Source organism: Phallusia mammillata, chromosome 4, assembly GCF_965637545.1.
Source record: "Phallusia mammillata chromosome 4, kaPhaMamm4.hap1.1, whole genome shotgun sequence".
Lineage (NCBI taxonomy): Eukaryota > Metazoa > Chordata > Ascidiacea > Phlebobranchia > Ascidiidae > Phallusia > Phallusia mammillata.
In genome coordinates this window covers 11,377,322-11,640,686 of record NC_137255.1, presented here as the reverse complement: position 1 = coordinate 11,640,686, position 263,365 = coordinate 11,377,322, and the positions used below count along the sequence as shown (strand labels likewise).

The 263,365-nt window shown below is 37.3% G+C and overlaps 19 protein-coding genes, 5 long non-coding RNA genes and 2 pseudogenes across 48 annotated transcripts; 11 read left to right on the top strand and 15 right to left on the bottom strand.

Annotated features, from left to right (window-relative positions):
• Positions 1–5,356: 5,356 nt before the first annotated feature.
• On the top strand, positions 5,357–12,707 carry LOC145223179 (ras-related protein Rab-24-like). 3 transcript variants are annotated; one of them, XM_080089538.1, is made up of 3 exons: positions 5,357–5,689; positions 5,842–5,989; positions 8,592–8,731. In XM_080089538.1, exons 1-3 carry the CDS (start codon positions 5,585–5,587, stop codon positions 8,729–8,731), a joined length of 393 nt encoding a protein of 130 aa, XP_079945664.1. In that variant the 5' UTR covers positions 5,357–5,584. The 3 variants fall into 3 exon arrangements, with proteins under 3 accessions (XP_079945664.1, XP_079945665.1, XP_079945666.1); XM_080089539.1 differs by lacking the exon at positions 8,592–8,731 and adding an exon at positions 12,310–12,707 and having other exon boundaries at positions 5,358–5,689; XM_080089540.1 differs by having other exon boundaries at positions 5,358–5,689; positions 8,714–8,775.
• LOC145223178 (polycomb group RING finger protein 1-like) lies at positions 8,846–16,704 on the bottom strand. 4 transcript variants are annotated; one of them, XM_080089535.1, is made up of 6 exons: positions 16,048–16,702; positions 14,291–14,473; positions 12,183–12,335; positions 11,938–12,124; positions 9,565–9,634; positions 8,846–9,499 (listed from the first exon to the last, which is right to left on the bottom strand). In XM_080089535.1, exons 2-6 carry the CDS (start codon positions 14,424–14,426, stop codon positions 9,272–9,274), a joined length of 774 nt encoding a protein of 257 aa, XP_079945661.1. In that variant the 5' UTR covers positions 14,427–14,473; positions 16,048–16,702; the 3' UTR covers positions 8,846–9,271. The 4 variants fall into 4 exon arrangements, 3 of the variants coding, with proteins under 3 accessions (XP_079945661.1, XP_079945662.1, XP_079945663.1); XM_080089537.1 differs by having other exon boundaries at positions 9,267–9,499; positions 11,999–12,124; XR_013859421.1 differs by lacking the exon at positions 8,846–9,499 and adding an exon at positions 9,983–10,105 and having other exon boundaries at positions 9,574–9,634; positions 16,048–16,704.
• Positions 16,705–26,723: 10,019 nt separating this feature from the next.
• LOC145223784 (ubiquitin carboxyl-terminal hydrolase 44-B-like) lies at positions 26,724–35,026 on the bottom strand. 5 transcript variants are annotated; one of them, XM_080090171.1, is made up of 9 exons: positions 31,498–31,784; positions 31,050–31,110; positions 30,535–30,695; positions 30,257–30,326; positions 29,953–30,101; positions 29,163–29,221; positions 28,726–28,883; positions 28,367–28,608; positions 26,724–28,181 (listed from the first exon to the last, which is right to left on the bottom strand). In XM_080090171.1, exons 5-8 carry the CDS (start codon positions 29,966–29,968, stop codon positions 28,497–28,499), a joined length of 345 nt encoding a protein of 114 aa, XP_079946297.1. In that variant the 5' UTR covers positions 29,969–30,101; positions 30,257–30,326; positions 30,535–30,695; positions 31,050–31,110; positions 31,498–31,784; the 3' UTR covers positions 26,724–28,181; positions 28,367–28,496. The 5 variants fall into 5 exon arrangements, with proteins under 5 accessions (XP_079946297.1, XP_079946298.1, XP_079946295.1 ...); XM_080090172.1 differs by lacking the exon at positions 31,498–31,784 and adding an exon at positions 31,195–31,472; XM_080090169.1 differs by lacking the exons at positions 26,724–28,181; positions 28,367–28,608; positions 28,726–28,883 and adding exons at positions 33,783–34,036; positions 34,129–35,026 and having other exon boundaries at positions 29,198–29,333; positions 31,498–33,713.
• Positions 30,067–33,060, top strand: LOC145223460 (uncharacterized). Its single transcript, XM_080089882.1, has 3 exons — positions 30,067–30,073; positions 30,504–30,653; positions 31,821–33,060. Exons 1-3 carry the CDS (start codon positions 30,067–30,069, stop codon positions 32,840–32,842), a joined length of 1,179 nt encoding a protein of 392 aa, XP_079946008.1. The 3' UTR covers positions 32,843–33,060.
• A 12,723-nt stretch (positions 35,027–47,749) lies between the features above and the next one.
• Positions 47,750–56,545, top strand: LOC145222840 (aspartate aminotransferase, cytoplasmic-like). The gene is made up of 9 exons (XM_080089060.1): positions 47,750–47,916; positions 48,406–48,587; positions 48,765–48,885; positions 51,410–51,502; positions 51,580–51,695; positions 52,271–52,430; positions 55,449–55,614; positions 55,762–55,904; positions 56,186–56,545. The coding sequence occupies exons 1-9, from the start codon at positions 47,793–47,795 to the stop codon at positions 56,335–56,337; spliced, it is 1,257 nt and encodes a 418-aa protein (XP_079945186.1). The 5' UTR covers positions 47,750–47,792; the 3' UTR covers positions 56,338–56,545.
• On the bottom strand, positions 55,740–81,540 carry LOC145222838 (RNA polymerase-associated protein LEO1-like). 3 transcript variants are annotated; one of them, XM_080089058.1, is made up of 10 exons: positions 81,026–81,539; positions 74,213–74,302; positions 72,426–72,494; positions 68,167–68,258; positions 63,807–63,989; positions 63,475–63,624; positions 60,498–60,656; positions 59,015–59,228; positions 56,776–56,910; positions 55,740–56,700 (listed from the first exon to the last, which is right to left on the bottom strand). In XM_080089058.1, exons 1-10 carry the CDS (start codon positions 81,360–81,362, stop codon positions 56,582–56,584), a joined length of 1,548 nt encoding a protein of 515 aa, XP_079945184.1. In that variant the 5' UTR covers positions 81,363–81,539; the 3' UTR covers positions 55,740–56,581. The 3 variants fall into 3 exon arrangements, 2 of the variants coding, with proteins under 2 accessions (XP_079945184.1, XP_079945185.1); XM_080089059.1 differs by lacking the exon at positions 74,213–74,302 and having other exon boundaries at positions 81,026–81,540; XR_013859387.1 differs by lacking the exons at positions 55,740–56,700; positions 56,776–56,910 and adding an exon at positions 57,086–57,229 and having other exon boundaries at positions 57,298–59,228; positions 81,026–81,540.
• Positions 81,541–82,746: 1,206 nt separating this feature from the next.
• LOC145222842 (uncharacterized) lies at positions 82,747–85,145 on the bottom strand. 2 transcript variants are annotated; one of them, XM_080089062.1, is made up of 2 exons: positions 83,103–85,145; positions 82,747–83,033 (listed from the first exon to the last, which is right to left on the bottom strand). In XM_080089062.1, the coding sequence occupies exon 1, from the start codon at positions 84,819–84,821 to the stop codon at positions 83,901–83,903; it is 921 nt and encodes a 306-aa protein (XP_079945188.1). In that variant the 5' UTR covers positions 84,822–85,145; the 3' UTR covers positions 82,747–83,033; positions 83,103–83,900. The 2 variants fall into 2 exon arrangements, with proteins under 2 accessions (XP_079945188.1, XP_079945187.1); XM_080089061.1 differs by having other exon boundaries at positions 82,747–83,160; positions 83,233–85,145.
• LOC145223459 (uncharacterized) lies at positions 85,103–86,722 on the bottom strand. The gene is made up of 3 exons (XM_080089881.1): positions 86,429–86,722; positions 85,409–86,229; positions 85,103–85,214 (listed from the first exon to the last, which is right to left on the bottom strand). Exons 1-3 carry the CDS (start codon positions 86,720–86,722, stop codon positions 85,103–85,105), a joined length of 1,227 nt encoding a protein of 408 aa, XP_079946007.1.
• A 3,646-nt stretch (positions 86,723–90,368) lies between these two features.
• LOC145222837 (uncharacterized) lies at positions 90,369–99,958 on the bottom strand. Of its 4 annotated transcripts, none has more exons than XM_080089056.1 (3): positions 92,978–99,958; positions 90,945–92,905; positions 90,369–90,771 (listed from the first exon to the last, which is right to left on the bottom strand). In XM_080089056.1, the coding sequence occupies exon 1, from the start codon at positions 99,897–99,899 to the stop codon at positions 95,544–95,546; it is 4,356 nt and encodes a 1,451-aa protein (XP_079945182.1). In that variant the 5' UTR covers positions 99,900–99,958; the 3' UTR covers positions 90,369–90,771; positions 90,945–92,905; positions 92,978–95,543. The 4 variants fall into 4 exon arrangements, with proteins under 4 accessions (XP_079945182.1, XP_079945180.1, XP_079945179.1 ...); XM_080089054.1 differs by having other exon boundaries at positions 90,945–94,802; positions 94,900–99,958; XM_080089053.1 differs by having other exon boundaries at positions 90,945–99,958.
• LOC145223458 (uncharacterized) lies at positions 93,678–94,304 on the bottom strand. Its single transcript, XM_080089879.1, has one exon. The coding sequence runs from the start codon at positions 94,302–94,304 to the stop codon at positions 93,678–93,680; it is 627 nt and encodes a 208-aa protein (XP_079946005.1).
• Positions 99,959–106,967: 7,009 nt separating the features above from the next.
• Positions 106,968–108,408, bottom strand: LOC145222839 (uncharacterized; annotated as a pseudogene).
• A 182-nt stretch (positions 108,409–108,590) lies between these two features.
• LOC145223457 (uncharacterized) lies at positions 108,591–110,561 on the bottom strand. Its single transcript, XM_080089878.1, has 3 exons — positions 110,405–110,561; positions 109,623–110,270; positions 108,591–109,312 (listed from the first exon to the last, which is right to left on the bottom strand). The coding sequence occupies exons 1-3, from the start codon at positions 110,559–110,561 to the stop codon at positions 108,591–108,593; spliced, it is 1,527 nt and encodes a 508-aa protein (XP_079946004.1).
• An 11,887-nt stretch (positions 110,562–122,448) lies between these two features.
• LOC145222979 (L-proline trans-4-hydroxylase-like) lies at positions 122,449–131,437 on the top strand. Of its 4 annotated transcripts, none has more exons than XM_080089254.1 (6): positions 122,449–122,753; positions 122,916–127,866; positions 128,078–128,273; positions 128,376–128,467; positions 128,572–128,749; positions 130,435–130,862. In XM_080089254.1, exons 2-6 carry the CDS (start codon positions 127,772–127,774, stop codon positions 130,744–130,746), a joined length of 873 nt encoding a protein of 290 aa, XP_079945380.1. In that variant the 5' UTR covers positions 122,449–122,753; positions 122,916–127,771; the 3' UTR covers positions 130,747–130,862. The 4 variants fall into 4 exon arrangements, with proteins under 4 accessions (XP_079945380.1, XP_079945379.1, XP_079945381.1 ...); XM_080089253.1 differs by having other exon boundaries at positions 122,449–122,792; XM_080089255.1 differs by having other exon boundaries at positions 122,449–124,077; positions 124,751–127,866.
• LOC145223456 (integrin alpha-1-like) lies at positions 131,376–151,146 on the bottom strand (annotated as a pseudogene). The gene is made up of 30 exons (XR_013859478.1): positions 151,055–151,146; positions 150,769–150,896; positions 150,312–150,625; positions 150,100–150,205; positions 149,289–149,383; positions 149,102–149,225; positions 148,740–148,904; positions 148,528–148,662; positions 148,363–148,471; positions 147,891–148,078; positions 147,723–147,799; positions 147,580–147,657; positions 147,445–147,508; positions 146,020–146,165; positions 145,816–145,959; positions 145,298–145,400; positions 145,028–145,225; positions 144,747–144,956; positions 144,550–144,689; positions 143,967–144,088; positions 142,164–142,314; positions 133,663–133,767; positions 133,419–133,597; positions 133,241–133,346; positions 132,879–133,007; positions 132,598–132,705; positions 132,352–132,474; positions 132,214–132,297; positions 131,932–132,081; positions 131,376–131,872 (listed from the first exon to the last, which is right to left on the bottom strand). The product of XR_013859478.1 is annotated as an integrin alpha-1-like (transcript).
• LOC145222978 (trypsin-1-like) lies at positions 133,859–137,946 on the bottom strand. Its single transcript, XM_080089252.1, has 6 exons — positions 137,502–137,946; positions 137,278–137,432; positions 135,058–135,143; positions 134,426–134,659; positions 134,177–134,357; positions 133,859–134,120 (listed from the first exon to the last, which is right to left on the bottom strand). Exons 1-6 carry the CDS (start codon positions 137,806–137,808, stop codon positions 133,938–133,940), a joined length of 1,146 nt encoding a protein of 381 aa, XP_079945378.1. The 5' UTR covers positions 137,809–137,946; the 3' UTR covers positions 133,859–133,937.
• Positions 151,147–153,876: 2,730 nt separating the features above from the next.
• On the top strand, positions 153,877–154,785 carry LOC145224188 (uncharacterized). The gene is made up of 2 exons (XR_013859585.1): positions 153,877–154,205; positions 154,388–154,785. It is a non-coding gene; the product is annotated as an uncharacterized LOC145224188 (long non-coding RNA).
• A 9,265-nt stretch (positions 154,786–164,050) lies between these two features.
• LOC145222358 (uncharacterized) lies at positions 164,051–165,457 on the top strand. Its single transcript, XR_013859322.1, has 2 exons — positions 164,051–164,674; positions 164,743–165,457. It is a non-coding gene; the product is annotated as an uncharacterized LOC145222358 (long non-coding RNA).
• Positions 165,458–167,766: 2,309 nt separating this feature from the next.
• On the bottom strand, positions 167,767–172,537 carry LOC145222355 (uncharacterized). The gene is made up of 2 exons (XR_013859319.1): positions 168,798–172,537; positions 167,767–168,582 (listed from the first exon to the last, which is right to left on the bottom strand). It is a non-coding gene; the product is annotated as an uncharacterized LOC145222355 (long non-coding RNA).
• A 772-nt stretch (positions 172,538–173,309) lies between these two features.
• Positions 173,310–176,263, top strand: LOC145222350 (chloride channel protein 2-like). The gene has a single exon (XM_080088450.1). It carries the CDS (start codon positions 173,667–173,669, stop codon positions 176,013–176,015), a length of 2,349 nt encoding a protein of 782 aa, XP_079944576.1. The 5' UTR covers positions 173,310–173,666; the 3' UTR covers positions 176,016–176,263.
• Positions 176,264–177,221: 958 nt separating this feature from the next.
• LOC145222354 (phosphoglycerate mutase 2-like) lies at positions 177,222–185,192 on the top strand. The gene is made up of 4 exons (XM_080088457.1): positions 177,222–177,398; positions 177,665–177,897; positions 178,204–178,459; positions 184,833–185,192. The coding sequence occupies exons 1-4, from the start codon at positions 177,302–177,304 to the stop codon at positions 184,997–184,999; spliced, it is 753 nt and encodes a 250-aa protein (XP_079944583.1). The 5' UTR covers positions 177,222–177,301; the 3' UTR covers positions 185,000–185,192.
• On the top strand, positions 178,467–182,747 carry LOC145222357 (uncharacterized). Its single transcript, XR_013859321.1, has 2 exons — positions 178,467–178,958; positions 179,027–182,747. It is a non-coding gene; the product is annotated as an uncharacterized LOC145222357 (long non-coding RNA).
• Positions 185,193–193,516: 8,324 nt separating the features above from the next.
• Positions 193,517–194,477, top strand: LOC145222352 (uncharacterized). Its single transcript, XM_080088455.1, has one exon. The coding sequence runs from the start codon at positions 193,554–193,556 to the stop codon at positions 194,409–194,411; it is 858 nt and encodes a 285-aa protein (XP_079944581.1). The 5' UTR covers positions 193,517–193,553; the 3' UTR covers positions 194,412–194,477.
• Positions 194,478–200,267: 5,790 nt separating this feature from the next.
• Positions 200,268–201,890, bottom strand: LOC145222353 (uncharacterized). The gene is made up of 4 exons (XM_080088456.1): positions 201,661–201,890; positions 201,358–201,604; positions 201,117–201,297; positions 200,268–200,491 (listed from the first exon to the last, which is right to left on the bottom strand). The coding sequence occupies exons 1-4, from the start codon at positions 201,888–201,890 to the stop codon at positions 200,310–200,312; spliced, it is 840 nt and encodes a 279-aa protein (XP_079944582.1). The 3' UTR covers positions 200,268–200,309.
• Positions 201,891–201,918: 28 nt separating this feature from the next.
• Positions 201,919–204,396, bottom strand: LOC145222351 (uncharacterized). Of its 3 annotated transcripts, none has more exons than XM_080088453.1 (3): positions 203,810–204,396; positions 202,924–203,071; positions 201,919–202,879 (listed from the first exon to the last, which is right to left on the bottom strand). In XM_080088453.1, the coding sequence occupies exons 1-3, from the start codon at positions 203,997–203,999 to the stop codon at positions 201,919–201,921; spliced, it is 1,299 nt and encodes a 432-aa protein (XP_079944579.1). In that variant the 5' UTR covers positions 204,000–204,396. The 3 variants fall into 3 exon arrangements, with proteins under 3 accessions (XP_079944579.1, XP_079944578.1, XP_079944577.1); XM_080088452.1 differs by having other exon boundaries at positions 202,924–203,943; positions 204,188–204,396; XM_080088451.1 differs by having other exon boundaries at positions 202,924–204,396.
• Positions 204,397–204,548: 152 nt separating this feature from the next.
• LOC145222356 (uncharacterized) lies at positions 204,549–205,198 on the top strand. Its single transcript, XR_013859320.1, has 2 exons — positions 204,549–204,613; positions 204,792–205,198. It is a non-coding gene; the product is annotated as an uncharacterized LOC145222356 (long non-coding RNA).
• Positions 205,199–211,024: 5,826 nt separating this feature from the next.
• Positions 211,025–256,452, bottom strand: LOC145222348 (rab3 GTPase-activating protein non-catalytic subunit-like). 4 transcript variants are annotated; one of them, XM_080088446.1, is made up of 32 exons: positions 255,413–256,452; positions 251,329–251,432; positions 251,154–251,203; positions 248,644–248,719; positions 248,496–248,559; positions 248,043–248,166; positions 244,836–245,040; positions 240,785–241,029; positions 238,265–238,408; positions 237,914–238,082; positions 231,829–232,012; positions 230,994–231,128; positions 230,506–230,582; positions 229,472–229,621; positions 229,304–229,413; positions 229,116–229,238; positions 228,885–228,996; positions 228,443–228,592; positions 228,122–228,315; positions 227,334–227,373; positions 227,147–227,229; positions 223,737–223,788; positions 223,404–223,517; positions 218,089–218,198; positions 214,787–214,963; positions 214,609–214,720; positions 214,299–214,437; positions 213,669–213,825; positions 213,455–213,568; positions 212,987–213,046; positions 211,830–211,988; positions 211,025–211,761 (listed from the first exon to the last, which is right to left on the bottom strand). In XM_080088446.1, the coding sequence occupies exons 1-32, from the start codon at positions 255,451–255,453 to the stop codon at positions 211,594–211,596; spliced, it is 3,942 nt and encodes a 1,313-aa protein (XP_079944572.1). In that variant the 5' UTR covers positions 255,454–256,452; the 3' UTR covers positions 211,025–211,593. The 4 variants fall into 4 exon arrangements, with proteins under 4 accessions (XP_079944572.1, XP_079944573.1, XP_079944575.1 ...); XM_080088447.1 differs by having other exon boundaries at positions 251,329–251,445; positions 255,413–255,431; XM_080088449.1 differs by lacking the exons at positions 248,043–248,166; positions 248,644–248,719; positions 251,154–251,203; positions 251,329–251,432; positions 255,413–256,452.
• Positions 256,453–263,365: the final 6,913 nt, after the last annotated feature.

Below are 263,365 nucleotides of genomic sequence, written 5' to 3'. Positions count from 1 at the left end.
ATCATCTCTTTTATTTTCTCTCTTTTCTAGACCCTAATTCTTTCTAGATAAGTATACAGGGAAAGCAATCGTTACACTTAAAAATGCAAATAAATCAATGCTCGTTAAACATAAAAACTCTAAATATACTGTTGTAGCGGCCTCTCTCACTACCGTTATCGTGTGCCTTCATACTACAGCGAACCGGACAGAATGCCTTCTTTCTCTGACTATCGTCTTATGCGGCGTATTCGCTCATTGTGTTATTCTATTACGATGTACCTCGAATAAACACCTCGCTACATTTGGTGACCCCAAGCGTGCAAATACGTTATTTTTGCATTATGACAGAAGCCACAAACTCAGAGAACGCTGTAGCAGTAAAGTTACCGACGTTTTGGACAGCTCAGCCACGAGTTTGGTTTCAGCAAGCGGAGGCACAGTTCGCTCTAAAAATCATTGCAGGAGATGTAACGAAGTACTATTATGTCGTTTCGGCTCTGGATCAGGACACAGCAAACCGTCTTATCGACCTGACACAGACAAATATTAGACTATCAAGGCACGTTTGGTAGAAACCGTTTGTCTGTAGACATTACTAATTTTATGAAAAAGAAAACAGATTATGATCATCAAACAGCCAAGAGTAAACTGGCGATTGCTGCATATTTTATTGAACATAATATTCCCTTTGCTTGCATTGACCATTTCCTACCAGTTTGTAGTTGCATTTCTGGACTGTAAATTGTCAAAAATTTGTCAATGAACCGAGTAAATTTCCTAATTAATTGCATTTCTAACCACATTTTGCAATCTTGGGTTTTCATTTAAATTCTTGGGTTATTTTGCTGTGAGTCTTGGGTTTTGTTGAAATTCTCATTGGCAGCCCTGGTTACAACCATACTGCCTTGTCATTTTGAAATGCAATCAAATGTTTTCCATGTTGTCGTTAGTACACCACGCAACAGTTGGCCAGAGTATGCCGTTGTTCTTCCTTGAGTTTATTACCGTTTTACTGTCGCAGGTCCATGATTTCGCAACTTTAAGTTTGTCTGACCCCACGTTTTTGAAAAAATAAGACCAAGACATTTTTTATTCAGTCCTTCAAGTATGTTAATGTTCATCAATTGCGTTAAGTCTGTGTTATCTTTCCAATTGTCTTTCCCAACAGTATGGACTTAAGATTCGACGAATTTAGGATTTTAGAAACAACTTAGAGGCAGCACTTCCGGAAGTTTCACTTGCTCACTATGTTTTCCATCCTTCACATGTTATTTTCGTACGTCTTTTTTCAGCCTAAACCGGATGCTTTTCCAAGTATTGATCAATAAAACGTGATTCAATCCAATTTAAGTTTTTGACATGTATTATAGATACGTATCTGAAGTAGGCTAGTCCACTGTAAATTTTGGTCCTGGTTGCCGGTTTGCCCACAAGCCCCCAAAACGTAAAATTTAAAAAACGGCTGCTTAAACTTCAGTACATGTGTCTGTTTTCACGAGTTGGCTGCGCTAAAAATTGGGACTGACTATCGAAAGTTACTTAAATTAACATCAACACACTCGATCATGCTCTGATCGGCAATACACCTTTTTTCATTTATTTACTCTCAACAACCTTATTTAAATTGAATTAGAATAAAAAAACATTATTTACAGACGTAGCAAACGGTGCTGCCCCCACAATTTTTAGCCTTTGTTGAATAACAAATATAAGTTTTCTAGCCATTGTTTTGTGCAGAAAAACAAGTAATACAAATCCTAATTAGCAACTCTATTGTGACGTAATTTTTGTTACACAATAATGTACACGAATGTAAACAGCAGACGGCATCATTTGTGTATTTTGTTTACTTGCACAGCGACGGGCCAAACACAATAACATGCAGTAATAATGTGGCACAAAAACACACGTGACACAGACTCGAAATTAAGAGGTTGTAAATACGGTAAAACCATAGATTACTTACTATGGATGCCAAACTGCCATTGTCTCCATTGTTACGTTTTGATTGGACACGCATGAACGCTTCTAGTTCTTTTGCTCAAAACAAACTGCGGTAGATGGTAGTTTGAATACTTTAAACAAGTTTACTCACAGTTTGCGATAAAGCGATGGCATTTTGCAACGATTTTGTCCCGGGATGCTTGTCGTAATACCAAAAAGCAAAGACTAACGGCCGAAGAACCACCCTTTAATGTAAGAATGCCCGAATTAGGCAAGACCCATACGAAACAACATCGTTCAAAATTGACGTTTTTTGTTGTCAATGAGGGATGTAGCAGCTGGTAATCCAGCAAATGTTGCGCAAAGAAACGCAAGAATCTATAACCTACATTATCACGCAAAACAAATCTTCAGCCGCGGTTACTTTCTATACAGTGGAGTTCCACAGTGTGGCTACTGGCTACATTAGCCTATGCGGCCTTACATGGAGAAACACTGATGAGACCTTACAGGTCGAGAACAGTGTGGTCTGTTTACTGCTCACTTAAAAAATTCACACAAAAATTGATTTTGACATTTTAGGACAGAAACTACACCAGGTGCAAGTTTAATCTTGCTTTCAAGTGTACCAAATATGTGATGTAACCGAAAAGAACGTATTTTATATTGCTATTTTTTACACTTTTAATAATATGGGAATTTTTGTGTAATTTACACTTTCCTACATCCACTGCCATTTTAAAAAGTTAAAATAGCGGCCGTCTTTTTGTCACTTGTTACATAACACAATCATTGGCAAAATTGTATTCCACCAACAGGCACTTAGTCAAACCACCAAAAATTAAGAATGACAAACAAGCATAGTAAAATTGAAAGGACAAAAAACAACGAACACCTAATAGTGTTTGAAAAATGGTCCAGGAAAGAAAACAAAAGGTACAGCTGCATGAAAACTCATGGACCTGTGAAAATATTTTTCTGGCTGATTTTGGACCTTCAGAAAATGAAACATAAAATAATTGTTAACCTTTCTTTCAATCACCACATAAGCCACTTTAATTGCTTGCTTACTTTTTGAAAGAGTTTTTTTCCAAATGATCATGACAAAAGTTTGACTAATAAATTTTCAAAAACATATGACAAAGGTTAGCTGTTTTACAAACTCACCACTCAAAAAACTATTCTTAATGTGAATAAAATCAACTTTATGTAGGCAAAATATTTTTCATTCACTCTGCATACATAACTATGCATGGCTGACCACATCTATATACCTTTTGGAAGGAAATTTCAATGCACCTGCTTTTTTAATTTAAACAAATTAGATCAATGTGTTTGTCACATACTAAACTTTTTGTCATTTACAACACTTTTTATTGCCTTGTCCACGTGTATCAACCAATATATTACAAGGTCTCATTTTTCTTGTTTTGTAGTGTGACATCTGATCTATTTGGTTGCATTCATGTAAACACGCATCCAGTGTTAAGTATTTGCTAACTTCCAAAAACTACCCGGAGGCAAAACTTGGAGTGACAGAAGATGAAAAAAAAACATTTTTAAGCAAACATCAAGATACCAAGCACTTTTTTTCTTCTTTACCATCATTACCATAAACAGCTGTTATCCATTTGGACGCATGTTTCAAGCCACTTTCAGAAAACCTAGCATCTGGGTTGGTTGTTTTAAGAATGCTTTTGGGGTAAGAAATTATCACCTTCCTGCATGTTGCTAACACAAGTTTCAAAATTTTCTTCAAATTCATTCTCTAATAGTAACACAAGTTCTTCGGGATTTGCGAAGTCAGGTTGCACTGATACTGTCCATTTCTGTTTTTTTTTGTATTGGTACAAAGCTTCAAGTCCGATGTTTCCAAAAACATTAACGCAAGCATTGCTAGGCGTGGCCGAAATACGTAAAGCGTTTTACAACATGAAAAATCCGTAGCCTGCTAGCAATACCAGTGCACAGGGTTGCCAGGTACTGTCGGCTGGATTCGGACAGTATTTGTCTGAAAATCGGACATTTTAGGACAAAAAAAAAACGAGAGCGTATAATTGCTAACAAGGTATCAATATCGAGGTGCCAACTGCCATTTTTTGTGCGTTTACGTTACCTAAACTCATAAGCGCCGAGTTTTACACAAATGCAAAGTGGCGGACGTAAAATATGACGTCACTTATGCGTGCAACCACAAGAACTGAAATCCAAACTTAAAGCCCAACAAACTTACCATGTTCAAAAAAACGATATGTTTGAAATAGTATTTAGTTGGTAATTGCAACACCTTGCTGTAGCGTTTATCATTGGTTTCGCAACGTTTAAAAAATGTTTCGCCAACTTGTTGCTTCATATCAGCTCAGATAACCATTTGTTACAATACAATTGCATTGTACACAACAATGGCCAAACATTCACTGGCTGACAATTATGTGTTTAATGTCATAAACAAGGTACTAATCAAAACAAGTTGCACTTTTAAACCACGTTTTGTCGTAAAAAAGGTTTGCATTTGCAACCTTCAAAAAATAGGAAGGAGACAAAAAGTTATTCAATCAGCAAAATTCGGACATATTAGGACAAAAACTAAATGTCCTAATGATTTTTAGGCGTCGGACACAGCATGTGAAATTAGGCCAATTTATCGTTTTTTGTCCGATTTTTAGGCCATCTGGCAACCCTGCCAGTGCACATTTCTCAAGAAACAACCAGAAGCACTCATCCATGACCGTAACAATGGGTTTGTTATCCATGGTAAGTAATCTATGGTAAAACACAACAAGAATATAGAAAAAAAAGTATTAGGAAACATAGTTGTAAATGAGTCGGGAAAGGTAGAAGTATTTCAGTTAGATAACATTAAAAAAATGGTCATGTTTCATTTAAGTAACTTATGGTCACAGTCAGCGTTTTCAACATATTCTATGACTCTTCACAGATTATTGCCACACAAAACAACTAGCCATACAGCTTTTTATTGGTATCATAACTGACAAATTTAACAACCACATTCCATTTGTGTCAGAACTTGTTTATTTAAACATAGTTTCTTTGAATTTTTGTGCACGCAGACTATTAATTTACTTTCAGTTTCTTAACTGCCAGACTTGCTGCTTTATTTGCTGGCAAATAACTTATAATCCCTTTATTTAAAGTGCAAAACTCCTTCAAGCTTTAAAATTTACAACACTCTCACTTAAATTTAAACCTTGTGCTTCCTTTTTACAACCAAATTGAATCATAAAGTTATAGTTTGAGCATGATAATTGATAGCTTCTTCCTTGATTCCAAATGACAACTAAGAAACTGTTTTTCTATTTAGTGCTAGCACTGCAAGTGCAAGTCTTTTGGAAATAATGGTGTTCCTAACAAAAGTTTGCATCCTTATCAGTGTTAAAAAGAACTGTTTTGTCTTTGAAGGACTCATGGAAACAGCAAAAGGGATTTTTCATCCTAGTAATTTCACTTGTCAAAACATCATCTAGATTATTTTCAAAGTAATCATGAACATCAGATCTACAGAAACATTTTCATTTCAGTAACTAGCTTTTCTTTGTCAACAATATGATGTGCTTGGTGGTCACTACTATCTTGTCTTTAGAATGTTCATTCTTAAGAAACACTTCCTGAGAAGTAATTTAGCAACTAGTGCAGTAAAATGGGAAGTGACCGAGTGGACTGTAAAGTTGTTCTTCTGGGCAAAGAAAATGGGGGAAAGACAAGTCTAGTGGAACAATTTCTATACAGCCGTTTCAGCAAGCAGGTGAATCAACCGGTAATGTTGTAATTTTAGTAAGTAAACTGTGTTACTCAACCTTCTTAACATAAATAGCCTAGATCAGCAAATTTCAATCTCAACTCTTTCTTCTGTGGGTCTTATTAAAAACCTTTAAAAAATCACAAACTTTATGTCAGACAGTCGGTGCTGCATTCGGAGCGAAAAACATTGCATCCCGTGGAAAATTGATTACACTAGGAATATGGGATACAGCTGGTTGTGAGCGTTACCAAGCCATGTGTCGCATTTACTACGGTGGAGCAAAAGCTGTTATAGTACGCTATGGTATGACAGTTTTGTACTAACTTTCCCTAAATTTTTATTTTATTACATTAGAACCCATCTAGCACTTCAAACCATACAAATTTAACGCAAATCAATTTTAACTATCGTTTAATTTACATCGCACGCTTTATTCTCGTTAGTCGTACAAATGCAAATTTGTACATCCGACAAAATTTGATAGCTTTGAGCGCGCAAAATTTTGGATCACCGAACTTATGGAAAATGAACAATCGTTGGGATTGTACATCGTGGGAACAAAGTTGGATCTTATAAACGAAAAGCTAAAAAAAGATAAATTAATTTACACGAGGTTCAAGATTATTTAGAAGGTATAAATTATGGCGGATAATTTACATTCCCTAAAGGGGACCACATGTTAGTAAGTTAGTTTGACCCCGGATGACCCAGCGGTTCACCAATAAGCCACCAAAAAGTAAAATTTGTAAAACGGCTGTACTGACTAAAGTAAGAGTTTCATGCTTTGTCGGTTGGTGCAATGTTAGGTATTCTAAATAATTTACTTTAAATTGGATTCACCCATTTTGTACCCCTTATAACCCCGAAATAATCGGTTTTAGTTTTTTCAGTCCTTAAGGTCAGAAATGCAAGCCTGTTACAGGTGCTAATTTTTTTTTTTTTAATGTTTGCAGTGGGTTACTTATTTAATGTATAAGGTTGCCATTCGTCCGGATTTTCCCTTACATGTCAGGGAATTTAGTGTTTAAATCTGCGTCAGGGAGAAATGTTAAAATGTACTTAAAAGTCAGGAATTTAAGAAAAAAATACATACATATACTATGAAATTAATGTACCAACGGAGAAAGTTTCTAGTAGTTGGCTACAACCGCGTCTATACCATGAAACGTAAAGAGGTAAACTGGCGGCGGGCAGTTTAACGTTACTGTTTGGTGTGTGTGCGCGCGTAACAATACCTGTTTGTTACTAGATGTTTAACAATATGCGTTAAATACACAAATAAAAATCCGCGTCTCAAGAAAACACAGCATTCGATGCTACATGAGAACGTGGGGAATTTCATTTGCCTTAACTGTGTACCTAATATGCAGGGAACTAACTAACAACTAAAAGTCGAATGCGTGAGACATAAAAATATTTTTAAAGTGGCATTTTTCTTCAAATTTGAAAAGGTCCTTGTGACTCCCATTTACTAAACAGAAGCCTACGCAGAAAGTAATTGACAAGGATCAGAGTAAAGTATGTAACGTTTTCTCGTGTCGCCGTCCGTGTGACTTCCGAATATTCTAATTTATTCCGGAATAGAAGTGTTTGGATCGCAAAAATGGTTAACGCAGCGGTTCTCAAACTGGGGTCCGCGGTCCTTTTGGACATTTTGCGGGGATCTCGAAAAGGTGGAAGTAATTCTATATTCTTATTTGGCGTCAGTTTGTGCAACTGAATAAGTTCAAATCAAAGTGAAAGTGAGAATCAACCGTCTCCATTGTTAAACAATAGGCTTTATTGCATGACAAATAACAAAAAAGCAATTGTTCGCGCACAATTGTAATGTTTTTGTCTTGTCTGTGATGTCAGATTTGGATCATTGTTATGCGCAATTTTGCATAACTAGCTAAAATCCTGCAATCAACTTTCGTTTTTCTGAAATATACATTCAGACTTACGTTAACACATTTAGACTTAAAGTTTGAGAAAAACTGGGTTCACGCAACCGAGATAAATTTTGTCAGGGATTGTGTTTCAAATATGGCAACCCTAATTTAATGTTCAAAATTTTGGCGCAACAGCCAAATGGTTACCATTACAGCCCATAATATGTGTACACTCAAGGGAGTACTTCACTGGTTTACAACTGCGGCGATTTAGTACATAGCGGGAGATCGCTGCTTGAGACATGGACAGGCGTTTTACGAGGCAGACTTTTTGATGATTAGACATCAGCGCAGTAATGTCATGCGGTTATATTAAGTTAGCACACATATTTTCAGTTTAATTTGATAAATAGGGTATAAAAAATGGAAATATATAAATGGAATTACCTTTTGACCTTTAGTGACCTGTGGTCAAGCCGCGGCCAAGCTGACAACGAGAATTTAAAGACCATTTATCTTTCGAAAGTCAAGTTTATTGTTTCATCTTTATGTTGATCAACAACGTTTTGCCTGACATATACGAAACCAAAGCACGTTAATCGTGTTTACATCACGTCCTAGGTGTGAAACCTTCGCCAAAACTGAAAATGTGCGTGACAGTTACATTTCTAATCATCGAAACGACAGTCTCGTAAAGCTTCTGTCCGACATCAAGCTGAGCCCTCCCGCCCGGCACTAAAACGCCTTGATTGTAAACCAGTGAATTACTCCCTTTTGAGACTTCTGTCTGCCTGACAGTGTACACATATTATGGGTTGCAAAGGTTATTAATTGGCATGTGTATTTCTGGCTTGTATTTCTAACCTAAAGGACTGGAAAAACTAAAACCGAATATTTTAGGGTTAAAGGGGTCCGGTTGCCACGGTCAGTACCTAAGTATTTCAGTCCGGGGTTAGGTTGTTTATCCATACACTAGCGATTTCCTAAACACGGTGTTACAGGAATTTGCAACTGATCCCACTGTTTTACAATAGGTCTTCAGGTACCGTCATTTCACACCCAAACATCCAGCAAACGGTATTACGACATTGTCCCATTATTTCAACAAATAGCTGACGATTTTGCACATAATGAAACATTGTTTCCTTATTTACAGTCTGCCGAAGGTCAGTAAAAACAGATTCTGCATGACGGTGCATACAGCCACTTAAGTCGGCCTGTTATTTGGCTCGGAAAAAACACATTACACTAAGAAATTTAAAAAAAGCTAAACATAGCACAAAGCTACTGAAAACTGACAACATGTTTCTGTATTATACGCTGTTAAATTCCCAACTAGCAACTTTTTATTTGCAGTTTTACCCAAGTTATCATCAGACATACACAGTGTTTTTTAAGGTGTTTTGGGGGACCGAAACCGTCCCCCAAATTTCTCGAGTGTTTTCCCAAAATTCCCGTTTAAGCAAATATGGCTATTTTTTGGTATTTAAATGAAACACTCGCGGTCACCCAAACCAAACCTTAAAAAAAAACCTGGACATACACAACATAAAGCAATGTTACTAGTTTCTTCAATGCTGAAATAAATTTGTTCAAAAAAAAAACGTTTTTCAGTGTGACTTGCACTGAATGTTGTCATTTATTTTATGAATTCATTGTTTTGCTACAAATAATATATATCTGTAGCAAAATTTAACAAACAAAAAATATCAGTTCATATCTGTACAACATGAAACTTTATTGTGGGGTACCTTACACTGTGTGTGATTTTCCAGTTCAATAAAATAACTTGCTTCAAAGTACAGATATGATGTAGTTTTTTGCCACAACATGTGAGGGATATATGTATGTCTGGATCAAAATTTAAAAGCGTTTTTATTACAAAACATAGATGCTTGACTGTAGCTCTGGATGGACACTGAATATATTTTTCCAGAAGTGGCTGAAAATATATTTTATTTGGTAAATACAGGTTATACGCTACTTTAAAACTTCTAAGCACGATACCTGTTTGCAATTTGTTGCTGGATGAATTTCGGACTGAAGTCGAATAGTACAAATCTCATCAAATGCATGCCTAAATACAACCGTATGTGATAAACTAAAACAGATGCTTACTGATCCGCAATGTATAAACGTCCCACAACATTTCAAAGGTGTGATATTCCATGAATAAAACAACCACCTCTTTCAAAACCATTTTATCTGCAGGTATTCTGCTATCTATTGTAATTGTAACATAGTCATTATGTAATGATGTGTCATGTTTTGGAGTGCGCATATTAACATGTAACACATTGCACCATACCAACACAATAGTTATAGTACAACCTTATTTCAGCTGGGGAAGTATTAATTACCAACTCTGTTGACAATTTGCAATCTTTATGCAGAATTTATATAATCAGTATAAAAAGCTCCTTACCTGTTACCACTAGGGCTATAGAGCCAAACGACCCAGATGACACATGTACATGACCATGTCTACCTACTGCAAAAGTTTCATCTATATCCATTAAAGATTTCATGCCAAAAGTGCATGGACAAACTTCAAGGGAGAAAAAAGAAAGTGGAATAAAGATCTATCTCATGCAGACCATTTATTTAACTAGAGCGCCATTCTGCTCAATTGAGCATAGCTCGTACGACATCACATATATATGGTAGTAAAACTAACATGCAATATTGTAGTTCTTACTTTTACAAAAAAAGTGATCACCTCCACCATTCATTTTTAAACTAAACTTATTACTAGAAAAGTGGCTTTCTGATATACTTCCATTTTATATATTCTATACGATATTTACCAATTTCCTATACTATACACAATTTTATCTACATATATGATTGTTTTTGCAAGCAAAAACGAATGGGTCCCCACACGCGTGTTTATGCGGATTTACGGTAAACAAATGTTGCGGTAATTTTTAGATTCTTAGGGACGATTTTTTTACAAAGCATTAACATAACTTTAAAAGCTTTTGTCTGTATTCTTTTTGCATCATTATTGTAATATAATTACAAAAAATCGGTCAAAAAAGAACAGGAAAAATACTATCAATTTAATCTCTTGCTTTGACCTTGATATTGTCGTTCAAGTTCAGTTTTTAAACACAAATTTTCCTAGAAACACTGTTTTTAACAGCATGCAGTCCTTAGTGTTCAACAATACCGTTAAGCCTAATTTATACAGGACTTAAGTACTGATTATTGAATTGATTTGTCAAAAATAAAGAAGATTCGTTATGACGAAAAATTCTTAACGGTGTTGTAATGCCTAAAAGTTGATCTTTAGTGACTAGTGGTTATGCGACGGCCAAGCTGACAATGAGAATTTAAAGACCATTTATCGCGGCGTTCGAAAAAGTTAAGTTTATTTGTTCATCTTTATGTTGATCAACAACGCTTTGCCTGACATAAACGAAACCGAAGTACGTTTATCGAGTTTAAAGTACGCCTTAAGTGTAAAACCTTCGCCAAAACTATAAATGCACGTGGTAACTCAATAAAATGACACAGCATTGATGCACAAAATAAACAGCTGATTTCTAATCACCCAAACGACTGTCTCGTAAAACGTCTGTCCGGACGTCAAGCTGAGCACTCCCGCTCTGCCGCCTTAATCGTAAACCAGTGAATTCCTCCCTTGGGACTTATATCTGACTGATAGCGTACACATGTTATGGGTTGTAAAGGTAACTGGCAAAATTTTAAATACTAACTAAACGAATACCCTGCTTAAACAATTGTTAAATTTTTTAAATATTTCTGCATCATAAGGCTTGTATTTCTGGCCTAAAACTAAAACCGATTATTTCGGGGTTAAAGGGTAAAAATTGGGTGAATCCGAAAAAAAGATGCAAAATTCTTTAAAAAACCTTACATTGCACCAAACAACAAAGCATGAAACTCCAAGATTCTGTACTTTAGTCAGCACAGCCGTTTTAAAAAATTTACGTTTTAGGGGCCTGTGGGTGAACCGCTGGGTCAATCAGGGTCAAACTTCAGGAGGATCAAATTTGGATTATTAAATAACATCTCTGTAAATTTGTATAAATTTAAAGCACTCTTTCTTGACCAAACGCATCTCACAAACCAGCGTTAGACAGAAAAAAATACAGACAAAAACAATATCTTCGTGGAAGGGGACCCATAATTAAACATTTTTGTGGGAAGGTTGCACTGGTTACACATGTTACAGGGTCAAACCTAATCAACCCCATAATCCTGACCTGAATAAATTAAGACATTGCAATGTTGATCTTTAAACTCGTCAATGCATTACATTTGTAACCTATCTATGTACTATATAATAAAGGAGTTAAAAACTGCATGAAAAAATTGCTTAAAATGCCACATGCAAAATTTATGATACCTCACCTGTGAGACAAATTCAAATCATGAAGTTTTGTCACATAAACATCAAGGATTGGTTGTTCACCTGTATCACGAATTACTTTCTTCTGAGTATACTTTAAGGGTGTTCCGATGTTAAGAAGATGACTTTTGCTCAAAGCAAAATCTGTTCCCCGAGACCGACAAAACTCAGCTTCTCTTTGTTGTTCATCTGTAGTTTAGGTATCATTAAAAATACCGGCTTGTGGCAACAAAATTAACACACTTACTTTGAAAAAGGTTTGGTACCAGTTTATAAACAACATCTTGCATAACCCGATCACTTCTTAAGTTTAAAAGAGGCTGAGTTTCATGGATTTTTTGGCCACATTCCGGACATGATTTTTTGGTTTGCAGGTGCTTCACTATACAACTTTTACAAACTGAAAAAGATCATTTTGGGTTTGCATATCATGTTTGCACAAAATGGAAAGATGAAATATTATAACTGCCACACAAAGTAGTAAACAGGAGCAGGACTTCACATAGGAGAACATCATGATTATGGAAGCTTCTGATTATAAAAACCCATTTATTGGCTCGTTGCAAGTAAAGAGTAACATTTAGAGATGTTCAAAGTACAGTATCAAATCTGTCAGATTCACATCCAGTCAGGTTTTAATTCAAATTTGCCATATATATCAGGAACGTTAAAATTTGTGCTACAACTGTTTTTAAAAATGTAAATGCATGTGTGATGTTTTAATCTGCACTTCCAGTCCCTTTCTCTTTAAAACAGGACAAAAAATGATGCATCACTGATTTTTTTTATAATTTGTATCAGGTTGCTTGAGGTTTATTGTTTCAGATTTTTGACAACAAAACCAATTATAATTGGTTGGATAATTATCCATTATGCAGCAATTAGAAGCTTCAGAATTGTCTTTAGATAGCAAAAAGTAGTAATGCCATGTGCAAAGCAGCAAAAACACCTCACATTTGGTCTGTTTCTAGACACAAGACAAACAAAATGTAGTGAGTAATGCTGCAAACCTCAACTTGTACTGTGCAGATAATTTAAGAGGCATTTAAAAATAGGGTTGGGCATTTGACCGGTCAAATAAAATCTGGTCAATTGACCGGTCAAATACTTGTCAAATAGGTCAAATATCGGTCAAATACTATTCACATTATTAAATTGCAATTTTAGTTAAAAGTTGGAAGTTTAATCTTCTTCTAGACCACAAGTAATGGAAATGAAGGTTTCAACTTATGTAAATTTGTTTGTGAAATAGGAAATGTTCAGTTTATATTATATTACAGACTTTTCCGACTGCATTGCATGCTTCATTTCATCACTGGCCCCTTTTATATTTGAAATAAATTCTTATAATATTTGAAATAAATTAGTTTAAAGTCTAATTTTGACTAAGATTTAACTGCAAACCTTGCATATCCTGCTTAAAATCGTAATTTATACTGTTAAGCTACTGATACATCTCCATTCATGACAAAAAAGGAATATACAAAAGCTTGATATGTACGTACTTTATCCCAATAAGTACTGACCTGTGACTTGTTTACACAGAAGCTTTAAATTACTTAGATTTTTTATCTGTCAGTCAAAATGTGCAACATTTGCAAAAATGCCCAAGTAAATTCTAATGAACTAACTTCCCCTCATGGACATATCACACCCGATTTTTATTAAGATAAAACGGTGCTAGAAGTGATGCATGTTTTTTAATTGCATTGTAAACCTTTGCCGTAACGTAAATCAGATCTTAATTTCAAATGAAAATTATCCCCTAATTGTTATGGGATTTATTTCAAATGAACAAAACGCATCTACATTGGCTTAAAAAGCACTTATTAATACAACAGTATGCCCTAAACTGTTCTACCTGAGGGTTATTAGAAATAAATTACCCTTTTCAACAACCAAAAAGCAAGTCCAAGAAAATTTACCACATTTGATTTTTAAAATTAAAAATAGTATTTGACCGGTTAAATAAAGTGCTGTCAATTGACCGGTCAATTGACCGTATTTGACCGGTCAATTGACCGGCTTGCCAACCCTATTTAAAAACATACCACCCAAACCAAATTTGAGTATGCTGTAATAATACACACGTTTTCTTAAACACATTTATCTCCTTTTTGTTAACAATATATTTTTAGGGCCTTTCTCTTTATGCAAACACGCATTAGGGTTACGTCATACCTGCATTTAGACAACCCTGAGTACAAATTTCATCCAATTTAAACATGTTTAAAAAAATTACCCATTTTAGGGGCTAGTGGGGTAAATGGTGGGCTACAGGGTAAACACAACAACTAACACCTCAACATGGCAAATTCTACAAGTTAAGCAATGGGGCCCATCATGCATACTTACATGTATGAGAACATTCAGATATTGTTGTTGCATCTATAAAATAACCAGCACACAAACCACACACAATGTGCATGTTCAGTTCCTGGATCCTTAAGATTAGGTCAGCTTCTTGGAAGAATGTACATTCATCCTCCATTTTAAGTGTTAATATAATTCTAAACACAGCTATCAATCTGTTCCAAGCTAAATAGATATATAATGGGTAATACCACTGCCCTGAGGTCACAAAGTTCTTTTTTTTTCAAGAAAAACTTTCTAAAATTCAAAAAAATAAAATTATCAGTGTCACAGCTTAGTTTTGTGACAAAAACCAGTGGTCCCATGAGACTTGTGGTAATGTGAAGCCTTTAAGTTTTTGTATTTGAGGTTGTGTGTATGGCAGGGGTTCCCAACCTTTTTACGATCTCGTACCACTTGGGCATTCTGTACTGCCATGCATACCACATCTTCCAGAACAATTAATTTGATCGAATCATATTTTATTTAGAAGAAGAATATTGGCCTAATAAAATAACACTGACCCACCACAACTAAATTTAATGAGATTTTTCTTTACTGTCCACCAATTGGTCGATGTGCGGTGTAAATTTGCTAACAGCGCATCGGAAGTCTTTTTTGGTAAACCAAACCAAATAAAAACTAGAAGGGTGGCTTAGCACATATTGCCATTGCACATACACTGTGACCTATTTCTTAACACATATATATATCCTTCACTTATTTCGTAATGGGTCCCATATCAACCACTGTATTTTATAACCTTAGTTGTTTCTGCAAGCAGAAACTCATGGGTCCCCCACAAATGCAAAGTGGTAAATAAAGCATTTCATGAAATAACTATAATTAATTTTGGTGCTATGAGTTTAAAAATGGCCAAAAAAGTCTGCAAAAATCATCATGCTGTATGAGGCACAAACTACACAAGTTGCATTCAATTCGGTAATTATTTGCCAAATTTACCAATTTTAGGGGTTATTGGGGCTAGCGATGGAACTCAATAATCAACACCTATAAAATGCAAAATGAACAAACTGTCCAGATTTCATCCAAGTCGGGCATTGTTTAAAAAAATCACCCATTTTAGGGGGCTAGTGGGTTAAATATTGGGGCTACAGGGTGAAACACAACTATCGACAGCGTATTATGACAAAATGAACAAATTGTTAAAATTTCATCTAATTCGGACATTATTTAAAAAATTCACCCATTTTAGGGGGCTAGTGGAGTAAATATTGGGGCAACAGGGTGAAAGACAACTATAGACAGCTAATTATGGCCAAATGAACAAACTGTCCGAATTTCATCTAATTCGGACATTATTTAAAAAAGTCACCCATTTTAGGGGGCTACTGGGGTAAATATTGGGGCTACAGGGTGAAACACAACAATCGACGCCTTAAAAAGGCAAAATTAACAACAAAAGTGCATGGACAAACTTCACCACATAAAAAAAAACATGTGAAATCAAGATGTGTCCCCTTCAGGGAAGGGGACCCATAAAAATTTTAAGTGAATCCAGGTTTTTGTAAAAAAAAATGGAATCTACTCGTGTACCACCAGAAAAAACCTAGCGTACACTAGTGGTACACGTACCACAGGTTGGGAAACCCTGGTATATAGGCTATGCCGTGAAAGCTGAAGACTTGGCTGTAAAAGTTTCTGTGCTTTTTTCTTGGTACCCATAGCATGTGCTTACTTTGCCTAATGGTTATTCATTGTTCTAAATATAGCAATACATCTATTAATTATTGGTTCACCTCTTTTGTATCCTTATTGCAATTAAAAGGTTTGTTTCATTGCCAATATTGAAATGTACTTCAAGATCTTTGGGTGGAGAGTTGAACCGATGGCTCAGAGCTAAACAGCCAATAAACCAAATTCACAAGGCACAGAATTAAAAAAAAAATAGTAATTTTGCTGCATTATTATTTCTCACTTCCAAACGTAGTCATTCAACCATAAAATGGAACTTGAAACAAGACTAGCATCAATAGAGACATTAAATTTTACATCAGCAATAAATTACACAAAGTCACAAACATATCAGTTAAGTTCGCAAAATATACTACAAAATCTTCTGTTTTGTCAATTTAGCCACATTACCATGTGAAACACAGCAGCAAATCCCTTTCTGAAAAAAGACAGTATGAACAAATACAACTAAAATTGTTACATGCAAGTATGCAACAACCAATAGAAAACAAAATTGGAAAAGATTCACGGTAGTGAAAGAGGCCGCTACATGAAGTGTACTGACCCTTAAGGTAGACAATTGGAACACTACCGTATATTTGATTCCTTGATTAAATATACTAACGCTGCTTAACTAAACCTATACGACGCCAAGCTAAAGTAACATTCCCAAATCTATATTTTGACAAAGCATGTCACAACAGCGCCACTTGCGGTTAAACACACAACACACATGTCACAGGCAATGGGTAAAAGACCATTGTCATTCTGCCAGAATAAAAACGAAAAAAGGAATGCGAAACGAGAGAACGTCACAGATGGATGCGCAACGAACGTTTTGGCCAAATCGAAATATTGACAAAATACGCAAAATTTAATACAATTTTTGAAATCTTTTCGGGCCCATTATTTTTTTAAAATTCGTCACATTGCCTTATCTTTTAGTCTATTTTATTAATCCGTTTTCGAAAAAGTGAACCCGACTCGATAATTACAGCAAAACGCAATTAACTAACACCCACTTTGGGCCAAATGCCGAAAGTGACGAAATACGCTAACTTTATTACAATTTTTGAAATCTTTTCGGGCCCATCGTTTTCTTTAAATTCGCACCATTGCCTCATCTTTTAGTCTATTTTTACAATCCGTTTTCAAAAAAATGAACCCGACTCGATAATTAGAGCAAAACGCAATTAACTAACACCCACTTTGGGCCAAATGCCAATAGGGACGAAATACGCTAAGTTCGATACAATTTTTGAAATCTTTTCGGGCCCATTATTTTTTTAAATTCGCACCATTGCCTCATCTTTTAGTCTACTTTATTAATCCGTTTTCAAAAAAGTGAACCCGACTCGATAATTACAGCAAAATGCAATTAACTAACACCCTCTTTGGACCAAATGCCGAAACTGACGAAATATGCTAAGTTCAATACAATTTTTGAAATCTTTTCGGGCCCATTATTTTTTTTAAATTCGCAACATTGACTCATCTTTTAGTCTATTTTATTATTCCGGTTTCAAAAAAGTGAACCCGACTCGATAATTACAGCAAAACGCAATTAACTAACACCCTCTTTGGACCAAATGCCGAAAGTGACGAAATACGCTAAGTTCAATACAATTTTTGAAATCTTTTCGGGCCCATTATTTTTTTTAAATTCGCAGCTTTGCCTCATCTTTTAGTCTATTTTATTAATCCGTTTTCAAAAAAGTGAACCCGACTCGATGATTACAGCAAAATGCAATTAACTAACACCAACTTTGGGCCAAATGCCAATAGGGACGAAATACGCTAAGTTCGATACAATTTTTGAAATCTTTTCGGGCCCATTATTTTTTTTAAATTCGCAGCTTTGCCTCATCTTTTAGTCTACTTTATTAATCCGTTTTCAAAAAAGTGAACCCGACTCGATAATTACAGCAAAATGCAATTAACTAACACCCTCTTTGGGCCAAATGCCGAAACTGACGAAATACGCTAAGTTCAATACAATTTTTGAAATCTTTTCGGGCCCATCGTTTTCTTCAAATTCGCACCATTGCCTCATCTTTTAGTCTATTTTTACAATCCGTTTTCGAAAAAATGAACCCGACTCGATAATTAGAGCAAAACGCAATTAACTAACACCCACTTTGGGCCAAATGCCAATAGGGACGAAATACGCTAAGTTCGATACAATTTTTGAAATCTTTTCGGGCCCATTATTTTCTTTAAATTCGCAACATTGACTCATCTTCTAGTCAATTTTATTAATCCGGTTTCTAAAAACTGAACTCGACTCGATAATTACAGCAAAATGCAATTAACTAACACCCTCTTTGGACCAAATGCCGAAAGTGACGAAATACGCTAAGTTCAATACAATTTTTGAAATCTTTTCGGGCCCATTATTTTTTTTAAATTCGCAGCTTTGCCTCATCTTTTAGTCTATTTTATTAATCCGTTTTCAAAAAAGTGAACCCGACTCGATAATTACAGCAAAATGCAATTAACTAACACCCTCTTTGGGCCAAATGCCGAAACTGACGAAATACGCTAAGTTCAATACAATTTTTGAAATCTTTTCGGGCCCATTATTTTTTTTAAATTCGCAGCTTTGCCTCATCTTTTAGTCTATTTTATTAATCCGGTTTCAAAAAAGTGAACCCGACTCGATAATTACAGCAAAATGCAATTAACTAACACCCTCTTTGGGCCAAATGCCGAAACTGACGAAATACGCCAAATTTATTAAAAATTTTGAAATCTTTTCGGGCCCATTATTTTCTTTAAATTCGCACCATTGCCTCATCTTTTAGTCTACTTTATTAATCCGTTTTCAAAAAAGTGAACCCGACTCGATAATTACAGCAAAATGCAATTAACTAACACCCTCTTTGGGCCAAATGCCGAAACTGACGAAATACGCCAACTTTATTAAAAATTTTGAAATCTTTTCGGGCCCATTATTTTCTTTAAACTCGCAACATTGACTCATCTTTTAGTCTATTTTATTAATCCGTTTTCAAAAAAGTGAACCCGACTCGATAATTACAGCAAAATGCAATTAACTAACACCAACTTTGGGCCAAATGCCAATAGGGACGAAATATGCTAAGTTCGATACAATTTTTGAAATCTTTTCGGGCCCATTATTTTTTTAAATTCGCACCATTGCCTCATCTTTTAGTCTACTTTATTAATCCGTTTTCAAAAAAGTGAACCCGACTCGATAATTACAGCAAAATGCAATTAACTAACACCCTCTTTGGGCCAAATGCCGAAACTGACGAAATACGCTAAGTTCAATACAATTTTTGAAATTTTTTCGGGCCCATTATTTTTTTTAAATTCGCAGCTTTGCCTCATCTTTTAGTCTATTTTAATAATCTGTTTTCAAAAAAGTGAACCCGACTCGATAATTACAGCAAAATGCAATTAACTAACACCCACTTTGGGCCAAATGCCAATAGGGACGAAATACGCTAACTTTATTACAATTTTTGAAATCTTTTCGGGCCCATTATTTTTTTAAATTCGCAGCTTTGCCTCATCTTTTAGTCTATTTTATTAATCCCAAAGCATGCAAACGAAGACCGCTGTTAAAGAGTACAGAGAACTTTACGACCAAATGGAACCGGAAGAACGTTGGTTAGGTGCGCACACATATCTGCCGTCCCAATCTGTATTGAATAATATTAAAAGTGAAGGAAGTCTAGGTCGCCGAATAAGCAAATTGTGGTACCTAAATACTTTACGCTTAGAAATGGAAAAGGAAAGCCAATACTTTATCAGACACATTTCTGTTCATCCGCCAATGGTCGTAATGTATTCCGATGCGCAGGTAAAAACTTTCAATCAAATTTGTGTTTTTGATATTGCGTACTACGATTCGACAGGAAGCATTTTGCGACGTTTTGAAAATTATTCCGACTTTCAGGTGTACACCTTATTAATTACAAACCCAACACAAGGTGGAACTCCCCTTCCCGTAACAACATGTGTCAGTTGTTTACATGATGCAAATACAATTAGTCATTTGCTGAAAAACTTTTTGTTCGACGTGGCTAAAATTTGTGGTCGTGCTAAAAAACCATCGCTAATTGTAGTTCATGGGTCAATGGCTATGTGGAATGCTGCATTGAAAGCGATATTGCATGAAACGCGATTAGACTTTTACAACCGCTGTTTCAAAATTGTGACCGGGAGATTTGACGAGGTTGACTTGACCAAAACTATCTTTCATAATTGCTACAGTCATGCCATGAAAGCTGCCAAGTGTTTATGCCATAAATACAGCAATAAGCGTAAAATCGTTACAACTTACTTGTTTTGTATTAACGTAATGTTTTCATGCACGACGCTACCTGAACTAGATGAGGTCGTAGAAAGTTTTTACATTTTGACAAACTGTAAAAAAACCTCTGCGTTGGTTGAAAAACATTTTAAACGCCTTCAATTATTTCGGCTACGGGACTACACCGACGATGGCAATGGTAAGAACGGCAGCGACGATAGCACTGATTATTTTTATGCTTGCAAGTCGTCCGACAGATTGCAGGAACGTCATTCACCGTTTTACGTTAGGTACAAAAATAACTTAGATAATTTTAATACTTCGCAGGTGTGCAAGGATCACATGTATACCAATTGCGACGAAAATGTTTATTGCAACCCTCAGTTGTGAGAGAAGGTACTGGAAATTATTTTAAGTAGAATTTGCGCAACCTCGCAGTTAATGCTTGGAGATTTAACTCGGCATGACACAAAAGGCAATCTTTCAAGCGAACAACTTGATGCGTACGAAGCATTTTTCAAAAAGTGTGAAATTTTGCAACAAGCTGGTCACCAAACTATTATGGTAAACAATCAAACTCAAGGTATAATTGAAGAACATTTCGGAGACATGAAAGTTAATTTTATTGATGGCAAGCGTGTAGGGCGAATTGACGACTTCGTGGTAAAATACTTCAACGCCATAAAGGTTTTACAAAAACAGTTCGCCGACTCTGTGCAACACCTTACAACAACTCCTAAAAAAGTCTCGAAAACACAATTGGTTCCGTTTACAACTTCGATGCCTATGGTTGTGTCTAGGTTTAAGAACAGAAAACGCAATGCGACCAGTTTTTACTCGTCACAAGGTTTCGTGAAACAGCTAAAATATCAAAATAAGGCAACTTCGTTACAGGACAGTACCGAAATGACAGACACCCCAGTTATTCCTGCTTTCATATTTTGTCCCAATAATGACGATGTTGTTGCAACGTGTAAACCCGTAGCAGGTCTCGTTTGGAATAAAGTTCCTTTAAACCCAGTAACAATTGCAAATTCGGCTCTTGTTATGCCATGTAATCAAACGTTATCATGGCTGGATTTGTGCTCTATTTGTCCTAAGCCAATTGGTTCTACGTACACAGCTTTGACGCAAAACGCATATAAGTCCCACTCCGATACAACGCTTGGTTGGTTAACAGACAAGGCTGTTGATCATTATATTGCACGAGTTGTTCGTCTTTGTAACTATTTTCGTGCTGATCAATATGGATACATCTCCACGTTATTGGCATCAGAAATTTTAAACGGCAAGAAATTTAAGAATATTCATAGGGCATTCAAAGAAATTGTTCGCAACGTTTTGACGTTTTTGCAAAAGAAGTGTTGTACTTCAGTAAACCCTGATAGAACTCTATCCTTACAATGTTTTTCGCAAACGTATCCTTACAAGTTAGTTTCTGTGGTAGTTCATATGGGATCTAACGTTGCATCTGGTCATTACGAGTGCTATAGATTTGATGAACCAGGATTAACCCTCTTCAATGATAAAATGGTAAAACGGACATTATTTGAATGCGAAAAAGAAAACATTCTGACTGGAAGTTGCCTGTTTTTTAAAAAACGAATCGGCGGAGATGTTGACGCAATTGCCAAAACTCTAACTCCAACGACGTCAGTTAAAGTAATAGTTAGACGGCGACGTCACTGCAACTTGTCATCTGTTACAACGAAAGACATTGTTGTCAGCAAAGACATAGATCTACAGCAATCAGTTGACGACAATTTAATTCTGATTTCGGACTTTGAAAACCTACACTCAGAAACAAAAGAAACGTACAAGTATATTGCTCACAGTCTGCATACAATTCTTTCCAAAACGTTTAATGAAGCCAAATGCTTACCCGAGTGTTATCGTATGTGTTTGTTTCATGAAAAGCGCAGAAGTGAACTGATTCGCATAAATCAAGAATTTAGGTTTTGTAAGGGTTTAAATAAAGAATGCCTTGAGAATGTTGTGCGCTTTGTTGATCACAAATTCTGTCGTTCTCGCGTGCGGCAGCGTATTATTGGACAACAAATATTTAGAGAATCTTATGTGGGAAAAGAACTGAAATCTGAATATTCGCCATCAGGAAGTTTGATTTCTTCCGCGCTTGAAAATACTCCTTCTGATGTCAACTTGTTTTTAACCCACGTACTAAATTTGGAAGCTTATATACATGAAGGTGAAGAATATGTCGTACGTAGAAATGGGTATGTCGACAAAAACTTTTCAATGATATTAAAAACGAATACAAATGTTGATCTTCGTATTAAATGATTCCATCAAAAAATTGCATGAAAAAAAATCGCATTGCATGAAAAAACTGCATTTCCATGTTACAATGTTGCGCTATGTGCATGCACTGCATGAAAGCTAGCAGTTTTATTTTCTTTGTTTGGACAAATAATTGGTCAGGAAATTGTAACCATAGCCCAAAAAACAACAGTACATTGTAATGGTTAAACTACTAAATTTGTCCAAACAAAGATTTTATCTGCAAAAAATCAAACCACTACTGCTGTCGGAACCTTGACGTTGGTGTAATGGCTTTCAACCAATACCGGCAAAATAAAAATTGTAGGCGAACAGGGTTAAAATAATAGGCCCTAAAAGATTTCAAAAATTGTATTGAACTTAGCGTATTTCGTCAGTTTCGGCATTTGGCCCAAAGAGGGTGTTAGTTAATTGCATTTTGCTGTAATTATCGAGTCGGGTTCACTTTTTTGAAACCGGATTAATAAAATAGACTAAAAGATAAGGCAATGTTGCGAATTTAAAAAAAATAATGGGCCCGAAAAGATTTCAAAAATTGTATTGAACTTAGCGTATTTCGTCCCTATTGGCATTTAGCCCAAAGTGGGTGTTAGTTAATTGCATTTTGCTGTAATTATCGAGTCGGGTTCACTTTTTTGAAAACGGATTAATAAAATAGACTAAAAGATGAGGCAAAGCTGCGAATTTAAAAAAAATAATGGGCCCGAAAAGATTTCAAAAATTGTATTGAACTTAGCGTATTTCGTCAGTTTCGGCATTTGGCCCAAAGTGGGTGTTAGTTAATTGCATTTTGCTGTAATTATCGAGTCGGGTTCACTTTTTTGAAAACGGATTATTAAAATAGACTAAAAGATGAGACAATGGTGCGAATTTAAAGAAAATAATGGGCCCGAAAAGATTTCAAAAATTGTAATAAAGTTAGCGTATTTTGTCAGTTTCGGCATTTGGCCCAAAGAGGGTGTTAGTTAATTGCATTTTGCTGTAATTATCGAGTCGGGTTCAGTTTTTTGAAAACGGATTATTAAAATAGACTAAAAGATGAGGCAAAGCTGCGAATTTAAAAAAAATAATGGGCCCGAAAAGATTTCAAAAATTGTATTAAAGTTGGCGTATTTCGTCAGTTTCGGCATTTGGCCCAAAGAGGGTGTTAGTTAATTGCATTTTGCTGCAATTATCGAGTCGGGTTCAGTTTTTTGAAACCGGATTAATAAAATAGACTAAAAGAAGAGGCAATGTTGCAAATTTAAAAAAAATAATGGGCCCGAAAAGATTTCAAAAATTGTATTGAACTTAGCGTATTTCGTCCCTATTGGCATTTGGCCCAAAGTGGGTGTTAGTTAATTGCATTTTGCTGTAATTATCGAGTCGGGTTCACTTTTTTGAAACCGGATTAATAAAATAGACTAAAAGATGAGGCAAAGCTGCGAATTTAAAAAAAATAATGGGCCCGAAAAGATTTCAAAAATTGTATTGAACTTAGCGTATTTCGTCACTTTCGGCATTTGGCCCAAAGTGGGTGTTAGTTAATTGCATTTTGCTGTAATTATCGAGTCGGGTTCACTTTTTTGAAAACAGATTATTAAAATAGACTAAAAGATGAGGCAATGTGGCGAATTTAAAGGAAATAATGGGCCCGAAAAGATTTCAAAAATTGTAATAAAGTTAGCGTATTTCGTCAGTTTCGGCATTTGGCCCAAAGTGGGTGTTAGTTAATTGCATTTTGCTGTAATTATCGAGTCGGGTTCAGTTTTTTGAAACCGGATTAATAAAATAGACTAAAAGATGAGGCAATGTTGCGAATTTAAAAAAATAATGGTCCCGAAAAGATTTCAAAAATTGTATTGAACTTAGCGTAATTCGTCAGTTTCGGCATTTGGCCCAAAGTGGGTGTTAGTTAATTGCATTTTGCTGTAATTATCGAGTCGGGTTCACTTTTTTGAAAACGGATTATTAAAATAGACTAAAAGATGAGGCAAAGCTGCGAATTTAAAAAAAATAATGGGCCCGAAAATATTTCAAAAATTGTAATAAAGTTAGCGTATTTCGTCAGTTTCGGCATTTGGCCCAAAGTGGGTGTTAGTTAATTGCATTTTGCTCTAATTATCGAGTCGGGTTCACTTTTTTGAAAACGGATTATTAAAATAGACTAAAAGATGAGGCAATGGTGCGAATTTAAAAAAAATAATGGGCCCGAAAAGATTTCAAAAATTGTAATAAAGTTAGCGTATTTTGTCAGTTTCGGCATTTGGCCCAAAGTGGGTGTTAGTTAATTGCATTTTGCTGTAATTATCGAGTCGGGTTCAGTTTTTTGAAAACGGATTATTAAAATAGACTAAAAGATGAGGCAAAGCTGCGAATTTAAAAAAAATAATGGGCCCGAAAAGATTTCAAAAATTGTATTGAACTTAGCGTATTTCGTCAGTTTCGGCATTTGGCCCAAAGAGGGTGTTAGTTAATTGCATTTTGCTGTAATTATCGAGTCGGGTTCACTTTTTTGAAAACGGATTAATAAAATAGACTAAAAGATGAGTCAATGGTGCGAATTTGAAGAAAATAATGGGCCCGAAAAGATTTCAAAATTTTTAATAAAGTTAGCGTATTTCGTCAGTTTCGGCATTTGGCCCAAAGTGGGTGTTAGTTAATTGCGTTTTGCTGTAATTATCGAGTCGGGTTCACTTTTTCGAAAACGGATTATTAAAATAGACTAAAAGATAAGGCAATGTTGCGATTTAAAAAAAAATAATGGGCCCGAAAAGGTTTCAAAAATCGTATTAAATTTAGCGTATTTTGTCAATATTTTGATTTGGCCAAAACGTTCGTTGCGCAACCATCCTTGACGTTCTCTCGTATCGCATTCCTTTTTTCGATTTTATTCTGGCAGAATGACAATGGTGGTAAAAGGAGGCGGGGTTGTGACAATTCAGTGACAGGCTGTCACCTATCGCCTGTCAATGACACCCTGTCACAGATTTACTGACACCCTGTCACAAATTTACTGACACCCTGTCACAAATTTACTGACACCCTGTCACAGATTTACTGACACCCTGTCACTGATTCACTGACGCCCTGTCACTGATTCACTGACGCCCTGTCACTGATTCACTGACGCCCTGTCACTGATTCACTGACGCCCTGTCACTGATTTTGACACCCTGTCACTGATTTACTGACACCCTGTCACTGATTCACTGACGCCCTGTCACTGATTTATATTTTTTGAAAAAAAAGAGTATTTTTCCTTTGTCGTTTGAAGAGCCAGTTTGCAGAAAGGGGTTTGAAATAAAGATTGAAAGCAGATTTGATGCACTGTTGGAAAATAATGTTCAAGAATTAACATCTGAGTTCTCTAAAATCATGAATGCGACTGTGATGAAAACTTTGGAAAAGGCTGGAACCAGAAAGCAGCCTTGCTGGACAACACAGGAGATCTTGAATACATATGAGATAAGTGTGGCCCACGTGGACACAATCTTTGATAGTCATGATACCAAAAAAGGTAAACTAATACCTCAAATCAAGAGTGTCTTATCTGAAGAACAAACAAGGGAAGGACATGATGGTACAGTCTACAGTCTTGTGAACCACTGGTCTAACAGATTGAATACTAGGTGAAAAAAAGAGACCACCATCAAGAACTTGGTCACAGAGGCCCTGTGGAGCACCATGAAGAAACATGGTATCAGTCTCTTCCTGATCCTCCTGATCAAATCACTGTATAATATAAAGGTCATCAATGCTGTGTTAACCAATGGAAGTGCACTAAAATAGTTTAAGACTTTGGAGTATTTCAAGAGTGCATACTGTCGCCAATCTTGTTTAACGTAGCTTTAATGGGTTAGCCATGTAACATGTCGCCATAGAACTCTTACATCACCATCATGCACAGGACCGACGAGGGAATAAGAAGACAAGGCAGGCCCAGAACGAACTGGCTTTGGCAATGTTCAGGGGTGGACAGGAAAATAGATCTTGGAATACAACAGACTAGCAAAGAATCAAGATAGATGGGAGAAATTGCCCCAGGGGTCCCCGGACTACAGCAGTGACTTACTGTGTTAAATGACTCTTTTGTTTGTTTTAACTAGCTTTTGTTTTGAGTTTTCCAAAAATATTGGTGTTGGTACAAAAACTTTTACAGTAATTCTAAAGCATGACAAACTATTTCAGACAGCTTTTATTACTGAACAAAAAACAACGAATTTATGAATGCTTAAAGTGAAGACAAGGTGTGATAAAGAACTTAAAAAGCTAAGCAAGCACACGATATTCTCTAGCTTTCAGTATATAGATTAATACTCTCCTGTAACAATGCAATTGACACTTAAAATTCAAAAAAAAAATACCCATCTTAGGGGGGATGCTACGTGCAAAATAATAAAAAATCAAACCACAATCACCCAATCAACACTTTTAAATTGTAACGCTGATAGGCGATTGTTTCCGGTGGTACTAAATACCGCATGTGACCGCATGGTACGCATGTTATAACATGGCAGGAAGTTGTAAAGGACTTGAATATGCCTTTACAAAAATATAGTTTTGCGAACTTTTGAAAGCGCTAACGGTTAGAGCTATTCTGGTTGGGTGAAGGTTTGTAATTAAAACAATGCTATAATCTGGTCTAATTTTCCCTTGTTGGGGCTTGTATTCTCGCATTTCACATACCATGCAGTATTTTAAGCAGAATAACATACGGTAACATGCAGTATTTAGTACCACCCATTGTTTCAGGCTGTCAAAACTGCCAAAGCAACCAGCCCGGAGTGTGTCGGATTATAAGAAAGGTTTATAACTTGACCATATCTACCATCTGGCGTGACCATATCTACCATCTGGCGTGGACAGACTTCAGTTAAGAAAACAACAAATAGAATAAACCAATACACACATCCATAACATCACAATTTATAAGCAAACAGGACATTGCCAAGACTAGAAAATATTTAATGGTCTTACCAATACATTTTCATACCAAATGAAACAAAGCCTTGCATTTATAAGAGCCATGGCATTTTAGCAGGCTAGTCTACAGCCATATTGAGAAGTTATATGTCAGGGATATCGCCATGAGGCGCTTTGTCCATGAAGCACAGTGTGAGGTACACTACCAACACGAGTGAGGCTATAAGTAAAATCTTAATAGTCTGTGTGGAATTGAACTAAAACTGGTAAAGTTTAGTGCCTTGTTTACATAAAACGATTTAAACTTGCCTTAATTATATTGTATATCTTATACTCAGGGTCGCCATCCTATTCTTATTTCGAAGACTTGACCTTATTTTGAAAGGCAAGGTCTTTAAAAAGTTTATTTTCCTTATTTCTAAGAAATGTCATTGATTTAGACTTGAGTCCTCAAGTCAAATCCCTACTACAAGTAAACCTGAGTTGTCCTGAATTTTCTGTATACAAGCAGTTGCTCGAATAGATTGTTTCTGGCAAAAGACTAGCCTGCTAAAATGCCATGGCTCTTATTTCTATGGTGGACCTTCTTCCAGCGACTCATAACTTGCTTGATGGCGAAACTTGTGGATCTTCGTAGCACCCAGTGGTTTCATCCATTTCGATGTCACGAACGGCAAGTAAACATCGGCAGAACTTTTGCAAATGACCGAGCACCTAAAAAAATGAAATGTGGTATTCAATTTGGATAGAGTAAATACAGAACAGTCTGGAGATGGTGTTTTACTGAAATAAGACACCAGTATGGATTTTTTCCACATAATCAGACCTTGCACTGCCACACAACAGATAATGCTGGTAAAACACCTTAAACAGGATCAAGTGTAATTTCCCTTATTAACCTTGTATCAATCCCCTTCCTTTCTGTGTTTAATGGAAAATCAGCATTAACTTGTTGCAGATCTTTAATTCTGACAAGGTTTCAAGGTGGTCATCGAGTTTTCCAATGAAGTCTTCTTGTAGTTCTGTGTTTCACTGTAGTGTGACTGTAGCACATGGTTGTTCGTCATCACTCTGACAGTGTTGGTCCTTGTTACGAACATAGTTCTGCCAGTTTCTGAACGTTTTTCTTTGTCGAACAAACCTACATAGTAAAGACAAAAAAAATTAAAATTATGTAATCTTATGAAAATTGGCAAATTTGGGCATCGAATTTTTGGAGTAACACAATTTTGTGCACTTTTACTGTGTGAAAAAGTACCTTGAATGCCAAATGGCAGTGAAAAGTCTATCATCTCTATCAAGTTGTTGCTGCTGTAATCTTCTCCTCATTTGAACATCTTCATCTGCACTTATTGTGGCTGTCCTCAGTGTGTGTCCACTACGAGTTGTGCCAGTAAAGTTTTGGTATCTAATTGCCTGGAGAAATGTTAAGAATTTCTGATTGAAGTTTTAATATTTACTATGGCACACAATACATAAACTGTTCAAATTTTACCTACTGCACAAAAGCAGCCTAAATTGTTTAACTTAATATTATTGAAATTTTACAAACAGAATTTATGAGCTAATACTTTTTGTCACATGATACAACATAAATTATTTTCCAGGCAATTTCCGACCAAGAAACCATGCCACAGAATTGTTTGGACTGACACAACTACAATTTAAAAAAGATAATAACGCAAATTTGCCTACCTGTAAAGTTTCACGTAGCACCTTGATGTTCCCCGATTTGTTGTCATTGAGAACATATTCTTCACAAGCATAGCAATATACATAGAGTTCATTGACATCAATCACTAATGGATGACCAGATTCCAAATAATGGTTTAATGCAGTGGTTCTTAACCGGTGGGAAATTTCCCACTAGTGGGAAATTTAATGTTTTTAGAGGGAAATTATGTGAGTTAGAAGTCACCAAACTTGGGCTTTTTTTTATTAAATTAACCGTTGAAAGTTAATTTAATACAATATTTTCCGCAACAACATGTAAGATTAACTTCACCTAGTTTTGCAAGGCGCATAAAAATCCAACAATCGTTTGTTACGTCACAGACATTACTAAAAGTATCAATGACTTTGTTATTGTTCACGAATAAATGCATTTGGTCTGTTGATTGTGATGCGATAAATGACTATTGCAAGCACATGACATATAAATAAGATTGCAGTATACCTTTAAGGTCCCGACAAAATCACTTCACAAAATTTTTTTGATTAAAGAATAATTTTTTGTTAATGTTGGGCACAAAACATTATTATAAAAATAACAGAGGGGGAAATTCGAACTTGGTGATTTACTTTAATGGGAAACCACACCAAAAAGGTTAAGAACCACTGGTTTAATGCATGTTCATGGATATATCTGTAGGTTATATACCATTTTATAAATACTCAAATGGTCATCCAAAACAGTCCACACATTATTTATTCATTTTTATAGACTGTAGAACATTTTGTTTTGTGTTTTGACCATGGTTCCTACCTTCCACAAGCAACATTAGGGTAGCTTAGACATGTCCAAACAGACTCAGTTGTAAGGCAAGTGTTGCAGAGCCATCTTTGTGGGTTGACAACTGAATGACGTTCACCAATAGTCATGCGCAGTATGTGCTTGCAATTGCAAATGCTTAACTAAAACAAAATTTGCACAACCCATTAGTGCATGCTTATAGTTAAATTTAGGATTTTGATAAAACTCATCACATGACAATATTTTACAGCAGAGCTAGTAAAACCATTGAAAAATGGACTTTAAATTTACTGAACCATTTAAACCTTCAACACACCTCATACTCTGTGGAGAGTCTAAAACACGTGCATCTTGTAAGATATTGACTTGCTTGCTGATACACCATCCTGAAATAACACATTTGGTAACAAATCACTGTGTGTAATAAAAACGTTTTTTGTAGAATGAACAAAAAGAGCATTTTCTGACTCGGACTTGAAAATATTTCAACAAATAAGAGATTTTAAAGTAAAATACTGTTATACACAAGAATTATTGAATCAATAATACATTATTCACTACAGAACTACAATTATTGATTGCTCGAACACATACATGTGAAAGATCAGTAGAGCGTTTCTGCTTCTGGTCAGCTTTCATCAAAGCTTCTGGACTCTTCCTGCCCATGTTTCCAAATGAAATTTGCGAACTCAATGAATTTGATTGTTTACCAGGTAACAAGCTATTTAAATTACAGAACCTATGGAATTCCTAACCTAACAAACACATAAAACATCCATACCAATTTAAACACACTTAGAAATGTATCGCACAGAGCGAATATAATTGGCTAAGTTGGCCACAAAATAACTTTAAAATAATGAACCATATTAAACTTAATTTTGTTTTTTTAGCCATTTAACCCCTTTTAACAAACTCGAAACATGGTGATTCATTTGCATTTTTTTTCTTCTTTATTTTGTCGAAACACAGTATTTTTTAAAATCTCTGGTTATATAATGTATAAAGTTAAATCTCCAAGTAGACATTGACAATTACAAATATGTGCACACAATTCAAAGGTGCAATTAAATACAACACCACAAACACCAATAACAACAACCAAATACTTGTGTTAATCTTGGTTATCTTTAAATCTTGGGTTTCCAATCGTTAAATGTTTGTGGCTGTCTGCAAAAAAAATAAAACAAAAAACATCAACAATTTTTTGTGTAAATATGGCAGAATCAGTTTAAATGGGTAAAAAGACATTACCACTCGTAACATTGTCCTGATCTAGGAAATTCTAGATGCACTATTTTTTTGAGCAGCTTTAAACGTGTTGGTCTTCATGTGTACAAAACGTTTTTTGGTTTGGAAACTCAGATAATCTCCTCTTTTTGCACATAACATTACATATTGTTAAATATTCAGATATGACAATGTGGCACAAAACAGAGGTTAGACATGTTTACATTATAAAAAAAAACTACTTAAAACAAATTGATTGGCCTTTTTCGCCCTGTTAGAGCTCATCAGACTGCCTGGCAGGCAATGAAAGTTCAAAAACACACTTACCTTTGCTGCTTGCAGAATTTAAAGATTTTACCAAAAAGTCATGAGGTACATTTTTGCACGAAATTTAGATTTAAAACCTTTGCTGCTTGCAATTTTTAAAGAAAACCCTTACAAGCAAAGACCTAATAAATTCGCTTGTGTTCATACTATCGCAAGCAAGAACGCAAGAACGCCCTGTCACCGATTTTGCCCTGTCACTGATTTTGCCCTGTCACTGATTTAATGGCGCCCTGTCACTGATTTAGTGACACCCCAGCCCTGTCATTGACGCCTGTCACTAACAGTGACAAGTGTCACGAAAAAGTCACAACCCCTGTTGTTAGATTTTGTAGAAGTTGTAGTAGATACGGATAAATCTGCTCGGTTGGAGAAAACTTCTTTGACAAAAAATGAAACCACCTACTGCACTCAACAAATACAATGCACTCTCTTAAAACATACTGTAAATTTTAATTATGAATCTTTGAGAGATGATGCAAATGCCATTCAGTATTACACTGGATTTGATGATTCTTCCCATTTTGACATGTTTTTTAATTTACTTGGTCCATCTGCTTTTCACTTAAACCACCAATGTGATTGTTTGACACCACAAAATCAACTCTTCCTTACAATTCTCAAACTGCGGCAAAATAAAGATCACAAAGATTTGAGCTTTTTGTTTCAAGTTTCAGAATCAACAGTTTCTAAAATCTTTGTCACTTGGATCAATTTCCTATGGTTTCAACTAAAAGAGATTAACATATGGCCTTCGTCAGAAGTAGTAAAACAAACAATGCCTGCCAATTTTTACAAACATTTTCCAACAACAAGAGTCATTTTAGATGCCACAGAGATACCAATAGAAAAACCTGAAGCTGTTATTGCACAATCTCAAACTTTTTCCACATATAAAAACAAGAATACAGTCAAAACACTTATTGGAATAACTCCTAAAGGAACAGTTTCCTATGTTAGTGACTGCTATGGTGGCTCTGCTAGTGATCGTCAGATTGTTGAAGACTGTGAGCTGTATTTGGAAGCAAGCCAACGATTTAATGCAAAAGAAAGTATAATGGCAGACCGTGGGATAATGGTTCAAGATTTGTTTGCAAATTTTGATGTTTTTGTGAACACTCCTACTATGTTAAAAGGAAAATCTCAGCTGGAACCACACGATGTAATTAAAGACAGGAGAATAGCCTCAAAGCGTATTCATGTGGAACGTTTGATTGGACTTGCAAAAACATACAAAATATTGAAAACCACCATTTCACATCAACTGCTTCCCCTCATTTCCAGAATTGTTTTTGTTTGTTTCATGCTTACCAATTTTCGTAGAAATATTGTCAATGATGCTCAGTAATTTTGTTCTATTATCATACCACTGAATTGTATATGTTATCCTACCACAAAGTGTATGTTCTGTTGGTGCTCATGTACTTTTTTTGACCATTCTGCAATTTGATCCTTGTATTTCATGGTATAACTTTTATTTTTGCTCTCTTTTTACTAGGTAGTTTGAAAATAATATTTCATAGTGGATTTGTGGATTCACATCAAAAATACAATAATTACCAACAACATTACGTGTTTTTCTTACATAGCACATCTCCCAAAAAAGGTCTCCATTGTGTGTCATAGAAGTCTTTCAACTTAGGCAACATACAGTTCTCAAAATAGTTGACATTAAACATAATTTTTTGCACAAACATATCACAAAATGTATACACAATAAAATAACAATATGGTTTCTTACATATTGCAAGTTGACCCTGAACTTGTTTATAGTATTTGTGGCTTGTTTTGAGCTGAAGGACACCCAAACTGGCTTCCAAAAATGGAAAGCAACTGTTTGCTTCGATCTTAGAGTTGCGGCCATTATATGGACATTTAATTTCAACAATGCCATCATAAGCTAAACCATCAGGTGTTGCAGCTAAATAGGGATAAGACACACTGATAAAAAGACCACAGGAAAGAACTGCAATTCCTGAATCTTCAGAAAACTTTGTTAAACCAATTGACTCATATCCATGAATAATGGCATTTGATTGAATGTTTGCAGTGGAATACATTGAAGTACAGAGCTTGCTCATATCCCTTCGATCAGTTATATTAATTATGTCTCCAAATCGTGAAGCTGTTAGCCGCCACTCACGTTGAAGGTGCCATTCCTTGCACTCACTTTGCATGACAGTCCTCCTTTCAATTACCTTTGCCTCAGTTTCAGATACCTGATAAATAAATGATAAGTATGAGATAGACACATAACACAGCTATTTTTTGCCATGTATTTTTTATACCTTCAATGACTTTTCAACCCAGTATTCATGGAATGGCAAAACAAAATAGTCATGATCAACAGTAGCAGTCTTTAAGTCAGCACTTCCATAAATATGCCTTATGCTAATGTCTTTGGATGATTTGCTACAGTAATTGATTACTGTACTTCTCACAAAATCTTGGTAACCGGGCATGTTGCGAAACCGCTGTGGCCTTGGGTCATCATGCTCCTTCCAATGGGAAGGAAACAGTTTCGATGTTCTCATTGCATTACCTAATTTACAGAGATTTTTATTGGATATAATTATTGATCACACTTATTTCGGTGTCCAAAAAGCAGTGTAAAGATTACAAAAACCACTTTACCTCTTTGTATAACTCTGGGGTGGTGAAATGATTGTAGTTTTTCAGTACAACTTGGGTTTATCCAAATTTCATGCATTTCAACAAACCTGGCCAGCACCATTGCAATGGCGGCCAAATGTTTGCATGTTCCATTGGGTCCCTTGCCAGCTGGGCACTCACAGGTGGTGTTAACTATAAACCCTTCTAAATTTAAACTTAATTTTACATTATATGACACTTGCTTTTTCATTGAAGCTCGTACTACTCCACTGACATATGTAAGCAGCTTTTCTGAAACTGTGCTGCAAGCTTGGACATGATAAGCTTCCACTAACAATTTCCCTTTTTGTATGGCTTTAATATTATTGTTGCAAATGTTGTCTGCTGCTGATCGAAACTTGAAATAATTTTGAATGTGAACTGTTGAAATTTCTGGTATTTTTGAATCTTTTGTAAGCTGTTGATATCCACATCTAGGCCAGTACACTGTACTAGTACATAACTGATCAACTTGGACAGATGACACAAAGTTCTGATTTCTGTCATATGCTTCCAACCTGAACAAAAAAATACTTATGCTTTTTCTCAAACATTCCTCAACTATACGTTTCCTCAACATAAATCGGCTATGTATATTCCTGTACATGCTTATTTGCATTCTGTAAATACCAGTACCACTGAAAAACCAGTGTTATTTTTCTTTATTTTTATCTCTCTAAATCTAAACTATTTTTAATAAATGAATAAATTGCCTGTTTATCAATTCAGCCTTTTTACCCGTTGTTTTTGCACCTCTTTTGCACAACTCAAGTTTTAGTTTGGCAGCAGTCCATGCTGAATACATGATGCTACGATGTCGATTTGTTAGCAATAGCGTGCGACGCTAGAATCACAACTCCAGTCAAATTTGACATTTTGCGCAGCGCCACCTTGTGAAAAAATGTGCCCCATTGCATGCAAGTAAAATGATTTGCAATTAAAGTCCAAAGTCCGATAAAAAAGCAAAGATTTGTTTTGTGAAAAATTTAATTTCCATTATGGCATTTGTATTTGTTTATTTTAGTCTCAGCTGATACTTCCCAGTTCTCATAATACATGTTATATGAGGATGTTTATTCAAACATCTTTTCTTTGAATTTTTGTGTAGAGACTATTAATTGTCTTTCAGTTTCTTAACTGCTATACTGGCTGCTTTTTTATTGCTGGCATAGTGAATAAATAAGTAGGGGAGAGTGGGGTAAGTTGTTACAGGGGAGAGTTGTTACAACGCGAATAACTACGGCTATGTTTTCATAAAACCGCTGGAATTACGCATGTCGGTTGGTACATCCGGGACGACTAGCGTGACAAAATTTGGTTAAATTTGTGCGGGTATTCGCTGACTTCTTGAATTTTGCTATTTTGAGGTGTCTAAAGTAAATTTTTGGAGTTAAGCAAAATCGACTCTCCTAAAGCACACAATTTAATAAATTCTATGATGCAAGTTTTTTTGTCAAGTGATAGTGGTATGTTAGTACCTTGTAAAAGAATAAAGTTGCAAACTTTAGACCCCTAATTTTAAGTCCAGATTGGTTTAAGTTGCACCATGCTGGTGGGGTGAGTTGTTACAAGGTGTACCACATCTGGAACAATGATTATCATATGGGCCTGAGAAAGGTAATACTTAACTTTTGTTAATAAATAATGTACTTAAAATGTTGTTTGGTGACAGTATGTTGTTATGGGTGACACTAAAACGCTGAATGGGCGGGACGTCGCGGAAACCGCTCAATATCGGGTAAATTGCTGACGGTTAGTGCTATTAGGGTTAGGTTGAGGTTTTATAATAGTATATGAATCAAAAAATGTCCCTGCCTAAAACTTATTCAACTATTTCCTGACATTAGGCAAAAATGCTATGGCGGGACGTCGCGGGAGATGGCGGGACGTTTCGGGCGCGGAATGTAGTGTTCGGCGGAATTGTTTTTAATGATTTACTATTATAAAACCTTATCCCAACCTTAATAGCTCCAACCGTCAGCAATTTAACCCGATATTTAGCGGTTTTCACGACGTCCCGCCATCTCCCGCGACGTCCCGCCCTCCATTCCGCCCGTCCCGCCCATTCAGCGTTTTAGTGTCACCCGTTGTTATTGCAAGCTCTTTATTTTCTAAAAAGTTAATTATGTGTCTAAAATCCAGGTTTTGGACCAAGTTTGAGAACTTACTACTATATCGAGGACAATAAACTGTAAGGACTATAGGATGTCATTCATTCCATGGTTAAAGTTATGTCAAAAGTTAAAGTTTGTGAATTCATTGACATAAAGTACTTTAAAAATGAATTTGATTGTAAACTGTGTTGTGTTCGTTCTATAAACCTTTTGATCTGTTTTGTTGTTTTAATAAACAACATGATTTGTGACATACAATGATACTTGATATTACAATACTCACATTGTACATGCAAGCTTGTGATGTGACTTCTATTTTATGAAAGAAACTTAAATGTTGGTGCAAAACAAGATACTTGATATTGCTACCATTCCAAAAAGTTTACTTTTGGACTCTAAACAACTGTTTTGTTCACTTCAGAGACAAAGATGTCACCAATTTAGCAAATTAGATTGGAATTTCTGAATCGTGATGAACAAAATTGTATAAATTGTTTATAACTCAAAATAAATAGTTAAGATAAGTAAAAGTGGTTTTATTATATTTATATTACAAAACACACAATAAAAGAAATATAAATTGTCACATTTGTAGATGTGGAAGCCTTCCTAAAGTTTTGTAACAACTTACCCCCACCATGGGGTGAGTTGTTACAACAGAGCATCAACCAGAAAACATGAAATAATTTTTTTTACAAGTACCAATTTATTTTGTTGGTAACACGTTTACTAGACTTAGGGGCATATCAAACTTCATGCAAAAAAACAGGATGATCTGAATGATAATTTTAACCCCAAAATTGCTGCGAAACAAATTTTGAAACAACCCACCCCACTCTCCTAAACCCTAAAGCTAATATTATTAGGAACAAACCGGAAATGAATAGCCAAACTGTGCAATAGACGAATAAATAATGTTATGGGAAAAGAACAACATAGGCCTATAGTGACAAAACAACAAACGAAACGAGTGACCAAACAGTGCCATAAAGAAATAAGTAATTATTATTTGTAAGACATGCATGCAATGGTTCACGGTTTGGTAGCCTAGGTAGGGTATCAGAAACTGTTAGCTTTTTATAAAACGTCGGAGTGGATATCGTTAGGAACGCCAATAGCCAATGCACAAATTTCAACGATAAACAGTCCAAAAAAGGTGACAATTGTAAAACAGCTGTGAGGAATTAAATGCTGGAGGTGCTGATTGGTCAGCTTGTCATATACGTCAATAGGAGGCATGCCGCAACATTATTTCCGTTTTAATTTTAAACGTATGAAATGCACAATGATGCTGAACCAAAAACGTACAAAGTAAACCGTTTCATTTTTTATAAAGTTGGGTATTAATTGCTAAAAGTGTTTTGGGTATTAACTAGTTTTTGTTTTAGCCTACTCATAATTACGGTGGCCCAGAAGTGCAAAACACAAAACTCGTGACACACGCAAAACCTGTGACACGCCCCAAAGTCAAAACACAAAAACCATGACACACCAAAGTCAGAACACAAAAGTCGTGACACACCCCAAAGTCAGAACACAAAAACCATGACACGCACCAAAGTCAGAACACAAAAATCATGACACACACCAAAGTCAGAACACAAAAGTCGTGACACACCCCAAAGTCAGAACACAAAAACCATGACACGCACCAAAGTCAGAACACAAAAGTCGTGACACACGCAAAAGTCAGAACACAAAAACCATGACACACACCAAAGTCAGAACACAAAAGTCGTGACACACGCAAAAGTCAGAACACAAAAACCATGACACACACCAAAGTCAGAACACAAAAGTCGTGACACACGCAAAAGTCGTGGCACGCACCGAAGTCGGAACATACAAAAGCAACTTGATTTTACGTTTTTCAAAGAACACTACCCAATACAACATCATAATGCATGGGTGTCAAACTCGCGGCCCACGAACACTCATAAACAATTGTACAATTTTGTCAGATTTATATCTACTTATAATACATTTTTTCTACTTTTCATAGTGAAAGCTATGATTTACAGACATTTACAGAAATTTAATTTATTGATCAAAATTCATATTTTATGAACAGAAACGATAGTATTTAACCGTTTCTCAAGGCGTTAAGTTTCAGTCAAGGGCGTTCAACCTGCAGCCGTACCGCCACACGTGAACATGTTCATTAAAATATATGTACTGGCCGCCGTGATGTAATCAAAACTCCTTTGCCAAATATTTTGATTTTCATACTGCTCTAAACAGATTTTATGTTACGGAAAAGAGTATTACCAGCCTATTAGCCATATGCGTCAGACTTTTTGTAGACCTATTGTGTACAAATAATGGAAAAAAACATCACAATATGGATTATGACGACATAAACAGTTAAAACTGAACTGTGTAGCTCAATATGTGCATCAAGTTGGAAATTAATCTTGGCTTTTGGGGCGTCAATAGATGGCATATATATATGACATAAACCTATTCTGTAATTTTAAAACAAAAACCAGCAGGTAATTGGCGACTGTTGGTGAAATTAGGATCTGCAATGCGGCCGTCTTAGCGAAAAGGTTGTTTAAGTGTATAAATCTAGATTAAAAATCACATGCGGCCCTCGGCATAATTTCCAAACTGCAATGTGGCCCCCGAACCCCACGAGTTTGACACGTCTGTAATGGACTTTAAAAATGTGTTCTGACTTTGGTGTGTGTCATGGTTTTTGTGTTCTTACTTTTGCGTGTGTCACGACTTTTGTGTTCTGACTTTGGGGTGTGTCACGACTTTTGTGTTCTGACTTTGGGGTGTGTCACGACTTTTGTGTTCTGACTTTGGTGTGTGTCATGGTTTTTGTGTTCTGACTTTGGGGTGTGTGTGTGTGTCACAGGTTTTGCGTGTATCTCGAGTTTTGTGTTTTGCACTTCTGTTGGGCCACCGTACATAATTACAAAACGAGTTATCAATTTTCTAGGCTTACCTCTTTGTGTGTTTTAGAATACACAAACTGAAATGAACATGTCAAGTTCAAATCCTTCTGGTACCCCAACGGTCTTTCTTTTTTCTTTGAACCACGAAAATGAAATTTAATTTCAAATCAATGAAATGACAATCATCGTTTTAAATACGGTTAATAAGGCGTAACTAGTGGTGGGATTCAGCTGGTTCGCATCGGTTCTACAGAACCGTCGCACAAATTTTTTTGAGATCAGCGAACCGAAGCATTACTGGCAGTGCTGGATTAACCTATAAGCATAAGCACGTGCTTAGGGCATCAAGTAAAGGAGGGGCACCACAGAAATAGTTTCTAGGTAAATTATTAAACCTAACAAAAAACTACAACTATATTCAAAATGTAATGAAAATGAATAAGTTCTGTTTATAATTGAGAAAATCAAATATAATTACTGACAAAAGGAATTGATTGCGTGCTATATGACGTAACAACGTTGCGTGGTTCTGTTTGTTAAAACCTAAAACAGTCAAGACTCATGGGTGCCCAACCCGTCGATCGCGATCGACTGGTCGATCTCGGACTGATATCAAGTCGATCGCGAGGGATTCAGAAAATTATTTAAAATACTTGTTTTGTAATGCGTTTTTAGAGAATGTTGCCCTACATATACAACTTTATTGTGAAAGTTATTCATTAGGATTTGTTGATGTGTTCACACCACAAATACTCAGTCGACGCTTTACGTCGCAAAAGTCACAAAAGTAATAGTTACGTCACAAAATAATAGTTACAGTAGTAATGGTTACTTTGTGCTGGTACTTTTTCTATTATCAAGATTAGCATTGGATAAATTATAAAAAATAAGTTCAATGTGTAAAAAGTCACACCCAAACCACGATAAAAAACGTAAAACTGGGCTCGGAAAATGCTAGTTTTCCTTTGGTAATACACACATAGTCTTGCATTATCTTGTTAGTTTGTATTGGAATGGTAGATCCCGAGAGTTGGACTACCTCAAACGACTATAAGTTATAGTCTATACCAGGGGTGGGCAAACGGCCCGCGGGCCACATGCGGCCCGGTAAAGGAGTTCATGCGGCCCGCCAAGTGTTCATAAATTTTTAAGATAAAGTTACCGAGCAACGCTGAATAGTATTATAAGCACAGGCGATACCTATACCATGTACAGTATCTGTACCCGTACCATACATAGGAACTAAACACATATACTTTTTACGTGCTTTAGCCTGTTGTTTCTGCCACGTTATTATGCAAATCGTCACTTGACACAATTTCGTTCGATAAAATGTAAAAGCGATTCACGTTTTAAAATATAGCCCACTTTGCACTGTTGACGCCAAAACTTTGGTCACTTTCGATCAGGTTTAGGTCGTTGCAGTACTTTGCAAACGTACAAAAAAAACATGCGGCCGCGGAGACGAGTTTGTGCGGCCGTGACCATGTATATCAAAATACATGAACTGGCGGCCGTGACGTAAATAAAGCTATTTTGCCAAATATTTTGATTTTTAAACTGCTAAAATCCGATTTCGTGAGACTGGAAAAAAGATTACCAGCCTAGTAACTATATGCGTCAGGCTTTTTATCCGCTTATTGTGTGCAAACAATGCCAAAAAACAGGCACCGCAATCGTCACAGTACAGATATGCCAGTTATTTTAAAACAAAAACAAGCAAACAATTGGCGGCCTTTGGTGAAATACTATGCGGCCCGATACGATTAAGAACTTTTGAATGCGGCCCTTGCACTGAAAAGTTTGCCCTCCCCTGGTCTATACCCTTGCTGTATATTTTGTTGAAATCGAAATCTCGATAAATAATTTTGTTTTTACGTATATATTTCGAATTAACAATGGTGTAAGGGGCACCAAATTGTTTTAGTGCTTAGGGCCTCTAATGGTGTTAATCCGGCCCTGATTACTGGTTACTGTCAATGGACTTTTTTGTACAAGAACCATGAAAAATATGACTTTTGTAATAGAACCGACTGAAAAAAAATTGAATTCCACCACGGGGCGTACCAAAATCTTGTACAACCGTCGTTTGGGACGCACATTATTATAGCCAATAAACGAACATTGTTAATTGTCTAGTTTGGGCATCGAAATTTACATTTTATAAATAACTGCATGTTTATGAATAACAATGTATAACTCGATAGCAGGCAAACTCAATCATAACTACCGTAGGTCTTTTACGTGATGTAATAATTGGTGAGATGCAAAATACTACATTTATTCATTCCTATGTTAGTTTGGCTTGTTTATATCATAGTCTTTACATACCCTAGTCTGAAAGCGCACATACATTAAAAGTGGGAAGCTACGCCATCTAGCGGTGGTGTGGCACTTTTGCAGGCTACAATGGAATCGGTATTAAGAAAAGACGCTATCGATGCGTTCTGTTCGTTTTTTTTTACTTGGTCAGCCTTTAACTCATAAAAAACGAAGCAAAGAAGTTTTATTTTAAACTATATGTGATAAATTGTGTGTTTCAAACCGTATATGTCGCATAAAACTTATTAATATTAATTAATATTTGACTAAGCAAGTATATCGACCAGGCCCACCTAAGTTTTTTTTACCTTCCTAAAGGTTCCAACATTAATTGTAACGAAAACGTTATTTAAATCGTACTCCAATATTAAAAGTTTCTTGCAATGCACAATTTAAGTTGGTTTGCTGTTAACTAACCTAACAAATATTATCCATTATGAAACAATCGGATTGTCTTTATTATCTATAACAATGAACCACATAAACATTTCAAAGCACTTAATAAAAATCCACAGATTGTAAACAAAACGAATTTTTTCAACTGGAAATGAAAATGAGTAATAATAGAGGCAATTAAGTACTGCTCAATACCAGGCTGTTGCAATTCATCACAAACAAAAAATGTAAACTTGTTTAAAATTCCATATGGCCAAAACAAGGGGAGATATGGTGTTGACACAAATGATTGGGCTACAAATTTTTTAAAGGTTATGTTTTTTTAAAGGTTACAATCAACAACAAAACGAAAATGGATCAAGTTTGGTAGACTACCATCCCAAAATTTACCACAGAAATGCTTCACTAAATCAATTTCTTCCAAAAGAATCATTAAAAAACATGAGTTACCCCTAAAAATAAACATCAACTATGAATCACTTGAGAATTTAAGAGTCAGCCTTTAGAGCTGGTGAAAAAAATCGATTGGGAATTAAAAAAAGGCATAATGAATGATCAATCTATACTGTTTTTTCTGAAGTGGAACCTGTTAAACAACAGTTTTTATGGAAGTCCGCGGTATCAAAATGTTGTCAATTCAGATCTCCAGTTTCTTTGCTTTATTGAAGGCATTCCTCTTCCAACCAACCATGATTTTTATTTAAATACACTCACAGGTCCAAATGCCATCAATATTCAAGTTTTTTTAAAGTCCCTTGAAACATATTGCTTGTGTCCCGGATATAAAGAAGTTTCTAAACCTTCAGAGTGGGTTTCAGTTACCAAGTATAAACAAAGTTTTGGTCAATTTCCAGAAGCTGTCAACAGGTAAGGTCATCTACAAAAAAATATTTTTACCATTTCCTTCTGTAATACACAAATATTTAAACATTTAACTAATATTCTGACATAGGTTCATGGCACATAACTGCAATATTGCTGTGAAAAACAAAAGATGTTTAAATTGTTTAAACCTTGAGGTCAATGAGGCAAGGGCCATGGAAAAAATGGAAACATTTAAAAAATCAGTTCAGTCATTAGAAGGAATGCATCGATGTAGTGCAGAAAAACTGAAGATTTCACTTATTAAAAAAAATATATAAAAAAAAATTGTTGATTCTGTAAAGGTAAAGAGATTTTTTCTTTTGAAAATAAAAAATTGGCAAGTATTGCAATGTATAGATATGTACGAATGACAACATATTTCAACTCTCACAGATGTATTAGAGCAGGGGTTCTTAAACTGGGGGGCGTGAAGGGTTCGCAAGGGGGGCGCAGCACATTATGGCAGCACAGTTTTCACTTGCAAACAATTGTAAATGAATGCATTGGAATTATGTTGGCGCTGATTCGAACTTATTGTTTGGATGTCCATGCAGTTGTTCTAGTGCCGTCTTCTCAAACTTAGCCCATGAGGCGATTTTTATATTGGCGCCAAGATATGGTCGTTTTAAAAACCCATTTAAATCTGTTAAATTGAATAGTTAGTCTCATCTTACAAGGAATGCTTGTATATTATGTCACAAGTAACACAATAAGGCAATTGTTTGTGCACAATTAACACTTTTTGTTTTGTCTGTGCCGTAATAAACTGGCTTTGGATCAACCCTGGGCGTAGCAATCCTGTGAAAGTCGGCAATATTATTTTTACATGTCGTAACAGTTAACTTTCGTAAGGAGTAGATTAATTTTTGACAGTAACAAAGTTATCAATTCATTTTGGCAAACCTAAAAAATGGCATCGCGCCCGTAGTTTGGTGACCCCTGTACTATATAGTCGGCTGCACATTCTTTATTTTCTCGCAATTTCGCATTAGAGATTGCCTTGACTTTGAGTGAATCAACAATTCCTGGGCAGCATATGCGCATTTTACAAGAATACTGGCAACGTGGTCTGTGCGCGCGCAAAAAAACTTGTTTTTCGCAACTTATCAGTGTTGAAGTGGCTTTTTCTAACGATTGGAACTAACTCGACAGTAGCTTAAGGCGGACTTATGATGTATGTTGTTTTCAAAAAACAAGCATCATCAGTGCTAATATTTTTAGGGGGGCGTGAGATTAAATAAATAGTGTCAAGTGGGGCACGACCGAAAAAGTTTAAGAACCCCTGTATTAGAGAATATCGGAAAAAATTACAAAAAACTAAGGATTTCAAAAAGCCAATGAAAACAAAAATAGGTACATGGTAGAAGAGTGTTTTAATGTTGTTTCATGTCTCTATGTAAGCCTTGTTTTACAATGTGTGTTTGTACATAATTTATTATTAAAACATTTAAAATACTTATTGCAATAACTAGTCATTCTTGTGGAGTTTATGAACAAAATGCATGAAATATCCCCATAGTGCACAGTTAAAAAACAAGTTACTGTCTGACAGTTTAACACAGAAACAAACTTTGTAGTTTCAAATGTGTCTAATATACTTTAATACAGTGGTTCCCAAACTTTTTCATATTTGTTTCAAAACGGTCCCTTTGCCATTATTTCGAGGGCGCGCGGTCCTTAAGCCTAAATGTGTATTTCATAAAAAAAACGAAAGTTGATTGCAGAATTTTAGCTAGTTATCCAAATTGCGCATAACAATCATCCAAAGACAGCATGTGCCATCACAAACAGGTCAAAAACATTACGACTGTGCGCGAACAATTGCATTTTTGAAAGTTGTCATCCAATAAAGGCCATTGTTTAGCAATGGAGACAGTCGATTCTCAATTCTACTTTGAATTAAACTTATTTAGTGTCACAAACTGACGCCAAATAAGATTGTGGAATTACTTCAACCGCTTCGCGGTCCCCCCAAAATTGCCTCACGGACCCCTAAAGGACCGCGGACCCCAGTTTGGGAACCGCTGCTTTATTACAATACCAACCTTTTTTACTGAATGGTCCACTATGACTCTCACAGATTAGTTACTTTATTCAAAAAGTAAACGATACATACATCATCATCATCATCATTTTTATTTTCAGTTGCGTACGCGGTTATTGCATACAAATAAAATATAATAGGCAAGCAACTGGTGGATGGCGAAGGGACCATATAGGTCATCGAGTCAGCCACCCGTGTACAGAAATAATGATAAATAGGCAAAAAGGAAAAAAGATAGTCACACAGCAGGAGTCTTTTAATAATTAAAACTAGAGCAGTGTGCGCAGTTTACAATAATGCAAATGATGTACTGTATTGGTCCTGTAAATGTTATCATACATTACACGTGGTTGCTAGGGAACTGGCGGGAGGAATACAAGCGCAAGGTACACAGCATTGGAAAGTAACGTGAAAAATAATGCGGATAAGAAGTATGGCACACATGTAAAAACTTACCAGGTCAAATACATATCCAAACAACGCGTTATGTTTAGCAAACTAAATTGGCAAAATCTCTCAGAAAGATTGCTAGCTACTGGCGAAGGGAGATTTTCCTAGTCAAATGAAGGTGTTGCACATATTTTCTCAAGCATGTAATGATTAAATAAAATTTTACATTACAATTTTACAGAAAAAAACCGGTCACGTCTAAAACTGCGGGCCCACTTGGATCACTTGGCCCGCTTGGCCCAGCACTTGGCTCGCTTCATGGATGCAATTAAAAAACTGCGGGCTCGCTTGGCACGCTTCTCGCAAGTGTGAAAACTGCGGGCACACTATATCTAGTGCTTGTCGCGGCTCTCGCAAGGAAAAACTGCGGGCCCACTATATCCAGTGCTTGTCGCGTCTCTCGCAAGTATAAAAACTGTGGGCCCACTATATCCAGTGCTTGTCGCGTCTCTCGCAGGGAAAAACCGCGGGCCCATTATATCTAGTGCTTGTCGCGGCTCTCGCAAGGAAAAACTGCGGGCCCACTATATCCAGTGCTTGTCGCGTCTCTCGCAGGGAAAAACCGCGGGCCCATTATATCCAGTGCTTGTCGCGTCTCTCGCAAGTATAAAAACTGTGGGCCCACTATATCCAGTGCTTGTCGCGTCTCTCGCAGGGAAAAACCGCGGGCCCATTATATCTAGTGCTTGTCGCGGCTCTCGCAAGGAAAAACTGCGGGCCCACTATATCCAGTGCTTGTCGCGTCTCTCGCAGGGAAAAACCGCGGGCCCATTATATCCAGTGCTTGTCGCGTCTCTCGCAAGTATAAAAACTGTGGGCCCACTATATCCAGTGCTTGTCGCGTCTCTCGCAGGGAAAAACCGCGGGCCCATTATATCCAGTGCTTGTCGCGTCTCTCGCAGGGAAAAACCGCGGGCCCACTATATCCAGTGCTTGTCGCGTCTCTCGCAAGTATAAAAACTGTGGGCCCGCAGTTTTTTTTATTGCATGGGGCGTGCCAAGTGCTGGGCCTAGCGGGCCAAGTGGGCCAAGTGGGCCAAGTGGGCCCGCAGTTTTAGACGTGACCCGAAAAAAACTAATACAGTAAAAAAATTACCAAATCCACACTTAAAACCCGCTAACCACGCGTTTTCTCAATACCGATTCCATTGTAGCTTGCAAAAGTGCCACACCACCGCTAGATGGCGTAGCTTCCCACTTTTAATGCTGTTTTTGCCATTGCGCTTTCAGACTAGGGTATGTAAAGACTATGTTTATATGATTCTACCTGTTTATTATGACTGTAGTCTAACCTAAATAACAACCTGCTATGCTAATCGATTTTCACTTAGTACGCTAATTTTTTTCGTCCAGAGAGTGTTATCAACAAGTTTTTTGTTGTTTCCATTTACTGACTAAAATACAAAAGCACAACGGCACCTCATAACAAACAATAGTTGACCTTCCTCTTTTGTCTTCTTTGGCATTTTCCACCGCGGCGAGAACCGAGTCGACCGACCGGGGACAAGGTGACTTTTGGTCACGGTCTGTTATTGTGTGCAGACTGCAGAGGCAGAGCACTGGGCGCACAATAGCAATTAGCAATTCAATAGGTGCAGGAGACAGCTGCTAGCAGCAGCAGTATTGAGTATAACCTTTATGCAACATTTTGATGTATATGTATAGAAGTCTCAAGTTTAATGCAGAAACTATAGACGATTACACGGACACTGTACAGTGTCTATAGAGTTGAAAAGAGTTCTATAGAACTCATTGTTGGCGCATTGCGTTCTGTTCTACCACATACAGTCAGATAGGGGAGATTGCTAAATATATGCCCTTGTCTGTTTTGAATATGCTTAAGATCAGTGCAATAAACAATTAATGATACCATTTCTGTTTTATCGAAAAGAATAAACAATATTCTCATGGACAAGTTTGTTTGATCAAATGCACTACATCTATATGTGACAAGATTGAATTTACCAGAGAGAAGTGAAATTGCAATATTGCTACCTTTCTCTTAAAAAAATTGCACTGATATGCTTAAAGTCTAGAATATTGTTTCAATATCAGATTTGTATCATTTTAAGTTTCAAAGATATTGGTGTCTCCTATATCTCCCTGACAACAGATTGTAACAAAACAAGGGTCAGATTCAGAGGTCAGGTCAGGTCAGAGCCCCAGAAGTCAATCTGCAGAATATGGCAGTTTCTGACGAGATCCAGGGTGTGCACTGTGCAGGACCAACATGTACCGCATGCGCGCTTGTATTCCTTTAAGTCCAGATGCATGACCATTTACACCAGGTGTAAGCTGCTGAAGACAAAAGAGGGTATTTCGCACACTAGTTGCAACAGATAACAAGACCATTTACAGCTGCCAATTTTAATAAATTACCAAACAAGAGAGCATTAGATGTAAAAAAAAAGATTTTTTGTGCTGCAGTGATGTTTTTATACAGGTAGATTTATTGATTGGTATCAAATTAAACATAAAATTACAACAACAAAAGTCTAAAGCTCAACCATCAAAATTTTTTCTCACTTGTAGGTTTATACTTTTGTAACTGAAATGGCAAAATTACCACCATCTCAATTTGCTGATGTCAAATTGGCAAATCCAGTTGCTGTCTTTCAATTGACTGCTCAATGCAAAGCAGATTCATGTGAAAAGAAAATCAACTTGGGAGTTGGGGGTGGGTTGCATTCTGCGTAGCATTGTGTATGTTTGTTTCCTTCAGGATGTTTTTGTGATGCAATGTCATCAAGTAAATTATGCATTTCAGGTTTTAGGGATTGGGGGTTCATATCCTTTGAAGGTTTCATCCTTTTGGTTTGTTAAGTTATAAACCCTTTCATTATGGTCCCCTTCCCTAAAGAAGGTTAAATAAAGCTTAAATTTGGCTTAATGCTTTGAACTGATTTGTTCTCCAAAAATAATTGCACCATTTTATTCTGTAACAATTTTTTGCTTGCAAAAACAATCATTTTAGTTGGTCAAATGGTGTATGTTGCAAATCATTTAATAGGACATACAATATATTAAATGGCTAAATAAAGGTAACTTTGGAGAAGGCAGCAGTATTGAAGGTTAATTAAACACGTTAGGACACACTTATTTTGCTTTTCTCTAAACTTTGAGTTTCTTGATTGAATTACTGATTTGTAAACCAATGTTTGTGCAGCATATCGGACAGATGAAGGTCAGCCCTGGGTTCTACCTGTAGTTAAATCGGTCGAAGCTCATATGGCAAAAGATCCTTTGTTGAACCATGAATATCTTCCTATTTTGGGTGCACAAGACTTTTGTGATGCTGCAACAAAGATTTGTCTCGGGGAAGATTCTTCTGCAATTGTGGAAAACAGGGCAAGATTTATTCTCTTAATACTAACCTTTTTAATGTGTAATTTAATAACAACCTGTCACTATACTGTCTCAATGAAAAATTCATTCAACGGTTTGCTGACACACCATACAAGTGTTATATTGGTACTTTGCCATAAATTCTAAAACTGGTTATTTACAAAGTTGACAAATTTGCAGGTAAGTGGTATACAATCACTTGGTGGCACTGGAGCATTACGGATTGCTGCTGAATTTTTAAAGAGGTTTTACAACCAGAGGGAAACATGTATGCCAGTGTTTGTTTCTGATCCTACTTGGGGTAAGTTTTTCTACAATATTTAGGAGAACAGTTAGCCAAGAACAATGAGGATTATCAGTCACTCAAACAATATGCAGGAAACTATTATATAACATAATATGAAAGCTGATGGACTAAGCAGAAACAAATTGCATTCCATTTTTGACAATGCAATTTGAGACAGTTTTCTTGTAGTGTGATGTGCCCATTTTGTTAGTGCCAGCAGGGGTTGCAACTCAAATTTAAGTGAAGAGGTAGTTCACAAATATGTTCATGTAGCAACTTTTTTCTAGTTTATGTAGGGCAGTAGTTCTTAACAGTTGGGCCTGGGGCGTTTGCTATCACTGAAGGGGCACTGGAGAATAAATGGGTGATTAGGGGTTGCGAAGATAGAGCAGTTAAAAAAAAAAGGCAATTTTGGTCATATGTTTATCATCAACCAGTAAAAGTAAATTTAGCAACGTTTTTTGCTACTTTGAAATAGTCCTTGTTATGGGTCCCCCTTTTCCTGTTAGTCGTTTGTTATTTAAAATATCAGCCAATCTATCAAGTGGTTATCCGTATGCCTACACCCCCAAATGCGTAAAAACGTTTACCGAATCTTCTGATGGAGTTCAACGCTTTATCACTCCCAGGGGAGTGATTCACTGATTTACAGCTCAATGCACAGCGGGTAATACGGACAATGATAGCCTTGTTTTTGTTTTGCACTATGTTTACTATGGATAGAGATTTCGCTGACGTAAACAAAACCGTGAAATTGCGGATAACCTTTTTTTGTTTCGTGCTTTGTTTTACCTACACGCGAAAAACAAATTTGTCGATTTATGCATTTTCTACACAAGCTTTGTTGAGCGGTTTATATGCAATGGCAAAAAATAGCAAAAAGTACAGATTTCCTTACAATCTAAACATAGCCGGAAAATTTATTCACCATAAATCTGCTCGAACACGCGTGTGGGGACCCGCTCGTTTTTGCTTGCAAAAACAATCATATGTGCAGATCAAATTATGTGTATAGTAAATTGGTAAATATGATATAGAATATATATTATGGAAGTATATTAGAAAGTCACTTTCTCGTTTTTTTATGATGATGTCACAATGCATTTTGTGTAAATCGCAATGTGTTAATTGTCATTGTATCTCTGTGCTTTAAGAGCAAAGTATGCAGGTAGTAGTTAAGTTGTGCTTGGTATGTTGTTTGGTGGTGTATTATTTTTTCAATGCTCAGTTGTCGCCAGACATAGGGTATCAGGTTAAAAGCAAAGCGCACTGTAGCTTTCTGGTATCTTTTTGAATTAACATTAGAAGATTTACATTTCAAGTGCTAAAATATAGCTTCTGAAAGATTAGGCTCTAAATTGTTGCATTGATATTATACATGAAATAAAATCGCTTTGGTTTGTACATGTAAAAAAGGGGAGTACAGAAAAAATGGTTGAGAAACACTTGTGTAGTTAGTAAAAAAACTTCCCTGAAAGGGACACATATTGTTTTTGTCATAACTTTTTCTATGTAACGCTAGTTTCTTCCAAGCATTTGGTCCAAAAATTGGGATTAATACTTTGTTGGTTGGTGCATTGTATTTCAAATGATTAGTAACTTTTACTTGGATTCACCCCTTAACCTTAGGCATCTGGAAAAGCCATGATAAATGGTCACAGCAGTTACTGAATGTCAACCTATGGGTATCGCAAAACTCAGTATATTGTTGAACACAAATGACCGCATGCTACTGAAAATCGCGTCTAAAGGTCATGCGGCGATAGACTACTGCAGGGCAATGCTATACATTTTGTGAAACAAAACAATTTTTTTATGAAAGGTTTCAACTGTTTTATAACTGGCCTTGGACAGCTATTAGGATGTCAAAGCTAGAGAATAAATTCTCAGAAGGATTGAAAGTATTTTTACTTGTTTAAATACATGAGAATATAATAATGTAAAAATAATATGAACAAAACTTTTTGAAGTTCGGGATGATTCTTTTTCCTAATTTGTCTTTAATAATCTAAAAAATATTCTCACTATTTTTATACTGTAACCAATTCGCAAAAACATGTGTGTGAGGACCCCTTCATTTTTGCTTGCAAAAACAATCATGTCAGTAGGTCTAACAGTTTGTATAGTAAATCGGTTTTGAATGTTGTTTTATTATCACACAGTGGTTTTGCCCATGCTGTTTTCTTCTGTCACACTCTGAATTGATGGTAGTGCATGCTGTTGAATTCGCACAAAGCATAAGACTTTACATTGTTTAAATGCATAAAAAGTGAAAAAAAGAAGCTTGCAATACTTACCAGTCAAACTAGATAAGACACAATTAATTACTTTTGTGTACTTCAGGTTGCAAGACGTTTGGATTAACTCTGTGGGTAGCAACAAGTAGTTGTGGTTCCCTTCAATGTAGCATTCAATTTAAAAGTTGTCATAAGTGTTTTATTTCATCCCTGAAACATAACTATTTGTAAGCAATAATTTTTGGAAAGGATGCAATGTGATTGAATTCTAAATTCTAATAAGGTATGGAATTTTTTTGCAGCCAATCACTATGGAATTTTTCGAAATGCTGGTTTTAACGATATACGGAGATACAGGTATTGGGATACCAATACAAGGACCATTAACTTTGCTGGTTAGTATGGTTCTTAAATGCTTTTTGTTAAGTAGTGGTTTGTTGTATGAAGGTAGTTAAATATTTAAAGTTTTTAGGGTTTACCGAAGATCTTCAAACAGCCCCAGAATATTCAATTGTTGTGTTTCATGCTTGTGCCCACAATCCCACAGGAATTGATCCTACTCAAGAGCAATGGAAGACACTTGCAAAGGTATTGTAACAAGGGGGTCAGCGTCCAGATTATGACACTTCAGTTTCATATAAGTCAGGAAAAACATTGTTGATGTGATTACGCAAACAAATGCTCAGTTTAGTGATGGGATGATATCACATTTATTAGCGACTACCGATACTGAGTACTTAGTTGTATTTTAAGACAAGCACAAGCTGCTATGAAGTTGCTTTTGCCTTTTTTATGTTCATTTCCGTTGGTTGCCACAAATATCTACAGATTTGGATGAATACCTAAACTGATTATTATCTGTATATAGGGGTGACCAGATAGATAGCATTCGCCTTTTGTCTTTTTTTATCAGTTCGTCAATTGTAAAAGATAAAGGAAAAGTATATCCGTTTGCAGGCTAAACACTGGTGAGATTATTGCAACTTCTTGTTTCAACATAAATCAACTCGAGATCTACATCAATTTGCACTACAGTTTCCATTTTTGACAACTCAACTCTAATAACAATACTTCGGCGAGAGGCTATGGCATACATAAAATGGAAATAAAAGCCTGTTTTCTAATTTTGCTTGTCCTCAATAATCCAACTGATTTTTTTTAAGATTTGCATGGATAGAAATCTGTTTCCAATATTTGACTGTGCATACCAAGGTTTTGCATCTGGCGATCTTGATGTGGATGCCTGGAGTATCCGATACTTTGTACAAGCTGGATTTGAAATGCTTGTGTGTCAGTCATTTTCAAAAAACTTTGGCCTTTACAGTATGTACTTACTAATGTTGTGATAAGAAACCTACATTAAAATAACTAGACTTGCTTGAACTGGTAATTATGGGTCCCCTTCCCTGAAGGTCTAATGCTCGTTTGGTCAAGAAAAAGTACTTAACGTATACAAATTTACACACATGTTAGTTAGTTATCCAAAGTTGATCCTCCCAACGTTTGAAATGACCCAGCGGTTCACCCACACACCCCCCCAAAACATGAAATTTTTGAAACGGCTATATTCATTAAAATATATGATCTAGGACAGTGGTTCTTAACTGGTGGGAAATTTCCCACTAGTGGGAAATTTAATGTTTTCAGAGGGAAATTATGTAAGTCAGGTAACCAAACTCGGGGCCAGAGGGTCGAACCAGGCTTTGAATTAATCGTTGAAAGTTACTTTCCTAACATTTTTCTGCAACAACATATTAGATTAATTTTTAACCTAGTTTTACAAGACGCATAAAAATCCAAGGCCGTTTGTTACATCACAGACATGTCTAAAAGTATTAATGACTTTGCTATTGTGCGCGAATAAAGGCCTTTCCTTTGTTGATTATTATGCAATAAATGACTATTGCAAGCAGAGGAAACTCTTCAATACTCCAAAAACTTTAATCTCTCACAGAAGCACTTCTCTCACAGAAGCACAACTTAATAAGATTGCCTTTGGGGTTCCAGACCGCTTCACAAAATTATTTCATTTAAAGAATAATTTTTTTGTTAACGTAGGGCACAAAACATCGTTATAAAAATAACGGAGGGGAAATTCAAAGTTGGTGATTGACTTTAGTGGGAAACCACACTAAAAAGGTTAAGAACCACTGATCTAGGAGGTTTATCTTTTGTTGGTTGTGAATTGCAAAGTATTATAAAGCAGGGGTGTCAAACTCGCGAGGGCCGCATGCGGCCCATGAAGCCCTCCAATGTGGCCCACGAACACTCAACAACAATTGTAGTATTTTGTCAGATTTTTATTTAATTATAACAAATTTTTCTTACTTTTCTAAGTGAAAGCTATTATTTAAACAGACCTATTGTGTGCAAACAATGTGACAAAACAGGTACCAAAGGGTCACAATACAAATTATGACGTAATAAACAATTAAAACTGATCTTCACACTTTGCAGCTCTATTTGTGCATCAGGTTGGAAATCTATCTTGACTTTTAGTACGTCAATAGATGGTATATATATGATATAAACCTATTTATTTACATCTGTAATTTTATGACTAAAAACCAGCAGGTAATTGGCACCTGTTGGTGAAATAAGGATCTGCAATGCGGGCGTCATAGCGAAAAGGTTGTTTAAGAGTATAAAACTAGATTAAAAATGACATGCAACCCTCGGCATAATTTCCAAACTGCTATGTGGCCCCCGAACCCCACGAGTTTGACACCCCTGTTATAAAGAATGATGTAACTTTCAGTTGAATTTACCCTTTTTCAAAAAAAATATTCTTTTTGAGCTTCACCAGACATTTAGGTCAAAAATACACATCCTAATGTGCTGACATTTAAAACAATTGATTGTAGATTTCTTGTTTGTTTATTTAAAATTTTAGCCTGATCGGCCCAGTAGTTACCTTCACAGCCCATAATATGTGTTCACTGTAAAGCCCAAGGGAGTAAATCACTGGTTTACAATTTTGTCGATTTAATGCATAGCGGTATGTCGCTGCTTGACATATGGACGGACATTTTATGAGACAGTCTTTGCGATGATTAGACATTAGCTGTTTTTGTGCAGTAATGCTATGTGGTTTATTAAGTTAGCGTGCCTATTTTCAGTTTTGATGAAGGTTTTATATCTTAGAAGTGATTAAAACAGTACATCGGTTTCGTCCAAGCCAGGCAAAACCTTGTTGATTAACATGAAGGTAAAAAAACAAGATGTTTTTCAGACACAATAAAGAGTTAATAAACAGTTATTAACAGCTTGGCCACCGTACTACAAAAGGTAACTGAAAGTTAACTTTTAGGTATTACAGAACACATTTGAGAATGATTTTTTGTCACAACATAACTTATTTCTTTTTGACGTATATACAGCAGAAACAATATGTGAGTTACATATAAATTAGGCAAAACGTTATTGTTATACAATAAAACTGCATGCTATTGAAAACCGTGTCAAAAGACCATCAAAATAGGTGAAGAACAATTTGTTACCTTTGCTGCAAAATATCTTCTTAATTTGTCAGTGTCTGAACTACTGTCTGGGTTTTCTATGACACTTTTTCTCTGTTTTAATCTGGCCTTGCACAGTTATGTCTATTTCTGAAATTTTAATTTTTTTTTTCAGTAGGTTAGTCGTTTAATGTTTAAAAGTTTGCCTTAATCATCTGAATAATAACCTTTACGGCCTATAATATATGTACACTGCCAGGCAGATAGAAGTCCCAAGGGAGTGTAATTCACTGGTTTATGATTAAGGCGGTTTAATGCAGAACGGGATAGCTCAGCTTGACGTTAAAAACTGACCTTGGACAACAATACCAAAGCAAGAAATTAAATATGAAAAAATTTTTTTTTCTGTTTTTGTAATTATATGACAATAATGATGCAAAAACAATACAGACAAAACTAATTTAAAATTGGGTTCTTGTTTTCTAATAATTTGCCCTTCAGAATCTAACAATAACCACAATGTAAAACACAAACACGGGTGTGGGGACCATATAAAATGGTAGTATATTAGAAAGCCACCTTTCTAGTTTGTCCTTGAATCTAAAAATAAAGAATTTGAAAACTGTGCAAACATGTGTTTGGGGGCCCATTCGTTTTTGCTTGCAAAAACATTCATCGTGGTTGGTCAAATGGTGTGTATAGTCAATCGATATATATAGGCTACAGAGTACATAAAATGGACATGTAGGAACAGTGACCTTTCTAGTTTGTTCTCTGCGAATTTAAAAATAATCGCACCATTTTACTGTAACCAATTAGCATAAACATGTGTGTTGGGACCCATTCTTGTATTGGTGATTTATTTAGACTATGTTTTGTACAGATGAGAGAATCGGCAACTTGATACTAGTTATGCGAGATTCCAAATTCTTAGCACCTTCAAGATCCCAAATTGAATTGATAATCCGTACTATGTTTTCTAATCCACCTAGTCATGGACAAAGAGTGGTTGCTACTACACTGAAAAACAAAGCATTAAAACAGGAATGGTAAATGAGTGATGTTTTCGCAAGCTACATATTTGCCTGACTGTACCTTTGTCTTTTTTGGTTATTGAGTGGTAGATAGTTTACTCAAACCTATTTTTGAACCAAAGAAATCTCTACACAATGTGTTGACTGTTCAATTTTATTTAGGATTGAAAATGTTCAAACAATGGCAAATCGTATAAAGGACATGAGGCAGATGTTGCATTCCAAACTTCGTGCAGCCGGAACCCCTGGAAACTGGGATCATATTATAAACCAAATTGGAATGTTTAGTTACACTGGATTAACAGGTACAAGTTAACAAAATGCAGTTTGCTGGTTAAGCCAACCGACACATTGTAATGGCATTAATTCACATAGATGCAATTTGTGACCTAAATTCAAGTATAGAAATCAACACCCCTCCTGTGGTGGTGCAGCATTTGAAAAATCTATTGAAGTCTCACAAACCACAACCATTTCCAATATCTACCAACCTGAAAAGTTCCATTCAATTCCTAAAACATATTAGACCCACAAGTTGATTAATAAAAAAATGATAATTTTAAGCAGAGAGACTATTTTTTCACAGAATCCCAGGTGGAGTATTTGATCAAAGAAAAACACATTTACCTCCCGTCTTCTGGCCGAATTAGTATGTGTGGCTTGAACGAAAGTAATGTTGACTATTTTGTTCAAGCAGTACATGAGGCCATAACTGTATCACAAAATGGAAAACTTTGAAAAAAAAAATCTGCTTGCTTGTATGGTGGTGTTTGTAATCATGTTCTTAAGCTTCTAATTTAATTTTTTGAGTGATTTTTATTCTGTAACAAAGTGTACTATATACATATATTTGTGTGTCTTCAACAAATTTAAATTCACAGTTGTCTTTTGTGCCAACACATTATTGGGCTCAAAAATAAAAAGAAGTCACTGGAACTGCCCAAAATAGTTGTGTCTAGGTCCATGCAAGGTTTTTCAGCGGTTAAAGCGAATCATCACTGGCATTGTTTGAATCTACACCTTCCTCTACTTCTTCCTCGTCACTTTCAATATAGGTCTTTCTTCGATTTTCAGTTTCATCTTCTTTTTTCCGTTTTGCACCTTCAACATACAATTAACGTACCTTTAGAGGGACAGTTATCATACCACCAACACACAATTGTTTGCATTTGATACCAATGTCTAGAATCTCATCATCATCATCTTCATCATCAGATGCAAATCGCTTAAATTTAAGCAACTTTTTCTCCCCCTCAGATTCAGAATCGGATGTGTAAATTTTTGAATGATCCTTTCTGAAGTTATGTGCACCTAATCAAAACATTTAACACATAATATCAGCCAAAGGAAAACAGAAGTGCTGCAAGGGAAACACACAAAAACAGCAAACACAGCTTTACATACAAACAGTAATAGCAACTACAATGGCATTAAATTAATCTTGCTGACCATCAAAACTAAATTTTATGATGCAATAAAATAAACAATTTCACTTTCACTACTGTACTTCCGCATTAAGATACATCTTATTATTACACAATTTACATAACAATAAATCAAGCAAATCATGTTAGAACATTCAAGCTGGTGATAGTGGACAACTACTTTCATAAAAAAAATTTACGCTGAACTGTTAATGCTTATGCTGTCATAAGGCTGTTAACACCACCCTAACTGCCATATGCAAAATATAACCACCATGCTATGCAAGTAGATAACACAAAACAAATAGCTTATGTACTTGGGCTAACTGCTGGGGCTATTGAGTCAAATGCAACACATTTACTTGAACATGTATCAGCTGTGAAAGTTTCATCCAAATCTTTCAAAGATTTCACTCCACCGGAGACAAAAACTAGAAGGGTGGCTTAGCCCATTTTGTTGTTACACATACACTATAACCTTTTTCAAAACATTAATATATTTCCTATGCTTATTTTATTTAGGGTCCCACATTAGACACCATCTTTTATAACCTTAGTTGTTTCTGCAGGCAGAAACTCCACACATGAAAAGTTGAAAATAATGCATTTCAAGAGATAACCATGAGAAAGCTGTGTGTTGTAAGGTGAAACACAGTAATCGGCACTGGGCTTAAATAATGAAGAGTACAAACTACACAAATCAGATTCACCCCAAATATTGTTTGAAGTATGTCATATTTAACGGTCTTTTTCAAAGAAAAGAAGGAGTAAATAGTGGCATAATGGGGTAAACCAAAAAACACCTATGAATAGCAAATTCTACAAGCTGTCCAATTTTCATTCAATTCGAACATTGTTAAAAGGGTCACCCATTTTCGGGATTAGTTGGTTAAGTTGTGGTGCTACAGGGCAAAACATAACATTTGAAGACTTAGTACGTTCAATAAGCAAATTTCATATAATTAGGACATTTTTTAAAAGTTCATTTATTTTGGGGGGCTAGTTGGGTAAATGTTGGGGCTACAAGGTAAAACACATCAATCAAAACCTACTGAATAGCATGGGATGCTATCCAAACTTTAGCCAATCCCGACACTGTTTAATAAACTAACCAATTTTAGAGGGCTAGTGGGGTGAAATTGGGGCTACAAGGTTAAGCACACCAATCAGCTCCTATGAATGGTAAATTATGCAAGTTGTCTAAATTTTAGCCAATTCTGACATTGTTAATAACCCGCTAACTGCCATGGTGCAAAAACGTCCACCAAGCAACCCACAAAGTCACAAATGAGTAACATACAACTGGTTGCCCTTTTGACACTATTGCACCACAGAAATATTTCGTTTGTGGTGCCCAGTAACATACAAATACATTTTACACTTTGGGGGGTTGTGGGGTAAATGTTAGGGCTAGGGTTGAACACAACAATCTACACCTATAAATGGCATAATCTACAAGCTATCCAAATTTCAGCCAATTCTGACACTGTTTACAAACTTATCCATTTTAGGGGGCTAGCAGGGTAAATACTAGGGTTATCTGGACAAACTGAGTGGGATGCACATCTACATAACTATATCTACCATCTGTATAAGTTTCAGCCACATCCATCAAACATTTGATGGAAAAACGAGTCGGACAAACTTTGGGAAGAAAATAACCCATTTTAGGGGGCTAGCAGGGTAAATACTGGGGTTATCAACAAAAACAAAGTTGGATGCACATCTACATAACTATATCTACCACCTGTGTAAATTTCATCCAAATCCATCAAACATTTGATGGAAAAATAAGTCAGACAAACTTTGGGGAAAAAAATAAAAATTTGAGTAAAATCAATATGTGTCCCCTTCAGGGAGGGGACCCATAAAAAGTGAATTTATGGTGTGCCCTTCAAGGAAGTGGGGCTCACAACTACTTTTTGTGGTAATATAAAAAATGTTTAATGCACAATAAGAAAAACAATACAAGTTAAAACAACGAGACACACTTTTAAATCTATTTTTTATTGCTGAAACACTTTCTTCATCATCTGCATCCTCTTCAATGTAATTGTTGGATAAACCTCTCGCATGTGATTTCTCTCTCATTCTACGTTTTTGCGCTTCACGGCGAACATGTGCCTTTAACTGATCTTCCTCTTTTTTCATCAAATCAGCTTTTCTAGACTCAGGATCTTGTCCAGCAATGGGTAGAACACGAACCTACAATAGCATATGGCACACCAGGGATTGGGCTTTAGTTGCAATAAACAAACAAAATATTTTGTAAGATGCATGAACATCCAGTGCGAAGCTGGTGAAAAAGCATTTTCAAGTGGCAATACTAAAATAGTTAGTTCTGCATACAGTATGCACAGTCATCAATATGACATATCATTTTTTCTGAAACTACTAACCCTCTTGAAATTATTACACTTTTTTGCAACCCCTTCCAATTAAATGCAAAATTTTGAGACCTCTTAGTTTTGATTAAATGTGTATAAACATATATTCACTTGTCAGTGTTTTCAAAACTCTTCAGTGTTTAGCATGTAGACCACTTAATTACACTTGCAATGCAACAGTAAGAAAAACCATTTATACAGATGACTTTGCAATAAACCAGAAGGATAGCACATTATGCCACATATTTTGAAACATTAATTTTTTCCCTACATTTTTTATATGGGCTACTGTCTTTTAAAGCCTTAGTTGTTTCTGCAGGCAGAAACACATGGGTCCCACACCTGCAAAGTTGAGAATAATGCATTTCAGTGTTGGAAGTTTGTCTAATTAAATGTTATATTTTAACTGAAAGAAGGGGTAAATACTGGCAATATAAAGTAAAACAAAACAATCGACACCAATAAATGGAAAATTTGACAAGCTGTCCAAATTTCATTTAATTTAAACGTTATCAAAAACATCATTCATTTTAGGGAGCGAAAGGATTAAACACAACAATTGACACCTATAAATGGCATATTCTACAAGCAATACAAATTTCAGTCAATTCCGACACTGTTTACAAAACTCACCCATTTTAGGGGGCTAGAGGGGTAACTGATGGTTCTACACCCAAATGTGTAAAATACGAAACCACAATGACCCAATGAACTCCCAACTGCAAAAACATCAACCAACAACCCATAAACACAAGTAACTGGTTGGCTTTGTAACACCACAGAAACCTTTCGTTTTACACTTTGAGGGCTACAACATTTTACACTTTGGGGGCTAGCAGGGTAAATACTGGGGTTATCATGACTATGAAGTCATCTGCGTTACTATATCTACCATCTGTGAAAGTTTTATCCAAATCCATCAAACATTTCATGGCAAAAGAGGGCGGACAAACTGCAGGGAAGAAAAAAAAGAAGAAAAATGGAGTCAAATCAAGAGGTGTCCCCTTTAAGGAAAGGGACAAATAATTCAGATGATGAATAATCCACTAACACAACAGCATAAGAAAACAGTTTTTTCAAGAAATACCTTCTGCTGATTTTGATTGTGCCTCATAGCCAGACGGTTTGTCATCTTTTTGTGAGTGGCAGATTTGGTGCTGTGAGGTCGGAAAGTCAGTTTAGTTTTAAAAACAGCCTGGCCCTGCAATCCTGTGCCTTGCCGAATAAACAAATGATTGTGGTCACCCTACAAAAAAACATCAATAAATATCTCAAACAAGCCATATCTGTTAAAGTGGCTTTCCTATATGTTTTCAACTTCTATATCAGGTACTATGTCTTATGTATTCATTTACCAGATGTAAACTTTTTCTTTGATGAGTAGTACTGATAAACTTTTGCACAGACAAAAAATATTTGGCAATTTGCTAGTTTCATATATTTGGTAGCTTATTATTTCACATAGACACATACAAATTTGTTATTCTACAAATACATGGGGCAGGTTTTTTCTCACCAAACCTTTTACACACACCAAATGTTTCAAACTACCATCTTAAACAAGGGGATACTATGTATGGTTCCAAATATTGTCAGCAAAAAATGTAAGCCAATATCTGCATCTAAAGCATCACAACATTTCATCTATTATTGTTGTCATCATCAGGTGAAACTAGAAAAGTGACTTTCCTGTACATTTATATTCAAAAGAATTTTGTATCTTTTTATTGGATTCACCAATTTTTGACCCCTTAAACCCCGAAATAATTGGTTTTAGTTTTAGACAGCAAATACAAGCCCCAATTGCTGAAATTTTAAACAATTGTTTGCAGTAGGATATTCGTTTGGCTGATTTAAGGCAAAGAATTTAAAATTTGCCTTAAATAGCCAAATGTTTACCCAAGCCCATAATATGTGTACAATGTCAGTCAGATAGAAGTCCCGAAGGAGTAATTCACTGGTTTACGCTTAAGGCGGTTTAGTGCAGAGCAGGCAGGCTCTGCTTGAGATTCGGACAGATGGTTTATGAGGCAGTTGTTTCGGTGATTAGAAATCAGCTATTATTGCACAGCAATGCTATGCCGTTGTATTAGGTTATCACTAAGGCGAATATTTTTTGACTTGTCAAAAAAGTCAAAAATTTGTCACAATTTTTAGAATAGGTCAAAAAATGTCAAAATTGTTTACAAAGTAAAATTTTTTTACAAAGTTAAAATTGTTTACAAACTGCATGGTCGTGGTGTTGTAGAGGTTGCACTGTCAGGGAACTTTTAATTTTACACCTTGTAGCCTACTTTATACTGTTGTAATTGGCCCATTGCCTACTTATTGTGAATCATAAACCATCACGTGAGTGAAATAATTAGGTTGATATGGTGTGATGCTCAACACACCCCAAAACGTTGGTAGGTCCCAAGTCATTTTACGGCAACTACAGGCTAGTTGCAGCTCTTGCTTCAGTTTTGCTTTAGATACTTATCTTTCTTTCGTTAAGACAAATGTATTGAATAGTTTTCGTTGTGTATTAGTAGCAGTTTTTTGGCAGTGATTTTTAATTAGCTCATTTCCCTTCTCAGAATAGGCTAGGTCTGTGTTCAGATTTTTGCCCTTCTTTTAGACCAGGGGTTCCCAACCGGGGGTACTCGTACCCCTTGGAGGTACGAGATTGAACATCAAGGGGTACGAAGATCGTTGGGCCACACAGCAGCTTTTTAAACAGATTTCACAGTACAGTTTTATTTTGGTATTGTAAATGATATTGTGCGATTACGGTCTTTGCTTTAAAATAACGATTATCTACAAATAATTGTTTGTTATTTAGTAAGAAGCCTCATTGTCTCATAACAATGCTTTTTACTTGCTGCCAGCAATAAACAACAAAGTTAGGAAGAAACTGCACAGATAAACGACGCATTCAATGTAGTCTTGCTGTAAATCTTCTACTAACGGTTAATTTATTTTTGTGATTTTTGTGTGAAATATCGGTTTAACGTTTAATTGAGATATATTGCGAAAGCAATTCAATTTAGCAATATATATCTGAAAAATTCCATCACATTTTGGGGGGGGGGGGGTACGAAGAATGCTCTGATGTGACAAAGGGGTACGAGCAACAAAAAAGGTTGGGAACCCCTGTTTTAGACTTTTTTTAACTACTTGAATTTCTTCATAGGTCAAAATTTTGTCAAAAAAAATTTTTTTAAAGTCAAAATTTGTCAAAATTTTCAGTTTGTAGGTCAATTTTTTTTGTTTTTTAGGTCAAAAAATAGTCGCCCTAGTTATCACCTACATTTTCAGTGTTGGCAAAGGTTTGACATCTTAGACGTGATCGTACAGGATCATGGTATGCAGAACTGTTTCAAAACTTTCATGTTTTGGGGGGCTTGTAGTGAACCACTTGGTCATTAGGGGGCAAACTTCAGGAAGATCAAATTTGGATAAATAACTAACATGTGTGTAAATTTGAATATGTTTGAAGCATTGACCAAACAGGTAGAACAGCCCAGCAGAAAAAATAAAAAAATATATACATATGTGGACAAAAACAATGATTTAGGGAAGGGGACCCATAAGAAAACCAACAGAAGGGACAGAACTTAGCACAAAAGGGGGCCTTATAGATAAAAACGATAAAAGCGCAAGCAATTCGGGGCAGACGCTTGATCACCATCATCTTTAATGCCATATTGCCCTCATTATTTTTCTGCTGTGCACCTGAGCTGTGATGTTGTTTTTACATGCAGATATTGGCTTGTTCTTTTTTGCAAGTTATTGCAAAACCAACATGTTTATCATGCTTGCAGAACCCATGTTGACAACTGATACATTATTTATTACGTACATGCTTTGTGAAATATGTATATTTGTACCAAGACATTAGCCATTTTACATCTAGGTCCTCACATACACATGCTAACTGAGTTCATAAAATTGCTCCCTTGTTGCATGTGTGAAACAATAAACGGTCATTCAGATTGGATACCCAAACAGAGAAATCAACCATGATTTAGTAACAAGCAAAAAGAACCAATATACAATTTTCCAAGGCATTGTTAGTAAGCAACCTGTAATGACATTTGATGAACATCAAATATTTCTGAACCGAGGTGAAGCGACATACTTCCATCTGACCAATGAACAGTCCGGGCATTTGACTCTGTAAGCTCTATTCCATTCTCATCAGTATATTTTTTCCAGCGAATAGTATTTTCTACCTAAAGCAAGTGTTTATTACTTGGCACTGAATGCAAATTATGTTTAATCTACTCTGGATTCTTATTACCACACAAACCAACAAAACAAGTGGCTTTATTTTAATCAAAGGCAATTAACATTTGTAGAGATAAGAGAACTAAAGATTTTTATGACTGCGGCTATTAGCCCATCTCATGTTAACCTTAAGTTTTAATCTGGTCCTTCCTTCCTCATCAAGTAATTCATCCTCCTCAATTTCATCTTCATACACAGCAGCATCAAATGGTCTTGCCTCAACACTGATAAAGTTTGGAAATCGAACAAAATGTATACCAGTTCCCAAATCAGTGCCAATCTTTGGAATTTCCACTTCAATTCGAGTTTCCTATATAATCATATAGAATGTCACGAAAAAATGAACAACGAAATTACAAGAGTGGCTTTCCTTTATACAGTCATGTAAAGTTTTTGTTTTAAAGCTATAATTACTAGTGAAGCATCCAATCACCTAGAACAGGGGTGGCCAACCCGCGGCTCGCGAGCCGCATGTGGCTCTTTGTCTGGTTTTATGCGGCTCTTAGGTTGTTGTCGAAGTTTGGGCCACTGCGGATCTCTTGGTTAGTTTGAGGCGGTCTGGTACTGAAATCGTTAAATTTGAAGTAAATCTATGACAATTTTGCTTTTGAACAAACTTCGGTATGGCCACAAACCTTGCCTTGAAACTGCAGCCTTATGTGGCAAATGGCTTGATTATGACAACAAATATTCAATTGTTGTACAATGAATGGTTGCTCATTGTTGCGTACAATGCGAATGAGACAGCAATTTTGCAACGTGTTCCAAAATAAATAATAATCCATTGTTTTTCGGGTTATGACGAACGTACAAGTCACTATTATGTTAGTGTGCGCTTTGGAATAAATCTAGCTAAGCACAGGTCTGTGTGTATGGAAATGAACATGTGTGCCCATGTGTATAATGCGGCTCTTTGTGGTAACACAGTAAAAAATTTGGCTCTTAGGCTTTGGCCGGTTGGCCACCCCTGACCTAGAACAATTTCAAACTGAAATTCAGCAGTTACTGTTAAATAAGTTCTTTAAATTTCTATGTACTTCATTCATTAAATTTCCATGTATTTCACGATTTACTATGTATACCATTTGACTTAGTAACATGAACCAGAGGAGTGTGACATAGCACATTTGCCCTTGCACATACACTACGACCTATTTTGAAACGTTAATATACTTCTTACACTTACATTGTACTGGGTCCTATATTACTGTCTTTTATAATTGTAGTTGTTTAAGCAGAAACTCATGGGAACCCACAAATGCAAAATGTAACTAGGGTTGGTCTGATACCTGTTTTTTATCTAATACCTGGCACTTTCAGTGATTACATATAAATGTGCATTGTTCATTTTCTATTTGGGGATTTTTCATCTTGTATCAACTCAAAAAAAGAAAATTGTAATCAAAAACTATCAAACTAGTTTTGTTCGTCAATTTCTTGGGTAACATTAAACAATCCAACATGTGCTGCTGGCATCCACGTTCGGATTTTGATGTGCAGATGTACTTTAATTATTCCATATCAGTATTTAGTATCCATTTGCAAAGCACTGTAACAGGCTAAATCTAATCCAAGCTGACCTTTGTCGAGGCACAGTGACTTAATAATGCAGTAGGCCATACTTGACATGTGATTTTTACCAATTACACATATTTTAGGGGTTAATGGGGTCAAAGTGGGACAACGGAGACCTCAAAATGATATATCCTCTAAACCGTCAAAATTTTATGTAATTCTAAAATTGTTTAAAAAACAATAGGGTGGCTCAGCACATATTGTTATTGCTCATACACTATAACCTATTTTGAAATGTTAATATATTCCCTACACTTATTTTACATTGTGTCCCATATCACCCACTGTCTTTTATAACCGTAGTTGTTTCTGCAGGCAAAAACTCATGGGTCCCCACACATGCAAAGTTTAAAACAATGCATTTCATGAGATAACCATCAGTAAGTTTGGTGTTGTAAGGTAAAACACAGTGATCGGGACTGGGCTTAAATAATCATGCGATTAAAAGTACAAACTATACAAATCTAATTCAATTCACACATTGTTGGAAGTTTGTCCCATTTAGTGTTCTATTTATGGGAAAGAAGGGGTAGATAGTGGCAATATAGAGTAAAGCGCATCAATCGACATGTATAAACAACAAATTCTACAAGCTGGCGAAATTTCATTTGATTCCGACATTGTTTAAAAAACTTGTCCATTTTAGGGGGCTGGTTGGGTAAATGTTAAAGCTATAGGGTAAACTTAACAATGGACACCTGAAAATGAAAAAACTACTAACTTTCCAAATTTCATCCAATTTTCGACATTGTTTACAAATTTCAACCATTTTAGGGGTTAATAGCGTATAAGGTGAGGCTACAGGGTAAAACACAACAATTGACATCTTTAAATGGCACATTCTACAAGCTGTCCAAATTTCATTTAATTCTGCACTTGTTTTAAAGAAATCACCCATTAGGGGGTTAGTGGGGCAACTGATGGGGTTCTACACCCAAAAGTATAAAGTATGAAACCACAATGACCCAATCAACAGAAATGTAAAATATACACATGTACCATGTGTTCTTTTGCCTTTGCTACACTATTACACCACAGAAATCTTTTGTTTGTGGTGCGCTGCAACATACAAAAACGTTTTACATTTTGGGGTCTAGCAGGGTAAATACCGCAGGGTTATCAAATCAACTGAACCAGATGGCACATCTGCATAACTATATCTACAATTTGTGAAAGTTTTATCCAAATCCACCAAAGATTTCATGCCAAAAATGCATTGACAAACTTCACCGGAGAAAAAAAAAACTGAGCGAAATCAAGATGCGTCCCCTTCAGGAAGGGGACCCATAATAAGGCTCTTAAAACCCATCTGCAATGTGCACCAGCAAGCAATGCAAGCAGATCACAAACATAGTGCCTTATGTTCGTTGGCCTTCATTACACTATTACAACACAGAAACCTTTCGTTTGGGGTGCTCAGCAGTAAACGAAGCAGATGGCACATCCATTTGACTATATCTACCATATGTGGAAGGTTTTATCCAAATCCATCAAACATTCCATGGCAAAAGGGGGTGGACAAACTTCAGTAAAGTAAAACATTTAGGGAAAGACAAGATGTTTAACAGGGGTGCCAAACCAGGGGGGTATCTAGAACATTTTTGGGGGAGAATTTCCCTAATGACGTCATTAGATCTCTTTGGATAATTTCCCACACAAATGTGCTAGACCGCACAAGACTGAATACGTAATTCACACGTCAAACCGCCAATAAATTGTCCCGTTGCCTATTTCGTTTTCTGGTTCAAAACGATGCGTTAGGCAGCAAAGCACTTTGTCCCAAATTGTATGCAGGCCCAAACCCGAAAGTACAAGAACGAAACCCGGTCAAACTTTCGACTTTTGAAGTTTCTCTACCCGTCCATCAGACAGAAAGAACAACTAATATTAGCGAAAGCTTTGTAGTTTCCTGATTTCGCCGCTGCTATCTAGCTTACCCAGGAAAACTGCAGCTACAAGACTGTCAGGTAATCAAAATCGTTGCTTGTAAAAACAGGGACCAATTTCTAAAGAACTCAACGCCTTTCTGAAGCGGTAATCTACTGAAGTCGCGCAACCTCAGAAGGCATAAATTGTGCCTACCAAGTAACAATATATGTTTACCTTCTAACATAACACGATTAACATCGATACAATGTTTGTGACAAACTATTACGTATTTTGCGGGTCGAAACAATACAACATTAAATGTTTTTAACCTTAACTCATTTTACATTGTCCAAATGCAAAAACAGTTTAATATGTTGCATTTAGTGCAGTTAACACTTAGCAGTTAACACTTAGCAACAAATTGCAACCAGTCCAATCCGGAACGTAACTTTGCGATTGGTAGCACATAAAAGGCCTTATTAAACCCTTGTTATGTCACAATTGGCGATTAGATAACAAGCAAACACAAGAGATTGAAGGCTTATGGCTTTGAGATAACGCCTCCCTGTTATCACGTAGCAGTAAACGGAACGATTTGGGCCGATTTTTTTATGCTCAACTTTTTAAAAAGGGTCCGGATCGACTTTTGAAGTAGTCCAACTCTCAAGATCTACCATTCCAATACAAATTAACAAAGACATAGCGAGTACCAGAACAAAGTAACAATTACTTTTGTAACATAACATAACAAAGTGCCTACTTATGAACTTATTAACACATCCTTATAATTATTTTACACAATAAAGTCATCTATGTACAGCAACGCGTTACAAAGCAACTATTTTAAATAATTTTCTGCAACCCTCGCGATCGACTTGATATCAGTCCGAGATCGACCAGTCGACCGCGACCGATGGGTTGGGCACCCCTGATGTATAATAATATCAATACCATAATATCTAAACCTACCCGTACATATACGCTCAATCATTAAAATACACTTTAAATCTTTGAAACTGCCATAAAATTATATATCGCCCTACCAATTGCTCTTTCGGCATTTGCTCCGGAATATTTGAAATATTCTCATTGTCCGATAATTCCTCCACTTTTCTTGATTCACTATGTTCATCACCTTATATAATTAAAATTTATTATGACCTAATTGTATGTAAATAACTTATGACCTAATTGTATGTTTGAAGAGTTTTACAACACATGGTTCTGCAAGCAAAAATAAATGGGGCCCTAAAAAAATTTATTTCAGGCTTTAAAATATTTTACAATGCACCAACCAGCAAAGTATAGTACTCCCGATTGATGTTCTTTGGTAATTATAGCAATTTCAAAAAAATTATGCATCAAGGGTTTGTAGATGAAGCACTTGGTCATTGTTTCCCAACTGGGAAGGAGTTTCTCCAAATTGGGAAATTTTAAAAATTGAGGGTGGAATTTACATTAATTTTAAGTGGTGTAAAACGGCACTTCATATGACCTTTGAAATTGATTAAAGACCCAATTTTAAATTTTGCATGGTTTAGCCCAGGGGTGGGGAACCTTTTTGCTTATAAAGGCCACCAAACGGTTTATCGATACTCGTTTAGGCTGCATAGACTATTTCCCAGGCCAAGGGCAGAGGTGTTCAAACTGTTTCATAGAGTTGTAGGACTTACGGCCCAAGCTGAATAAAATTCCTCACTACATTTCTACCTTTACTACAACATTCAGGATTTATTTTACCTGTAAACTCGCTTGTTTACAAATATTAACTAGAAGGGTGGCTTAGCACGTTTTGTTGTTGCATTTACACTATAACCTATTTTAAAACATTAATATATTTCCTATACTTATTTTGTATTGGGTCCCATATTAGCCATCGTCTTTTATAACCTTAGTCGTTTCTGCAGGCAGATACTCATGGGTCCCCACACATGCAAAGTTGAAAATAATGCCATTTAAGAGATAACCATCAGAAAGTGAGGTGTTGTAAGGTAAAACACAGTGATTGGCACTGGGCTTAAATAATAATACTATGTAGAATACAAACTATAAAATTAGATTCACCCCAGATATTGTTTGAAGTATGTCCTATTTAACGTTTAAAAAAACTGACCCATTTTAGGGGGCTAGTAGGGTAACTAAATGGGTTCGACACACAAACTAAAAAATATATAAAAAACACCATGACTCCATCAATAGTACTGCAAAATTTCAGCCCAATCCGCCAATGTTTAATAACCTATTTTAAAACATTAATATATTTCCTTTGCTTATTTTGTATTGGGTCCCATATTAGCCATCGTCTTTTATAACCTTAGTCGTTTCTGCAGGCAGATACTCATGGGTCCCCACACATGCAAAGTTGAAAATAATGCCATTTAAGAGATAACCATCAGAAAGTCGGGTGTTGTAAGCAGTGTTTCATACCGGAACGGAACGAAACCAAATAACGTTATTCGTTCTGAGCAAATTATTTATTTCGTTATTTCGTTCTGGACCGATATTTTCATTTCGTTCCGGTCTGACCGAAATAAATTTATAACGGTATTTTTCGGTATTTCGGTCTGAACCAGTGGCGTATCCAAGGGCGGGGGTTTGGGGGTCCGGACCCCCCCTTTTCATAAAGTTGTGCGTAAATTAAATAGGCCAAAATCGTTTCGTTTACCACTGCGTGATAACAGGGAGTCGTTATCTCAATGACGCGAGCCTTCAATCTCTTGTATTCGCTTGTTATCTAATCGCCAATTGTGACGTAACAAGGGTTTAATAAGGAGGTTTATGCGCTCACAATCCGAAAGTTACGTTCCGGCTAGGACGCTGGTAGCAGTTTCTTGCTAAGTGGTAACTGCACGAAGTGCAACATATCAAACTGTTTTTGCATTTAAACAATGTAAAAGTGCTAAAAACGTGTAATGTTGTGTTGCTTTGATCCGCCAAACACGTAATAGTTTGTCAAAAACATTAGATCGATGTAAATCGAGTTATGTTATTAGGGTAATTTGTTACTTGCCAGGCACAATTTATGCCTTCTGCAGTTACCACCTTTAGTGCATTCGTGACTTTGCGCAACTTAACAGTAGGATTACCGCTTCAGCAAGAGATTTAGTTCTTTAGAAATTGGATTTGTTTTTTTAAGCAACGATTTTGATTACCTGACAGTCACCCTTATTTTGCAGCTGCAGTTTGGCTGAGTAAGCTAGATAGCAGCGGCGAAATCAGAAAACTACAAAGCTTTCGCTAAAATTACCTGTTCTTCCTGTCAATTAGATGGGTAGAGAAACCGCCAATTTTGGAAAAAGTGCTTTGCCGCATAACGCGCCGTTTTGAACGACGTGTGACGTCATAATGACGTTATTAGGGATTTACCCCAAAAAAAATGTTGGATCCCCCCGCCCTTTAAAAATTTCTGGATACGCCCCTGGTCTGAACAAAAGAAAATTTATTCGTGGTCTTTACAACTATTAATCGAAAGAAGAAAGAAAGTTGTAACACACAAGAAATATTGTCGGTAGTTGTTACGTCACATAACATTTGTCAATGATGGTCAAAAGCATGTAAATTGCAGGAGCTTCAATTTTTTACAGCTCAACGGTGCGAAATTTTCAGCAATTGTTTCATGTCAAATGTCCAGAACGAAATACCGGAATAAAAAATAACGGTATTTTGTTCCGTTCCGGTATTTTGAATATTTTTAATTTCGGTATTTCGTTCCGGTATTTGAGCCAAAAATTATTTATTTCGTTCCGGTATAACGTTCCGTTCCGTTCCGGTATAAAACACTGGTTGTAAGGTAAAACACAGTGATTGGCAATGGGCTTAAATAATAATACTATGTAGAATACAAACTATAAAATTAGATTCACCCCAGATATTGTTTGAAGTATTTTTAACGTTTTAAAAAACTGACCCATTTTAGGGGGCTAGTAGGGTAACCAAATGGGTTCGACACACAAACTAAAAAATATATAAAAACCACAAAGACTCCATCAATAGTACTGTAAAATTTGAGCCCAATACGCCAATGTTTAAAATTTCGACCACTAGAGGTGTTTTGAGCAATAACCGTTAATGTTTCTGACGTCATAGGGCTGTCAACAAGCCCCTAACTGCCATGGCGCAAAAGTGTCCGCCAAGCAGCCCACCAACGAGCAACATACAACTGGTTGCCCTTGTAACACTATTGCGCCAAAGAAATCTTTCGTTTGTGGTGCCCAGTAACATACAAATACGTTTTACACTTTAGGGGCTTGCGGGGTAAATGTTAGGACTACAGGGTTGAACACAACAATCGACACCTATAAATGGCATACTATACAGGAAATCCAAATTTCAGCCAATTCTGACACAGTTTAAAAACTCACCCATTTTAGGGGGCTAGTGGGGTAAATACTGGGGTTATCAACAAAAACAAAGTGGGGTGCACATCTACATAACTATATCTACCATCTGTATAAGTTTCAGCCACATCCATCAAACATTTGATGGAAAAACGAGTCGGACAAACTTTGGGTAAAAACACCCATTTTAGGGGGCGAGCGGGGTAAATACTGGGGTTATCAACAAAAACGAAGTGGGATGCACATCTACATAACTATATCTACCATCTGTGTAAATTTCAGCCAAATCCATCAAACATTTGATGGAAAAACGAGTCGGACAAACTTTGGGAAGAAAAAAAAAGAAGAAAAAAACAAAAACAATTTGAGTAAAATCAATGTGTCTCCTTCAGGGAAGGGGACCCATAATTATCTAAGAGCAGCTTGTGACATCACAGACAAGTTTAAGACTAACGATAATGTGCAAACAATTGTTCTTTTGCAACACAAGTAAGATTGTAGAACTTGGGCTTAGTAGTCCTGTGGAAATCGCTTTTTCAACCGCTATGGGACCATTGGCTCCTGTTTGAAAATCGCTGCCCTAGAACTAATCAAATAGTAATGTGGAATAAAGGTCAAAAAATACGTTTTTGTCTATATTTCAGCGCCTGGTGCAGTCCGTATTATCAACATCCTGAAATGTATTTTGACATCAAAGGCCGCACTTGGTGCCCTGAAAGGCCGCATGCGGCCTAAATAGGTTCCCCACCCCTGATTTAGGCTCTACGTTCAAAGGAAGGGGATTCATCAAAAAATTGTGAACCACTGCACAAGATCATGTGGGGTAAACTTTAAGAGGTGAACTTTGGATAACGAGCAAATAAAATTTAAAAAGAATTATATGTTGGATGCACTCTCTATTGACCAAATGTTGAGAACAAATCTGTGTTAGACAAAAAAGTAGAAAATCTATAAAATTAATGAACCTTGATAAACATTTTCTTCATCGGATGATGATATGTCATCTGCATCTCCAAACAAATTTTCATCCCTTTCTAAAAAACAGGATAAGTATTCATTATCATTGCACATACATTAAATCCCTTTTTTCAAATAAAAAATCTTTAAAAAGTTTTGTATTCACCATTTTAGTCTACAATAGGCCCTAAACTTGTCGAAGATTTTTTTCAGTGTGATTGTTTCCACACACCTAAACATATGGGTCAACAACAAATGCATAGTTGCTAACTGTGTACAAATGTGTGTACAAATGTAATATACATGTTGAATCCAATTAGAAGGGCTAATTTGTATCATGCACAAACTCACTTTTATATTCAGACTAAACATGAGAAGTCAAACCCGTTTTAGACGGGTAGTAGAATAACAATCAAAACAGTATTGTGAGACACAGTCATTAACCACCACAACTGGCGTAGAGTAAGGGGTGCATTACATCTTAATCATATCTTTGTTCAAGTTATGTCGGTTTAAAAGCGTTTGCTGCCACTTCATTGATCGAACAAACATTAATTGAAACGTAACAATTGTAATTGTTTGAAATGAACATTTTATTGCAACATAAACATTATTATAAGATTAGTATTATTTGGTGCAAAACCTCCTGAAATAAAAGATCTCAAATCCCGAAAAATTTCTGTTGTTCACAAATCCCGAACATTAAACAATTGCAAGATGCTTGTAGCCACTTTTAGTTGTTGTGCAGACATGCATTAACAATTCTAGAGCTGTGTTTAATGTCCATTTACAAAGCACTGAAAGGGCCTAAACTTGATCCAATGTGACCTAAGTTTGGGCGACAACAAGGCAGAGTAGTTCAATACAACAGTTTGTCAAGCCTTTTGCTGCACAACTTACTTATTTCTCGAACATGAAACAAATTCAGCAATACACATATAAGTATCAAAAGTTATTTACAAACTGGAAGGGTGGCTTAGCACATTTGGTCGTTGCACATACACTATAACCTATTTTAAAACATTAATATATATATTTCTTACGCTTATTTTATTTTAGGTCAGATGTTAGCCAACATCTTTTATAACTTAAGTTGTTTTTGCAGGCAGAAACTCATGGGTCTCCACACATGCAAAGTTGAAAATAATGTATTTCAAGAGATAACCATGAAAAGTCTGGTGTTGTAAGGTAAAACAAATTGATCGGCACTGGGCTTAAAAAATAATACTTTGTAGAGCAGGTATGTGAAACTCGCGGCCCGCAAGCCCTCCAATGCGGCCCACGAACACTCAACAACACTTGTAGTATTTTGTCAGATTTTTATCTAATTACCTGTTGTGACAACCCTGTTGTAGAGTACCTCCACCAAGCAACCCACAAACACAAGTAACATATACGACTGAATGCCCTTGCAACACTATTGCGCCACAGAAATCTTTCATTTGTGATGCCCAGTAACATACAAATACATTTTACACTTTGGGGTGGGGTAAACGTTAGGGCTACAATATACGTGGTTGACACCTATAAATGTCATACTGCACAAGCTATTCAAATTTCAGCCAATTCCAACTCTGTTTAAAAACTCACCTATTTTAGGGGCCCAGAGGGGTAAATAATGGGGTTTTAAGACAAACAAAGTGGGATGCACATCTACATAACTATATCTGTGTAAGTTTCAGCCAAATCCATCAAACATTTAATTGCAAAACAAGTCAGACAAACTTTGGGAAGAAAAAAAAGAAAAAACAAACAATTCAAGTAAAATCAATATGTGTCCCATAATAATACCAACCAGCATCTTCATTTTCTGATGAGACATTATCTTCTGCAGTGATATTTTTTCTCCCAATAACACTTTCATCAGAATCTTCATCACTTGTACCTACATAATTAATATTACTTATACATGGCCAGCACAACAGGTCACAATTTACCTCACGATGCTCACAAGTCACAACATAGTTACTCCCACTGAAGGCAATAAAACCACTAATTAAAATTGTTATGAGTTATGACTTATTTCTCTATGTATTTGTACACTATATGTACAAGTGTTTTTTCAGTGTTTTTTCTTTGTTTTAGTTGTTTCTTTTTTACATTTTGAATGAAACATATATATGTTTTGTACAGTATTAACTGGTTTGCTTTCATTGTTGTCAAAATTAATGATTGCACAGTTGAAAATCATAGAACTGGATTCGATATTCTGGATTCGAAACAGTTATTTTAGAATACCCAGTTATTCTACTTTGAACATCCCTAATCACATTGTGATGATCCCAAATTTCATCATTGCTGTAATTATTAGAGAAAACAATCCACTCTCCAAGTAAAACCAGATCTTTGCGAACAATTTTGAACAAGAACATAAAAGTTTTTACAGGGTAAAACACAACAATCGACACCTACAAATGGCAAATTCTACAAGCTATCCAAATTTTATTCAAATCTGTCATTGTTCCACAAATTCACCAATTTTAGGGGGGCATTAGGGCAGGAGTGCAAAAATTGTTTTGGGATTTGGTAGCAAGCAGAAAATTTTGGTAGCACATACGTTTTTGTGTATGTGTCTTTCTCTACCTAATGCAGTGGTTCCCAACCTTTTTGACCTTGTGGCACCCTATCAAAGAGATAAATAGTTTGTGGCACCCTGGCAAAACTGGGTCGATTTCATGAGGTTTCTGTATTTCAATTGATTGTATGAAACAACACAGAATGAGTTGTTCAGTAAAGCACGCGTAAATAAACGTTTTAGTGCAAAGTTAGTGTGAAATTTGGAGTTGGCTTTTTGCACAAAGTCCCTTAATATCTGGGGGCGCATTCGTAAAGCCCCTCGCATTTTGTTCTCATTTTTTTAGTTCGTTAATGCGGATAATCCACTCTCACATAGGTATGAGGTGGAAAACTGCAACAAAAGCACAATAGCTTGCTTTCCCACGCAAGCATATTCATTTTTTTTAATAACAACTCGTCGAGAGGCATCTGCTTGTGCATAAGATTAACTTCCATCGTTGCGAAAGGCAATTAATTTCTTTTCCTTAAGATTCAAAACAATATGAGAGTCCAGTAATAATGGATTTCTTACCCATGCGTAGTTTTCCAGAGACAAGCTAGAAATATACTTCTCAAAACTTACCGCCAGCGACTTTCACACTGAGCGACTCTCCAGAAAGAAGGCGGAAATAAGTGCAAGACGCGAAACCTAATATACGCACTGAAACTCGGCTAGAAATAAATCAATTCCGCACTTAACAGGTTAAAGTTAAAACAAAGAATAAGCCGGAGTATTGCAATATCAATATCTCGCGGCACCCTTAAGCATTGCAATTGGCACCCTGGTTGGGAACCACTGACCTAATGCATAACCATTTCGCTACTAATAGCCGTATCGCAGATTCCTCTGTTACAAATGGCCACCGAATGTCTCAAATTGTTTATAATTTAGTGATTTAAAGAATTTTGATTTATCTCACAATATCTCATTTGTTTGTGCCTCAAAGTTTGTACCAAATCCATAGGTTGCTGAACAGTTTGATGATGGGTCTAAATTGTTAATGACATCACTATCTAAATTGTTAAGTTGTTTGTTGCCTAAACATTTGGCATTGTTTGCACACAATAGCGTACAAAAAGTCTGTCACTTCTTGCTACCAAGATTTCTCTAGCAGCGCCGCAAAAAGGCGCCAAGCATGGGTATGCCGGGTATGCCAGGCATACCCGGACGTAAACCTCAGGTATGCCACATACCCAAAAATCGAACCAACGTTAATCATGCGTTATATGCTTTGTTGAAATTATTCTGATACGAACCAATAAGTACCGTGTTTTACAACCCATGAATTATTCGCATTCATTACAATTGTAACGTCTTCAAGAACCATTGGAATTTTAACATTTAAGGGTGGTAAAAAAATAAAACGAAGGTGTTGACGCTCGCTTACCGGAGAAGGGAGAACGCCGCCGACCCAGGTTATACGTTAACAACCCAGTGATAAAAAATTTTAGCGTTTGTGGACTAAATTTTGAGAATTCAGTCCAATCTTTGTTCTAACTGCCTTTAACGCAAGAACAACGACTGTCTAGTTTCAACCAAATAAACAACAATGCTTATTGTTACATCACAAAGGTTGGTACTTATAAATATGAACGTGTTAGCTTGCCAAAAGTTTCTGGCAGTTTAGGACATTGTTTTAAGTACACTAAACTTTAAAATTAATATTGCGTCACATACAACTCACTATGTCAAATAGGCGACACGGTGTAAACGAAACAAACGACTTCAAAAAATAGAAAACGATTTTTGTAATGGCTAGGCCAGAAGTGCATGCGCTTTGCTGCGTGAAATCAAAGCATTTTTGTATTAGTTATTACAGAGAAAGTAAATGTTAAACATAACAGTAATTCGCGACGTGAGGTGACGTCCGAGCTAAATCCTTTTTATCTTTATTGTTCCGCCTCCCCGAAATTTCGGTGGATCCAATTTTTTGTAATGTGCATTGCGGCGTTACCGCACACAAACATGCGTTGAATTGCAACACTAGCAGAAGGGCCTGGCGGTGGAATTATGGTGTGTAAACTCATATACTGCAAGCTTTAACGTAGTTTCCCCATATGTAGCAACAGGAAGTGAATTTGGTATTTCATGATGTCATTTTCATGACGTTATATAAAAAAATTAAAGTCGGCGCCTATGACGACGCATCATCCAAAGATTGGAAATTATGACCTAAGCTTAACCAAAATATTGCGGCGTGATCGTGCGACTGCATTTTAGCCCCCCTGCATTAGAGTAAACATTGGGGCTACAGTGTAAAACACAACAAGATACTGTCATCAAGTTTGGAGCTATAAGTTGGAACATGGCATTATATCTTCTGTGTAATAATTATTATTAAAAATTAACTAGAAGGGTGGCTTTCTGATATACTTCCATTTTATATATTCTATACGATATTTACCAATTTACTATACACATCATTTGATCTACACATATGATTGTTTTTGTAAACAAAAACTAATGGGTCCCCACATGCATGTTTGTGCGGATTTACGGTAAACAAATGTTGCGGTGATTTTTACATTCTTAAGGACAAATTTTTAGAAAGCATTAACCCAACAATAAAAAAAATTGTTCGTATTCTTTTTGCACTATTATTGTCATGTAATTACAAAAACATTAAAAAAACGTAACAAAGACTTAAATCTAATCTCTTGCTTTAACCCAGATATAGTCCTCCAAGGTCGGGCAATTTTTTTTAGAAAGCTGTAACAGTTGTGTTACAGACACTTTAAATTAAAAAGCAATTTGCTACAAGTGTATACATAACAAATTGTTTTTCATTTAACTTTGTTTCGCAAAATGAGTACCATTGACCTGTAGTAACCTCTCAGGGTGCACACGCCAAACGACTGTTTGACCTTTTGACACCGTTTTCAATAGCACGCCGTCATTCGTGTTCAACAATGCTGTTAAGCCTAATTTATACATGCCTTGAGTATTGACTCCTAAATTGATTGTTAAAAAAACGCTATGTTATGAAGAAAGTTCTGAGCTGTGTTTGTAATACCGACTAGTTGACCTTAAGTAACCCGTGATCATGCGGCGGCCAACCTGACAGCGAGCATTTAAAAAAACATTTATTTGGCAAAAAAGTCAAGTTCATTTTTTCATCTTAACTTTTATTAACAAAGTTTTTCTTGACATATACAAAACCGAAGCACGGTTATTAGGCTTAAATCACGTCATAGGTGTAAAACCTTCGCCAAAACTAAAAATGTGAGTGATAACTTAATAAAACGACATAGCATTGCTGTGCAAAACAGCTGATTTCTAATCACTGAAACGATGTCTCGTAAAAAGTCTGTCCGACGTCAAGCTGAGCCCTCCCGCTATCGTAAACCAGTGAGTTACTCTCTTGGTACTTCTGCCTACAGTGTCTTTCTTGACCAAACGAGCGTTAGACACATTTACGTTTCGGGGGCCTGTGGGTGAACCTCTGGGTCATACGGGGTCAAAATTCACATGGACCATCTTTAGACCAATATCTGTAATGTGTGTAAAATTGAAAAAGTTTGAACCATTCTTTCTTGACCAAAACGTGGGAACAATAGCCGCGCTAAAAATTTAACGTTTTGGGGTGCTGTGGGTGAACCGAGGGATCAAACGGGGTCAAAATTCACATGGACCATCTTTAGACCAATACCTATTATGTGTGTCAATTTGAAAAAGTTTGAACCATTCTTTCTTGACCAAAACGTGGGAACAAATCTGCGGTAAAAATTTCACGTTTTGGGGGGCTGTGGGTGAACCGAGGGATCAAACGGGGTCAAAATTCACATGGACCATCTTTAGACCAAATATCTGTAATATGTGTAAATTCTAAAAAGTTTGAACCATTCTTTCTTGACCAAAACGTGGGAACAAATTTGCGTTAGAAAGAAAAAAAGAAAAAAGAAAAAAGAAAAAAAAATATAGACAAAAACAATATGTGTCCCCTTCAGGGAAGGGGACCCATAATGATTATAATCATTCTATAAGAAAGGGTACAAACCATCCAAATTTCATTTAATCTGGCCATTGTTTGTTAAATTTAACTATTTTAGGGGTTATTGGGGTACATGATGGGGCTACAAGCAGTGGTGGGATTCAAATGTTTTGTCAGCCGGTTCTATCACAAAAGTTATATTTTTCAGCTGGTTTTGTCACGAATAGTCCACTGACAGTAACCAGTAATGCTAACCGGTTTGCTGATCTCATAAAATTTCGTGAAACTGTTCTATAGAACCGGTGCAAACCGGCTGAATCCCACCACTGGCTACAAGGTAAAACTTCAACATCTAAAAAATGGCATATAGTCAAATGGGATAAAAAAAAACTGCAGAAGATGGGGTAAATAAAAACAGTGTTTCTACAGCTAACCCATTTTTTTAGATATCCTGTTGTTTATTTTTACCCCAAACGGTTCCATAGAAATCGGGTTATAAAAAACTATGTATTTTTTTGCCCCCAAATTTTTTTATTGCCCCAGAATTTTTATTTGTCATCTGTAAGTTTACAAAATAAAAAGTGAGCGCATAAAACATGTACTTAAAAGAGATCCAGCTTTGAACGAAGAGTTTACCAAAAATTATACCTACATGGCTAAAAGTTCCCTTTTTTGTCCAGGCAATATAAAAAATGTTACAAAGTGAGGAAAAAGACACAATCAATGCGACTTGTGATAATTTAATCAGTTTTAGGTAGAAAATATAACTTCTTTTAAGAAGTGTTCAGGTTACATGGCAGGTGAGAAAGAGGGTGAGGTCCACCTAAACCTAGTTGCAAACCAATAAATGGTAAATGAAAAAAGACCAAATCAAAGGCAAAAAATGCAACGCAATAAAGCCACACAGCCATGGGAAGTTCTAGAACCAATTTAAAAGTGCTTAATTAGTTTATATATATGTACCATGCATAAATATCAGATGATTTATTTTCTTTTAATATATATAATTTAAACATACAATATGTTTTAAAAAGTACCATACTAAATATTTGGTTAAATCCATTTGTTCGTGGACATTTGCCAGTCTGTAGAACAGTGGTTCCCAACTGGGGTGCCAATTGCAATGCTCAAGGGTACCGCGAGATATCAACATTGCATTACTGCGGCCCATTCTTTATTTTAACTTTAACCCGTGCGGAATTTATTTATTTTTAGCCGAGTTTTAGTTATAAATGTTAAGCATTCATTTATTTCATTTAACACTAGACGGCGTTTCGCTTGGTTCATCATGATAACATTGTTGGAAACTTTTGCATGGGAATACGATACATTAGTAATCGAGAAAAGGCTTAGTTATAAAACTTTTAACCGCGGCGGGCCCATAAATGGGCTCGAAGACATGGTCAATTGTAAATCGCGATAGAATACAAACTGGTACGAATTTTGTTTGCCAACTAAGGTGCGTTTGAAAGCATATATACAAATGGCTTCTATGTGTGACGGGATTTTTCGTATTAACGAACATTCAAAAGCATAAAAAAACGAGAACGGCAACTTGTAGTCAAGGAAGAAATGCGGGTGGCTTTATCGAATGCGCCCCCAGTTGGGCTATTAAGGGACTTTGTGCACGAAGTCAAGCCCTTTTTTACACTGACTTTTAAATAGATACGTTTGTTTACGCACGCTATACCGTACAACTCATTCTGTGTTATTTCATACAGTTATTTGAAATACAGAAACCTCATAAAATTGATCCAATTTTGCCAGGGTGCTGCAAACTATTTATCTCTTTGATAGGGTGCCGCAAGGTTAAAAAGGTTGGGAACCACTGCTGTAGAACATGGCAGTTCCGACGTGATCTCGTGCGTGCAGGACCAACATGTTCCACATGCGCGCGTGCATGACCCATAAGTTCGCATGCAAGACCAATTTCAGCGGGCGCGAAACAAGTAAAAGAGGTCAAGGCAGTACAATTAAATGCCTTTCGTGCAAAATTTCCACGTGCAACCCTCTAAAATTGGCGTGCAAAATTTTTTATTAAAAATATAATGGTGCATGCAGCTGCCACACTCTGCAGACTGGGGAATTTGCAACTTGGGAGTAAATTTTTTGACACATACCTGCATGTGCATCAGCATTATTTTCTTGGCCTAAATTTTTTTCATCCTCACTTTCAACATCATTTGCTGTGTTTTCACCAAAGTGATGGTTTGATTCACTGTCCCAATCGTCTTTGTTACTTTCACCAGAACTGCTATGTTCTCCATTGCTTTCATTGCCCGATGACCCATTTTCATTTTTTGGTAAATTATTATGGTCTCTTTTTATCTTGTCGCCATCAACTTCATTATTTTCATCATCTGAGTCACTACTATGATTTGTATCAAAATGTTCTGGACTTGCAACTTCACCTTCATTGCTGCTGTTGTCTGAGCCAAATAGTTCAGATTCTTCCATATAATCTTTAAACTTTGCAATAATTTTACATGAGACTTAGCTGATAAAACATAGGGCACAATAGGAGTATCGTTCAAGGTGATTATTGAAGTTTTCTTCAAATGTGCAAGAAGTAGTTTTTTGCCTCGTTAACTTCAACTTAAACTTAAAGTTCACTTCATATTCATATTTCAACTCAAGTCCTGAAAGCATTTTTCTACTTTGCCGCACAGTTAGCTAGATTTCGATGATGGGCGCCAAAGAGCACAAACAGCTGGTATTTAAAACGATGTAGGTATCTCCAAAACTGCTTGCGATTATGGCTACGGTATTCGAGTTGGTATTATTAATAAAAACATAAAACTAACTTCAAAACCTAGTTCCTAATTCATAACTTAAAAAAAACTTTTTTCTACCAGACCCGTTTTTTTGCTGCTAAATTAAGAATTCAGCTCTTTGTGCCACTTAATGACATTTTGGTAAACTAAGGTGCGACGGACGTGGGCAAAATACTTCACTAGTAGAGTCTACTCAAATAGTATTAGAGCAGTAATACTAATAAACTGTGTGCCCCGCCACACTGATAATTTTCGCTTTTTTATAGTGGAAACGTTCTTTGATGTTCAGAATCTGATGATAAAGTGCGAACGTAGCCTACATGACAGTTCGCTCATTCTTATTGTTTGCAATAAAAAGCAATCAACACCCATCCACCACAGCAAAGTTGCAAATTGATCTTTTTAACAACTTTTGTTATGTTGGCATGTAAAGTGTGCCGCGGATAAAATGGTTTGCTTATGCGCCGCAAGTTATGAAGCACTGGAGTAGGGACTACACACTATGTTTTATTGACAAATTGCCTCCGCGCCTTGTTAGATCGCGCAGACAAGAATAGCGAAAAGTTCGCAATCCGAGTTTGAGGTTTTGTTATAAATCTTAAGTAGCCTATTATCGTAGTCTTTACATACATATGTAAAGACTATAAGGTATTATTAGATGTGCCTTAAGGCTGTACATTCGTACAGGTAATAATTTGACAGGTAAATTATCGTCCCGTGACAAGAAGTGGCCTTTACTTTATCTTTACGTTTCAAAAAGGCGATTGTGCGCGCTTTTTAACGTCTCAATGTTGCGCAGCTATCTCCGGCAAGGTGAATATTTTAGTGCAATTGTGTTACTACGATTTTTTCACCGAGCGAAATAAACTCAACTCAATTCAACTCTATTGTTTCTGGCATCATTAATTGCCCCTGAACCCCTCAGGCGAGGAAATCTTATAAAACTCATCCTACATGTTGTTGTGGGAATACATTCGCGAGGAATAAATTAACTGTATAGCCTCTAATGCTCGAGAAAAATGCGAAGGGACCGCTATGACAAAAATTGGAAAAGTTTAAGAACAACTCCACTGGAGGGACATTGCTCCGACCCTTAATAATCAGACGGGGTGAATTAAATTGAGATTCCAACTTGAAAATTGCTCCAACATACTTTAAAAAGGGCAGGCAGACGGCAGACATTTGGTGAACCTTAAACAATATGTAACGTCAGGAATTTGCGCGCCTGGTACCGCGCTGGCGTCACACTAGAGAAGTCCAATTTCTGGAAACGCGTGAATTTATTTTACACGTCAACACGGTTCAATACGACACGGTAATCACGTCACGTTCACGGTAGACACGACACGGTTTTCTGCAAGAAAACATTTACTCAAAAATGGGAAACAGAAAACAATTTTATGCCGGCAGAAATAAAGCTTACCAGAGTTTTGGACCAGGGTATCAAAGATATTAAAATCTTTACATCATCAGATAGCATTCTAAACATACAAAAAACGTATAATTCGAATGTAAGGCAAATTGGGCAACTTGAATGCAAATTTCAAGCTCACCATGTAAAGGCAACATTATTCCTTTCATCAGAGTTATCAGAATAAATTTAGCATTACCATCTATTAATGACAAACAAATTATATTTAGTCAATTCCATTACTTTATCTAACGTTTGCAAATTAAAGTCAGCAACTAACGAACTACACGTGGTCCAAACTAAACTCAATACTAAATGGCCAAAAGCACAGCATAGAGAAATAAACTACAATGATATTGTTACGTCATAGGGGATACTGGCATTGTGGTGCAATCACACCATATAAGATGTGACGTAGGTTACGGTTGAGTGATTTATGATGTTACATTCTCCCCCCTAAATGTGTGCTTACACTTCAAACACATTTACAAACAAACCAAGAAAACATCGAATCATGAAACAACGAAAACACACACGAAATCTAAACAGTCGCGTCGCGAAACGCCGTTGGTGAGCAAAGCTCCAACCTGGCGTATTTCAGAGTGCGGCATGTGTAATGCAGCAAACAGCATGGCGTCCATGATATTTCTTCTTTCATCAGCACCAGGATCTTGTGCACCGCAATTCAGGGCCAGTTCGACGACTGCGTGGCCTGAATGCGTCGGATGCACTTATTGGCATTTGGTGCTTGCCTCGCAGAGCAAGCACAATTTTGCAATCGGCCGTCTGTACGTGGAACCAGATTGCGTTTTAAACGTTGACTTGGCGGACAACACCGTGTTTGTCCGGAAACGCGTGCAGAACGCGTCCAATCTTCCATCGACGTCGAGGCTGAGTCTCATCAACGATCATCACCACATCTCCCGGTTGGAAAATGCGTTGTCGTTCGGGCCACTTTTGGCGTAAGGCAATTGTGGGCAAATATTCCCGAGACCATCTTCTCCAGAAATCATCGGCGAGAAGTTGGATGTGTTTCCATCGTCTTCGGCTATAGCAGTCCTTTGGATTGATAAGTCCCACTGGAACACTGTCAGAAGCACGCCCCAACAACAAATGGTTGGGCGTCAGTCGCTCATCTTCAGTAGAAGTGAAGCTGATCGGTGTCAACGGTCTGGAATTTAAAATGCTTTCCACTTCGATAATCAAAGTTTGCAACATGTCCGCACCGATCGTTTGGTTTCTTGTTAGCATCGCATTTAGAATGCGACGAATAGATCTTATCATTCTCTCCCACGAACGTCCCATGTGGGAAGCAGCGGGACAATTAAAATTCCACTTGATGTCTTGTCGTTTGAAGTTCGACTCTAGTCGGGACTGCTGGAGACTTTGTAGGGCTTCACGCAAAACTCTTTCAGCACCAACAAAGTTCGTGCCATTATCGCTGTATATCTCCTTTGGTCGGCCTCTTCTTCCTATGAATCGACGCAGGGCATTGATAAATGCATCAGTGGATAAATCAGGTGCCACCTCGATATGTACAGCTCGCATAGTCAAGCAGGTGAATATGCACCCATAACTTTTCGTTTCACTTCTTCCTCGCTTCACCATGAATGGACCGAAGTAGTCAATGCCAACGTAAGTAAACGGTGGCTCATCAGGCTTCAATCGGGCGAATGGCAGTTCTGCCATTTGCTGTTGTCCTCGTCGTACGGTTCTCTTGCGACACAGCATGCAATTGCTGAGTTCCTTCCTTACAGCGGTGCCTAAACGTTACGTCGATAGCAGGAGCGAAACACTGGCGTTGCACATACTTTATTATCTCTAACTCCGCATCCTTCAGCTCATCCACGCTCAGCTTGCCGGTGGGCACGGAAATCTTTGAGCGCAGGAACGACTTAAAACGCAGCAGCCGTGCGACCGTTGTCTTCAGGTTATGAAGAGATGAATATCGATTCAGCAAACGATCGGTTGACCCTGACTGTGCAGAAACGTTTACAACAATCCTCTTCCGCTCAGCTGGCTGGAACTCTGGAGGAAGCTGAGTCTTCAACTCCGGCGGGGTTTAGCTGGGAATTTACGTGCCTCCATTGATCAGGACTTGTCTGCCGATGAATTTCGGCCAACCTGTTGGCAACAAACGTACCAAAGCGTTTGCTTTGGTTGTAAATACTTTGTCGGACGGCACACGAGTCTGTCCAAAACACGGACTCGCAGTTATCAAATTTTAGTTGGCGTCGAAGCCATTTGTCCGCTTTTACAGCTAGGACAGCAGCAGCAAGTTCAAGCCTCGGAATGCTTTCAGTTTTCGGGGGTGTCACCTTCGATTTGCCAAATAGAAACGAGCAGTGGACTTTTCCATCAGCATGTTCCAGACGAAGGTATAGGACACAATTCCATAGCCTTGAGTTGAAGCATCCGAAAAATGGTGCATCTCGCACTTCGCGACTGAGCCGAAGGTAGGAGGCTTAAAGCAGCGGGGAAGTGTTAACTTCTCGAGCTCCGGCAATTGAGAAAGCCAGCGTCGCCATTCTTCAATATCGTCTTTAGGCAGCTCGTCATCCCACCCCAGCTTCTGTCGGACTATTTCCTGTTGTAACACCTTAGCAATCAAAGTTACAGGTGCGGCAAAACCCAAAGGGTCATAAAGCGTGTTAACAGCACATAAAATATTGCGTCGGGTAAATTTCTTGCCTTGCATCGTGTCAGTTATGCTGAATCCAAATTCGCCATTCTGTGCCCGCCAGTAAACACCCAGAACGCGCTCTTTTACGGAAGCGTCCAAGTTTACATCGGTCAGCGATTTTGCTCTCTCTGCCTCTGGAATTTGATCCAAGACACGTTGATCGTTAGATAGCCATTTGGTCAGGCGAAATCCTCCTTTCTTCAGCAAGGCACGTAGTTGCGTGACCAACTCGGTGGCGCGCTCGACTGTTTCGGCTGACGTCAAACAATCGTCTACGTAAAAATCATTGCGGACAATGTCCCCAACATCTTCATCAAACATTTTTCCGAACTGCTCGGCGGTTTCACGCAAGCAGAATGTGGCGGAGCTGGGCGATGACGTGGCGCCAAAAATGTACACGAGCATACGATGAACGGTGGGCGTTCGGGATAAATCCCCCCCGGCCACCACAAAAACCTTAAAGCATCAATAATGTCAGACTTGTGAACGCGGACCTGGTGGAACATTGCTTCCACGTCCGCTACCAGAGCAATACTGTTCATACGAAATCGTTCCAAGACACCGATTAAACTATTAACCAAATCGGGACCTTGCAGCAAGGCGTCGTTAAGAGACAATCTCTGTGCTGCGCTGCGCAATCAAAAACGATGCGTACCTTTTCGGGTTTGCGCGGGTGGCAAACTGGATGATGCGGCAAATACCATTGAGTTTTGCCTGAATCGTCCTCGGCTTCTTCATTTGCAACTTCTTCTGCGTAGCCCTCATCAATGTAGTCTTGCATCTTCTGGACATACTTGTCTTTAAGAAAGACGTCACGCGAAAAGCGTTTCTTCAGCGACCAAAGCCGTCGTTCAGCCATGTGACGGCTGTCTTTCGGTAAAGTGACATCACTTCGCCACGGAAGAGGCAAATAAAAATGTCCGTCCGTATGTTTCACTGAGCTCTTCATCATGCGTAGCACCTTTCGGTCTTCAACTGACGTAGGAAAGGGCAAGTCGTTTTGGATCTTATAAATTCGTCCACCCAAGAATCACCGCTTAGTTCCTGGGTCTCTTTGCATCTAAAGGAGTTTACCGGAATATTATCAACAGCAGGATAGCAGACGGATGGGCCAACAAGTGACCATCCAAGCGGGGTTCTCGCAGCAAAAGGTTGCTTGCGTTCCCCTGTTCTCATTTCCAGTACTCTATGTGCATATGGGACGTCAGTGCCGATAAGTAATAGCACCTCTCCTTCATCCAACTCAGGAAATTCCAAACCCTGTAGGTGTGGAAACCTGTTCACTTCCGACTTCGTTGGCGTCGGATTTGGCTCAACCGGTATGGTGTCGATGGACAGAGCGTTGTCGACACTAATCTCTTCATTTTCATCTAGTGACAAAACGCTAAAACTTGCGCTTATTCCGCTATGGTTCGCCGGTCTTCTTCCGACGCTGGACATCGTAACTTGTTTTGGTCTTCCGCTTATTGGAAGCAGATCTGCCAACCTTTTATCATAGAAGCTTGTGTCAGACCCCTGGTCGAGGAACGCGTACGTTATGATTTGCTGACCGTTGGACCGAACTTTCACTGAAATAACAGAAAAGTACGATGAATGACAATTCTTTGTCGCGTTGCACCTGGCTGTAGAACTGCTAGATGCCTGTCCATTAGAAGGCTCGCTGCGTGGAGCTCTGCTGTATCTCTCTGAAGCATGTGCGTATGTCCTGGAACGCACGGAATTTTGCATATTTTCATGTAGCAACGTGTGGTGTGAAAGGTTGCAACCTCTCACAGTACAGGTACTGGGCTGGGTACACACCCTTGACGTATGTCGATAACCAAAACAGTTAAAGCACATAAACTTATCTCTTAGAAACTCTCTTCTCTGCACCGTGGACTTTCTGCCGAACACTTCACATCTTTCTAACATGTGATTTCGTTTACAACACGGGCAGCTTATTGGTGACACAGGAGCAGGACTCTGGTTTGTGGTCACAGTCGCACAGGTAACGTTCCTCCCACCGGGTTTTGCGGGGCGCTTCTTTTTTTCAGCCTTTCGGGAAACACACAATTGACCAGGTAAAGTATTTACAACGGCATACTCTTCTTCGACGAACTCAACGAGATCGGCAAGATCCGCTTCTCTTCCAGTTTTCCTTACAGTCTGTGCGACTCGGCGGCGCTAAAGCTTTTGCGACTCGTACGGGAGGCATATTTCCAAAATGTTTCCGAATTCGAACCACAGGGCTTTTTAAGCCAATCACAAAGGCGGGTTTTCCCGGGTCATGTGACTTTTTAACCAATCAGCGTAGTCGACTCATTGAACCAATCAGACGACAGCTTGCGTAGTAACCTGTCAATCTGCCTTGAGTTACTATATTTAAAAGTTAAGGTTGTGCTTGGTTTTATAATTGTATTACTAAAATAAAAGCATTTTGAAAGGCATTTTTAATAATTAATCATAAGCTTTTTTGTAAATAATTATCTGATACTGTTAAGTGGATTCCATGCAGCAAATTGTGGAACTTGAAGGAAAATTAGTAACAAAGGAAATAAAGAAATGGTTTTTAGATTGACCTTACAATCAGCAAAAGAATGGGACGAGTGGCTTGAGTCTTTTTGTGTAGTTTCTAGTACTAGCTGGAATGTATGCAAAACATTTTTCAACCCTAAAATATTTTGGGGTAACCTTTAAATGCCATCTTATCAGTTTTGCCAACATGAAACTGGTGCATCAAATTCAACACTTTGTGTCCTGTGTCTATGGATGTTAAGATCAAACTTTACACCAAGTCAACTAAACATCAGATAAGTTGGTTTCTACTCATCCGTGTATGGCAGTTACCACAATCACTTGCTTAAAGCTGCCAGAAACCTTGGTTAGCTAAAGATCAGTGAATCTACAAAAAATATTTTCAAGATGTATTTTTGGCAATGATTGTCAGTGTCTCAAGCATTACAAAGTACAAACCCATGAGACCAAGTTGCTTGTTACAGATGAAATAAGTGCAGCAGTCACTAACAACTGCCATAATCCAAAACCCTGCTCTGTGTACTATCTCTGGGATCAGTGGCGTAAATGTAACTTTGGGGCATAAAGTGGTATAAATTTGTTTTGTGCCTTTACAGACAAGATCTGCCTTGAGCAATTTAATTGTAAGTCCAATCATGGAAAGAATCCACAAAATGATGTTACAATCTTCTGAGATAGTGTTTGTGGATTCTACAACCAATCTGGATCAGACTAATGCCTCACTTACAGTCCTGTTATGTGGTAGTCCAATTGGGGATGTATCAGGGATCAGTACCTCAGAAGCATATGTATGTAGGCGTTGCATTGGGTCAGGAGCAGGCACCATCTGTGGAATTCTTTAGTGATTTGGCCACCACATATCTACACAAGATCATGGTGGCTGTTCAAATGCCATGGAAATCAATCCACCCACTTCATTGTCCGATAGCATTGCTGGACCCTCATAAACATAAACCAGTGACTGAATGTCCGGACTACACTGCAGAGAACTTTTCTTAAATTTAATTGTGTTCTGAGCTTATAAAGACCAAGCACTCTAGTGACTTTCATTAAAAGAAAACTAATGAACTATTAGAAAGGTTTAAGAACTCTATCTCTTCTGCTCATTTTGTTGCACAAATAAGATCAGCACTTCATTCATTTGGAAAAAAATCAATTGGCAGCCACAATGCTGGGACCAAAATACATTGTTTTTTTGGTACTGACATTAAAATGATATATTTTCTTGGTATGGTTGGTACAAAAATTCATTTCCTTTTGTGTTTTACTTTTTTCCTGCAGCTTTTCCATGTATTTTTGTATAAATTGTTAAATGGTCTTGGATAAAATTTTTACATCTGGTAGATATCATATTGCTTACTCTTATAACCTAATTTCGTTTGTAGATTGGGGCAATTGGTTTTTGATTAATTTATTGGATTGTAGGTTGGGCTATTTGCTATACCAGAACCTGCATGGATGCATAATCATATTTGCTGTTTAACAATTAGAATTTACATTTCCATGCTCCAAAGTGATTACCTATAGCGTATGGTGCCTTAAGCCACTAGAGCTCAGGCCTGTATGTGTGGAATCAAGGAAAAGCAGTTGCGCTGCCAAAATAAACAAACTTTTGGAGGACTGTTGAAATGTAAACCATGAAGGAAAATAAATAGCCTGTGTAGCAAGGTCAAGACAAACTAGTTTAACTTGCTGACAAATATGACTGGTAATATAGAGTGCTGTCAATACTAGCCAAGCTTGCTTACCCAAATTTAGAGTATTGTAAGTAAAAAGGTGTTTTGTTTCATACATGAGATTGCAAATAAAAAAAAAACTGGTGTAAACAAGAAAAATAAAATAACTGAGAAAAAGCTGCTCACATCAGGTGAGATAAGAAAATAAATTTCTGACACTGCTGCATAGCTGTTTTTAGGTGGTAGCTATTCTGTACAACATTTTTTGGGACTATTATCATTTCAATGTCACAAGAAAAACAATCAATTTGCTAGCACAAGTAAATCTTCTCATAGTTTACTTTATACTGTAGTAGTTTTTTTTAATCCTGCATTTGCTCTCAAGCACACTACTTCAATCTGCTATTCAAGATCACTTCGGTTTTATTGTAAACTTACGACAAAATTCCAGCATGCACAATAAAAATAACATATACATTGGTAGCACAGAACAACATTCAAAACTGAAAATACTGGGAGTTGTTTGGAACAACTATGCAAATGGTGTGCCTAGTGTACACCTATGTTAGAACTGCACTGTGTACAATTATAAACCATTCATAGGAACAGTTTGTTGATCCCAAGGAATGGCATGCATAATGTGTTTAATTGCGTTGATTATAGGTGCTTGCACTAGAGACAATGAGGCATAATACACTGTTTTTATGCCATGCAAACTTGCCTGCATGCAGTGCTTATCATATACAAAGTAAAAAACATACAAAGTAAAATTTTGACATTGATTGATCGAAGAGGTTGAGTTGCTATCCTAAACAAACACATAGCATTAATAATAGAAAATATTTTGCACAAAAGCTATTTCAGACTTAATAAAAAGTATGAGTGTATAAGTATAATCTAACATTAATGAAGCATATATTGCACAAAAGTGATTTTACCATCAATAAAAATTATGTGTGTATAATTTACTGCTATAATAACCTAATAAACATTGCCTTCAGAAGGCTTCAGTTCAAACATCCAAAATGAGTCTTCACCATGTTCTGACTTGTAAAAACGTTTTTTGAATCAAAACTGACATAAAACTTGCAACGTCGACAATACTGAAGTCAAAGTAACCGCTTAGCAACCTAGGCGTGACGTAACGGCAACCCGCAAATTTCCCCTGCTGTGATTGGCTTAAAAAGCCCTGTGGTTCGAATTCGGAAACATTTTGGAAATATGCGTACGGGAGCCTATTTGCAAGAGCCACTAAACGGTCAACCGTGTTAAGATCAGCAAAATTCCCTAGCTGGCGAAGTACCAGCAGACATTTCCTCATAGTCTGCGCATAAGTGCGCATACCAGTAGCATCGTCCGGTTTTAAGTTCGGACCCTTAGTTAACTCTTCAACAAAAGCTCTAGCAACTATGTAGGGCTTACCGAAGTTCTCATAAAGAATGCTTCTTGCCTTGGTATAACCTTCTTCCGTATCTAGAACAGAGCAATGTGCAATTAAAGACCTCGCTTTTCCTTTGCACTGGTTTATAAGCAGTGTTAGTCGCATATCATCACTTCGTGTTTTGCATTCGAGATTGAATTCAAAGTAGCGTACAAACATCCAATAATCTGTAGGATTGCCCGAGAACGTCATGTGATCGGGCTTCGGCATACTCATGCCCTCTCCAACTGCCTTCACTATGCATGGAAGCACAGCTGGGTTTTCTTCGTTCACTTTAACAACTGATTGAGCTTTCGTCACAGGTACACGTACATTGGGACGCATGCTTTCCTGTGGTTCTTCTCTATCTCGAATAGGAAACGTACAGTTCCGAGCAGCAGAGGATGTCATTGGAGGCTACATCGGGGAAAACCGCTACTACGTCTGGAATCTGTTTCTCGTCGGACCTCTTGTCCATTTGTGATAAACGTTCGTCGTCTTCATTTAGGATTCTAGCTGTTGCGTCGGCAGCCTGAAAATCGTATTTAGCCTTTAACTTTCGCCTTTTCGTTTCTGCTTCCGCCTGTTGCTTGGCGAGATCGTTTTCTTCATCGATTTGTTTGAGGCGAAGTAATGTCAGCTCCCGCTCTACCTTAGCCTCTCGGCGACTTCTCGCAGAAGCGGATGTGCTCGCGCTAGATATACGTGAGTGGCCAGACCGTGATGTCCTACTAGAGACAACAGTAGGGGCCCTGAACCGCGAACTTACCACAAGTTCTGGCAGTGAGTCAGGCATTTTGGAAGGCTGTAGCTCTGATACTCTATTTTCGAATTCAAGTTTGCTGTGTTCAAGAGATTTTAAATCTTCTTTGGAAGCAGCAAGTTTCTCTGGGTCGTTACATGAATTAATAAATGCATCGTACATACTGTGAAGTATCGTGTAGTTTTCGTCAATTTGTTTTTGAGCCACTCGCAACGTGGAGTGCTCTTTATTTAGAATGCCAGTTTCAGCCACAACATACCAGCTATTCAATTTATCTGCACATCGGCGTACATCGTCGTAGGTTGGGACCGGTTGTGCAGCAAATGGTCTCAAGCGTGTAGGCACCGGCGATTCCATCGGAGATGGTGTCTTTTCCAAATCTTCAGCCATCGTGGCGAAATTCGCTTTATTGATAACTCTGGAATCTTTATTTGCAGAAACACTGAAAACTTTATTTTCAGCAAACTCTGACAACTTTAATGTAACGTCAGAAATTTGCGCGCCTGGTACCGCGCTGGCGTCACACTAGAGAAGTCCAATTTCTGGAAACGCGTGAATTTATTTTACACGTCAACACGGTTCAATACGACACGGTAATCACGTCACGTTCACGGTAGACACGACACGGTTTTCTACAAGAAAACATTTACTCAAAAATGGGAAACAGAAAACAATTTTATGCCGGCAGAAATAAAGCTTACCAGAGTTTTGGACCAGGGTTTCAAAGATATTAAAATCTTTACATCATCAGATAGCATTCTAAACATACAAAAAACGTATAATTCGAATGTAAGGCAAATTGGGCAACTTGAATGCAAATTTCAAGCTCACCTTGTAAAGGCAACATTATTCCTTTCATCAGAGTTATCAGAATAAATTTAGCATTACCATCTATTAATGACAAACAAATTATATTTAGTCACTTCCATTACTTTATCTAACGTTTGCAAATTAAAGTCAGCAACTAACGAACTACACGTGGTCCAAACTAAACTCAATACTAAATGGCCAAAAGCACAGCATAGAGAAATAAACTACAATGATATTGTTACGTCATAGGGGATACTGGCATTATGGTGCAATCACACCATATAAGATGTGACGTAGATTACGGTTGAGTGATTTACGATGTTACACAATAAAACAAACAAACAATTTGAGGTCAGTGATCATCCCCAGAGTTCAGACAAGGCACTATGACTTCGACAGTGCCCCCAAAAGGGTCGTGGCAGGTGGCACTGTTGATGCGGTTAAAGCTACTGAAACTACTTGACGTACGAAAACTTTATAAACTGAAACTACTGGCAGACGATAAACTGAATTATTAAATTATAACGTAGACAGGGGTGTATAACGACAGGGGTGTATAACGACAGGGGTATAACAACATACCCCCCACAATGTACGAATCCAAGGAGTACATTTACAACACAACACACAAACATCGGCAGTAATTGCGCACAATAAACACACAACTAATCACGCATCGCGTCGTCGCGGCATAGCAAACACAATTTTGCAATTGGGCGTCTCATGAAGTGTGAGTCTTGACCACCACCTGGCGCACTACCCCCTTTCGATCAGGAAGCACATCGGTCACGCGACCCTGAAGCCATTTGCTCCTGGGCTGATTATTATCATCCGCTACAAGCACAACGTCGCCGACTGCGAAATTAGAATGTCCATTTGCCCACTTTGATATGGGCATTAGCGTCGACAGGTACTCGCGCGACCATCGCCGCCAAAATTGGTCGGCCAAGTATTGTACTTGGCGGCAACGGTTACGATGGTAACAGTCCTTCCCCGTAAAGAGTTCAGCGGGCATATTCGGCGCTGCACGCTGCAGCAGTAGGTGATTTGGTGTAAGGGGCTCCTCATCCTTCGAATCGAACGTCACAGGAACCAAGGGACGAGAATTCAGGATGGCCTCGACCTCCACCATCAGCGTCATCGGTTTCTTATCGGACAATATCTGCATCGAAAGCAGAGGGTTGAGAATTTTGTGCACAGAGCGTATTCGCTCCCAAAAAAACTGAGGTCCAGTAAGCCATCGGCTGGACCTAAGAAATTTATTCACACTGAGTCCACGAGACGCTTCGTCGGCTGGATTTACCTTGGTGTTGACGTGTCTCCATTGACTAGGCCGGGAAACATCCATTATATTGGCCAAGCGATTTGCAACAAACACTGGAAAGCGCTTATTGCAGCTGCAAATACTTTGAAGAACCGCAGTCGAATCCGCCCAGAACACGGATTGACATTCGTACAGTTGTACCTCCTTTCTCACAAGTCGATCCAACTTGGCTGCAACAACTGCCGCCGTCAGCTCCAGGCGGGGAATCGAACATTGCCTATTACTTGCCTATTACAAACGAGCAGTAAATGCGTCCTCGCTCGTCTACCAGCCCCAGATAGGTCACCGCACCGTAAGCTGCTGTAGATGACGCATCTGCAAAATGGTGCAATTCCGTTTTTCGCACCTTACCAAAATCGTCGGGCTTCACACATCTTGGCAGAACGACGTCTCCTAACCGCGGTAGTTGCTGCAACCATTTTGCCCACGTTTCGGAGTCTTCATCGGAAAGCACGTCGTCCCATCCCAATTGCTTTCTGCAGAGATCTCTTTGCATCGTCTTGGCCACCACGATCACAGGCTCTGCAAAGCCAAGAGGATCGTATAAGGAACTTACCACCGACAGGATTGACCTGCTGGTGTAGGCTGTAGGCTGCTTTACATCGACATTGAAACCAACCTCGTCCGACGAGACGTTCCATCGAACGCCAAGTACCCTCTCGCACGAGAAACATCCACGTCCAGCTCCTTCACCGATTTAGCCCGTTCCCCTTCATCAATGGACGCAATAACTCGCTCGCTGTTGCTAAGCCACTTGGTTAGCCGCAATCCCTTCTTCTTAAGAAGTGCACAGATACTGTAGAATTCAAGCAGTGTGCTAATTCTACCTTTCAGTCTCTTGACTGGCAGAATAAGATAGCCGGTTTCATATGCACTTTATTTTCAGTGATTTAAAACGGATTTTTGACCACCTTAATCAAATAGAATCAAAACGTCACAATTACAAACAGTCCAAACAATTTACCTTATATAACATAAATTATCCACATCAGCAAAGTTTAATACAACACCACAGATTTAGATACTGCTGAAACAATGACTGGGCTACACGTGCAGAGACAAAAAACCGAGAAAGCAGGACGCACATAAAGTTAGCAGTTATGTCGTCACAATGAACGTATAGGTCACGGGTTACAACGGCGGGAAAAGTTCTTGCTATAGGGGAGCGTTACTGTCCGTTACATACCGGCCCCTAAATAACGAACGTGGAAACGAAGTTATTTACACAAAACGACATAAGGACAGAAACGAAACACAACAAAGTTACGCTGCCTCAAGTAAGCACAACTTGCGAATATCGCGCGTATATACAGCCCTCGCAGTGCGAACGCGAACACTTCTGACAGCTCCTTCACCATCAGGGTACACCTCTTCGACAATGCCCTTTGGCCAGGCACCCCGCGGATTCATTTCGTCCACGACCAAAACCAGGTCACCAACCCCAAAGTTTTTAGTTGGACGTACCCATTTCTGGCGCAGCTGAAGTATTGGCAGGTAGTCGCGAAGCCACCTCTTCCAAAACGTATCTGCCAGCCACTGGACTGTACGCCACGATCTCCGGTAGCCGTCGGCAGTCGCGAACTTGTCCGGAGGAAGAGAACAGTCTAATTTTCCTATCATTAACATGTTGGGAGTCAGTGCTCGCAGATCCCGAACATCATCACTAAGGGCAGCTATCGGTCGGTTGTTGAGAATGCGCTCAACTTCTGCGAGCAACGTACACAACGACTCGTCGGTAAGCGAAGCATTGCCAACGATTGCTTGTAAAATTCGGCGAATAGAGCGGATGACGCGCTCCCAGACACCACCTTGGTGGCTTGCAATCGGGGGATTAAAGTGCCAGTTTGTCCCTCTTTGACGCAGATGGCCATGAATAGCAGTTTGATTCCATTTTGCCATGCCTTCACGAAGTTCACGTTCGGCACCTACGAAATTGGTGCCGTTGTCACTAAAAACATCAGAAGCAGATCCTCTTCTGCTGGAGAACCTGCGAAACGCATTAATGAAAGAAGAGGTGTCCAGCGAATGAGCCACCTCAATGTGTACAGCCCTGGTACACATGCAGGTGAATACACAACCATAACGTTTGACTTGACTCCTTCCTATCTTTACCAGAAAAGGCCCCCTGTAATCAACTCCCACACTGGTGAATGGTGGGTTACCAGGAGTAATTCGTTCCTTAGGTAAAGCACCCATGATCTGTGATCCGGCCTTGGCGTGGCGTAGTTTACAACCTTTGCATCGGCGAACCACACGCCGCACAGCTGAGTGCCCTTTAACTATCCAATACTTCTCGCGCACAGACGCGAGCACGTGTAACGTTCCACAATGACCTTCAGTGTGATGGTAGTGGTTGATAATTAAGTCCGTCACGTGGTGACGGTATGGCAAAATAATCTGGTGTTTTTGTTGCTCAAATACATCTGACCTCCGCAGTCTTCCTCCAACGCAAATAATACCGTTGACAAGACAGGGGCGCAGCTTGCACAACGACGAACGATATTTCGTTGAGCAACAATGCTGCATTGCCTCTTCAAAGCTTTTACAGTCCGGCAAGCAGACAAGGTCAGTGGGAAACGCTTCTTGTTGTACCAACTGCACAATATATTTTGACGCATTTTCCAACTCTTGTACAGTCAGTCCTACCGGGTTAAAACTTGGCGCATCCGCAGACCTATTCTTGTCGTATTTCCAAAGCACACAGTCCTTAAATCGGCTCAACCAAGCGATAGACTTTTGCAGTTTATCCCATGAAGAAAAACGCTGCAACAGCTGTTGCAGTGGCGTGTCATTGGCAGTCACCTTTGTAGTGCATATAGTATGTGATTTAATTTCGAGGTCTGTATCAGCTGCAGAAAATACGGCCGGCTGATCAGGCCAGGAATCCTGAGAGTTCCATAAAAAATCTGGTCCCCTGAACCACTGTCTGGCTTTAACAAATTCGTTGGGCATTAGTCCACGCGAAGCAATGTCAGCAGGGTTATCTTTGCTTCCAACATGTCGCCATTGTGATGGCCGCGAATGCTCATGAATTATAGCGAGGCGATTCGCAACAAAGGTCTGAAAACGGCGAGCAGTATTGTGTATGTAGTGTAGCACAGTTGTCGAGTCAGACCAAAACAACACATTGTCTACGTCATAGTCCAATTCTTGAACAATCATTGTCCCTAATTTAACTGTAGTTACAGCAGCGACGAGTTCCAGTCGCGGTATTGTGACAGGTTTTAAAGGGGTCACACGAGATTTTCCAAGCACCAGTGAACAGTGAATATTCCCGTTTGAGTCAACAAAGCGAAGATAACACACCGCACCGAACCCGGTCTCGCAGGCATCGCCAAAGCAGTGCAGCTGTGTTGAAACGATGACTGCATTGGGAGGTTTGTAGCCACGCGGTATAGAAACGTTTTTTAATAAAGGCACGTGGTCCAACCAAAGATTCCAGTGCTCAACCGCACTTTCGGGCAGTGGATCGTCCCAATCCAGCTGCTGGTTGCAAAGAGACTGCATTAGCCGTTTCATAGGAAGCATAAAGGGTTGGATAAATCCAAGTGGGTCGTAGACCTGACTGATCATTGAGAGCATTCCGCGACGGGAATGCGGCTTTTGTTTTATATTCACTCGAACCCCAAAGCTGTCATTGGCCATGTTCCACTGAATTCCCAATGTTTTTTCACTGGGTAAGTCCGACAAATCCAAGTTCAGCACTGCACTTGAGCGGTCTGGTTCGTTAACAGACTCGAGGACGGCTGTCGAGTTGCTAAGAAATTTCGTCAGGTGAAATCCTCCCTCACGCAAAACCTCGGTTATGTCCCTGATTAGCGCAGTGGCTTGCGTAACTGACGACGCTGATTTGAGGCAGTCGTCGACATAAAAGTTTTTCAAAATGGTCTCAATAGCATCATGCGAAAACATGTCCTTCTGGTCGAGCGCAGCCTTACGCAGCGCGAAGCTCGCGCAACTAGGCGATGATGTGGCACCAAACAAATGTACCAACATTTGATAGTCCACTGGCGGCAGGCTTGTATCCCCGTTCGGCCACCACAGAAATCGAAGCGAATCACAGTCCTCGGGCAAAACCCTAACCTGGTGAAACATGCCTTTTATGTCAGCGTGTATGTGATTTACGTTTGCGTTCTCAGTGTCCTGCTTTTTTCCTGGGCCAAACAAACACCAACCCAAACCAGTGCGAATAGCAACGGGATCGCCACGAGAGCCACGTACCGCCTCATGTTGCTCGTGAGCCTCGTAAACATCGGCTGCGACGAGCAAGTCGACATTCGGACAGTCTATTGTAGAGAACTTGAGATCCCGAATGTGCGGATACCGCTTTATATCATCCACAGTAGGAATGCTGCCTTGTAGGTTGGGTAACTTGGGAACGACCCTAACATCCTTCAACAAAAAACATGAGCCATCGTTCAGGCCTTGTACGGATAGCGAAACTTTTCGACTGCGCAATGTCTGCGTTCCGTTTACGGTAGTAATTGTCAAGTTGTCTTCAACACCGCTTAGTCCCAGTTTCTTTGCCAATGCTGCAGAGCACAATGACGTGTCTGACCCGTCGTCAAGAAAGGCATGTGTGAAATGGGGTTTACAATCTTTATCCAAGACGGTAACTGGCACGACCTTAAGTCGCACAGAGTGAGTTCGCAGAGTAGCAGCGGATATTCCAGGCAGGGCCGATCCGTCAACTCCCGCTAAAGCGCTAGAAGATTGCCCGGATGGGCCAGAAAGTTGCGCCCAATGCAGTAGCGTGTGGTGCCTTTTCCCACAACCGTCCACACGACACACATAATTGGATGTACATTCGCCCGCACAATGCTCGGGACGAAAACAGTTAAAACACAGTTTGTTACGCCGCACTAGGGCATGACGTTCCTTTACCGGTTGGCTCTTAAAGGCCTCACATTTCCACAAAAAATGTGACGACCCACATTGGGGGCATATAAGGGTCCGTCCCGGTAGATCGTGATTCACAAATGAGTCTTCACCGGACACTGCCGAGTATGCAGCTGCGACTCGACCCGGGAACTTGCCTTTATTGGTAACTTGGCTCTTTGACTTACGTTCCTCGTCGGAAACAAACCTCATCATTGGCGAGAGTGTATCCTCTACCAACAATTCCAAAAGATCCAGCAAAGTTTGAAAAGTCACTGGTTGACTTCGTAAACGAAGCTCGGATGATTTAGTGATGAACCGTCGAATTGCCCTCTGCGGCAAGCGCTGAACAACGGCCTCAACATTTTGAGGCAGATCGAGCGTGTATTTACAGTCCCACTGACTGAATAACTTGTAACTTTCTGCAGCTTGTGCACGAAACTGTCGCAAGCCCTGGAAGTCGCTATCCTTTAATTGTGGGCGTTGTGTCAATCTGTCCATATGCGCTCTTACTACAAGGTCTAATCTCCCATGTCTCCTGTGGAGTATATCCAATGCCTCCCTGTATCCTAATTCGGGAGGCATGCTTTTGCATTCCAAAATGTTGGTCAGAGCATTTTCAGTGCAAAATTCACAGAGATATCCCAGCTTCTCAGCATCAGATAAATACGCCTTGTTTATCTGACGATCGAAGTGGTTCATAAACTTGTGATAGTTAATAGGGTCGCCGTCGTACTTCATCAATGACAGTTTCGGTAAATTGAAACCTTGTTTTATAGTTTCTGCAATTACATACCAATTCTCAGGGGTCGCCGGTGGACCATGAGGGCAAGGTTTTATTGCTGCATATTGATGCTCCTTTTCAAATGTGCCGGCCCCAGTGGCTTCTGCGCAAGTGGCAACCACAGGACCGAATCCCTCTGCCTTCGCTGTGAGGACTCCAGAAGGCCCGACAGAAACCTGTGACTTGGCTGGCGCAAGTGGTTTGTCTGTCGAGTTCACATTCGTGGTTCGTTCTGAAATAGCTTTCGATGGTTGTTCCTCTTGGGCACACGTTAACGCCTCTGTATGCTTATAAATGTTAGGCGTTACTTCCTGATTGTAGCCCTGTGCCTTTGAAGAAACCTTTGCGTGTTCCACTAGCACTACAGGGTTAGGCCTTTTGATCGGGGTATGATCCCATCCATAGGCGCCCACTTGCTAAAATCGGCGGGGAGGCAGAATTTTATAACTCTGTAACAGACAGAAATATTCCAGCCCGGACGTCACTAACGTCGCAAGTTACACCCTTTGCGGCGTGGTTCTGTACTGGTATGCTTTAGTAGCTGATGCCGACGAAACTATAACTGTTACACACATGCTTTATTTTTACGCAACAAGCCGCCTACGTTTCTAGGTCGTTTAGTACCTTTGATTTACGGAGCAATTGTTTGTAACGCATTTTAGGTTTTTAAGTTTACTTCATTTTAAATCAGGGATTACCAAAGTAAAGCCCGCGAAAATATTTGTTCTAAATATGCATTTTGGAAAAAAACGAGTTAACCGTAGAAAGTTAATGTGCTGCGCAAAAATTCCCGCAACAACATGTGGGATTAAGTTCATCTAATTTCAAACTTGATGCATAAATATCGTCCAAAGGCAGTTTGGTACATCACAGACAAGACTTAAAAGTATCAATGCTTTCGTTACTGCAAGCCTTTCTTTGTTAATTGTGATGAAATAAAGGATCAGTCAGTAGTTTGTGCCAAATAATTTTATTGTTCGACAGGAGCGCTATCGGTCTCTTAATAATATTGTATGCGTATGGGCGTGCAAGCTATGTGGCCGTCAAATGTCATTTTCATGTTATCCAGCTCGCCCCGAAAAAAATTTGGTTACCCCTTCTTTAAACTATGTCATGTTAAATTTGTGTCGATGTTGCTAACCGAGTTTTGGTTAACACTTCTTGCATGTTTTTTCTAATGGCTCATTGCATATAACACTTGTATACGTTTGTGACATAACAATATGCGTTGCTTGATTTTTTTTTAAAATAACGTGATTTTATTGTAACATAAACATGACATTTTTAGTATTATTGGGCGCAAAAACTTGTGCAATAAAATATTATTATTATTTTAGTTAATAAATTCCTTGCGCCAACATTAACAATGCAAGGTGCTTATAGATGTTGTTGTGCTGGTCTGCATTAACGAATCCTATGCCGTGTTTAATGTCCATTTTCAAAGCACTTCAACGACCTTAACTTGATCCAAGGTGACCTCCGTTTAGGCGTCAACAATATATAGTCAGCTATATTTGAACGTGAATTGCTTCTACTGTTATTTCCCGCTAAAACGAATTACTTTTAAGTAAATTGTTCTAAAAAATTGCTGATTTGGCAAATAGCATAAGATCTCAGACGCACAGTAAACGTCCCAACCACACGAAGAAATTGTGTCAAGTGACAATTTGCAAAATAATGTGGAGGTGTCGGTATTTGGTCTTATACCTTAGTATCGTACGGGTACAGATACGGCACAAGGTATAGGTATCGGAGCCGAAGATCAAAAGTCGCACCCCCGATATTTTTTAAAAACTCTACACCTATGGTCGTTGACTGTGCATTAGTAACAGAGTTAATACAAAACTGTATGTGCATTATTTTGTAAATAAACGCAAAACTTGTTTATGACGTAGTCAGCGACGCAAAACCCGGGGAGGCGGCGCCTCCCCGCCTCCCCATAAGTGGGCGCCAGTGATCCCATCCATGTGAAGACTCACATGAGTCAAACTCGCTTACTGTATCAGCAGCAAACTCGGCCAACTCGAATTCTTCTTGGGCTTCGTCTAACTTCAACTCGAGCTCCATTTCCAAATTTTGTTTTCTGGCTTTCAGTTCCAGTTCCATATCCAACGCCTTGGACCTAAGAGCACATCGCCGTTTAAGTTGTTCCAGCCTTAACGCTGCAGCTTCGGCTTCACGGCGAGCACGCGCACTGGCAGTGCTCCTGACACTTCGCACAGAACCTTTAACAGACGGGGCGCCTTCGTTGGTTTGTCCATTTCTTACAGCATCAATCACTTCAAATAACTCCTGTGATGTGCTGGGAATGTTTTCTCCCTCAATAGACATTTCTCTCGAGACTACCGACTAGTCCAGAGCAAATAAAAACCGTTTTAAATGATGTAGAATTCAAGCAGTGTGCTAATTCTACCTTTCAGTCTCTTGACTGGCAGAATAAGATAGCCGGTTTCATATGCACTTTATTTTCAGTGATTTAAAACGGATTTTTGACCACCTTAATCAAATAGAATCAAAACGTCACAATTACAAACAGTCCAAACAATTTACCTTATATAACATAAATTATCCACATCAGCAAAGTTTAATACAACACCACAGATTTAGATACTGCTGAAACAATGACTGGGCTACACGTGCAGAGACAAAAAACCGAGAAAGCAGGACGCACATAAAGTTAGCAGTTATGTCGTCACAATGAACGTATAGGTCACGGGTTACAACGGCGGGAAAAGTTCTTGCTATAGGGGAGCGTTACTGTCCGTTACAGATACCTTTGACCAACTGAACTGCTTCTGCTTCAGTCAACACGGATTTTAAACATTTGTCAACGTAAACGTTATTTTCTACAGTCTCGACGACTTCATTAGGAAATTCGCTTCGCAAATCATCAGCGGCTTGTTTAAGACAAAAACTCGCACAGGAAGGTGAAGAAGTTGCTCCAAACAAATGAACAAGCATCCTGTGTGAGGTGGGCTTTTATGACACGTCGTCACTGGACCACCAACCGAAGTGCATCGCAATCTGTCGGCTTTACACGTATCTGATGAAACATGGCTTCCACATCGCGTAGCACGGCGTCGCGTCTCCTTTTTTTTTTTTTTTTTTTTTTTTTTATTTTTTTTTTTTTTTATTTTTTTTTTTTTTTTTTATTGAATTATATACGTATAAGACACAAAATGGAAAGACGGAGAATAAAAATAGCACCAATCAAAAAAGCGACAAGATGGGCTAAAGGCCCGCCCACTTTACCTTAAAGGTCGCAAGTCTATTGTTCTTCAATGCACTTACATATTCTGAGGTTTTAACCGACTTAAACAATGAAATAAACAAGTACAGCGTGGGCAAAGTTCCTCCATACTTACAACGGTATATGACAAACCGCGCACATAACAGTAAACAATTTAACAAATCATCATCAAGGTGAGTTCCAAAAATAAGAGTTACAGGGTTAATTCGCAAGGGAATTAAAAGTTTTGCTGAAATCCAAGACGTTACGTCTTCCCAGTAACTTTTAACATGTTCACAAAGATAAAATAAGTGCGATACAGTTTCGGGGCCCTTTAGACAGAAAACGCATTGGTCAGAATCAATTTTTCCAAAGGAGTGGAGTGCTTCGTTTGTTGCAATGGCACGCAGGTTTAGCTTTATTTGAAAGGAACGCAATTTGGTTTCGAATGTAGAGTGATAAACTTTTGAATACAGCTTTTCCCAAGGGGTGGTATTTGGTGCGAGGTTCAAGTCCCGTTCTTTTTTTTTTGTTGCTTATCTGGGCAAACCGTTACATATTGCTTTATTTTGTTGTAGAGCGCCTTTGGTGTTTTATATTCCTGAAACATTTCTAGGCATTCATTAATTAAGTTTAAACTGTTTTTGGAAAGGTCATCAGTATGGTCCCATTCGGGAGGGAGGGCGGCAACCATTTTAATGAAAATTTTAAAGTCGGTGTTATTCGGGGTAAATTTATATTTATCTGCCAATTGGTCGTACTTATAATATTCCCCCTCAGAATTAAGTAAATCGGAATAATCAAGTATTCCTGCATTTATAAGAGACTTTAAATAAAATGTTTTTGACCTAAGTCTGACAGATTTTGAAACCCACAGTGCTCTACTGTGCGATTTGGGTGAATGAGCTACATGAGTAATACTTCTGATGTCTGTAATTATCTTCCTTACCGTTTGTAAGGGGATAATTTGTGCACATTGTTTCGAGGAAGTTGGTAAGTTGCCTCGAACCCATGACTCTAGTTCCATTAAGGACAACGCATTTCTTTCTAAATGTTTCCATGGGGCTTCGTATTCGACGTCAAGAAGTTTTAAAACCCATTTAAGATTTAAGGACAAAATGTAGGCCTCGACGTCCAACATATTTGTACCTCCATTATCAACGTTTGCGATAAGAGTGTTACGTTTTATTCTTTCCCACCTCGAGCCCCATACAAACTGGAATAATTTTGTTTTTAGTTTTCGTAAAAATATATTCGGAAGGGTTATTGGCAAAACACTAATTTTGTAAATTAGCGTCGGAATTACAAGGCTTTTCAAAATGCATATGCGTCCCAAAAGAGTCAACCCGCGAGACGACCATATGTTTAAAATTGCGCTGATTTTACCAATCATGTTACCAAAATTTAGAGAAAACAATTGTTTCCTATCTTTAATCGGGATTTCGACACCCAGATATCGAAACGACGCATTTGGCCAAGCTAATCCTTTATCAGCGTATGGTTTTTCTTCGGATAGTCGCTTTGGACCTATAAAAAATGCAAGGGATTTTCCCATGTTAAGTTTACATCCGGACATTTCCCCAAACATATCAAGTACACGAAATACCCGATCAAAGTCAGTTTGGTCGCCTCTGAGGAAAATTAAAGTGTCATCCGCAAGCAGAGACACTTTAAATTCCTTATTTTTCAGTTTTATCCCTTGAAAGGTATCTTGGCGCAGGGCCTCAGCCAGACATTCGATGCATATTAAAAATAATGTTGGTGATAATGGGTCACCTTGTCTCACGCCTCGTTCGATTCGAAAAGCCTTCGATAAAAAATTGTTGTTAGTTATTCTGCATGTGGGTCGGGAGTAGCAACATTTGATCCATCTTTTTAGTTTGTTACCAAACCCAAACGCATTTAGTGCAGAAGCAATGTAATCCCAACTAATTGTGTCAAACGCTTTGTAAATGTCGAGGCTAAGTACCGCCCCTGGAACTTCATAAAAATCGCAGGAATCTATAATGTCAAACAAGACGCGAAGGTTATCGCCGATGTACCTACCCTTCATAAAGCCGTTTTGATCTGGCTTAATCAAGTGCTTTATATGTTTTCTGATTCTATTGTTTATCACTTTAGACATAATTTTGTAGTCAGTGTTTAATAACGAAATGGGTCGATAATTAGTCGTTAATAAGGGGTCTTTGTGAGGTTTAGGTATAAGGGTCAAAACCCCTTGAGCCTGACTCTGGCTAAAATGACCAATTTCCTCAGTATAGTCCCAAGCTTTACAAAATATAGATGTAATATCTGGCCAGAAGCATTGATAAAACTCGGCCGGTAATCCGTCGAGGCCGGGTGATTTATTTTTAGGCATTGTGTTAATGGCAAACTTAATCTCATCTTTGGAGATATGCTCTTCGCTTGTTTCGGTCTCGTACGCGTTTACTTTTGGGAGGTTCAGGTTTGCCAAATAAGAGTCGATTTGTGACTGCGGACATTTAGGGTCGCGTCTATTGTATAGGTTTTCATAAAATCGCGAAAGCTCTGTTAATATCGACTTTTGGTCTGTATATACCTGGTCACCGTTTTTTAGACGGTTAATCGATTTTTTTACAACATGGCGTTTTTCTAAATTAAGAAAATATTTCGTGTTTTTTTCGCCTTTTTCGGCCCAAAGAGTTCTACTTCTGATTATCGCCCCTTTTGTTTTGTTTTCCACGAGTACATCCAAACTACTTTTTAATTGTGTTAATTTTACTGGAGCGTTTGGATCAAGAAGAGAACCGTTGGTTCGACTAATTTTCTCCTCGAGCGCTTCTATATTTCGCTCCAGTTCATTCTGGCGAGCAGTGTTTTCTTTTTTAAGTCTCGCACTGAATTCAATCGAGACGCCGCGAAGTACCGCTTTAAGGGCGTCCCATCTAACGTGGGGATTCACGTGATTAGCCGGGTTGGTTATTATGTAATCCTTTATCGTTTTCCTCACTAGTTCAATGTATTGTTTATTATCTAACAGACGCGTGTTGAGCTTCCAGTAGCCTTTGCCGTGTACATTAGGCGCCACATTTAAAGTCATGGTCACAATTTTGTGATCAGACATAATACCTGTAACAATATTAGCGCTCGTAACATTGGTTAATAACGATTTTGAGGTTAAAAAGAAATCAATACGGGTCGCCACCATTGGATTTGTTTGAATCCTCGAGTACTTTCTCGCATCTCCGTGCCGATGTCTAAATACATCATATAGCTCAAGTGTACTCATATATGCCTGCACATGTGCAGTGGCTCGCGAATTTTTGTTTGCATGCGGGGGCCCACGATTTTTGTCCAAAGTTGAATTTAAGATAACGTTAAAGTCCCCTCCTACAATCATGTCGCCGTCAGCAGCTGATATTAGCCGGGTAAAAAAAATATTAAAAAAGTCCGGGTTGTCGTTGTTCGGTCCGTAAATATTTGCTATCGTTAAATTTCTATTTCCGATTTTTACCGATGTAATCAAAAACCTCCCGTTCGGATCAGCTGCCTGTTCAATCACTGAGTATGTTAGGTTTTTGGAAAATAATATGGCCACACCCTTGCTACGATTTGTACCGTGTGCCCAAACGATTTCTCCACCCCATTCCATCTGCCAAAGTTTTTCATCTTTATAAGAACAATGAGTTTCCTGTATTAGGGAGATATGATATTTTTTATCTCTAATGTACTTAAAGATTGATTTTCGTTTGGTTGGGTCACGGATTCCAGCAACGTTAAACGAAGCGACAGTGATAGACATTAGAAAAAAAAATCAGGAATTAAATACACAAACAGTCTAGCTCTTATATCCGTTCCACCCCTAGGTCCATGTCCCATTCATATTCGAACCCGCATGAGCATCTATATGGTTTGCTCGGTTCGATGCATTCAGCCGTTTTTTTCCCACAACTACAATGAATCAGTTTATATTTACACAGATAATTGGAGCACTCTTTGCTCAATGTGAGATGTGGGACAGGATTGATAGTTTTACACACACATGCAATAGAATACCTTTCGCACTGTATGCATTCGAATAGATTTCCCTCCGTGGTAAACTCCGGTTGAAACTGCTTGCAGCAGGGCATCCATCGCATGATCGATTGACATTTTGGACAGTTAATTGTCTTTTCCTTCATCGGTACCAATATAGATGTTTCTTCGTCGCAGCAAGCCTTTACAATACTGAAGTCATTCTTGCATTTGTAGCAATAGAAATGCGTTGAATCTGGGGCCAAGAAACTCTCGGTATGACATTCAGGACATATGAGTGAGATCGGTGTTTCGCATAAACTTTGCGACAACTTTGCGAGGCAAGATCTCGGGGCTTGTTCTAAATCTCTTTTTAAGATTGGTTTTCTGAGGGTTCGGGTTATTATCTTCAAACCTCGGGGAGAAATGCCCTGTGGTAGTTGGAGCTTCGATGTTGGTGTAGTTTTCGTGGTTGTTTTGTTTATCTTTCCCCGCCTGTAATCCAACGCATGGGAAGGTCTTATCAGGATCGGCCTCCACGCGCTCGAGTGGCGCAGGTGAGCTGGTCCTGATAAGGTTTGACCCAGTTCCATTCGTCTCCCTTCCGTGATTTCTTCTCTGTGCATTAGTTTTGTTTTGCAGTTGTGGGTAATCATTTTTCCGTTTAGGACAATTGACTTGTTTGTGTCCTGCCTCACCACAGTATTTACACGTAAATTGTTGTCCATGATAGGTTACGTAGAACTCGTAGCCATGAACTGTGATATAGCTCGGGATTGGGTTTAGGCTACTGATATATCTGATTTATTCATGGATGCTATACGCATACCTGAAAGTAGTCCTTCCTTGTCCTTCCTGTGGGTCATTTTTCTAACTTCTCCATACCGTTGACACAGTGCCTCAGCAATTACTTCATTATTAAAGGGAATAGGAACCCATCCAATACCAACATTGATAATGTCACTTTCGAAAAGTCGAATACTTTTTATATATTCTACTTCAGCGAGCTTGTTTTGCAGTTCCAAGACGTGTCTAGTTGTGCAGGTCACATCGACCTGCGTTCCTTTCATTTCCGCAATTCCCAGAACTTTTTTGATTGGAAAATCTATCTCCTTTAATAATTTCCATAAATCCTCACGTTTAAGCATTCTATCCGCTTTGAAACTTAAACAGTTTGGCCTTCTTAGCGCACTCCCCGCGCTCTTCACCGTCGCTTGTGCATAACTCTCACTCGCCTTCTCCATTTAGATGCGCACTCTACGAGTGTCTGACTTAGAATCGGCGTCGCGTCTCCGGCGACGTTCCAAAGAACCCAAACGGTTTAGCGCCATGTCCCGGTTGCACCGAAGCGGTTGTGCGTTCGGGCGCAATGGCAACGACCACTCATAATGACCTAGCTTGAATTGCACACTTGTTTTCATTTTAATCTAAGACGTACCGGTCTTCACGCGACATAGGCATCGCGTCGGGGTTGGTGTCTTGAAAGTCGGTCTTCCACATTCGCTCTAACTTCTCTTGCAGCGGCAACTTGAGTAAAGTTGACGGAAAACAAATCGCTTGACTCCTTAGAAACAGGTCCTGCCAATGCCCATCCAAGTGGAACTCTAAACGCAATAGGTAGCTTCGGTTTTCCCTTTCGTACCTCTTGCACGAGAAAGGCCTCTGGAACGTCCATCCCGATGAGCAACAAAGCTTCACTGCAATCTACCTGTGGGAAAGACAGGTCTCTGATATGTGAAAGTGTATCCGATTCCGCGTTTCTTGGAAACTTGTTGGTAGTGATAGGCAGATAATCAACAGCAAACACCTCGGGAAGTTCCACAGTTGTGGAGCCATCGAGCGAGGCGACGCATAAATTAACTCTTTTGCCCTTGCGCCCGCGACTGTCCCCGTTGACCGTTTTAAGCGTCACGTTGCTAGGTTCACCTCGCAGCCCAAGCTTGTCCGTCAGTTTCTTGTCGCACAAGGTAATGCCCGAGCCAGTATCTGAAAGAGCGTACGTATCAACAGCCCTACCGTTAGCACCGACTTTGACCGCAACCATCATCAAGTTGAAGCTCTGTCTATCAGAGGAAGCATGACATTCCTTTCCAATCGCCGACACAACCGAACAAACTGTCCGTTCCGGCGCAGGTCCTTTGACAGGAGACTCGTCCTCTCTCTTCTCTGGCGGATCCAACAAGGTGTGATGGGCTTCATTGCAGTCCCTCACGGTACACGCTTTGGGGCTGTTGCACTTAGTGGCAAAGTGCCCAAATCTGAAACAGTTATCACAGAGTCTACGGCGCCGGGTGACGCGCAGACGATCACGATAAGATCGGGATTTAAAATCCTCGCACTTAGCAAGCCCGTGGTTTCCCGAGCAGCACTGGCACAACGGGGTAGGGGAAAATGGGACGTCCGGCACGAACCTTAGGCGTAGATTATTGTTCGCTTACAACGACATGACTGGAAGCCTTTACGTGACTACTTTTACCTTTCGCCTTCTTAGCTTCGTTGCGATGCTCATCAAGCATGCGGCTGAACAACGAATTTGCAATCCGATCCTCAGTTTCCACGAAGTCCACAAGATGCTCAAACAAAGGTTCACGGCCAGTATCCCTGAGTATTTTCTCAACACGCTGTTTCCAAGCCTCTTGCATCTTGAACGGTAGACGATTCACAACAGCAATCAACGTAGGGTAATTATTCATCTCGGAATGCTCGTCAATGTCTGAAAGTGTAAGTAAACAATCGCGCAGCGACTGCACAAACTCGCTTAAACCAGCAGCATCGTTCGGTCGCAATTCTGGACCGTTGACAACACACCTTACACATGCATGAGCGATTATTTGTGACTTGCCAAAGTGGTCGTACAACAACTGTCTCGCTTGTTGGAACCCGTTTTCCTTTAGTCTTAAGCAGTGTTCAATCAATTTACGGGCCTTGCCATCACAATGCTGCGCCAAACATGACAATTTGGCACCGTCGTCATCGACCTTGTCGTCGATACGAGAATCGAAATTGCGAACAAACTTCCAATAATCCATTGGATTGCCGTCAAAAACGAGAACTTTAGGCTTCGGTCTGCTTATGTGCTTTACAAGTGATGCAATCTCATTGTCATGCGCGCCAGTTGGCTTGACTGAATCATATGTACAAATATTATTAACAATTGGGTTTGTTGCTGTGAAAGAACCTCTTTCGTCAAACGAAGATTTAATTTTAGGCGCATTTTGCGACAGGAATACGGGCGGAGCAATACAGTCAACCACATACCGTGGTCCGGAGGACTTCGCTGCGACGTGACAGGTGGTGACGTGAACAGAACGCGACGACGTTCCTCGAGAGGCTTCTCCTGAGGAGGCGTGGTCGTTTCACCAGAACCTTCCTTCACTGTCACGTACTCCGTATTTCCTGTCCCAAACCTTCTCATTAGTAATATAATGTTGCTGTGGTGCGTCGGCTTTTACGGGTGGAGCGGCGTGTCAGATGTTTACGGGTGGAGCAGCGGCGTATTATATCTTAAAGGAATGGAGTGTATTTGGGTACGCAAACTCCACAGGCACTAAGTTGGTGGAGCGTATTAAAAGATTTGATACGCAAACTCCACATGCACTAAGTTGTATCTCCCTTCCTGCTTTAACTTCAGGGTCTTGTAAAATAATTTTGTCCGCGCTACTTTTTTTATTAGCGGGAGTCAGGTGAAGAAGTTATGGAATTTCTTTATCCCTTTACCTGTGTTGTAGCAGGTCCCACCAGTTGTGGCAAAACTTTCTCACTTTCAGTACGGCCGGCATTAAAGCAAACATGCTTTTTGACGCGGGCTTTTGTTGATTGTTTTAATTATTGCGCATAATTACATTGACATGTGTGCTGCAAGGCATCAACAGCGTCAATAAACAATTTGGTGGTGTTTACCTGGACGTAGTGGTGGTGGAAATTTTACCTGGATATTGTGGTGGTGTTTTTTTCACAATGAAATGGGTAGAGTTGAGCGGAATTGTTTATTTCATACGTCGGTCTCGGGTTTTACGCATTTCAGCAGTGATGGTGCAAGTATATCTTTGTTGATTTGCTTGTAACAATGGGAAAGTTTGGCGACTCGTTAGGTTACATGCGTTGGTGGTGTTTTGAAATCTTGTCAATAACAGTCTTTGACAGATAAGCTGATAAAGTAGCAGCTTTTTGCCGTGGTGAAAACCTACCAAACACAGTCTCTGGGGGAAAGCTTAGTAGCAGCTTAGTAGAGAAGAGTTTCTCGGTGTTGGTGGTGAACTATGACTATAATTCAAAATTAAATAGGTGCGGTTGTGCGACGCGAATAGAGTTGAAACGAGAAGCGTTGAAGAGCGCCGTTAACCTTGAAGCGAAAAAAGGACACATGAACAAGCGCGGTTATCTGCAAAGGAAACGGTAAATACAAAACACAAGCTTTGTAGCCTACTCCGACAAAAATTACTTATTTTTACTTATTTTCAGTTACCTTTTAAAAGACATCTTTAAACACAAACCTTCTAAAATTGACCAATAAAATAAATTTTTAAAGATATAACATCTTCTACAAACTGCTATAAAAGTAAACAAAGAATGAAACAATGGTTTCAAAACACCAATCCTCTGAAATAATAACGACAAACTATAAAATCTCTTCCTAAAAAATAATAGTAATTACTGCCACCTTTCAGAAAAAATACACGATGGAAGTGCTTTGAATTTGTTGGTTTAAAATCAGGTCATTAAACATGTCCTTATTTTAAGCAGCCCTTTATAAAAAAAACTGACTTAAATAGAATTTTCTTCCCACCGCCAAACCAAATTAGCCTTAACTTTATTTTCTAAGAAATAGCATATCTTAAAAACAACTAAAGGGAAAAGTTTAAACAAAGCTACCGTCTGTAGAAGCTCTGTAAACACTTTTATTTTAAGCAGTGGCGGCTTGTGCCTAAAATTTCTGGGGGTGCTGCTCCAATTTTTAGCCTTTATTGGACAAATATAAGTTGCCAATATATAGAAAAGCCACATTTCTAGTTTTCTAGTCATTGTTTGTGTAGAAAAACAAGTAATACAAATCTTAATTAGCAACTCGATTGTGACGTAATGTTTGTTACGCAATAATGTACACGAGTGTAAACAGCAGACGGTATCATTGGGGAATTTTGTTTACTTGCACAGCGACGGACCAAACTCAATAACATGCAGTAATAATGTTGCACAAAAACACACGTGACACAGACTCAAACAAAGCGGTTGTAAATACGGTAAAACACAACAACAGTATAAAGAAAAAAATTATTGATAAATGAGTCGAAAAAGGTCGAAGTATTTCAATTGGACAACATTTAAGTAAAACTGGTTATAACAATGACTACTAACTAACACACTTGCTATTCAGTCATTAATATGGTCATGTATCATTTAAGTAACTTATAGCCACAGTCAGCATTTTCAACATATTCCATTACACGTCACAGATTATAATTGCCCAGTGGCGGCTCGTGCCTAAAATTTGTGGGGGTGCTGCTCAAAATTTTAGCCTTTATTGAACATATATAAGTTGGCAATATATAGAAAACCTACATTTATAGTTTTCTAGCCATTGTTTTGTGTAGAAAAACAAGTAATACAAATCTTAATTAGAAACTCCATTGTGACGTAATTTTTGTTACGCAATAATGTACACGAGTGTAAATAGCAGACGGCATCATTTGTGTATTTTGTTTACTTGCACAGCGACGGCTAAACTGTTTAGGCTAAACACCATAACATGCAGTAATAATGTGGAACAAAAACACACGTGACAGAGACTCGAAACTAAGCGGTTGTAAATACGGTAAAACACAACAAGAATATAGAAAAAAAAGTAAGGATTCGAAAAAGGTATTTCAGTTCGACAACATTTAAAAAAATGGTCATATTTCATTTAAGTTACCTTATGGTCACAGTCAGCGTTTTCAACATATTATATGACCTTCACAGATTATAATTGTCACACAAAAAACTAGCCATACAGCTGTTTACTGGTATCATAACTGACATATTTAACAACCACTTTACATTTGTGTCAGAACTTGTTTATTTTAACATCTTTTTTTGAATTTTTGTGTACAGACTATTATTTGTCTTTCAGATTTTTAACTGCTATAATTGCTGCTTTATTTGCTGGCAAATAGCTTATAATTGCTTTTTAAGTGCAAAACTCCTTGAAGCTTTAAAATTTACAACACCCTCACTTAAATTTAAAACATATTATTAAACCTTGTGCTTCCTTTTTACAACCAAAATGAATCATAAAGTTATAGTTTGGGCATGATAATTGATAGCTTCTTCCTTGATTCCAAATGACAACTGAGAAACTGTTTTTCTATTTAGTAGTACTAGCACTGCAGGTGCAAGTCTTTTGGAAATAATGGTGTTCCTAACAAAGGTTTGCATCCAAACTGTTTTGCCTTTGAAAGACTCATGGAAACAGCAAAAAGGATTTTTCATCCTAGTAATTTCACTTGTCAAAACATCATCTAGATTATTTTCAAAGTAATCATGAACATCAGATCTACAGAAACATTTTCATTTCAGTAACTAGTATTTCTTTGTCAACAATAGGATGTGCTTGGTGGTCACTACTATCTTGTCTGTAGAATGTTCATTCTTAAGACACACTTCCTGTGAAGCAATTTAGCAGCTACTGTTTAGACAAACAGTGCATGTCCATTATATCAATACTCATCTTTTTCATCATGTCCACGTAAGGGAGTTTCAAAGTTTCCACAGAACAAAATGCAGTCTATTATTTTGGACAAAATTTCACGATTTTTTTCCACTTTTTTGTTGTGTTCAATAATTGAAAGTCTATATACGCCTCACTAAGTTTTTCCTTAATATTTACAGTTCCCAAAAGTGAAAGTGAAACATCATTGTCCACATGCTTCTTTGACTTCTCATGTTTTTCTGCTTTCTCACCTATTTTGGCTACATTTGTAAAACCATCTTTTGTCCAGCATTTTTCATCACCTCCAAACAGCAAAAATGGAAAACTGAACAGGGCATTTTTAACTTCACAACCACGAAGCCATCTTTTTCTTTCTATACCATTCAGAATTAAAACTGCGTATATATTTCTTGTTGTGGCTCATTCCTGGATGACAAAGTTGAATATCGGGCGTTGGACGCCCTTTTTTCTTTATACTTACCTTTTCAGCACTTGATAACTGCGAAATCTTAAGTTGCTGAAGCTCACTTACAGTCACCGAATTAGAATCTTGAAAAGCCATGATTAACCTTTCAATCAAAAACTGTAAAAATGATTAAAAAAGACTGTCGTACTGTACTCATTGTCGAACCTGATGGTACACGTGATTTGCTTTGGCACACAACAAACGCGGAACAGACAACTACTTCCGGGTGCCCAGGTCACACGCTACGTGATTGGTGGAGCTGCGCGAGCCGCAGCACCCTGGCTCCTATTTCGCCCAGCATGTAGCTTTTCAAAGTGCGCATGCGCAGAACCGCAAAACGTCATGAAACGTCACGAAACGTCAGAAAACTGGAGCTGCAGTTCCAGCATAGATATACATTAGTGTTTCCAAAAAAAATTAATTTTTTTTTAATGAAAAAAAAGGTGATTACGGCGGAAATTATGCTTATTATATATTGATAAGGAATAAAAAAATAAAAATAATGAAAGTTATTTGTAATATTATGGTAGGTTTATTAAGTAAAAATATCTAGGGGGTGCTGCAGCTCCGCAGCACCCTAGCACGAGTCGCCCCTGTAAATTACCACACACAAAAATAGCCATAAAGCTTTTTATTTGTATCATAATTGACAAATTCAACAACCACAATACATTTGTGTCAGAACTTGTTTATTAAACATATTTTCTTAATTTTGTGTACAACTATTAATTGTTTGTAAGTTTCTTAACTGCTAAACTTGCTGCTTTGTTTGGTGGCAAATAGCTTATAATTCCTTTTTTGAAGTACAAAACTCTGTAAGCTTTGAAAATTACAACACTCTCACTTAAACTTAAAACATATTATTAAACCTTGTGCTTTCATTTTACAACCAAAATGAATCATAAAGCTATAGTTTAAGCAAAATAATTGATAGCTTCTTCCTTGATTTCCAAATGACAACCAAGAAACTGTTTCTTTTTATTTAGTGCTATCACTGCAAGTGCAAGTCTTTTTGGAAATAATGGTGTTCCTTAGAAAAGTTTGCATCCTTTTCAGTGTTGACATCCTTTTCAAGAACCGTTTTGCCTTTGAGAGACTCATGGAAATTGCTGGCTAACTGGCTTTTCCTTTAAAAGTTTCAGTAACTTTTCTAACAACAGGATATGTTTGGTGGTCACTACTATCTCCCCTGTAGTATGTTCTTTCTTAAGAAACATTTCCTGTGAAGCAATTTAGCAGCTACTGTTTAAAGAAACATAACATGTCCATTATATCAATACACAAGATTGCACTTGGTTGCAAATACTGTCCATGGTGTGTTAAGAAACCAAAACTTGAAATTGTCATCACTAAGGCATTTCAAAATTACTGTTGCTTGTGTTGTCATCACTAAGGTATTTCAAAATTCCTGTTGCTTGTGCAATTGTTTGTTCTGCATTCAATATTGCCTGAATTTCAGTGAGGCATTTAACTTCACAGTGTGAGTAGTTCTTGTGGTTGCTTATTCCTGCATGACATATTTGGAATAGTAGATGTTTTATCCCAGTTTTCTTAACTTTTTATTCAGGTTTTTATTATAAATGTTAATCGTGACTTTTCAAAGTGTTAGATGACCTTTCTCTTTTTCAAGGTGGTAGATGCACTTTCCAATTCAATGATAACTGCAAAAACTAAAGCCCACTTACAGTCATCTTAAAAATTCACGACTAACCTTCAAACAAATAAATTAAAACACGGCAAAAAATGTTTAACTGTCGAACTTAGAATATAGCAAACGGGTTTGGTTTTGGAGCACAATATAGACCCGGAACAGACAACACAACTATACAGCGGCCGGTTCACACGCTGCGTGATTGGTGGAGCTGCGCGAGCCGCAGCACCCTATCGCCTATTTCGCCCGGCATGTAGCTTTTCCAAGTGCGCATGCGCACAAGTGCAAAACGTCATGAAACGTCACGATTCGTCATGAAACTGGAGCTGCAGTTCCACCATAGATAACATATTAATGCCATAATTTTTTTTACAAAAATGAAAAAAATGCCGATCAAGGCGGAAATTATACTTGGGAATGAAAAATAAGTATCATGAAAGTTATCTGTATTGTTGTGGTAGGAATATTAGGTGAAAATATCTAGGGGGTGCTGCAGCTCCGCAGCACCCTAGCACGAGCCGCCCCTGATTTTAAGTTACCTTTTAAAAATATCTGTAAACGCCCAACCTTCTACAAGTGAGCAATAAAATCTTTTTCGAAGAAATAGCATCTTCTACATTGTACCCAAAACAGACAATGGTTTCAAAACACAAATTAGCTCATATAATAATACCAAACTCTAAAATTTCTTCCTAAGAAAAACTATTTTCTACAACCTTTTCGGAAACATTAGGTGCTCTGAAATTATTGGCTTAAAATCAGGTCATTAATAAAGTCCTTACATTAAGCAGCGACTTAAATAGAGCTTTCGTTTAAACGCCGAACTAACAACATTCTTTCAAAATCCCCAATCTCACGAAAATAAAACATAAAATCCTTATCTAAGAAAGAGCATTTTATACAAATTACTCAGACATAAAAAAACGTTTTGGTGACTGGTGCTTTAAAATAAATTCTTACCGAACTTCGAAATTAAAAATCTCATTATTTTATAAAGAAGCTGGATAAGAAACATTAAAATGGCCGTTTTTCGATAGCCCACTACAAGAACTGGGTAAAGTTTTATGTTTCCAAACAGCACTATAAAAGCATTGTCTATACATCCTCTGCAAAACGTTCAAGCCCATTACGCAGGGGTAAACTGGTAACTTGTTTTGACTTGTTTTTGTGCTGCTAAGTAGAAACTAGTAGCCAATGATTTGGTTCTCACAAAGACTGCCATACCATACATTTGCTTTTTGTCTGGTTGACCTTATCTAAGAAAAATGGACTTGCTGGTTTTTATGGACAGGTGTGGGAAAAACAACTGCTTTGTTTGTCCAAAAATTATCAACCAAAAGTCGTAACAAGTTTAAAAAGCTCTTCTGGCAAATGTGATTTTATTCCGACGTTTCGACGTCCTATACAGGTCGTCTTCATCAGGGTAAATAACACTGAATGCGACTAGTACAGTGCACGATAAACAAAGAAAAAAAGAATAGAACGCAAGCACGTCACAACGCAACGAAAACACCGCGCGATAACAAATGATTGGCCCTCTAATCTGTGAGCAGGTGCCTGTAGCACGCTGAAAGCATCACGTCTGTTTTGATGTTCATTGTGTTGCCCCGTTGGTGAATATTCCATGACTCAAGAAATAGTCTTTTCCTGTAGTCAGGCTCCCGGGCCACAACAGATGCCGCATTGAAATCAAAAGTCGTAACATCACTTTATAACTGTGCAAAAATTTGTCGTTAACACAAAAAAAATCAATCAATTACCGACAAGACATATACTACCAGTTACCAATAAAAGGACCCGACAGGGGTTAGGATTTTGCTGCCCTGTGCTTAGTATACCTTAAGAAAAAAAACCTTGTTCTTGCGAAAACAACTCAACTTTGCTGAGATGAATGTGAATCAAACATAGTTATTCGGTTCCACAAGCAAGCAAATCCATTTTTCGCACCGACATATAACCGAAATAGGTACCGTGCATATTTTAGTGTCCTTCAATGCACCACACATAAACTAAAACAACCTTAATGTCCTTTTGCGCGATAAACATCTTGCTTTGTGAAAAAAAGCTTTTCTTCGCTTGTCGTTCATGTCAAAGCTTTTCTTCCCACTGTTTGGGAGTGACACGCCATTAGCGCGCTTGCGTGGCTGTTACACTAAAGAAATGCAAGGGAGGGGTCTGTGCCAATCAGCCATCGATATTCGATTGTCACGATTAAGTCGGTGTAACTGTAGCTGATATATTGAAGTTTTACCAATTGAAATCGCCCTTTGATTTTAAATCCTATTTTGGTCAATAAAAACCTTTCGCCCAATGCGGCGAAAACCACAATGAATGCTGAACATATTCCGTTGAGTGTATCTCTCTGCTGTATAACCTGCATCCTTCTCCAAAGTGTTGGTCATAACGGGAGATCCTATTTTATTAAATTGTTTTATTTCTGCTCTTTACCAAATTGCAGAATCCTCTGTCATTATGCATGAACGCTTTTGCGATGTAATCGAAAGCCTTTGGCAACACGCCAACAAGAGGAGTGTTGAAGAGACATCGCAAAGCACCCCGCTTCATTGCTCCAATACCTGTTCGTTATCCACTCTTTCGCAGCAATGTGGATAATTTGAAAATATGGTCACATGCAAAACACAAAAATTTCGTTTTCGTGTAAGTTATTTTAGACTAATCTCCCGTTAAATGTTTGGTGGTACTGAGCTGCAATTAAAATATACTATTGGACACTATCAAGGACCAAATTCAAATATCGCAATGCTCAGCTTTAGGAAGTTCAGAACGAACAGGTACAGAACATAACCGTTGCTGCGTGTCGTTGTACAAAGTTTCTGAAAGAAAGACGACATGGGGAATCCCCCCCTTTTTTCTCTCCCTCAAAGAGTGAGAGCTTTTCTACCTCTCGGAGGGAGAGAATTGGAGATTAAATAAAAAGTGAAAGAAAATAAAGAGCGAAAGGGCACTCTCTGTAAATTCGGCTATTCCACGATTGAGGTCAATTTTTGAATTTGTCTTGAGTAGTTTTCAGTTGTTTCAGTTCCACTTCGCACTTTGGCAACCAACCTTTACAGAGTCTTGCGTTTACGATTTTATCCATTTAGTCCCGAAAGTTTAATTGGCTGGCCTATACCTAAGCTCCAGGAAAAACTATAAGATAACAAACAAAGTAGTAATTTGGTCTTGAACAAGGCGTTTTAGGTCTGTTTGACATTAGGTCAAGTCCAGCAACTGGCAACTTGACTAGTTAATTTTTTTCAACTAAAACGCTGACACAAAAGAAAAAGTCAGGCCTAAATCCAGTCCGTATTTTGCAGAAACCCAAGCGCGAACCGGCTGGAAAATCCCGACCCGACTAACAACTCTGATTAATCAAGCTCTCTCAGGGATTATAGGTCGTGTAGACGTTGGATACCCTGACATAGGTAAGCTTCGGGTGCGAATACGGTTTAGCATTTAAACTTTAGCACGATCCCTTTCGCTGCAACGTCTATTGTCATCAATTTGATGCGATCGGTAATAATAACACGACGAAGGTGGCCTTGTACACAATCTCCACTCTGCAGTATCCGTACTTCTCGGGTTTTAGATAAACTAGTTTTAGGTATGCTTTAGCTAAGACATACGCGTATTTAGGAAAAACAACAAACGCAAGCTTACACAGATCTTCAGTTTGCAAAAATGACACCGGAGCGAATTTAACCGACACACTTCCATTCGGCTTTGGGTGTTGAGCGTAATGCGTTTGCGACAAATTTGATAAAAGACTTCCGTTCTTTTAGTTATTTTTGTCTTCCGGTCTCACAAGAAAGACTCGAGAGTTGCACGTTTGGTTGTTGAGTCATTTTTTGTTTGTTTTGCCTACTTTATGTTTGTCGACGTGGATTTTGTAAGCTTCAATTGTACACAAAAAAAAAGAATATGTGGGTTTGGGCTACGTGAACAACGGAAGCGGGTTGCTTATGCAACGAATTTTGTCATACCAAGTACAAAACTTAATTGAAAACATAACTGCCAGAGAACTTGTTTCTAAAGAATACATGATGCAGACCGTTCAACAATCACTGGTGACATGATCAGTGCGGGATGTGAATCAAGCTATTATTTATACGCAAGTTCTCTGGGAGATATGATTTTGATTAAATTACTCTTCAATATCGTGTATAGTGTTTTTTCACACAAAAATTCTTTCAACAAAAATAAATTGACAACCAACCTTACCTTCAAAAAAAGCAACGCGGCAAACAAAGATTCAAGTTGCAAGGAGGTGTAACAGGGAAACATATCTCAAACTCAAACTTAGAAACGAACAATCGCTAAGATTTAACCGTATATGCGAACGCTGACATGTTGCGATTTGAGTGAGTTCAGTGGCCGACGGATTGTAAAACAAGCAACTAAACGAACATAAGATCTACCTGAAACTTTCTAAAATATAAACATAAAACATCACATATTTTCTTTGCTATACTGTCCAGAACACTTTCTTCCACCCGCTAGTTAAATTTCGGGAAATCTTATGTGATATTAGATCTTCAAATAACAACAGAGGTGATTGTTTGCGCACGATTTTATTATGGTTTTAGTTTTGTCTTTGACTAAAAAACTACGAAGTAATCTAATAAAAGTAAACGCAATTCATCCAGCATGTTGTTGTGGAAATACTTTTGCGAGAAATGAACAATCTTGAAGGTGTTAACTACAAGTTTTGTTTCGCTAAGTTTTGTTTGTTTTCGCTGTATGTAGTTTCATAAACATTTTAGTTAGGACCGCGAGTGCTCGAGAAAATTGCGAAGAAACCGTTCTGACAAAAAATAAAAGTGTTTAGGTACCACTGCAGTAAACGAACTGTGAAAGGCAGTCATAAGGAGAAGACGCGTTTCATTCAGTGTAGATCAGGGGTTCCCAACCTTTTTACGATCTCGTACCACTTGGACGCTCTGTACTGCCACGCGTACCACTTCTTGCAGAACAACTAGTTTGATCGAATCATATTTCATTCAGAAGAAGAATATTGGTCTACTAAAATAACACTAAAGCTGTCCACCAATTGGTCGATAGAAAACCAGATAAACAAAATATAAAGTTGTGAATTCCGTTTTTTGTGAAAAAATAGAAGCTACTCGCGTACCACCTAGGGTTGGTTCGGATATCAATAATTTCCACTATCCGGAAAACGGATATATACGGATATTTTGAATTTGACTATCCGGTTAACCGGATAATAACAAGTCCATTACAACGTCATCAAATTGTGGCACAGATTTTGTTTTAGTGTTTACAATTGTCCAACATATGTCAAGTTTGCCCCTTTACTGCTTAAGCAGTGTAGTTCTGAAAAAGAACGATACATCAGTTGTTTTACATTTTGTCCCACAGTCAGTTCTGAGCGAAAATAGGCTCCAAACATTGCTATTACAGTATAATTTTTTTTTCGAATCTCACAATTTATCCTTCTGATCGAATCACTTTAAAATGGATGCATTTTCTATTTTATTAGTTTGACTTCAATTCTCTCGTGAATTTTAGCATCAGTAGGGACAACAAAGTGAAATATATGTACAACAAAATGAATATTCGGTATAATTAAGACAAACATAAAGTACTCTGTTGCACCTATCACTGCACATTATAACTGCGTTTTTTCTAAAATTGTGTTAAAATGCATCAAACGCGTACGCGGCGCTAATCTTTTGTTATCCAGTTAACCGTCACAAAAATATCCGGATATCGGATAGCAAAAAACCCTTCGGTTAATCGGTTAACCGGTTATCCGTTATCCGGATAATTCAACCCTAGTACCACCTGAAAAACCTTCGCGTACCACCAACCTCTGGTGTAGATAGATCAGTCATGCACTTTCAAAAAAAAACCAACGCCTTTTCGGTCGAACAGTTGAAGCCCTGCGAAAACGCGGGGTATGAGATATTGCGCGCAAAGCGGTTTTGATGCGCAGATGATTATATCCTTTATCACAACAACGTGAATTTTCCCCTTCAATTTTCCCAAAAAACAGGTATCAACCACCGTTTGGTCATGTTGATGTCTTACTTGTCACCGCTAACCCTGAGCAAAGGCAAAACCGCATAATACTTGACAATGTCGCATTGGAGCAATGAAGCGGGGTGCTTTGCGATGTCTCTTCAACACTCCTCTTGTTGGCGTGTTGCCAAAAGCTTTCGATTACATCGCAAAAGCGTTCATGCATAATGACAGAGGATTCTGCAATTTGGTAAAGAGCAGAAATAAAACAATTTAATAAAATAGGATCTCCCGTTATGACCAACACTTTGGAGAAGGATGCAGGTTATACAGCAGAGAGATACACTCAACGGAATATGTTCAGCATTCATTGTGGGTTTCGCCGCATTGGGCGAAAGGTTTTTATTGACCAAAATAGGATTTAAAATCAAAGGGCGATTTCAATTGGTAAAACTTCAATATATCAGCTACAGTTACACCGACTTAATCGTGACAATCGAATACCGATGGCTGATTGGCACAGACCCCTCCCTTGCATTTCTTCAGTGTAACAGCCACGCAAGCGCGCTAATGGCGTGTCACTCCCAAACAGTGGGAAGAAAAGCTTTGACATGAACGACAAGCGAAGAAAAGCTTTTTTTCACAAAGCAAGATGTTTATCGCGCAAAAGGACATTAAGGTTGTTTTAGTTTATGTGTGGTGCATTGAAGGACACTAAAATATGCACGGTACCTATTTCGGTTATATGTCGGTGCGAAAAATGGATTTGCTTGCTTGTGGAACCGAATAACTATGTTTGATTCACATTCATCTCAGCAAAGTTGAGTTGTTTTCGCAAGAACAAGTTTTTTTTCTTAAGGTATACTAAGCACAGGGCAGCAAAATCCTAACCCCTGTCGGGTCCTTTTATTGGTAACTGGTAGTATATGTCTTGTCGGTAATTGATTGATTTTTTTTGTGTTAACGACAAATTTTTGCACAGTTATAAAGTGATGTTACGACTTTTGATTTCAATGCGGCATCTATTGTGGCCCGGGAGCCTGACTACAGGAGAAGACTATTTCTTGAGTCATGGAATATTCACCAACGGGGCAACACAATGAACATCAAAACAGACGTGATGCTTTCAGCGTGCTACAGGCACCTGCTTACAGATTAGAGGGCCAATCATTTGTTATCGCGCGGTGTTTTCGTTGCGTTGTGACGTGCTTGCGTTCTATTCTCTTTTTCTTTGTTTATCGTGCAATGTACTAGTCGCATTCAGTGTTATTTACCCTGATGAAGACGACCTGTATAGGACGTCGAAACGTCGGAATAAAATCACATTTGCCAGAAGAGCTTTTTAAACTTGTTACGACTTTTGGTTGATAATTTTTGGACAAACAAAGCGGTTGTTTTTCCCACACCTGTCCATAAAAACTAGCAAATTCATTTTTCTTAGATAAGGTCAACCAGACAAAAAGCAAATGTATGGTATGGCAGTCTTTGTGAGAACCAAATCATTGGCTACTAGTTTCTACTTAGCAGCACAAAAACAAGTCAAAACAAGTTACCAGTTTACCCCTGCGTAATGGGCTTGAACGTTTTGCAGAGGATGTATAGACAATGCTTTTATGGTGCTGTTTGGAAACATAAAACTTTACCCAGTTCTTGTAGTGGGCTATCGAAAAACGGCCATTTTAATGTTTCTTATCCAGCTTGTTTATAAAATAATGAGATTTTTAATTTCGAAGTTCGGTAAGAATTTATTTTAAAGCACCAGTCACCAAAACGTTTTTTTATGTCTGAGTAATTTGTATAAAACGCTCTTTCTTAGATAAGGATTTTATGTTTTATTTTCGTGAGATTGGGGATTTTGAAAGTATGTTGTTAGTTCGGCGTTTAAACGAAAGGACTTTATTAATGACCTGATTTTAAGCAAATAATTTCAGAGCACCTAATGTGTATTTTGTATTTTTTCCGAAAAGGTTATAGAAAATAGTTTTTCTTAGGAAGAAATTTTAGAGTTTGGTATTATTATATGAGCTGATTTGTGTTTTGAAACCATTGTCTGTTTTGGGTACAATGTAGAAGATGCTATTTCTTCGAAAAAGATTTTATTGCTCACTTGTAGAAGGTTCGGCGTTTACAGATATTTTTAAAAGGTAACTTAAAATAAAAGTGTTTACAGAGCTTCTACAGACGGTGCTTATTCACACCTTCTTTTTCGCTTCAAGGCTAACGGCGCTTTTTAATAGAAGAAATTTTTATGTTTTGTTATTGTGAGGTTGTTTTTTAAAGGCATATTGTAGCTTTGTTTAAATTTTTCCCTTTAGTTGTTTTTAAGATATGCTATTTCTTAGAAAATAAAGTTTAGGCTAATTTGGTTTGGCGGTGGGAAGAAAATTCTATTTAAGTCAGTTTTTTTTATAAAGGGCTGCTTAAAATAAGGACATGTTTAATGACCTGATTTTAAACCAACAAATTCAAAGCACTTCCATCGTGTATTTTTTCTGAAAGGTGGCAGTAATTACTATTATTTTTTAGGAAGAGATTTTATAGTTTGTCGTTATTATTTCAGAGGATTGGTGTTTTGAAACCATTGTTTCATTCTTTGTTTACTTTTATAGCAGTTTGTAGAAGATGTTATATCTTTAAAAATTTATTTTATTGGTCAATTTTAGAAGGTTTGTGTTTAAAGATGTCTTTTAAAAGGTAACTGAAAATAAGTAAAAATAAGTAATTTTTGTCGGAGTAGGCTACAAAGCTTGTGTTTTGTATTTACCGTTTCCTTTGCAGATAACCGCGCTTGTTCATGTGTCCTTTTTTTGCTTCAAGGTTAACGGCGCTCTTCAACGCTTCTCGTTTCAACTCTATTCGCGTCGCACAACCGCACCTATTTAATTTTGAATTATAGTCATAGTTCACCACCAACACCGAGAAACTCTTCTCTACTAAGCTGCTACTAAGCTTTCCCCCAGAGACTGTGTTTGGTAGGTTTTCACCACGGCAAAAAGCTGCTACTTTATCAGCTTATCTGTCAAAGACTGTTATTGACAAGATTTCAAAACACCACCAACGCATGTAACCTAACGAGCCGCATTGTTACAAGCAAATCAACAAGGATATACTTGCACCATCACTGCTGAAATGCGTAAAACCCGAGACCGACGTATGAAATAAACAATTCCGCTCAACTCTACCCATTTCATTGTGAAAAAAACACCACCACAATATCCAGGTAAAATTTCCACCACCACTACGTCCAGGTAAACACCACCAAATTGTTTATTGACGCTGTTGATGCCTTGCAGCACACATGTCAATGTAATTATGCGCAATAATTAAAACAATCAACAAAAGCCCGCGTCAAAAAGTATGTTTGCGTTAATGCCGGCCGTACTGAAAGTGAGAAAGTTTTGCCACAACTGGTGGGACCTGCTACAACACAGGTAAAGGGATAAAGAAATTCCATAACTTCTTCACCTGACTCCTGCTAATAAAAAAAGTAGCGCGGACAAAATTATTTTACAAGACCCTGAAGTTAAAGCAGGAAGGGAGATACAACTTAGTGCATGTGAAGTTTGCGTACCAAATCGTTTAATACGCTCCACCAACTTAGTGCCTGTGGAGTTTGCGTACCCAAATACACTCCATTCCTTTAAGATATAATACGCCGCTGCTCCACCCGTAAACATCTGACACGCCGCTCCACCCGTAAAAGCCGACGCACCCCAGCAACATTATATTACTACTCTTCTCCTCGACCTCTGCGGCTTGTAGCTGGTGCTGCAGTTCTAGCATCTCTAAGTCGTCCTTTTGGCGCTGATCTTCCTGGGCGCGTCGCCTTTTTATTTCTTCCTGTTGTCTGGCCAACTCCTGCTTCTGCGCAGTCTGTTGAATAGCAAGACGCGCGAGCTGTTTCGTTACTTTAACTCTAGTTCTACTGTTAGTCGAAGAACTATAGCGCCTACTTCGTCCGCAGAACGAGTCGTTGTCCCTTGGACTCTTATCACCGCTTCCACCTGGACTAGCTATGTTAACAGGTAAAGCACTGCTAGATGGAGAATTTACTTCGCGAACCCAGTGAGAGACTCGGACATCGAATTCGGCCTTGTTTTTCCGCATGCTTGCTAGTTCGTCGGCAAGATCGGGATGTGCCTCGTAGGCAGCAACAGCATCAACAAAAAGATGTTCAAGCGCAATCAAAACCGTCTCGGGCACCTGCTTGTTGCGGTGGTCCTTAATCAGACACTCGGCGACTAGGTATTGTTCACTTAGGCGTCGACGACAATCAGCGACCGCTTCAGGAGTTGTAACGTTTGATTGGCTCATCTTTGAACCGCTTAAATATTTAACAAACGGTTAAACTTGTCTTCAACACACAGTTGAAGCTTTCTTTCAACTGTAAACTACTGTTCAGCGAACAGTTAAAACTTGATTTCAACCGTAATGTTCTGTTCAACGAACAGTTGAAACTTTCATGTATCGTCCCGTGAACGCACCCCGGTTACAGCGCGGAACGTCACAAGAGGGGGGATTGAAACGCGATTCCTAAAGGTCTCCAACACGCAGTCCACACAGATAGGGTGTTTTGTAGATCTTATATTCAAACACTTTCAATGAATAATGAAAAGGACGGTGGGAGGCGATAGAAACGATAGGAAACAGTTTCAACTGTTATGGAAACCGGAAGAAAATATATAACATGGGCAATTCCAGAAATCATTGTCAAACACCAAGCTATATGTAGAGCGACAGTGTGGAAAAGTCACGCTTCACGTGAATATCGTACAAGAACGCAATAATCGTCAACACGACAATAATCAGCTTTTATAAAACAACCCACGCAGCACCGTGCTCCACGGAAGTCAGCAACGAAAAGAACTAAACCACGTTGCGTTATCACACAAAACTGACAGTCGATTATTACGTTACACAACGCAATAGATTACAAGGTATAGAGCTACTAACACTGAGCATAGGCTTTGGGCCGGTCTGAGAACTTCTGGTATGTGGAGCAACGGAGCATAGGCGTTTATGGTGCTGTTACAGCAATTTGGGTTTATGGTAAGAATAATTGCCGAGTCAGCACCATAAACGCCTATGCTCTGTTGCGCCACCTACCAGAAGTTCTCAGACCGGCCTAAAGCCTATGCTCAGTGTTAGTACCTCTACCTTACAACACAAGTTGTAGTGAGGAAAAGCGGAAATCTATAGAAATGAACAATTACTGGCAAACAAGATGTAACAAGGGGTATAGGGAGAGGAACTATAGGCTTAAAAGTTTTTGGCTGTTCTTGCGTTTGTCATGGTGTTAATGTAGTTTGTCGTGTTGATACCACAATGTAAACATTTTTAGCGCGCTCATTAAAACAAGAAAAGCAAACTTTACTTGAATAGATATTTTATTTAGGTCATAGCCTACCCTTGTCAGAAAAAGGATGTTTGGTTTTATTCTTTTGTGAGTTTATTCAAATCCAAATAAACTATTTTTTGTCACTTTTTATACCAATGTATTATTACAGCTTTTTGTTACCTAACAACAAAAAAGTCATTTAGGTTTATTAAGCAACGATTAGGCCTAAAGGTTGCGTTTTCTGACTCGATAACGAATGCTAAGCATATCGCAGTAAGGTATTAAGGGTATATTGTACACAACGAATAAGTAAAACATTTACACGAACTGTTTCCGTTTGTTTGAACGAAACCGTTTTAATCATTAATTTTTAAAGCGGCGCGCACATCACGTAGGCTACGCTGTAGCTGCGTGTAAGTTATAGCCTGGTTACAACACTTTACCCGTTTTGTTTTGGGTGTAGTTTTGTTGAGAATACTGCTTGAGCAGCAAAATAGACTATGAATGACAGTTACAATGTTAACAATATTTCAAGAGTCCCTGTTTTGGACGACATGAAATCTAACTTTTGGAAAAATGGGTTCGTAATTATTCGGTAAGTAGGCCTACTTGTATTTTATCGATTGCAGGCTAAATGTCTATACTTGCTTCCATGATAACCATTAAATGGAGGGAATGTATGCTATATAACGCTAAACGTTTGACAAAGAAAATGCTAAGCGCAAAAACATACTGCATTTCAATACATGTCCTACTGCATGTGTGAATTCAATTTTTTGAAAAGGCCAATGAACCATTCTGTACAGAAATCTTTTGTCGCAACCAGAAGTGGAAAAGTTAAAAAATAACTTGGAAGATCCTGAGTCGGCAATCATGCGTCACAGTTACAGTCAAGATGATGGTAATGGGAGAAATGTGAAAATGGTTCTTTGGAATCACCCTGGTAGCGATTTGACAGGAATGATTAATAGATGCCAAAAAATTGTTCACACTTGCAGTTATGTAAGTACAAACACGCAAGAGCACGGTTCGTTGCGGAAACGCTTCGTTTGTCTATTGCAAAAATGTAAGACGAAACTTTTGTTTAACTCCTGTTGTTGATAGTTGATGGGAGGTGAGGTATATCACTATCACACCAAACTTGTGATGAAAGATGCCAAAACAGGAGGAGCTTTTCAGTGGCACCAAGATTATGGGTACAATAACCTTAATTGTACCATGCAATACTTTGCGAAAATAAATTAATGCAAGTTTAGCTTATTTTTATTGTTTAAAACATCATGCATTTCCAATGGCACAGATATTGGTATCGAAATGGTGTACTTTTCCCTGATCTAATTTCTGTTCAAATTGCCATTGATGACATGGACTTAGAAAATGGATGTTTGCAAATTCTCCCAAGTTCACACAAACTGGGTCGAATTGATCACATCAGGATTGGAGAACAAGTAACTGCTGACCCGGAACGAATTACAGAAGTTAGTTCACGCTTTTGTTAAATTTTGTCAGGAGGATTGGTTTACTACGAGCTCGTGCGGAGCGAGCAACGCGAATCCCATTTCACGCTTCTTTCGTTGGTTTGCTTCTCTTCTTGGTTCCGTAATGAGCAACAGAAACGGCCCTTCGCGCGAAAAGTTTGTCCTCAATAGGCTATGTAAAAATGATCATTCCTGAATCAATGAATGCAGTCTGCGCAGAAAGGTTTTTACACAATGAAAAAGGTGCAATGGTAACTTACATCAGATTTGAAATTTTTGAAAAAATATATAAAATTGGAAATGGCATAGTATTATTAAAAACGAAATAGAAAAACTTTTTGTAACCAATTTTAAATAACAAGCAATAAAGAAAAAACATTGCACAACAAACATTTCAGGGAGAAACAAGCTTACATTTGGCAATAATTTTGTAGGCCTATTATGTATGGGACCTTTAATCCTCAATTAGATGGCTTAAGCTAAGCTAGCAACACTCCAATAGGTGAGTATTTTGAGAGGAAATAAGGTTATCTTTTTCAAACATGCAGAACCTAACATTAATTTGTGTTAAAAATAAATTATAGACTTATAACAGTTTCATTTTGTTTGGAGTAGCCTACAGTTCTTTAACAATAACGTACAAGAAACCATACTGCAACCCCAGAGAGTATTTGTTTTTGCAAATTTACTACTAAACAAAATTGAATTCCATTTTTATCAAATTTGGAATGTATGTTTGTCCACAATAAAATCATTCGAATGTTTGAGGATTGTGATGTGACAGCTCGATTTCCACAGAGTCCATTCCATCGCTAAAGTCAGCTGTACAGTGTAGAATTTGGTATTTAATCTTAACAGTAACATTAGCTCAGGATCCAATTTACTTATATTTGTTAAAAAAAATATTCATATGATCAAATGTATTGTGTACTAGTGTTTGCTTTTGCAAGCATGCAACAGTTAAATATGCGTATTGGCCAAAAACACAAGCCATTTTAAAGCCAACTCCATAAATGAATTACAACTTCCATTCTTTAAACATATTGGTAGTGCAACGCTACTGATACGATTTTTCGATACGTTTGCGCTGGGTGTGAACTTATTTTCGCGCCGTTTTAGTGAGAAAAGAAGTGACGTTGAAGGGTCCCTTATAGTTATAGCTGTGGTGTCGCTGATTTCTAGGTTGTATTGAAATTAATAACTTTTGTGATGATTTAATATAAAATAGCAAACTTTTTTATTGGGATCAGTCCTGGTTAAAGTCAAACGAAAGTGTTTGTAAAACTGTAATTTATAGATCGGATAGTTTTTTTCTCTCAAGGCTCGAACCTGCCTGACTCGGGTGCGCCGCGAATTTTTTTATTCAAAGCAAGCATTCCCTGGTGTAAAAGAACTGGATGATGAAACTCAAGCAAGCGTGGCAATAGGCTATTTAAGCTCCATGGTCATAAATAGCAATCTCACCCACCGTAATACAATTGTAAATTAACTTTCTTTTTACAATGCACCGCATATTTGAAAAGTCTTTAAACTACTGACATAGCCCCACACCACTGATAATGGCATTAGGATTTGCTGAAAAGTCTGTTCAATGTAATCCTTGTTTTGAAAAGTTTCTTTTGTCGTTGGGTATTATTCGTCCTTTCGAAATTGAAACGAGCGTACCTTTACAAACACACTTTTAGATCAAAAAGGTCCTGACACAAATGCCAGTGCAACTAACCTCAGGAGATGCCTTGCTTTTCCATTCCAATCTGTTACACCGAAGCGACCAAAACCAAAGCGAGAGGCGACGATGGGCCATGATTTCCTGTTATAACCGAGCCAACAACAATCCTGTCAAGCCACATCACCATTCTCAGTACACTCCTATTCAAGTGGTGAGTCCTATTATAGCCCAACCTTCAATTTGCATTTTTGTTGCGCATTATAGCAATTCTAATAAGACCACGAAGGATTTTCTTCAATATGTGGCATTCGTTTTTTGTCCAATATAGGTGGTTTCAGTTGCAAGAAATTGTTTTTCTTCCTATATATATACATAGGTACCCGACTCCGCAATTTGTGGATGCAATAACCTGGACAACGTTCAAGGCAAGTGGTTTATAAATCCGAATCAAAGTCATCCAGAATATCTACCACCTAAATCTACATAACTTTTGACACTGTGTGCATAGGGCTGCTATCAAACAAATAATTATTTAAATTATTTTTTTTAATTATTTGAAAATTTACGCTTTCAAATAATCAAATTTGTTTTCCTATGAAAGCTTAGTACAAACGTCGATGGAAAAAAATTATAATTTGATTATTTAAAAACCTTTGTTTGATAGCAGCCCTAGTGTGCAAGTTTATGAAAATGATTAATAACTTATCATCTTAACTTGCTTTTGAATGACCTAATAGGCGCAATAACAAATTTTATTTTCTGTTTTATAGTTTTTGCTGTCGTTATTACTATGGTTTTAAATCGCATTATTCTAATTATTAATTTAAAGCAGGCTTTTGGGATTGCCGCAAGTCAAGCCGCCACATATGTTTGATTTCTTTCCTTTTTTCTTGTGTTTTAGCAAACGGTGTTAGCCCACGTAAACGATTTTTTTTAAATAAATCTACTGCAACAAACTGACGGCATTAATTATGCATGTATTTAAAACATCTCAATTAAAACCGATTTTCATGACTGTGCATGGGTCGTTGAGCAGTGTCATTATCATATGGACTTTCTTGTACCATCGGAGTTTAAAAGCATTTCACGGGGATAAAACAAGTGTATGAAACGTGTTCTTTATCCACAAATTGAAAAAGTGTTTAAAATTATTTTACCATTAAGACTATGTGAGAAGATATGTGCGTAAATGATGTCACATTGAGTCAAAGGAGAAATGAAGTAGACCCATCAACAGGAATTTGCATTTCTAGTAACAATCAAAAATACTGCTGTAAATCCGCACAGTTTTTTTTTTCGAGCATACCATTTGGAGAATATAACTAAAGGTAATTCACAGTGAAAATGACACGAAATGTATTTTAACTGGTTAATGGGGCTGAGATTTCTTTCCATTCAGCTTCCTCCTCCGCTGCTCGTTTTTTATCCGCATATTTGCTTTTAAAAAATCCGCGCTGTTATATAAAAAAATAAATTTAAGATTTACGACTTACTAAATAGAAAAAAAGCTTACTTTTCGCAATATCAAAATCAGAATAATAAACAACAGAATTCCAACAGCAGCACTTGTTAAGTACACCCAAAGGGGCAGAGAAATGTTGATGGAAGTTTCACTTGGATTGTAATCACCCGAAAATTTATTGGGGACAATCTTTGTTTCCACCTGCACCACAGTTGACAACAAACAACATCGAGTCCTCACGCATTTGTCAAGTTAGCAAAAGAGTGATTAATGCTTATCAGACTGAAAGTATTTCAACAATTAGCCTATACTCACTAGCAACAAACAACTTACAACACTCGTTCCAGTTTGCAACAAAGAAATGGAAACGCTTTCATTTGCCGCAACACCTAGTTTGGAAAATGCAGAGAACGGCGTCTAAACAGAACATCGTAAAAACCAATCTCTTATGCTTTACAATTTGCTACTTACGGAAAGCATCAATAAAGTGCTGGGATAAGCAAAAGATTTTATCACGAGAGAAAGTTCTCTGCCAGAAAGAAACCTTTTTGCATGACAAGTCAATATTGTGTACTGTACAGTTGTTTTAGAAGCCTAAGAAGGATATTGAACAATTTAATTTATAGGCTAGGCTACTATATCAGGTACGCAACCGAAATGAAAAATTTCGCAATACTTTGTACAACAAATAAGGTGAAAACACTTTTAATTTGTTACCATAAACGGCCGTGTTGGTTGAAGAAAAACTGGTTCAGATCGGTTGGAATATGTTGATTCTGTTAAACCATATTGATCAATTCCATAATTATCGCACCAACAATCAGCCTGAAAGTGCAGTGACGGTTACGCAGCGTAGTGGACAAGGTTTTCTGAATTACAGTTGTAATCACTCGATTATTCTATGAAGCATGCAAGCGAACCAAAAGCATTCAATAATTTAAATATTTTCCCAATATTAATTAAAAACTGTTTCTTGATAAAACTGAAAATCCACCAACCTTGGGGCTTTGACAAGAAATATCTTTAACATAAAGAGCATCATACTTTTTACCGTCAAATAGCAAGTGCGAAAACCAAGAAACGTTGATGGAAATGTAATTCAAATTGTTCCTTCCATCATTGAATATCTAAAAAGTTTGATGCATGTTTGCATTAGTTTGAATGATTTTTGGTCTCTGTGCAAACATAGGCTAAATTCCCTATGTTTTGAGTAAACATGTTTTACTGATTTTACAAGAAATATTCTACCATTTACATATTTAGAGGACCACTTCGTGGTAGTTATGTATTAACCTGTGATGGTAGTTTTTCCTACATCAAAGTTTTTCCTACATCAAAAGTTTGACTGGCTATAACTTACACGATAGGTATGACTAACGTTCGTGCCAAATTGAAGTAAATCGTCGACCGTCGCTGGTTTATAAGAAGTGTTCGCATTTAATAATGCTACATACGGATCCGATTGTCTAATGTAGAAACAAATCGAATTTTTGCATATTTAGTATGGAGAGTATTATTGAAATAAACGTAATTTCTACCCGTTAATGTGGACAATAGCCTCAAAATGCACAGACGGAATCAATAAAACTTCGTTGTTCAAGAGGTTACTGTCGTTGCTAACAGTGGTAACAGAAAAAAGAAATGAAACATTTTTCACGGTATATGGGTCCAACAAACTTGAAGCCCTAAATGTCAGTTCAGCAGTGCAACTTTGACCCTTTTATAAACAAAAATAAAATACGTTTGCCAGTAAAATAAACCAAAGAAGTTTACAAATTATACCACAGCAAGACTAAGGGGTAATATGATAAATTCCATTGAAGTGGAGTTATCAGAAAAAAATGGCGGCGTATCTCGATCCTCCTGTATGGTAGCGGCTTGATAAATCTAATTGAAAAGAATATAATCCGTTTATAGTTGGTAGATTATTTTACGGTTATCGATAATATTGCTCCCATTCCTTAAAAATAAACACAACTTTAAAGCAATAATCGGTTTATTTAAGAAACGTCATATAGTCACAACTGGAACAATAACAAAAACGTGGAAATAAATATTCAACGGTATTTTGATTCAATTCGTAGCATATGTGATAGCACCCACTGACCAAATTTGGAAAGATCAGTGTACACGCCAGGCATATTTGGTTCTCCACAACCTATGCCCCAACTAACCACACCTGTTAGATAGAAACGGTCAGTTGATTGATCATAGCATGTTAAAGGACCACCAGAGTCGCCCTACAAAATACAAAATGGTCGATTAAAAGAAACAGCGTGTTGTTGGTTTATGCTACCTGACACGCATCTTGACTTCCGTCATGAGTTCCAGCACAAATCATTTGTTCAGTCACCATTCCCATTAACCAGCTGTCACTATTGCACAAACCTCTGTCGATAATTTGAACATTTGCTTCCTGCAAAACCTGTGGCAATGAACCTCCTTCAGCTTTCGCTCCCCACCCAGATATTCTACACCTGAAGTATTATTGAACATTTATGAGCAAGCAGAGCATTCATTACTTCGTTGTTTTATCGTTTCCTACATTGTTTTATTTGCAGCGTTGTATGTTGAAGGTGGAAAGCAGATGGATCGAACATTGTTACTAAATTCCAAGTGACGTTCCAATCGAAGCAATGCCACGTCACTATCGTAGGTATCCGTGGTGAAATCCTCGTGAAATATTAAATCCGTAACTTTTAAAAATTGTTTCGCTGCAAACATCTGTCGTCTATCGTTTTCGCCCGCATACACAGACCAATTGGCTGCATGCGGAAAACTGTGATAACAAAAAAAAACGATAGTTCAATATTTATCTATGACAACCTTGTTTAGTCAGTTATAGTACGTTAATCCAATAAGATTTGACATCTTAAAAAAATCTCATGCCGCTATTGTTTAGTCGTGTCAACCAGCGGCAAAATATGTGTGACAATAAAATGCAAAAAAAATTACAAATATACCTTTGTTAGTTATCACATTTGCAAATGTGTAATTTAAAACCGTAGAATAGACGTACATAATATAAAAACCTCTGTTTGTTGTCATTTTTTACATTCGTTACCGGAATCGAATAGTGATGCACAGCACATTCATTCGAGCCACAAAGGCAACTTGAGTAAAGGTGGCTTTTAATTTGGACTAACACTCTCCAAAAACACTCCAAAAAACGCTTACGGTTCAGCACAATGCGCGGCGAACAATATCCAATTCGATGCAACTATACTTCCACCGCAAGTGTGGCCATGAACCCAAAGGGAAACCTAAAAAACATACAAATTAAAGCAAACAAACGCAAATTTGCTTTAAGTGTTCAGCTGTTCGCAACAAACGAAACACACCTAATTATAGTACAGTTTCATTTTTTTACGATTAGTGAAGGTTCTTGCATCAGGGCATTCACTTAATCGCGCCACAAGTTCAGTCAGACAAATCTTAGAATGTGGCTGGGGCAACTTTTTTTTAAGTTTTCTCATGTAGCCTATATCAAATAAAGGCTGTGTGGTTCGCAAAGTCGGATTTTAAATTCTGTAGCCTTAATGGAAATCGTATAATTTAAACTTGTTTGGTACGCAAAGTGAAGACAACTTGTGTCATGCTATTTATATTTTACAATCGGTGAAAAAGGTTTCACACCTTATTTAGTATAAACCAGTGGTTCCCAAACTGTGGGCCATGGCCCAGTACTAGGCCACCAAGACATTTTCAATGGGCCACAGAGCCGTTTGAACAGATTCTATTGTTTTGTTATACTGTAGATCAGGGATCACCAACCTTTTGAAACCCGAGGGCTACCTTAAAGATAACCAAATGGCACGAGGGCTACCACTTCAAAATTTAAATATAAGCATGGAAACAAGCCATGTTTTGTGGGTAGCGTGTAATCATCGCAGTTTTGACGAAAGCAGGGTTAATTGTGAACCACTGTTTACATTAAAGTTTTTAGTTCTGTTATTGCTGACTTTGAAAATAATTGCACATAGTGACGCAACAACCAAAAAATGAGTCAAGACCACATCTAATTCTTACCAAAAATGGCGATTTCCGTGAGTAGTGTTTCTCAACTCTAAATCGCGATTGAAAAGTGGGTCGCTGGTTGATTTGGTTGTCGGTTAAGTAGTTTACTAAATATTTTGATAACTTCTTTAGCATCTTCCGAATGCAAAAAATATCATTTTAGGCTTATGACATTTGTGTCGCTTCAAAAAAGCACTATTGCCAAACTTGTTTTGGTGATCACACTTTGAAACTATTGTATCTGGCGCACGTTGGGCATCATTACATTGGCCCCTAGTATAACACAACTTTCAATTTTAAATGCTTTGTCGGCCACACAAAAACTAATGCAGGGCCGCATGTGGCCAGCGTGTTTAAGACCCCTGGTCTACAACATTTAAGCGTACCACTTTGTTTGCTAACTGGCATTTATTACCGCGCGTATGTTGTAACAGAAGAATGTCGTGAATGTTACATAATGCTTTGTTAGGTAGTAATGACCCATGGTAGATAAACGTGTTGCATTACTTTTAATCTACATAAGGCGCAGCATTTTGTGTAAACTAGAAGCGCAACTGGTTATTTCCAGAACCAGTCTCGCGGGCGACTGGAAAGGATCCAACGGGCGACCGGGTGCCCGCGGGCATAGGGTTGGTGACCCCTGCTGTAGATATGTTTGTGAAGAATTCCGAATCTTGTTGCCAAATTTCAGGAGCATGTATCTCATTAAAAATAAAGTGCTAGAAACTAGAGATGTACCGAATATTCGGTTTGCCAGATTTATTCGGCCGAATCGGTCATTTTGCAAAGATTCGGTTTCGGCCGAATAATTTGTTGCGATTCGGCTGAAACCGAATCTTTTACGAACATAAATTTAAAGCGTTAAACGTGTCTTTTCTGCTTAAGGTACCACGCAAATCTTTCAAAAGCCCAAACATAACGAAAATCGCGTCAATTTTCATCTTTTTCAACACATTATCGGTTTCCCACCGCTGTCAAAAAAATTAGCGGCTCATTGGCAGGTTGCCAATCATGTTTGAGGCAATTTTAAACCCCACAGAACTGAAATGAGGACGAAACACAACTATTCTGCACTAATTGCCTGGTAGATAAACATTTTTTCATGTCAAACGCGTAGCGTACGACTTCGCGTGACGTCATAAATGATTCGGTTGATTCGGCCGAATTTATTCGGCAAAACCGCCGAATATTCGGTTTCGGCCGAATCGAAATTTCGCCGATTCGGTACATCACTACTAGAAACCATTTCGCCTGTTTTTGAGTTATTTTTTTTGTTTGTGCCCAAATTTACAGCACGCGGTGGGCCACGAATCGCTATAGGGCCACAGACCAAAAAACTTTGGGAACCACTGGTATAAACGAAAACAAAATAACAGTTACCTGCCAAGGATGATGACGCATTTCTGCTTCCTGTCCACCAACAATCGCCTCCGGAATGGGCAGCTCAAAAAACTCTGTACTTCGCTTTAGTCGCCGGTTGTAGGGGTTGTCCACACCATGGCCCAGTTTTCCACAAAGGGTATGATTGAACCAAACTAACATAAAAATATATTGTCAATCTGTATTAAAAGGTTCTTGTTGTGTACTGTAAAGCAATTTCCTACCATTGTTGTTCGGTGTTGTTGCTTCGTCGCCTTCACCCCCACTTTGTACGTTAAACGAATTTACTAGCTCACGTGGAGTCGTTGCTACGTTTTGCGAATTTCCATTGCCATTTCGATCCGATTTGATAAAATAGTACACTCCATATCCGATTCCCGTACCAATTGCACAAGCCACAACGAGGCTTATAACTATGATAAGAATTGAAGAACGAGAATCACAAAGGCCTGGCTTCTGTGCTGGCTGGTTGCTGGTTTTAGTACGTCTTGCACGCCTATTTAAAGTATGCTTCTGTTTGTTTGGCTTCATTTGTGCTCTCTGTTCAATCTTAGCAATTGTCTGGTTGCTGTTCGACAAACGGGCTTATTTCTAACCTCTCGCAGCTGTTCCAATTGCACTAACAACAAGGTTTCTTCATCTCAGGTAGCGTAATCAGTAAAATGCCTGCAGTACGCAAGTCACGCGCAATCAATCACTTATGTGTCAGTTAAAATAACAAAGATACAAGAGGAGCAAAGAAACAACTGCTCCTCTACACGCTTCCTTCCATCGAACTTCCTGTAAAGCTTTTCACTGACAGCGCATGTCTTTCGTCATCACAACTTACTGTTCCATGCATGCAGTTATTCACACGACTCTATCAGCAAACCCCGATAATTTTTCAGCAAATCCCGACAAAACAATTTTCACAATTTGATTACAAAACTTTTGTGCTGCTAAGAATATATTGACTTGATTAGTTCTTTATTTCGACTGACTAAAACATTCAGGACAAAATCGATGCCGCCGTCGCCTGGAAAGTGCGATAGTATCCACTGTTTATTGGTTTCTAACTTGTGCTAACATCACATGAACTTCTAGATTTTTTAAAGCAAAAACATTTGTACTAATTGGGTTTTTATCACTATTTTTTAGATAAAAACGACCTCGGTATAAAAGCAGTTATTGCAAACCCATTCTTAACCTTGCTGCTATGACAAAGTGCAAAAAGCAAGATCTACTCTAAAATGTCTGATCATTGCAATATGACGTCACAATACGTATTTAAATTGATGTAAGTATTATTTTTACAATTTAGAAAAGTAGTTCTCAACGGGGACGTTTGCTATCACTAAGGGGGCGCTGGGGAAAGATAGAGCAGGTAACACGAAACAAAACGACAAAGTCATTTTTGTCATACATATCTCTGTAGCGATCAGTTATTTGACTAAGTGTTGACTGCATAGGGTGCTTTGTTTGCAACGTGGTTTTGATGATGCTTTCACAATGTATTTTGTGTAAATCACAATGCGTTATTTGTCGGTCAAAATTTGTAGGTAGTATTTGAGTTGTGATTGGCCTAACCGAGCCAGAACCCGAGCACTATGCGATGCTCGGTGCTCGGTTGCAGTGACTAAGCGTAAAGAGCTGAATTTTTTATTTAGCGGCTAAAGAGGGGTTGGGTTGGGAAATAAGTTTTTACATTAGTAACTAAATTTTGGGGTTATAGTTTTATTGAATTTCAAATGATAATACCTTACCCCGACCCTAATAGCCCTAACCGCAAGCATTTTTGGAGATAATGTTTTAAATGTAAAAAAGTGCTCTTTGCGCCAAAATTAGGCACTGTTTGGTGACCCATGAAGTATGGTGTTAGTAGCTCCACCCACCATAAACGCCAATGCTCAGCTGCGCCAATTCCCGAACCTGGCTTACCGTATTTACTCGATTGTAAGCCGCCCTCGTTTATAAGCCGCCCTCGATTGTATGCCGCATGTTGAGGTGTTAAAAAAATAATGTAAGCCGCCCTTGATTGTAAGCCGCACGCTGGAATTTTAGATACGATTGTTTCTTAATACATCTTTCTGTTGTTATATGGTATAACCAGAGATTACTAAGCAGAGACTGCACACTGCGATTTTTATTAAGATCGGTTCCGCTTGAACGCGACCAGTAAGATTGCGGCGTTTACAATGGAAAAGGATAGGAAAAAGTTGTCGTCTGTTTTTTCGTGTTTACGTGAAGCGTAGGCTTTTGAATTAATTTTTATTGATTGGCACATCAACTTGACTACTTCTGAAAACATATTAAAGAAAGAAACGTTCCGCAGGCGAAAAAAAACGGCATAGGTGGCGATTGAATGTATGAAATTTGCTACCAATTTTTCGGATGTGCATGTATGACGAAAAATGAATCATTGCCAACATCTAGAGATTAAATTTGCGAAAAGAGATGTAATACGAATTGCTGGCAGTTACAAATGTTCTTAAAAGAATGTAACTAAATTTTAAAATCTGTCATGTATAAATAAAGACCATGCTATGCCCAACACATTTAAAATGCAATAAATTTTATCATCTTGCCTTTGGTTCTGGTACTTGTGTTTTTTTAAATATCAATTCAAGCAGCTAAGACTAACCAACCTCATAGGTGTTGATTCCAGACACATTATTTTGATGAATATCAGGATGAAACTGGAAACAGCATATGTTCTCAAAAGGAATGGCACTAAATTTTAAAATCAGTCATCATCAAATAAAGACCATGTCAGGCCTTACACATTTAAAATGCAATCAATTTAACCATTTCGCTTTTTGTTCTGGTAGTTGTGTTGTTTTTTAATCAATTTAACATTTTTACACAAAAGTGATTTTAGAAGTTATTTTTGCAGCTTAAACTATCCAATCTCATAGGTGTTGATCCCAGATATATTAGTTTGATGATCAGGATGAAGCTGGAAACAGTATCATGCATTATTTTAATCGATATTGCCATTAGTTTTAATATATAATTTTTGAGGCATTTGACAAGTTTTATGGTATTGCATTTAAAATACAATTGAGGCTGGACTGTTTTCAAAACTGCCTACTTTTTTATGTGTTTTTTTGTTTATTCCATCATTAAAGCAAACTTTTTTGAATTTTTGTACATTGTTCAGTCATATATTTCATCTATTGTTTATCTTTGAGTTGTGACATTTTCATTTGCATGAGTCAAAGGCATTTTTAATTGTGTCCAGTCCATGTGGTAAAATTGGCAAAGCAACCACTCCATCTGCATGTAATTTTATTTTCTCTACCAGCTAAAATCTTCCTCTGAAAAGTTTTACCACAGCCCTTTCATTTCAACAACATTAAGACAAATAAATTGTTTGGGAGTAGTGCATTTCAGTCAATACATTCTTAGTATAGGAAAGAGCTGTCGACAAAAACCTGCAGCACAACTTAAAACTAACCTATAGCCAATTTTGACCAAACACATGTGGTCATATCAGAAATCACGCTTTCTACCACTACCTTGAGCCTGTATTTCCATGGGCCGGATGGGTGTTTTACCTTTATATCTTTTAAAACGTATTCTAGTTTGTTTACCAACCATTAATATCCGATTTAAAAGCCTACGCTTCACGTAAACACGAAAAAACAGACGACAACACCACTTTTCCCTATCCTTTTCCATTGTAAATGCCGAAATCTTAGTGGTCGCGTTCAAGCGGAACCGATCTTAATACTTGCAGAGAACATTTTTATTTTTAAAACACAAGTGAAGTTTAATAAGTATCAGATTAAAATACCTAAAAATCAGAATAATTAATTCAAACTTATATACAAAATTTTAGTTCGATCCGTTGCGTATCGGCAAAGATATCGCCCCATTTATGTCGTCGCTAAGTGGGCAGTGTGCAGTCTCTGTTTAGTAGTCTCTGGTATAACTATTTGCCCATATCCGTTAGTTACGTTAATAACTGTACCCAACAGAACGTATATCGACGTATAATCTGTACATGCATACATGTTTTCAACCCCAAATAATTGAAAATGTTGGAGTGTAGAAATAATTTCAGTATAAAATTAAAATGTAAGCCGCCCTCGATTGTAAGCCGCACAAACGGCAGCTAAAAAAACAATATAAGCCGCGGCTTACAATCGAGTAAATACGGTATGTGAGTTCTTACGTTAGTAATTCTACCGAGCGTTAGACAAGGACTACAAAATCGTACTATGAATTGATTGCTTGCTTATTACACAATAATGTAACTGGCAAGTTACAAACGGGTTTGTTGACATCACAATTCAACGTGTGATTTATTCACTGCTGACGTACCAAAGTTAGGTCCCCAAGAATAAAAGTGACTGTTTTAAAATTGACGAATTGTGGGCACACGCGTACTCTATCTAAGGTGTTTTCAATTAGTTGCTGTTTATTTCACTTAGCGTCGGCTTGTCTCACATGCTATGCAGAAGGGACCTCTACAGCTTAAACTCCACCCATGGGGGCTAGAAAAGGGGCCTAAATATAAGCAAAAAAACACCGTATAGGCTAAATGAGAACGGTCTGTGACCGTCACAATACACCGTTCTCGTCCGAGCACCAAGCGTTAGCGTAAGATGCTCGGTGCTCGACAAAACAGAACATTGGCAGTTTTGGCCATCACTGGTACCAAGTTGAAAGCAATGAGCACTGTCTGCAGTGGTATCATGTTAATTAACCATTACCTTTTTATTTTAAGTGCTAAAATATAAATTAAATATTCTGCTCTCAATTATCGCATTTATATAGTACTTGAAATAAAATCGTTTTGATTTTTAAAAGTTTTGAGGAGGGCGTTTATAAACTATGACTATGTAGACCTAAAGGGGCGGTAGAGGAAAAAAGGTTGATTTAGAAGGTAAATTTCTACTGACCTTGTTCGATATTGAGTCAAAATGAAAATAATTTGAGTACTGCATGTTCAAAGAAAGATCATGGGCATCTTCCGGGCCAGTGTTTTTAATTATCAGTTTGATGCCAAACGAATCTTCTTTTCCCACGATAATTTCTTTTATCTTCGTCTTTCTGAAGTTAAAGTTTATTGAAGTTAAAGATTTAAATTTTCAATCGATGTTTACTCAGAAGGCGTGCACTGAGAGAAAATGGTTTATGCAGTATAATGCAGAGTTGCAAGCGGGCCCGAAATCTGAGTCCGAACCCGGCCCGAAGTCCGGCCCGAACCCGAAACGTTTTTGAGAAGCCCGTTTAGTCCGAAATTTTGATTGACAGGCCACGAAAGCCTTGCAACAAAGGATAAGAAAGAGAAAAGAGGAAGACAACAAACACAATGAACAATAGTAGACAATGGGGTAAACAATACGTTTTAGAGTAGGGTGGGCATTAGGCCAAATCCAGAAACGTATTGTTATACTTAGCTGAGTGATTTTACTTGAAAAAATGGCGGACACGGAACGTAAAGTCAGGCCCGTTTTCTTACAAATACCTTAGCCCTAACCCGGCCTGACTTGCAACTCTGGTATAATGACAGTTTTTTGTTAGAACGACAGCACCGAGCATATATTTTGCTGCCAACGTGTAAACAAAGCAGGCTCTGGTACGTTATTGTGCTCCCTGCCTCCCTCTATGAAATTTTGCATGCAGGCGATGCTTTCGCCAAATGAAATTGTTTATATTTACGTTTTTAGGTCAATAAAGATTGCTTCCAAATCAACATCTGCATGACATTGAGCCATATTTTTGCAGTGGGTGCTAAAGGGGAGCAATTTCTCAACGTTTAATGACAAATACCTGCAAAGTATGATGATTTTGATTGTAAGAAGGCCTATATATGTTATTTGCAGAGAAACCTGCAGCAGATTACATTTTCATCATCCAACAAATCAAAGATTTTATAGCCTATGATTTTTGACCCATGAAACAAATTAAGACTCTTACTTATCAAGCATGGGGCTGAGTCGACCTTCCATTGGTTGATAAATAGTGTTGTTGTTTTTTGTTCCGTTTCTGACAACATCAAATGTTAAAGACCCAGTGTCATTACGTTTGTGCCAACTTTCAACCTTATGCTTCAAATCATAGTGGAGTGATAATTTAATCGGTGTCATCAAGTTTCGTGCTCTTTTCTACCCACAAACAATAAAAGTACACGCGTTAACAAGTTTGAGTTCAAATTTAGCGGGACTGATATAAAATAAATGTACCGATACGTGCATCAGTAAGCCTGTTCACATGAGCAGGTAAATTTCAAAATTTACCCTAAAATTTACTCCGATTTCTGACGTCACATGCAGGGTAAATTTTTACTCCAAAATGCCCTCTGTTCACATGGAGAAAAAATTACCCTGATTTTAATGTAATAAAACATATTCTCGGGGATCAAATTAGCGTCGGTTAGGTGTAACGGCTTCCTGGAGAGCGCTCTTTTTTATGTACGCATTTTGGAACATGTATTAAATTTTCAGCCTATTGTCCATTGTCTGAGCATTTAAACTTTTATAAAACAAAACAACACGACCTTGTTACGTCATATAATGCAAAATCAATTGCGTTTATCAGCAGTCAACAAGTTTTTAATGATCGTTGCTGTTTGCATGTTGTTAAGGTTTCTACCAACAAATTTTTAAAACACATTGCGCGTGTGAAGCCACAGACGTTGTGAGAAGAGCATCCGGTAAAATTTACCCGGTGTGTTTTTGAAATTTACCCACCAAATTTACAGTAATTTACTCCATTTGCCTTTTTTCTTTTTCTCTTTTCCGTCAAAACGGGGTAAATTTTCGTTATTTACCCGGGTAAATTTGCGCATGTGAACAGGCTTAGTAATTAGAAATTTTGTCTCCTTAAGGTAATAAAATTAGCACATATTTGTCTGAACTTATAACACAATAGTTTGTTTGTTTTTTCGACACCGCCGTCAGATACTAAATTTACGAGTACAAATCGCTTTTGCGTTTGTCCACTATAAATAAACATTGTAAAAATTAATGCATGTCTTCCCTTCGGACAAAAAATGACTCCGGATGAAAAAAAACTGCATTGTCTGGCTTAATGTGTTTGCTGGTTTTATCTCAAAATTAACCATATCTGGTAGATTAAAACGTGGAAAAATAAACCATAAACTATTTTATGATTAGCTACAATAAAGACAAAACCACTGAGCTACAGATCAGTCTAAAGAAGTTAACCTGCCTGTGAAAGGCAGTTTTAATATTAACTTCTTCCGTGTTGCTTAATGCATAAAGTGCTAATGTAAAAAGGTGCCACAAACTTTGCTAGCAATTTTTTTGGTATTTAACTTACCTTCAAACACACTACGTGGGGTCTAATTACTGTTGTTTTTTTCAAATTAAAGTTTAGACGCAAATCCGGTAAGTTGTTGGTATTAAATACGGCACGGCGTGCAGACATTGTAGTATCCAAAGATATTGTATATTCCAAATCTGAAAGATAAATCAGGTTACGTAAAAAAGCAAATTTTTATTAGTAATGATACTTACCAACATTGTCAAATAACAACTTTCCGTATTGAATAAAATGAACAAAGCAGGTGAAACAACCAAGATAAATCTTGCTTTGAGTGTAGGGAGACTTTGAAATATTGTTTTGGTCTATAGGTCCCCCGCAGTTTAATGACACATTAATGTATATCACTGGGCGAGACAACATCAATACCACAACGTCTGAACTAGACGCGCCAATAATTAAATCTGCACACAATGCACAGTAAAGTTAATTGATAAAAAGTTTTCTTGTTGTTGTTGAAAGACGCGTTTCTTACCGGGAAAACCATTACTGTCCAAATCCGTTTTGCCCGCGATTGAAACACCAAAGTTCTTTAGGGGTGGAAAGTTAAGTGAAGGCCGCAACCGATTCGGAGTAATCCTTTGACTTGAAATCGTATTGATGCCATTTCGACATCCTTGATAAATATAAACTATACCCGTTTCTGCCTCTGCCGGCGAAGACACAGCTACATCTAAAACAGCCAATCATACAAAAAGATGGAACATAAACTACTAATAACATAAATTTGTCAAACTTAAACTACCTGGAAAACCGTCAGCATTTAAATCTCCTACTGCAGCTATTACGGTTCCAAATCTGGAAAATGCAGCTGCATTTCCCTTCAAAGAAAACTTAGGATCGGCTGACTAAAAGAGATAATATTTATTGATTGAAACCTCCAATAGAATCTTTGCGAGATACTTTAAACAATGCATAACTTAACTTGGTGTTTATAAGGTTTGCTTTTGTTTGTGTGGCGGATTGCCGATAAAAAGCGATAACGGCAGAAAAAAGTTTTTTGATGTGCCATATTGGCAACAAAATAAATCACACCATCAAAAATTTGAACGCATTTTTTCACGTCGGTAAAATACTACAACGAAGACAAACATAAATAAAAAGCCCGATAAAAATAGCTCATACGCATCTTTTTACATCTTTTGACCTCCGACAAAATATCTCTCTAAACTAAAGCGTTACTTTAAATGTTTGTCTTGGCACTAAGTAGAAACAAGCAATAAAGTAAGTTAGTAGAACAGCATGGCCGTGTATTTTACCAACCATGTCTTTTCCTCCTAAAAATACGTAGACGCGACCTTCATCCGGGTGTTTTGCTGTGTGCAAGGGAGCGCCAATCAACAAATCGTCATAACCATCATCATTAATGTCTTCTGTAACCATGGCGGCACCAAAGTACTCTCCAAACTATATTTCACTAGGGGTTCAAGTTTGGTAGGTATAATAGAAAAAACCAATACCCCATACCTGCAAACCGCACATTTTGTGACGTCCCATTATTTTTCCTCCAGGGTAAGAAAATAGAAGAACGCAACCACTACCGTTGTAACGCGGGGCACTTGATGCAAAGAATTCTTGATTTCCAAAATATAGACCACTTGATACCGAATATCCTGAAAAAAATAGTTTATGTTAAATGGGAAGTAATCCTGACTATCAATTTTTACCGCTAAAATACAAATTTCACATAGATTCTAAAAATCATAAAAATCGAGGCTGTATATTATGTACGATTACCACACAATTCTGCCGCGGTTGAAAGTTTGTGAAACTTACCAGAGACAATTAGAACAAGAGCCCAGTAGGCAGTAGGATCAGACACAGCAATGGGTACACTATGTTGTAATTCGGATATTATTTAATATTTGCCAAGTTTATACGGACACGCGGGATTCTTTCTCGAATAATTAGGATATATTATAATACCCGACTGTCGCAACACCGCGATGGTGTATTCTACAAACCGTACATTTTTGTATCTATTTTAAACATCGTTAATTTGCCCCTTAAAAATTTTTGCGGCGACAAGAGGATAACTGCTGGTGTGAAACACAAAAGCAGCTACACTGCTACAGCATAAGCTGTTGACTAACAAATGATTTTATGTGGCAAAAAAGCATTTGTTTAAAATGGAAAAAGCATTTGTTTACCATTACCCAATTGGCCACGGGACGCGCTTGGCTAGCCTTCGCGGTCACAAATCCTAAAAATCTAAAACTGTCATCTACAAGAATTTCGTCTAAAATTGTTATCTACAGGAATTTCGTCCAAAACAGTTATCTACATGAATTAAATCTACACAAAAACAGAAAGAAAGGCATGTTAAAGGAATTTTACTCTTCTTTGACAACCAGTCGGAAATGTTTTAAGAAAATCCACTAAATATTTCATGCAAAAAATACAATCATCTTAGCTTCAGAAAATAGGAAAAAAACAGTGACAACACAATGTGACTTTCTTTTTATGGGCAAATTATTTATGTCAGTCAGTTATTTACTTTTACCTTGCACATCGCTTCGTTAGGGACGCCAGTTTTATTTTTTGGAAGAAGGGGGTTTTGTTAGAAGCAACAGCTCCAAAATAGCAAATGATCATTAGGCCTACGATATTACTTTCTATCGTACCAAAATAGCCCTCGTGTGATCTTGTATCAAAAACGCCGCGTATTTGCTCCAGCGTTGGAATCTCGAACTGAGAATAGGGATGTGCATCCATTGATTCGTGATGTAACTCAGAGTATAAACTAGAATCTGCAGTATCTAAAGAGCCGAAATTAAATCTCTGTTTATAGGTTTATCACACTTTCAGATTTCTTTTCAGTTGATTTTTTTAAGTTTAATTCGTATTACACTACTTAGTCACAGTATACTAATATTTGTTTGTGCAAAATACTCTCTATTCTGCAAGTACCATTATGATTTTGCAGAAAATCCCCCGAACCAGAAGATCCATCAACCTGCATTGAACCGAAGGGTTAAAACAATACAACAAAGGAAACTCATGACTTAGTTAGATGATCTGCGTTACCGTGGCTCTCTCACGTCGGTGTGTGACAACATTTCCTGTTTGGTCATAACACCCCGGAGACCCCATTATCAACTCGTGCTGTAAGCAAAAAGCGCATAAGCAATCTTCCTGGTCTGATTCCTTGCTATTTTCCGCAACGTTACCTTTGCATAGTGAACAGAAAAACCTATTTGGCATTGTTGTAGGTTTTGACTTGTTTCGTTTGGGTTGTTTGCGTGTCCTCCTGCATGTTAAAATTAGTTATGACATAAATTTGTGTGGCACAATTAATACATATGCGGTCTCAACAAATACAAAATGCTCATACTTACCTTCTAAATTTGTTTGGGAAACAGACTTTCGCAGCTTGTCCCGAACTTTTTCAAGTTCAGAAAAGCGTTTCACAGCAAAGAAGTTTTTTTCATTCCCTGCAATCGTGATCAACTCTTTTTCGTTGTATTTTCCCACACCAACTGCCAAAATCGTCACGCCTTTTTTTCGGGAAATGTTGGTTTCGCGTCTATAATTGTTAAAAAAATGTTTGACAAAAAACTGTCAATGCAAGAAAAGAGTAGCATGGCAGCCAAGCATATGAGAAGAGATACAGATTTGAAGATGACATTTACAACACGTTGTTTTGAACAAAATCTTTTGCATGTAGTTTTTTGTGTGCTTTTCTTTCAGCCATTATCTGTCCACGCGTTTACTTGACGCGTTAACACCGGCAATTTCATTAAACCACCATAACTGATGACAAAAAAAAAACGATTTACTGTTAGTGACAATTTTACAAGCAACGTTTACTTTAAAATTTTTTTGTTTTTCTTGGTTGTTGAACCATCCGTTAGCAAAATTATCATTTTTTGGGCATCTGGTCTTGCATTAGATCCAAACAACATTTGATTGGCGGTTCCTAAAGCGCTACCTGAATAAATAAAATATTGTCAAAACATTTAGCTTAACAACAACAAAAAATTATACCTGTGTATGTTTGTCCAGCTTCGTAGGGCAAATTTCTTAAACTCGCCAGCATACTATGCATTTTGATTTTTCCATTATTTTTAAAATCTAAGAACCCGAGATTCACAACTTTTCGAATTTTTTCTTTAAAAGAAGTATACGTTGTTCCATTAATAAAAAACAACAGTTAAATAGTAGGACGTAATAGTTAAATAGTTTACGTTCATCACTGTACACTACGATCCCAACATCCTGTTCTGGAGATCCAAAGGTGAACCCGCGAACAATATTTCGTAGCCAGCGTTTAACTTTTTGAAAATTGCACTGATTAACACTTCCGGATTGATCAACTATCAGAACAATGTCAATTTTGCCCCGGATACATTCTGCAATAATACCAAACAAATCGGTTAGTGCATCGCGTTGATTACCGTGGTTTATCAATCTAGCGTGGATTTATGCGCCGTCAGCTAAAACACCGCCAAATTCTGTTACTCTGCCTTTCTCCAAATTTAAAAAATATATTAATGTTTATTTTAAATGCAGGACGTAAAACAGATTTCTTGTGTATAGTTTTATTTACCTTGTGAAATCGGCTGCATTCTTTGTATGCTCGATACACGTGCATTATTCGTATCAATTTCGTAGCAAACACCATTTGCTTCTTTGGCATAGCCACAGTTATGTTGCCATAACGGGCCACATGTCTAAATTAACATGAATTTACAAGTACGGTCATTATCGTATTTTATTGCTGTGGCAATTATTACCGCTACTGAGGCATTTGTTCTGCTTGTTTGCTGCAGCTTCAAAGTAAGACCGAGCGACTCTTCCGCATCAATTTCGTCTTCGCCGTCTTTCTCTTCTACCGCAACATACGTAAACAAAAGATTTCTTAGTTCTAAATTGTTTTTTAATGTTTTCAAAAATACCTTACATTTTATGATGTAATATTACTTCAAATCACTATTAAACAGTGGTCAAAAAATGATACTTTAGTAATCGCCAAAAATGTGTTTTAAACTATGTGTCAACATAATAAAGTTACTATAATTTAAACTGTTGTTAATGATGTCACGCTGCTATATTCAGTTTACCCAAAAAAGTTGTAGTTAGGTTTAAACAGGCAAAGGGTTTTTTACCTTTAATCGGCGTACTTTGTTTTCAACAAACCTTAACGAATCCATAAGACCAATAAACTTCATAGAACAGTAGTCATGCAACATTAATTTTGGTTTAGCAGCCTACATTGTGGCCAAAATGCAGTATGCACAACCGCAAGGGTTTTTTACTACAATTTAGAAAAAATCATTGCAATTAGGGTACTTTTACCGAAAAACCACAGTTATAACACAAACGAAATTGTAACAAACTTTTATAAATATTTGCATAATTGATGCTTAATCCATAGGTATAAGAAGGACGAAATGTAAGTCAATGGGCATACGAAATTAAACGTGCTTTTTTTCTCATTACTTTTCACACATGTTTCAAAAAGTAAGCAAACTATATTTCATCAAGATAAAACGTTTTCTCTGCGGCACGAGCGAGTATCATAAGTCCGACAAGTTTCAATCTTACCTCCGCAAGGAAGATGAGACACGTTGATGTCAGACAAAACTATATCAGCAATGCCAGGGTAGGGGTATTTGGGCTGATTGTTGAAAACCGTAGCCTCAAAGTATATCTGTGGGTGTCAAATTTTTTCCAAAAAGTAGGCACAAATTACTGGATTCCCATTGTTTACATTAATTGTTTGAGTAGGCTATCCAAAGCAGCTTACTTCGGCTTACCTTGAAAGAGCCGTCGATTGGTGATGTAATGTTGATTTCTGTGTGATTCCAGTAACCACTTGCATTATGTATAGTTCCATCAAAGAGAAAGACATGATTTCTAGTTTTACCACGCAAAGAATTGGGAAATTCCAAAGTAACATTTAATGTGCGTTCGCATCTTTTACAGGCAGAATATGCATGGAAGCAAAAGCGAAGGCATTGGGTTTGTCCCTTTTGGGCAAAAATGGATGGCGACACCAGAATGTACTTTTTCTTGTTTGGTTCAGCATCTCCCAATTTAAATACATCAGAGTCAGCATTTAGGTACTTGTCTAAAACATATTTGTCAAATTTGAAAAATATTCTACTAGAACTGCAATGGTGATGACATAATAAGATAATTCTTTCGGTCAGAAAAACTGTAACGCCATGTTGGAAAAGGTTAGTTATTAAAAGCACAAATACACCAACCTACCATTGACTGTGTACCCAGCTGGCCCGGAAATTCTTTCACAACTACCGAATTTCTTTTTTTTGTATATGCATTTTCTTCCATACGAAACTTTATTGTCACGTCTTCTTTTGTTCTTCCAGATGCCAGAGCTTAAAAAGTTTTAAATACCGTCATTCATGATTTATCCGTCATACACGGTTTATTGATTTTTGGAGGGCACAGTGATAAACAAAATTATATGTGAAAGGAGGTAGTTAGCTACAATCTCAACAAAAATTTGTTTGTTGGTTTAAAAAAGAATAATAACCTTAAAGTCTTCGTCCAAGTAAGGTTTGTTTGGGGACTATTTGTAAAGCCGCATAGGCCAGCTTTCTCCATGTCACAAGAATCCAACGCCATTCCAGAAAAGTTTTTTTCGAAATTTCCTGCGTTTCAATCGGCATTATATTCCTATCGCATCATTAAAGTGTAACTTATTTTGGTGTTTATGATACCAAAGATTAGTTAATATACGTGCGAAACTAATAGACGAATACATAATCACATGCAGCAAATTTGAACATTGTCGTACCTGAGTTATTGGTTCCTCCAGAAGACAACTTATTGAAACTTACTCGTGTGCAGTTTATATTTTGTGAAAAAGGGGCAGCATTTGACATATTGTGGAAAGGTGACAAGCATTTGTAAATGGTCCCTTTTTTAGCCACGCTCGGAAGTCCCTTACTTGTATCCGAAAACTTCGGCGCACCAATCCAAATTCTGAAAATCAGATTTAAACTTTACGTGTAAACATACTACGGTCAAATCGGCACTACACTCACATAGAATGGTTAGCAATTTGATGAGAAACAATAGAATAGCCAAAATGTGATCCAACAACAGGTCCATTAATGTACGATGCAAAATCTGCTTGTACGTTGTAGCCCAAGCTTTTTCCAAACAATATTGTGCCACATAAGCACAAACCTATCAGCTGATTCCAAACTTTCCACATATCTCTGTCTGCTCTACAGTAAAATAGTACAACTTAGGAAAAATTATCAACATCCTAACTTTTAGTCTGTCAGCAAGGTTAAACACTATAAGTGGACAGGTTTTTTGCCCGCGCCAGAGTTTTTTGCTTGTTGCTGCAGCAGGCTGCGCGCACCAGTGTGCGCGAGTCCGCCGTCGCAACGCGTGTGTTCGCGTGCTTTTGATCTGTCTGTTTGCGTTGTGTCCGTGAAGACTATTAGACAATTTAAACATGCAAACGAAAACAAAATTTTCGGTACATCACATAATATACTTTGTCGGAATTGGTGAAAAAACACTATGTTGCGCATTTTATAAACGTGTGCGATGTTTCTTTCGAGACGTCTTATCCTAGAAGATGGCGGCGCTAACACAGGAAGGAAATGAACTGACGTTTGAATTCTGTGGTCAAACGACATGACTTAATTGCACTGAAACATTTTACTAAGGCCTTTCTTTTTGCCTTATTTACACAAAACTTAATCATTACCCAATTGTTTATACACCTATTATAATTTATAAGTGTTTGCAAGCTTGCCATCTGAAACCGTTGTAGGCCTACTTAATATAGCTGTAAAGGTTGGAACTGATGATGCTAATGTATCTAATTACGAAGAACAAAAAGGGCCACTCAGATCAGTTAGTTGTGTGCATAGTTTTACGAAACACAGATGATCTTTTTGGGCAGTGCTATTTTTGAGCTACTTGTCGGATGAATGATTTCCTGTTGGGGTGTTAGGTTAATTGCAAGCTCTAGTGTTTTGGCTGTAAAAAAACACTGACTTCCTATAAAATCTCGCAAAACAGTTATATACGACACTAGTATAGTTTTAATCTTTTCATTGATTTTCAGGAATTGATAATGCCATTTAAGCGAAATATATATTCATTCACATAGGCCTATAACTGACTGATTTTGTTAAAACCAAGGATTTTACCATTTATTGGTTTTACTGTTTTAATATGTGCAGAAAATGATACCTTATAGCAGGGGTTCCCAACAGGGCTGCCACTCTAGATATTTTATAGCTAGATCTAGATAGTTTTGGTTGAGCCTAGATGTAAAATTTTGGATCTAGATGTTTTTTTACGTTTGTAAAGACCATAGGAACAGTACAAGCCTACAAATGTTCCACCCAGATAACCACAAAATCCTTCACGTTATAATGTTATGACTGAAACAGAAAAAATAGAGCGATAAAAAGGAAGAAATAAGTTTCTTTAGCATCAAATATAGATCAATTTCTATTAAAAACCTTCATATGCATTGTTGTTTGGCTAATATATTACATTAAATTGGATTATTTTATGTTTAGATATATTTTTGAATGTTTTGTTTTTCAATCTAGATGATTCTAGATATTTTTTGAGGTCAAACTAGATTTTTTCATTCACACCAAAGTGGCAGCCGGCCTGGTTCCCAACCTTTTTTGCTGCTCGTACCCCTTTGTCAGATCAGAGCATTCTTCATACCCCTAAAAAAATTCTGATGGAATTTTTCAGATATATATTGCTCAGGGAGTCGAACCGCTTGTCATACGGGTTCAGGTTCGGTTCGGGTTCACTTCGTTTTGTTTTTAAGGGTTCGGGTTCGGTTCAGGTTTTTAAAAATGAATATTTTCGGGTTCGGGTTTTGTTCCGGTTTGGGCAAACTATCCGGTCGGAACCGGTTTGCGGTTTTCAAACCGGTTCAAATTTTCATTCGTTTCAATTTAATTCTACCTATCATCTTCCTGGCCTTATCAAACCCCACAAGATTTTTAACCGTGCACTGTTATTTTTGACACGCTCTATAAGTGTTATCTCGCGTATTCTTCAGTGCGCTGTTTAGAAAAAAAATCACAGAATATACAACAGACTGCATTTTTTACTGGTTCAGTTCCGGTTCGGGTCCAACGCCAAACAAAATATAGGGTTCAACTCCGGTTCGGGTTTTTAGAAAATCGTAATTAGCGGTTCGGGTTCGGTTCGGGTTTAATGAAATTAACCGCTCAAACCGGTTCGCGGGTTCGGGTTCAGTTCCGGTTCGACTCCCTGATATTGCTAAATTAAATTGCTTTTATAGCTCAATTAAACGTTAAATCGGTATTTCACACAGAAATTACTGGCGTGAAGTAAAAAAGCATAGTTATGAGACAATGAGGCTTCTTACTAAATAAAAGCTGCTCTGTGAACCAAGAATCTTCGTACCCCTTGATGTTCAATCTCGTACCCCCAAGCATATTTCCAAAATGTTTCCGAATTTGAACCACAGGGCTTTTCAGCCAATCACAGCAGCGGAAATTTGCGGGTTGCCGTTACGTCACGTCTAGGTTGCTAAGCGGTTATTTTGACTTCAGTATTGTCGACGTTGCGAGTTTTATGTCAGTTCAGTTTTGATTCAAAAAAACGTTTTTACAAGTCAGAACATGGTGAAGACTCATGCATTTTGGATGTTTGAACTGAAGGTAATGTTTATTAGGTTATGTATAGTAGTATATTATACACACATAATTTTTATTGAGTGTAAAATCACTTTTGTGCAATATATGCTTCATAAATGGTAAATTATACACTCATACTTTTTATTACGTCTGAAATAGCTTTTGTGCAAAATATTTTCTATTATTAATGGTATGTGTTTGTTTAGGATAGCAACGCATCCCCTTCAATCAATCAATGTCAAAATTTTAATTTGTATATGATGAGCACTGCATGCAGGCAAGTTTGCATGGCATAAAAACAGTGTATTATGCCTCATTGTCTCTAGTGCAAGCACCTATGATCAACGCAATGTAACACATTATGCATGTTGTACCTTGGGATCAACAAACTGTTCTTAACCTACAGAGATGAATGGTTTATAATTGTACACAGTGCAGTTCTGACATAAGTGTACACTAGGCACACCATTTGCATAGTTGTTCCAAACAACTCCCAGTATTTTCAGTTTTGAATGTTGTTCTGTGCCATCAATGTATATGTTATTTTTATTGTGCATGCTGGAATTTTGTCGTAAGTTTACAATAAAACAGAAGTGATCTTGAATAGCGAATTGAAGTAGTGTGCTTGAGAGCCAATGCAGGATTAAAAAAAAACTACTACAGTATAAAGTAAATTATGAGAAGATTTACTTGTGCTAGCATATTTATTGTTTTTCTTGTGACATTGAAATGATAATAGTCCCAAAAAATGTTGTACAGAATAGCTACCACCTAAAAACAGCTATGCAGCAGTGTCAGAAATTTATTTTCTTATCTCACCTCATGTGAGCAGCTTTTTCTCAGTTATTTTATCTTTTCTTGTTTACACCAGTGTTTTTTTTATTTGCAATCTCATGTATGAAACAAAACCCCTTTTTACTTACAATACTCTAAATTAGGGTTAGCAAGCTTGGCTATTGACAGCACTCTATATGACCAGTCTTATTTGTCAGCAAGTTAAATTAGTTTGTCTTGACCTTGCTACACAGGCTATTTATTTTCCTTCATGGTTTACATTAGTTTATTTATTTGCAACTCTTTATATGGAACAAAACAGTTGTACCTAAATTAAAACATTATATCACTCATTTTAACAGTCCTCCAAAAGTTTGTTTATTATACATGCAGTAACCACAGTTAAAAATAATCAGTCAACACTGTTCTATAAAGTAGATCCAATGATAATCTATTGGTATCACATTCTCCATGATAGTCAATATGTTTACTAGTACAATAACTTTAGTTATAACTAAATGTCAAGCAAATGCCTTTTAACTTGGAGTGCTTGATGTCTCCGATCTGTCCTGCCCTTTCCTGTAGTCCATCCCTTCTCAAGGTTTTATTTGTTTTGGCAGCGCAACTGCTCTTTCTTAATTCCAGTCATACAGGCCTAAGCTCTGGTGGCTTAAGGCACACTAAGCTATAGGTAATCACTTTGGAGCATGGAAAAAATTCTAATAGTTAAACAGCAAATATGATTATGCATCCATGCAGGTTCTGGAATAGCAAATAGCCCAACCTACAATCCAATAAATTAATCAAAAGCCAATTGCCCCAATCTACAAACCAAATTAGGTAATAATAGTAAGCAATATGATATCTACCAGCAGTAACAATTTTATCTAAGATCCTTTAACAATTTATACAAAAATACATGGAAAAGCAGCAGGAAAAAAAGTAAAACACAAACGGAAATGAATTTTTGTACCTCCCATACCAACAAAATATATAATTTTAATGTCAGTACCAAAAAAACAATGTATTTTGCTCCCAGTATTGCGGTTACCAATTGAGTTTCTTCCAAATGAATGAAGTGCTGATCTTATTTGTGCAACGAAATGAGCAGAAGAGATAGAATTCTTAAACCTTTCTAATGCTTTTTTAGTTTCCTTTTAATTAAAGTCACTAGAGTGCTTGGTCTTTATAAACTCAGAATACTATTAAATTTAAAAAAAGTTCTCTGCAGTGTAGTCCGGACATTCAGTCACTGGTTTATGTGAGGGTCCAGCAATGGTATCAGACAATGAAGTGGGTGGATTGATTTCCATGGCATTTGAACAGCCACCATGATCTTGTGTAGATGTGTGGTGGCCAAATCACTAAAGAATTCCACAGATGCAACGCCTGCATACATTTGCTTCTGAGGTGCTGATCCCTGATACATCCCTAATTGGACTACCACATAACAGGACTGTAGATGAGGCATTAGTCTGATCCAGATTGGTTGTAGAAGCCACAAACACTATCTCAGAAGATTGTAACATCATTTTGTGGATTCTTTCCATGATCAGCCTTACAATGGCACAAACATTACAAAGCGGATCTTAGCCTCAGATTCTTTAGCATACTTCTGTATTCAAGCAACTTGGTCTCATGGGTTTGTAATGCTTGAGACACTGACAATCATTGCCAAAAATACATGAAGAAAATCTTTTTTGTAGATTCACTGATCTTTAGCTAACCAAGGTTTCTGGCAGCTTTAAGCAAGTGATTGTGATTAACTGCCACACTTACTACACATGGATGAGTAGAAACCAACTTATGTGATGTTTAGTTGACTTGGTGTAAAGTTTGATCTTAACATCCATAGACACAGGACACAAAGTGTTGAATTTGATGCACCAGCTTCATGTTGGCAAAACTGATTAAGATGGCATTTAAAAGTTTCCCCAAAATATTTTAGGGTTGAGAAATGTTTTGTATACATTCCAGCTAGTAATAGAAACTACACAAAAAGACTCAAGCCATGCGTCCCATTATTTTGCTGGTTGTAAGGTCGATCTAAATACCATTTCTTCATTTCCTTTTATTACTAATTTTTCTCCAAGTTCCACCATTTGCTGCAGGAAATCCACTTAACAATATCAGATGATTATTTACAAAAAAGCTTATAATTAATTATTAAAAATGCCTTTTAAAATGCTTATATTTTAGTAATACAATTATAAAACCAAGCACAACTTTAACTTTCAAATATTGTAACTCAAGGCTAGGGCTGCCACTTTGGTGTGAATGAAAAAATCTAGTTTGACCTCAAAAAATATCTAGAATCATCTAGATTGAAAAACAAAACATTCAAAAATATATCTAAACATAAAATAATCCAATTTAATGTAATATATTAGCCAAACAACAATGCATATGAAGGTTTTTAATAGAAATTGATCTATATTTGATGCTAAAGAAACCTATTTCTTCCTTTTTATCGCTCTATTTTTTCTGTTTCAGTCATAACATTATAACGTGAAGGATTTTGTGGTTATCTGGGTGGAACATTTGTAGGCTTGTACTGTTCCTATGGTCTTTACAAACGTAAAAAAACATCTAGATCCAAAATTTTACATCTAGGCTCAACCAAAACTATCTAGATCTAGCTATAAAATATCTAGAGTGGCAGCCCTGCTCAAGGCAGATTGACTAGGATTGTCATTCTGGCGAAATAAACGACGAAGATATGGAAAATTATTTTACGCATGACTGCACAAAATTTCACACAATTTTTCAGACTTTTAATTTTGCAGGTGCCGTATTTGAACACAACCAGACGTCCGGAGTCACCCGTACATGTTTGGACATGGCATAGATACCTGGACAGGATTTCTACCAATAAAACCACTACAAATGTCCGAAATTTAGGGTACATATTGTAAGGAATTTTTCAAAATCAGCAAAATTGCCAATTTGGGCAATTGAAAAAAAAGAAAAATCATCTGCTTCTTTTTTTCATTCCATATAAAGGCAAAAAATAACGACAACAGTAAATACAAAAGGTACACAGCATTTATGCTTCTGCTGTTCAATGCGCGGCATTTGTTGCACAACTGAGTGGTTGTGCACAGCTTGGTTTCTTTTATTGTTTTTAATATGATGAATTTTACTCCTATACAGCAAACCAACCCTAAACAAACTCCAATACCAAACACTTCTTCAAGCAATGAATTCCATTAACTCCAAAGTTCTGTGGCGGTCATTGTTACGTAGTTAATGCCTCGTGTCAGTATGGAAAGCATGACGTGACAGGTTTCATTTTTTCTGCGTTGTCGTTAGTTTGTACGTTGATTTTACCTTTCTAGTAATTCATTCAAAATTGTTGAAGTCAAAACTGTTGTTCTCGTTTAGGTAACACAAGTGTGTTGTTCAGTAAGCTAAGCAAGTCAGGAGCTTTGATAGGTGTGTTTAGCATGTGCAGCAGTGTACATTATTAGGTATGAAGTTAGAGCCTGTTTTAAACACTTTCCGAAAATGAGAATTGTATAAAAATTGGAAGAAATGTTGACGAAAGCATGCCTAAAAGCTAAAACCTTATAATAAAATAAATTTGGCGCGATTAAACAATTTTCAGCAAAATAACTTTTTGTCAGACACCTATACAATTCAGCATGTATATGCATTATTGGCTATATGACGTAACAGTAGGACCCTTAATATTTAAAGCCAAATCTAAACACTTTCCGAAATTGATAATTGAATAAAAGTTGGCAGAAATGTGGACCAAAGCATGCTTAAAACCTTGACAGTAAAATAAATTTGGCGCGATTAAAGAATTTTCAGCAAAATAACTTATGGTCAGAGACCTATTTAATTTAGCATGTGCACCATTTTGGCTGTGACGTGCGGCTAAGCCCTTGAGTTTACAACTTTTTTCAAACACTTTCCGAAAATGAGAATTGAATAAAAATTGGCGGAAATGTAGACCAAAGCATGCTTAAAACCTTGGTAATAAAATAAATTTGGCGCGATTAAAGAATGTTCAGCAAAATAACTTTTTAATCGGAACATCTCACAAACGCCTTTTTCCAGCTTTGATGCCACCAGAAGAGTTTCGACTGGAGCGAAGGGCAAGGTGACTGAGGTTGCTGGACCCCCTAGCAAAGCTGACGGTGGAGCGAAGGGCAAGGTGAATGAGGTTGCTGGACCCCCTAGCAAAGCAGAACGTGTAGCGAAGGGAGACATGTTTTGGGATTTCTGTTGAGGAAAATATTTCCACAGGATCTTGTATATTGTTTTATCGAAAAAAATCAGTGAATGCACTTTGTAAAGATCAATCCTCTGAAAGTGACGAGGGTGATCAAACGATTAAAGTAGTCCCTAGAAAGCGTCGTCGTATGGACGCATCAGCCGTTGTCACTACGGAACGAATAGATTATAGGGACATAGAATTTATGCAGACAGACAGCAAGGGAGAGGTAGTGGCGCTTTCTGGTCCAGAGATACTTGAAGCTTCCGTAGCAGAAGTTTACAAATTCGTCAATTGTCAGCTTTTGTCCGCTATGTCAAAGTCGTTTGAGGTCGGCAAACATAAACTTGAGTGTTATCGTTTATGCCCTTTTTCGAAAAACCGTAGAAAGCAAAACATCATTGTTAACAGACACGTTTTAAAACCTAATGCGATTTTTAGATTATTCACTTTGTCGATTTCGCGTCCGACAACGTCTTATGGGCAAGCAAGTATATAAGGAAACAAGCGTTTGTAAGGAGTTGAAACCAGAAATAGCCATCCAAGGAAGCATTATTCACAGTTTGCTTCAGGTTGAAACATTCGACATATCTTTTTTTACCAACAATGTGTTATACATGGAAGCAGCCATTTACTACATAATGCATGTCGAAAGTTTAACGTATATGAAAGCGTCCCAACGAATAGGAATTTCGGCAGTAGCATATGTGAATAAAATGTAAATTGATACCGTTTTTTTATTGTGTGTATTGACATTCATATATTTTAAAAACACCTAAACCCTGAAATATTGAATAAATTTAAATTGGAGATTATGTGTTAATTATTTTGCACTGTTTCGGTAAATAAACCATGCACATCGATACTGCTGAACATTATATAATTCTCCGACCAACATATATTGTTCGCTAAAAGTTCTTTAATCGCGCCAAATTTATTTTACTGTCAAGGTTTTAAGCAGGCTTTGGTCTACATTTCTGCCAATTTTTATTTAATTCTCATTTTCGGAAAGTGTTCAAATTAAGCTTTAAACTTTAAGGGTCCTACTGTTACGTCATATAGCCAATAATGCATACATATTCTGAATGGTATAGGTCTCTGACAAAAAGTTATTTTGCGAAAAATTGTTTAATCGCGCCAAATTTATTTTATTACCAAGGTTTTAAGCATGCTTTGGTCTACATTTCGGCCAACTTTTATTAAATTCTCATTTTCGGAAAGTGTTCAAATTAAGTTTAAATTACTTTAAGGGTCCTACTTTTACGTCATGTAGCCAATAATGCATACATGTGCTGAATGGTATAGGTGTCTGACAAAAAGTTATTTTGCTAAAAATTGTTTAATCGCGCCAAATTTATTTTATTACCAAGATTTTAAGCATGCTTTGGTCTACATTTCTGCCAATTTTTATTTAATTCTCATTTTCGGAAAGTGTTTAAAAAAGGTTGTAAAACTCAAAGGCTTAGCCGTCACGTCACAGCCAAAATGGTGCACATGCTAAATTGTATAGGTCTATGACAAAAAGTCATTTTGCTGAAAATTCTTTAATCGCGCCAAATTTATTTTATTACCAAGGTTTTAAGTATGGTTTGATCGTCATTTCTGCCAATTTTTATGGAATTCTCATTTTCGGAAAGTGTTTAAATTAAGCTTTAAACTTTAAGGTTCCTACTGTTACGTCATACAGCCAATAATGTATATACATGCTAAAGTGTATAGGTGTTTGACAAAAAGTTATTTTGCTGAGAATTCTTTAATCGCGCCGAATTCTTTAATCGCGCCTTATTTTGCTTTTAAGGTTTTAAGCATGTTTACGTCTACATTTCTGCCAATTTTTATAGAATTCTCATTTTCGGAAAGTGTTTAAAATCAGTTGTAAAATTCAAGGGCTTAGCCGTTACTTCACAGCCAAAATGGTGCACTTGCTAAATTGTATAGGTCGCTTACAAATCGTAATTGGAGATCCAGATCAAAACGATATTATTTTTTTCAAAAATAAGAAGTTGTTTTTAACATTAAAATGAATTTTTTTTGGAAACACTGCAGAAAAATATTTCTTCTTTCTACCTATTTTCATTTCGCCAGAATGACAATCCTGATTGACTGGTTACTACGCAAGCTGTCGTCTGATTGGTTCAATGAGTCGACTAGGCTGATCGGTTAAAAAGTCACATGACCCGGGAAAACCCGCCTTTGTGATTGGCTTAAAAAGCCCTGTGGTTCGAATTCGGAAACATTTTGGAAATATGCGAACCGTAAAGAGGTAAACTGGCGGCGCACAGCGCGGTTAATGCACAAGGCTATTTCGTTTTGCAGTGTGTGTGCGCGCGTAACAATACCTGTTTGTTACTAGTTGTCTAATAATACGCGTCAAATACAGAAATAAATATCCGCGTCTGAAAAAACACAACATTCAATGCTACGTAGGCAGTTTGATTTGCTTTCACTCCTGACAAAAATGGTTTGCCAAGTGTACCTAATATGCAAGAAACTAACTAAAAACATAGGGTCGAATGGCGTGAGACACAAAAACGTTTGTACAGTGGCACTTTATTTTAAATTTAAAAAGATCTTTGTGGTCCGAATCGCTCTTAGAGTGGTAAAAGGTGGCGACCCTAGATATATGTGCTTATTGTTTCAGGGATAGTGGGAGTATTGAGCTTATTCTAATATAGTCAACTAAACAGAAGCCTACGGCGTAGGCCCTATACGCGTCTGTTAATTGACAAGGATCAGAGTATCGTGCCTAACGTTTTCTCGTGTCGCCCGTCCGTGTGACTTTCGAATATTCTAAATTTATTCCGTAATAGAAGTGTTTGGATCGCAAAAAAAGTTTAACACAACTGAGATAAATGTGTCAGGGATTGTGTATCATCAAATATGGTAACCCTATTTTAGTGTAAACCACGCAAAAAAGCCGTAATGACTCGCCACCGCAATTATGTGTATTACACCGCCACAGCACGTTAAAAACGTACAATAATGACAAAACACAATCTTAACCAGTGTTTTTTCAATCATTATGCTGCGGTAGGTAGCCTACTATAATGTGTCGAGAGAAATATCTAAGATACGCCGCACAATATGTTCCCAAACACTACGTCTCATGTTTTAGGGCTGGTTGAGAAAACGCGGGCCTCATGGAACACCATAACTTTATTTATTCCCATTTGTTACTAAACCAATTTCTTTTCTCTTTTGTAAAAATTGTGAGGTCGGTGTTTATTTTCCTAAACCACAAATCGTTAGGCTACATGGGCGCCGGCAGAAAATTTTGCAAGAGGGGGCAAATTTTGGCTCATACTTTACCGCATCAAGAATTTTTTTACATATGAAGGTATAAAAAGTGTACTTCACAATTGAGTTGCCTAAAAGTTAAAGCATTAAACGAGGTCACAAATCCCCGCGCTGCCACTTTAATTAGGTTTGCTGCAAATTATGTTAAATTGAGGTACACTGAAATTCCAAGGGGGGTCAAGTGCCCCCTCTTGCCCCTACGTGCCGGCGCCCATGTTAGGCTACCTGGTCCAACAAAATACCTCACTCCGAAAGCTAGACCGATCCTTGCCGCTGAAAACACCGATTCTTTATTGCGAGGAAGCGTCTGACAATTTGCGTAACTATAGAAAGCTTTTGATCGTCACCAACGAAATTCAATAGAAAATATATTTACTATGCCTCCCATTACCCTTGATACTATGACACATGGGAGTACAGTATTACTGTATTAACGAAACAATAAACGCTACGAACGAAACGATTAAACGGCTATGAAACGGTAAAAGTATAGCCTATGTACTGTAAATGCCTTTGCTATACAAATGTTGTATTTTTAGAGTCATTGGCTTTTTCATTTAAAAAAATAAAAAAAATCGACAGCCCGTGTGGTGACTTTTGGGGTGCCCGTGTGGTGACCGAATGCTACCACCGTGTTAGGCGGCTTTAACGCATAAAAAACGTCAATATTTTTTTAATATTAGGCTACTGTAATCAGAGCCACCATAAGTGACTCTGCTGTAATGCCTTTGCTATACAAATGTTGTATTTCTAGAGTCATTGACTTTTCATTTTAAAAAATACAGCACAAAACGTCAGTCAAGGTTTTCCGTCAATCGACAGCCCGTGTGGTGACTTTTTGGGTGCCCGTGTGGTGACCGAATGCTACCACCGTGTTAGGCGGCTTACGCATAAAAAGCATCAATTTTTTTTAATATTAGGCTACTGTAATGCCTTTGCTATACAAATGTTGCATTTCTAGAGGAATTGACTTTTCATTTCAAAAAATACAGCACAAAACGTCAGTCAAGTTTTTCCGCCAATCGGTAGCCGTGTGGTGACTTTTTGAATGACGGTGTGTGGCGGCTTCAACGCATAATAAGCGTTAATATTTTGTAATGTTTGTTTTCTGTAATGACTTTGCTACATAATTGTAAGATATCTATAAAAAACAACATCATACTTGCGCGAACAAAAAGGAAAATGGCAAGCTTGGTAATGAGAAATGATGTTATGCCTTTCGCATGACTGAATGCCCGTCTGGTGACTGCCCTGTGGTGACTTTAGGCTACCAATTTAGCTTAATATGCAACAGGGCTTATGTAGCGAATATTTACACAATGTACCAGCAATGTACAGGTCAAAATGTGCACAAAAAGCGAGTTTTTGCAGGCCTCTTTCACACAATGACCTGCATTAATGTTGCAAACATCTCGCTGTATTTTCAAATTTGAATCGTGTGTTGTCATTACAAGCAACTTATACATGCTTTTTTGTTAATACAGCAAAGTGGTTACAAATGCAGTGTTTAAAAAACTGATGACTAACAGTTAACCATAAACATGTGAGAACTCATACTTTTGCATTGCACCAAAGAACTCTATAACCAGGAAGGCCGACTCATTGTTCTCGTCACGCATGAATGACACTTTATTAAATGCAGCACAGAGGTGGTGTTTAGGCTGAGAAACAGAAAATCTTATTGCTAAAGAGTGCATTTTACAAGTAAAATGGGGATCACGCACTGCGCAGTGCCAGGATGTAGTATGTCTGCAAGTTTTGCAAAGGCACAAGGTATGATAAGATGCAAAACGATTTTTGGCTGATTTCGCAAAATGTTTAAAAGAACGCGAGCACAGAAAGAAACGTGCCTGACTAATTTTCTGCTGGCGATGACTAAATTTCTAAGTGGTCTAGCAACTATAATACCACTGGACAAACCTTTTGTTGCTCCCAACCCTAATTTGGCTGTAGCATAAGAATAAATCATCTGCAGGGGTTTATATTTTGTTAGTGCAATTTAAAGTAGTTTGTACTTTGCATGCATTTATAGCATAAATTAAACGAGAATGGCTCTTTCCTTCAGACAAGAGGATGTATTATGTCATGTGCATCATCTTGTGCTGACCAAAATTGCTGTTTTTGGCTCTCTTCATATCAACTAAACTATTTTGTAATTTCAAAGTTGGTTGTGATAGTTATATCTTTATTTGCTTGTATGGTGCAGAAATCAAAGAAGTAGATAAATTTTGTAGCAACATGCAGTTTTATTGCAAAAAAGCTTTACAGGCACAAATTGCCACTACACTCACTACACAATAAAAACAAATAGTGAGATTTTCATGTGTTAAACCTTGTTCAACACAATGGATGTTCGGAAATTACAATTTAACATTATTAAATTAGGAATTAAAGCTCAAAATGTTTGATAAAGTAAAATACAGCAATTCAATCAGGACAATGTGATGCTACCAATGCAGTACTTGTTTTAAATGGCCATTTTTGTTAGCACTACAACATGCATAGACACAAGGGAACTACTGATATTGCAAATAAACCATTTATTGCAGCCTGCATTGTGCTGCAGAATAACAAATAAAATAACGGTAACCAGTGTTTGTAGAATGTCATTCACATTTTACACAATAGGCAGTTTTTTATCACTTGTAAAGTTATTCCTATTTGCACAAATAAAAGTAGGCCTTGCAACAGAAACATTAGGTTGAAAAGTGTTTGACATGCAAGTGATGCAAGGATATCTTTTTTGCAAAAGTTTGTTAACAAATTACTGTCGTGGAAAGTAGTATAGTAGCAGTTCTTGTTTAACCTTATTTGGCAACTCCAGTACTGGACTATTATTTACCACAAATAAGTACATAGAAATGTCTATAGTCTAGGCAATTACTTCAAGGAGATGACATTAAATATATATGTTTGATTTCATACTTTTACACAAGACAACTTGGAGGCATTTTTTGGAAACTTGGTATGCTACTTTGTTAAAGCTCTCTAAAAAAATTAACAGTGTTTACATTGGCATAATTGATACATAGTTAAAAATTACAGAGGCCACTTGGGTGAAGATCACAGAATTCAGATGTGTTTTAAGTTTCATATGGAATACAACACAGACCCAACGTAAAATGATAAAACACATAAAGGGCAGAAACACAACATATGAAAAAAATGCCTGGACTACACTTGAAAAAAAGTCGATCATCAAAATAGTCTGGTTAAGTACTGCTATTTTTTCTTTAGTTCACCTCTATAGCCCTTCCTTAAATTGTTTATTTGCTCCTGTGTACATTTTTTCAAACAACTTTTTGGCAAATGCATGCGACAACTCACAACATAAGATAACATTTTGCAGACATTTGAAGGATCTTCATCTGACATGTCAGAAATTTAAACATTAAAGTTTTCGAAGTAAATGTCATATTATCTCTTGACCAACATTATTGCAGTTAATATTGTTAACTTGCTGTTCGTAGTTTGCTTCAAAATCTTATATGCTGCAAAAAGAATAAAAAGTCGTCTGAAGGATATCTTAAAGAATCAAAAGCTTTTTCCATGTGGAGATGGATTACACATGCACTCAAGCGCTTCTGTCATCTCTGGAAACTTCACTGTTGTTTTTCTGATTAAATAGCCTCCAATATACTCTAAAGTGTCATTTTTAAATGCTTTTATTTGGCCATAAGAAGGTGCTCTTGGCAGTTCTTTCTTAATGATAATATGTTGTAGAAGGGTCAACAAGCACTCTGCAGCCACTGGATTAAAAACAACTTCTAAAAAATACTTATGTGCATCATTGCACAGCAACGGAAATTTTGCAACAATTTCCTCTCCCTTTTTATTCTTTATAAACGTTTCCAACAAATATATTGCAAGATTAGTTCCACAGTGATTCAAACTTTAGGATAGGGCGTCCGCGATTACAGTTAATTTTTCGTGGCGTCTGGTGGTAAACGAATGTGCCTCAAACTTACGACTTGTCGATTGTTCAGGTATGTCATCGTCCATATTTTGCAATAAAAGGTCTCCCTTGGCAAATTTAATTGGTTCTTTATAGTTTACAATGCCTAGTTTACAAGAGATTCAAACAAATCCTCTATTTTCAGCGAAGTTACTGTACAGTTTAATGTAAGCCCGGGAAGTTTAAGAAAGTGTCATTCAAGCGTGACGACGCAAAACGTCATAAAAGAACAAACACTAGTTGACCTTCTTTATAGGGTTCTTTGATTGCACATATTTTATTTTTCTCATCATATCAATGTTATCATTTCCCAATCTGTTTTGTTAACACAATAGGACTACATATTTTTTACCAAAAGTGTCATGCAGAATGGCCACTGCTTTTCAGAAGTCTCAGAAAATTGATTTTCTTGCCGTGTCCACCCGATCCGTCTGGAAGTCCCCGATTAAAATCGGCTGTGTTACGCAGAATAATGCGTTTCTTATCGGGCGGGATTAGAATCTTTAGAACCTGTGTTATAACACAGCCCGATTGCGGACGGTTTTATCGGTAAATGGTTTATGTTTATCTTAAACCATTTTAAACGGTTTAAGATAAACACAAACGGTTTTCACAGGTCAACTCCAAAATACAGCTAGTAAACGCATACAAAACATCGTTTAAATGTGATAATAACTTAAACCGTTTAAAATCTGGAGCCTGTACATGCTATATGGGTAGACCGCGCAAAAATCATTTTACAGCGGTCATGCCCTGCGTTCGCTCATGATGCACGCCTCTCATTTACGAGGTTATGATCAGATTTAAACGACATTTTGTATGCCTTTACTGGATGTATTTTAGAGTTGACCTGTGAAAACCGTTTGTGTTTATCTTAAACCGTTTGTCATCTGGAGCTTTGATAGGCTACATAATTCGACAGCGCAAAAATCATTTTTAAAGCGGTCATGCCCTGCGTTCGCTTATGATGCACGTCTCTCATTTTCGAGGTTATGATTAGATTTAAACGATATTTTGTATGGCTTTACTAGATGTACTTTAGAGTTGACCTGTAAAAACCGTTTGCGTTTACCTTAAACCGTTTGTCATCTGGAGCTTTTATAGGCTACATAATTCGACAGCGCAAAAATCATTTTTAAAGCGTTTATGCCATGTATTTGCTTATGATGTACGCCTCTCATTTTCGACGTTATGATAAGATTTTGACGATATTTTGCAAGCGTTTACTGAATGTTGTTTAGAGTTGGCGTGTAAAAACCGTTTACATATACCTCAAGCCGTTAGTGGTCTCAAACACGTTAAAGGCTCTACTAATGAAAATGATGAAACACCAAATGCACAGTGAGGACAACACTTTATTGATGGAAAAAGCACCTTATGAACCCAATTTCCACACTTCAACATTTTCAAGTTGAGTCCCATAGTTATATGAAAGCAGAAATAAATGGGAAGAGAATAAATAATTACATTCACAGCAATTGGTTGATTGGTCAGTTAAAACCTGCATTTGCAAGTACATAGTACATACCAAACAAGGATCTTTAAGTAAACAGACTAAAATAAAACAAAAAGGTGAAACAATATTGTACAGCTGAAAATGTGATGATTTGCTGAATTATCAAGAAAATTAAACCGGATATCATGTGAAAAATGAGGTAGAACCACACAATTGTTACAACATGCTATCATGCAGACTACTGGTCAAAACTAGAGGTTCTCAATTTATGTCTGATGAATCACTTTTACTGTCCGATTCTACATCAGAGTGCAAAACATTCTCAGAATTTACATGAGACCATAATCACCATGGAGGTAAAATAATATCAACGCCTACAAATGTTTGAATACAAATTCTTAATTTGGGTATAAGAACTAATAAACAAACTTGCAGGCAGGTAGAACAGTGGAAAAGAAATAACACATATTCCGATTTGATTCATGTAAAACTAAAGTATGTGGTGCATATCTCGGCATACAATTTTCTCCTGTGAGGCAAGTAACAGGTTGTATACATCAATGATTTTGCTGACACTTTAAGAGAGAGCTGTTTTTGTCAACAAAATTCTTCCGCAATGAAAGAGTTTCTTCAATTTTTTTGATATGGAATGTTTCTGTTGATTTTTTCAAGCTTTAAGCATTTTCCAGATGGTGAACTGCAATAAAAAGATAAAGTGTATGCTCATTTGACTTGACATGTGGGTTAAACAAAAGAGGCTTGAGTTTAGTCACCAATAAGCAGTCTAAGTGTTATAGAACAGAGTTAATATTCAATATTGGGAGTTTTAACTGTGCTAAAATTCAAAATAACATCAGCCAGAAATACAGAAAGAGTTGAGTTTAGAAAGGCAGTAACAAGGCAGCCACTTACTGTGAATCATTTCAATTCAAATCCAATCTACAAGTCCCTCATATGACAGTGTGCTGGTCTTCACTTTGCTTCATATAAAGGAAATTGAAATTGAAATTCTTTTCACTGAAAGGTCTCTTTGCATTGCTTCATTGCCAGAACCTTGATGCCAATCACGTACTTTAATCTTGATTCTGGGCTCATTTTAGTGTTTAACATATTCATTTCACAGCTTAGAATGCATTTGTTTTTGTCTTGCTGTTTTACAATTAACTGCCATTTTGATATAAAACCCAATTTACCTGCGATTATTATCACAGCAAAAATAATATTTGCCAATAGAAAACAAATTTAATGCTCCACTGCCATTACCGATAAAACCTTACGCAATCGGGCTGTGTTATAACACAGGTTCTAAAGATTCTAATCCCGCCCGATAAGAAACGCATTATTCTGCGTAACACAGCCGATTTTAATCGGGGACTTCCAGACGGATCGGGTGCCGTGTCTTACATTTTGTTTGGGGCTTTTCCCTCTATTTTCAATGTTTTTATTGTTTTTGTGTGCTTCAACGTTTTACACATTTGACCTGCACATTTCCGTACCTGCAGATTTTGACCCGCACATTTTCAAAAAAATGTTCGCACATTTTGACCTGTAGATTTCCCAAAAATGTGTGCACGCTGTGACCTGCACATTTTCACGCACATTGTGCAAAAAAGGCTTGCATCCCGGACATGTCTAAAAGACGGGAATACGGGACGACGGAAATCGAGGTCTAAAAGACGGGAGAGACGGGGTTACGGGACAGACGGGAAAAGTGCCAAACTAAATAACGGGAGAGGCGGGACTACGGGAAAGCGCATATTCAACATGACTAAAAGACGGGACTAGGTGAAAGTTCACACACAGTTCTTATAGCGTTAGACGGGACTACGGAAAAGCGTTTGTCAGACTCGACTAAAAGACGGGACTGGGTGAAAGTTCACACGCAGTTCTTTTAGCGTTAGACGGGACTACGGAAAAGCGTTTGTCAGACGGGACTGGGTGAAAGTTCACACGCAGTTCTTTTTAGCGTTAGACGGGACTACGGAAAAGCGTTTGTCAGACTCGACTAAAAGACGGGACTGGGTGAAAGTTCACACGCAGTTCCTATAACGCTAGACGGGACTACGGAAAAGCGTTTGCCAGACTCGACTAAAAGACGGGACTGGGTGAAAGTTCAAGTATAGTTTCTTTAACGTTAGACGGGACTACGAAAAAAAATTGTTCGACATGACTAAAAGACGGGACTGGGTGAAAGTTCACATGCAATTTTTATAGCGTTAGACGGGACTACGGAAAAGCATTTGTTCGACATGACTAAAAGACGGGACTGGGTGAAAGTTCACACGCAGTTCTTATAGCGTTAGACGGGACTACGGAAAAGCGTTTGTCAGACTCGACTAAAAGACGGGGCTGGGTGAAAGTTCACATATAGTTCCTATAACGTTAGGCGGGACTACGGAAAAGCGTTTGTTAGACATGACTAAAAGACGGGACTGGGTGAAAGTTCACATATAGTTCCTATAGCGTTAGGCGGGACTACGGAAAAGCGTTGGTTAGACATGACGGACGGAACTTGGTGAAAGTTCAAAAATAATTCTTATAGCATTGGACAGGACTGGGAAAGTTCAGTGGCACGACACATGTTTAGTGCGCGAAAAAGGCACCATTGGTTTGACTTGATTGATCGACGTGTCCATATCAAGCAATTTGTTGCTTCCTATATCAATGGGTGGCCTCAAATGTGGGAGTCTAATTTCTTGTTAAATAATGGCCGAGGAATGTGCGACCACTAAGTTATATTTGCGTTTGAACACCTGTTGAAAACGGAGGATGCTCTTTGTAGTTTAAACTTATTACGGCATTTCAATTTCTTCCGTTGTACTCTGCTGTTAATGCTGGTTGTATCTTCGAAGGTTGTAAATAGTGATGCACCGAAGTTTCAGTTGGCCGAAACAGTTCGGACGAATACGCTGTTTCGGTTTCGGCCCGAACTTTTTTTAAAAATTCCGCCTAAACTGAACTTTTTGATTGCATGAAATTCATACCAAGTTTCATTTTCTCTAATACGAAACATTATTAAGCAATTTCTGCTTCTATAAAATATAACGAGCCACGTTGTCTAGATAATATAAGTTTAGTAATGTTTTCGTATTGTAAAAGTGACTTTGGTTTGTCATAGTTCAGTTCACTCGCATTAACAACACAAAGGTTCAGTTGAAAACATCCATAAGAAAGGGAGTTTTAGGTTCGGTCTGATTCGGCCAAATTTTCGGTTTCGGCCCGATCCTTTTTGGATGGGTTCGGTTCATCACTAGTTGTAAACAATGCAAAAGAGAAAGAAGCACGAAACAAAGCCAAAAACTATCAAATTTTTATTTCTGATGTGTCCGATTAAAAAGTTAAGCGCAGACCACGTTTTTTGGTCAGGTAAGCAGGTGTTGCAAAAAACTGTTTCTCTCGAGTTTTACCTCGTCGCATTTGTCCCACAGGTTGGGTTGGTCGTTTGTTTCGAAAGGGGGCGAAAAGCATTCATTTTATCGAGAGCGGAAATATTGGGCAATTACAACTGTTCCACATTCTCAGCTGCTCATAAAAGTTAATCTTTAGACTTATCATAACGTTTTTAACCTTCGCATCGCTGGGAATAAACCTAAGCCAGTTACGAGCTTTTATGTCACAGTTTTGGCGAGGGGAATGTTGCTTAGTATGGAAAAACAATTTAGGAAACTCTCTAACATGCAGTCGCGCTATTCCTGTTTGCGTAATACGGCACTGCTCATGTTTTTGCACTAGCTCTGCAAACTTTAGTCAAAGTTTTGGATTCATTGATTAGTTGAACTTCATGTTTCGTCAACCATATTTTCAAGCGTATGAATGGGAGGCAAATTTATTTTCAGACTTAAACTTTCGCTGGCATTTGTTGTCGCTGTCCGGCCATCAATCTGAAGTTGTGTTTTTATCAAGTCTTCTTTCAGGGACCTGTCAAAGTAACCACGAAAAGAACAGGAAATGTGCTGCTAAGAAATTAAGTGCAATCCTTAATCATCCAGTCTCGTCTAGCGCTGTAAGAACTACCTTTGAACTTTCACTCAGTCCCGTCTTTTAGTCATATTAAAAAAAACGCTTTTCCGTAGTGCCGATTAATTACGCAAAGAAACTGCGTGTTGACTTCACCCAGTCCCGTCTTTTAGTCATGTAGAACAAACGCTTTTCCGTAGTCCCGTCTAACGCTATAATAACTGCGTGCTGTGAACTTTCACCCAGTCCCGTCTTTTAGTCACGTTTAACAAACGCTTTTGCGTAGTCCCGTCTAACGCTATATAAACTGCGTGTGAACTTTCACCCAGTCCCGTTTTTTAGTCATGTATAACAAACGCTTTTCCGTAGTCCCGTCTAACGCAATAAGAACTATAAGTGAACTTTCACCTACTCCCGTCTTTTGGTCATGTCTAACAAACGCTTTTCCGTAGTCCCGTCTAGCGTTATAGGAACTGCGTGTGAACTTTCACCTACTCCCGTCTTTTAGTCGAGTCTAACAAACGCTTTTCAGTAGCCCCTTCTAACGCTATAAGAACTATATGTGAACTTTCACCCAGTCCCGTCTTTTAGTCATGTAGAACAAACGCTTTTCCGTAGTCCCGTCTAACGCTATAAGAACTGCGTGTGAACTTTCACCCAGTCCCGTCTTTTAGTCACGTCTAACAAACGCTTTTCCGTAGTCCCGTCGAACGCTATAAGAACTGCGTGTGAACTTTCACCCAGTCCCGTCTTTTAGTCATGTCGAACAAATGCTTTTCCGTAGTCCCGTCTAACGCTAGAACTGCGTGTGAACTTTCACCCAGTCCCGTCTTTTAGTGTCATATCGAACAAACGCTTTTCCGTAGTCCCATCTAACGTTATAAGAACTATAAGTGAACTTTCACCCAGTCCCGTCTTGTAGTCATGTCTAACAAATGCTTTTCCGTAGTCCCGTCTAACGCCATAAGAACTGTGCAGTGGCGTAGCCAGGGAGGGGCCAAAGGGGCCATGGCCCCTCCCAAATTTTCAAAGTTGTACATTGATAAACTTTTATTTGGTGTAGTTTCGTCCCTCATCATTGTGGTTTCGTCTCTCAACTATCAAAGGAATATATAAATTACCAAAAATGACTTTTGTCACCAAGTTGTAAGCCGAAATCCATGCTTTTTTAGTTTATGCATACATGGAATAAATCAATAAAGCGTTTGGCTGTCCCGTCGAATCACAGTTTGGCAAGTCATGTTTTTGGTAACAGCACGCCAAACGTTAGCAAAAAGTTATATTAGACAACAAATTATTTGGCCCCTCCCAAAATTTTTGGCTGCCTACGCCACTGGAACTGTGTGTGAACTTTCACCTAGTCCCGTCTTTTAATTATGTTGAATATGCGCTTTCCCGTAGTCCCGCCTCTCCCGTCTTTAATTTGGCACTTTTCCCGTCTGTCCCGTAAGCCGTAACCCCGTCTCTCCCGTCTTTTAGACCTCGATTTCCGTATTCCCGTCTTTTAGACATGCCCTTGCATCCCCAACTTTGGGCTCAAACCGTTTGTCATATCAAATGGAGTACTGCGGAAGAAAATTTCAGTTCTTTAATGTGCCGCATGCTTAAAAAGTTTTGAAAACTGATTTAAAGGTATCCCTACCATAATATTAGATGACTGTAATTTTATTGAAATGAAAACACATTTTAATATTACTTTTTTATTTGCAAAAAAATAGTAAGGGATTATAGGAGAGCTGTTCAAAGCAACGCAGTATCATTCAGATTCCATGTCTGAATGAGTGGTGTTTTCAACTCTTTGTAGCCTGAAGTAACATTAAAGACATGTCTGAAATAAAAAATGATGGTGAAACTCACATGGATTATGAGCCCACCCTTATGTATGGAAAGTATTCAGAAGAGCTTGGGAAACTTGCCAAATCACATGCAAGTCATTTAAAGCATGAAAAAACAAAAATGCTTCAAGCACCATTAGCTGTATCCCATACAAATAGGGATGTATTAAAATCATGCCAACGGTGCTATGTGACATTTAAAAACTGCTTTTTATATTACATTGAGCTAGAGTGGGTTTTTCTACTTCTTTTGGGAATCACCATGGCATTGCTGAGTTTCGCGATGGATTACACGATACAAAAATGTCAAAAGGCCCATTATTGGTTATATAAGGAACTGGAAAATTTTGTTGCATTTCAATATCTTGCTTGGGTATGTTTTCCATTGGTATTTATTGCATTTTCTGTGGGTTTTGTTCACATTGTGTCACCACAGGCAGTTGGGTCAGGAATTCCAGAAATGAAAACAATTTTAAGAGGAGTTGTTCTACATGAATATCTAACATTTCGGGTGTTGCTTGCAAAAATGATTGGTTTGACATCTTCTTTGGGAAGTCGGTTGCCTATTGGCAAAGAAGGTCCATTTGTGCATATTGCAAGCATTTGTGCCACACTTTTAAACAAAGTGTTTGTGCGCTTGCCAAATTCATTTGAAAATGATTCAAGGCAATATGAGATATTAGCTGCTGCTTGTGCTGTTGGCGTTGCTTGTAATTTTGCTGCACCAATTGGTGGTGTTTTGTTTAGTATTGAAGTTACTGCCACCTACTTTGCTGTCCGTAATTATTGGAGAGGTTTTTTTAGTGCGGTATGTGGTGCACTTGCATTTCGATTACTAGCAGTATGGAATGAAGAAGAGGAAACTATTACTGCCTTGTTTAAAACAAACTTTCGAGTTGAATTTCCGTTTGATTTACAAGAGCTCATTGCCTTTGGAACAATTGGAATTGTTTGTGGATTTGCAAGTGCATTGTTTGTATACATACACAGGGGCATTGTCAATTTTAGCAGAAAACATATCAGGGTAAAATTGTTTTTGCAGAAAAACAGATTTATTTTTCCACTACTGGTATCATTGGTCATCAGTTCACTAACTTATCCTCGTGGTTTTGGCCAATTTATGGCTGGTGAGCTAACCTTAACAGAGGCACTAGACACACTCTTTGACAACAAAACATGGGCCAAACTGGGTTATATTGATGAATCTGTTCTGTCAGATGTTCAACAAGGTTGGAAACATCCATCTGTTAATATATTCGTAACATTGGTGTTGTTTATTGTTGTTCATTTTTGCATGACCGCTGTTGCAATTACTTTGGCTATCCCTGCAGGTGTATTTATGCCTGTATTTCTTATTGGAGCAGCATTCGGTAGATTGGTTGGTGAAAGTGTTGCAGCACTTTATCCTGATGGCTTCTATAGTGGAAATAATGTGTTTCGAATTGTACCAGGAGGTTATGCTGTTGTTGGTGCTGCAAGTCTAGCAGGTGGTGTTACACACACAATATCGACATCAGTTATAGTGTTTGAGTTAACTGGACAAATTTCACACATTTTACCGGTAATGATTGCAGTCCTTATTTCAAATGCAATTGCACAATCATTGCAACCTTCAATATATGACAGTATTATTCAAATCAAAGGACTTCCATATTTGCCAGATATTATTCCTGGTAAAAGGAAGCTGTATGAAACAGTTGTGCAAGATTTTATGGTTAAAAGTATTCAATTTGTTGCTTACACTTCTTCATTTAAAGATTTGCAGTGTCTTTTGCAAACATCAAAACTTAAAACATTTCCACTTGTGGACTCTTCAACATCCATGATTTTAATTGGTTCTATCAAACATGCATCACTGCAATCTTTATTGGACAAAAGATTTAAAGAAATTAAAGAAGAAAGTGATAAACACACAACAAAAACTACTGTTTTAAAAAATGAAAAGCGACACTCTGCTGGTGCAGATTTGCAGGATTTGGGAAATAGAGCAGAATGTTCAATGTCGCATGATGCATATGCAAATGAATTGCTGAAAGAGCAAGTAAACTTTGATTCATGTCCAATTGATCCTGCTCCATTTCAGTTGGTTGAGCATACTTCTCTGCACAAAGTACATTCATTGTTTTCAATGTTGGGTTTAAATCAAGCCTATGTAACAAGCACAGGAAAGTTGGTTGGTGTTGTTTCCTTAAAAGAATTACGAAAAGTAATTCAAGGAGAAACAACTACTAAAACACAAACTGTCAAAAACACTTTTCATGTGGGCTATGATTGCACATCTCAAGAGCTTGTTTCATTAACCTATAACGAAGATAAAGATGTGCATGAAAGTGAATGACCACAATTCTGAAGTACCATTAAAATGTCCAATGTTTTTATAATGCTGCGTAACATTTTTACATTTCTGTTTTCAATATTCTATTACCATGCTCTTGTAGGATTTTATCATGTATAGACTTATTATTTTTCTGTGCTTGAAACAAAATTGCAATTGGGCACATGTGTTTTTTTTAGTTGAATATGATTATGATATTGGGATGGCTACTGTTTTTCATGCATTACAATAAATATGACTATTTATAATAATTGGCCATGAAATTATTTTGTGGAGTATTTTTGTATTGTACTAAACTAGCTACGTTTAAGCTGCAGACAGTAGTTATGTTTGTTAATGCGCCGCATGCTTAAAGGTTTTGAAAACCACTGGATTAACACCATAACTCACAGTAGACCAAATATTCCGAGAGGAGGGGGGTATGTTTGATATCTTTTGTAAGGTAGATCACTCAAGTTTCGTAAACCAATGTCAATAAATGAAAAAATGGTACGTGACGAACCCCAAATCCTTACATGAAAAAACAACAACAGCAAGCTGTATGACCTTCGTGTTTGTCTATTTCACACCAGTGGTAAGTAGGTGATGTCATCGGCTTAACATATGTGCGCACTCGTGCGTGTTGCACGTACCGGTGTGTACTGTGTAGCCAGATGTTAGTTGACCGGTAGAGCTACTAACACGAACACGATACGTTTCTCCTGATCCAAAAGTGCTTAATTTTCGATAGGGGGCGTAAAGAGCTGAATTATTTATTTAGCGGCTATAAATGGGCTGGGTTGGGAAATATTTACATAAAATTTGTACATTAGTAACTAATTTTTTGGGTTAGTTTTATTGAATTTTAAGTGCTAATACCTTACCCCAACCCTAATAGCCCTAACCGTTAGCATTTTTTGAGATATACCGTTTTAAATGAAAAAAGTGCTCTTTGCGCCACCTGTCGAAAATTAAGCACTTTTGGATCAGGAGAAACGTATCGTGTTAGTAGCTCTACCTAGTTGACCGACCTTGCAAGGTCGAAGCCGTGTAATCTTCTTCGTCATTTTAGGTTTGTGTAGACGAAATGTTTGCTTGTATATGCATGTATGTTACGGACACGATTCACAAAGTAAGTGAGCGACGCTGCCACAGTACTGATGAACTTAATTTTTTGCAAGGGAAAAACTATAACTTTAGGTTTATTTTTGATTTTACTTTACAGTTGACACCAGCTGGATTGTAGTTTCGTTTGTGTTACAGGTATTACATATATATTACTTTTGTATGTCACTAAAAAAGTGTTTAAAATGCCGTTCAAAGTGGTTATGATACGTCATGGGGAAAGTGAGTGGAATAAAGAGAACAAATTCTGTGGTTGGTTTGACGCTAGTTTAAGCTCCAAAGGTAAAACAACTTTATGTGTTTTTTGTTTTATCCAAAACTCAATCCCAACCTTATTTGCTTGGCATTTTGCAGCTAGTCTAAAATTAGAATATGAGCTCTTAAAGGAAAACAATTTTTTTGTAATTGGTATGTTATCATAATCACATTCTGCTTCTATATATAGAAGCTTCTTTATGAAGAACTGTTTGCTTGATCCAAAATGCCTTTTCCTGTTTTAGCTTTTGATGTTTAAGTGCAGAATCTTACAGCGATATAATTTTTGGTAGGTGTTCAAGAAGCTAAGGATGCAGGAATTGCTTTAAAGAATGAAGGCTATCAATTTGATGTTGCCTACACATCAGTCCTAAAGCGTGCTAATGACACACTGACAGAAGTTTTGAAAGCTTTAAATCAAGAAGATTTAAACACAAAAAAATCCTGGAGGTTAAATGAGAGACATTACGGCAAGTTAACTGGATTAAACAAAGCTGAAACAGCTGAAAAATATGGAGATAAGCAGGTGCGGTTTGTATTGTTTTGCTTGAATAATTCAGTTTGACCATACTTTTTTAAGACTTTGGTGTGAAAGTATTTGGTAGATAAAGTAGTTTTAACCACTTTGCACAAACTGTGTGTGAGCAGCTTATGGTTGTAGCTAGTTTCAACAGCCATTTTCAAAATACTGATTTAACTAGGAAGTAGATTATAAAATTTAGAATGCCTGCTAAACGTATTCAAAGATCCCACATCATAAAATAACACCTGGCTTTTGGATTCTTTTGTTAAAGCCATTATTTTAGTGTTCTGTATTTTTGTTTTTTCCTAGGTTCATATTTGGAGAAGAAGTTTTGATGTTCCTCCCCCAGAAATGGACAAAAGTCACAAATACTATGAGGAAATTGCCAAGAACTATAAAGATTTGTCCGAATCTGATATACCCAAATGTGAGAGTTTGAAAATGACAATTGAGCGTGCATTGCCATATTGGAATGATGAAATTGTTCCAAGCATCAAATCTGGACAAAAAATAATAATTGCAGCACATGGAAACAGTTTGCGTGGAATTGTGAAGTATCTTGACAGTAAGTAAGGTTTAAGACCATTTGTAGACTAAATTAGTTTATTCTTGTCAGTCTAAGGCAGGGTTTATTAAACTGGACCCTCTGAATGTGGGTAAAGTGGCCCATAACCCAAAAAAGGGGTGTGGGGGGCGTCCAGAGGGGACCAGTGTATATCTTTGGTTGATTAGGATAGTGTAAAACGTTTTTTATATATTGCTGGGCACCACAAACGAAAGATTTATGTGGTTTAATAGTGTAATAAAGGTAACAGAACATTTGTTTATGCATTGCTTGGTGGACGTTTTCACACAGGAAGTAAAGGGGGTGGTAACAGCCTTGTGACGTCAGAAGCCTTAACGAATGCTGATAAAACACCTTTAGTGGTCAAAATTGTAAACATTGACCAATTTGGATAAATTTGTACAGGACTGTGATTAGGTCATTGCTGTTTCATATTTTATGTTTTTATACTTTAGGTTGTAGAACCCCATCAGTACCCCACATTAACCCACTAAAATTGGTTAGTTTTTTAAAACGATATCAGAAATAAATTAAATCTGGACAGCTTGTAGAATTTGTCATTTATAGGAGCTGTTTGCTGTGTTTAACCCTGCAGCTACAATCTTTACCCTCTAGCCCCCTAAGATGGGTGAGTTTTTTTAAACACTGTCGGAATCAGCTGAAACTTGTATAGCTTGTAGAATGTGCCATTTATTGTTGTGTTTACCTGTAGCCCCACCATTTATCCCATTAACCCCTAAAATGGGTGAGAATTGTAAATATTGTCAAAATTGGATGAAATTTGGACAGTTAGTAGTTTATGCCTTTTTAGGTGTCAGTTGTTAAGTTTCACTCAATAGCTCTAACCTTTACCCCATTAGCCCCCTAAACTGGGTGAGTTTTTAAACAGTGTCAGAATTGGATGAAATTTGGACAGTTTGTAGAATTTGCTATTTATGGGTCCCCTTCCCTGAACATATTGATTTTACTCGAATTTGTTTTTTGTAAAATAGTTTGTAAAATAGTCTTACAAGTGCAACCAGTTGTATGTTACTCGTTGGTGGGTTGCTTGGTGGACGTTTTTGCGCCATGGCAGTTAGGGGTTGTTAAAGCCCTATGACGTCAGAAGCATTAACGGTTGTTGCTCAAAACACCTCTAGTGGTTGAAACATTGGTAGATTGGGCTGAAATTTTGCAGTACTATTGATTGAGTCATTGAGGTTTCATATTTTTATGGGTCCCCTTCCCTGAAGGGGACACATATTGATTTTACTCAAATTGTTTGTTTTTTCTTCTTTTTTTTTCTTCCCAAAGTTTATCCGACTCATTTTTCTATCAAATGTTTGATGGATTTGGATAAAATATACACAGATGGTAGATATAGGTATGTAGATGTGTATCCCACTTTGTTTTTGTTGATAACCCCAGTATTTACCCCGCTAGCCCCCTAAAATGGGTTATTTTCTGCCCAAAGTTTGTCCGACTCATTTTTCCATCAAATGTTAGATGGATTTGGATGAAATTTACACAGATGGTAGATATAGGTATGTAGATGTGCATCCCACTTTGTTTTTGTTGATAACCCCAGTATTTACCCCGCTAGCCACCTAAAATGGTTGAGTTTGTAAACAGCGTCAGAATTGGCTGAAATTTGGATTTCTTGTATAGTATGCCATTTATAGGTGTCGATTGTTGTGTTCAACCCTGTACTCCTAACATTTATCCCACAAGCCCCTAAAGCAGTGGTTCCCAAACTTTTTTCTTTTAAGCCGCATTTTAGAAAAAACAAAAATTATTTGGCGCACTTCGAACATTTGAATAAAAATATATTTGAATTTTTTTATTTCAGTTTAAAATGGCACAGCAAATTAGCTGACAAAGGCACTAACTATGAGGTCATAAAGCCGCTATACAGGTCACTCTCATAGTTAAATAGCCTAGTTGAACATCTCAGAGACGTGGAGCATGTTGGCCTAGTGGTCTAAGCACCTGGTACTACTGCTCTACTTGATTAATTTTAATTATGGGTCCCCTTCCCTGAAGGGGACACATATTGTTTTTGTCCGTATTTTTTTTTCTTTCTTCTTTTTTCTGTCTAACGCTGGTTTGTGAGACGCATTTGGTCAAGAAAGAGTGCTTCAAATTTATTCAAATTTACAGAGATGTTAGATAATAATCCAAATTTGATCCTCCTGAAGTTTGACTCCGTTTGACCCAGCAGTTTACCCACAGGCCCCCTAAACGTAAAATTTTTAACGCTGGTTTGTAACGCTCATTTGGTAAAGAAAAAGTGTTTCAAATTTATTTAAATTTGGACATATGTTAGTTATCAATCTGAACTTAATCCTCTAGAAGTTTGACCCCGAATGACCCAGCGGTTCACCCACAGGCCCCCGAAACGTAAAATTTTTAACGCTGGTTTTTATCGCTCGTGTGGTAAAGAAGACTCGTGTGGTAAAGAAGGAGTGCTTTAAATTTATTTAAATTTGGACATATGTTAGTTATGGGTCCCCTTCCCTGAAGGGGACACATATTGTTTTTGTCTATATTTTTTTTTTCTTTTTTTCTTTTTTCTTTTTTCTTTTTTTCTTTTTTTCTTTCTAACGCAGATTTGTTCCCACGTTTTGGTCAAGAAAGAATGGTTCAAACTTTTTTAAATTGACACACATAATAGGTATTGGTCTAAAGATGGTCCATGTGAATGTTGACCTCGTTTGATCCCTCGGTTCACCCACAGCACCCCAAAACGTGAAATTTTTAGCGCGGCTATTGTTCCCACGTTTTGGTCAAGAAAGAATGGTTCAAACTTTTTCAATTTTACACACATTACAGATATTGGTCTAAAGATGGTCCATGTGAATTTTGATCCCGTATGACCCAGAGATTCACCCACAGGCCCCCGAAACGTAAATGTGTCTAACGCTCGTTTGGTCAAGAAAGACACTGTAGCCAGAAGTACCAAGAGAGTAACTCACTGGTTTACGATAGCGGGAGGGCTCAGCTTGACGTCGGACAGACGTTTTACGAGACATCGTTTCAGTGATTAGAAATCAGCTGTTTTGCACAGCAATGCTATGTCGTTTTATTAAGTTATCACTCACATTTTTAGTTTTGGCGAAGGTTTTACACCTATGACGTGATTTAAGCCTAATAACCGTGCTTCGGTTTTGTATATGTCAAGAAAAACTTTGTTAATAAAAGTTAAGATGAAAAAATGAACTTGACTTTTTTGCCAAATAAATGTTTTTTTAAATGCTTGCTGTCAGGTTGGCCGCCGCATGATCACGGGTTACTTAAGGTCAACTAGTCGGTATTACAAACACAGCTCAGAACTTTCTTCATAACGTAGCGTTTTTTTAACAATCAATTTAGGAGTCAATACTCAAGGCATGTATAAATTAGGCTTAACAGTATTGTTGAACACGAATGACGGCGTGCTATTGAAAACGGTGTCAAAAGGTCAAACAGTCGTTTGGCGTGTGCACCCTGAGAGGTTACTACAGGTCAATGGTACTCATTTTGCGAAACAAAGTTAAATGAAAAACAATTTGTTATGTATACACTTGTAGCAAATTGCTTTTTAATTTAAAGTGTCTGTAACACAACTGTTACAGCTTTCTAAAAAAAATTGCCCGACCTTGGAGGACTATATCTGGGTTAAAGCAAGAGATTAGATTTAAGTCTTTGTTACGTTTTTTTAATGTTTTTGTAATTACATGACAATAATAGTGCAAAAAGAATACGAACAATTTTTTTTTATTGTTGGGTTAATGCTTTCTAAAAATTTGTCCTTAAGAATGTAAAAATCACCGCAACATTTGTTTACCGTAAATCCGCACAAACATGCGTGTGGGGACCCATTAGTTTTTGTTTACAAAAACAATCATATGTGTAGATCAAATGATGTGTATAGTAAATTGGTAAATATCGTATAGAATATATAAAATGGAAGTATATCAGAAAGCCACTGTTCTAGTTATCAATCTGAACTTGATCCTCTAGAAGTTTGATCCCGAATGACCCAGAGGTTCACCCACAGGCACCCGAAACGTAAATGTGTCTAACGCTCGTTTGGTCAAGAAAGACACTGTAGGCAGAAGTCCCAAGAAAGTAACTCACTGGTTTACGATAGCGGGAGGGCTCAGCTTGACGTCGGACAGACGTTTTACGAGACGTCGTTTCAGTGATTAGAAATCAGCTGTTTTGCACAGCAATGCTATGTCGTTTTATTAAGTTATCACTCACATTTTTAGTTTTGGCGAAGGTTTTACACCTATGACGTGATTTAAACCTAATAACCGTGCTTCGGTTTTGTATATGTCAAGAAAAACTTTGTTTTTCAAAGAAAAGATGAAAAAATTAACTTGACTTTTTTGCCAAATAAATGTTTTTTTAAATGCTCGTTGTCAGGTTGGCCGCCGCATGATCACGGGTTACTTAAGGTCAACTAGTCGGTATTACAAACACAGTTCAACTTTCTTCATAACGTAGCATTTTTTGACAATTAATTTAGGAGTCAATACTCAAGGCACGTATAAATTAGGCTTAACAGTATTGTTGAACACTAAGGACGGCATGCTATTGAAAACGGTGTCAAAAGATCAAACAGTCGTTTGGCGTGTGCACACTGAGAGGTTACTACAGGTCAATGGTACTCGTTTTGCGAAACAAAGTTAAATGAAAAAAAATTTGTTATGTATACACTTAATAATAGTGCAAAAAGAATACGAACAAATTTTTTTTATTGTTGGGTTAATGCTTTCTAAAAATTTTTCCTTAAGAATCTAAAAATCACCGCAACATTTGTTTACTGTAAATCCGCACAAACGCGCGTATGGGGACCCATTTGTTTTTGTTAACAAAAACAATCATATGTGTAGATCAAATGATGTGTATAGTAAATTGGAAAACATCGTATAGAATATATAAAATGGAAGTATATCAGAAAGCCACTCTTCTAGTTTCAATATTTTTTTACGGCACACCTAATGACATCTCAATAGTGTTACAAGGGCAACCAGTTGTATGTTGCTCGTTGGTGGGTTGCTTGGTGGTCGTTTTTGTGCCATGACAGTTAGGGGCTTCTTAACAGCCCTATGACGTCAGAAACATTAACGATTGTTGCTCAAAACAACCTCTAGTGGTGGAAATTTTAAACATTGGCGGATTGGGCTGAAATTTTGCAATACTATTGATTGAGTCATTGTGGTTTTTATATATTTTTTAGTTTGTGTGTCAAACCCAATTAGTTACCCCACAAGCCCCCTAAAATGTGTCATTTTTTTAAAACGTTAAATAGGACATACTTCAAACAATATCTGGGGTGAATCTAATTTTATAGTTTGTATTCTGCAAAGTATTATTACTTAAGCCCAGTGCCGATCACTGTGTTTTACCTTATTTATATTATTTTCAACTTTGCATGTGTGGGGACCCATGAGTTTTTGCCTGCAGAAACGACTAAGGTTATAAAAGACGATGGCTAATATGGGACCCAATACAAAATAAGCAAAGGAAATATATTGATGTTTTAAAATAGGTTATAGTGTAAATGCAACAACAAAATGTGCTAAGCCACCCTTCTAGTTATAGGTGTCGATTGTTGTGTTTTACTTTATTTTGCCACTATTTGCCTCTTCTTTCCTATGAATAGGACAAACTTCAAACAATGTCTGAATTGAATCAGAATTGCAGAGCTTGTACTGTCAATAGCATGCTTATTTAATGCCAAATACCGATCACAGTGTTTTACCTTGCGACACCAAACTTACTGATGGTTATCTTTTGAAGTGTATTGTTTTTAACTTGCATGTGTGGGGAGACATGAGTTTCTGTCTGCAGAAACAACTAAGGTTGTTGAATATGGTTGATAATATGGGTTTGGGGAATGTATATATTATTGTTTCAATATAGGTTATAGTGTATGTGCAATGGCAAAATGTGCTAAGTCACCCTTCTAGTTGAATATGTTTCAAGCCAAAATGCTTGTGTATGCTTACTTTACTCAAAATGAAATAGTCCCTAATGTAGGTGCCAATTGGAATTTTTTAGCTGTGTGTGGTACCCCACAATAAACTCCACACAAAAATGCTCTTTACTTCCCTTTGCAACAACACCATTAAGCATTTTTTTTAATTTCAAAGCTACGCAGTTTCACAATGGTAATGAGTGCTAACAAATCATTATTGTGATACAATAACCACAAATAAAATCAATCGATTTTGTGATGTATTGGTTTAAAGTAAATCCTAGTAAGGGTTATTTATTTGGGTCTGAATGTATGTGAAATGGCAATATGTGGTAAGCCAGGTAGTATTACACTAGTATATGCCCTGGTAATACACTACAGGAATTAAACAATTACAACATTAAGCTGTGGTTTATACTTTTACAGACATGTCAGATGAGGCAATTATGGGCTTAAATCTTCCCACTGGGATACCATTTGTGTATGAACTTGATGATGATATGAAACCAGTAGTGTCCATGAAGTTTTTAGGTGATGAAGAAACTGTCAAAAAAGCTATGGATGCTGTTGCTGCACAAGGAAAATCAAAATAATGGGATTTTTAACAGTATTGCGTTCTTTTTTTTGTGTAAAATGAAGTGGGTTTATTGCTGTTGTGTTAAAAAGATATCCACACCTGATTTGAATTACTTTAGTTGCATGTACATCTTTGTGTTCGTTTTTAAATATATTTATGTACTTGTTTTGTTATAATAAGTTTTACTATTAAAAAGAAGGCTGCTTGTGGAGGTTAAGAACTTTCCATGTTTTTTTTTACAAAACTAAAAAACTGGGCCAAAATTCATAGATTTTTTTTGCCAATGAAAATTGGTAGAATAGTGATCACAGTCGAGGAGGGCATTCAGAAATGACCTGTTTGCCAAAAAAGGAAAAAATAAACATGAAATAGTTTGATGAGGTACCGTGCGCATGAACAAAAATTTCCTAGGATTATTATTTTTATGAGTAGAAACCTAATGAGAAGTCCGCACCTTCAGCATTTTAATCCTCACAGCTGTGTACCATATGTTGTCACCTTTCGTTGATTGTTTGTCGTTGACAGTTGTGCGTAAAAATACGTTGCTTCGAACGACATCCAATGGGATTCAATTTTTTGTCAGCCGGTTCGCTGATCTCACAAAATTTCGTGAGACCGTTCTATAGAACCGGTGCGAACCGGCTGAATACCACCACTGCACCCAACCCCTTCACATTATTCAACCAACTCAATGATTACGTTGACGCAAAGACACTACTGTTGCTACCGTGCACAAACGTAGTGCTCTTAGACATTTGATGTAGGAAATGATCGGTCGCTGCAATCTATTACCTCATTAAATGTGATACAGTCAAACTTCGATACTATGCCACCGTTTGGGACCGAGAGATAGTGGCATAATAGCGAGAGGTGCTTGTAAAAATAGCCTTGTGACTTGACAATGTACTGTAATGCCACGTTGTGTTGTACGACTATAATTTATTACAAAAATAGCTTTGTGACGTTACAATGTACTGTAATGCCACGTTGTGTTGTACGAGGTGCACGAAATCCGCCGAAAGAACATGCACCCAGGGTTGCCAGGTCGGACAAAAAACGATAAATTGGCCTAATTTCACATGCTGTGTCCGACGCCTAAAAATCATTAGGACATTTAGTTTTTTGTCCTAATATGTCGGAATTTTGCTGATTGAATAACTTTTTGTCTCCTTCCTATTTTTTGAAGATTGCAAACCTTTTTTACGACAAAACGTGGTTTAAAAGTGCAACTTGTTTTGGTTAGTACCTTGTTTATGACATTAAACACATAATTGTCAGCCAGTGAATGTTAGGCCATTGTTGTGTACAATGCAATTGTATTGTAATAAATGGTTATCTAAGGTGATATGAAGCAACAAGTTGACGAAACATTTTTTAAACGTTGCGAAACCAATGATAAACGCTACAGCAACGTGTTGCAATTGCCAACTAAATATTATTTCAAACATATCATTTTTTTCGAACATGGAAAGTTTGTTGGGCTTTAAGTTTGGATTTCAGTTCTTGTTGTTGCACGCATAAGTGACGTCATATTTTGCCGCTTTGCATTTGTGTAAAACTCGGCGCTTGAGTTTAGGGAACGTAAACGCCCAAAAAATGGCAGTTGGCACCTCGATATTGATACCTTGTTAGCAATTTTACGCTCTCGTTTGTTTTTTGTCCTAAAATGTCTGTCCGAATCCAATCGATAGTACCTGGCAACCCTGCATGCACCAGCTGACGATTCCTCATAGTTTTGGGCTGAGCTACAGTTGATAACTTGAGAGTACACATTACATGCACATACATAGGCGGTGGCGGGGTAGCGCCGCCACCTTGGGTTTCTAGAGCACGGTGGCGGCCACCGTGGAAAATTTGGGTTGTTTGTAGCGGTATCATACGAAACATAGTATAATATAAAGAAAATCAGGAACGATTTGCTTTTAAACAAGCGTGCTGGCGATATAACAACAAAAAACAAAAGCCTCACTAGAAATATTATTTTATTTTTTTGTGATTTCAATTAAAACGTTTATACCATTTGTTCCTCAGAATTTCCTGGAGTTAGATGACAGTCAAAAACAGCAATTTGGATTATTATTGTCGTATGATTTCCACGTCTCCAAAACTTAGATGTGATCGGATATATTTTGAAACCAGTCGCTGAATGCAGTATCGCATTCATGTACTGTCTGACATCCACCTTGTAACCTGGTTGTGGGGCATTTTAGGACAAGATGATCTGTATCTTGCTTATCTGCTCCACAGTGTGGGCATTCCGAATTCGTTCTTTCGCCCCAGCGTTGGAGCATGTGGGCAGTGCGAGCATGTTTTGATCGCAGTCGGTTCGCAGTGACCCAGTGACGTCTATGAGCTAAATCGAAACCTGGAAGTGGAGTTGGGTCGTTTACTAGCTCTCCTCCCGCGGGCATGTTATTGAACCAATATTGTTTCCATTCTTTAGTCATATCAAAAGTGTTGTCAGTCGCTAAATTGTAGATTGGATGCCTGGATTTTAGTCTACGTGTTTTTGGTGCTTGTCTTATAATCTTGGTGAGGGGAATTTCCCCTGGAAGTGTTTGAAGATTCTGTATCATCTTCATAGCTGATGCTCTGCGTCGTAAATGTGGGGGAGATATTGCACTCATTGTTGGTAGCCATGTGTATAGGGGTGGATTTTAGAGTTCCTGATATAATTCGCATTGTTTTGTTCAGTTGGATGTCCAATTTTTTAGTGTGAGTACTACGCTCCGATGTTGAAGCACAGTATTCTGCGGCGCTGTAACACAAAGCTAAGGCAGATCTTCTCAGGACTGATTGACTTGTTCCCCATCTAGTTGCTGCTAGTTTGTTGATCAGTGAGTTTCTAGTTTTTATCTTGTTTGATAATTTCTGCAAATGTTCTCTATAATTTAAAGTTCTGTCTAATGTTATTCCAAGATACTTCGGATTGGGGTCTGGTGGCAGTTTCTTTCCATCAATGGTAATATTGAGTTGTTGGTTTGCGCGGTGATTGTCCAGGTGGAAAAGAGTTGTCACTGTTTTAGTGGTATTCATTTGTAGATACCATGTCGTGAAGTATTCCCGGAGAGTGATGAGATCAGCTGTGAGTTGGTTTTGAATCGTTGTTAGACAATTTCCTTGATAAGTTAGTGCCCAGTCATCCGCATAGCCGAATTTAAGACATTTGGTTTTAGGCATGTCACTGATGTATAGGCTACGTTGAATAGTGTAGGGGCCAGTACGGAGCCCTGAGGTACCTCGTTTTTTATTTTAAAAGTTTTACTGGTATCGCAACCTACACATGTGTAGAAGCGACGAGTACCTGTCATTTTTGAGATGATTCGCAGCAAGGTTCTGCATTTTATTATTTTGGCTAGTTTTAGTAGAAGACCATCATGCCATAGGCTACTGTATCGTAGGCAGCTGATAAATCTACAAATATGGCTCCAGTTGTGTTTTTTTAGTTCATAACCCGTTTCAATGTGTGATGTTAAAGCAAGGACTTGTTCACTGGTGCAACGATGTTTTCTGAACCCAGATTGTTCAGAGGGTAAGAATGGTTCGATTAGTGGCGTTATTCTGGCAAGTATGATTCTTTCCAAAACTTTGTAGGTGCAGCATAGAAGAGAAATTGGCCTGTAACTGCTTGGGTTGGTTGGATCTTTTCCTGGTTTCAAGATTGCTATCACTTTTGCTATTTTCCAATCTTTGGGAAGTTTTCCAGTTTGAATAATGTCTGTCAATGCTGCAGTTGCAGTTTCAATGCAGTTTGGATTAGCACAAGGTAATGTCACACAAAGCAGGCTATCACAACATCTTGTGTGAAGAAAATAGCCATCTTGTTGGATTCATGTCTAAAATACTTAAAAAAGCACGAAAACTACTTATATTGCACAATAAAACATTTATTATCACCCAGTAATGATTTATTTCAGCACTAACTTAATAACGTATATTCCAAGTACACCTACACTAATACACATCACAGTCAATATATGCACATTTATAGATTATTACATACTAGAATAGTTGCGTCCTATTAAGCTACAAATCATATCTGCAAAAATCCCTATACAAACGCCTAAAACAAAATTTATCGACATTTTTCCACTCTCTCCCACTTGCCCGCAATGCATTTTTGGGGCTTCCTTGAGCAGCCGACATTACGCTTCAATTTGCCTCAACCGTGACGGCCAGTTGCGCAATTCAGTGTTTTCCGTAAATTGGTATGTCGTTTCCGTCATTTCTGTTTTCCGTAAATTAGTATTGTCCACAGCTGAGCCAACCTTCACAGCCAAATAACTGATTTTGAGTACGACGCACTCAAGCGAAACGTCGCATCGTTCGGATCCTGTGTGTACCAAAATATGCATAAAACACGTTTTATACAGACTTTGGTGTATACCAGCATAGTTACATACTATGATACCGCGCACATTTTGACCTGCACATTTTGGCACCTGCACATTTTCGAAAAATGTGCACACATTTTGACCTGCACATTTTGGCACCTGCACATTTTGACCTGCACATTTTGGCACCTGCACATTTTGACCTGCACATTTTCGAAAAAGGTGCACACATTTTGACCTGCACATTGTGCAAAAAACGCTCGCATGCCCGTCTCCAAACGCAGCCACTTTCGGAACATAAATTCGGTCCGTTTACGCACGTTAGATTACGGACCGTTTGGTTCACATTATAACGGTTGTCTGTGCTGATTTTGATGTGCGATGCTCCCAACCGCATATAATATTCTGTTATGTATAAAAACAAAAACGCGCGTTTCATCGCTGTGAATGATCAAGGATGGCAACACTACGGTGGCCCAGAAGTGCAAAACTCGTGACACACGCAAAACCTGTGACACACCCCAAAGTCAGAACACAAAAACCATGACACACCAAAGTCAGAACACAAAAACCATGACACACACCAAAGTCAGAACACAAAAGCCGTGACACACACCAAAGTCAGAACACAAAAACCATGACACACACCAAAGCCAGAACACATTACCCAGAACACAAAAGTCAGAACACATTACCCAGAACACTAAAGTCGTGGCACGCACCGAAGTCAGAACATACAAAAGCAACTTGATTTTCAAAGAACAGTACCCAATACAACATCATAATGCAGGGGTGTCAAACTCGCGGCCCACGAAGCCCTCCAATGCGGCTCACGAACACTCATAAACAATTGTACAATTTTGTCAGATTTTTATCTAATCATAACACATTTTTTCTATTTTTCATAGTGAAAGCTATGATTTACAGACATTTACGGAAATTTAATTTATTAATCAAAATTCATATTTTATGAACAGAAACGATAGTATTTAACCGTTTTTCAAGGCGTTAAGTTTCAGTCAAGGGCGTTCAACCTGCAGCCGTACGGCCACACGTGAACATGTTCATTAAAATATATGTACTGGCCGCCGTGATGTAATCAAAACTCCTTTGCCAAATATTTTGATTTTCATACTGCTCTAAACAGATTTTATGTTACGGAAAAGAGTATTACCAGCCTATTAGCCATATGCGTCAGACTTTTTGTAGACCTATTGTGTACAAATCATGGAAAAAAACATCACAATATGGATTATGACGTCATAAACAGTTAAAACTGAACTGTGTAGCTCAATCTGTGCATCAAGTTGGAAATTAATCTGAGCTTTTGGGGCGTCAATAGATGGCATATATGTATATGATATAAACCTATTCTGTAATTTTAAAACAAAAACCAGCAGGTAATTTGGCGACTGTTGGTGAAATTAGTAACGAACAATATGCGTGAGGCGTAACACACTATAACGTTTATTATGCAACCATGGAACAGTACTAATGTGTTCTGACTTTTGTGTTCTGGTTAATGTGTTCTGACTCTGGTGCGTGTCACGACTTTTGTGTTCTGATTTTGGTGTGTGTCATGGTTTTTGTGTTCTGACTTTTGCGTGTGTCACGACTTTTGTGTTCTGACTTTGGTGCATGGGCGCCGCCACGTAGGGGCAAGAGGGGGCACTTGCCCCCCCTTGGAATTTCAGTGTACCTCAATTTAACATATTTAGCAGCAAACCTATAATTAAAGTGGCAGCGTGGGGATTTGTGACATCGTTCAATGCTTTAACTTTTAGGCAACTCAATTGTGAAGTACACGATTTATGCTTGAATGCGGTAAGTATCAGCCAAAATTTGCCCCCTCTTGCAAAATCTTCTGCCGGCGCCCATGCTTTGGTGTGTGTCATGGTTTTTGTGTTCTGACTTTGGGGTGTGTCACAAGTTTTGCGTGTATCACGAGTTTTGTGTTTTGCACTTCTGGGCCACCGTACAACACGGTACGGTACGCAGCAAATTTCATCAAAAAGTACGGTACGCAAAGAAAGCTGAGGTACGGGTACGGTACGTGGTACGGTCCTTCACTAGACCAAAAGCGTACCGTACCACCGTACGCATAAAAAATACCGTACCGTACACATAAAAAATGTTGATTAAACGGTCATTTCTGAATCGTTACCATTTGCAGATAACATCAAATTGTCTGAAACTTACTTAAATTGTTTCTGACATGATTTCATCACAATGTCCCTGTACCAAAATTGTGCTCAAAAAAGTTTATAACGTCACTGCTTAATATTTTGTGCTTACGGGCTGATCGCTATGCAAAAGGAGGGATACACGCACTGTGGGTGTATTGTTGAAACGCGCACATGACAAGAACATAGATTAACTCGGCATTTGTGATTGATTCTCAAGTTAGTTGAAAAATATAGCTATAGTCTTGTTGTCTCTTCCGCAGCAGAGATTTTAAGAAACATGCTGTTGAAAATTACACATTGTCGCTGCAAGACCCCATCGCAGACAACACATTCCCCTTTCATTTCGGATAAGCTGGTTCTATGGGCGTCCGCAGGAAAAAATACAGGAGAGGGCAATACTATCGTCACATCGCCGTTCGGGAAACGATATTTCAGAACAAAAATCATCTGACTGTACTACTCATTTCTTGCAAATCCCAAAGGCGTGATATTTTGTCAAAATGTCACTTTGGGGGTTGGTAACATGTTATTTATTGTTATAATACAACAAAACTGTCGTGCTAAAGTCCCCCCATAAAAATTTTGAAAGCTTTCTTTCTGACCCTGCCCCTCTTTTTTGCTAAACAATTGAAAAATAAATTGAATTATAAAACTAAATAAATAATGCATATGCGGAAGACGGTTGAACTTGTATTGGTAGATTTTCCCGTATTTCAATCCAGGATCCAGCTAAAAAAATTCACTTCATAGAGATCAGTGGAAAAAATACGTTTATTGGGGGTCTTTCCCTAAATACTAATTAGCGAGTAAATTCATGGTGTGCACTGTGCAGCCTGTGCAGAGTTGGTCAATGCAGTGCTAGTTTGGAGCAATCGATCTTAATACAAGTGTTGCACGACGTTAATAAACAGATTAAAGTAAAACAAATCCACCCAAATCACAAGAAACTGGAATAAAAGTTTGTTTTTTTTGTAAAAGTTGACTTGAAACATCTCTGTAGCAATTTTTTTCTCGCAAAGTATTAAAACTAAGTAAAATGCAATACATCAGGTGTAGAATTGCTTAACAACTAATTGTGTATTCAGTTTCTGCATCATTTGTGGTTGGTGTTTCAACTTACTTTGTGATCAGGATTGTTTTTCAAACTTGTGGTCTTACAGCACCGCTTCCCAACCGGTGGGTCGCAGCCCAGTGGTGGGTCGCAACTTACTTTCTGGAAGCTTTTTAAACTAATACCATACCAATAATACAGTTACACAGTTCGTGTGAACCTACTTTCAACTATTTTTCTCAAGAATATAATAGTACTCACCAAAAAAGCCGCACAAGATTTCACGTTAAACAAAGCTTTTTTTACACAAACAAACTGTAATTGTCGCATCACAACAGTACTTGTACTAGTTGTAAAATCTTGATGCTAAAACGTTCTTCTTAAGCTTTATTTGGTCTTTGTGTAGCTACAAAATGGATAGTTTTTTTTAAAAAAAAGCAAAGTGAAGAAAATCAAAAACAAAATCCAGGAAAGTTGTAGTGATCTCATCATATCAAATCACCAAGCTCAGGCTTCACATTAACAGAAGTGTTGCTTGGATGGTTATTATTTTTCTGTCTCAATTTTAGTTTTTTTACCATTGTGATTTTGTCGCAACATTAAACAGTGGTCCGCTAAAAAAAAATTTTTTTTAAAGTGGGCTGCGAGCTGAAAAAGGTTGAGAAGCACTGTGTTATAGTATATAAAAGTTAACAGAGATACAAAACCCTAAAAAATTATGTTGTTTTAATTAGAAAGTACTGTACAATCTGGTGGCAAGTCATTATTGACAAAAAAACTAACTATAAGGTGACATATCTTTGTTTCAAACATACAAATAAACAGCTTTGCAGCATAGAGTTTTTGCAAAATATTCTTGTTGATTTTTAGTGTGCAACTGAAAGATTTGGTTTTATAGCACAAATCAATAGCCCAACGACCTTTTCTAATGTGTGTTATATAAAATACAGTGCACAACAACAACATTACCAAAATCCATTGTTTTTCAGAAAATATAAAATGCTGCAAAAGCTGGTTGGTAAATTGAAACCTAATCCCAATGAGGGATCAATCCTTATAATAAAAGACTCTGCAACCATTCCAGACTTTAGTTTGTTGTATTCAATGTTTTTTAACAAAGCAGCATTGTACAAATCAAGTCATGTCATTCTTTTCGAACATACAGAAGAGGATTTTTTTAAAGTTAATAAGGGCATAATACCATACCAGGTTACTGTTCATGAATGTTACCATTACCAGTACATGACAAAGTTACAGCTTCAAGTAAAGCTTCAAAGAATATTTTGTTCTTTTCCTGCAGAGGAGATCATTATTTGCTTTGACTCTCTTAATCCTTGGATACAAGTTGCCAGTGCATCATCTGTAATTCAAACTTTGTGTCAACTTCAAAACCTTCCATGTTCCATAGAAATATTAGCTGTAATTCATACTGATTTAATTTCTGAGAGTGTCAACTTACAATTTTCCAAAATTGTTGGTACCACTTTGTGCATGGACAAAAAACCTTCATTAGATCTGGACACATCCAAGTTAGTCTGCAATGGAAAAAGCCTAAAACCTTCTGGAAAGATTTTATTTTTCATAGAATCATTTTTAGTGTCTACAGATTTTAAACTAGAGACAAAAACTTGCTTGTCACAGAGCACCACACAAATATCACAGCAAAATGAAAAAAATGTAGCTTCACCCCCCTGTATTGCAACATTTGATATTTCAACAAAGCAGGAAGAAATATTGCAAAAGAATTTACTTGTGTTGCCCTATACAAAAATGAATGAATCTGGTAGCATTATATATGAAGCAGACTATGATGATGATTTGGACTATGATGATCCAGATGAAGATCTGGAGTTTTAATATATATTTGTTAATGTAGTTTTAGTTGCTATCTTTTGTTTGTGAATACAAATATCATCATATGAAGGCTATGGTTTACTATTAGGTTGCCAAGTTGTATAGAATGATAATTAGGTGACTACTAATGTTTACCAGTGCAAAAGTTCAAATGAGAAACATCCTGTTTTTGTTCAATAGAAACAAATCCTGTCTTTTTTCTTTTTCGAAAACGGGAGAAATGCGTATCGAATACGCTTAAACGCTCCATGTAAAAATGCTTAATGTTATCAAAAGAAACACGCTTTTGTAGAAACTAAAAACTGAACTCTCAACGTATAATTTATTTTTTGTGTGTTCTTCCATTGGAAAATAAAATTATCTGGCAGCGTTTCTTTTCCTGACAAGCCCTCCTCTCCTAATACTGCAGTGCTCTTCTCGGGCCCTCTTGAATGCTTCATCCAACATTTCGCTCTCAGTTGTGTTTTATTCACAGTGCACCTGACTGCATATCTCCAACCCGTAATCTGTTTTGCAAACGTAGCTTTTAACATATCGTAGGTCTCCTTTTCTGTGCTATTCAGAATACACCTTGCCGTTGATGAATCGGACACCATTCCTAGAAATTATAGCGACCGGTCACTTGCTAGATCTAATCCTTAAGTGAATTCCGTTTGTGCACAATTATATCCGTCAGGACTTTGTATTAGTAAGAGTTGGAGTTAATTATCTTATACATCAGCGATTTCCAAACTGGGGTCCGTACAGCAGTTTTACAGGGTCCGCAATGAGAATTAGTGTTTAAAGCAGTTTTAGAGGGTCCGCAATGTACGGCAATGATTGTGATTCGATGATAAAGCTTTCTCGGGTGTAATGCTTGCTTTATATTAGTCTTTATAGTTAGCGAATGTTTTCAACATTATATCTGTAGCCTACTATTATGCTATACTAGAAAAAAAATATCAGTTTTTAAACTAGGCTTTAGCGAAATACCGAAATCGACTGGATGTTGTACACGACATGATGAGTTAAATTGCAGCAAAACAAGTGCACCCATTAAACGCTTACCGTACCGTATTTGATAGTTTTTGCTTTTTCTTTCATTGGTGTGGTTTTTGCATTTTTCCTATAGCATTCTTTGATTTTTATAGGGCCGATAAATATCAAAATAATTGCAAAGGGTACACAAGGCAAAACTTTCAGAAAAGTTTGGGAACCGCTGTTACGTAGAGTTATGGAATCGCTTGAATCAACATGTATATATACGTACAGCCGTCAAAGACAGCCAACATAGGTGACGACATATGGTATGCAGCTCCCACATAGATATCCCTCCTGACAAGTGTTTTCTTCATAATGGTACATATTACGAATGGGGTAAATTTGGTAAAAGTTCGATTTTTTACATCACCAAACACATAAGCGACCGCCGCCAAACAGTTCTTTCCCGTTTCCAATACATTGCGCGCTCTTTCGTTCTTCAGTTGTAGACTACTTGCTTGACCAGTGTCTTAAAATGAATTAATCTTCAGCGCAGTCATTTCTTCAGCGGTGCTTCCTGTCGTATATAGGTGATTGGTGAATGTTACGTTACTTGGCCTTTGTCCGGATGTAAAACTTCAAAAACAAAAATATAAACAGCAAAATTGCGGCAAACATATTGTGAGAACTATTTAGTGTAGGCGAAGAGTTATGTCAAAAATTTGGTATTTGGGTCAAGCAGGATGTGTGTGTAGGCCTACGTTGATTACGGTTTGCAAAGTTCTCTACACACTAATGCTGAGCTTAATACGCTAGCCTTTCGACATCTCGGATTTGCTTTGCGAGTAGCTGATGTTCCTTAATGCAAGGATTTACAGGCCCTGGGATCAGACAGTAAAAAATAAATGAATACAATGCAATATAGCAGCCTTGCGACCTGCTCAATACGATTTCCCACATGATCACAACCTCAGTGAGTCGAGCGTTTACAAAAAGATGGCATCCCGGCGACTTTCATAGATCGCTCGGTTTGTGCGTTTTGCTCATAAACAACACATAAGTAGATTGTTATTCCACCGTATCAAACACACGTTACATATTTCTCCGTTCAAGTTATATTTTAGTACTTTAGTTGACATCTTACATGACATCTACCATACACTAAAAAGTTATCGAATTTTAGAGTAGACAATTACCCAATACATTAAACTTTGACTTATCCCACACGTGAGGTAGGCGTTAGGTTAGAGTTAGATCTTAAAAGTGTAAATTAATGTAACATAACACAGAGTTAGGCGTAGCTTGGTAATACAACATTCACCAAAATACAAACTTAACTTTTAGCGTTTTTAACAAACAACATCGCCATCGATGTTGTGGTCCATTCCACTTTGTCCGCTTCTTTGGAGTTGTTTTCCATTTCCATGGCGATTTTTGCTACTTTAGATAACGTCGCTGCTTGGTTGGTTAAGAAGTATCAGAAGGTGCTGCGGGTTCTGATGACGTCGGGGTCACCATTTATGTAGTGACAGATCACTTGCTATAGATCTAATCCTTAAGTGAATTCCGTTTGTGTACAATTATATCCGTAGTGACTTTGTGTTAGTACAAGAGTTATAGTGATAAGGTATTGCTCGAAACAACCTGTATATACTTTTGTGATAAAACCGGCTTACAAAAAATTTGAATCCCACCACTGTATATACGTACAACCGTCAACGACAAACAGCCAAAATACGTGACGAGTCGTCACTGACGACATATGGCACACAGCTCCCACACAATCATAGTCTGATTCATGTTTAATGATATTTCGTGCTTTGCATTTTTGCAAGCTTTGAAGTAAAAAAATAATAATTCATGTGAGTAAAAGAAGGTACTGTTTTGCCATGGTCGCAAGAAAAAGGAGCATTACTGTTTTATCTTTGATTTTTTTTCTTTTCCCTGTTTAATCACCTCGAGATAAATGAGGCTTGATTCGTGTTGCGTAACAATAATTAAAGACAAAGCTCAATTGTTCTTTTTTGGATCATGCCGGCTCCAAGCAGCAAGCTTTAGGTTAGGTGATGAATAGCATAGCCCAAGAAACTCCCAGCTGACGCAGGAGAACATTTGTGGCGCCTAATTTAATGGTTGCCAAAAGCCTTCGAATACTGCACTAACGGCTAGCCACGAAAAACCCTAGTTTAGACGCGTTCAAGCACTGCTGTTTTTATTTAAAACACTATGTAAAAAAGCTGTACAATGTTGGCAAAGTCACTGCGCAGCACAAAAACCAAGACAAGTTAACAGTACGACAGTCGGGGAAGCACTCCTCGCCACAACACGTGGTCCGCAAAAGAACTTGAAAACACACGAAAAAGGGATCGCGACAGAACTAATAAAAGAAAGAAGGAAACTAACGTGTCACGTGGTCGAAACCCACTGGTCAATTATTATCGCCCTATAGCAGCCTATTTTAGAAGGTTACACCTGAGATTGTAGCCGGAATGCTGCGAAAGGCAACGAACGACAGGGGAGGAGTTAAAAAAGGTGCAGTGAACACAAGGTGTGCCGTGGGTTAAATTCCCGTATAATGAAAAACAATGCACTGAAAAGCAATCGAACAGTCAAAAGGTTACCGTGAACGTAACAAAAGATGTGAAGCGGAATTAAAGTGAAAAACATGAAAAACACATCGTGAAATTAAGGTAACTAACTTACGTTTTAGGAAAATGAGCACATACACAGAAAACAACTTTTGATAAACAAACTTAATAAACCAAAGACAATACAAGACACAGGTGACGTAAAACAAGGTGATAACGTAACGACGCAAAAATTACGGTAACACATTCCCATACCAATAGTCAGTTCAAAGCCTAATTGTCTATCTACATCAGGGGTGTCAAACTCAAACAACTAAGAGAGCCACATACAAACTTTTAGTTAAGTCGAGGGCCGCACTATCGACAGTGTACGTGACAACAACAAAAAGCATGATTAAAAAGTAAAATAATCAATAATGCCATTAACTACGTTAAAAAACAATATTGTAATAAATAACAAGCAAATATACAGTGTATCAGAGGGAAAGAATCAATCGTGCGTTATTGTTTCGTGTGAAAACAATGGCATACTATGACGTAAATCGTAATTGCTTGTTCTAAAGATGGTTTATATTGATCATCCAACAAAAACGTTGCATATACCACTAATAGAGAATGATTGTATCATGTAAATTCACTGGTTTGACAGGGTATTTCGCCTGAGTAAAATACATAACTTTTAAAAGTGACTTCGCGGGCCGCACAAAAACTCTCAAAGGGCCGCATGCAGCCCGCGGGCCCCATGTTTGACATCCCTGATCTACATGGTTCAACTTACATAGTTGTTTTTGCAATGAAAAACAAATAGGTCCACACATGTGTGTGCAACTTGTAGCCTAGCCTACTAGTAACAGTGCTAATTTGATGTGAACATTTTTGGATTCCAAAGGACAAGTTAGTTAAGTGCACCAGCAAGAACATTGCCCATGGGCACACGTTGTCATGATTGAAGCAGACGCCATATTTCCAATAATTTAACAATCAATCACTTCAATTCCCATGTAGGAATAGAGTGTTTATCGCAAGCACAATTGCGCTTTTACACGTATTTGTGGCTGCAAAGCTAATTACTATCAGGATAAAAGTTTAACAATGATCAAAGGAACATCCATACTAGGAGACACATAAAAAAGTTTTTTAGGAGCGCTAGAGTGCACGGTGGGATTTGGCTTTCTGGGATGCAAAAACTGGCCTAGCACGCTATTTACCAACTGCTGTGACCACCAATGCATCACAAGCATTTTATCGGAGTTGTCATCCAGCAATTTGTCAAAAATGCCAGGCGTTCATTGGTATCTTTAGCAAACGCCTGCGACCACCTGAGCTCATCCGCTTACACGAAGCACACGCCTTTGACCTTCGCTAGTGTCGGCTTTGTGGTAAGCACGCCAACAACGTCATAACTGCAATTCCATTTTTCCCTTGCAAGTGAAGTTTCGATGGTTTTCAATGAGACACGTACGATACATTAAACAGCAGATTCATCCATTTAACACCGAGTGACATCAAATAGTTTCGCTTACCCTTTTCCCTGTTTGAGTGCCAAATAAACTAAAACATTGCCCTTTTAAAGTTTTGAGGCCTTATAAAAAGTACTTGGTAGTGCAATTAGCATAACATTAACTTTGTAGGTCAGGGTAGGAATAACCAAACTTTTCAGTATATAGACCAGAAAGATTAGAGTAAGTACGCTAGAAAACCAAGTGTTCAGCATTGTTTGTTTGATTTGTGTGTTTTTTTTTGAAAATAAAATAGTCTTATAGCAACCCCTTGATGGAAAATTCGATTCCGAGGTAACGAAAGGACGTCTTCGGCCACGATAGTATCCAAAATAGGGTTTAATCAGCGACGATCGTTAGGAGCCATGTAGAACGCAAGATTTTTTGTATGTTTATTTTACAGTCCGACATAAGGTTAAACTCGTTATATAAATCGCTCGATCAAAATCGGTTGGTTTCTCTTTAAAAAAACAAGCGTATGGATCATCGGCCAAGAGCGAGCGATTTATAATGAGTTTAACCACCCAGGTGGAAAATTTTCCCCGTTTCATACATGTAATATCATCGAACTTATTTGGTTCGGACTTGGATGGGGTGCGAACTTCCGAGATTTATCATTGTGTTATGACACGAAAGGTAACACTTTCAAGCATAATTTCAAGTATGATTTTCTATGATGAATCATGCTTGAACGTCGCGTCAGAATCTCTGGTAATCCAGACATAAATTGGGATAAGTCATAGATAAATCATCCTAAATATCCATGTTTGAATCTTCTCCGAACTAATCCCCAAAAACATAAAGTAGGCATCTTATCGTATTTTTATTTTATTGAAAACGAACTTAACGACGATTCATTGTTCTGTGTCCGAATCCGCCCAAGCTTCGGTTGCAGAACCACTTGATGACAAATGGGCCTGGATTCGGCCGGCCCGCCTTCCACCCTCCCAGTCGTTCGTTTGAGATAAAACCACAATTATCTCGCCGTTGATTGTGGTGACCTTTTCATTTTTGTAGTCCGTCAGCTGAAGGACATCTGCACATATACAAAGTATTACCACATTTTGAAGTCTGGCGTGGTGTTCTTTATTTTATTCATCATATTTTATCTACTTAGCTGAGCCAGTAACACAAAAATTGCTCAATAGATTCATAAAAGGCTGGCGTTTATGCAAACAGCATGGCCATATAGCTCACTGAGGCAGTAAAAAATCCGGGCATGATTGAATCACCGCCAGTTTATGTGGCAGTGCGAGGATACCAACCGCTGAGCGCTGCGCCTCTTAGGTCATAACCTTGCCTATTACTCCCTTCGTGTCGCATCGTTTTGCGTGTGGGGCACAACAGTCAGCGTTCAAACAGTTTTTGGTCTTGCGGCCGAAATTTCAACAACCAATGAGAAACACACTGTGTATTTACGTTTTGATTTTCAATGCATTTGGGTGGGAAACCCAACTATCTTTTAAATGCTTTGAATTGTTCCAAGCATCTAAATAGGCAGGTTCTTGGCGACTTTGTCAAATATTGCAGTTTGAATTTTTACATTTTGGAAGCCGGCAAGTTTAAAACAATGTGCTCTAGAAGGAGACCCACACCAAAAGTAGATGGTTTAAAAACCAAACAGATATTTTCAAATGGTGAAAACAAGCATTGCAACATACCGATTAGAAGGTTGTACAACTTGCTGTCTTTAAATGCCTTTTTGTTGTGTTGGCGTTTGTAGCCAAGACCAGACCATGAATAAGTGACCACCAACTCCTTTTTCATGAAGAGGCGCAGAAACTCTCGAATTGTGCTGCGCAATCCTTTTCTTTCCACCCTCAATGCTATGGCTTGTTGGTCCTAAAAAAAAAACTGTTTTTAAATATTTTGCAGAAAATTGTTGTAAGTAAATCTACAAACCTCAATACTTTCAATTAGTTCTTCATCATTAGCAGCAGGTTCAACCATGCTAGAATGACAATTAGATAGACTTTGTAAGTTGTTCATCTCTCCAATTTTTTGCACTAGCACATCTCTAGTAAAAGAGAGGTCAGTGCGAAGGCCAGCTATTTGGGTAAGAGACCTTCTCACATCTGCTTGTAAGCCCTTAACACAGTGCCAGATTTCTGTGTATTCAGTGCCTACTGGCAAAGATGGGGGCAGTTTTCTAAAAAAACACTTTAGACAGATAATGTTAGACAGATAAACACAAATTTCCTGTACCGTTTTTGTGCTTTTTTTCCTGGCGAAGATATAATATCACGGGGTCGCCTAAAAGGTGATAAAGTTTGTGGACTTGCAGGTGTTACAAATGTTGGTTCATCTTCTGCTGTTGCATCAGATGTATCCGATGTTTTATACCCATTTTCCGCATATGCCTTTTTAATACAGCGAGCAAAATGAATCAAATCAGATTGGCCAGATGAAAACTTTACAAATACAAATTCTTTCATTTTTGCTAAATTTCTAAAAACAAAATTTTCAACTTGAGTGAATAAGTTCAATAGCAACAAACTCCGCCTTGTAAGGCAGCATAACACATTTCACAACATTACTATTCAAATTAACCACACACAAATTTTTATCTAATGGCCCCAGCCTGTAAACTCCAACAGACACAGATGAAACAGGGTATTTAAATAGTGGTCTGACATGAAGAAAATTTTGCACAATGAAACAAACTGATCCACTTTGACATGCAATAGTGCAAACTTTAGCAACACTGGTGGTCCCATATTTAATGATACAATCTGCTTTGGATTTTGTGTTAATGACACAAGAATTTAACAATGTAGCCATTTTGTAATAAGTTACAGACAAGCCTTCTGTAACATGCAAGGTAATTTCTGGGAGTGTACATTTGTATGCAGTTCCCTTTGCCTTGCCACTGTGCAGAGAATGCGTTGTTGCGACAATATTTTCATTTTGGTGAAACACAAGGCGTCCAATTTGCTGCAAGGGTCGATATCCAGACTGCAAGCAATTTTTTAAGATACCTAAATAACTTTCAAAAGGAAAACAATTAATTTTCTCCAATGACCCATAGTTTAGATAATCATCTGGTAGATGTATGAGACTGTGCACATTATAAGATACAAAACCCTTGCCATACAAAGTAATGGAATCTTTCACAAATTGTTTCAACAATTCACAACAATGGGTAACATCTTCATTTTGGGTGCATGGACTAATTAAAAAGCGCAAGGCAATGACATACTTTAAAAAGTGTTTAAAATACCTTTTCGGAAGAATTTTTTCATTTTTTAGAGTAACCATACCAACATATAGCATAAACAACCGAAATTCAGCAGCCTTCCAATATGCCAATTCTGACAATGGTCTTAATTTCCTGTTAAATTCTACTGGAACCCAGGCTTTTATCTGAAGCAATTTTTGGTTTAGTAAGGCCATTCCTTGGGATGACAATTTTCCTTGATGCTGCCTAAACAAAAGCATTTTTGGCTTTTTTTGCATGTAAAATTTTACCTTCGAATTCCCTTCCACCTTGAAAGGAGCCGCTTCATGACCCCAAGGCAACACAGGTGCATATAGTCCAGCACAAATCCAGTAACCATTTTAACCTTGTACTTCGCAAGGTGTGACTCTCCTTTATGGTGAGATTTGTCTTGTTGTGCTACAAAGGCATTATCAGTTCTTAGCGGACAGTTTGTTTCAAGCAAGCAGACATGGCCCGATGCAGAGTCATATTGTCCATGAACTACACATCTTTCACAACAACTATACCCTGAATGGCTCTTAATACTTTTCAATGAAGACCGTGCTGGAGCATCACACACATAAATGCCATTGCCCAGTAATGAGAATATTCTTTTTCCATTAATGATGTCGTTTTCTTTAATTTTTTTAACATCACTCAAGAAATGTTTGAGAAACAACTGAACTGGGGGCATTTCTCTATTGCTTGATTTCTCAGTGGAATAAATCCCAGCACATATTGGCCGCATTTTTGCTTTATAAATTGTCAACAGAATTGGATATAGTTTGAAGTCAGGGGAATGATTAAATAAGGGTAATCCATCAACGTTAATTAAAAGACAAAATGATATATTGCCTTCAACATCCTTGTAAAAATGTGACAACATTTTTGTAAGTGAATTAATCCAATTTGGAAAATGTACATACAGTCCATCCTCCATGCGCTCATAAGAAATGTTTGGTTTGGGAAAGAGGCCTTTATATGATTTTGGAAGCTCATCATGAATGCTATGTAAGCTTTTTAGAAGTCTGGTTATAGACATTTTTGGTACATAAACTTCAGTTAATGCCCAGCTGGTAATAATATCATTTGCATCCATTGAAAGTGTACTGTCTGGAATTGTTATTTGTTCCACATGTTTACTTGATAACATACTTGAATCACTTTCTTGTTCTTCAATTTCCTGCAGGTCTGCAGTGTCACTGGAAGAAGCATTTAAAATATTTATGCCACCAACTGCAGCAGGTCTTTGTTTATTCATCCTTTTTTTCCTGATCCATTTCTGTTTTCTTGATAAATGGTCATATGGTTTGTAATCTGTTCTTAGACTTTTACTACGAGGCATTATATCAAATGACAAGACAATTTAATGCTGCAATTTAAATCTAATAAAAACACAGATTAATTTTAATGTATTAATCACAATACATTCTCTCAACACCATAGCCACAACAGCATAAATCTGCTGTTTTCCTAACCAAACCAATCCAAACAATTTACAATTTTCGTTAGCATTATCATTTTGCTACCAACCTTGATGCCAACATCAGCTCACAACCACAAGACACAGCATGGCGTCTGCGAGCACATGGTCGCACGCAGTCCCGGATGAACTTGAAAAAAAGGCAAACGGAACAAACAATTCTCGTTGTAATACCATAGATTACTTACAACTTGTTTAGTATTCCGTAGTAATACGACCACATTAAAAGCTGCGAACCTGCGTTACCGTTAGCATATTTCCAAAATGTTTCCGAATTCGAACCACAGGGCTTTTTCAGCCAATCACAGCAGCGCAAATCTGCGGGTTGCCGTTACGTCACGTTTAGGTTGCTAAGCGGTTATTTTGACTTCAGTATTGTCGACTTTGCAAGTTTTATGTCAGTTTTGATTCAAAAAAACGTTTTTACAAGTCAGAACATGGTGAAGACTCATGCATTTTGGATGTTTGAACTGAAGGTAATGTTTATTAGGTTATGTATAGCAGTAAATTATACACACATAATTTTTATTGAGTGTAAAATCACTTTTGTGCAATATATGCTTCATAAATGGTAAATTATACACTCATACTTTTAAGTCTGAAATAGCTTTTGAGCAAAATATTTTCTGTTATTAATGGTATGTGTTTGTTTAGGATAGTGTTGCGATTTAATGTACATTCCCTTCAATCAATCAATGTCAAAATTTTTCTTTTTATATGATGAGCACGGCATGCAGTCAAGTATGCATGGCATAAAAACAGTGTATTATGCCTCATTGTCTCTAGTGCAAGCACCTATGATCAACACAATTTAACACATTATGCATGTCATACCTTGGGATCAACAAACTGTTCCTAACCTACAGAGATGAATGGTTTATTATTGTACACAGTGCAGTTCTGACATAAGTGTACACTAGGCACACCATTTGCATAGTTGTTCCAAACAACTCCCAGTATTTTCAGTTATGAATGTTCTGTGCCATCAATGTATATGTTATTTTTATTGTGCATGCTGGAATTTTGTCGTAAGTTTACAATAAAACAGAAGTGATCTTGAATAGCAAATTGAAGTAGTGTGCTTGAGAGCCAATGCAGGATTAAAAAAAACTACTACAGTATAAAGTAAATTATGAGAAGATTTACTTGTGCTAGCATATTTATTGTTTTTCTTGTGACATTGAAATGATAATAGTCCCAAAAAATGTTGTAATGAATAGCTACCACCTAAAAACAGCTATGCAGCAGTGTCAGAATTTTATTTTCTTATCTCACCTCATGTGAGCAGCTTTTTCTCAGTTATTTTATCTTTTCTTGTTTACACCAGTTTTTTTTTATTTGCCATCTCATGTATGAAACAAAACCCCTTTTTACTTACAATGCTCTAAATTAGGGCAAGCTTGGCTATTGACAGCACTCTATATGACCAGTCTTATTTGTCAGCAAGTTAAATTAGTTTGTCTTGACCTTGCTACACAGGCTAATTATTTTTCTTCATGGTTTACATCAGTTTATTTATTTGCAACTCTTTATATGGAACAAAGCAGTTGCACCTAAATTAAAACATTATATCACTCATTCCAACAGTCCTCCAAAAGTTTGTTTATTATACATGCAGTGACCACAGTTAAAAATAATCAGTCAACACAGTTCTATAAAGTAGATCCAATGATAATCTATTGGTATCACATTCTCCATGATAGTCAATATGTTTACTAGTACAATAACTTTAGTTATAGCTAAATGTCAAGCAAATGCCCTTTGACTTGGAGTGCTTGATGTCTCCGATCTGCCCTTTCCTTTAGTCCATCCCTTCTCAAGGTTTTATTTGTTTTGGCAGCGCAACTGCTCTTCCTTGGTTCCAGTCATACAGGTCTAAGCTCTGGTGGCTAAAGGTCAGCCTTACAATGGCACAAACATAACAAAGCGGATCTTAGCCTCAGATTCTTCAGCATACTTCTGTATAGCACAAAACAAATTTATACCACTTTATGCCCCAAAGTTACATTTACGCCACTGATCCCAGAGATAGTACACAGAGCAGGGCTTTGGATTAGTTGTTAGTGACTGCACTTATTCCATCTGTAACAAGCAACTTGGTCTCATGGGTTTGTAATGCTTGAGACACTGACAATCATTGCCAAAAATACATGAAGAAAATCTTTCTTGTAGATTCACTGATCTTTATTAGCTAACCAAGGTTTCTGGCAGCTTTAAGCAAGTGATTGTGGTTAACTGCCACACTTACTATACATGGATGAGTAGAAACCAACTTATGTGATGTTTAGTTGACTTGGTGTAAAGTTTAATCTTAACATCCATAGACACAGGACACAAAGTGTTGAATTTGATACACCAGCTTCATGTTGGCAAAACTTCAAAGGTTTCCCCAAAATATTTTAGGGTTTAGAAATGTTTTGTATACATTCCAGCTAGTAATAGAAACTACACAAAAAGACTCAAGCCACTCGTCCCATTATTTTGCTGATTGTAAGGTCAATCTAAAAACCATTTCTTCATTTCCTTTTGTTACTAATTTTTCTCCAAGTTCCACCATTTGCTGCAGGGAATCCACTTAACAATATCAGATGATTATTTACAAGAAAGCTTATAATTAATTATTAAAAATGCCTTTTAAAATGCTTATATTTTAGTAATACAATTATAAAACCAAGCACAACGTTAACTTTCAAATGTTGTAACTCGAGGCAGATTGACTGGTTACTACGCAAGCTGTTGTGAGATTGGTTCAATGAGTCGACTAGGCTGAATGGTTAAAAAGTCACATGACCCGGGAAAACCCGCCTTTGTGATTGGCTTAAAAAGCCCTGTGGTTCGAATTCGGAAACATTTTGGAAATATGCTTACCGTTAAGCAAACTCTCCGATCCCGCGTTGGCAATTCCCGCCGTTTTCAAAAATTTTGAACAAAGAAAAGACGCGCGCCGGGCGTGAATTCCCAAGAGAGTTAAAATGAGTTTTATCTAAATAATTCGATTCGCTACGCGTGATAGCTTTTCTCTTGAGCTGTTGCTCAGATAAGCAATAGTTTTTCAGCCACCAATCAAAACCGTCTTGTGGCGATTTACAAACTATCAAAATGAGTACAGTAGCAAGCTTCAAATAATGATTATTATTTGCAAACAGTAGCCTATGCGTATAATGATTGGAAATAGGCTACGCTTACTAAATGTCTAGCAGAAGTTTCTTGGTTAAAATTAATCAAAGAGCTGATTCAAAAACACACACGGAAACAGTAACAAATATTGCCCGGAAACCAAAACTTTACCACGATTGTAACAATTTCGCGCTAGAAGGTTTCAACGAAATCCTAAAATAATTGGTAAAAATTGCACACTTTCTTCTGCACGGATATGTCAACTTTGTTGACCAATAGTTCAAGTTGTTCAAGGAAACTTCAAGCCTAATTCATGTTAAGTATTCGTTAAAAGTCCAGATATCGGAAGATACATGGCTTGTTAGCTATATTTCAAGGATATATCCTTGATTTTTGTTTGAAATCTCGGTGAAAAAGCCAACACGTGATATCCTAACATAACCCGAGTTTAACACAAGTAAAATCATACATGATATTGGGATAACACACGGAAAAAGTTTGCCTGGGCATAACGAGTTTTTAAAATTATTGCCGTATAAATGAATTCTCACTTCATCTTTCCGCATTGCCGCAGCTAAGCATTCAAAAGTAAGTACCAATATTGTTGGAGATCATGGGTCTCCCTGCCTTACACCACTTTTAACTGCAGATACCCGTGACAAATGATTTTTGTAGTTATAGTGCTTTTGGGATTCAAGTAAAAGTATTGTACCCAGTGCAGAAGATTATCCTCGAAACCGAATATTTATAATGCCGAGGGTGTGAACGTCCATTCTTTGTACATATCAAGTGCTAGCCAGCCCCTGGTTATTGTTTATAACCAGCAAAGTCGATTATCAAACGTGTAACAGGGCTATAATTTGTGACATACTGTTTAGTCTTAATTGGGTTTGGGTATGTAGGTCACTGCTCCTTGGCACTGAGCTGGGCTAAAGTACCAGCTACTTGGTCAGAAAAAAATGTATGTGTCCTTAAACATGTCCTTTAACGCAGGGGTCGGCAACCTTTTTTACTGCGAATCGTTTTTGAAACTGAAATTTTATTATCATCCCCGGGATACATGGGCTAAACGTTTTAAAGCATTTAACCTTAAAAGGTAGGCTATATGGCTCGGTAACAAACTCCTCGCGGACCGGCAGTTGCCGACCATGCTTTATTTAAGGCTTTCCAAAATGTTTCATAGAATTCAACGGGGTATCCGTCGAAGAGATGCGTAGGTTATAACTTATTGTCGGAGATCGACAAGTCACTATATTTTCAAGTTGGGGCCGATTTCACGTGGGCAAATTTAGTTTTGACTGACGTTACTTTGTTTTGTATAGGTATTACGATACCAGGAAGAGATCGATGTTGTATTCGCAAACCTTTTTGGTGGTCGGAAACAGCTTACGAAATACATCACATAAATTTGTCATATGTTAAATCGCCGAAGGATCATCTTGCGTGCATTACGACCGGGCTTAAGAGGCCCGTGATTTCTGTCTAAAGAGTCGTCTTAAAGTCGCCGCCTATAATGAGATTTAATTAGATATCTTCGTTGGCTTATTTCGCAAAAAGCGTGTAGAAAAAAGGAGTGCGGTCGTTTGGCGCGTAGCCTAGGCTACATTGCAAATTTCAATTCGAGGTCGATTGAAACGTACCTCCCTTCGGGATCTATTTCTACGACTTTGGATGAGTCCAATTTATTTTCTTTAGAGCAGGATTGCCACACCTTTACTATGGGTAGAGCCATATGTGCCTAATTAGTTTGCTACTATTTATCACAATTTTTCTTCATTAGCTGCACAGTGCGTTGTCTGGAGAAAAAGGACCTGAAATGCTTTTCCTTTAAGAAAGTGAAGTGTGGTTATTCGTTTGTTATGTTTCCTAAAACCCCCAAATTTAATGAGGAAATATTTAAGACAGACATGACAGCAAAAGAAAATTACAAAACACTCTGTTGATACTTCTAAACTTCTTTTATGGCGCATTTATAATCAAAACCACAATTACAGTTGCAAGGTTGAGATGGTTGCGACTTTCTTTCCCATTACTGCAGTGGTCTAATATCTTTTTGTAGACTGGATTAGAACAATCTTTACTCATAGCAATTTTGGGCAGAGAGCTATAGGCCTAACAGTATTATATGCGCATGCAACAGCTACCATACCTTTGGCATCGAATGCATTCGAACATGTTACCATCCAATATAGCCTATATTCTGGTTAAAGTTCATAGCAGCATGGCATTATTCTCGTCGGTTCTTGACATTGTGTTTCTGTTTGAGTTTTGGCAACAGGGACAATATTGACTGATCAGAGCAGGCCAAATTGGCAACTTTATATTCTTTTGCATTGGCAGCAAAAGAAATGCCTGCAATCTGGATCCACTAAGCTTCCGGTGTTGCAGCTTCGGAATTATTTTACTGGGGTGGTGTACTGTACTCGCATAGACTGCGACATTTACTGTCCGGAAATTCTGTTTGACTATTACGAGGGCGCTTGCTCGTCACTGCCGGGACAATAATTGACGTCTCATGTTTGTCTTTGTTGTTTTGTTCAATATCATGTGATGCCTCTGGAATAGCGTCACTATCAGGCAGGAGGCGTGGAGTTGTCACCTCTATATTTAAGATCTGAGCTTGCAAGAGTGACTCAATTTCGTTATCTTCTGACGCTTTTGGGGTTTTGTTTCTGTCAGTTTTTTTTTTTAAAGGAAATCTTTTGATTTGCCACAAACATCTGTTTGTGGCCTGTTTCTCCACAGTATTGACAATTAAGTCATTGCTTGTGCAAGGTCACAAAAAATTAGTTGCCAATGACGCGGATGTAGCTGGGCATAGTTTTTTTAGATTAAATTTGTTTATTGGGAGTATCATCATACCGGAAAATAGTCATCCTTTTGTCATTTCTATGCACTATTTTCTTTACTTTACCATAGTGCTCAACAATTAGGTCATTTGGAAACGGTATCGGGACCTATCCGGTGCCTAATTTTCTTCACACGGTTCTCTCTTTTTCTTAAGCTGTTTCCGAGCTTTGAAATTAACCTGGTTTCCTAGCTCAGCCTATTCAATGTACGGTTGGATGAGACGGGCATGCGAGCGTTTTTTGCACAATGTGCTCGAAAATGTGCGCACAATTTTCGAAAATGTGCAGTTCTCACAATTTATGTAGGCATCATTTTTGTTTTGTTTCAAACCACATTGTATTTTCGGTTCTTTTGCCCTGAAGGGTCATATTCTGTTTAATTAAAAAACTCAATTCACTGCATTTAACAAGAAAAATAACATATGTAAGTTAATTGATTTGCACAGAACACTATTGAAAAAAAATGCAGGGAACGGTAGGTAATAATTATGTAATTGGGACAAAAAATTGTTTGTGTGAAAGGGACAGAAATACTTTTTTTAGTGTGAAAGGGAAATTTGGCACCTGCACAATTATGGTATTTGCAAATTTTGACCTATACATTTTAGCACCTGCACATTTTCGAAAAATGTGCGCACATTGTGCCGTTTGCGCATAATACGCTTTTTGCTCAAAGCTCCGTCCGTCACTACCGCAAGACATCGAATTATAGGTTCATTTCCGGCTCGATCCCTGACGAATGTAACGTCTGAAACCGACGGTGGGCAATCTCATTCCAGTTGCTTTTTTTGGACTATCTTTGACACGCAGAGACCGTTTTGTAAGAATTTTACCTGGCAACACTGAATTGTGTCTTCCACAACCCTTCACCATTGGGCAGCTTTCCAGCTCAAAGATTGTTTTAAGCGAAATAAACTCAACTCAAAGGTTTTTTTCCATTTATTGTCACACTTTTTTTCTCATTATAATACCCATCACCATCTGTTCACAATCCACTGTGACACCAAAATAGAGTCATTATTTGAATGAGCATCACAAGATCTAAGCACTTTTCAAATTTTTAGTATCTGGTGTTGTAGAAAGCTATTGTTCATTAAATCAGCAATTTCGTATCTCGCTCATACTTTTAGGCACTCAAAATGATTTTAGCTTTATCAATCCAAAAAAGCTAACCGTTTGGTAGGTTAAATGCAAACGTATAATTTTCTTCGTCAAAAATCAAGAATTTTGTATGGCTTCACATCGGTAAAGCATAAAGTTTGTCCAAAAACGTTGTGCATAGCTTATGTTTTTTTGAAAAAAAGTACATGTGAAAACACTGTTTTTTTAAAATCTGTCTACTTTAGGTCCCAAAGTATCTCAATGTGCTCATGCAACTAAAAAAATCAACAACTATCAAGACAGTCTGTTTTCAAAGTAATGCCAAGATCTGCAAATGGGTAACATGGTTTATACGCAAAATGTACAACAATGGAAGAAACATTTTAAAATTACAACTCCTCTTTAAAACTGTCAATTCTCTTTGACATTGCTTTTAATGTTTCTAATACTAAGGCAACAAACTGATACTGTTCATGTGTTTCTGGTAAAACAGATATAATATGATTTGCCAAATATATGGAGCTTTCCAAATCTGTGTGGGTTACATCAAGGATATTCTGCAATTTAAATTACAATCACAAACTACAAACGTAAAAATGTTTACATTTAGTCACAAAATGTTTACTTGTGCTTTGATCCATGAAGAAACTGATGGGGGCATTTGAGATAAAATCATCACATGAGCACCATGTTGTAGATTTTTAACATACATAGCAAGACGTTTTCCAAGTAACGACATCAATTTGGTAGCAATTAATGTTTCATCCTGAACAAGCTTGATGAACTAGTCAAACAAATAGATTGCCTTGGGTTTTTGTGCTAAAATAATGAATACTTATGTCGGAAATAGCTGATATATATATTACAGTACCACAAAGTGTGTGGCTGTTTAGTAGCGCCTGCATTTTAAACACTGGGCCTCGGTCTACCACTCTGTAAGGGTTACTGGATTTTTCAATACACTATGTATGCTTGCCATAGGAACATGCATGTGTATTTGACTGCTACAACCCTAGGTGACAGCACATCAACCAACAATTTTTTAAAATTTACTTTGTGGTAACTGAAGAATTGCTATCATAGTTACAGAGTTCCAAAAAATGCAAGGTGGCAGGGTTGAAATTATTTTGAGGCATGACAAATTTTCTGGCCCTAACTGTAGATAGTTATGTTCAGAGATGTGTGCAACTTTCTCTTCAGAACAAGAATTTCATTCAGTATAAGATTTTGAAACATTTTTTATATCTGATAGTATCTGACTTTAAATTCCTTTTTATATTGGTTATACAATAAAACTGGAGGTGGTGGGCACATGGCTGTCAGAGTGGTGTACAATTACATACAGAAATGAAATCAATTTCAACATTATTTTTAAAATCGCTTTGAAGGTCATGTTACCACCACCACATAGGGAAAGTCGACATGCCCAGAGCTCTATGCAAAATGGGCAAGTTTTGCACCAACACAAAGTCAACTTTGCATGTTCGCTTCTAAATTAAAACTGGAGGAGTTTCACATATATGTACTGAATGTGTGTTTTTGTTTCTTTGTTCAAGACATCAGATCACATTACAACATAGAGTCATTATTTTAAAAGACTAAAACTGGCACATGATTTAAAAAAATTGACCTGCACAATACAATAATAACATTCATTCGCAAAACACACCTATATACCATTCGCCAAAATTTTATATTTTGCTGTCTTTTGACATTAATATTATCTAAGCAAAATCAGATTTAGAAGTGACAAACTTAACTTTAATTTTATGCAAACCCCACCTTGAAAGCAGTTGTGTCCTGTCCACATCTCACCAATTCTTCCACAAAATGTACAGTAACCTACATTTGGAAAAAAAAACACTCACAAAATCAGTTTTCATAAATTTATTTTGGCAGGTATTTTGGTGCTTTTAATATGGTACTGCCTTTTCCTGCAATCAAACACAACATTGTTGTATAGCTGCTTTTATACTAACCTTACCATCAATGTATGCAACAGATAAATCATTTGCTACAACTAAAACCTACTACATATTATAGGATTAACTTATGTATGACATAACAGTCGATTCAAATAAGGATAAACTTTGGATAAAAAAAACACATGTAAATTTTAAAAAGTTATCATGACCAAATAGATTGAGCAAACCAGCGTTTGGCAGTGAAAAAAACAAACAAAGAAAATAAATATAGCTGAAAACTATACTGTATCCTCTTCAGGAAAAGTGACCCATAATTACAACGGACCTGGTTTTCATTCACATGAATTTCTTCAGAGTATTGTGTACAGTTTTCATACCACTTTATAGAGTCATCAATACTACACATCTTTAATGCCTCAGACAATATCCTTTGAAACACCTACAAAGATCATTTCTTTACCAACTACACAGTAGTACAACATGCCTTTTTTCGAGGAAGCAAAGAGAATGTAGTACAGTATGAAAAATAGAAAGTTTACCTTTGTTCTTGCATACATCAGATCTTTTTCATCACTACAAAGTAGTATATCACTCGATGAAGTCTCAGAAAATAAATTATGCAAAACTTTTGAAGTAAAAAATTGAGTGAGGGGTTTATATCCACGAATTTTAAACTGCACTAAGCCTTTTAAAATTCTACAAAAACAACATGGGTAAGTTTTGTGTTAGTTTGGATTTACAGTCCCCATCTAGCTGTTCCCCACACACAGTATTTAAATATTTTGTTGAATACAATTGCAAAACAAGAATTTTTTATGTAAACAATGCAGTTTTTATAAAACATAAATGAATAAAATTAATGAATTTTAAAAAAATACCAAAATAAAATCTGTCTTGACAAGATATAACAAGGTAACCATTTGGTCATTTACACCAATCAACACAAGGATAAGAGCAATAATAGTTCAACTTTTGGAGTCACCCAAAGCAAAATGAACAATAACAAAGTATTGCATATTAAAAACTTCATCATTACGTACTAAAGAAATTGCACACTTTTCAGACATTATCTAAAAAGTTACCCGCATAGGGGACTAGCATGGTCACTGCTGAAGACCATTGGCGAAAAATGAAATAAAAAGGCTAATCCTGTATCAAACAAGTCTTACAATGTCAGACAAAGTCTGTGATAAATCAAATGTAGGTTACACTGTGGCTGAATTTCTGCAATTTCAACAATTGATTCTTTATTATTGATGCTTATCCAGCACCGTAGATTCTCAAATCCGTTAAGCAGTTCAGCAGTATCTGAAGAAGAAATTGTTGAAGATAATTACCCACAAATTAGTCAACACAAATTGGGCAACAACTACTTTTTAAGATAATCATTCACCCAATACATAAACTAGTTAAAACATGGCAGATTGACTATGTGATTAACCATATTAAGTAGTTAAGAAAACTAGTTGCATATCATACCTGACTGACAAAAGTTGCTTTTATAACTGGAATCTGTTGCAGCAAAAATTTGGATAAGTTCAAAGCAGCATTGACAGAATTCAGTCATTTTATCAGCATTAATTCCAATATCCTGATAATTTACATACTGGTAACATAAATTAAAATCATTCTACGATTAGGCCACTAGTTACTCCACCTTTATGCATATTCGATCCTTTGGCAGCCTTCCAATCTTTTCAATCAAGTTGGATAACAAAGAAATTCTTTTGTTTACAAATGCTCTCCATGCCATGGAAGCCAGTCCATGTTGCAAACGTGGAAAGTATTTTATCTGCTTCAAGATCCAAAGACCATCTGAAAATAGGTGAATGTCCTAAAAAGAAAACACACATTATAAACAAAAAGGTGTACATATAATGAAACAAAGAACATAATTTTAACTATTAAAACATACAATGATGAAGAGAATATGTCCTTTTCCAACCCACATGCTATATACTTTATCTGGTAAGATTACATCAATTACATTATCAAACCACTAATGCCACAAAAGCAGACATCCCATATAAATTTTATCCAAACACATTTTAAACTAGAATAGTGGTTTTCCTATATATTACCAGTTTATATATACTACATCATATTTAACGATGTATCACATATACCTTTTACTATATTTATAATACATATATATTTGGCACCTACATTTCATTGGGTCCCTACCTTTTTCCAGGCACTTTTCAACATAATTGTTTCTGCAAGCATAATCTAATAGGTCCCCACACATGTGCATACGCGATTTGGTAACAGTAAAAATGGGGCACAATCATTGTTAAACTGGAATAGTGCGTCGATTTATCATGGTTTCATTTCCGTCAGCAATCATTGTTTCATGCGAATGTTGTTAGATAAAGATATGGGGCCAATTGTGGCAGGAGGGGCCTGTCGTTAACCGCCATAAGACGCAAAACTGTGTGATACAACAATTGCCTAACTAACATTTTTAAATGATCTACAAACATATCTTAATTCAGTAGTTCTCAACCGGGGGTCAGCGGACCCCCAGGGATCCGCAAAGCGTTTTCAGGGGGTCCGCGACAACTTCCTAATTTTGCAGACAACGCTATTGCGACAAACCAAAATGCATTGTGACATTTTAACCCCATTGTGATGCAACAGAGGTAATTTTTCAGTGGTAAACAACGTCACATCACAATGTAATGGTTCTTTATTATTAAGTTCCGATGTCGCAGCCCAGTCAAAGTGATTGAAATTTTGGTCCTGGACCAAACGTGGTTGGTATATTCTGCACCTATTTTGGGTTGCTTGTTAATAAAAAAAGGAAAAAAAATACCAAAACCTTCAAAGGGGTCCGCGATTAGCTTGACAGTACCGAAAGGGGTCCGCAAAGGCAAAAAGGTTGTGAACCACTGTCTTAATTGAACAGTGCAAAAAGACTGCCTGATAGCATGTCCAGTTATGCGCGAGGCCGAGATATTCGCTTTTCAGTGGGCAGGTTTGCGCTTTTCGCGGTCAATTGGACTTATTTTGACATGGAGTTGCGCGTTGTTTTCACGAGGTGGAAAATGGATGAGTCCAACTATTTAAACTTTTAACAAAGTTTCAACTAGTGATGCACCGAACCCGCCTAAAAAGGTTTGGGCCTTTACTAAACTTGTAATATTTTGTAGACAATGTGGCTCGTATTTTATAAACTCAACAATTAGTTAATTTATTACGTTTCGCATAGGCGAAAATGATAGTTTAGGCATTAATTTCATGCCATCAAAAAGTTCGGTTTCGGCCGATTTTTCAAAAAAAGTTCGGGCCGAAACCGAAACCGAAACATCGAAAAACAGCGTATTCGGCCGAAATGTTTCGGCCAACCGAAACTTCGGTGCATCACTATTTCAACATTTTTTTTCCATAATTGCCCTATATTTGTTGAATTATGATTTTTAATCTGCACATAGCATTCCCTGGTGCCGTTAAGTTTCAACATACCAACAATACAATTGCTTAGCTGGGCTTTTTATGTCCAAAACCTGTTCTGAAACAGTTTTATTAACGCTTTCAGTTTGAGAAGTCACGTTACACAGGTGTAACAAATCGTGCTGCGTTGTCGGTCTGCGTTTCGAAACACGAGTAAGTTGACCTACTTTGACGTTTATAGCGCAATATAACTAACATCGTAACATCTTAATTAGAACCAGTGAGAAAATGGTCAAGTGACGACTGCGTTGACTTAATCAATAGTACTGCAAAATTTCAGCCCAATCCGCCAATGTTTAACATTTCGACCACTAGAGGTGTTTTGAGCAACAACAGTTAATGTTTCTGACGTCATAGGGCTGTTAACAAGCCCCTAACTGCCATGGCGCAAAAACGACCACCAAGTAACCCACCAACGAGCAATACAACTACTTGCCCTTGTAACACTATTGCTCCAAAGAAATCTTTTGTTTGTGGTGCCCAGTAACATACAAATACGTTTTACACTTTAGGGGCTTGTGGGGTAAATGTTAGGACTACAGGGTTGAACACAACAATCGACACCTATAAATGGCATACTATACAAGAAATCCAAATTTCAGCCAATTCTGACACTGTTTAAAAACTCACCCATATTAGAAGGCTAGCAGGGTAGATACTGGGGTTATCAACAAAAACAAAGTGGGATGCCCATCTACATAACTATATCTACCATCTGTGTAAATTTCAGCCAAATCCATCCAACATTTGATGGAAAAATGAGTCGGACAAACTTTGGGTAAAAACACCCATTTTAGGGGGCGAGCGGGGTAAATACTGGGGTTATCAATAAAAACAAAGTGGGATGCACATCTACATAACTATATTTACCATCTGTGTAAATTTCAGCCAAATCCATCAAACATTCGATGGAAAAACGAGTCGAACAAACTTTGGGAAGAAAAAAAAGAAGAAAAACAACAACAACAATTTGAGTAAATTCAATATGTGTCCCCTTCAGGGAAGGGGGGGCATAATTACTGAGCCGATTGCACTGAATTTTTTACAGCCAACAAGGAGCACCCTATCCACAGCTGTTTAAAATTTCAGCAAGTTAAGTCTTGTATTTCTGACCTCATTAACATGTGAACAAACAAACAAATATTTGGGGGTAAAGGGGTGAAAATGGATATATACAACTTCAAGTTACAAAATAAAATACGCTGCAATGTACCAATCAAAAAAGTAAGAAACTCCAGAATCATCTGCTTTAGCAAGTATAGCCATTTTAAAAATTTCACGTTTTGGGGGGCTGTGGGTGAACTGAGGGATCAAACAGGGTCAATTCACATGGACCATCTTTAGACGAATATCTATAATGTGTGTAAATTTGAAAAAGTTTAAACCATTCTTTTTTAAACAAAACGTGGGAACAAATCTACATTAGACGGAAAAAAGGGAAGGGGACCCATAATGACTGTATAACAAAAACACATTACCTGTACATGATATAAACTCTACACTCACCTTGGGAGATTTGTTCCATTCAGCAACTTTGTCCCAAAAGCAATGAGCACGTAAACTGTTTTCATTAATGCAGAATGGAAAACGCATTTTCATGTGTGTCCGCCAAAATACTAAAACATCGTAAACACACAAATTCTAAAATCTAATCTTACCACTTTTACTATTAACAGTAATAAAAATTCCGTCAGCAAATTCCTGACTCAGCAATTATTGTCACCATAAACGCCAAGCACCACTCTGAGTTCCTGTGCTAGAAGCTCTACTGAATATGTGAATGGACTTTTGTTTCATAACAAGGTACCAAAACCAACTGTTGTTGCAAAGGTTTGAGGTAGTTAAAATGTATAAATTGTGTTGCGCTCCATCACAGCCAAAAAAAAACCTTTGAGATGTTGTTTGTTTTGGACATGGTGTACATAATAAAAGCATAATATTCATTATAATTCTATATGATAGCTGTAAAAGCCTTGCAGCAAACAGGACAATGCAATTGTGCACAATAATTGAAACAATCTGGACTGAATGCATGTTCGCTGGGCGCACTGAAAGTGCTAAGTGTGTTCTGCGATACCTACAATTTGACCTTCAGGAACCTATAGGACTGGTCAAGCCAGTAATGAATATTCCAGGGTTATGGGGTGAATTGGATCATGTATTTTATCGAGTAGAGTCTTTCGTAAAATTTCATGTTTTCAGGGCCTGTGGGTGAACTACTGGGTTATCCGGAGTCAAACTTTGAAAGGATCAACTTTGGACAACCACCTGACATGTGTGTAAATTTGAGTAAGTTTAAAGCACTCTTTCTTGACCAAACACATGAAACAAACCAGCTTAGACAGAAAAAAAAAGAACTAGAAGTTTGGCTTAGAACATAGACTATATTCTATTTCACAGCATATACATACATACCCTACAGTTATTTTATATTGCGTTCCATACTACCCAATGTTTTTGCAACCTGTTTTCTGCAAGAAAACTCATGGCATAGTAATCAATATTCTGCTGAATCAATAACTATCCAAATTTTATTTAATTCATAAAATTGTAATGGGGTAAAACTAAACAACTGACACCTCAAAGTGGCATAGTCTTTAAAGTTTTAAAATTTCATCCAATTCAGATAATGTTCACAATTTTTTTTCACCTATTTTAGGGTTACACCCAAATTAATAAAATACCTAACTACAATGACTCAAAACTACAGTCCTATAAAGTTTCACCCGCATCGGCTAATGATTAAAATTTTAACCACTAGGTATTTTGAGCAACAGTGGAAAATGCTTCTGACAGCATAAGGTTGTTAACACACCCGATCATATGCAAAACAGTATATGTTATGTTGCCTTAAAGTACAGACAAATCCGGTTAATCACATCATTGATTTGCCAAGGGCATTTGATGCGATTAACCGGATTATGTGATAATTTAGTTGCTATGTAAACAGTACACGCCGTTAACATAAGTGCTCAATTTTACTTCCCCAGCTAAAACAAGTTGCCTTGACGCTCAACTATGGCAACAGAACAGTGATTTCTCTCTTTTGTTGCCGAGAATTGAAAAAAGTACTCTAAAGTCAAAACTAGATTTATTACTCTCAGCGCAATACATGACGTCATGCTTCTTAACTGTGTTGGCTATGGTGCAATCGTCCAAGTGTGTTGAAGAAACAGTAGAATCGCACACACACTCTTTATTTGACGCACACGACACAGTTCGCTTGATTTTTGCTTTCTCTTGCAGTTAGGTTTATTTGAAGATGTGTTACATCGCATCGTAGCTAAGGGGCCCAACATTTAAATTTGGGAACTTCCCTATGACAACGGTTTATGGCATTTTAGTCTTGTTTTGTGAAGTTTCCCTTATAAATGTGCTAGGCCCCTCACTTAATATACACATGCTAATATACAAGTGCTAAGTGCATATTTGTAAGCAAACCCAAACCCCAAAGTACATGACCGAAACCTGGTCAAAATTACAACTTTGGCACATTTTACAGCGCAAGGGCGCTAAGGTGAGCTGCATTAGTTTGTTTTATAACCATTTATCCAATTGAGAAAAAGAATAATTGATTTTAGTTTGACAAAAAGAATAATTGTTTTTTTTGACAAAAAGAATAAGTGATGCAATTAACCGGATTCGACCTTCAAAGACTCAGATTGCGGTGCTACTTTTTAGCTTACTTAGCAAAACTGCAGCTGCAAGATTAGCATGACTGTCACATGATCAACGACTTTCACATAGAAATCATCAATCCGGTTAATCGCATATTTTGTTGAAAATCGATGTGAATATCCGGTTTATGCAATAAACCAGTATGCGATTAACAGGACGTTTTTTCCAAACAAACGATGGGCGACGCTATGGTTTTTTAAATTGTGATGCAATTAAACGGATTAACCGGATTTGTCTGTATATGTTAAACACAAATAGCATATGCTATGTTGCCTTTTTTATGCTATTATACCACAAAAACCTTCAGTTTGTGGTGCCTAGTTGCAAATAAATAAATTCTACACTTTAGAGCAGGGTTCTTCAACGGGGGAGATCATGACAATTTTGAGATTTGGGGGGCGATTTCAAAATTACTGATTGTATAAAAATACACAAGAATAAATTTATTTTGTCTTGCAAACAAACATCAGGCACATGGGGCATATGAGCTTTTGCTGCTATTTGAATATATAGCATTTGGCGATTTGTTTGTACTTTTTGCAATCTCGAGAGCAAGGTTGGGCTGTTTATTTGGCCACAGAGGACGCTTTGTTAAGGCTATGTATGGTGACCAGCTATACATCTTTTAATATAACGGTAAAGGTCTTTCCTTCAAACTTGTTTCACTTTTACACTTTCTATAGGCCTACTAGCGCTTCAAAAACTGGAAAGTAATTTAATTTGATAAATCTAGAAGTGTAAGTTAATAAAGTGGAATGTACAGGTTTCTCTTCTACCGAGTAATGCCCCATTGTTTTCAATCAAAATAACAAAAACGGCTATTGTTTGCGCATAATTGTATGATGTAATCTTATCTATGACGTCACCAACTTTGCTTGAATACGTTAGAAGTGCGTGAGATTGACCCTCAGTGTTGTTTAGTACTCTCAAGTCATTATGTCGGAATTTAATTTGAACCATTTTATAGTTTCATAATTTCATAAAGTTGGAGGGATAACCAGTAAAGTTATAGAGTAAAACATAACTTAATCAGGTAAATGTTGGGGCTACAGGGTAAAACTCAACAATTGACACCTATAAATGGCACATTCTACAAGCTATACAAATTTCAGCCAATTCCGACACTGTTCAAACAACTCAACCATTTTAGGGGGCTAGAGGGGTAAATATTGGGCTACAGGGTTAAACACAACAAATGACACCTATAAATAACAAATGTCCAAATTTCATTTAATTCTGCACTTGTTGAAAAAAAATTCACCCATTTTAGGGAGTTAGTGGGGCAACTAATGGGATTCTACACCAAAAAGTATAATGTAAAATTTTATCCAAATCGGCCAATGTTTAAAATTCTGACCAGAGGTGTTATTAGCAACATTCGTTAATGCTTCTGACATCACAAGGCTGTTAACAACCCTCCAACTGGTATGTGCAGTAATGCACAAGCACAAGTACCATATCCCGTGACCCAAAATTTTTTTTAAAATCTGAGGTGTATGGAACATTATTTAATTAGGCCATCTAACTCGCAACCAGATTTACATCAGAAGAAGGGGACTGTTTGCACAATACAGTAATACATTACCATAGTATTTTTTTAATGTAACAAACTATTCCTATCCTATGCAAGGAAAAACGATTTGACTAGGGAATTCATTTAACTCGGGTAATGAAATTGGTCAGGGGCTGATAATTGCCACCCTTTGCTCAAAAGGCAATAATTTTTGTACAAAACTAGAAGGGTGGCTTAGCACATATTGCCCTTGCATATACACTATAACCTATCTTAAAACATAAATATATTTCCTTTGCTTATTTTGTATTGGGTCCCATATTAGCCATCATCTTTTATAACTTTAGTCGTTTCTGCAGGCAAAAACTCATGGGTCCCCACACATGCAAAGTTGAAAATAATGCAATTCAAGAGATAACCATGAGAAAGTCGGGTGTTGTAAGGTAAAACACAGTGATCGGCACTGGGCTTAAATAATAATGCTATGTAGAATACAAACTATAAAGTTAGATTCACTCCAGATATTGTTTGAAGTATGTCCTATTTAACGTTTTAAAAAACTGACCCATTTCAGGGGGCTAGTAGGGCAACTAATTGGGTTTGACACACAAACTAAAAAATATATAAAAAACACAATGACTCAATCAATAGTACTGCAAAATTTCAGCCCAATCCGCCAATGTTTAAAATTTCGACCACTAGAGGTGTTTTGAGCAACAACCGTTACTGTTTCTGACGTCATAGGGCTGTTAACAAGCCCCTAACTGCCATGGCGCAAAAACGACCACCAAGCAACCCACCAATGAGCAACAAACAACTGGTTGCCCTTGTAACACTATTGCTCCAAAGAAATCTTTCGTTTGTGGTGCCCAGTAACATACAAATACGTTTTACACTTTAGGGGCTTGTGGGGTAAATGTTAGGACTACAGGGTTGAACACAACAATCGACACCTACAAATGGCATACTTTACAAGAAACCCAAATTTCAGCCAATTCTGACACAGTTTAAAAACTCACCCATTTTATAGGACTAGCGGAGTAAATACTGGGGTTATCAACAAAAACAAAGTGGGATGCCCATCTACATAACTATATCTACCATCTGTGTAAATTTCAGCCAAATCCATCAAACATTTGATGGAAAAACGAGTCGGACAAACTTTGGGAAGAAAAAAAAGAAAAAAAACAAAAACAATTCGAGTAAAATCAATATGTGTCCCCTTCAGGGAAGGGGACCCATAATAATAATCTCATGGTGAAAGTGTTGACCCAGAGTTCCAAAAGGGGAGAATTGAAAAAGTTGATCACTCGTTTAAAGAAAAAGTCAGTAAAGAATATGACAACATTAAGCTAGTGATGCACAATATCTACAACCTGCAACAGTATGATGCACCTAATGCAAGTTGATCACAAACACATCTAACTTATGCCCACTTGCACTTATAAGACCATTACACCATGGAACCTTTTCATTTGTGTTGACTGACAGCATACTAAATGCAATGTTTTATGACTTAAAAGTATCGGGGTAACCACTTACATGTGGTTGGAATAAATAAACATATAACAATCAGCCTAAAAAGTAATATGCCAATGCAATAAAAAAGTGTTGTTTGTATATAACTTACCTACAAATTCTTTCCAATGCTCTGAAAGAGTTACATCCAAAGTTTCGGAGAACAACATTTTGCAAGACACTTCTGATCTTCCCAAAGCTCGGCTAAGCAGCTCAGGTATATGACCTGTAGTGTACAGCACATGTCACAAGCAAAACAACAGCAGGTTTGGAGATATTTTCCATATACAGGATTCCTAATTATTATTCCATAAAAGGATTGGTACTAAAAGCAGCATTTATTACAGTATAAATGTCTTTTGGTATGGTTTTTGCCACTGTTTAGAACATTTGCCATATTTGTTCGGACATAAAACATTATTTACTATACAACCCAATTAAATACCTCTGCCATTTTGAAGAACATCAGAAACACAAACTAGTGAGGATAAATTGATCTAAAAAAACAAAAGGATACTAGCAATTACTATAATTAGTCATTTCCAATTCAAACCAGAGAAGTGGAGTTCCTGTATACTTCCATTTTATATATTCTATACCCTATTTACTGTTTATTATACCCTCTATTTGATCTACACACATGACTGTTTTTACAAGCAAAAACGGGGGTCCCCACACAGGTATATATGTGAATTGGTTTTGGTATAAAAATGGTACGATTAGAAAGCATTAACCCAAACTTAAAAAAAGTTTTGTCCATATTTTTTTGCATCATTATCGTCATCATATATTTACAAAAGTAGTAAAAACTAGAAGGGTGGCTTAGAACATTTTGTTGTTGCATTTACACTATAACCTATTTTAAAACATTAATATATTTCCTATGCTTATTTTATATTGGGTCCCATACCATCTACTGTCTTCTATAACCTTAGTTGTTTCTGCAAGCAGAAACTCATGGGTCCCAACACATGCAAAGTTGTAGATAATGCATTTCAAGAGATAACCATGTGAACGTTTAGTATTGTAAGGTAAAACGCAGTGATCAGCACTGGGCTTAAATCATAATTCTATGTAGTACAAACTATATAAATTTAGATTCACTCCAGATATTGTTTGAAGTATGTCATATTTAATGTTCTTTTTCAAAGAAAGGAAGGAGTAAATAGTGACATAATGGGGTAAAACAAAAAATGGATACATATGAATAGCAAATTCTACAAGCTGTCCAATTTTCATCCAATTCGAACATGATTAAAAGGGTCACCCATTTTAGGGATTAGTTGGTTAAGTCCTTCAGGGAAGGGGACCCATAAAAAGAACAGAAAAAAAATTCAATTCAATATCTGGCTTTGATATTGCTGTCCAAGGTCAGTTTTTAAACACAAATTTTCCCAAACACCTAACAGTACTGTATTAGAGACACTATAAATTAATACGCCATTTTGCGTATACATGACAAATTGTTTTTCACCTAACTTTGTTACGCATAACAAATACCATTGAACTATAGTCTCACCATGTGGACACCAAATGATTGGTTTAAGGCAGGGGTTTCGAACCTTTTTACGATCCCGTACCACCTGGACGCTCTGCACTGCCACGCGTACCACCATAGAGCACTAATGTACTCTACAGTGCTCTATGGTACCACTTCTTGCAGAACAACTAATTTGTTTGAACCATATTTCATTCAACGCTATCTTAAGCACCAAAACAGTAGATATATCTATCAACAGCAATCATTTGACATAATTAACGCGTACTGTGCCGCAGCGTTGTTCGGCTTTTCATAGCAAGTAGCAACTATGCTTTTTGTTGAGAATTGACATGACCTGTATTTTGAAGATCGTAATGATACAAAACAACAGGAATAGTTACGTAACAATGACAATAGGCCTGGGGACTGTTTTTTTGTAAACAAAACCAGACAAACAAAATATAAAGTTGCAAATTAAAGTTTTTGTGAACAAAACAGAAGCTACTCGCGTACCACCTGAAAACCCTTCGCGTACCACTAGTGGTACGCATACCACCGGTTGGGAACCCCTGGTTTAAGGTGTTCCCAGAGTTTATTTTTCAAAAAAAAATATTTTTTAAAAAAAAGCATATCAAATGAGTCTTCTTTTTCAACGATTGAATGACAAATCCTTAAGGCAGGGGTGGGCAAACTTTTCAGTCCAAGGGCCGCATTCAAAAGTTCTTTATCTTATGGGGCCGCATAGTATTTCATCAACGGCTGCCGATTGCTTGCTTGTTTTTGTTTTAAAATAACTGGTGTAAAGCATTTGGTTTATATCATATATATATCATTTAAATCCACCTAAAATGCTCAGATTAATAATTTCTAACTTAGTGCATAAGTTTAGCTAAACGAAGCTAACTGTTTATAACGTCATAATCGGTATTGTGACTTTTGTGGTGCCTGTTATTTCGCATTGTTTTCACACAATGAGCGAATAAAAAGCCTGACACATATAGTTACTAGGCTGGTAATCTTTTTTCCAGTCTCACGAAATCCGTTTTTAGCAGTTTAAAAATCAAAATATTTGGCAAAATAGTTTTAGTTACGTCACGGCCGCCATGCAGTGCATGTATTTTAATATACATGGTCACGGCCGCACAAACTCGTCTCCGCGGCCGCGTGTGGCTGTACGGTGGCTGTACGTTTGTTGTCACTTGATGGGACAAAATTGGTTGAAACACTACAGTTGTAATTGTTTTAAAATAAACAAGCATTTAAACAAGCACGTTTTTTTGTTAATAAATTCCTTGCGCCAACATTAAACAATGCGAGCCGCTTTTAGTATCCATGCGAGCCGCTTTTAGCATCCTTTTAGCGATTCTGAAGCCGTTTTTTGTCCATTTGCAAAGTAGTGCAACGACCTAAACTTGATCCAAAGTGACCAAAGTTTTGCCGTTAACAGTGTGAAGTGGGCTGTATTTAAAAACATGAATCGATTTTACTTTTATTTACTTTTATCGAACGAAGAAATTGTGGTAAGTGACGACTTGCATAATAACTGGGCAGAAACAGGCTAAAGCTCGTAAAACGTATCTGTGTTTGATTCCTAAGTATGGTGCGGGTACAGATACTGCACATGGTATAGGTATCGGCAAGTATTTTTTATTATTTTTAAAAACTCTACGCCTGTGCTTATAATACTATTCAGCGTTGCTCGGTAACTTTTCTCTTAAAAATTTACTAACATTTGGCGGGCCGTAGTTTTCCCACCCCTGCCTTAAGGTGTGTTTTTAAATCACACCATATTGTTAATATTACTAGTTTACATGTAAATGTGTTATGCGACCCATGCATGTCGGTTGCAGAAACAATTATGTTGTAAACTGCTATGTTAAGGTAGACCCAATAAAAATTTAGACAACTCAATGTACATTTTTGTAAGTGGCAACTTGTGTATGTGAAAATAGCATGTATGTAAATTGCAAATATATAGCCACCTTTCCAGTTGTATTGGTCATAATATGATTCTAAACTAAAGATATAAAATCTGTCAGGTTAAAAGTTTGTTAATGTGCAAAACTGTTGTTTCCTATCACTAAGGGTGGGCTTTATAACTTGAATTGCACGCCTGGCATGAAACCAAAAACTGTTTACATTGTTGGCAGTTGAATTTAGGTATGTTTTGAGTGCCTACTGGTGGAACAACTGGTTCATCAAGGACAAAAATTTCAAATGTACAAAAATGGTTCATATTTGTCACATGTGCAAATTTGAATACATTCCATCCTCTTTGTCTGACTAAAATATAGGACACCATATAACAAAGAAAAAGGCAAGCAAAACAACAGACAAACCAATATTTTAACTGGTTTAAAATGTTACCCACAAACCTGTGATGCAGGGACATGAGCAGTGTGAGCAATGGCAAGTAAAACATTCACATGAAAACAATCATCAACTCTTTCCAAAGGTTCTAAAAAACATCAGACACATAATAATTTGTGCTGTGAAGAAACATTTAAATACTTTCAAAAACTCTATTTCAAATTAACTCTGTTGCCACTATTTTTTGCACACCTTCAAAGCTTGCAATGTCACAGGTGGAGGTTCCAGTACTCTAAACACATTCAAAGGTTACAGTTTAATCATGTTTAATGTTTAGCTGTGACCACAAAATTCTGTGTTAATTTGACCTATTCGTTCTGCTCATAGACTGTAATTACACATACAGTATGGTGCTATATCTAGAGCAACGGTTCCCAAACTTTTCTAAAAATTGTGCCTGGTGGAGCCTTTCGCAATTAATTTAATATTTCGCGGCCCTATAAAAATCACATAATGCTATAGGAAAAATGCAAAACCCATGTTTCTTATAGTACACTGGTGCAGTCATGGTTCTTTTTAATGTAACAATATTTTTTAACTAATGCAAAAGATTCGCTGATAGCTGGTAGTGCAGCCTAATATATGCTTTATGATGTCACAAGAGACATCCTAAAACACCCTATATTATCAAATAATAAAGCATATTTTTTTCTGGTATAGCATAATAATAAAGCTATAATGTTGAAAACATTCGCTAACTAAAGACTAACATAAAACAAGCTTTGTTATTGAATCACAATCATTGCTGTACAGTGCGGACCCTCTAAAATTGCTTTAAAGTTTTAAAGACTAATTCTCATTGCGGACCGTCTAAAACTGCTGTACGGACCCCAGTTTGGGGACCACTGATCTAGACAAACAGAAAAAAAGTATGTCAAAATCACAAATCATGTTTAATGTTCTACTCTATGAAGTACCTGCAACATTCATGTTCTTTTTTGTTTTTGTTTTTTTGAAATAAAACTACACAATTTTTTTACCTGTAGCCATTGAATAAAGATGTCGCACACAAAGGCCACCATATAGCAAGCAGGTGTGCTTTTTTTTTCTTGGCATACATTGTCTCTGATTAAATTTAAAATCTTTGTACATTTGTATTCACCATGATCCTCAATGCTTTTCACAGCTATCAACTTCATGTATTCAAGAAGTACAAGAGAATGCTTTGTGAGATCTAATATCAAGAATATTTAAAACTCATTTTAATTACCTGCTTTTCAATTTCAAAAGTAATGGTTATCAGGTTTTTGGATTCAAAAATAGACTATTTTCATGCATGGTATTAGTGCATGTACACCTACCTTTACACATTTTGCTTTCTGATTCAACAAAATAACTAAAAAGAAGAAAAAGCAAATCATCATCTAAAATTTTTCCAAACTTGTTCATAACGAACAGAACATTGGCTGGTAGTGATCCATTGCAAAATGATGGACTGAACAGAAAATGACCTTGGGACAAAAACAAAACTTGCATCAATTTAGACTAGAACTAAATATCAAATATTATACTTAACTAATAACCGTTACAGAGCACTCAAACAGTTTAAAAAAAACATTATTACATTAACAGTAAGAAAATGATTCAACCAGTGATGCAACAAACCCACTAAATTTGGTATAAACTGAATATTCATAAAATTTTCAGCCGAATAAATCCGAAGCTTCGCAGCAGCGCTATTTTAACAATTGTTCTTCATGTTTATTTGTTTGTCACAAAAACAAAAGTAACTCAAACAGTTACCTATCATTTGCAGTTTATTAGAATCCCCAAAAGAGTTTTCCATATTGCACATGCCATTTTTGTCAGCTGAAAAATATTCCAAACAGGTTGAAACTGAAAGAAAATTGGCATCCTAAATAAAAAGAATGGTATTATTAAAATGCAACATATCCTGAACCAGCCTAATATATAACAATAATGAAAATTGGTGATTTTATTTTAAAGATGTTATAGTTCATAAAAGCATCTTACCTCTAAATGTAAAAAACTTTTCTTGGATGGATCAAAAAATGCATAGAATGTTGCAAAAACATTTTTCTTGTTCTCAAATCCTGTTTGAATTTGCGTCATTTCATCACTTCTCAATGTATTGTCCTTCACCAATTTATTACTTTGAGACATGATAGTACACTACTAAGTCCATTTAAGCATTTACAAACCACATTAATTTTAGAGTCCTTTGAAATTTGTTGAATGTCTTCATACATATTAAGAACTGATATTACATGCTTTAAAAACCGCAAAAACTCCCGTTCTTCTTTATATTGATCTAAGCAACAAAATTTTAAAAACAGATGCCCACAAAAACAGATTTGATAAAAAATCACCTTGTTCTGTCAATCTTTTCAGAATTGTGTTAACACAACTGCGGATAGTTGGACAATGAACAATGTTTTTTTTCAGCACTTGTTCAAAGGCTTGTTGCTGAAAAGAACTCATATCCATTTTCAAAAGGATTCCTAAGATTTCATTTTCATCTGTAAGAGCAATATTTACATTTATGATGTACAGAATATTTGGTGTGAGAAATATATTCAGTTGAACCAGATATTTACAAAGACTTACTTTAGCCTAATAATTTGTTGTGACTTATTAGATTATATCACATGTTTTTCCAACTGCATCTCAGGTCACTATTTGACCATTAGCCAATGGGGTATCTGTACATATTACTTGAAAATCTCAGTTGTAAATTGGATTCTGTTCTTACGATTTGTAAATAAGGAGCATACAAAAGCTTGGCATGTACATACATTTTTTATCCCTATAAGTCTACTTGACCTGTAATATACTTTTTTATTTCACAAAAATCCTTTTAGGGCCATTATAAGCTAAATATCTAAAAACATTTTTTGATTACTTTACAGACAAAATCATTGTAGGCCTACATGGACTTGTTTATATTTTTTATAAAAGGAGCATATCACTTTTGCAAAAAGTATCCATCATATAAGTAAACACACAATGACTTGCTACCTTCTCCAATCCCTAATTTTTGAATTAAACTAAATTTATACACTTTATTCTATACATATCTACAATCATCATGTAAACCAAAAGTTTATCAACCCTACACTTTTCTACTTGAAGGCTACTAAATGTTTTACCCTTTACCATAACCATAACATAAGTCCAAGAAAATTATTTTTACGTTATGAAGTAAAAATAGCATTTGACTGGTCAACTAGAATCAATTGACAGACTTGTCAACCTATACAATAATAATAAAATTTGATGTTGTGAATTGAAAAATGTTTAAATCACCCGTTTTAACAACTGTTTATATCAAACCATGGTTCAACATCAGTTCGACACCAAAATGACAGAAATTAAACTAAGTAAAGGAGATACAAATATTTACCAGGTTTTTCAGAATGCAAAAGAAAGTTGATCTTTTTAAGGAGATGAATGTGACGTGCTCTATTGCTACTTGAATCACTGAAAAATAAACTTATAGTATAACACATTTGTTTGACTGAAATTAAAAAAGGGTTGGTTTTAGGGATCGTTCGGTTTAGTGACAAAAGCATCATATTTTAATTAGTTTTAAATCATTTTATGTCACAACTTTTTGTTGGTTTTGTGTAAATCTCAACTTAAACTGGTTATTGACAACTGATCCATGATTTTTCAACACATACACATATTTGGAAACATATAAATAAACTATTATAGCAATTTGGAAATCTTCGGGGTGAATAGGAAACCTGTTGTTGATTTACCTCTAACCTTATACCTTCAAACACTACAAACATGATGGGCAACCACAAGTAGTATGATTAAGAACTACTTTTTGCTTTTTAACATAAAGATTTTATATGCATAACAGTTGTAAACAATTCAACTAACCTTAGAGCCACATGGAAAGGTATATTAATTGAGCTGATTTGTCCATCAATGCTTATTATACAGCACCAGGTTTTCATACGATTATTTTCCACTGCATGATCAGGCATCAGCGTTTCATGGCCCACTTTTAGCAATCTAGTGATGCAATATTGTTAACAAAATAACATAATGTATTTATTGATTGGTGGCAAAAATATATACACATCATTCCAAATAATCATATTCCTAATGTAAAACACTTGTAGGATCTTTATACAGACAAAACCGGTTAATCACAAGCTAGTTAATCAGGAAAATTGTTAAACAGGATGTTTTTAAACTATTGCTTATCATTTGTGAAAAGAACATTTCTGAATAAACCAGACAAATTTTAACCAATTGTTTTAATGAGCTGGTTTATTGAATTTTATGTGAAAGGTCGCACAGACGACAAAAAACATAAACAAATATTGTGTCACAAATGTATGCCCATTACATGGCACATTGTGGAGTGTCTGTGGGTTGTTCTTTCTCTGTCAAGGTGCACAAGATTATTTTAAACAAACAAATATGCTGTTTAAATAAAAGTATCCACTCAGATTAAATGAAAACTCACTATTTATTGCTTTTCACAAACTATTTACAAGTTTATGTGAGTAATAATTGATAAAATTTGCATCAAATTTAATGATTGCTGAAGAGACTTTGTGAAATCTAACATGCTTTTCACTTTGTGAAATCTGCCACTTGCAGCTTTAGGGTAACTGATGGTAAGAATACCAGGGTATATCCAACAAATACAAATTGGATGTGGAGAAACAAAATTACACTTATAAAAATTTACAATTAATTTTACCTAGATGTTCTGTTAATGTTAAATGCTGCAACCCTTGGTCCAAAAATACAACACCATACTTCAAGAATTCCTCGTTTAGGGGCAAAAACCACCAAAAACAGTGAACTGTTATGTGAGTTTTTAATATTGTCCTTTTGAGTTTCATCAAATACACGCATAAATGAAACCTGTGCATCTCTATATCCTTGAAAGGTAAAAATGGTTTGTCAAATGATCACTACCAACACATACATTATTCACCAAACTTGAAACTACATGTACACTGTACTTTCAGCTTTTAAAATGCAATTCACCAATGCAAAGTATAACACTTTCAACTTTTACAACACTAAAAGTGTAGTTTAACACATATTGCCATTGTACATACACTGTTAAGTACATAAATAAAAATATATGCCGACAATGGGAGATCTACTTAAAGTTGTTTAAACTAATTGTGGGATAAGTATTGGGGGACAATGGGAGATCTACTTAAAGTTGTTTAAACTAATTGTGGGATAAGTATAATGTGAAACATAACAATTGACACACCTCAAGTGTATTTTACGTATCGTTCAAATTTTAACCAATTTAGACATTGTTGAAAAACAATTACATTTTTGGTGCCTGGTCGGGCAAATTGTGGTCGGGCAAATTATTTTTAAAAAATACTGAGGTCCATTTATACATCAGTTGAAACCTACATCTTTTTTCTAATATCCTGAAAGTCAAATATTAGTGGTTCATTAAAAGTTTGTGATGGACCCTTGCATACCTTTTCGTACTTGTGCACCCCATGCATATTTTGGTGAACCCTAGGGTGCACCGTGCACACCGGTTGAAGAGCACTGCTTTACCGTGCACACCGGTTGAAGAGGCTAGTAACTGTTTAAATAGTCCCAACATTTTTGCAGACAAAATGGGTTTACACACACATGTTTATGTGAAGTGTTCAACAATAACAGGTTGCCTAATTGATACAAAACTCATGTATTGTTTTTCTAGGTTTAAGTGTGTAAGGAGCCACAAAAAAAGAATGAAGGATAACAGCAAACGATAAAAATCTGAGTAGCTAATTTTTGTTAATTATACTTCTCTGCAGAAAGCTGACTTATGAGACACAATGCAATAAACAACTAGAATAGTGGTTTTCCAATATATTGCCAGTTTATATATACTCTATCAAATTTAACGATGTATCACATACACCATTTACTATATTTATGATGGATATATATTTGGCACCTACATTTCATTGGGTCCTATCTTTTTCCTGGCACTTTATAACATAATTGTTTCTGCAAGCATAATCTAATGGGTCCCCGCACATATGCATATGCGATTTGGTAACAGTAAAAATAGGGCACAATCATTGTTAGATATTTACCAATTTACTATACACATCATTTGATCTACACATAAGATTGTTTTTGCAAGCAAAAACGAATGGATCCCCACACGCGCGTTTGTGCGGATTTATGGTAAACAAACATCCTGGTTATTTTTAGATTCTTAAGGAAAAAAACCAACTTTAGCCTTAACCCAACTTTAAAAGTTATGTCCATATTCTTTTTGCATTATTATTGTCATATAATTACAAAAAAACAGTAAATAAGAACAGGAAAAATACTTTCAATTTAATCTCATGCTTTGACCTTGATATTGTCGTTCAAGGTCAGTTTTTAAACACAATTTTCCAAAACTAAAAATCTGCTTGATAACTTAATAAAACGACATAGCATAGCTGCGCAAAAACAGCTGATATCTAATCACCAACACAAATGTCTCGTAAAACGTCTGTCCAGACGTCAAGCTGAGCACTCCCGTTGCATTCACCCGCCTTAATCGTAAACAAGTGAATTACTCCCTTGAGAGTTGGGACTTCTATCTGACTGACAGTGTACACACATTATGGGCTGCAAAAGTAACTATTTGGCCGATTAAGGCAAATTTTTAAATACTAAACGAACTAGAATGGTGGCTTTCTGATATACTTACATTTTATATATTCTATATGATATTTACCAATTTACTATACACATTATTTGATCTACACATATGACTGTTTTTGTAAACAAAAACGAATGGGTCCCCATACGTGTGTTTGTGCGGATTTATGGTAAACAAACGTTGCAGTGATTTTTAGATTTTTAAGGACAAATTTTTAGAAAGCATTTCTATCGTAAACCAGTGAGTTACTCTCTTGGGACTTCTGCCTACAGTGTCTTTCTTGACCAAACGAGCGTTAGACACATTTACGTTTCGGGGGCCTGTGGGTGAACCGTTGGGTAATTCAGGGTCAAACTTCTGGAGGATCAAGTTTAGATTAATAACTAACATGTGTCCAAATTTGAATAAATTTGAAGCACTCTTTCTTTACCAAACAAGCGTCACACAACCAGCGTTAAAAATTTTACGTTTCAGGAGCTTGGGGGTGAACCGCTGGGTAATTCGGGGTCAAACTTCTGGAGGATCAAGTTTGGATTAACTAGAAGAGTGGCTTTCTGATATACTTCCATTTTATATATTCTATACGATATTAAACAAATGGGTCCCCACACGCGTGTTTGTGCAGATTTACGGTAAACAAGTGTTGCGGTGATTTTTAGATTCTTAAGGACAATTTTTTAGAAAGCATTAACCCAACAATAAAAAAAAATTGTTCGTATTCTTTTTGCACTATTATTGTCATGTAATTACAAAAACATTAAAAAACGTAACAAATACTTTAATCTAATCTCTTGCTTTGACCCAGATATTGTCGTCCAAGGTCGGGTTTTGAACACATTTTTTTTTAGAAAGCCTTAACAGTTGTGTTACAGACACTTTAAATTAAAAAGCATTTTGCTACAAGTGTATACATAACAAATTGTTTTTCATTTAACTTTGTTGCGCAAAACGAATACCATTTGCCTGTAGTAACCTCTTAGGGTGCACACGCCAAACGACTGTTTGACCTTTTGACACCGTTTTCAATAGCACGCCATCCTTCGTGTTCAACAATACTGTTAAGCCTAATTTATACATGCCTTGAGTATTGACTCCTAAATTGATTGTCAAAAAACGCTACGTTATGAAGAAAGAAAGTTTTGAACTGTGTTTGTAATACCGACCAGTTGACCTTAAGTAACCCGTGATGATGCGGCGGCCAACCTGACAACGAGCATTTAAACCAACATTTATTTGGCAAAAAAGTCAAGTTAATTTTATCATCTTTACTTTGATTAACAAAGTTTTTCTTGACATATACAAAACCGAAGCAAGGTTATTAGGTTAAAACACGTCATAGGTGTAAAACCTTCGCCAAAACTAAAAATGTGAGTAATAACTTAATAAAACGACATAGCATTGCTGTGCAATACAGCTGATTTCTAGTCACCGAAACGACGTCTCGTAAAACGTCTGTCCGGCGTCAAGCTGAGCCCTTCTGCTATCGTAAACCAGTGAGTTACTCTCTTGGGACTTCTGCCTACAGTGTCTTTCTTGACCAAACGAGCGTTAGACACATTTACGTTTCGGGGGCCTGTGGGTGAACCTCTGGATCATTCGGGGTCAAACTTCTAAAGGATCAAGTTCAGATTGATAACTAACATATGTCCAAACTTGAATAAATTTGAAGCACTCCTTCTTTACCACAAGAGCGATAAAAACCAGCGTTAAAAATTTTACGTTTCGGGGGCCTGTGGGTGAACCGCTGGGTCATTCGGGGTCAAACTTCTAGAGGATCAAATTCAGATTGATAACTAACATATGTCCAAATTTGAATAAATTTGAAGCACTTTTCTTAACCACACGAGCGATAAAAACCAGCGTTAAAAAATTTACGTTTCGGGGGGCCTGTGGGTGAACCGCTGGGTCAAGCGGGGTCAAACTTCAGGAGGATCAAATTTGGATTATTAACTAACATCTCTGTAAATTTGAATAAATTTGAAGCACTGTTTCTTGACCAAACGCGTCTCACAAACCAGCGTTAGACAGAAAAAACAAATACGGACAAAAACAATATGTGTCCCCTTCAGGGAAGGGGACCCATAATAACTAACATGTGTCCAAATTTGAATAAATTTGAAGCACTCTTTCTTTACCAAACCAGCGTTACAAACCAGCGTTAGACAGAAAAAATAATACGGACAAAAACAATATGTGTCCCCTTCAGGGAAGGGGACCCATAATAACCTACTGCAAACAAGTGTTTAACATTTCAGCACATTAGGGCTTGTATTTATGGCCTAAAACTTATTATTTTGGGGTTTCAATAAATCCAATAAAAAGTTACAAAATTCTTTAGAATAGCTTACATTGCACCAACCAACAAAGCATGAAACCCTCAGATTATGTACTGGGTCAGTACAGCCGTTTTTCATTTTTTTCATTTTGAGGGCCTGTGGGTGAACCGCTGGGTCGTTTGGGGTCAGGGATCCAACAAGGTCAAAATTCAAATGGACCATCTTTAGACCAATATCTATAACGTGTGTAAATTTGAAAAAGTTTGAACCATTCTTTCTTGACCAAAACATGGGAACAAATCCGCGTTAGACAGAAAAAAAGAAAAAAAAAATAGACAAAAACAGTATGTGTCCCCTTCAGGGAAGGGTAATAAGTCTGGTGAGAGCCGCAAAATAAGTAGTTGGGAGCCGCATGTGGCCCTGAGAGTCATGGTTAAGAATCACTGCTCTAGGTTATTTGTCCAAAAATATAGTTGCGATGTGACGTAAAATCATTCTTACAGGACTTTGCCATAACTACAGTATACCTTCAGTGACCTCTCGTCATGTGGCGGTCAAGCTGACAATGACTGTTTAATGACCATTTATCGTGGCTTTCATCTAATCTGCCTGAAACATCATAAAGTGAAGTAACGTTTATTGAATTCAAATCAAGTTTCAGGTGTGAAACTTTCCCTAAAACTAAAAATGCACATGCTAACTAAATTTAACTGATATCTCACTGAAAAGACTGCATAGTAAAAAGCCTTTGTTTGTGCGTGCAGCAGAGACCCTGAGACCAGCCGCTCTACATTAAACTGCCATAGTTGTAAACCAGTAAATTACTCCCTTGGTACTACTATGTTATAGTATAGGCATAAGGTTTAGTCAACGTTCAACAAACATTCACTTCTTCAGGGTTGTTAAGATTTCGCTGATGGAGCTAAAATTTTAAGTACTAAACGAGAAATCAGCTACAAACAATTGTATAAAATTTTTCAGCACATCAGGGCTTTATTTCAGGCCTTAGGGAGTGGTAAACTTACATCCGAATATTTGGGAGTTAAGGGTTAGAAAATGGGTGAATCTAACTAAAAGTTACAAAATACTTTAGAAGACTTCACAATGCACCAAGCAATAAAGTAGGAAACTACTGGATCAGGTACTATAGTAAATAGACCATTTTTTTTTTGAAAAAAAACGTTTTGGGCGCCAGGGGGTAAACTGCAGGGCCGTTCGGGTCAAACTTAAAAAAAATCAAATTTCGATAAATACCTAACGAGTATGTAAATTTGAATACATTTGAAGCACTCTTTCTTGACCAAACACATGGAACAAACCAGCGTTGGGCAATAAAATAAGGACAAAAACAAATGTTTTAGCTCTGGCACTGTTTTTGTATGAGAAAAACTTTATGAAACCCCAAAGCAAACACACCCAATTTCTCTGATAGTTTGTGTCCTGAGTATGTTACAATACAGCTACATTCAATGACAAATCAAGAAAGCCATATTGTGGCAAAAGAATACCAAAACATTCTTTGCTGTGTAGCATAACAGGTACATGCTTAACCACATCAAACTCAGGCAGTTCCATGCCGACAATGACCTCTTAACACTGTTTCAGTCATTTGCTGCACAACAACACCAATTTCCGGTTATATGGAAATCCCAGTATGGTTTGGTGAGTTTGTTACTTTTCTTAATTGAAAAGTTATACAGAGCACATTTCCAACCATAAACCTATCAATTACTCCTATTGCCCCTCAGAGGATAGGAGAGTGGGCAGTCAAGGCACACAATTTTTAAAATATATTCAGGGCTGCAAGGTATTCACAAATTGGAATGAGCTATAATTTTAACAAACAAGAAAAACTCTCTTAGCAACTGTAACAGTTTCACCTTTCCACATTCTTAGTATATAACCATCTGTTATATCAAGTAGTATAATTCGACCGAAGCTGTCAGTAACAGCAGCCAACCAGTTGCACCCTGGAGCCAAACATATTGAATGTCCCTGTCTTCTGCTATCAGGTAATCCATGGGCAATCTCCATTGGTTGCCCTTTAGTCTGAAAACAGATAATTTTGTAACTAAATTGTAATTGCTGAATGAACCTTAATTTAACTTTTTTAATGCCTTGGAACAAAACTAACATTCTTTTAATGCAACTTTTTTATTTAGTATGTTATGGGTTGAACAATTTAAAATGGTATAAATTGAAAAATTGGTAAAAAACAACCTAGGCCTTACAATTTGCTGCTTCTGATCATCATTGTTGAGATCAACATCTTTTTGATTCCAATTCCACCAACTATTAGCAGCAGAATAAATTGCAGTTTTCAGTTTACTGGCAACTGCTGATGCAACATGAGATAACTGAAACTCTGATTCATCCTGTTTAAAAATAAATGATAAATAATATTTATTTGTTGTACAACAAAAGCATTTTTGACTAGGCAATAATAGATAACAATCAATTTTCTAGAATTGTAAACAAGGAAAACGTACACATTAATTCCTTAAAGAATCCAAAGAGTTATTTTGTCAGGACTGCAAAAAGCTGATGGTCTTTCCACAATGTTAATTAAAGTCAAACAGTGCCAGTGTTAAATTTTAATATCAAGTGAAATGTATAAAATGTCCTCCACTGACTATTATAAGTTCATTGGTCACAACCGCAACTTACTCATGCTCTTTTATTTACCCCCCACAACCTTATTCAAGAATCAAAACAATGAAAACGAATAATTTATTTAAAGACTAAACAAACACAAGTTACAGGCCAAAGACAAATATATACTATTAGGCCAATACTGAAAGAGCTAGAATTAAAACGTGGATTTTACTCTGCATCATGTAACCCCTGCGAAGTCTGAATGTCTTCATTAAACTAGAAGGGTGGCTTAGCATATATTGCCCTTGCACATACACTATGATCTATTTCAAAACATAAATATATTTCCTATGCTTATTTTGTATTGGGTCCCATATTAGCCATCGTCTTTTATGACCTGCAAGCAAAAACTCATGGGTCCCCACACATGCAAAGTTGTAGATAATGCACTTCAATAGATAACAATGAGTAAGTTTGGTATTGTGAAGACAAACACAGTGATTGGCATAGGCGCCGAGTAGGCGGTGGCGGGGTGGCGCCGCCACCTTGAGTTTGTAAAGCACGGTGGCGGCCACCGTGGATATTTTGTTTTTTTTCTAGCGGTATCGCACGCAACATCGTAAAATCTGAGAAAAATCACGATGCTTTTAAACAAGTGTGGCGAAAAAGCAGCAAAAAAACTCCAACCTTTTTTGGATAGCACCATGTTTATGACGTTAAACGCACAATTGTTGTCAGTGAATGTTTGGCCTTTATTGTGTACAATTCGATTGTGCTGTAATAAATGGTTATTTTAGGTGATACAAAGCAACAACAACAGCACAAAACATTTTTCAAACGTTGCGAAACCAATGATAAACGTTACACAGCAAAGTGTTCCAAATAAATACTATTTAAAAATTTCTTTTTTATGATTTTCACAAACATTGCATTCTATGGAAAGTTTGTTGGGCTTTGGGTTTGAGCTCATGTGGTTGCACGCATTAGTGACATCACATGAAATGATGTCATACTTTAAGTCCGCCCATTTTTGCAAAACTCGGCGCCTATGGTGATTGCTACTGTGCATATCTAAATATATGTAAAAACTATTTAAATTAAAAAACTCATTTTAGGGGGCTAGTGGGATAACTAATTGAGGTTCAACACACACAAACTCAAAAGTAGGAAACCACAATGACTCAATCAATAGTACTGCAAAATTTCAGTCCAATCTGCCAATGTTTAAAATTTCAACCACTAGAGGTGTTTTGAGCAACAACCGTTAATGTTTCTGACGTCAAAGGGCTGATAACAACCCCCGAACTGCAATGGCGCAATAACGATAATTGGCATACTTTACAAGCTATCAAAATTTTAGCCAATTCTGACATTGTTTACAAACTCACCCCTTTTAGGGGGCTATCGGGGTAAATACTAGGGTTATCCGGACAAACAAAGTGGGATGCACATCTACATAACTATATCTACCATCTGTATAAGTTTCAGCCACATCCATCAAGCATTTGATGGCAAAACGAGTTAGACAAACTTCAGGGGAAAAAACATTTTAGGGGGCTAGCGGGGTAAATACTGGGGTTATCAACAAAAACAAAGTGGGATGCACATCTACATAACTACATCTACCATCTGTGTAAATTTCACCCAAATCCATCAAACATTTGATGGAAAAGCGAGTCGGACAAACTTCGGGAAAAAATACCCATTTTAGGGGACAAACTTTGGGGAGAAGAAAAATGAAAGAAAAAGAAAACATTTTGAGAAAATCAATATGTGTCCCCTTCAGGGAAGGGGACCCATAATAAGCTCTAGTAACAAAGATTGGGGTTAAAGGCATTAACTCACTGTGACCATTTCCTGCAGATAAAAATCAATGGTGGTTGCACCAAGTGAAATGGCCAGCCAATAATCTTGGCCTACTTTACTAATGCTAGCAGTTCACCACAACCCATAACCTTATATATATTGGACTAATGTGTCACAGACTAATATGTTACAGCACTTTTGTTTTGGTGACTGGTAACATGTGAAATGTTCACAACATTTTACTCTTTGGTCACTAGCTGGGTAACCACTGGGCCAGATTGCACATTTACAAGATCATCACACACTTACACTAACCTTTATGTTCTTTCATTAAATGAAAAGATACTTACAGGATAGAAAAAAAAGCCAACATATGGCCCAAACCCAGATGTAACAATTTCATGAACTGGTGGGTTTGTCAAAGAAACTTCAGCATTGTAACCTCCATTTATTGTCAAATTCTGCAGGTCGTCAAATGGAGAAGATGATACAAGACCTCGATTGAAAAAACTTAAAATTGTTTCTTGACCAATAAATTGCAATTTCCTAAAAGTCAGTGGAGCAGAAAAAGATGCTGTTGTACCGTATGCAGAAGCTAAAATATAAAGTGTAATTAATAATCATCTACATTTGCCCAAAATCTCCTTTATCACACAAGTTTGAAAACACAGCAAATCTAAGTGTAGTAATTTTGTCTTGTGCAAATCACATAACGCTTCATAGTATGGTGTAGCTGTAGCATGTTTTGTCATTATCCACCACTTGTGCTATTCACTATTTTACACACAATAACGTTTTAACATTGTGCAGCTTTTTCCGGCTTGGTGATTGTTTAGTGCCATTGTAGCGCTATTTGTGCTTTTACCAAGTGAAATAAACTCAACTTAACATGATAAAAACTATAAGGGTGGCTTAGCACATTTTGTCTTTGCATTTACACTATAACCTATTTTAAAACATAAATATATTTCCTATGCTTATTTTGTATTGGGTCCCACATTAGCCATCGTCTTTTATAACCTTAGTTGTTTCTGCAGGCAGAAACTCCCCACACGTGTAAAGTCAAAAATAGTGCATTTCAAGAGATAACCATAGTCCACATGTAGGGATGTTCAAAGTAGAATATCGAATCCTTTGGATTCGAATCCACTTAGATTCGACTCCATTTTTGCCGTTTATATCGGGTAATTGGAACCGATATAAATGTGTGCTCTTGTCGTTGGTAAAAATGTGAACACATGCGTTATGCTTTTACGTCGATGCCTGGTCATGGTCCCATCGCCATCAAATCTGTGAGCGATATAAGTCACGAGTCATGAGTCGCTATGACAATGCTATAATGACGGTGATGCATTGGAGGCATAATTAAAGGTGGGCGTACTTGTCGTTACGCATCTGATCACATGATTACGATTATGCGTTGCAATTTGCAACGCCTCACCGGCATTTGTTTTTGTGACTTTGACAACAAAAAACTTTCAACGGTCATGGCGTTGAGCAGTGATTGGAAGCATGGGATTGTGTTAATATCACAAAAAAATGAAGGAATTCCAAAACATATGACGTTTGCGTCATTTTTAACCCCAATACAAAATGTAGTTAGTAAACTCTGCAAACTTAACGTTTCGTATTGCAAAATCGCTGGTAGTTAATTTGAATTTGAAAATTAATTGACCTATGTCCCAACTTTGTTTGCTAGATTGCCTGATTTTGCAGTTGATTTAAGTTGACAAACATTATATATTTATACATTAGAAAGCCTATGTCAGTCCTTTACCACCAAACCAAGTTACCACAGCATGCTTACAACATAGTTACTTCTGCTGAAGGCAATAAACACCACTAAATAAAATTGTTACAATTATTTTTTAACCTTATGCTAATTTTTCTGACTTTGTGGATTTTGGGCATTTAGTTTCAATACATTTGTTAAAAGTTTTTTCCAAGTGTTTTTCTTTGTTATGATTGGTATTTTTTACCTTTTAAATGAAGAATATGTTTTATTAAGTATAAACAGGGTTGCCATACCATCCTTATTTCTAAGATTCGTCCTTATTTTGAAGGGCTATGTCTTAAAAAGTTCATTGTCCTTATTTCTAAGAAATGTCCTTATTTTTGACTTGAGTCCTTCTTCTGTCTTATTTTCAACAATTACTGGTCAAAATCCCTGCTACAAGTAAAAGTAAACCTAGACCTGAGCTGTTGTGAAATGTACGAAGTATTTTCTACGAACAAAGAGTGGCTGAAACAGATTATTTCTGCCAATATATTGCATATGATATGTCATGGCTCGTATAAATGCAAAGATTTGTTCAAAAACGTTTGTTTTGTTTTGTATCAAAATTTAGTTTTTCGGTTGTCCTTATTTTTGCTTTCAAGTCGATGGCAACCCTGAGTATAAAACTGGTCTCTTTTCGATTAATGATTGCACAGTCAAAAATAATATAAGAATTGGATTCGATATTCTAGATTCGAAACAATTATCCTAGAATACCCAGTTAATCTACTTTGAACATCCCTATCCACATGCTGCCCAAATTTAGCCAATTGCCAAAACTGTTTTATAAACTTACCCATTTTAGGGGTCTAGTGGGGTAACTAATGGGGTTTGACACTAAACTAAAAAAAATATGAAACCTCAATGACTCAATCAATAGTACTGCAAAATTTCAGCCCAATCTGCCAATGTTTACAATTTTGACCACTAGAGGTGTTTTGAGAAACAACCGTTAATGCTAGGGCCATTAACAACCCTGCCATGGTGCAAAAACGTCCACCAAGCAACCCACCAACGAGTAACATAAAACTGGTTGCCCTTGTAACACTATTGCGCCACAGAATTCTTTTGTTTGTGGTGCCCAGTAAAATATGTTTTACGCTTTGGGGGCTTGTGGGGTAAATGTTGGGGAAACAGGGTTGAACACAACAATCGACACCTATAAATGTCATACTCTACAACAGGGGTTCCCAACCTGTGGTAAGCGTACCACCAGAGGTACGCGAAGGTTTTTCAGGTGGTACGCGAGTAGCTTCCTTTTTTTGCACAAAAACCTGGATTCATAACTTTATATTTTGTTCTGGTTTTGTTTACGAAAAAATTCCCTGAAGCCTACTCTTATTGTTACGTAACTAATCCTGTTGTTTCGTATCATTACGATCTTCAAAATACAGGTCATGTCAATTGTCAACAAGAAGCACAGTAGCTTTGAAAAACCGTAGAATGCTGTGGGACAGTGGGCGTTAATTATGTCAAATGATTGCTTTTGAAAGATATCATGTACTGCTTTATAGCTTAAGCTACAAATAGCGTTGAATAATGCTAGTTGTAAGGTAAAAGTCGATCAGAATAAAATGTTCAACAACAGTTACATTTGAAGAGGTAGTTTATGCTTCATAGTAGCACCCCTGCTCTACAAGCTATCCAAATTTCAGCCAATTCCGACATTGTTTACAAACTCACCCATTTTAGGTGGCTAGCAGGGTAAATACTGGGGTTATCAGGACAAACAAAGTGGGATACACATCTACATAACTATATCTACTATCTGTGTAAGTTTCAGCCAAATTAATCAAACATTTGATGGCAAAACAAGTCGGACAAACTTTAGGCAGAAAATAACCTATTTTAGGGGGCTAGCGGGGCAAATACTGGGGTTATCAACAAAAACAAAGTGGGATGCACATCTACATACCTATATCTACCATCTGTGTAAATTTTATCCAAATCTATTAAACATTTGGTGGATAAATGAGTCGGACAAACTTTAGGCAGAAAATAACCCATTTTAGGGGGCTAGCGGGGTAAATACTGGGGTTATCAACAAAAACAAAGTGGGATGCACATCCACATACCTATATCTACCATCTGTGTAAATTTCATCCAAATTTATTAAACATTTGGTGGAAAAAAGAGTCTGACAAACTTTAGGCAGAAAATACCCATTTTAGGGGGCTAGCAAGGTCAATACTGGGGTTATCAACAAAAACAAAGTGGGATGCACATCTACATACCTATATCTACCATCTGTGTAAATTTCATCCAAATCCCTCAAACATTTGATGGAAACTAGTCGGACAAACTTTGGGAAGAAAAAAAAAGAAAAGAAAAAACAACAACAAAAATTGGAGTAAAATCAATGTGTCCCCTTCATAGAAGGGGACCCATAATAAACAGACAAAATATAGTCTACTGTGATTGCAGAAAGCTACCTAAAATCCATTGCAACACTTATTAGTGCAGTGAAAGTTGTGTTGTTTTTAAAAATCAGTAAGAAGTTTATATGAACAAAACCATGTGTGTAAGCTGAATTTATCATGTTCATGCGTTTAACGAACATCAGGCAAAATGTAGCAAGGATAAAACAAATAAAACAATAGTGCATTAAGCAGAAAAATACATACCTAAGGCATGTTTGGTTCTGCACACTCTTAGTTCTTGAAACAATGTGTGGCCATTTATTACCACAATAACATCTTCATACAAAATATTTAGTTCACTTGATTCAGAGGTTGGTCTATTCTCCAACTGAAATTGCAAATCTGTATTGCATTGAATGTCAACAGCAGGTGTCTGGTGAAACTCATGTGACATGAGACATAAACCATTCTGCAAAAATCAGTTTGGTAAAATATACATGTGTATACATATTATTACTAGGGCGATTATTTTTTGACCTAAAAAATAAAAAATCTTGACCAACAAATTTTAACATAAAAAAACTTTTTTTGGACAAAATTTTGACATATGAAGAACTCGTCAAATTATGCATTATTGTACAAAAAGTTAAAATATGGCTGTAGGCTAATGCTAATCTACTAAAGCGAAAGAATGTGCAAAAGTCTAACAAAAGGTCAAAAATCTGAACACAGACCTAGCCTATTCTAAAAAGGCAAATAAGCTAATTAAAAATCACTGCCAAAAAACTGCAGCTAAGACACAACAAAAATAGTTCAATACATTTGTCTAAACAAAAGATACATGAAGTATCTAAAGCAAAACCCAAGCAAGAGCTGCACCTAACCTACAGCTGCCGTAAAATGACTAGGGATCTTCCAAAATTTTACACGTTTTGAGGTGTGTTGAGCATCACGCCTAATTATTTCACTCAGTGGTTTATGATTCACAGTAAGTAGACAATGGACCATTTACAACAGTATAAAATAGGCTACAAGGTGTAAAATGAAAAGTTCACTGACAGTGCAACCTATACAATAGTGGTTTTCAACTGGTGGTCCATGGACCACTAGTGGTTCATGATGACTTTTTGGGTGGCCCACAAGACGTCCACTAAATTTGTTAATAAACTAGAGTTAATTGTGTATTACATGTTGAAAGAGTATAAAAATGTTAGCTGTGAATAATTGTATCTCACTTCTTGAAAATCGGGTTTAAACAATTATGTTTCAAGCCCAAATAGTAGTTTTGTATGGTAGTTCGATCTTGCTTAAAAACTAGAATAGTGGTTTTCCTATATATTGCCAGTTTATATATACTACATCAAATTTAACGATGTATCACATATACCATTTACTATATTTATAATGGATATATATTTGGCACCTACATTTCATTGCGTCCCTATGTTTTTCCTGGCACTTTATCACATAATTGTTTCTGCAAGCATAATCTAATGGGTCCCCACACATGTGCATATGCGATTTGGTAACAGTAAAAATAGGGCACAATCATTGTTTTCAACCGTCACACATTATACGTAATACAGCGCAAAAATTAAATCCAGCCAAACATCGAATAGGGCTTTAATGAACATTGTCTTCACTTTGTAGTTGTGTGTTTATTGACAACCGTCGCAGCATTACCACGTTTCCCTTACTTCATAAAAGAAGCATGTGCATATGCGATTTGGTAACAGTAAAAATAGGGCACAATCATTGTTTTCAACCGTCACACATTATACGTAATACAGCGCAAAAATTAAGTCCAGCCAAACATCGAATAGGGCTTTTATGAACACTGTCTTCACTTTGTAGTTGTGTGTTTATAGACAACGTTTGCAGCATTACCATGTTTCCCTTACTTCATAAAAGAAATGTCGATTTTTCACGGTTTCATTTTCGTCAGCGATTATTGTCCTTTGGGGTGCGAGTGTTGGTAGATAAAGATGTGTCGCCGATCGCGGCAGGAGGGGCCTGTTGTTAACCGCCATAAGACGCAAAACTGCAGGATACAACAATTGCATAACTAACGTTTTTAAATGATCTACAAACATATCTTAATTGCACAGTGCAAAAAGACTGCCTGATAGCATGCCCAGTTATGCGCAAGGCCGAGATATTCGCTTTTCAGTGGGCAGGTTTTCGCTTTTCGCACCCAATTGGGCTTTTTTGCATGAAGTGGAAAATGGTTGAGTCCAACTACTTAAACTTTTAACAAAGTTTCAACATTTTTTTTCCTTAATAGCCCTTTGTTTGTTGAATTATGATTTTTAATCCACACATAGCGTTCCCTGGAGCCGTTAAGTTTCTACATACCAACAATACGATTGCTTAGCTGGGCTTTTTATGTTCAAAACCTGTTCTGAAACAGTTTTATTAACGCTTTCAGTTTGAGAAGTCACGTTACACAGGTGTAACAAATCGTGCTGCGTTTTGAAACACGAAAAAAGTTGACCTACATTAACGTTTACAGCGCAATATAACTAACATCGTAACATCTTAATTCCAACCAGTGAGAAAATAGTCAAGTCATGACTGCGTTCATGCGTGAAGCAGAGGCATTTTTCCATGCGCCACTATCATCAATCACTTCCATTGTGTCAGCTGTGCAGTGAGTGGACACAAATTTGACAAAAGACAGCATGTAAAAACATATTTGGGGCTGCAAGAGTAACTGAATTTTTTAACAGCCAACAAGGAGCACCCTATCCACAGCTGTATAAAATTTCAGCAGGTTAAGTCTCGTATTTCTGACCTCATTAACATGTGAACAAACAAACAAATATTTGGGGGTAAAGGGGTGAAAATGGATATATACAACTTTTACAAAATAGTTACAAAATAAAATACGCTGCAATGTACCAACCAAAAAAGTCTGAAACTCCAGAATCATCTGCTTTAGCAAGTATAGCCGTTTTAAAAAATTCACATTTTGGGGGGCTGTGGGTGAACTGAGGGGTCAAACTGGGTCAAAATTCACATGGACCATCTTTAGACCAATATCATAATGTAATGTGTGTAAATTTGAAAAAGTTTGAACCATTCTTTCTTGACCAAAACGTGGGAACAAATCCGCGTTAGATGGAAAAAAAGAAAAAAAATATAGACAAAAACAATATGTATCCCCTTCAGGGAAGGGGACCCATAATAAAATGATCCACGATATTATTTTTACTGGGGCTGTAGTCCATGGCCTGAAACAAGTTGAGAACACCACGACAATGCAGTTTGTATTTTGACTTGGTAAAAAGTTTGGACTTTGTAAACAATTTTGACCTATTTCAAAAATTTTGACACATTTTTTTGATTTTTTTTTTGACACAGACTTTTTTTAAAAATCGCCCTAATTATTACCAAAATTCAATATTTCCAATCATTACCAAACGTTTTTTTAAAGAAATATATATCATTCTTGGTTAGTAACAGATTTACCTCAGTGTAAAAGTTGATTTTTCCAGATTTAAAACCAATTATTATGCATACCCAATCTGGATCACCAAATGAGCTTTGCTTTTTGGAGAGAAGTGGAAGACATAATACTGAAGTGACAGTGTCACTGCCAACAAATAGTAGTAGATTTGTTATGCAGTATAACCACACTATGCAGATATTTGTTCCCCATGTTTATTAAGAACAAATTAATGCCCAACAATGACTTAATAAAGTCTGACAAAATTTTGAAACTATGTAGTTTTTTTCATCAAATAGAATAAATAGACTTTAAAAGAAAGTTGTATTTGAAAACATGAAAATATGTGAAAATGTGTATCAATAAAGCATTTATATTTTTTAGGAAACCCACTCTGAATTACATAATAGTGTGGTAAACATAAAATACAAAATACAAAGTACAAAATAATGTTCACTACAAATGTTTTTTTTTACCTTTCTTCAATCACATTCCCTTTCCAGCAAACATCAAAATGTCCCTGATTATTTTGTGGTGTACCTTAGTCACAAAACAAAATTGTATCTCATGAACAAAAATTTCTCACATGAAACAAAAAAATCGATGCAAAACAAAATTGCAAACCTTGTAAAAAAACAGCTTTGGTTCCTTGTGCAAAGCACATAAATGAAAACAATGAAGCCACAGATGTACAACATTTCTGTAAAAAGTAATACATTTGATCAAATGTTTTTGCAAAGTGCAATGTCAGTTCAAGCATCACACAACCATTTCTTTGTAAAGCATTTAAACCTGTCTACAGTTTAGTGATACTTTTTTGTTCTGACACTGTTTAAAAAACTTTAAAAAAAAAACAATATTTGAGGGCTAGTATGGTTACCCTACTAGGGTAACTAATGAGGTTCGACACACAAACTAAAAAAATATGAAACCACAATAACTCAATCAGTAGTACTGCAAAATTTGAGCCCAATTCGCCAATGTTTAAAATTTTGGCTACAAGCGGTGTTTTGAGCAACAACCGTTAATGCTTCTGATGTCGTAGGGCTGTTAACAACCCCCTAACTGCCATGGCGCAAAAGCGTCCACCAAGCAATCTACAAACATCAGTAACATATGACTGGTTGTCCTTGTAGCACTGTTGTGCAACAAAAATCTTTTGTTTGTGGTGCCCAGTGAAATACAAATATGTTTTACACTTTAGGGGCTAGTGGGATAAATGTTGGCGCTACAGGGTTGAACACAACAATCAACACCTATAAATGGCATACTCTACAAGCTACCCAAATTTCAGCCAATTCCAACACTGTTTGAAAACTCACCCATTTTAGGGAGCTAGTGGGGTAAATACTGGGGTTATCAAGACTAACAAAGTGGGATGCACATCTACATAACTATATCTACCATTTGTGTTAGTTTCGGCCAAATCCATCAAACATTTGATGGCAAAACAAGTCGGATAAACTTTGGGGAGAAAAAAACATTTTAGGGGGGGGCTAGCAGGGTAAATACTGGGGTTATCAACACAAATTGTGTTACAGCTGTAACAGTACTTTGTTTCGTTGTGTTACAGCTGTACTTTGTTTCGTTGTGTTACAGCTGTAACAGTACTTTGTTTCGCAAAACGAGTACCATTGACCTGTAGTAACCTCTCAGGGTGCACACGCCAAATGACTGCTTGACCCTTTGACACTGTTTTTAATAGCACTCCGTCCTTAGTGTTCAACGACACCGTTTAACCTAATTTATACATGCCTTGAGTATTGATTCCTAAATTGATTGCAAAAAATGCTAGGTTATGACGAAAGAAAGTTTTGAACTGTGTTAGTAATACCTACTAGTTGACCTTAAGTAACCCGTGGTCATGCGGCGGCCGACCTGACAACGAGCATTTAAAAAAAACATTTATCTTGCAAAAATGTCAAGTTTATTTTTTTCATCTTTTTTTGATTAACAAAGTTTTGCTTGACATATACGATACCGAAGCACGCTTATTAGGTTTTAATCACGTCATATGTGTGAAACCTTTGCCAAAACTGAAAATGTGAGTGATAACTTAATAAAACGAAATAGCATTGCTGTGCAAAACAGCTGATTTCTAATCACTGAAATGACGTCTCGTAAAACGTCTGTCCGACGTCAAGCTATGCCCTCCTGCTATTGTAAACCAGTGAGGTTACTCTCTTGGGACTTCTGCCTACAGTGTCTTTCTTGACCAAACGAGCGTTAGACACATTTACGTTTCGGGGGCCTGGGGGTGAACCGCTGGGTCATTCGGGGTCAAACTTCTGGAGAATCAAGTTCAGATTATTAACTAACATATGTCCAAATTTGAATATATTTGAAAAACTCTTTCTTTACCACACGAGCGATAAAAACCAGCGTTAATTTTTTTTCTGTTTCGGGGGCCTGTGGGTGAACCGCTGGGTAATTCGGGGTCAAACTTCTGGAGAATCAAGTTTGGATTAATAACTAACATATGTCCAAATTTGAATAAATTTGAAGCACTCTTTCTTTACTAAACCAGCGTTAGACAGAAAAAAGAAAAAAAAAATACGGACAAAAACAATATGTGTTGGGGGACCCATAAAAACACAAACTCGAGTAAAATCAATATGTGTCAATCAATATGATTTTTGTTACTTTCACCTGTTTGATTATTTGTCTACATCTGCGACACATTTCAAAGGCAATTGAAGAAAGAGCCACGATTTTTCAAACTTTTCCTTTTTAGATTTAATGTTTGTGCTTTTTAAAATTGTGTTTGAGCAGTTTCTGGCAACAGGGAATATCCAGCTTTAACTGGCAGTCTTAAATATACTCTGTTAACCCTATTTGATCCACTTTTTATGCTGTATTTTTTTCTTATTCAGTAATCTCCAGCTTTATTTATGTTCTTTGTTTGGAAATTGAACATTGCATTGCGTAAGTCAAAAGCATTTTTACGATATGATATTGCCATCAATGCTCGATAGAAAATGTAATTACAAATCCTGCCTAAAAAGCGCAACCCGCATTTCTTCAAGAAAAATGCAACTCAATGTCAGAAAGTAGCCCAATTGGACGACAAAGGCATAACCTGGCACCACTTATTCTGTATTGTAACCAAATTATAAAGATCTGTTAGTACTCACATTCCTTTTGTTTTCATTGTTTATCATACAATCAGTTTGTGCATCATAACCTACAAATAAACTAGCATTAAGCCAATAACTCTGAGTGGTAAGAAGTAAATGTTTTCAATAAAACACACACACACATATATATATACATATATATACCAGAATAATATATTCAAAAGAAACAAACCTTCTAATTCCAAAAAGGATTTTACTTCATCAAACTTGTTAATTTTACAGCACAACACCAATTCACAATTAGACATTCTTTTCTCAGCATATAAATTTCTCCCCCTACAAAATCACCCTGGTAAAAAATATCAAACTACATGAGAAACTGACAATACATGCACAAAATGTACAAACATATACTAAAAACTAGAATAGTGGTTTTCCTATATATTGCCGGGTTATATATACTACATCATATTTAATGATGTATCACATATTCCATTTAGAATATTTATAATAGATATATATTTGGCACCTACATTTCATTGGGTCCCTATCTTTTTCCTGGCACTTTATAACCTAATTGTTTCTGCAAGCATAATCTAATGGGTCCCCATACATATGCATATGCAATTTGGTAACAGTAAAAATAGGACACAATCACTGTTAGATATTTACCAATTTACTATACACATCATTGATCTACACATATGATTGTTTTTGCAAGCAAAAACAATGGTGTCCCCACACGCGCGTTTGTGTGGATTTATGGTAAACAAACATCCTGGTTATTTTTAGATTCTTAAGGACAAGCTTAACCACCTTTGGCCTTAACCCAAAAAGTTTTGTCTGTTTTGTTTTTGCATCATTATTGTCATATAATTACAAAAAAACAGTAAATAGGAACAGGAAAAATACTTTCAATTTATTCTCATGCTTTGACCTTGATCCGAAACTTAAAATGTACTTGATAACTTAATAAAACGACATAGCATAGCTGCGCAAAAACAGCTGATTTCTAATCACCGACATGACTGTCTCGTAAAACGTCCGTCTGGACGTCAAGCTGAGCACTCCTGCTGCATTCACCCGCCTTAATCGTAAACAAGTGAATTACTCCCTTGAGAGTTGAGACTTCTATCTGACTGAGAAAATGGTCACGTGACGACTGCATACATGCGTGAAGCAGAGGCATTGTTTTTCTATGCGCCACTATGGTCAATCACTCCCATTGCGTCAGCTGTGCGCTGAGCGACAGGCAAATACGGTCATGACGTCATACGCATCGCCTGTCCCTGCCGTGACCCCGCAGCGTTAACGTTTACAGCACAATATCACTAACACCGTATCAATACAAAATAGTTTAAAATACGCTGCAATGTACCAATCAAAACGTATGTAACTCCAGAAACATCTGCTTTAGCAAGTATAGCCGTTTTAAAAAATTTCACGTTTTGGGGGACTGTGGGTGAACCGAGGGATCAAAGGGGGTCAAAATTCAAATGGACCATCTTTAGACCAATATCTGTAATGTATGTAAATTTGAAAAAGTTTGAACCATTCTTTCTTGACCAAAACGTGGGAACAAATCCGCGTTAAAAATTTTACGTTTTGGGGGGCTGTGGGTGAACTGAGGGATCAAAGGGGGTCAAAATTCACATGGACCATCTTTAGACCAATATCTATAATGTGTGTAAATATGAAAAAGTTTGAACCTTTCTTTCTTGATCAAAACGTGGGAACAAATCCGTGTTAAAAAATTTACGTTTTGGGGGGCTGTGGGTGAACCGAGGGGTCAAACGGGGTCAAAATTCACATGGACCATCTTTAGACCAATATCTATAATGTGTGTAAATATGAAAAAGTTTGAACCATTCTTTCTTGACCAAAACGTGGGAACAAATCCGCGTTAGAAAGAAAAAAAGAAAAAAAAAAAGAAAAAAAAAATATAGACAAAAACAATATGTGTCCCCTTCAGGGAAGGGGACCCATAATAAAAAGGTGGCTTTCTAATATACTTCCATTTTGTATATTCTATACCCTTTTTACCAATTTACTATACACATAATTTCATCTACACATATGATTGTTTTTGCAAACAAAAACGAATTGGTCCCCACATGCGCGTTTGTGCAGATTTACAGTAAACAAATGTTGCGGCTATTTTTATATTCTTCGGGGCAAATTATAAGACAGCATTAACCCAACTTTAAAAAGTTTTTTTCCGTATTCTTTTTCATTCATTATTGTCATATAGTTACAAACGTCCAAGATCAGTTTTTGAACACAACTTCTTCTAGAAAGCTTTAACAGTTGTATTACAGACACTATAAATTAAAAAGCCATTTGCTACAAAGGTATACATAACAAATTGTTTTTCACTTTACTTCACAAAACGAGTATCTGTAGTAACCTCTCATGGCACAGATGCTGATCGGCCATTTAATGACCCTTTGACACTGTTTTTGATGCCATGCAGTCCTTAGTGTTAACAACACCGTTTTGTCTAGCTACTGATTTTTGAATTAATTTGTCAAAAATAAACAAGCTACGTTATGACGAAAAATCGTTCTTAACTGTGTTTGTAATACTTATAAGTTGACCTTTACTGACCCGTGGTCATGCCGCGGCCAAGCTGACCAAAAAATTTAAAGACCATTTATTGCGACTTTCAAAAAAGTTAAGTTTATTTTTTCACTTTTATGTTGATCAACAACGTTTTGCTTGACATATACGAAACCGAGGCACGTTCATCGAGCTTAAAATCCTGTCTTAGGTGTGAAACCTTCGCCAAAACTGAAAATGTGTGTGATAACTTATTAACACAACATGGCATTGCTGCGCAAAAACAGCTAATTTCTAATCACCAAAATGACTGTGTCTAAAATGTCTGTCCGACGTCAGGCTGAGCCCTCCCACTCAGCATTAAACTGCCTTAATCGTAAACCAGTGAATTACAGTGTACACATATTATGGGCTGTAAACGTAACCATTATGGCCGATTAAGGCAAAATTGTAAATACTAAACGAGAACCTACTGCAAACAATTGTTTAAAATTTCAGCACAATAGGGGTTGTATTTTGGGCCTAAAACTTAAACTGATTATTTCAGGGTTTACGGGGTGAATCCAATAAAAAGTTAAAAAGTGGATCAAAAACATCTGTCACAAAAGGTGAACTGCAGGGCCGTTTCGGTCAAACTTAAAAAAAATCAAATTTCGATAAATACCTAACAAGTGCGTAAATTTGAATCAATTTAAATCACTCTTTCTTGATCAAACTGTATAACAAACCAGCGTAAGACAGAAACAAATATTTTGGGGTTTAAAGGGTAAAAATAGGTAAATCTTATTAAAAGTTAAAAAATTCTTTAGAAAACCTTACATTGCATGTTTTAAAAATTTCGCATTTTGGGGGCCTGTGGGTAAACCGCTGGGTCATTCGGGGTCGAACTTTGGGAGGATCAACTTTGGATTAATAACGAATATCTGTCCCAGTTTAAATAGATTAAAAGCACTTTTTCTTGACCACACCCGTATAACAAACCAGCATTAGACAGAGAAAAAAATACGGACAAAAACAGTATGTGTCAATTGCGTCCCTTTCATTGAAGAAGACACAGAAAAATGGAATAAAAAAAATAATCAAACTTTCTGTGCCAATAGCAAAAGTGTGTCAATAGCAAAACCTATGGTCTCCACTCTCAACCTCCAAATGCTTTGCCAAGTACTTTTGAGGAAGTCATGAAGACTTATCCCAACTTAAGATTTAACGTTATCACAAACAAAAAATATCTTCTTTGACGTCAGGTTGTGGAGTGGGAATTACATGTCCCAACTCCTTAATTCATTTACATTTAAGAATCAATGAAGGAAATTGTTTGTGCAGTACTTAACTGTTTTAGATTTTTGGCACAGATCAAATTAGATACAGAATCAGCATTAAATGCAGTAGGCGGCAAAAAATGTTTGAAAGCAATGATTTAATCTGTAAAAGCAACTTGCTACGACGGACTTCTGCCAGGGTGTTTTTGGCCTTTCTTGGCTTGCAAAAAAATGAAAGTTGAGCGTAATATGATCATGACCGTGATTTTAAAGATTGGTTGCAGCCGAAAAAAACAGTATGCCACACAGGGGTTACATTGTTTCAAAAGTCTCTGAGGAATGCAATATAAAAAAGGTTGAGAACCACTGTACCATTGAATATGTTGACAGCAGATATTCCCAGATAAACTAATTTTACTGCAACATTTTTTGGAAAACATTGACATACACTATACAGAATCGAAGTTACAACACCATAAAAAGGATCTTCTATCAGACCTAGTCTTGTATGTTTCCAGCTGCTTGTCTTTAATGGACATAGTGTTACTACAAGGTGGTAGGGTTGCCAAGTAATCCCGACAGGATCGAGACCTGCTGACCTAGGCAGGGTTGCCAGATAAAAATTGCTAAAAGGTGCCAAAAACTCCCAAAAAAGCGCAAAACAAAAATTGTTTAACGTCAAAAATTCCGCCAAACATTTTTTTTACAAAACTAGCAGGAGAATGTATATTATACAGTTGTATATTTACTGAACAGGGCCTGTTTTGCCACAAACTAACAGAATTTGACATTGTCCTGATTTTTCATAACGTAGTCATTAGAGTTTCAAGATCGGGATTATACAATTAGTTAAAAGTAAAGTCCTTCAACATTATTGGGGATGCAATTTACCAGACAGCATTAGTTTGACTTGGATTCTTACAATAGATTGGAAGTGTTTTTCCACTTCGTGCACTTTCCCTCACTGTCGTAAGCTGGTTTCCACTTTTTAAATAACAATATTAAACATTTAAACTATTTAACTTCAATGGTACACTCGCTGTATGTCATTCCTGACACAAACATTCGGATTCCGTTCTTATTTTCTTATGTCTAGTAGTCAGAGAGTAGAGACTACTATTGTATTGGTTGGCTAAGCAGGGGCATTCATGACGTAAGCAGTCTTTAAATGAAAGATAACCTTAACCTGCATTGTAAAAGGGCAGCTAATGATTCCAACCTAGATTTTGTTTGGTCAAAAAGATAATCCTTTGAGAACCTTTCACCAAGCGAAATAAACTTAACTCAACTCAACCAATGCCCAAACGTTCATTAAAAAAGCAAAAACGCCAAGAAATCAGTTGGGTGTCAACCAGTTCTATAAACCGCCAAATTTTACAAAAATATCCGCCAAACCGCCAGTAGTAATTTTTGGTGCCAACCACTTTCAAAAAACGCCAAATTTGTGGATTTTGGCGACAAATTCGCCAAATTACCAACCCTGGACCTAGGTCTTTCTAGTTTTCCCTGCTCTCTGCCAAGTGCCAATCTTACAGGGTATTTCCCGATTTTTCCGCATGGCTGCACACAAGCAGATAACACGCACTGGAGTTTTGTCGAGTTAAATACCGTAATTGTGAAAGAGCAACTACCAGTCTATCAATGATTTGTTGATGGTGTAGAATTGTTTCTGCATTTTATTACACCGCAATTTTCGTGCACCACTCACCAACACCAAAATTAGAATGACCAGAGAATTCACCACCGTCACGAGTGGCTACACACTTAAAGGTAGCGCCAATATAAAGGAAAACACAAACATAAAACATTTTATCGTTACACTACCCCCTCCACAAAAGCACGTTTTATCCACACACAAAATAATATAAAACACAACATAAATCACCATTCATACACGTTTAAATAGCTGGGTGCGCGACGCGTGCGGCCAAATCGGGATTGTTCAGCGTTGTCCAATAAGTGATTTGCCTCATCAAAGTTATCATGTTCCGTTGTGTTGCCGATCTCCACATCTGCGTCGTTGGACGTCTCGAGCCAATTGGTTGGTGCGGTTTGTGTTGAAAATGGTCGTAAATGGTCAACATGAACCACACACCCATAATTGTCTTCTTCCCTTTTGATACGGTACAGTAATGGTGATATCTTGGCAAGAACCAGCCACGGCCCCAGCCAGCCGTAGCCCAATTTTTCCCTTCCCATTGGCTGGTAGTAATACCACACCCACTGTCCTACTTCAAACTCATGAGGCAAAGCGTTTTTGTCATAGTTTCGCTTTTGCCTTGTAGCTGCCGTCCTGAGATGTGTGCGGACTGAGGTATAAGCGTTTTTAGGCGATGCCTAAGGCTTTCCGCATACTGAGTTGCATAAGGAGTTTCAGCTTGTTGCGGTTTACCATACATGATATCCACCGGTAGGTCAACTTCTCGTCCCAGCATTAAATAGTTTGGCGAAAATTTAGACTTAGAGGATTCATGTTCGGAGAAGTGGTAAGCCATTAAATTAAAACATAAGGTAAGTGGTCATCCCACTCATTTCTGTTGCAGTTTACGTATGAAGACAGCATTTGTAAAAGAGTTAGATGACTGGGGGTGATAAGGCGAATTTCTTGTCTTTTTTATTGCCAAACATTTGCATATTTCCTGAAATAACCTCGACTCGAAATCTCTGTCCTGATGTGAATGAAGGTAGCGATGTATTCCGAAGCGGCAGAAAAACTTCGAAACAAGAGTTTGTGCTGTCGTCAAAGCCTTTTGGTCCGGCATCGCGTAACATTCAGTCCACTTAGCATAGGGTTGCCGTACTTCAGTATTTTCCCTGACATGTCAGGGAATTTAGTGTTTAAATCTGCGCCCGGGAGAAATGTTAAAATGTACTTAAAAGTCAGGAATTTAAGAAAAAAATATAGATATACTATGAAATTAATGTACCAACGGAGAAAATTTCTAGTAGTTAGCCGCAACCGCGTCTATAGTATAGAGTAGACCAGTGGTTCTCAAACTTTTTTATTGTCGGGGCCAAATGGTATTTTTTAAGTGTGCAGGGAGCCGCAAAAAAACGAACCCTTAAGAAAATCACTAAAGATTATGACTTTGAAAGCTAAAATAGCAATGTTTGGTGGTTTTCTGAGGTCTGGTGAGAGCCGCAAAATAAGTAGTTGGGAGCCGCATGCGGCCCCGAAAACCGAGTTTTAGAACCACTGGTATAGACCAGGGCTACTCAAAATTTCTTGCTCTGCGACCCCATTTTGAAACAGAAATTTCTACGCGACCCCTTGATGGGTTTCGCCCAGGGGTGCGCAACCTTTGCGCTATGACGGCCGCATCACAGATCTTTATTTCACCAGCGGCCGCTTATAGCCTGCTTGCTTGTGTTTTAAAATTACTGACGTAAAAAAAAACTTTTCTGTTATATATATTATATACTATCTAATGGCGCCTAGAAAGCCTAAATTAGTTTTTAACTTGATACACAAATTGATAGTCTTAGCTTTTATGACGTCATAATCTATATTGTGACGCTTGCGGTATCTGCTTTTTCGCATTGTTTGCACACAATAGGAATAAAAAGTCTGGCACGTATGGCTACTTGGCTGGTAGTACTCTTTTAAGTTCAACAAAGTGTGTTTAGAGCAGTTTGAAAATCAAAAAAATTGGCAAAGGAATGTATGTAAACAATAAATGTACGCACGTATACCATTTATTGTGACTGACATAACAACGCAAAATGTTTCGCGACCCCAAAATTATATTCCCAATTGGGGTCGCGACCCACAGTTTGAGAAGCCCTGGTATAGACCATGAAACGTGAAGAGGTAAACTGGCGGTGCGCAGGTTAACGCACAAGGTTACTGTTTCGTTTTGCAGTGTGTGTGCGCGCGTAACAATACCTGTTTGTTACTAGTTGTCTAACAACACCCGTTAAATACAGATATAAAAATCCGCGTCTCAAGAAAACACAGCGTTCGATGCTACGTGGGAAGTTTCATTTGCCTTAACTGTGTACCTAATATGCAAGGAATTAACTAACAACAAAAAGTCGAATGTCGTGAGATATAAAACCGTTTTTACAGTGGCATTTTATTTCAAATTTAAAAGGTCTTTAAAAGGGCTGCTCCCAGTGTTTGTTTTTTTCTGTGACAATTTGAAATTGGTCCGAATAGTTTTTAGAGTGGCAAAGGTTGGCGACCCGTGATATATGTGCTTATTGTTTCAATCAAGGATAGTGAGAGTAGTAAGCTTAGCCTAATAAACTTGACTAAAGAGAAGCCTATACGCATAAAGTTCATTAACAAGGATCAGAGTATCATATCTAACGTTTTCTAGTGTCACTGTCCGTGTGACTTCCGAATATTCTAAATTTATTCCGCAATAGAAGTAATTGGATCGCAAAAACGTTAACCCAAAGCGGGGACCGCAAAAAGCTGGAAGTAATTCTATATTTTAATTTAGCGTCAGTTTGTGGAACTAAATATGTTTAAATCAAAGTGAAATTGAGAATCGACCATCTCCATAGGCTTTATTGCAGTGGTTCTCAACCTTTTTGCCTTTGCGGACCCCTTTTGGTACTGTCAAGCTAATCGCGGACCCCTTTGAAGGTTTTGGTATTTTTTGTCCTTTTTTATTAACAAGCAACCCAAAATAGGTGCAGAATATACCAACCACGTTTGGTCCAGGACCAAAAATCCAATCACTTTGACTAGGCTGCGACATCGGAAAATAATAAAGAGCCACTACATTGTGATGTGACGTTGTTTGCCATTGAAAATTTACCTCTGTTGCATCACAATGGGGTTAAAATGTCACAATGCATTTTGGTTTGTCGCCTATGAAGAACGATTTTAAACAAGTTTCATACTATTTTGAAACGCTGAAACATACTTTTTAAATAGCGCTTTATCAATATTGTTGTCTCCAAAATTAGGAAGTTGTCGCGGACCCCCTGAAAACGCTTTGCGGACCCCCGGTTGAGAACCACTGCTTTATTGCATGCCAACTAACAAAAATGCATTTGTTCGCGCACAATGGTAATATTTTTGTCTGTAATGTCAGATTTGGATCATTGTTATGCAGAATTTTACATAACTATCTAAAATCTTGCAATCAATTTTCCGTTTTCTGAAAAACACATTTAGGCTTAAGGACCACACGCCCTCGAAATAATGACAAAGAGACTGTTTAGAGAAAATACCGAAAAAGTTTGAGAACCACTGGGTTAGCGCAACTGAGATAAATTTTGTCAGGGATTGTGTATCATAAAATATGGCAACCCTAACTTAGTAAAATAGTCCGAGACTACCAATGTATACTCGTTTCCTAACTCAGTCATTGGAAGAGGACCCATAAAATCAATGCCAACCCTCTCCATAGGATAAGTTGCGATGTTTTGTTTTAGCAGTCCTCGATGGCGGCCATGGGTTGGTTTTCTGCGTGCGCCATTTGCACCATTTGAGTTACATCTCGTCGCAGACCAGACCAATAAAACCTCCTTCGAATTTGTGCAACAGTTCGTTTAATGCCAAGATGACCAGCAGTCAGTGTTGGGGAGACTCGAGTCAGTGACTCGACTCGAGTCACCTTTTTCAAAGACTTGGCTTGACTCGAGTCTCAGCTGTGAAAAGACTCGACTCGGACTCGTTATTTCACCAACAAAACGGAAATTTCTTATAATGGATAACCTGTTCAGTTGGCATCAACCAAACAACAACAGCAATTTAATGTTCGATGCGAACTTATTTTTGCTTAATCTTAACGTAACGAAGTCGCTGGTACATGTACAATCTTTCTTACGCTGGCATTAAGCATTGTACTTATTGCTTGCTTTAAGTTTATGGTACGCGAATGCAGTACATGTCAAGGCCAAGTATTCGCTTTCAAGCGCTTATATTAGTGTACACACGCTCTAGCGCAGGGCTTTTTAAACTGTGGGTCGCAAAACATTAAGTAAATGGTATCCGTGCGTAAATTTATTGTTTCATCATTCACGTGTATTTGCTATACCGCTTAACCCAGGTCACGTGGAATTTTCTTTTTCAAAATGGGGTCGCAGAGCAAGAAAGTTTGAGAAGCCCTGCTCTAGCGCATGCAGTAAAACTATTTTTGGGTTTTCAAAAAATCCTTTGAACAGATTTACGTTCTTGTCCACGCTGTTTATTGAGTGGCAATTAATGTGTTTCTTTAAAGTTGACCCCACTCTAAGAAAGGGACGTTGATGGGATTTGTTCACTGTAATAAGTGGGGTCCGAAAAAAAGTCGCGATGAACCATTCAAGTAGAATAATTATCCAAACCTTTAACCTTTCCTTGCAAAAACTTTTGGGGACTTGCCTTGACTCGAACCGCTAATGACTTGACTTGACTTGAGACTCGAACCTCATTTGACTTGACTCGAACATCTTCTGACTTGACTTGACTCGGGACTCGAACTCCTACTGGCTTAACTTGACTTGAGACTCGACTATAAGGACTCGTTACCCAACCCTGCCAGCAGTTCTTAATTCGTGCAAGTGATGAAAGATTTCTTTGGGCGCCACAATTAGCTTTTGTTCTTCGTCTTCTGCATTGTCGGGCTCCCATACTCGACATAAGATTCCGTCTTCTATTTCTAACAGATCTGTAGCGGTCACATGCAATAGTGTGGAACGTAGGGCAAACGGATGTATATACCAGATTTTTCCACACTATAAAACGGCTCGGAGCGCTCGGGGATTCCCCTAAAATTCCAAGCCGCGAATTCCGGGAAAATTGTCATTTGTCTGTCAGCGCTTAGATCAGTGGTTCCCAACTTCCCAACCTGGGGTTCGCGTACCCCCAAGGGGTCCGTGAGACGGTTTCAGGGGGTCCGTGGAGGCAAACATTTGTAGTAGCATTAACAACAATACAATATTTTGTTCCCAAAACCGTTTTTACAATCCTATATGCAAGTGCAAACTGTTAATCAAACCCTTGTATCAGGAAAATTTGTGATTGTTACCATTGTGACATCACAACACACATTAACAATAGAATTCTTTGTGCTTTGTTTTAAGTATTGTACACTAGAAAATTTATCTCTTTTAGTGCATTGACTGCTACAGTACAGGACTTTATTGAGATTAAAGGACTGTGAAGGTTGATTAAAATTCTGTCCCCCCCCCCCCAAAAAAAACGAAAGTATAATAACGCATAAGGCAGGAAACGAAAAAAGACTAAATTACGTTGGGGGTCCGCGGACCAATAAAATTTATAAAAGGGGTCCGTGACTACAAAAAGGTTGGGAACCACTGGCTTAGATAGACAGGAACTAAACAGAAAGCAGACTTAAAAAGGAGCAAAAGAGAAAGCAGACCGGCGTTAGTTTAGATAAGAAGTTTTTAATTTACCTTGTAGCTTCTGAAATTAGAAATTTTAACAGCAACTAGAAAAGTTATAAAGTTTTAATTTAACTTGTAGCTTCTGGAATTAGAAATTTTAACAGCAACTAGAAAAGTTTTAATTTAACTTGTAGCTTCTGCAACTAGGAAAATTATAAAGTTGTAATTTAACTTGAAGCCTCTCTGGATTTAGAAATTTTCACAGCAACTAGAAAAAGTATAAAGTTTTAATTTAACTTGGAGCCTCTCTGGATTTAGAAACTTTAACAGCAACTAGGAAAATTATAAAGTTTTAATTTAACTTGAAGCCTCTCTGGGAAAATAACAAAGTTTTTTAATTTAACTTGAAAGCGCCTGGACTTATAAAATTTTGCGACCAGCGACCCATAAGGTATAATTAAAACAAAAGTTCATCGGTTAATTAAACATAGATAAACTATAGTGCTATCACTATAAGAGGCTAGTGTCAGCGCTAACATTCATTAGAATAAATACATGTTTAGTTAGGTTTTAGTATGGAGATTAATACAGGTTTAACGGCTTTGTCTTTCTTTGCAACTTATTATTGATTGCTGTTAATGTTAATTGGATTCTATTGAATAAGACTTCTTGAAACATTTCTGTCGCTGATAATCAAATAAACCAACAATGTGGTCAACGGATTATACAAGTGGTGCTTTCTGGAGTTTATCTCCAAGGAATGTTGAGGCAGTAGTTTGAACTATAAACTTAGTGAGGCTCATAGCGCAAACCTATTGCGTTGTTAAATTGTGAGAGTAGCATTACCAGTACTTGAAGACCGCGCATGAGCCTCCGCAGATCCCACTGATTGAGGTCTTGATGGCCTCCGCTTTCTAAGCACTGGGATTGCGATGGAGCATGCTGCCTGTTTCCCTTAAACCTTGCAACGGCGCTCAGTTCCCCGTCTTGACTTTGCCAACAGCGAATATCCTGAGTATTCCATTGAGAAAGCCAAATCGATTCAGCCTGGAACGTATTTCTAATTGCTGCAGTGACTCGACGTATTTCCTTCTAGTAGCATATGCAATCAGCACCATGCATGCTCTTGCAAGAGCAGGCGACAACGCTGTCGAGATAATCCGT

Bases quoted from the DNA above. Each gene is read 5' to 3' on its own strand.
- LOC145223179 (XM_080089538.1), top strand. From the start codon at position 5,585: ATGGGAAGTGACCGAGTGGACTGTAAAGTTGTTCTTCTGGGCAAAGAA. The intron at 5,690-5,841 runs GTGAATCAACCG...ACTTTATGTCAG, and splicing joins ACAGCCGTTTCAGCAAGCAG to ACAGTCGGTGCTGCATTCGG. The intron at 5,990-8,591 runs GTATGACAGTTT...GTTTTACAATAG, and splicing joins AGCTGTTATAGTACGCTATG to GTCTTCAGGTACCGTCATTT.
- LOC145223178 (XM_080089535.1), bottom strand. From the start codon at position 14,426: ATGGAGGATGAATGTACATTCTTCCAAGAAGCTGACCTAATCTTAAGG. The intron at 12,336-14,290 runs GTAAGTATGCAT...GATCTTTTTCAG, and splicing joins ATCTGAATGTTCTCATACAT to TTTGTAAAAGTTGTATAGTG. The intron at 12,125-12,182 runs GTAAGTGTGTTA...CCTAAACTACAG, and splicing joins GGTACCAAACCTTTTTCAAA to ATGAACAACAAAGAGAAGCT.
- LOC145223460 (XM_080089882.1), top strand. The intron at 30,654-31,820 runs GTAACAAGCTAT...CCCTGTTGTTAG, and splicing joins TGAATTTGATTGTTTACCAG to ATTTTGTAGAAGTTGTAGTA.
- LOC145223784 (XM_080090168.1), bottom strand. From the start codon at position 34,765: ATGCAAATAAGCATGTACAGGAATATACATAGCCGATTTATGTTGAGG. The intron at 34,037-34,128 runs GTAAAGTGGTTT...TCTGTAAATTAG, and splicing joins CCCCAGAGTTATACAAAGAG to GTAATGCAATGAGAACATCG. The intron at 33,714-33,782 runs GTATAAAAAATA...TTTATTTATCAG, and splicing joins GGGTTGAAAAGTCATTGAAG to GTATCTGAAACTGAGGCAAA.
- LOC145222840 (XM_080089060.1), top strand. From the start codon at position 47,793: ATGGCAAAATTACCACCATCTCAATTTGCTGATGTCAAATTGGCAAAT. The intron at 51,503-51,579 runs GTTAGTATGGTT...TAAAGTTTTTAG, and splicing joins AAGGACCATTAACTTTGCTG to GGTTTACCGAAGATCTTCAA. The intron at 55,905-56,185 runs GTACAAGTTAAC...ATTTTTTCACAG, and splicing joins TAGTTACACTGGATTAACAG to AATCCCAGGTGGAGTATTTG.
- LOC145222838 (XM_080089058.1), bottom strand. From the start codon at position 81,362: ATGGAAGAATCTGAACTATTTGGCTCAGACAACAGCAGCAATGAAGGT. The intron at 74,303-81,025 runs GTATGTGTCAAA...TTAATTATGTAG, and splicing joins TAATGCTGATGCACATGCAG to GTACAAGTGATGAAGATTCT. The intron at 56,911-59,014 runs GTGTGTCTCGTT...TGTTTTGATTAG, and splicing joins AATAAAAAATAGATTTAAAA to GTGCACATAACTTCAGAAAG.
- LOC145222842 (XM_080089062.1), bottom strand. From the start codon at position 84,821: ATGCTGTGTCGCAAGAGAACCGTACGACGAGGACAACAGCAAATGGCA.
- LOC145223459 (XM_080089881.1), bottom strand. From the start codon at position 86,722: ATGAAGAGCTCAGTGAAACATACGGACGGACATTTTTATTTGCCTCTT. The intron at 86,230-86,428 runs GTACGCATCGTT...TGATGCTTTAAG, and splicing joins ACCCGCGCAAACCCGAAAAG to GTTTTTGTGGTGGCCGGGGG. The intron at 85,215-85,408 runs GTGACACCCCCG...TGTTGCCAACAG, and splicing joins TTCTATTTGGCAAATCGAAG to GTTGGCCGAAATTCATCGGC.
- LOC145223458 (XM_080089879.1), bottom strand. From the start codon at position 94,304: ATGGATGTTTCCCGGCCTAGTCAATGGAGACACGTCAACACCAAGGTA.
- LOC145222837 (XM_080089053.1), bottom strand. From the start codon at position 99,899: ATGAAGTACGACGGCGACCCTATTAACTATCACAAGTTTATGAACCAC.
- LOC145223457 (XM_080089878.1), bottom strand. From the start codon at position 110,561: ATGAGAAGGTTTGGGACAGGAAATACGGAGTACGTGACAGTGAAGGAA. The intron at 110,271-110,404 runs GTATGTGGTTGA...CATATGATTCAG, and splicing joins GCGAAGTCCTCCGGACCACG to TCAAGCCAACTGGCGCGCAT. The intron at 109,313-109,622 runs GTAAAAGTAGTC...TGGATCCGCCAG, and splicing joins CGAAGCTAAGAAGGCGAAAG to AGAAGAGAGAGGACGAGTCT.
- LOC145222979 (XM_080089254.1), top strand. From the start codon at position 127,772: ATGAATGACAGTTACAATGTTAACAATATTTCAAGAGTCCCTGTTTTG. The intron at 128,468-128,571 runs GTACAATAACCT...CCAATGGCACAG, and splicing joins CAGTGGCACCAAGATTATGG to ATATTGGTATCGAAATGGTG. The intron at 128,750-130,434 runs GTTAGTTCACGC...ACACACTTTTAG, and splicing joins ACCCGGAACGAATTACAGAA to ATCAAAAAGGTCCTGACACA.
- LOC145222978 (XM_080089252.1), bottom strand. From the start codon at position 137,808: ATGAAGCCAAACAAACAGAAGCATACTTTAAATAGGCGTGCAAGACGT. The intron at 135,144-137,277 runs GTAACTGTTATT...TATGTTTTTTAG, and splicing joins TGCGTCATCATCCTTGGCAG to GTTTCCCTTTGGGTTCATGG. The intron at 134,660-135,057 runs GTAAGCGTTTTT...TTGTTATCACAG, and splicing joins GCCGCGCATTGTGCTGAACC to TTTTCCGCATGCAGCCAATT.
- LOC145222350 (XM_080088450.1), top strand. From the start codon at position 173,667: ATGTCTGAAATAAAAAATGATGGTGAAACTCACATGGATTATGAGCCC.
- LOC145222354 (XM_080088457.1), top strand. From the start codon at position 177,302: ATGCCGTTCAAAGTGGTTATGATACGTCATGGGGAAAGTGAGTGGAAT. The intron at 177,399-177,664 runs GTAAAACAACTT...AATTTTTGGTAG, and splicing joins CGCTAGTTTAAGCTCCAAAG to GTGTTCAAGAAGCTAAGGAT. The intron at 178,460-184,832 runs GTAAGTAAGGTT...ATACTTTTACAG, and splicing joins AATTGTGAAGTATCTTGACA to ACATGTCAGATGAGGCAATT.
- LOC145222352 (XM_080088455.1), top strand. From the start codon at position 193,554: ATGCTGCAAAAGCTGGTTGGTAAATTGAAACCTAATCCCAATGAGGGA.
- LOC145222353 (XM_080088456.1), bottom strand. From the start codon at position 201,890: ATGAAAGAATTTGTATTTGTAAAGTTTTCATCTGGCCAATCTGATTTG. The intron at 201,605-201,660 runs GTACAGGAAATT...GTGTTTTTTTAG, and splicing joins GGAAAAAAAGCACAAAAACG to AAAACTGCCCCCATCTTTGC. The intron at 201,298-201,357 runs GTTTGTAGATTT...TTTTTTTTTTAG, and splicing joins AACTAATTGAAAGTATTGAG to GACCAACAAGCCATAGCATT.
- LOC145222351 (XM_080088451.1), bottom strand. From the start codon at position 203,999: ATGCCTCGTAGTAAAAGTCTAAGAACAGATTACAAACCATATGACCAT. The intron at 202,880-202,923 runs GTAAAATTTTAC...GCTTTTGTTTAG, and splicing joins AGGTGGAAGGGAATTCGAAG to GCAGCATCAAGGAAAATTGT.
- LOC145222348 (XM_080088446.1), bottom strand. From the start codon at position 255,453: ATGTCCATTAAAGACAAGCAGCTGGAAACATACAAGACTAG. The intron at 245,041-248,042 runs GTAAATCTGTTA...TGATTTTTGCAG, and splicing joins AAATCAACTTTTACACTGAG to AATGGTTTATGTCTCATGTC. The intron at 238,409-240,784 runs GTAAGTATCTTT...ATTTTTAAACAG, and splicing joins TTGGCTTTTTTTTCTATCCT to GATGAATCAGAGTTTCAGTT.